Raw genomic sequence first — 260,050 nt, forward strand, 5'->3', positions numbered from 1 at the left:
GTGTGCATGATTTCATGCCCTCTTCCAGCGAACGATTTCATTACTCGCACATTCGGTCTCAAACTCAGACATTTGTGCTGCTTTGTGTGAAGGTTTAACATGGGCTTTTGATCCAGTCATCTTCACATACAACACGGGTATGGCTAATGCAACATCTATTCAAGCAAAGAGTCTTGGCTTATGCTCAATTAATTCACCAAGTTCTTCCTTGGATTATCTAGACTGCAATGATAATTTAACCTCTATGATTGATGCCTTTTTTCTGCAGTACCTGTTTGTTTAGTATGTAACCTCACCAAGCCTAACATAAGTAATAACTAAAATACAAAAGCATAATTTCCCTATATATATGTGTGTGTGTGTGTGTGTGTGTGTATGTATGTCATTCTACGACGTACTAGAGATATTGTGATGTACATATAAATTGTTAAAATTACATAATAAAACTTCTAATGACAGCTACTACATGCATACCTAGTACATACAGTACATGATTAATACTTTTAAATCTCATAAGAGAAATAACTTAATGATAACCTGTAACTTACATCTTGATAAGAAGGTTTGTGGTATATATAAATATCTAGCATTTTATTTAGGCTTATAATGCCCTTGTGATTATGAACATCTGCAAAGTTCAACTGCATCACCATTTAACACACCAATTAATCTGCATGGAATCATGAACACAGTGAACTTGTTCAATTCCACCTTGCATTCCCCCGAATCCCAAAAGTAATGTATTGTTTAAAAACCCTAAAATATCCCAAAGCTAAGATAATTTAAATAATACATTAAATTTTGTCTCGGGAAAAAAATGTAATTGGCAAATAGGAAATTGAACCCTGGAGCTTAGTTCCTTAACCAAACATGCTGTGGTTGGTTAGGCTCTGTCACAGAGGAGACGCCTGACGCACAGATTAATTTTCTCTCTCTGTGGAGAAGGAGGCAAGAAAACAATTAGGTGTCTAAAATGCGTTTCACTGCATGCCACTTGATACAGCTTTGCTCATAAAAGGGGCAATTGTCTCCAAAGAGGTCAGAGACAGCAATGACTTCAGTGTCTCCAAAAAACACTGTTGTCATTCACACCATTTGGTAACATTTCAATTAGAAGTGACAGAGCAGTAATAAACATAATGGTGTAAGACTTCCATTGTCGTTCTTTCTGCTGTCACATTCTTGTAGACGTGGTAACTGCCTGGAGGCCAAAGGTGGTGTGTATGTGTATATATATATATATATATATATATATATATATATATATATATATATATATATAATTCAACCTACTCAACACAGTGAAATCTATAATGTTACAGGTATCAAACATTCACATAATAGGTGTGTGTGTGTGAGTGTGTGTGTGTATATGTGTGGTGACAGGGGCAGTGCATACAGATTTCTTTAATTGTGCCAGGCCCCAATGCCCCTGTCTGTCAATCTCACAGCTTTGAATTGGAGGAATTTCCCCTACTCATGCTGTTAAATGATGTACCCAATTAAAAGCGTTAGAATTCATGATCTTCAGTCAAGGTTAAATGAAAGCGCTCAGTCCTGTCAGTGGGGGTGATTAAACGTTGCCTAGATCAGGCACATTCGGCAGAAAAATTAAAATTTGGGTCTAAAGCATGAATCTTTATTCATTATCCCACAGCCTGGCTGTCCAAATGCTCAGCACATACGCTCTTAATCACTGCATTCATTTTAAAACTGCCCGCTGTTACCACACTAAAAAAGGATTAAAACCTTCAAATGACAGTGTTTTAGACACACTTGCAGAAGGAACTGAGAAGTGACACTGCGATTGATTTTTCAAAGGCTTCTTTTTAAATAGGGAAAGACAGGTTTGTTTTTGTGCAGGCTGATTGCGCCTTTAGTTTATTTAAGATGACAGACATGCTGAACTGGCCATTAGTGGTTTGAAAAGGGACTTTGTAACATGCTAAGAGATGGGCTGCTGAATTCCACATGAATATTTCTGGTAAACATGAAAGCAAATTAAAATAAATCCTGGAAAAAATGTCTTAGGAACGTGTTAAGCATGTTAACACACATTAACCACACCAAAGCTCTGATCACGATTTCGGGACACAGTATAGCGGCATTATTGCAGCATAACATCTTGCACAGCTCTCACATCATATTAGAATAATAAATACATTAATGAGATGAGGGGATTATTATAGTGGCTCTCAAGTCCCTTACTTCTGTTTTCCCATCTTCACTGATACATCTGATTTGAGATATGAATGGCTTTATAATTAGCTGATGAGCTGATTCAGTTTTGTTAAAATAGGCAAAATGTAAAACGATCATCCAACTAAGACTAAAGACCACTGTGTTATTACAAAGCTTTTCATATGCTGCATACTAATTGTACTATAAACATTCTATGTACTATCTAATTAAATATAAATTACCCTTAATAAATAAAAGTATAAATTGCTTTATTAACAATGTTACCAAGTTATTTCATAACCAAGCAATAAAAATGTAAATCTTTACATAATACTCTGGCAATAGTTTTAAAAAAACAATGTAAGAGCTTTTTAAGGATAAAAATAGTTGAGAAATATATATATAAAAAAACCTAGACAGAGGAGAAAGAATCATAAGTCAGTGTGACATGAATTAATTTAGAGCAGTAAGATGAATAGTTTAGGGGCTTATTAATATGCACAGATATTTGGTGAATAAGTTTTGTGTTCAGTTGTGATAAATGAGAAGGACTCAGTGAGGTTGCTTATGAGTAATGAGCTTACGATTAAACAGAAATCAGCCGTCCTGCAATGAAGACTTACCTTAACTTGTGTGGTTTTATTGTACAAACCTCTCTCTGATGGGATTTTAGCTGGATGGTATTCTTAGACCATGAGCTTTTAAACAAGCATGAGGATATATTTTTGATGATGATTATAACCCACTACATAAGAGCTTCTGATGACTGCTGCCAATTTTAGGTCAAGCAGTACATGCACACCCATACACACAATATATTCACACTTGAATATACAAATATCATTACTGGTACCGTAGTACAAGAGCGTGTGCAGTTCCACACCATAGCTATGTTATAAGCTATATAGATATCCTCATGTATACCATAGAAACTGTAAATTATTCTCTAATAACTGAATAGTTTGCGGATGTTACTCAATACTCAACGATTTAATAGAACAGGACTTTAAGAAGTTATACTTTAGGGTTTACAGTCAGCCAAAAGATGGTATTTGTGCTAAAACGTGTCTCATCTGGGTGAAAAAGTAAATTTAATGATAGGATCATATAAAACCATTTTTTAAATAATACATAATGCATTTTTTTCTCCTGATCCATGCTTCATTATTGTAAATATGCTTTAACATTTATATTTTTATCAGATAAGAAAAATATTTGCTAAATACAATTTCATGCCCTTTTATGTAGTGACCATAACTTTTTAAAATTAAAATCTTTCAGTGATCTTAATTGTCATTCAGTGTATTATCCTAAAATGCTAAATTGTTAAGATATTGCAACATGAATTTGACATGGTTACAAACACTACAGATTTAAAAAAAAAATCCCTTAAATGGAGCAACAATTTTTACAGGTCATATGCTTTTAAAAGCTTGCACCAATTTAAGTATCAATACTGATAAAGAAATAGAAATAATTTGCATTTAAAATTATTATTGTTTGAAGCGAGACAGTATAACATGTCCATTTTTGGGGCACATATAAAATTATCTCTTCAAAACGGCTGAAGTTAGAAACTTTTTAGGGAAGCAAGATAGGTCAGGTTTCCTGTTGCATAAACTTCGAAAGTAGTTTCATTGGCACATGTTATTTTAATGTTAATTAATATATATATATATATATATATATATATATATATATATATATATATATATATATATTAGAGATTAAAAACTGGTTATGACAATATTTTATAGCCAATCAATTTGAAAATAATAAGCTTTTAAAGATCACTTGGTCTGCAATATCATGTTTTTCATGTCACTGATGCGATCCTGATCAAGCAGCCAAGGTACAGGATTTAGTGACAGAGTGTACAAGTTTTTTTTGAATTATGCTATTTGTACATTCTGAAACTCTCTTATGAAACCTTATCACTTGAATGACTGCCAGAGTGACTGCAGTTTCCCTGCTCAAGGGTGCAACATTCATAAATAAGATTTTGGATAACAAGAAGCATATCACAGTTCGCCAGAGCAACAAAGCAAGTGCTCACCCACAGGACAGCACCCTAAGGACAGCAGCACGGCACATGTATCAGCGGCAGGTCTCATTTAAACAAGTCTGAGAGAGAAAGAGGAAATAAATAAGGCCTCAGGCTCTGCTCTCCTTTAATGTATTCAATTAAACTGCTTCCCTCTGGAGATGGGCGACACACACACATACACCCACACACAAATACACTGGTGTGAAGAGACACGATTGCCTGGAGAAGAATGCTCTGAATACTCTCATTCTCAGCCTCCTGATTAGAAATCTTTCTCAACAGGTTTTTTCTTAATTAAACTTCCCAAGAGCTGCGACCCTCTCGCTTTCACTGGGAAATAAATAAATTAATAAATAAACTTTTCTATGAATTTTTTTTTGCCACAAAAGAGGAAAGTTAATGTGGAATCATTTCAAGTTGTGAAATGACTTCAAGGTTTGTAAGAAGATTTTAAAAGCGCAGTGTTGATGGTGATGTAAAATGTGGATTACGTTTTCCGTACACCCATCAAACATTTTAAAGATCTGCAGCTATTCATTGTGATCATAGGAAGTGCAATTAGCAACGTGAAAATGACACTCCCTGAACGTGTGTTCTTCAAAGAATTAAAAATGTCATTACATGAAACATTGTCTTCAACCGAAGGTGGTGGTTTGTCTTAGAAAATTCATGACAAAAGCATGAACTGCACCCTTGAGTTCGCTTGCTAACCCCCCTTTTCAAAATTCTGTCTGTCGTCGACGGCAGGTATACGGCGTAATGAGCCTCGTTGGTGCAATTATGAAAAATATGTCTGTGAAAGAATTAATTTGGTGTCCCTTTGTACTTGGTGCTAATTTTCCATGCAGTCCCATTGTGTTCCAAAACCCTACTGAATTTGTATCTATTAAAATGAATCTCTTATTACATTGCCTACATCGCCCCTTTGCTCTCTCATTTTTTCCATAACAAATCAACTTAATCAAGCTCATTAAGTGTCATTATTAGCCATTTATTGTTATCTTTCCCAGTGCTCTACTGACAGGCAATCCCCACCCACTCATGTCCTCGTGGCACTGCGGGCATCACTGGGCCTTGACACACACACACACACACACACACACACACACACACACAGCCTCTCTCACTCTCTCTTTTGCTATCTCCCTCTATCCTTCTCCTCGCTCTCTTACTTTCAGATCCACACATTCACATATCAGGTACCATACAGGTGCACTCTGTAATACAATTATTCTCTGTGCCCATCTGTTGCTGAGCACAATTTGTTGTGTCCCCTCCAACCCATCCATCAACAAAGAACAGAACAGATGTTATTTGGGTGATGTCACACTTTTACAAACTTCACATAGAGACTGTAGTAGTGATAGACAAGTTACTGTGACTAACAAAAGACTTATGCCCAGTAATAGACCTACAAAAGTGCACCAACTGGCAATAATCAAAACTCTCCCATAATCATTTCTTACAAAAATGTTGCATAGGTTAAAATGACATTTAAGGATATTTTCAACAACCACAGTGGGAGTATACTGTGGATCTCTCTCTCTCTCTCACACACATACACAGCCTTATCTAAGACCAGAGCAACTGGTTAATTAGAGTCATTTCTCCTGTCATGTGGTCTTTAGCCTAAGTGTAACTGATCATTGATGTTGGCACTTAATGTTTTAATGTCCCCACAAGTTTATGTCTCCACCAGAGTGTGGGTATGTGTGTGTTAGAAAGCCTTTTAGGAAGTTAACGAACTGATGAATACATCAGATGCTTCTGCTGATTTTCATGACTAAATGAGACAAAAACTGACATATTCAATGACTAAATGAGATAAAAACAGACATATTTAGTAACATCCAGAGCAACATGATGTCACCAAATCATTAAAAGAACTCGGGCAAATAATTTAGTGATTGTGATAATTCTTCAGGTTCTATGCTTTGAAAAGTTTGACTAAACTGTCTAATACAGGAAACATTTCATGAGAGACGTCATATGACTTCAATCTCAGAAATTAATATAAATATAGCAAGAGGTTGGACATAAATACAATCAGAATTGTTGTATGCAAACATTTCAGCTTAATTGCATCTACTTATGCAATTAGTTTCTACCGTGTTTAGGTTAATTACATTACTATCTGGTAGGCAGAAATATGCAGAGCGAGAAGAATGACGTATGGTAACGCTTGGGAAATGCTAATGAGGCAGATATTCATTCCTCCTTAATGAGAAACACATAAACAACACAGATAGCAGCTTTCAAACTTTAACTTTAAGTTTGTAATGATGTATCATGTGCTTTATCCCTGGAACATGAATGTTCCCACACCTGGGAAGCAGTGGTTATACTTGGATTTAGATTTAACTCAAATTTTGACCTCAAATTTGGCACAAGCTTATATTATATTACAGCTTATTGTTCTTTTATACAACTGAATGCTTTTGTTATCAACAGTCAAAGGGTAAAGATGAAATGATTAGATCACAGCAGTGCTATCCACTACAATCAAGATAAAAAATAACTTGTCAAAAGAAGTGACAAAAAAATGGTGTGATTTTTGTCAAAAAAAAGATGTATATTTACAAATCAGACCCATAGAAACTGGGCACTAGAACACCAGCCATTTCCTTCTCAGCAAGACCAGCTACATTACACCAGCTCATTTTCATCTCACCGTTTCAAACTTTAATCAGACTTTAACTGTGGCAATATGAAAGTGTCTTAAACAAAGGCGCCTACTCTCCACAATAACACTTAAAAAGGTCCTTTGTGTGGCTCTTTCCCCCTGCGAACAATAGCAAATTATATCAGGGTAAGAAATCTTTTATAATGAATCACACATTTGCTGATTGCAAATAATTGCGTTAGGCGTGTAATATTGGCGGGGTCGCGGAGGTGACTGAGCCATGAGTAATACAAGGATTTGATCTGTGGCCCTCGCTGATGAGGTCTATTCACAGCGCTGCTGACCTGCACCCCCCCAGAACCCCCCACTCCACTCGTACACCCCCTCCCTCCCTGCCACTTCCCTACGATCATGAGCATGTTGGTTAAAGTTTGAAGCAAGGTGCGATAAGAACACAGGACTTTCTGCTCCCGATACATAAACACCCCTCTACCCCTTGGCTGATACATTGCAGTGCATGTGGGTGAAAAGGCTATAAAATGATGTTCACCTCCAAGAGCGAGAACAAAGGACATTGCCTACATATCTATCCAATTTCTATTATTACAAATTAAAATAGGAACATGAGAATTTATTATGTATTTAGGATATTCCTAGTGCCAGATTAGAAAATAACCAAGAGTAATAATTCATTAAGAAATCAAGCTACAATCATTATTTTTTTATTTTAAGCTTCTTAAATAAACAGGGTGAATATGCAACAAAGTCTAATGACATAATATTCTCCCAAATGCCACAAACCTCCAAGATATGCCGAGTTCACATGTCCAGTAAATCTGAAACAGGCTTTATTTTGAACTTCTCCAGGACTTATTTTATAAACCAAAAAAAAGGGATATAAAATCTTGTCTTTAAACAAGTTACACACCAGCTAGTTTAGATTAATTTGCTTATATGAGCAAACTCTAACATAAGTGTAAATTCATGCCTTCATACCTCTAGAGCATGTGCTGAATAATTCTAATTACTGATTTGAAATAGAATTACATTACATTCTCTTGACACTCAAACTACTATATGATTTAAAGGAAGACTGGGAGGATGTACTAAGCTTACTGTATATAAGGACAGTGGGATCTTAAATGTTTTTACACAAATGAATTTGAGCGACAGTGTCCTACAAGTATAAAATGTATATAACTAAAGAAATGTTCTGCTCTATGAAATTAAATACATGCTCTTATTTAAAATAAAATAAAGTCTAAATCATATTTCAGACAAAGGTTAAATTGACTTAACCCTTCTGTTTTGCTCTTCAGTCTCAGACTGGCCATAGTAAATGGACATGGGTTATTTACAGCCTGCTTAATGACAAAGAGTGTAAACAATAAATCGAGCCACTGAGCACATTGTTCAGATTTTGAAAAGAAATATCAGGGGAAATAATCAAAAACACAAACACCTACATTCCAAATAAATTAGTCTGTAATTACTTCAGGGTATGAAAGTCTCCTGTGTACATTTTTTCTGAAACAATTGTGGCTGAGATTTATAACATAAATGTGTTGTGGGAGAGGAAAATACACCAAAATACAGAAGGATAAACACCTTGAAACTCCCTAGTCTCTCTCTCTCCCCTTCCTTCCCTCCCCAGAAGCACGATATTTCTGTAAACATTCATAGTATGCCAACACATCACTATGAAAGATTTTGGTGCAGAGCCAGTGAATTTAATAAATAAAATATCTACTACTGATTTTGTGGTCATTTATGATTAGCATTGCTGCAAAAGTCTATTTTGTATATGACAGAATTCTGATCATTCCTAATCTGGAATCAGGGATGAAGAGAATTTATGATAACAAACTTCCAGTACTGAGTAACTGTAAAGCTCTGAACATAGCATTTATAGTACTATATTCCACAAGGCCTACTTCTTATTTAATCACTCATCATCTATACACACAGACCCCACGGTGGGAATCGAACCTGAAACCTGGAAGTGCAAGGCAACAGTGCTAAGCACTAAGCAACAGGCCAGCTTACTTCACATGTGTTTTAAAAAAAATGTTTTTTTTTAATAAACATGAGAGATCTCGTTTATGTGATAATAAATGAAGAGAAAAAGATAAGTTGAGGACTGGAAAGGTAGAGTTTTCTGATGATTTTCACACAGTTTAGTGCTTAATGCATAAGTGGTCACGGTTAGGTGACTTGCTATTGGCATGTGTGTGTTCAGAGATTAAAACTAGGTTTAGTGAATTAAATCTCAGAATTGGTGTTTTGTCAGTGACCTAGCACAACTAAAGGCAGCAACTGTTTTTCTATCTCATGCTGATAATTCAGGATCTGTATGTGATATTGAATTGTCATGGCTGAAAATTACATATAAGTTTAAATACTTTTCACATGGACAAAGCCACCCTTTTGGAAAAAAAGGACAATATCAGTGTAATGAAACAAAGTTAAACATAAACTGCGCAGTGAGTATGTGGTTCTCTTTTGGGGAATATGATGTTTATGCAGCACACTCATAGTACCAAAAATATCAATATTACAAGGTTTGGCTTTATAAAAAGTTTCCCCCTTAGCTTTAAAATACTCCATAGATAAACATACAGTTTAGTGTTAGTACCCCCCTTTTAAGTCGATGTGTTTTTGTGTAAAAACATAATAAAAATGATCAGATCATAGTGGGTCTTGGAAAATACAACCTCAGACAAACCAATTGTTTTTATCGTCCAATGATTTATTTAACAAAAATTAGGCCAAAAAGAAGTTGCAGCAAGGTGCTGCTGATCATCAGTCTTTGATTAACTGATCATCAGCAGGAATGCAGACCTCTATAAAAGCAGAAGTTTTGGTAGTTTGCTAGCAAATTGTTGTCCCACCACATTAACCCAAGGTCAAACTATGCAATGCTCAAAGAAATACAAAAAAACTTAAAAGCTATATCTCAGTCCCTACAGGCCTCATGGAGAAAGTTAAATATCCATGGCAGCACAATTAGAAGAATAGGACTGAACAAGTACGGTTTGGGAGAGTTACAAGGAGAAAGCCTCTTCTAACTAAAAAGATCATGGACGTATGAATGAGGTTAACAATGAGAGGTGATGATTTGGGCTTGTTTTTGCAGCCACATTACGTGGGCATCTTGAGTCGACCATGAACTCCTCTGTATACCAGAGTATTGTAGAGGCAAATGTGAAGCCATCTGTCTTCACATTTTGGCAAAATTGTGTCATGCAACAGAAAAACACCAGTGAATCTACATCAACTTTGCTAACAAATAAAAGAATCAAGGTTTTAGAATGGGCTATGGTCAAAGTCTAGACCTCAACCCAGTTGAAATGCTGTGGTGGGACCTTAGCAGGGCTGTGGATAAGTGCCCAAAAACCTTAATGAACTGAAGCAATGTTGTAAGGAAGAATGGACCCAAATTCCACCATAAAAATGTGAAAGACTGATAAAGTCATACAGAAAATGAATACTTTAAGGTATTGCTGCTAATGTAGTAGATCTACAAACTATTGAATAATGGTGGGAACTTAGTAATGGCCATATTTTTATTTTTTTATTTTTTGCTTAATAAATGATTGCAAAATTAAAAAATTGTTGGTTGTTTGCCGGAGGTTGTATTTAATTAATACTAAGACCCACTACACTCAGATGAGTTTCTTTTCATCATGTGTCATGTAAAAAAAGAATTAAAAGTAGGAGGAAAAGTATATAAATTAGTAGTAGCTATTTCACCACACAACAACAATTCTTCACATTCCTTTAATTTATTTTTACTCATTTGCATTTTCACATCTCTCAGACTTAAAACCTTAACCTTATTATATTGCTGAAAAATTATAATTTAATAGATGTTATTTCTAAGTAAATACAAACCAAGTTTAAAGTTTATTTTCTCGATTATTTAGGTATAAAAATGTTTGGACATTTAGCTATTGAACATGACTAATAATTAATTTATATGTGATCAAAAAGTTAATTAAAATGTTTTTTTTTCTTTTTATATATAGTTACAAATAATACTTTAAAATTCAATTTTAATGCTGCAAAAATATTTTTTATAACTTTATCTTTTTTTTGCTACTGACAATTATATCAATCTCTGATTAACAGTTAAATAACAAACAGTCTTAAATTCGAGGGTAAACATGACCTCCTGATCTTTCATTCACTAGGAGTCAGCTAACAGGTAAAAATTTAAATATTACAGCAAGACTGTACACCTTGATAGGAAATGAATCCAGGAAACCAATCAAGAAGCATTCAAACATGATAAAAGGAAGTCTAGTCAACAAAGTAAGTGAATAAAGGTAAAAGATTATATAAGTGATTAAAGAGCGGAGAATGATGAATATGTTCATCAGGTTATACCAGAACTTGGAGAGATTAAAGAAAGGATTTACTATTGTTAAACAATTGTGAGTAATCAGGTTTGTGTAAAAGATACTCATATTCACAAGACATATTCGTCTTACAAAAGGATATAATTAGTCCACGGTTAAGGTACGTTTCGGCATAATGGGCACAGGTAAAATGGACAGTGGTCATAAGTTAAGCCGACCGGTAATTTAATCTCATTAGAATCTAAAAAAAGATCTGATTTAGATCTTTTCTTTTCAGATAGATGGGTTATTGGCACCAAGACTATTCCAAACATTAACCCTCATCCCCTACATGTTTGTAATATTATTCTTGAAAAAGACACATTTTTGCATTAATCTATGATGCAAGCACCAACTCAGACATGTCTATTATCAGTTTAGAACAGGAATGTCTACACTGTTACTTTAAGTGCATTTCTCTGACAATTGTACCACTGAAGAGAGAACTAAAAGCTTATGAAAAAGACTATTAGAGAGCACAAGGCCCCAGCTATGAAAAACACCCAACAGCACCAGAGCAATCTTCACACAGAACCCTTTCCACAAACCGATTATCAGCTTGAAATGCAATTTTATGCATTAATACTGAACCTACTGCCTCCCCCTTCTTCTTGAAACGTTTTTAGAGCACAAAGCACCCTGACATATGATTACCAGAACTAAACAATCGTCTCTCCTCCCTGCCAGCATTTTTTCAGTCCCTGTGTGTCCCCACAGCCTTCCCTCAGTCCTGTCATGGCCGACATGATGGAGGTGCCCATAGGCCTCCAAGAGCTAAATCGTCGCCGGCAGATGATGTTCTTTGATTTTTAACCATTACAGAGTTTTCACAGAGCTGCAGTCAATTTATTTTATTTATTCTAATGAGGAGCATTAACGGTGGCATGGTGAGCAGAGGCCCGGGCTCGTCGCCTCGTTAATCACACTTTGCAGACACTCGCAAATCAAGGTCTAACAGCAAGCACTGAATCAAGCCCAATGGAGCGTACACTTCTTCACAATTTATGATCTTTCAAATTGCATCTTTTCAACCATTAAATTGTAAGATACCATAAATTTTTATCTCTTCTACTTCAGTCCCGGTATTGATTCTGCTGTGTGAAAAATAGAAAAGTAGTAAATTTGGGGCAGTTATTGAGAATTTAAGTCTTGTCTCTTGAAAGGAAACCCAATGGCAAAGTGAAGGCTGTTAATTTGCCATAGAGAACAAATACCAGGAGTGATAAAATTTGAAGGCTCCACAGGGAGTAAAATCTGCCCTGGGTGAATAGCAGTCCTCCACAACCTTGAGTTCAACTTAACACTGTGTGTGTATATGTGTGTTAAAAGAACACTTAAAGCCACCATCACTCTACTTTCTACAAAGGTGTAGACGAATTCCTGAATTATATCCCAGGACAGCATGAGTGCTTGGATGGAATTAAGAAATGAAGCGGCCCTGTACCCCACCCAGTGGATAAGCAGAAATGAGGAAAAAAGCTTTGCATGGTGTGTAAAAGAAAAGCTTGCCAAGGATATAGCTTATACAATATAGTACTAAATAATACTATGTTGCTAACTGTATAATAAGCTTTTCATGCTCCACATACTTTCTCACATGCAGGTTACTGTAATCTCATTCAGGAACTTTAATTTCCATCAAATGCAAATCTCTCTCATCTATAACCCTCAACACCAGCAGGAAATTAAGCTATAAGGATTATGATTGGTAACCTTGAATTTAGCATAGTTTCTGTCTGGTAGTGATAGAGCCTAAATATGAAAATCCAAGTGAAACTGTAGGCCAAATGTGAACAGGCAGCAATTCAGGAGCACTGTGCTAAAGCCAACAGAAGAAAAGCTGCATATTTTTTAAACTTTGACTACAGAAACTTTAACTAACTTCTTACTCTTGAAATTCACTTTTAAAATGAAGGAAATGGAAAGGCCATTGAATTTAACCTGAAGAAGGTTAAAAACATGCTACTTACCTGCACCATACTGTTCCTGGGGAATTGGGATAATTGTTTCAGATTACATCTCCATAGCTGGGAGCAGTAAGGAACGCACTTGTCAAACAATATGGTCAGATTAGCTATTTCTGATTGGGTGCGTGGAGGAGCAATCTCACTCATTACACACCTAAGAAAAGAAACAAAAGTGCGGTTTAAAGTGACTCAATTATGCACATAAAGAGTGGAGTGACAAAGCCAGCCGTTGGACTCCGAGTGGGGGATTAACCCCTTCACTCCTCTCAAACTCACACTTACACTACCGTAACTGAGCTAACACTACTGCAGGGGGCCAGTCAGTGAATCAAGCCTTAGAGACAGCCAGTATGTAGTAAAATGAAAGGAAAATACTTTAGTGGACTTGAAAGCTAGTACATTAAGTTCCACCACACTTACATTAACAGATATGGCACTGAGCATGCAGGGAATATAAAGTCCTTTGCCTCCAGGAACTGCCCTCAAATCAGCACCACACACACGCACACAAAAAGTTACTGGAAGAAGCTCAGACTGTGACGTGACTCGTTGTATAGCACAATATATGGAAAATTATTTTATTTCTCATTCATTTTAATTAAAGAGGATAACTAAATTCCTCCAAAACCAAAATAAAAACCAACCAAACAAACAAACAAATATAGTTTACATGAAATTATTTCACTTTGTGTACACCAAGAAAACTAAGAGAACTTTTAAACATCAAACATGCACTCACGTTCACATCTACTTTTGAATTACACTACTGATCATTTGAAAGTCCTTCATATATCACACTAGGACATATGGCAAGCGGAATTACATTTCAATCATTCAGACAGCTGTGCTTGCCTTTACCTTAAAGTGCAAAGCAATCTTCCTGTATATCAAAGGCAGGAAACACATACCTGAGTATTAGGCTCATATTAAGCTGTCAGTTCTTCTCAGACGTCATTATGTTTAACAGGGGACATTTTAGAAGGTACGTTATTACTGCAGGGGACATAGTGAAATAGAGTCTAAAAAAAAGTGCTGGGAAATAAATTTGGAGGACAAGTTCAGAAATAGGAGAGTGTGATAAAAGCTACTGAACCACTTAAAATATGCATGTAATGATTGTTCTACACAGCTTATAGACCACTATACTAATACTAATCACCTCTGGCAAGCTATATGAATTTTCATTATAAATATAGTTTACTTTTGCAACACATGTCATGTAGCTTTTATTGTCATGGCACAGTGAAACAAGACACTGAACCATGGTGCTACATTCAACAACATACTGTAGAACTATCTCAGACTACACATAACTATAATACAATGTATCATTGAAAATCTTGTGAATTTGTGTGTGCAAACGCTGCTAGACAGTACAGTGACTCCTTAAAACAGATCAGTGAGCACAGTAAGACATTGACCAGTACACATTTCTAGTTTAAATTAAAATGCACCCAGTTGTCTGTTACAACATTATGTACATTAATGACATAATTAAATGCTATGAGCTTATTTGCACTTTTCTTATAATGACAGGCTCTGAAGGTGAATACATTAGCCATATGTTGTCATTGGATTCAGTCCTGTAGAGTGGGCACTAAAAACCGGCCTGGCATGGCAGGCATTGTGCATTGAGCCATACATACACACCTGGCATACTAGGCATGGGCCTGTTTGTGTGACACAGCATAACCCTGCTTGCGTGCCAGTTGTGTGTATGTGCTTGTGTGTGTGTGTGTGTGTGTGGGCACATGGGTCGCACACAGGCTCTCTCCTGGGAGGGATGCTGGAATCTGCAGCCTGAATAATACATAGACAAAACAAACCATAATAAAAGGCATAAAAGTTCACAAACATTGGATTAAGCAGACAATTACAACCCATCTGGCTTGTTAAACCCAATCTGCTAGACTCACACATTTTTTTTCTGCATCTGGGGTACATTCCTGAGCTCAGGTGAGAATCCAAGTACTGTATTTCTGGCCTATTGTGATCATTAGAACAAGATACTGAACAAATACACAGTCAACTATTTATTGCTAAAGGGAAGTCAAATGACATATTTACAAACCCAAGAACAAACCAAACATGATGAAAGTCCAGAGGAAAGATGAGAATGACCAATGGATTACACATTATCTGTGTTTTAACATAAAATGTTTAACTTTTATTAAAGGGATTAAAATGGAAACAACATTTGTAAAGACTTTCTACTAATGAAATTACGGAATTCAGCAGTGAGAAATGTGGGAACGTAAATGTAAAAAATGTCGCAGGGGTACAAGACTTTTATCATTGAAACATGTTCAAATGCAAATTGATACAAAATGTATTAAATGCTTAAAGCACTGACACAATTATAAGGGGTGTTCAAGTCAAACCCGGACTTTGTATTGTGCAGAATAACAGAACACAATTATGCTTATGGTTTATAAGAGTAAGAAAACTACCTTTATTTTTCTTTATAATCCCCTACTACTCTAATGCACTTATCGCAGTATTTCACTACTACTTGAATACCATCAAGGTAAAAAGTTTTCTCAGTATGCCAGTGCAATGATAGGAATGCCTGCTTGATGTCTAAAACACTGGTCACCCAGGAACACCCTTAATGTCCCAAACATGTGAAAAAGCGAGGTCAGGTCTGTACGGGGGATGTGGCAATAACTCGCAGTAGTTCCCATAACGTAACCGGTGTTTGTGAATGCTTGTGTGTGCAGTTTCCACAGACAAAAGTGTCTCCACTGAATGTTCATGGGAATGACTGCCAGTGGATCATCATTCATGGATGAATGGCCTTCTTTTAAATGTTTGCACCATTTAAATGTTTTACTGCAGCTAAGCGTCTCATGACCTTACTGTAAATGCCAATCAATTTTATGCCTTAATTCACAAGAAATGTCATTAAAAAGTCCCAGTAATAATAAAATATCATATATTGTCTTGGTTTATTTCAAAGGATGAGTTGTTTCATAAATAAAACTGAAAGTGGGCTTAGTAGAGCTCTAACTTGTTTCTTCTTTTCCATTTTTATTTTATTTTTCATATTTCATGCATTTCATTTTAAGTCTTTCCCTTTTCTTAAATAAGGCTGGTGTCCTTATGTGAAGTCAGGTATCAGTGTTAAAACGCAGATGAATGAGGGTTAAATGAGGACTTCATGCACAGGTACAGTCTATGGAAATGTGTGTTGAGAATATTTAAGGAAAAAACGCAACTGCACAACTGAAACATTTACTGAGTTTATTTGTAGTACACTGGTAGGTGTTTAATTTCAGTCCCAGTTTAATTTGCTTATGGAGTAGATGCTAGATGAGAGGTCAAGTTTGTCAGGGTTGCCCAGAGGGGCACATGGCTGCAGTTGTTCTGAACCATGTTTTGGAACCTTGTTGGCAATCAGTTTTGGTTGGCAGGTGATTCTGGTTGCGTCCCTAATTAATTCCCTATTATTTCTGTTTGGTTTTATGTTTAGATTTCCATTTTATTTGTTACTTTTATCTTCATATGATTATTCAATCTTCACATCTATTTTTATGTTATGCCTGTGACCCCCTTTATTCCTGTCAAAGTTGTGTCAAGTTCAAGTTTGCACTGCGCCACAGCAGAACAGAGCACTTTTTTCCCAAATCAGAATGTTAAACTTTTGTCCAACCATATATAAGTGTTCAGAGCCTGCCTGGTCAACACGTTCTACCTGCTCAGATAAGTGCCAGTAGCCCAAGAGATTGGGCAGTTTGAATGAAAGGCAAAACAACTTTTGAGTCCCATAAAAATAACTCAAACAAATGCACCCCCAGATGCTGATTTTTTTAGATGAATATCTACTCTATGATATGTTCTAGTTCTAGCGTGATTTAATGTAACTACAAAAGTTTTATACTCTTTTATTTCTTGATTCTAAAAAAGCTGTCTAATTGTTGACAAAAAAAATGGATGAACCACACATAATGAAGAACCATAGAAAAAGTGAGAATGCCTAATATAATACACAGTTCCCATTTACATAATACACATCAGGATCTGCATTATGACATAATCTTTACATTTAAATTAGACATTGATAATACAATATTTGATAATCCATTTTAATTGAAAAATTTACATTGTAGACCAAAATGGCTTTAAATAATTAATTGTTTATTGTTTTACTTTTGCATGTTGGATAGACAATTTTCCTTATGTGAGAGCACTTTTTATCAGCCTTACCTGATGATAACTTACCTTCAGTTCAGTAAAAGTCAATGTTTGGTGCTGGTTTTGTCAGTAACATCACCATTTTTATAGTAAACTGAGGAACTGAAAAGCTGAAAGCATTAGTCAATATAAGATGATGAGTGTCTACAGAAGTTCTCTACATTAAATTCTAGTGATAGTTCTTTACACTTAAATTGTTGCAGTTCTTTCAGCTGTCAATCAATCTGCATTGCCATGGCAATAATATATGCCACCAACTAGTTTAATTAACAAAAAATAAACAAAATAACTTTGTCATGTTCTGTCTGAAATGGCAGGTATTTAATATTCATTATCACTTGTTGAACTGTTGTATAAAAGCATGGTGACATTTTGTTCATATTCATATTGCCAACCAAAGTACTACTTCATATGAAACAGCTTTAGACAGGATACTGGATGTCTCTCTTTATATACATAGTAATTATCGATTTTTTGTTATTAATCCTATTACATTTTATGGTTTTTAGTATCTCACACCTGGCACATACAACTACCATGGTAATAAAACACTTTTAAAAGCATTTTTCTTTTTAAGTAGCTTTTCTCAAGCATGATTTCTGTGCTTCTCCATGGAAAGCAATTTGGAGAATTCTTCTATAAGGATTTCAAATGTCCTAACACCAATAAAGCTTGCCCCACCCTTTCTAATATTCTGTTCAGTAAATTTTATTTGGGGCAGTGCGCATAACACAAAGACAAGCTTTCTTCAGTTAGTGAGCTAGCCAAAGTTGAAAATTCTTAGACAAATTTTAAATGATTTCTCCTCAGTTGAAACTGATGATCTTTTAGAAGTGCTTAATAGCTATGAACATAAGCATCACTATGACTACTTTGGCAGACCTTCTAGATTAAATATCTCATAAGGAACTTCAGCAGATATCATTGACTGCTGGAAACAGGGTCCACAGATGGATCTGAGCCTTGAGGAACTAAACAAAAAGTACAGTGAGCTCAAGCCAACACCAAAAAACGGGGTAGGGGTATTGAGCTTTCTTACAGGGATGATGAGAGGTTGCCCAGCACCTAAAAAAATAAGTACATTAAGAGAATTAATAAATAAAAGCTTTGGAGACTTTTTGCTCTGGTTTTTATTTTGTTGGTGACTGGTGTTATCAGTTGCGTTCACAGTTCAGAACAATTTCACAAGAAGGCAGATTAAAAGAACATGTAGGATGTTGTTGCAATTGTCTGAGTGCTATGATCACTCCCACAGCAAGATTAATTCCATTTTAGACAGAAATGTCTGGGTAATGGACATTTTGTAGCCATAAATTATGATGAAATAGTCCTCTCTGATGTTTCACAATTCTTTATAGTGAAACAATAACAAACACAAATTCATGAAAAAATCTAATGCATTTTAAAGGTTCTGACAGATGCATAAAAAGCATAAAAATATTGAAATACACACATCTCTTCATGATCTCTTCCACTATATCTTAGTATCTGACACACTTGTATCTGGATCACTGAGAAAGTCTAGTTATGATCAGCTTTTTTTGTTGCTAATAGATGAATGTATTAGATTTCCTTAATCATCATGGATAAAAAAAAAAAAACTTAGGATAATTATTAAATTTGGGTCATTTGCTGTTCACTTTATTTACTGTATTGTAAAGAGACTCCACAGTTTTTTTTTCTTATTATTTCTCACAGCTAGGGTATATATATATATATATATATATATATATATATATATATATATATATATATATATATATATTTGATGACATTAAGTTATAAGTTATCCTGGGCCATTGATCAGAAACAGTGAGGAGAACATGAGAAAGGTACACAGTGTCCAGAGTCAAGGTCTCATGAGGTTTAGATATTTAGTATTTGCCATAATTGCACACCAAATAAACAAGTAATAAACAATAAAAAAAGATTTTCTACCATTAAAACTACTACATTCAGTAGTTAGAAACGTGTGCAACCCATTGTACAAAAAAAACCCATACATTCATGATTGGGGAATACAAGACCATTGTTGAACTCTGTAGTCCAACTAGGGACTGCACAGGCGAATGGTGAGAATTGAAGGCCAACCGGGACTGTTGTATGTATTCCTATTTTAACAACCTTTAACATGCACACTCCATGCAAACTCCATTTACACAATGATCCTAAGGCAGGAATTGAACAACTGTAGGTGTAACCTGAAATGTCCACTCTAGTTTTAACTGTGAGACCATTGCAGACCAGAAGAAAAGATGTTGGAGAGTAAACCTTTCCATCATTCATCAGATCCCACAAAAAGTTTGAGCCACTGACGTTAACCTTATTTGTGCATGAAGTCTTCATTTAAAGGACAAAGTATCTGATTAAACAGGAGGACATAAAGCGTCTGAGTTTAAATTACAATTACTATCTAAACCTTCCAAACCTAATAAAAACCTGCAAAATCGACAAACTCATGAATAAAAGCAACTTAAAATGTTGTGCATTATTGCTTGTGAGATCTCTCTAAATGGTGTCCATACAGGTGGAGGCTCACCACTGTTATTCTTTACAGCTAAGACTTTGCCAAATATTAATTGTAGGATGTCAAAACAAGTTGCACTACTTAAGAAAACAGTATATGAGTTTATTCTGTTTGGGCTTCATTTTAATTAAACAAGATAACTGAATTTCTCATTAGGCAAAACTGGAAAAAAGAACTGAATTGTACTGAGTACAACCTTTTGTCACTATATAAAAGTGTAACAGAAAAAATTGAGCTTTTTAAAAATTCACTTATTAATGTAATCTGTCCATGAAAAAATAGACATATTGAATAGATGTGTGAACTCAGCTGAGGCAGAATTTCGCTATTTTATAAAGAAAAAGAATGAAACCTGATGTTTAATTCATAGCTGCCATGGACATCATGTACGGATCTGGGAACAGTTTCAATGTGTAAAGCTGGAAGAAAAAATCTGAATATAAAGGCAGGTGAACGTTTTGGGAAATCTGTTCAGGTAGATGGAAAAATTGAACCTGTCATGAGTACAAAGACCCAGCCGTGATCGCACAGATCTTTATCTTTTCATAAAGCAGAGACACAGAGAAAAAGCATGAGGCATATAAGTGGTGAACATGCAGCAGTTGAAATAATGTGTGTAGCAAGGGAGAGAGAGAGAGAGAGAGAGAGAGACGTGTTTGGTACAGCTGTAATAGGCTGAGTAATTGTGTGATGACAGTTTCAGTGCACAGAGATCTTCAGGGTATTGTGATCATCTCTGACAGGTGATTCACCTGCAGTGGGAAACAGCCTTATTTTACAGTGGTGCTCAATTCTTCATAAAGTCACACACACTGTTATAGATACAGCAGCGTTACTTTTCGCACATGTTCACACACATGTACAATCACAGTCACAGTGACAACAGTAAGGTTTGAATAGATTTGCACACACATACACATGCATACTGTATGCAGTTCACTCCACAAGCAAACAGTTAACTCTGGTGTCAAAGTAATGTTAATGAGTGGCTGCTCCTACAGCAAATACGATCATCAGACACAGACTCGGAAGTACAGAATGTCTGCTGATTCAAAGGATGCTGTCAGAGAATGACACTACAAACACAAAATGTTTTTTTTTTAACCTACAAGTAATGTGTTTTCCCTTGGATTTATGTAGAGTATATAATTATACTAACACATTAGTTAACCCAATCTAAGGTTTAACCTGGCAAAAAAATACACCTGAACATCTCTGCCTGTCAAACTCCCAAATAACCCCTAGGCTTGTATTAATAATGACAAAACACCTTGATTTAATAAAAGTATGAGTTGTTATTATAGAAATCTATGAAGCATTGCAAAACTTGTGCTTGCTTTTCACTTATCCTATTGAGGTTAGAGATGGAATCATAGAAACCATGGGGGGCAAATCAGGAACATATCATGGATAAAACAACTTTCATATCTCTTTCAGTCTCTCTCTATTTGTTTCTTAAGTAACTGGATAAAAAACCTGCGTAAACCTGAGTAGAACATGCAGCTCTGCACAAACTGTAACCAGGGTAGAACTGTGAGGCACGAAGATAACCAGCTGCTCCATGTGTGACCCTTAAGATGTCTTATCCCTACAACATTCATGCTGAACAAGAAAGAAGAAATCTTAATCTGTAATGTTTGTAACATACACAGTATAAGGTATGTTGATAAATAAAATGACCAAATAACATTCACTGGATGTATGTACTGTATGCTCTTCTTCTTAGAAGTATTATTATAATATGTGTTTATTTTTTATTCTTACAACTTACAACCTCCGTATTTCTTTAACTAGTTTTATTTACGAAACCTTAGACCATAGATATTTCATATACAAGTGGGCCCAAAAATGGATACACACTTGACCATGAAAAATATATGACTCTCTTCTGACGTTCATGGTCACATGACAGCATTAAGGGTGGTGCAACTACCAACATTTTTAGAGGATACATAATACTACACATTGCTGCCATAATTTAAATAGAGGTTTAGCAAAGGGCATTTTTTGGGCCCCTTTGTATTATTTTAGAATTTTTCATAGATATTTACAAACATAGATATGTACAATACAATGGGCATTTGTAACATGAATTTCTTACTATCTGACTGATCATGATCTGGGTTATGTTTTAACAAACAATTAAAAACATACCTGATTTATTCTTTACAATCTACTTTTTTTATAGCATTTACAAAGATCATACCAAAGGTTGACAATACATTCATAGCATATTATATTTTTACTAGTGCTGCACAGTGAATCACATAAAAATCAAAATATGTATACATATAATACAAGAATAATACAGGTTATATATATATGCATAATCAGGAATTTCTGTAGAGTTTTCTTATAATTTTAGATATATTTTGTTTATATTTCAAAATAAGTTTTTTTTATAATAAGTGATAAATATTGCCAAACATCCTCTTAATAAGATCATTTGTTAAATTAATTGGTTTTAGCCTAGATTTGAATACACTATATAGTTAAATATTACAGTTACATCACAATTACATTAGGTGTCAAAATAATTACAATGTAATTTTTCCCCCTAACATAAACTATAATTTCCCACTTGTGTGATCTGTGTATTGTATTTAAAAAACAAAATAAAAATTTCCCAGCTGTTATAATAGAAAAGATACGTTATATTTCATGTATTATTATTATTACTATTACAACAATTATAATCATATTGCAAACCAAAATGCATAGTATTTTAGGTTCATTAAATATTTACCTGCTCATTATATACGGTACTTACTCATATATAAAGCAGCAGGACAGGCTTTCTTGTTTTAGGCTCTTCATTTCTCGCTACATTTTAAAACAATTGTGCATTAAAGAGCCCTTCTAGTTAGTGTTCTCACCTACTGCCTCGTCAGAGAGGTGATTTGTGAGAGAGAGCTTGTTCTGGGCTCTTGTAACTCTCGAGCATAGAGCGCATTTCCCTCACATGTTAACAAACATGTAATTTCCATAAACAAACTGCTGAAATTGACAGCTTGATTTGGGCTCATCTGCCAAAAAAAAAAAAGAGGCAGAACAAGCTGAGAGAGAAAGCCTGGTGTGCAGGACTGGGATTATCAGCCGCACTGCTGGCACTGGTAAGATTTATAAGTGTACAAAGTAAGCTCACTACCTTGGTGGGGTGTATGAATCCTGCAGCTTTTGAAGGATTATAGCCATTATATGTGGATTTCCAGCTCATAAAAGTAAGATCCAGCATTCAGGGTAAACACACCATGCACTTAAATACTCTCTGGGGACACTGGGAGATGTAATGACCTGTTTAATTGCATTTTGGTAATTATTGACATACTAAAATCTAAATATGATTCACATGATTCACATCAGCCGAGACTAACAAATGCACTTAAATAAAATCTGACTTCAAAATAGATATACTATATAAAATAAGATATTTTTATTGTGTGTGTAAATATCACTTACACCTTTGTTCAGGTTAATCAAAATTAACAAAGTTTAGCTGAACAAGGCAAAACAGTAAGGGAATTGAGCCACCAGTCACAATCTGTATGACTGCAAAAAAATTCTTTATGTGCTTTCCTGGGGATCACACCAGATGACACAATGATGAAAATGAGTGAGAAAAGCCCAGATCTAGTCAAATGTATATGGCAGTTATGAAGCACTGTCTGGGGATGTTCTAATAAATATTTATGTTAACAGAAGGATTTGCAAGTGAATAAAAAGGCGTGGGGATTAGACATCGCTCTCCTTAGAGAAGCAGGTCTGAGCAGTGGCGGCCTTCTGTGGGACTCGTACTTATCTGATCCCTCTGTGAGTGGGAGAACCACACACACTACAGCCTTATCTACACCAGGCCTCTCTGAGAGGTTATAATTTCTCGCTTCGCTGGAGCCTGAGCAGGGCTTGTTAGTGCTACAAAGCAAAGAGAGAGAAAGAGAGAGAGAGTGCGCGAGAGAGAGAGCAGAAAGCAGCACTTATCCTTCTGGCTAGACACATTTCCGTTTTTGATAACGGTCAACTTGTAAGGTGACGGTGGAGGACAACAAGCCCTCTCGCACACATGCACACACTTCTCACATACTCACTGAGCTAGATGCTCAAGCAACTCACTATGAAATTGTTAAAAGAAACTGTGTGAAAGTAATTGATCCTTGAATAGGCCTTGCAAAGACAAGAAGGAACACAACTACACTGGACGGTTTACACTGATAGTCCTCTTGTTCTGTAGACTGACTTATCCTCTTCTGTGTACTTGTGTTGCATTACTTTTGAAAAAGATATGATTCTGGAATGTATTGTATTTTGATTCTGAGCATAATAATTCTTTTGATTGTGTAAAGCTGCTTTGCGACAATGACAATTGTTAAAATCGCTATATAAATAAAATTTAATTGAATTGAGTGTGCATTTATGAGATAACAATCAAACTGAATTGACCAGATTTAAGGAGCTAACTATTGAATGCTGAGAAAGAGATAGAGGCCAAGCATTTGCAAAAAAGAGCCATTCTCTTACGTCTTCTCTTGCATGCTTATGTTACGTCTGGTGATTTTGTAATGACTCATAATGGTTAGACATTTTTGTTTCTCATATAAGTTTATAACTATATAATAATATATAATACAATATAAGGGCGCTAATATTTTAACAGGTGATCTATGACAGGTTCAAAGGCAGGTTTAATTGTTTTCTAATGTGATACTGAGATGTTATTGAAGAATATGGTGGTCTCTGATTGTGACTTTAAGGTAATAGGCTGTGAATTATTGGTGATTTGATGGAGCTAATGGAGATTTTGTAATGATCCTTCTTTGTAAAGGAAAAAAAAACCTTATACTATAGAGGGATCTGCAGGAGCAAGAATCCAGGATCCAATGAAATTATAGCAGAAGATATAGCACTATTGGTACTAAACTGTACCAAGAGTGCTGCAGTGAGTCAATAGTGAGTGACTCATAGAAACTATATAAGAGCCTACACCCAAGATTTACCCATTCTTCAGAGCATACAATCTTTCAGATATTGTACACTTTTTTGTAGACTGTAGTACGTTTAGAATTCTGCTGTGATCATAAAGGACCAGATCCTTATACTGTACATCCTCAGTACTAATCTTGGTATTTAACTATATACAGGGTGAGCACAAAGTTTTAAAACATATATTACACAAAACCTATGCTACGTACAAATGTATGGTTTACTGCACATTAAAAACATAACATTGTAATTTGTAACATTTAAAAATAATTAATCTATGCAATACCATAACATTATATATATATATATATATTGTTTTCTTCCCGATTTTCTCCCTAATTTAGTTGTGGCCAATTCCTCCCCGTCACTAGGGGGCTCCCACATTAAGGCTACTACTACCATTCAGCCGGAAGGGCCGAAGACTATCACGTGTTTCTCTGAACCACGTGACGCCAGCCGACTGCATCTTTTCAAACTGATTGCTCACGCACCATTAGGGGCGGAGTAACACACTTGGAGGACAGCGCTAGCCGCTTCTTCCGCGTGCGCGGCTGTAGAGTCGTGATCAATGTGGGAGCACGAAGTACCTCTCATCCCTCCCCTGTGAGAGAGCTCGGCCAATCAGCTCTCTCTAGACCTCCGGCTGTGAGAGGTAACAGCATCATCCAGGAATCGCTGTTTCATACCAGCGATCCCTGGATGATAGGGCGAGCACTTTACCACTGCGCCACTCGGAGGCCCAACATTAATAATATTTTTAAATACACTTACCAGTCCCTTCATTAGGCACACCTGTTCAGCTGTTCATTAATGTATATATTTAATTAGCCAATCACATGATAGCAACTGACATGGTAAAGAGACAATCTGCTAAAGTTTAAACCAAGCAACAGAATGGGGAAGAAAGGTCATTTAATTGACTTTGAACATGACATGGTTGTTGGCGCCAGACATTTTGATTTGAGTATTTCCGAAACTGATGACCTACTTGGATTTTCACACAACCATCTCTAGGGGTGCCTGGAAAAGGGGAAAATATCCAGTGTGTGGCAGTTCTCTGTGTGAAAATGCCTTATTGGTGCCAGAGGTCAAAGAAGAATGGCCAGATTGGTTTGAGCTGATAGAAAGGCAACAGTAACTCAAATAACATCTCGTTACAACCGAGGTATGCCAGAGGACATCTCTGAACACACAAGTCAAACCATGAAGCTGGTGGTCTATAGCAGCCAAAGACCACAACGGGTGCCTTTCTTGTCAGCTAAGAACTAGGCTACAATTCCCATGGGCTCACCAAAACTGGACAATAGAACCTAATACATTTTTGCCTGGTCCGATGAGTCTCAAATTCTGATGTGACATTCAGATGGTCTGGTCAGAATTTAAAATAAACACCACGATAGCATGGATCCATCCAGGCTTACATCAACAACTCAGGATGCTGGTAGTGGTGGGTATTGGTGTGGGGTAGATTTTCCTGGCACACTTTGGGCCACTTGAGCATCATTTAAATAGCACGGTCTACCCAAGTATTGTTGCTGACCAGGTTCATCACTTTATGACCACAGGATAATGTGCCAAGTCTGAGAAATATCTGCACAGATAAAGCTGTATAGACAATAAGTGTGATGATGAGTATTAATCAGTGACACTGTAGATGAGTTTTCTTTTGAGTCTGTTTCTGGTTCCAAAGTCGTGTTTAGGAAGTGTTTGTTTTCAGCTCCAGCTATCAGCTCTGGTTTGCTTATTAGGGATCGAGGTCTATATCCAGTGTTCTGTAAAGCTGCTGACAAACATGTTATAGAAATAAAATGAAACTCAAATTGAATTGAAATTGAATTCCCATTAGAAAGCAAGAAAACAATATTTCTTTCTTAACACTAGGGAGGCCAGGTCAAAGGTCACACCCTTAAAGGATCGGCAGGGGGTGGACAGAGAGATTACTCTAAAACCAACATTCGATAAGAAAATAATAACTTTTCAGATAAACAAGTGTTGCCCTGTCAGAAAGCACACACACATACACACACAGCAGAGCAAATGGAAAAGGAGCAGTTTGGACGCTGCGTCTTAACAACGTTACTTCTTCATTACCGCTCTTGTCAGTCTCGTGAGCGCAGGGGCGAGTGAGCAAATGCTAGCATGTGCTGCTGGCTAGTGATAGGAAGGTGTGTGTGTGTGTGTGTGTGTGTGTGTGCGAGAGAGTGGGAGGCTGTCTGATTCTGAAACATTTCCCCCCAGCTGAGAGTAAATACCGAGCGGGCCGCTTCATCAGGCGCGCGGAGGTTTGCGCTGACAGCGCGCGCATTGTTTTTGCCGCGCGCCGCACGCTGCGAAATTCTATTTTCAGTTTTACTTGCCGCAGTAATTATATGCATTGTTGGCGAGGATAAAGAAAATAAAAGTGCATGAATGTGTCCCCCCCCGGTCAATTGGATTCTGTCAGTTCGAACCGAATTGGGTACACACACACGCGCGAGCGCCTTGCCAGCTCGTAACGACGACGCTGTTTGTGTGGAACAATTTCCCTCTAAACAGCTCATCAGCGCTCGAGGAGAGAGAGGGAGAGAGACTGTCAGCGCGCGCGCCGACTGACACGTCTTCCGTGTCTCCGCCTGTTATTAGCGCGTCTCTTAAGACAAGCTCAATTATCTGACACTGCCCGTAATTTTCCTTCCTTTTCCAGCACAATGTAAAGTTCCTCTCCTTTATTTCCCAAGCCGCTCATTTGGACGGCAAAAACAAGGAGAGAGACAAGAGTGGGTGGAGGAGACAATTTGACGAGAAACTCTGAAGAGGGGGAGGTTTGGTGGGGTGGGGAAGAAGGGGTGGACGGGACAACATGAGTCAAAAACTAATTTGATGCTTACTTTACAAGAATAAATAGTTTCAGCAGATACTTTGTCAAATATATGTGCCAGATATTTGTATGATAACTTGATAGATGTCTGTCAACTAAAACAAAGAGAGACATGCTGTATCATTGGTCCTGGTGGGGTAAAAAAAAAATAAAAATGAAAGGCAAGTAAAAAAAATATCATTCACAAAAATGCAAGGTCAGACATAATTTTACTCAATTCAATAGTTTTAACATCAATCTTGGTCTAAATTTTATATACAGTATAATCCTTGACAATGGTTAGAACAAGGAATTTCTATCAATAAACAAATAAATAAATAAATAACTCAGGCCTAAACTTCCACCCAATTAGATAATGAGGAGAGCGCTTCTTTCAGCAGACTCTGATGGTATTTATTTCACCATGGCGATACCTGCTAATGCTGCTCCGCATGACCATGAGTTGCCATGAGAACGGGCAGGATGTGGTAATGATGGCAGTTCTAACGCAGTGTAAGTGCAGTAACGCGTGTCAGGAGCAATCGCCCCGAACACATCACCTCTCCCACGGGAAACCATGCTAATGCGCTACGGCACATGCGCTAATGTGTTACATATCGCCTGCTGAGCAGCGACCTACTGTCAAAACTGAAATTTCCCTCATTTACAGACAAGACTAATGTGAAAGACAAGGTTACAGGGATGGCAGTGCACCTTTGTGGGAAACATTCCTGACAAAATAAATTCAAGGCACTCTTTCAAAGAGTGTGCATATGTGTGAGGAGGGACAATTGTGTGCATGTGACAGGCTTTCAAAAGAAAAGTGTTCCTTCATGTAAAACACCTATTCTTCCAGCCACTTACTCACTGGCCTTTGCAGCAATCTGTGAGCTCGATGTAGACTGCAGCAGGGGTCACTCCTATAAAGAGGCCTAGCCTATAATCATGGCTAGTCAGAGAAAATAGTGAAACACAACAAAAAAAAGAGACATTACAAGAAGTTTCCTTTTCTTTTGCAGAGGATTTTGTGTTTTCTCACCAGGGAGTGTAGTGACCTTGGAAGTCAGATGGATGTATGAGTTAGATGCCTGCAGACAGCCAGTGTTTGACCACTGAGCGCACGGTGTGTCTCATCAACACACATAAGCAGAGCAAAAATGGGATGGAGATTGTGACGGCCTTCAGGGCAGTGCACTTTGGAGAAAGAGACTGCATTGGCAGCGTTATGTACAGCTGCAGAACTGCCTCTGTGTTTTTCCTGCCGCAGACGAATGGCTGTAATCAGGGAGACAGTCCTACCCAGATTACAGTCTTCAATCAGTCAGCCAGGAAAATGATATGTACATCACCTGTGCTATGGATGGCATGGCACCCCACTGCATTTTACCTGTGTCAGACCTGACAAAGGCATGATAGGAGAGAAGAAGAGCCATCAGACACCTGCCATTCCAGAGGGTTGGGAGGGTGGGCAACTGTCACTAAGGGGACCTGCTGTTGTCGTCCCTCGATTTAGTAGCACATGCTGTTTAATGTATATTTCTGCAAAACAGACAATACTTTTCTCATCAGTACCGAAGTCTGAACTCTTACAGTGAATAGCAGCTCACAGGATTGATAGGAGAGAAGAAGAGCCATCAGGAAGTAAGGCAGGGTAAGCAAATGTAAATGAAAAAGCATACTGTAGCTGCAAGTTAATAGGAAAATAGACTGACTGTAGTCAGTTTGGGACAGCAGTATTTTATGTTAGAGTGTATAATACATTTAAACAACTAATGAGTTCTACATACACAAAATTATTATGAAAATAGATCTAAAAACACTTGTAATTACGTTGTTCATGTCATTTTAAAACTTAAAAAAAAAGACGAATAAAATTATTAAAATATTGTTCCCACTTGGACGAGCAAAGAAATGCAAACCTATAATTTCCTTGAAACAAGAAAGCACCTAATTAGACCCTGTGAGCATCACACACCTCTCTGCTGGCCAGAGAAAACACATCAAACTATTGCAGCTTAGGGTGTTTTCTATATCTCGTCTTCTCCCCAGCTTGCACCCACTAAGGCACCACAGTTAAATGCTGATGACAAATAACAGGTGAAAAGTTTGAAAAGAAAACAATCCATAGCAATGTGCCCTGTTTGGAGAGAATTATTTGCATAAACATCCCGCTTATCCCATTCAGGTAGCACACCCCCCTGAAACTAATGCCCCGACCACAATGTCACAATGCTTTTCTATCTAAATCTATTTTCTCACCCTCCAATATCTCTGCTTCACTATTTTCAAACATACACACACAGCTCCTTGACTCCTGCTGGTAGTGTAGAAGAGGTCACAAAATTGTCTCTACTTTGAAAAAATAGGGGGGAAAAATTACTGACCTGCTGCAAAATTGGTCATATTCAGCAGTGGGGGAATATCAGATTATTGAGTTGATCCATGCTGAGTTGTCTTTACCCATGGAAAATGATCTACTTCTTTGTGTGTGTGTTTGTGCATGTGTTCTGCAGTTGATCAAGGGCAAGATTGTGCTGTGAATGCATAGCGAGTGGGTAGGAGACACGCCTAGAGCTTTCACTTTCTAAAGACAGATAGAGGAGACGGAGGAGCATGGATGAGAAACTTTCCATCAATGTGTCAAACTGACAGTGTAACTTCCAGAAATCAAGCGCTCTGTGAAAGCCAAATAAGTTTGAATAACAAAAATGTATGTCAGTGATGTACCAAAGCATTGTGATAAATCTAATTTAACCGTATTAAACTGTTTCCTTTGACTAATGCAAAGGGTTTCCTCTGGGTATACTGGTTTCCGCCCACAATCCAAAGACATGCAGGGTGAGCAAATTGCCTGTACTGTAAGTGAATGAGTGAGTGAGTGAGTGTGTGCTTGTGTGTCCTGTGATGGAATGGCACCCCAGCCAGAGGTGTGCATGTACCTGTGCCATGCAGTGGGTTGGTGTACCCCGCCTCATTCCTCAAGTCCCGTGGGATAGGCTCCATAACCCTTTACAGGATACGCTGTATACTTACAATAAATCCAAAGTAAACTTTCAATAAATGCAAACTACTTTAAACAGTACAGTAAAATTGACCCAGTATAATCAATATTGAGCTAAAGTTATTATACTATAGTGAATTTAAAATATGAAAAATATTTAAATAATTTTAAATTGTAAATATTTTACACTTACAAAAATTCTAAAAAGCAAAAACATTTAAAATCTATCCTTTTATGGACTATACCTTTTATCCTGTGCAGGGTCATAAAGGAAAAGCCTGAAGCCTATTCCAGGGAACACAGGTCACACCAACCTAGTGTAGGGCACAAGTACACACACACCCAATCATACACTATGGGCAAAATGCCAATTAGTCTACAATGCATGGACTCCACACACAGTGCTAAACACAGAGCAACCGTGCCACCCAACAACCTAAAATTACTTTCCTAAATTACTCACATTTTAAATTAATAAACTTTTTGACACATTTCTGTGCGGACCTAATGATTCAACAACTTAAACTAAAACAAACTATTTTACGAAAATGTATTACATTTGTTGTAATTATGCAATAGAACACGAATTAGTTTTTATAATTTTTTTTGTTTAATTGCATTAATTGCATCATGTTTGCATACAGAACACAGACCTTAAGTGAATAGATTAGAATAGCATGTTACAATTAACTGAATTGCTATTTCTGAATGTTTTTGAATAAAATCCTGTTCAAATAATAAAAATGCAAAAATACAGCAACGATTCTTTAAACTGTTGGCTCTTTTACTCTGATTGAATGTTGGTCATCTTCGTAAATTGCAGAGGAACTGAAAGAGTGATGCCATTAGATTAAATGTGAAATACATGAGGTTTTTAAATTGGGCCAAATACAAAAAATGATAAAAAAAAACTCCCCTTCCCCGCAACCTCAAGTGCTCCCATTACAAATGTTTGGCAAAGCCCCCCTTTCTGAGAAACAGCAAACTGTGTTATAAAAACAGCAGCCAAAAACGCCTTTATGCTATTATACTAGGATGTCTTTGCTTGGCTCGTGGAATCATGCTAGTTATCTTATTTATATTGCATGTATATTGAATGAAAAAAGTATGAGGCTGTGCAATTACTCTGCAATTCAAGGAGAGTGGGCTAGCGAATGAGGACGATGCAAAAGCCATTTACCACCACAAACCCCATAACGTCTCAAAGATATAAGTGGGCCATTGGAATTATAGCCCTCTATCCCAAAACACACCTAAAATTGAAGGTGCTGAATCTTTTTTTTTTTTTACTTTTAAATTAAAACCTGCTATTTTCTTACACTGGCCTGTACTCAGATCTGTTGAGCAGCATTTTTTTTTTCTGTATTATACAAACACTGTACAACACCAGTGTTAACATCTTAACAAGATTCGAGAAAGGGCTTGTTGTGTCCTAAAGGAAATAGTGGTATGTGAAAGATTTGGTAAGGCTCAAACCTCAGGACTAAATAATGGTACAGAAACAATCGTCTTCAGTACCATTCCATCGAATTTTTAAAAATATTTTGCAATCACTCTGTACTATATTGCGTTGTCAATGAGCAACACACTTTTTGTTGTTGCCAGTTGTGAGATTTACAGAAACCCATATACCATACCTGTTGAGGATGTTTTCCACCACTTCACCCTACCTACCTCACTAGCTAACCTTTATCTGGCCAGTCCAGCAGAAACTCTTCCCTGTACTCCTCAATCCACACCGATGCAATTCCACTTTATCAGGCTGTATGGTCAGGGCTCCACGCAGGGCCGAAATCGATCTCCTCGCACTGCAGGTGCTGCCTTTATTGAGGTATACATACAGCATTCTGCCCCTCATCCCTCTATCAGAAAAAGAAAAGGCAAGTGCTATACAACAAACAAGGCAAAAAAAAGCACTCACAACACAAAACTCACTTATCTGAGCGTGGATTTTAAGAGCCTTATCTGTCAGAATGCAGGTGAAGGCCACATGAGCTGGTGTATATTCAGCACAGTTGATTCTTGAATCCATAGAAGACTGTAGTTAGCAGAAACTCTTAAAGAGTTTGCGGTAAAGGTTGTGCTCGTGCGGTGGAAAGGTAAAGCTATGATTCATGAACCCTGAATCCTTTTCTTCATCTCTGCGCCCCCCCGCTGCTCTCCCACCCCCCTTCCTGCAGGCCTGCACAGCGCTATTACAATATTCAGATTACCGTGCACTGGAAATTAATTGGACTAATTAACATACAAGTAAATGATGATACCGTTAACACATTTCATTAACTCAAACTGTCATTCCATGTTCGTTGTGCACTCCATATTGCATTACAATGAATTGAATTCATTAAATTATGCAAATGAAAGGTGGTAGAGAATGGACGTGTCCTTTTCTCACCGTTCATAGACCTGCTTTTCTCTGGATCTCATTTATGACCAATTGACCCGAAAACAGGAATGGAATGTGTGCTTTTCACTTTGATTCAACAGATAAAAGATTTTAGTACACATACTTTCAAGGAAACCTTCACTCCGGGGAAAAAAGATAATGTGAACCATTTGTGCTGCTTTGTTCATACTGGAGTGTTTTTTCTTTTTATCCTGTAGAAAGGCAGAGTATACAGAACGCACCACCCACTGAGCGACAGGATATTAGTGACAGCTTCAGACACTCATGTTAATTTGAAATATGAGCAGATGCAAAATGAAAACTTTATCAAGAACGAAGACACAGATATTGAGCCCTTGAGACAAAAAAATGTTCTCAAGTATTTCCAGGGAAATCATCTGTAATATTAGATTAATTATTCATTAAAATAACTCATCAAGAGAGTCAAGTACAATGTTAATTTTGCTCATGATAAAACATAATCCAGAAAGAAACATGTGTATAATCCCTAAGTAATTCAGAATGTAGGCTTGAGCTCCTCCACTAACATGCTAACCAGAGCCATTTCCTAACCGTTTTCATCATATTAATAATATTCTCACCTTTTTATAAAAGATGATGATTTAGACTATCAGCTCGGGTCAGTGGAGGGAACACTGTGGTTGATGGGTCAACTGGTCTCTTCAACTGCAGCTGTGGATGTAGTGACATCTGCTGGACTACACCCAGGGGTGTCTCCGTCTCTCTCTCACTCACCAACCCACACACCCACACGCATGCACACACACGGGTCAGGGTGAAATATAATAAACCTAAGTTCAGGAACACACAAATAGCATTAATCAGTACATTGTAGTGTTTAAAAGTAATACTACTAATAATAAAAAAACTATAGAAAGATTTGATATTCTATAAAAGAAATCCAACAGTGTGTGTGAGAATGAATTTCAATTCATGTTCAGTAATAAATCCTGCTATTTAATAAAAAGGCATAATATAAACTATAAATTCCACTTAAAGAGAAAACAGGAGACCTCACAACCAGAGACTTCTTTTTAGTAATTTTAGTGTGAAATAAAAAGCTGCCCTCAAAAGTGGGCATTGTACAATAGTTTGAAGCTTTTTCAGAAAAAAAAGACCAAATAACAATACAAGAGACATTACAATGCTATTTATAGTGAACAAAAATTATATTTGACCTCACAAACTAGGGCAACATATTAAAAATGCAAATAGTAGGAAGTAAATAGAAAAAAAATATTCAGAAAACAAAATAGTGTTTCATCAATTACACTTAACTAATGACATTATCTGTTTCAGCAAGGTTGGGTAGTTTAGCATGGATCATCATTAGCATGTTTAAATTTCTCACCCTTAATAGCTGAAACTCCTAAAAGAGACTGGCAACTGAACTCATATTTCATGTCTGGATTACTTGGAATAATCCATCATATGAAAGTGCAAAAACAATCCTGGAGATAAAGAGGGAAATATTCCTACACCATCGCTTGAAAAACAAACTGCATACGGAGGGCAAGAAATATGTCCTTCAGCAACCTGTGAAGTATATAAAACAGTTATGCTCTCTTTATAAAAAAGTTCATTATCAAACTGTGAGTATATACCAAGAATAAACAAGTGTATTTGCACATGAAAATGGACGTTTGTTTTCCTCTCTGAGCAGGATCTCATATCAGGAGTACCCCAGCTTTCTCCTATCATGGCTATGGCAGATCAGAACAAAGTCATTCAAAATCCTGCAGAACCCATAAGAACCAAAAAACTCGAAACAAGTTGAAATTCTGTGTTCCTGTACAGAACTGGCTGTCAATATTTTGTTGTTACATGATGATTTGGAGAATTAGTCAATATCTCTTTTAAAGTGGTTTAAAAGTGATTTGATTGAATTTGGTCCAAACAGCTTTAACACCGACGGCACAGCATACCTGTAATCGAGTATTACCTATTCCTAATGGATCACCATGTGGTACAGCTCTAAAAACACACACAACTCCAGGCACCTCCAGATAAATCATGCGAAAGTGACATTTCACCAACTTCCAAACAACAACTCTGCCGATTTCTTATCAAACATTTCTGATAACGATTCAGTTTAGATAGTTCAGTATTAGGAAAAAAAAAAAAAAATGACACACTGGAATTATTATACATATTTAAAAAATAAAAAAAAGCTCATTTAAGAGATGTAGACACCACAAAACCAGTTTACTATGCAAAGCCTCATATAAATATTGTCTTGCTCAAAAAGACTTAACAAATGCATAACATCTGATCAACTGTAAGAGGTTGAAGAAGAAAAAAAGTTTTTTTAATTACATTGATTGTTTTTCATTTTTATCATTTTCCTCTCAACGCTTCAGCTTAAAGTGAAGGAGCTTCGCAGAGCCTTGATTGAACTAAACAAAAGGACCACGTTGAAAGAAAATATATATGCATGTTTTGAGAGAAAAGCATCAGAAACACGTACATTAAAGACACATTTGGACATGAAGAACTTCATAACGCCCAGCACCAGAGTGGCACACTTCATTCTAATGTTCTACCCTGAACATCATCCCTTACAAGCGTGGCCAGCTAATGCCACAACATACCCTAAACTAGCCATAATTTTAGATTAACATCACTCCCATTGACCAGACCTAGCTTCCTTTATAAAGGTTACTCCCATTCAAACACATACATGTCATAACAGTTGCTTTAAAGCTCATCAGCAACTCTACTGTTTTACACATGAGTATGATACAAAATAAGGCATTTCAGTGTTTCTTTTTTTTTCTTTTAATATGGAAACCACTTTCGACGTTTTTTCTTCTGTTCCATTCTTGCCATAAAAAACTGCAGACAAACATAAATCGATATTCTATATTTGTAAAATATATTTTTATATATGTGCATTTACGTAAACTAATATATTTACGTAAATGAGAATAATCTGTGTGGGTATAAAAAGCAGGATAAATTCGAGGAAGAGAAGTCTTGTGGTCAAACTGATATCCAGGAGGAAGAGATAGGTGAAGATAATAATGACACTATGCCCAAAGCAACACAACCTTGGCAGTCTATTAAAAAGTTTACTTGAATCCTTGTGAAGCAGTCTCTTTCCTGACAACTGAGAATGTCCTCGGTGTTAGTCGCTCAGCTCCTGTGTGTTCGTGTCACTCTGCAGCTTCACTGGCTGCGACGGTGACTAGCTGCAGTGGGATCTCTGTTGTAGTGAGCAGCTCCTGCGAGGTGGATGTGTTAACAGTAGCGTTAACGGTAGCAAGGCCCTGCACGGCACCTGGCTGGATGTTGGTGAGGATGAGTGTGGTAGCTCCTGAGGTGATGATGCTATCGGAGGAGACGGAGGTGTCCACGCTTGCCACCACTGCACCACCGCTGCCTTTCTTCTGATGCGTCTTTATGTGCTTGGCCAGGTGGTCGCTTCGCATGAAGCGCTTTGAGCACTCGGGACACACAAACTTCTTCTCACCTGCCAGAGAAGCAAAGGATATAATTATGAATATTATATAAATATAAATATATAATATTATAAGTATAATAACACAAACATAAAATATCTATTAATAAATAACTGAAAAATTTGAATGGGAGCGGTTATGCTCTAAACTGCTTCATGCTCAGATGACAGTTAAGAGATTTTGATGGTACTCCTTGTTATAGTATCTGTGGACCCCCAGGTGCCTGTGAGGCATAGCCAAAAGAGCCGCAATTTTTAAAAAAGCAGTTACCAGGGGGAAAAAATTAAATCACAATCAGGGCCATGAGTATTTGGACAAGGACACAATTTTAATATTTTTGCCTTTGTACACCAACACAGTAGATTTATAATTATGTAAAAAAATGGTATTAAAATGTATAACATCATTTAACTGAGAGATAAACAACAATATTACATTACATGCTTAAGAATTACAGCTATTTTTACAAATCCCCTTATTTTTACAGCCTCAACAGACAAAGAGGTAAAGCATTGATTCCTTGTGTTAATTTTGCATTTTGTAGCTATTCATAGGCACTCTGAGTACGGTATGAGGCCATCAACAGGCTGAAAACAAACTTATGTAGGAGACAGCAGAAACTTTAGGGGTGGCCAAATCAACAATCTGGTATATTCTTCAAAAGAAGAAATCCACTGGCAAGCTCAACAACACAACCACAAAGGACAACAAAAGTGGATGATTTCTTTCCTTCTGTGAATTATTTTCAAAAACCATTTCACAACATCTGGCTAAAAACATACTGGATGATGTAGTAGGACCATTGTCAAAGTCTACAATCAAGAGACACCATCATGAATATACACACAGAGGGTTTACCTTAAAATGCGAACTACTTGGGTAAAAGTATAAGTAGACTGGACTTTGCTAGTCTTTTAAACCAGAATGACTAAATTAGAAGAATATCAAAAAGGAAAAGAAGAACTCATTTTCCAAGTCATACTGCATCATCTGTCATGTGGTAGATGCAGTGTATTGGCACAGAGCTATACTTTCTGCTCAGATACAGCCACATGCAAAACTGAGAAGAGCTGCTTCACAGTACAGACTGATGAACCTTACAGACAATCTTATCACTTTCTAAAGACAAAACCAAAGGCATAAAGATTTACAAACAAGCAGCAACAGAAGGCAGGTGCTGTTAAGGCCTGGCAAAGCAGCTTAAGGCTCAGCATTTGGTGATGTCGATGGATACCAGGCTTCAGGAACGTTGTGAAGTTTTTGCATCCGAACACCACAAATAATAAAATAATTGGTGATCATGTTAGTTTATCTAGTTGGGGGATTGGTGGCTTAATGGTACGCTTCTCATCTGCGATGAGAACGGCATTTGGCATAAAAACTGTATTAAGTTGTGTGCAGATCGGATGTATCTTTGAGGAGACCTCTTGACAGGAGCAGCTGAAAAAACATGTTAGTTTGTGCAATTACATTTAAACCTGTAAAAATGGAGTTAGTTTGTAAAAAGATGTCTGTAATTTCTAAATGTTTTTGTTTAAACTCTTTAATTAAAGCTAAAAGTCGACACTTAAATCACATTTTAAGTGCATCATTTCAAATCCATTGTCGAGGTTTACTGTGGTAAAATGAGCGCTATTAAAAGGTAATAGATTAGGACTTGTCCTTTGACTCGAATGGACTTAATCCTAATTGTAATAAAAAACATTTTTTATTAAATTAACTACAACAATAATAATAAATGCCTATAAAATTGTCACCTTGGATCTAGTCTGATCAGATTTAATTACTAGATATATAAAGCCCTGTGACTTCAATACAAAAAAAACCCCATTTATTACTGCATACATTTAAAGAATGGATCCATATTAATTCCAAAAAAAGTAAATCAGAATGCTTGCATTTCTGGCGTGTCAATTAATTAAATATTTTTAAATTACAATAGCCTCAATCAGGATATTAAAATGTAATTTTTGAAGAAAAAATATCCAATAACTATAAGATTAATATTGTTATTATTACTGTTTAAATAAAATTATTCCTTAACAAATACACGTTTATTTTTATTTATTTGCCAAATCCTTTTAACTTAGCTGAGCAGAAAAAGGATGCAGCATTAGCTCTCACAATCTACTGATCAACAGCTGATCCAGTGAGCTGTTACATGAATTTTATTGGTGCACATGGGTAAAGATGAGTAGCAGGTCCTGCGTTGATAATGTTATCAGACACCACCACAGAGCACCCAACTTATCTCTCTGTGTTACACTGTACTGCAAGTTAGCCCTATATAGCAAACAAGCCCTAGATGCTGTTTACAGAAAGAAACAAAGAACAGAACACGAAATGTCATGGGTACCTGTATGTGTTCTCCGATGTCTTTGCAATTCGTCGCTGCGTGTAAATCTCTTGCCGCAGAACATCCAGTTGCAGACAAAAGGCCTCTCTCCCGAGTGCCAGCGCAGGTGAGCTCGCAGGTGAGAAGTCTTCCCGTACACCTTCCCACAGCCTGCTATATGACAGACATGCTGCTTCTTCTTCCCCATGTTGGCGCCCCTAGGGCACAGAGTAGAGACGCAACGTTATAGGGGAAGAAGTGCCATGTATACATTATTCAGACTTCTCAGTAGGGATGCACCGAAATGAAAATTCTGGGCCGAAAACGAAACCGAAATTTTTGGATGCACTTGGCCGAAAACCGATACCGAAACCGAAAATGGCTTCATTAAAAAAACATGTTTAAAATATTTTCTTTTTGTTTGTATTAAAAAAATGTTGCATATTGCAACTTTGCTGTCCTCATCTGAAACTTTGAAGTGCTTCCAAACCGCCAACATACTCCGTGTTTGATGCGTAATGACAGCGCGAACGAGACGGGAGGATGGGAGAGGCGTGGCGACAATTTCGGCTTTTATTTTCGGCGCTTTCTTACGTTTCGGCCGAAACCGATAATGCTATTTCGGCCGAAAATTTTCGGCGGCCGAAATTTCGGTGCATCCCTACTTCTCAGTATACATACATTATACATGGTTAGAAATATTAACATGATATGATAAGGGTGGTCTTAGATTTGTTGAGCTGTCACAGTCAGGGACTTGATAAACAGAGCTGAACTCAATTGGTGAGCTCATTAGAAATATTAAACAAATGAACAAGATGTGATCTAAATGCAAGACTAAACGGCTACAATTTTAATTAAATTGACTTCAAATTGTTTGTTTCTTTTTTAATTGCCGTAACCAGTGGGTTATCAACAATCAACAGATACGTGTTATCAAAATAAATGGACAAGTCCACGATTGAGCTTTAAATCACTTATTCACTGTTAAAGGCAAATCTAAAGTAAAGTGCAGGGGTAATTGCATGTTTTTGAGAAACAGCCCATTACAATATGCAAAACCACAAGTGTGGTACATTTCACTGATACAGTGGTTTATTGCACACTAAAAAGCCTGTCAAAGAGCGTGCAGCAAGGGTGTAACTGTGGTAGGAGAATACAGTAACAATTGTAATTTAGCACTTCAAATGTGTACGTGTCCTGTAATGGACTGCAAAATGTTTTGTAAAACTGCATTATACCCTGAAGGGACTGGTATTTGTCATGAGAAATGAGGTTTGATGAGGATAGAATCTTAACATGGACAAGACTGCAGATTAGATTAATTTGTCAGAGAATTTATAAGCCTGAAATGTCTCTTGGCTTTACATAACATGCCCCCTCATGCATCAACAGTGATTTTGTCATAGCTAAAGAAAACAGTTTGTAGGTGTTACCTTCCTCCTCCCTCTTTGCAGTTGGGGCAGGTACAGGCGACCCTGCGCAGCCGTTTGCCCTCCTGGCCCAGGCCCTCCATCTCGTCTTCTACTAAGCGCACACGCAGGTGAGACAGGTCATTAGTATTCAGAGTGGAGTCACCAGCAAGAGACCACTCTTCTGAGTCTGGCTCCTCCTTTATCCGAATATCTAATCAGAGAAAGAAAAATCTTTTTTCTGCCATTATGGAACTAGCAATTTCCACGAAAAATCATCTTGGGTCATCTATTTCAGTTGTCCACATTTCATTCCATTCCATCATTAAATAAAGCAGCACACACAAAGACAGATCAGCCATAACATTAAAACCACGACTCTTACTGTGTAGGGTACCCTCCCTTTTGCCACAAGCACAAAACAGCTCTGACACATTGAGGCATGGACTACTTCACAAGATTTTTGAAGGTATGCTGTAAAATATGGCACCAAGAAGTTAACAGTAGTTCCTTTAAGTCCTGCAGGTTGCAAGGTGGCACATTCATAAATGGTACTTGTTTATCCAGCACATCTCACATATGCTCGATCAAACCTTTCCAGAACAACTTTTGCAGAGGCAGGGGTCATAATCCTGCTGAAAGATGCCACTGCCATTAGTGACTTATGTTACTGTTAGGGATATACATGGTGTGCAGTGTTGGTACTTGCCAATATAACATCCACATGAATGCCATAAACAAGGTGTTCAAGTAGAACACTGTCCAGAGCATCACTTTGCCTTTGCTGTTTTGCCTTCTATCCATAGTGCATCCTGGTGTCTCCTCTCCCTGAGGTAAGTGATTCACGTACACCCAGCTGTTCAGATCCAAAAAAATGTAGCTCACAAAACCAGGTCACCTTCTTCCACAGCTCCATGGTCCAGTTTTGATGTGTGGACAGGGTCAATCCATGCTACAGCAGCTTTTCTGTGGAACTGGACTAGACAGGCTGGCTTTTGCTCACGCACCTCAGTGAGCCTTGGGTGCCCATGACCCTGCCAGTCAAAAATAGGTACTAACCATTTCATATTGAACAAACCCACTATCAGAACTCATGCAGGACCAACTCAATATTAAGGAGGTGGTTTTAATGCCATGACTGATCGGTGTATACAAATATATATAAAATCAGCTTTTGTATAAATACCCTTTCAATAGACTGCCTGCACAAAATTTTAAGCCTACCACAGAAGACTATTGCTATGTATAACCTCAAAGGGCTGTCACTCCTGTTATAAACATTTTAAATTTTACACAAGTCTGTTGCATAACAACATCCTCACACTTATAATGCAGCAACAGCATTACCTCCAGGGCTGTCTGTGTCGTCGGTCTGGAGATGGAGCCCCGCGTGATCCACCGAATTAACCGTGACTGTCTGCAGGTTGGGAATCTGCCCAGAGCTGATGCTAACCGGAGTGGTACTGAGTGTAGCTCCCTGACCTAAAGAGAGGGTCTGCACTGGGGCTAATGTTATCTGTTGGGCTGGGGCTGTCTGGAGCTGCAGGTTCTGGAGGTTCTGAATACCCTGAACCTGGAAAAAATGCAAAAATATAATAAAGTTAATTTTCAACAATAGGAGCTAAAATTATGAACTTGTTATAATACCAAAATATTATTTTTAGTAGCAAGGAATGGGAATACAAAATAACTAATAACTATTCTAATGAAATAAAAAAAAAGATAAAAATGATAAATAGATGAAATAAAAAAGATGAAAATAAATTAATAAATAATAATAAAAAACACTGCATAATTAGTCACAACTATTTCTAAGCTCATACATGCATACGTACCAGCTTTTATATTGTATAAACTAAACCTTTAATTGTGTCTTGCAATTGTCTGGTTAAATAAAACTTCAGTAGACTTGCTGGCAGAATTGTTCTTAGTCTTCAGAAGTTAATTAAAAAAATTAAAAAGAGATAATGATACAGAAATGCACATGGCATGTTTGCTCTTGAAAACGTATGCTGGCCTGTTTTAAATATTGTATTAGGCTTTAGGGAGGATGCCAACCATAACAAAGTCTTATCCTTTTCATATTTCCTTTTCAAACTACATAGTAGCACACCCACCATGAATACCTACCTGGAAGGTCTGCCACTGTATCTGGCCTGATGGTGTGACAGTCTGTGCCTGAATGATAAAGGTCCCTGGGTTGATGAGCTGGACGTTCTGGAGAGGCTGCTGACCTTGGGCACTTATTTGTTGCTGCCCTAGTTGCCCATCACTGCTTTGAAGTGGCACCTGCTGCAGCTGGATCACCTGCTGCCCTGTGGACGCTTGCACCTGACTTTGAGTAAGGAATCCTTCAGTCTGCTCAGCCGTGCCCTGTGTCAGCACACCTGTACCATCGATTGTGCTGGCGGGCAACTGCGATGATGATGATGACGATGATGATGAGGTCGATGTGGTAGGCACAAACATCTCTGCTGCTGCATTAGTGTTGTTGACCACTAGTGTTTGCTGTGATAGCTGTTCTCTTGTTTTCTCTGAGCCTTCTGTGTTTTCCACTGTCTGATTAGTCATAATTAGCTGTCCATCAGCAGTCAACCCAGTGGCTATCGTCTGTGCCCCGGAGAGCCCTAGTGACTCCAGATCTACACTGTTAATGGGCACAAAGGTAATATTCCCAGGCAAACCCACAGGCACATTAGCAACCACCTGCCCCTGACTGTTAAAGGCTGAGCTTCCCAGCGTGACTCCCTGGATTTGCTGCACTTGGCCAGTCTGAGCCATGAGGTTCGAGCCGTTTCCAGCTACACTGATAGCCTGAGAGCCATCAGGGAGGATCTGGATCTGCCCTGAGGCATCCTGAGCCAGCGAGGCACCATCTACTGTTGAAGTAGAGAACCCAAGCTGCCCATCAGTGGTCTGGATCTGAGGAATAACCTGGTACTGGATGTTAGGCACGGCACTGTTGGAGGAGTCTGTCCCTGACGTTAGCAAAATGGGCTGGCTCTGGAGGCCCTGAAGGCCCTGAATGGGAAGAACATACTGCCCATTGGAGGTTACTATGCCCCCGGTGGGCAGCTGCACAATGCTTGAGTCATCCTTGACTCCATCCCATCTTTCTGACGAGCTTGTTAGCTGCACTGATCCTGAATCCGCAGTCTGTGAAAAAAAAGATTATCCTGTTACCTAAGAAGCACTATACTGAAATGATAGCATTGATAAAGGTATTGCAGTTAACATGAGAATTTTTTTAATTAATTTGTCAAAGTAACTAGTTATTCTTCAGAGAATGCATCAGCGTGACAAAACTGATACCAACATAACCGAATGTTTACTCTAGCAAGCGCAAGCTTGTCTCTTAGGTGACTGATTCTGTTGTTGCCAGTGCACCATTCAGAAATACTGTTTTTTAAAGTAGTAGCTATATAAAACATCTGAAGCTATAATGCATAATGCACCAATACATGTAAAAACCTGTTTCTTGGTTTAAATGTAACATGCAAGTGTTTACAAAGCTAAAGTCACAGATTAGCAAAGTAAACTAACTATCAAATACATAAACAAAACAGAGCAAATAACCATATCTACATCAAACATGTAATGTCTCTATACAGTACATGTTTAATGCGGTGTCATATAGAATAGGATAAGTTGAAAGTATGACTATTAACTCCATTTTCACACGTCAAACATGAAATAGGTAATGTTTGCTTATACAGCACCTTTCAAAGACAGCAGTCACAAATTCATTCACATAAAATGATTCAAAAGACGCATAAAACCCACAAATCACAATATAACTAAAAAAAAAAAAAAGCACAGTAAGATATATTGAACACATAACTACCTACAGGTAGGACCTAAAACTGTGTGGGCAACTGAGAAAATGTTGGAGCTCATGTGGCACAGGATTATTCCAAGGAATCATTGGAGGCAACTCTTTTAATCTGTCACTTATATATTTTACTGATATTATGGCCGTGTGTCGTACAGGTACATAAAAACCTGAACTCTCATTCTCGGCTTGCTGGAGTAAACCTTACGTTGTTACATAAAGAGTCATCCTACTCGTCACATCCCAGATTACCACTGTGACAGTAATGATGCTGTCTGTTAGGGTTTTGTCCTGGTGCAAATGTTATGTATGTTTAGTGTTCGGTGTGAAATAAACAATTAGTGTATGGCAACCACTTTGATGCATAAAAAAGCATGGTGTTTCTTTGGTTCACACGGTGGTTTTGTGGCAATCAAAACCCTGCACTGGAAAGGTCTGAGTGCGACCTCAGCTCGTTTGATTACAAACCAAAATGAAAACGGAATAAAAAACAAACAAAAGAAAATTAGAAGCACGTTTTCATTATTTTACCATAACAAATAACACCCTTTGCCCATTTAGGTCAAGCCGATCATGAGGAGTTGTGCCTCCCCTCCTCAGGCTGAGTTACAGATGGGGTTAGATGGCAGGCGGTAGGATGAGGGGTCGGTAGGCGGTGTGTGAGGGACTTACCCCGGCAGCGGCAGCCCTATTCTCCCCCCGGGAGGAGGGCGAGCCGAGCTCGCTGCAGGTGGCCGCCAGCAGAGCGAGCGGCGACGGCGGACTGGCCTACCCACAATGGGCGGGTTCAAACAGGAGAAAAGGGGGTGGCCGTTAGTCCGGAGCCACACAGGAAGTACCATTTTTTTTTAAACAACAAATTTAAAAACGTGTGAACTTCACAAAAGCACCATGCGTCCAGCTACGGCAACAAAAAGCCTTACCAGAAGAAGGAGAGAGACGGAACGGAAAAGAGTACCTGATCTCCCCTGCTACCATCTTGCTGCAGAAACTCGCTTTGACTGCTGTCCACGTCTAAGGCAGCCATTTCCTCTTGTCTCCCCGGCTGTTTGGGCGCTGTACACAGGCACGGTACGCGGACACGAAGCACAACAGCTCAGTCGGACGTACTGCCAGCTCAACTCTCCGACCACAACAAAGAATACTTCGACAAACTGAGCACAAATAGATCCGCTATCTGCACAGAAACCGGAAAAAAATTCAGAAGTGGCTAAGCTAACTGGCTAATGTTAACAGTTAGCACAACTGCAAAGAGATTAGCAAACCAAACCTACACAACACTTAGCCAGCATTAGCATTAGCTTAGCTAGGACAGGGCTGCGGAATGCGTCTAACGCAAATGTATTGAGTCTTACATACCAGTCATTACTTGAATTACTTTAATGGAAAAAAAATCTCGATTTAATTACACGCCAAGCATGATTATATTATTCGGAGGCGGGCAGCGATCGCTGAATCGAGTCTATTTTTTCTATTTTGATTGACGGTGCGGGAAACACAAAAGGTGGAGCTTCCGATGTTGACTGTGAAAATTTGCGTCACGGACAGGATGTCCCGCCGTTCTTCTCTCCCGCTATTGGCTGCCTTAGTTCAGTTTTTGTAATCCGATTGGTCGTAAGACATATCAATCGGTTTGAATCGCGCAACTTCCCGTTCCTAGTCTCGTGCATTGAAAACGTTAACCGATGTTGAAGAAATGTAGTTACTGTTTATTGAACGTTAATGTTAAATGTACATTTAAGTATTTGGGCTAAGTTATCGGATTATTGGCTTACAAAAGCGTTATGAGAATTAGATATGAATTATCTCCCAGGGTGTTTATTGTATAAATACATTTGTAGAAAGCTAACGTTATGTTAGCCCAGCTTTTTGTTTGGTCGTAGTCAGGCGTTTAACACTGAATACTCACAATAAACAATAAAAAGCTGTCATTATTCTCAATTAAGCAGGGAACGTTGTAACCACCCGCAAAACCTTTTAATTAATGATTACCAAAACTGTGTGGCGTCGTCTGTTCAAACTACAATCTTGTACAAATAAAAGTTTGGGGAAACTGATGACCAGTTGTTGAAGGGAAAGTGTTATGATGTCCTGTTTTTCTACTTTTCCTTTTCAGCACACAAATATGAGTAATAAACCTCTGCAAGACATGCTGTTAATAACAGCCTGTTATTGGGAATCTCTTTCTCCCATTGTCTATACCCGCTTTATTCTGTGTACAGGGTTGCAGAGGGCCTGGAGCCTATCTTCGGAGACTTAGGGCATGAGGTGGGGTAGATCCTGGATGGGGTGCAAATCCATCGTAGGGCACATGCATTCACGCTCATTCACACTCTACGGGCAATTTGGGAACACCAGTCCCAGGTGCATGCAGACACCAGTCAACCTAATCTGCATGCATTTGGACTGGTGGAGGAAACCCACCAAACATGTGGAGAACATGCAAACCCCATGCACACAAACTCGAGGCGAAAATCAAACCCTTGACCTTGGAGGGAAACTAATCATCAAAAGGCTGGAACCACATAATGTTGACAATGATTATAATCTTTATTCATTAAAAGGTGCTTAAAGTTAGCTATAACATAGTTATAATTTATAGTTACTATTTACAATTATGATTAATATTATAAGATGTCTGTGAAACAAGTTAAAGTTCTCCCTTATGTTATAAAAGCTATAAACAGTTATTTCCTCAAATGTCATTTTTTCTATTTCTCTTGAAGTTACAAAAAATGTTCTTGATAAAATGAAAATTCCTGAATATAGATGTTCAGCTAGTTTTAAATTATAGATTTATCGCTTAACTATTACACAGAGGCCATAGATTCCTACCTAAATCGCCAATTAATCAGGAAAAAAACCCTTTGTATCAAGTTTTTTTTTCTAATCTTTTGTTGTGAAAAGTTCCCCATACACAGTTACGTTGTTAATATAGAATCCGTAACTATTAAACCAAGTACTGTGATATAACCCTTTCAACTAAAACCACTGTCAGTCATTCTGTTATGAAAATACTCATATGAGGAAGTTTCTTGGAAATATTTAGATGCTTTATCTTGCCTATGCTTGCTGAGCTGTGACAGAATTGATTGATTGTTTAGTTATTTGGTATATTACAGGGTTGCATACAAAATTTCCTTGAAATGCACATGACATCAGTTTACATGAGAAAAAAATCAGATTCAATTCAAATGCTTAGACAATGATTTTTGAGACTAAAAAGTAGCATGTGATTAATTCTTTTTGACAAATAAAGTAAGAGTGATTAAAAAGTTAACCTGGAAAGAAAGAAAAACCATCCTACTCATGCCACTACTCTTAAGCACAATGGAAGCGGTGCGAGTGATAGCCCTTATCACTGGTTTCCTCGTTGTTGCTGGTGATTACTTAAGAGCTGTCAGTTGAAAGCAAATAATGGCACAGATACCATTTGAGTATTTTTAAAAGATCTCTTTTAATGTTAATTTTAGCCTATATGTTTTTTTGTTTTATTACAAAAATTTCCTTGTTAATAACTAATTACTGGATGTACCCACATTTCATTTTTAACATAATGTTTTTTTTTGTCTGTTTTTGTAATCTGTTAATCAGGAATAAAGAGAACATTGTTTTCATTTAATTAACTTCTTTGAATTATGTGTAGTGTCAATGTCCAATAAACCATTTCCCCCCAGAATTTATATTCTGTCATTTTTAGTAAAAGATAGCCAATTTGGTGTTGCCAAAAGCACAATATACAGTACACTGATCAGCCATAACATAAACACCACAGCTAGGTAAACAGAATAACATTGATCACCAACTATGCACCAGCAATTCAGACCAAAGGCCAGTGCACCAAAGGCCTGTCTGATCCCACAGAAAAACCAATGCAGCAGAAATTGCTAAAAAAAAGGTCAATGCTGGCCATCAGAACACTCATTACACCACAGGACCCAACCAAAGGGATCCAAAAAGATCCGCTGCCAAAATCCAGACACCACAGCACACCCCAGAGACCCTGTGGAGTCATGCCCCGACGAGCCAAAGCTGCTCTGGTGGCACAGGGAGAACACAAATCATACTGTGCCTTGCAAAACATATTCTGAACTTTTTTACATTTTGTGATGTTACAACCACAAATGTGATAGACCAACATAAAGTTGCACATAATTGTGAAATGGAAGGAAAATACTAAATGGTTTTCCAATTTTTTTTTTTTTACAAATATCTGAAAAGTGTGACTTGCATTACAAACAAATTACAAACAAGACATGGCTTTCTTTCAACAATGGCTTCCTTTTGCCACTCTTTCATAAAGGTCAGATTTTTGGAGCGCATAAGTTGTCATGTGGACAGACTCTTCCACCTGAGCTGTGGATCTCTAAAGCTCCTCCAGAGTTACCATGGGCCTTTTGGCTGCTTCTCTGATTGATGCTCCCCTTGCCTGTTAGTTTAGGTGGATGGCCATGTCTTGATAGGTTTTGCAGTTGTGCCATACCTTTTCCTTTTTCTGATGATGGATTGAACAGTGCTCCATAAATTGTCCACAGTTTGGGATTTTTTATTTTATTTTTTATAAATGAACCCTGGTTTAAACTTCTCCACAACTTTAGTCCTGGCCTGTCCTTTGGCTTTATGGTGTGTTCCTTTGGGTTCATGATGCTGTTTGTTTACCAATGTTCTCTAACAAACCTTTGAGGGCTCCACTTAACAGCTCTATTTATACTGAGATTAAAATACACACTCTAATAGGTGGACTCTACAGCCATTAAAAAAAAAAAAAAAACATTTATTGTTTTCCTTCCACTTCAAAATGATGTGCCACTTTGTGTTGGTCTATTACATAACAAGATATCAAGAAAATATATTAATGTCTAAGGTTGTAATGTGACAAAATGTGGAAAAGTTCAAAAGGTAGGAATATGTATACCATATGCATGGTACTATAGATGGTTTTAATGTTAATCATTTTAATGTTATGGCTGATATATGTAAATGCCATAAAATTGTCAATTATAATTGTTTTTAGACGATTGCAAATATACTTGTAATAATAAGAAATGATCATGTAAAGTGAATTTCATTCATCTTTCCCCAGGGGGAGTCTGCACCTGGACCCCTAGCTGTGGCAGGTTTCTCTTTTTTTCCCACCTGTTTTTATCTCTGTATACTTCAAATACTCTCAGATTTAGTTAAATTTTGTTTAATTTAGTTAATCTTAATCAGGCAAAACACCTGGATACTACATACCTACATAACTATTCCCAACAGTGTATTTGAGAAAAAGAAGAGGTTTTATGATTTTTATTGATGAACAGTAGTCAGAAGATCTTTAGCACATAAGGTAAAATAGAGTTTAAGATAGAATGGATGGCCTAGAATGATGTATGTTCAGTGTAGTGAATGCATATGGAAATAAATACCCTACGCTGACATAGAAATATCTTCTATATGATCTTTATTGTTTTCCCAGGTTATTCCATACACACATATAAAAAGCATCCATATGTTATATTTCAATGTATGCGTTTGGTGGGGGTCTGAAAGAAAAGAAAGGGGGAAATGTGTGGTAGAATGTTGTCCACAGAGGTGCTGTTGCTCCTATAACTGCTAAAACATTAGTAAGAGTGCACTGAGATAACAGCTCAGAAAGGTTCAGTGCGCTCCTGCTCTGAGACTGTTCCTGCATCATTTCCACTGTGTCAGCTCCTCCCTGAGAGTGGCCAGAGTGCAGCATTTTCCCTCAACCTTCAATTCAAACTTGAACCATTACAGCAAGACTACAAAGGCACTTTCGTTGCACTCAGGGGCTCGCGCCAGTGAATGGTGGATATTTCCAATCACTCTGCTGTCAGTCCAAGTGTCAGGTAAACACAGGCTGGCAGACGGAGCCTTTAGAGTGCTTCACAGCTGTGTCTCGCTCACCTTAGCTTTGCTCAGCAATCTTCCACACAAAGACCCCATGCTCAAATGGAAAGGCAAAATGCAGCTGTGCTCATCTTATATATTTGGGTACATACAAAAACTTAACTACCATGATCTTGCTTCTGTATGTGAGTGCATGTATTCTAAAGTTGATGAACTGATTTTATGACCAAAGTCATCTGCAATCATCGGGCAATCACAGCAGAAACATAGAAATTGTATTGGTGTTATTGACTGATTCAGCCCCAATAACTCCAGCTGTGAATGACATGAGTCAACCTGCAGGCAGCAAAGACAGGACATGAGAAATGATTGCTTTATGCATTGGTTTATAATATTGGTTCCTGTGATGATTCAACATTGCACACACTTAAACCAACAGAAGAGAACAGAAGCCATCAAATTTAAAGAATTTATATCTGTATTCTACATAAATCTTATCTGCCAAGCCACACACTTGATTCCACTGGGTGATTTTGGCCTTCATTCAATTGATTAGACTGAAAGCTTGCAGCCACATCGGCCCTTTGCTGATAAGATTGGAAACCTTAATCTCCATGTTTTGGTTGGGTAGGAAAGTAAGTCATTTTAGGTTGAAAGCTACTGCATGCTCAAACCATGGTGAAAATAGCAGGGTATGCTGACCAAGGTAAATGCAAGTGGTCTGTCAAAGTGTCACATTAACATATTGACAGAGGTACAAGCTGGGCCCAGTGTGTGATGGTGTGGACCAGATGGAGATAGCTGCTCTGGTTGGAGATTCCTGTAGATCTGGGGAAATGATGCCTCACTGGGAGGTTTCCAAACAGAAGGCTACTGCAGGGAAACATGTGGCCAGAATATAAAATATGTCTCAATGTCATGCCAGTGAAAAGACCAATGAGGATGCTCTTGAAGTACCGAGACCACTAAAGGTATTTACAGTATTAAAACAAAAGTGAAATTCAATGTTTTAATTGAATTTATTTAAAATAAATAATAACAAGATAACAAGAAAAAAATATTATTTTTATTTTGTTATTTATTGTATAAGGCCCTTTATTCTTTAAACCTGCTGGATCCAAAAGAAGTCTGCAGTACTTGAGGTGTCACTCATTCAGTTCATCCCTGCATGATTGCTTCCTGAAGATCATGCGCAAAAATTTGTCACAGAAGATAGCAATTCACCTGAGAATTCCATTGTTTTATTTATTTTTGTGCAGAGGTGGACAATTTTCAGAAATAAAAATTTCCTGCCACAAATTTGTTTCATATATTAAATAAGCCAGCTGATTCTAATTAGCACAATTCTTCAATTAGATAGACAAAACCTAATAGGTTTTGTGCACAAGGAGAACTATAATACATGGCATATGGTGTCTTAATTATTTTGGCCACTACAGTGTATATAACACTTTCTAAATCCACATGTACTACTATAGTACCAAGTAAATTTAATACTTAAATTTACTTTTAATTAATCTTACAGGTATATATGTCTGAACTATTTTCAGAATTCAGCCAGAGCTATTATATATTATTAGCCCACACAGAATTTTTATTATACAAATATACTTGATTGCTCATGAACAAGGCAGAAGCAATGTTTTCTTTTACTCCCAGCTACTTTATATGACACAGTTTCCTTTTTTCTCTTCATATACACACACCCAAAAAACACACAGTAATGTCACTGTTTATTTCCATCCACCACCAATTTCAATATGTAAAGGCCACATATTCTTTCAAGCATGTCACGGGTATCCAAGTATGCCATTGTGGTTTGTCTCTGGGACGAGTGGCACCACTTGATTGATGATTCTGCCATTGCAATTGTATAAGAGAGACATACTTTCTAAAACCAGCAACTAATCATCCTGTAATATTCTCTACTTTTTTGTTTTACAATTCCGGCTATACTCTGATTTAATTAATTCCTCTCTAGTGACTTCTTTATGATTCTACTTTAGTAAATACACATTTCCAGCTTTATGTCCTGAGCATTGAGTTTGCCTGAGAATTCTTTTGCACCCTTAAGTTTGATGGGTCTCATTTAGGTCAATCTGTGTAGTTTTAAGAACTTTCAAAACTTTCAAAGCCAAAGCACAGAAAACATCAACAGTCTCAGGGCCCGAAAATCTAATGAAGATCCCTCAATAAGGCCTCAAGGATTAGCCAATATAAATGAGAAAAAGAAGCTTAAAGCTCTACCTCTATCCTTCAAGACATTTTTTGCAGAGAAAGAATATATATATTTTTAGCCAAAAAACTATCAAAAATGTATTTTGGTATGTAAATATAAGTACTGCCCTTTATTTAGATGTTTGTGCCTTTTCACTATGTTCACTTGTACATATGATAAGGCATTTTATTTTCTCCAAAAAGTCTGTAAAAAAAAGTATTCTTGTAAAAAAAAACGTCATGACCACAGAATATTAAGCTTGTATCTTTACCCACAGTGAAGACACTATTCCCATTTAATTCCACAATACACAACATTTGCTGGACTGTTGAAATCACTGGATGATATATATGGTGCGTGTTGGAAGGCATGAAAAGAACACATTCTCTATGCATGGATGCCTGGACTTCCCAGGGAGTAAATATAGATATCTCTCAAAATGACCCACAATCAAAACATGCAAATCACTACAATTTCTAATATTCTATCAGCTCTTACATTTTATCATTCATATTTTCCAGCCTATCACATCCTGAAGTACTGCAGAAGGAATGAAAAAGTCATTTCATTTCCAATACCTTAGAGTGCAATTTCAGCAGTGAACACTACACTAGACAGAATCAACACATACTTTTTTCCCTTGTAAATACGAGTAAAGATGACAATTTTTATTCAATTTCTAGTCAGAGTGAGAGGAGTGATTTGTTGTGTCTCGGAGAGAAGTGTTATGAGAAGAGGAGTGATCGCCTCTCTATTCTAACTCCTGCCGAGAACACAATCTCGCCTTGCAGCCATTGCCATGCTATATATATATATATATATATATATATATATATATATATATATATATATATATATATATATACACGTTTACCTTCTTAATTTATCTTGTTATTAATGTAAATCTAAATCTAGTCATAACCTTAACCCCAGTAATCTCTGCCCTTTTTTGGTTATATTATTTTATACAAAAGAATTTGTAAAAACATTTGGGTGGTCCCCACAAGGTAAAAACTATCACATTTTCCTATCTTTATGAGTTTGTCTTGTGTTTGAGTGATTATACACTTTATACAACTTGGGACACATTTCATATTGGAGTGTTGGAAATGTATAAATACGTTTAGTGTATTATCACTATAATAATTATTATTACTATTTCGGCACTTACAGCTTCCGTGGCAGATAAAGGAATCCTGAAAGTCGTTGTCACTGCAGCATCCTCAGCACCTCTACTACAAAGTTTAAAAAACAGTTAAATCATCATGTTTTAAAAAGATGGGGACAAGCCTATGTTCAATCTGCATTCTAAAAAACACACAAATTCCTTTCAATACACCTGGTGAAACACATAAAAAGATGAATGCCAGTGTGATTTCCCAAACCATGCTCCTCCTGCAGCAGACAATCAGGACAGCATGCACTGCTGAAACTGAGTCCCTCCACAGTAACTATTCTCCTTGTCCCTCTGTCAGCCCGTTCTTTTAATTCTGTAATCAGAGAACAGCAGGTCCCCATATCACCGTCCCCACACAGCAGCCAGTCAATACAGACATCCCCAAATACACAGTGCCTGCTTCCATCCAATGTTTTATTGAGTGTGGACATCTGGGCTACTGTAAAACATGCATTATCTAAGCGGGGAGGAGAGCAGCGGCCAGCTTTGTCCCCGCTGTCAGCTGTGGCAGAGTCTCAACGTTTGATGGAGATTAATGAAGTATCAGGAGAGTAATGCGCTTCTTCAAGCGCTCTTACAATCTGGAGTAGAGGGCCATCCCAGTCTTAAATAGCAAAGCTGTCAGTGGTGAGAGGACCTTTTGCTTTTGGCAACGAGGAGTACAGTGCTCTCAGAGAAAACCAGACACAGATAATGCACCAGCAGGCAGGTAGAGAGGGGACGGACACTTCCTGGCAGGTAGCTATCAAAATCTCCTGACTCATTTGCTCTAAACTAATTCCCTTGGTGCACAGTTTGTAAAGGAGGAAATCATCTGTTTGCAGTTTTTTTCCCCCATTCATGTTTGTGCACTCAACATTTAAGATCATAATGCAGAAAAAGAGAGAACTGGTTAATGCTTTAAATCGAGCCAATCACACAGATTATTTTCTTTATAGTAAAGTAAGACTACTAGAGGTTTAACACACACACACACACACACACACACACACAAAATAAAAACAACAACAACAACAATGTTTTATTCATAGACCATCCAGAATCCCACTGGGTGACTTTACTTCTTTCTCTGTCAATTCCTATTTAAACCTACAACTAAAATGGAAATAACTCTCTTTCATTTGAGAGTATTCACACTTCTAAAAAAAAACAAAAAACAAAATAACTGCCTCAGTATACATTAGGTCCGTTTGTTCCCCTTCCGGCCAAACTCAAAATAATTGACTTGAAGTGCAAATATGGATGAGTTTATGCATTCTGGTTCTGAACAGCGCACAATTAATTAGAAGAATCGATGTTCCTTTTAAAGACTCAGGAGACCATTTAATCCAAGCTCAATACCCAGACTGGCTGGATGGAGAGGGAGACAGAAAAAAAATCAATGGCTATTTGTGAATCGTGAGTATGTATTAAAGACAGCCTCGTCTCGCTGCTTCATTTGCACTTGAAAGCAGCCATCTGGAGCAGCAAGCTTGGCTTAAGCAGATATGATTACTAATAATGTGATATACCCGTACACTAGCCTATTCAAACGCCCAATTCCCACTGCTGAAATTAAAAAGCATTGGTTTCTGCCTTGGGAGAAGTCAGTCATAGAAACACACTCACACAGTAAGAGAGAGAGAAAGAGAGAGAGAGAGAGAGAAATATATGTATTGCTACAGTATGTAAAACAGGAAACTGAACCAAATAGGATCTTACCATGCTGCTTGAGGTCTCTTAAAAAAAGACAAACAGGGTTTTTGGCCCAAGAAGATACAATAACCATTAAAAAAGTTTATATGAACAAACCTCTCTGTGGCATGGTTGCTATTATATTGCATCATTAATTTACAAATGATGTTAAAGTGTATGATAATATATATTAAATATTTCTAATGTTTGTTTTAAAATAAAAGCAGGTTATTGGTTTACGTGGGTTGTTGTAGGAGACTTATGTGTTGGGTCTCATGAGCTGAACCTAATCAGGGTTAAAGGGCTGTCTCAATTATACACACACACACACACACACTGTTTAGGATTACTGCTTAACACTCATTTCTAAGGCCTAAACTGCTCTGGGCTATCATTTTATCCCTAATTATATCATGATAGATTATTCCAAATCCAAAATTGCATCCTTTAACATTCATTAATAAAAACAGTGTTACAAGAACACAGTGTCAAAAGTGAATGTATTTATTTTTGTTGCTTTAAGATAGATAGATAGATAGATAGATAGATAGATAGAGGCAGGTAGTAAACATCTGACGTTTCTGATTAAACACAAGCAGTACTGCTTGCGTTATCTTACCAATAATTTCATGTGATTAAATCAGTTACAATTTCACAGCAATCTGTTTGTGTTTTCACCTGACTTTAATTTTCATATCAGTGACACTAAGTATTAATTGGGTCCTGCACATATTAATTAGGATTTAATTTTAGGTTTTTCAATTTGAGGCCTGTATTCATATGTTTGCTCCCACTTAACACCATCCAACACCCAATTAAACAACCTCGTTACAGTGCTATGCGGGAACAAGAGCAAATTAGCATGAACAGGTGTTGTAGTGCAAATACCTGCAGGGCATGCGTTCCCTCAGGGACTGACCTGAATAGGCTACACATGCATTACAATGTCCTACCACTGATATCATGTTAATGCACCCATCAGTTATACTTTAACTAAGTATGTCTAATAACTGGGTTCTGATTTAAGGAGCCAGGAACTAGGGGATTAAATATTAGTTTGTTTTTGTGTTTTTTCTGTCTTGGCTAAAATAAGCATGTACATCACAGCATGTTAAAACATGTTTACAATGTGTAACAAATTATGTAGGATGTGTTCATTGTAGCCGTATTAGAAATACCTGCAGTACATCAGGAGCAGGTTAGACAGCTATATCAGTCAACTGGTTGTTGTTGTGCCAGGAGAAGCTTCCATCACACACACACACACACACACAAGTTCTGTGGCATGGTGTGCTGGGAACTGCTGTAATTAGCCCCAGGGACTTCCCGTGAAAGCCAAAACGATGTGTCACAACGGCAATGCTTCTACCAGATGAGACGAACAGCAGTTAAGACAAATGTCTCACATATACCCTCGGGACGAAGACACACATCTGCACAGACCTATTAGGGCCTGAGAAACTTCTAAAAGCTGTAGTTAGACTTTAGTTAAGCCTGTTAGCCTGTATCAAAACAACATACGTTTGTAAGCCACTCATCACATTTCATTTCAAATGTACATCAAGCTCATTTTAACCGTGCAATGAAGTTGTTACTGTAAACAATGTACGTGTGTTTTATTTATGGATGCCCCCGAACACTTTTATAATAATAGAGAAACTGAACAGGTTTGGCATATCTGTGGTTTTTCGGTAGGAAGAGTGTTTTAAAAACTATATATTTTTTTCTTCTAGTTAATAAGATTAGGTGCAGCTATACAGTAACATTATTACATGACCATGTGACTGTATGAATGTGTGAAGTGCCCTTTGATGAACTGCCTAGACTTAATACCCATGAATATTAATGCACCATCTAAGTAAAAACCACACTGTCCATAAAAGTGTTTGCCCTCCTTAATCACACTGCTTTTGCCTTTACAAATGCACCATCTATGCTATTTTATTGCAATTACTAACTATATTAGGAACAGTGGGTAACTCTGTAGTGATTCTTTTACGTTCTTTTGAGCACACGCTCTGATGCTCTTGCTCTCAGATCCCTGAAACGCTCTAAGAAATTAAATCCACACTCTATATGAACAAACCACAGCCATATCAAAGCAGGCCAGCTCAGTTAAAAGGTCACAACACGTCGTCAGCCATGAAAGAAGATATGCAGGCCTCTATCCGTGCTTTCATCATCCGTGTAACAGTCCTTATGTAAAGAATTTCACACGTTATTTAACTTGTCTGACGCTATCAGTGTAACAACAGCATCTGGGGCCGCCGACAATGAATAGAGTACGCTCCTGATAGGAAAACCCACAGATGCCAACAAAATCTTCTCTGATAAAGACAGACAGAGGGAAAATGTTGGTAAAGCAGGTACTGGGGATATGCAGCAGGTGGAGAACAGCATTGTTTAGAGCAGCGATCAATAAGCTTGTCAGGACTGTGCAGTAATTTCTCTCCCTGTGGAAATGTAGAGGTGAGCTGTTATATGCTGTGGGACTGCCAGTTCTTCTTGATCACTGGAGAGTTCCCTCGTCCACAATGTGACAGCGCTCCCTCGGCTGCCTCTTCGCGATGCCCGAATTTCATTACTCTGTGTATAATGAAGCCCTTCTCCAAGAGCGCACGGCTTACTTTAGAATGCCTGCAGAGTCTAAACTGCTTCCTGCTTTAGTGAAGAAAGAAAAGAAAATTACAGTGATTAGGAATGACAGTAAAGGATGGACGGAGGAAGCAGAAAGTGTAGGAGAAAGATGAATATGTTGTTAAGATGACTTATATTGAGGTACTGTCCAGATATGCGATATAGTGGTGTAGATCTTGCTTGACTGGGTGTTCTGAGGATTTAAGGTATTTAAGAGGTTTTAGGTCATCTGAATAGGTGAGGGGTGAAGGGAACTGGGAGGTGGTGCGCATCCCCAATAATGGATTATTTTGAGGATGTCACTGTGCTGAACTCTGGCCTTTAAACACCACTAAGTCTGATAAAGCCTCAGAGCTGGCTGCTATCAATGCCTTCCAGCTACACAGATGATCCACACCTGCTATTGATCTGTGCAGTGGTGATCATGGCTCACTGTGACAGAGAACATGACAGGCCTCTGGCCTTTTCACTGCGGGACCTGCATGATAGTTACTGGCAGTCATTTTAGGATCAATTTCTGACAGTAGCTTGTAAGTGTAAAATATTGTTGCAATGCAATGCAAACAATGCAAACCTCTGCTTATACAGACTATACAAAAATAATCTTTTATTTCAAGGGAATTTATGGTATAAATAGATAGATATCTATCTATAGGTAGATATTTTGTATTTGTGTCCATCATATTTTGCAGCTATGTTCTCAGATGTCACTGTTATAAAAAATTAACATACATCACATGTGATCATGAGTTGCTTATATGTAATTCTTGTGAATAATAAATAACATGTGGACATTTTATTATTATCATTATTATAATAATAATAATAATAATAATTATTGTTGTTATTATTATCGTTGTACTTTAAAAAATTAAACCACATGTCCTATATAAAATGTAAAAAATAAACAAATAATGAGTAATTCAATAAATTTATATTTAAAAAATCACATTCGACTAAGGGTTTGCAAAAAATATAGACACCTATAGGCAAATGGATAAACACAATGAAAATGCTTTAAAACGCTTTTTCCACATAAATTGCATGCCGTAAATAAAAGACCATTTATATGCTGAGATGAGCTGGAAGAAGAGTGACAAATGAGCCAAACAAATGACATTCCTGCTCCACATCAATATAACTTGAGTCTGCTGGTGAGCTGCATCACATCCGCGCACTGCTCCATGGAGCACGGCAGGGAAACTGTTGAGCACTTTTAATTATGTATATAATAAGGTTGGGGTCAACATATTTCATGCCAGGAGAATGATGTGTATTTAATGACTCCAATACATTACCTTCCATGTGTAATCTTACTGACAGAGTGCCTGTAAGTTTAATTACCATTAATCAGCATCAGGGTTTGTCTGTATGGAGAGAAATAGATGAGTCTGTGATTTGCTTCGCGCTGGACTGCTGTTGGGGGTGACACGCAGCACATGAGACAGCTATAGGGAGCTGCCTGATAGATAATGCTCACCTCGAGGCTGCCTAATAAAGCATGCACTATGTTACAGAGTGTAGTTTTTACAGTGTAAGATGTATTGGGTTAATATAGTTACTCACTGATGCTTACCTGACAAAATGCCCTTCATTACAGATCAAGGCAGGCTGCGATCAGTTATCTTCCTGTCTGTTGTTAGAAAAAAATTTTTTTAAACCCCTGTTGATGACCATAGTTGGAAAGAGCTCTTTCTTGTTTGTACCCAGACAAGTGCATGGAGAGTTCGCACTGACAAGCACGGGCTTAATCAACATCTGACCACTCTCAATGCAAACTACTTGTAAAAAGTCACTTTTTTTTTTGCCTATAAACAGTTTGTAGAAATTCCTTGTTTAAATGATTTATGCTTTAGTAAATCTACTTTGTTTAGCGAACATGCTGTTGCAGCAGCGAAATGTAATTCAACAAGTCGCAAGACTTCATTACAGGACTTCCAAATCCTTTTATCCTCTTTACAAACATTTGCACGAATGAATGCAAAGCCAAACATCTGTATTGATGCAAATCCCTCTTATGTTTGTTGATGTGCTCAACTCTCCGCGGTCCTATGGCGAAACTGAGACAGAAGCGCAGGGGGCGGAACCCCCCTGTACAGGCCCACAAAAACGGGCCTGTGAAAAGCCACATCAATTTCAACCCAGACAAGTGCCGTCACACAGATTAGGCAGCCACAATGCAGCAGGGCCTTATCTCTAGCGGCAGGAGGAGGGCAGCCTGATCTGCGCAGGATGGAAACATTCTCACCACGTAATGGACAAAATCAATTGTTGCCCTCCTCAATCAATGCGGCACCTTGCTTGCTGCTCAGCTGCTTCCCATGTTACTGCAATTCTCTGTGGCCTGTGATGGTGGCATGAGGTGGCCATGCGACCAGGCTGAAGACAGATGATAAATAGCCACATGCTTGAATCATAGTGCGGATAAAAGTGAGCACGACTCACCTGGGTGATCATTCCTTAACTTCTCCAGTCTGGGAGGAAATAGTCTCAGAAGAAGTTAAAGACACATTCATATCATACTAACCATAAACACTGTTACTCAGTAAAACCAACTCAGAGTAATTAATAAGGATCACTTGTAACACTTTTTCCAAAACCTACATAGAGTATTTTCAGCAATGATTCTTTTTTTTAATAGTGATCTTCTCCTGTATGTATTGCTAGTAATATATAAATTGATTAAATAAATAAAATAAGACATCTGAATTTTGAATATATTATTCCGGTATGAGGGCATTTGATTAATTAGCATACTTGCTGTCTCATTTAGACACATTCAAAACTCTTCCCAACATCATTTTCCATGCTCCGAAAAATCTGCTGTCACAATTTCTTTTCTCTCCGCCGAGAATTTCACATTGTGAGAACAATGAACCCAAAATGTCTAAGTTATAATTATACCTGCGATGACAGATGACAGTTAAAAACTTAATTTAGAATAAAAATTCCTTTGACTGAGTTGTTCCGTAAAGAGAGGGATCCTTGCTTTATAATGGTAATTACTCTGCCATTTATTATTCTATCAGCGCACGCAATTAAACGAGTGCGCTGAGGACACAGTTGATAATAAAGTGTGGGGAGAGTGAATGCTAATTAACCTTAGAGATGGCTGCTCCTCTCTCACAGTCTGTGCTGCTTCACCCCTCCACTTCTGTTCCTCTGAACTCGAGCGCTTGGTGCTATGACTCAGTCAGATGGTAACACTACGCAGCCTGACCACCAGTGCCAGTTAGCTGACGAAGCCAAAGACGCAGCTAAAACAACCATACGTTAAGGGTAGAGCAATAGTAGCTTCGTGGTTAAAATGTTACACTGCTGCCCAAAAGACTGTGAAGCCAAATTCTGATATGCCATAGCATAGGACCTTAAGCCATAACTGCCCAGTACACTAAAACCATTTATTGAATTTAAGTTGCTTTGGCTAGTATTCCAAAAGCCATTATTATTATTATTATTATTATTGCTGTTGTTGTTGTCAACAGATAATTAGTGATATGATTTAAATAATAATAATAATAATAATAATATGCAATAATAACTAATTAAAATGAGAATTTATCATTTAAGGGACCCATGAGTAAAATACTTAAGTTTTATTTCCCTTAAAAAGTTACACAGGTTCATGGTTTTTTTTTTCAATTTATTTACATTACAAGTAACTGAAGCCACAAGAAAATGTAATCAAGAAGGTTGAAATGTTTCTAACAAGAATTTCAGTCGTATTCTTTTTGTAAAAAAATGACTTCATGTACCTCATCAAGTAAAGTAAAATGAGTGACTAACAAATAAGTTCTTGACAAAACCTCTTTCACCTTTAAATCTTTTTTTTGTGTGTGTGTGAGAATGACTTTAATGTTTCGTGCCTGCATTTTACCGCTCAAAATGAAAAATGCTTGAAAGTCTGCCAAAAAAACCCTTCTTTGTCAATCACTTATTCTACTGCGCTTTTAAGTGTATTTCCCCTTTTTTCGTAACCAGTGGGACACCTGACAGTATGGGACAAAGCAGTGCCTCCTCATCAGAACAATGTGTGTGTGTGTGTGTGTGTGTGTGTCTGGGCCTGGGTCTGGGTTTAGGGGGGGTTGAGTTGAGGGGCAATTATGAGATTAAGCCCACGTGCTTTCAGCTGGACTTGAGTCAAAGAATAGAATCGGAGAGCCACTTCCTCATGCTGATCCCGTTCACAAGAGCTTTCAGTGGCTGGGTCCGCCTGTCATTATTCACAACCACAACTTTCTGCTTGTTCTGTCCAAAAGAGCCACATGTCCTCAGAACTATTCCTTCGACCCCACAAGTTTAGAAACTCTGACCAGTAGCATGGAATTTCTTCTGTGTTGGAGAGAAACTTCTCTACATTTCTCTACCATCCAGGTCCATCAATATCTACAGCTACATCGCTGAACATCTCTCAGCATCTGAACATCCCTTACAATCTTCCCTGGCTGCCATTTTTCGAAAGAAGAAATTTACATTTATTTAAGACCTTGAAAACTACATGACCTGAAAGACGGATGGTTCTGAAAGAGAGAGAAAATCCAATCCTGGATAATAGCAAGTTATCAATAACAGGCAGATTTTTCACTCTTAGCCCTGTGACCATCCGCTGCCGTGTGGCACGTTATTTGCATCCCTCAGGTATCACATTCTCTTCAAGCTCCGGAGTAATGATTCACAAATCATTCCTGCTACACTAGTCAAGGGCTGCGATCCTGTGAGTAGTCCATTGTACCTGCGACTGTAATTGGTGAAGGTTTGACAGGGCCGAGAGTCTGCAGCAGTATAACAAAGAAGCTCTTCCGCCAACGCTGAGGGATGATTTTCATAATGTTGGCACAGAGATGCTAAATGAGCACAGAGGTCTCGGGGTCCTGGCACTGAGTGACATGCGACCAGTAACACAGTCTCTCTGAGGGCTGCAAAACACACAGCCTGCTTTGACTACACACACATAGCAGTGTCAATTAAAAGATTTGATGCTCTGTCAACACTGCTTTCACGACCAATTTGAAGTAACTTTCATAATTTTACTCTATCAAAAGTCGCTCCCAATTATTTGTCCATGAACAAACAACCTGACAAATGAACTGAAAAAAAATGTTAATGTCAAAGCATCAATTATTTATTTCTTTTTTTCTTTTTTTGCCAAGCCAATTTTCCATATTTGGACATGAATATGATTATGTTGTGAAAATAATGGCTTGTAGAAGTGTCATGTTGCCAGGTGTTAAGCAAATAAGCTAATGTTGACTATATATATATATATATATATATATATATATATATATATATATAGCCATTATTTTTACAACATAATCATATTCATCTATTCATATATATATATGAGAAAGAAGCGAAAGAGAAGATCTTAAATGATGTGGATGTGACAAGACAAAAGGAAATAAAGCAAAATACACATTTAAATAAATAAATAATGACACAATAGATTAGTAATATTTTTAATCACAGTACCTCCCTCAATTCATTTGTCTGTGGCTTTCAATCAGACTATGTGTCTTTGTTAACACCCCCCTTCCTCTGCAAGTCTGTGTCCTCCTACATATTTCCTTTACAGTCCAGCAGCTGATCAACTACCATAAAGGAGGCTAAAAGAGACTGACGAACCTCATTATCTATTTTATCCACATAAAACACACACACACACACACACACACACACACACACACACACACACACACACACACACACACACACACACACACACACACAAATTTTTATTTGTATGTAAAGTATAAAGGAGCAAAATGTAAAGGAGCAAACAAAGAATAAAACATATTCATTATATTTAAACAGAATATTACTACTGATGGATTTTTGCTTATGTAAAAACTACGTTTTCCCCTATGAATAACAAAAGTAAACATAATATGTATAATGATGTTGTTTCTGTATGAAAAAAATAAGCACATGAAATTCTTTATGCTCTAATAGGAAAAACACAGAGAGAGAGAGAGAGAGAGAGAGACTGAATGAGCGGTATGGGAGTCTAATCCTTGTCCTAACACCCTGTGGTGAGTGGCTCATTTCTCAAATCACTGCTAATAGGAAGATTCAGCACTTTCTGCCCTGTGTCTTTCTATCTGAACAAATGATGCCTGAAATTTTTATTCTTTTTATAATGGAATTTCAATAGCCTTCGCTGCAAATCTAGTGGAAATTTTTTGCATATCAAGTGGGAAAAATTAAATGTTAACCATGTTTTAATGTGATTAAGGCTGACAGAGACATTATTTCTGCTAATCACTCAGAAACTGAAAAGCTCAAACACGGCAGCAGTACATGCCAGGCTCTGTCTGTGCTGTTAGAAACACTTTACCACTGTTTATAGGATTATGCTCGCATGCTTTTTTTTAAGTAAAGCCTTTTCTACATGGAAAATAGATTGTATTATAAAGAATACATCAAATTAATAAACACTCACATTGTGTTGTTTTAAAAATGCTTTAAGAGAGTGCAAATAGTGTTTAAGCAGACAATTAGTGTTAATATGTGAGCCTTTTAAATCTTTGCTGCCTGACTGACTCAGAAGGTGGGCTTTTTAATAGCAATGCAAATACTTAATAGTGGTAGTGTTCAGCATGTGTGCTTGTGTGCTCATGTAGCTAGGCTAATTTTAGCATTTTTTTGGACAGGGTTCAATTCTGCTTTGATCTGCTTAAATGACACAGAGAACAGAAGGGGGGGGGGGGGGGAAGCTCCTTCATGGAGTACAGGTGCTGCTACCTGAACCTGTGTCCTGCCCTTTTGAGTGGCTGTATGGAGTAGAACAGCTTAATTCCCAAAGCTTAAGCAGGCAAAGCTCCCACAGGACCAGAGTGAACGGCAAAGAACGGCAACGCTAAAGACTCTAAACCTTCCATTCTCACACTGAACACTGACAACATAGGCTAAATCCCCATCTACACTCCTGCCAGAGCTGGACAGAGAATCAAAAGCACCTCAGATACAGGACATGGCCTCATGCTTGATAATTACATTTCGACAATTTCACACAAGTGAATTGTTATGAAAAGAATTGCACATGATTGGTCTGTGTTAAAGATTTCCCAGTGCTCATGAAAAAGAAATTACAGTAGAACACACAGGTATGTTAAGTTTTTACATGCACAATTTGATGAGTACTCACAGGATTGGGACTAAATAGCTGTAAGGCCATAAGAAACCACTTGTTAGTAAGAATAATAAAAAAATCCAAACTGACACTATACCAGAGTGATGGATGTGCCAGGATAAAAAGGAAAGAAAACACATAAAGTGATGCACGCATCATGTACATTGCCCACTCTACAATCCTCTAGAAGCAGCGTCTAGGCTCAGCAGTGTTATGTGGTAATAAAGCTGATGAACCTGTATCTGTATCTGAACCTGTATCTGCATCTAGTGAATGACCAGATTATCACATCCATAACACATATCACAAATATTCCAGGATTTAAATTGTGACACAATGGTTCTGGGAACATAAGGAATCATTTTTAAACATTAGGTTTCCACCTAATCAAAGGTCAAGTTGGGAACTTAATCATATTGTTGAAAAAAGAAATTAGCAAACCTCATGAGCCAAAGCTGGGAACTGTAAGCCATTTCTGTCCATTTCTTACTTTTGATTTTTCTGTGGCACCGATGATGTAACCGACAGCAGCTGATGATAAGATTGGTGGGACTTGTCTTTACCAGACATGCTTCCACTACATCTTTAGTGCTGTTCCTTTCCTTCCAAGTTCTCCTTTTCTTTAGATGCACCATGGTATGTTATTTTGGAGCATTAGCTGGCCTGCATGCGTGCTAGCCACCAGCTCATCAGCAAAACCGCAACTATTCCTTTCTTCCCCTTTTTTTCCATGTCACGCCCAGCTGAACTCCTTTATACTCATATTAAAACTGCCTCTTGATTCTCTTTTTAAATATATTTTTAAATTCACTCAGGGTTTTGCCAGGTGTATGAGGTAAGCGTGTAAGCCCCCCTGGACAAGCAGAGGGATGGCGGGAGGAGAGGACGAGGGGATGAGCTGATGGAGGAGTGTGAGCAGGTCTGTAGAGGGCACAGTGGGACTCCTTTCATCCTCACAGCAGTGAGTGGCTGCAAGGACACAAGAGCAGACGCTTGCTGCACCCTGTGAATACACACATACACACACGCATACACACGAACACAAATGCACACACAAGAACACACACTTACAAGCAGGCTGCAGACAAGCCAACTCTGCCCTGAGCGGTAAGCAGAAATGGTTTGTACTTTCTCTGTCTCTTTTATGGCGTTTTCAGTCTGTCAGTGTAGCTGTTACTCTCTCTCTCTCTCTCTCTCTCTGCATTCTACACATTTCCTTTACAGTCCAGCAGCTGATCAAGTACCAGAAAAAGAGACTAAAAGAAACTGATGAAGTTCAGAAAGACAGCTCATTATCTCTGTTATCTGCATCCTCTCACACACACACACACACACACACACACACACACACACACACACACACAGCTTTTAATCATAAAACTTCCAGCGCTGCAAGGGATTTTTTTTTTTAGAGAACGACCAAAAGACCTTGAAAATAAAGATCAGAAAAAAGACACACGACGCAATCCTCCACAACACACATTGCCCAAACACATTTAAACACATACTCACCTTATAAAAGGAATCAGAAAAAGAAGAGAAAATTAAGCATAAAGAAAGAGCGACGTCCTACTAATGATATTCAAAACTGAACCTTACTTTTTGGTTGAACTTAAAGACAAGTCTGGTGGTTCTGAGACTCTTTGAGCCTGGAACTGGCAAGAAGCCAGACCCAAGAGCACAGATCAGCGCAACTTTACAGTCCAATATAAGCACCAATCAGGTCAACAAAATGTCTGGAACAGTACCTGCATATGTGAGCTGGTTCATGGTGTTATTAGACCCTAATGAGAGAATATGAATGGATTCATTATCCTAAAACTAGGATTTCATATACATATAATAAAAAGGTTAGTATTTGACTGATTGATTGATTGATTGATTGATTGATTGATTGATAGACCTCACCCTGCTTGAAACTGATAAATTTGTTAACTCATATTAGTACAGGACTTTTACAGAACACTCAGTATAAAGGATCCCAAGGTTAAGATATACTGTATAAATCCTTCATGGAAGAATTCATTCACAGTTATCAGGGCAGGGCAGTGTTAACTAGGAGCAACTAACAGAAGTGTTAAAAGACCCCTTGGTGAAGTGTCTCCTGTGCAAAACAGAGACAGATCCTGACTCACAATCAAGTTTCGGTGTCTAATTGACATCATGTCTCAAATTTTGAACACCCTGGGGAATGATCATACAGCATCGTTCGTTTCAAAAATATGTAACATGCAACTGTCTGAAAACAGTATATGATGTCCCTATTCCTACTTACCCCCTGACCTTCGCCCCCAAACACTAATCCTCCATCTCACTCCACCCCACACAATCTCCTTAATAATGTTACTGGCCATTAAGAGTATTCTTACCATTGTTATTATTCTGCCCACTGTTATTAGCAATGTCATTATTGATATTTCTGTTGCTATCAATGTTGAGTTTTTCTGTCATTTTTTAGGATAATGTTCTCATTGCTGTCTTAAGGCTTTGGCAGCATTGTGTTCTAAATCTAAATAAAGAACACACTCTGAATGGAACCGAACATGTAAATGTATGGCCAGTCACACACGCATACACAACAACACACATACACATACACTCGCATGCACGTGCACACACACACACTGAAGTGTTTCTTGTAAAACGTTGTCCTCTAAACGTCCGGAGCCACATTATCATAGCCCGAGTGCGACTTGTTCGCAATTTGTGACAAAAATGAACTGGGGATATAAAAAAAAAAGAAAAAAGAAATAAAACAATAACCCTCTCAAGAATACCTCTCCCAAAATAATTCTGTACCCAGGGCAACCGTGCTGTCACTCAGCAGAAGTGACTGCAGGAAAGAAAAGAGTTGGGGGTGGCAGGATGGGGGGGTGGGGGTGTAGTGTGAGGCAGAGAGAGCAGGAGAGAGGAGGGGAATCATCAAGATGTGACAATTGTGACAAGAGCAGGGAAAGTGTTGCAGCACGCATTTCTCCGTCTCTCGCCCGGCCCCGGCGCTGACAGCTTAATGTGAACCACATGCAATATTTATTCTCATCCACTGTCAGACTGTCGAGTCGTCCGACGGAGTATAAAGAATGTCACTTATTAGAATAAAGGCAGAGGAATGAACGGTAATCAAGGACATGTGTACATCAGGCCTTCCGTCGCCCTCCCAGCCCTGTGCTCTAGCGCGCAGCTCTCGCTCTGATAACAAGCTTTCAGGAGCGCTATGTGGCGGTGCTAAATTCATTTATTTATCTCATTAGGGCTGGCAGGCCGCAGGACTCAGGCTGTGACATGTGTATTTTGTTATAACCCTTATCACCAAGCTAATAAACAAAGCCGCTCACCACAGTGCTGGCGATTGCACGCTATCATTAGCCTGACTAAAAACACATGGAATCTTCATATCAAAAACAAGAGCATGGGAATGACGGTAAACAGTACGATCAGACTTTCTTAAAAAGGAAAAAAAAAGAAATTAAGAAAGAAGGTGAGTCACAGAGATAATGGTTACCCCAAAAATTCAAGATATTAGAGCATCTGTTTTGCCACAGGCCAAGTTGCTAGATTTGCTTTGTAAACCTTCATCAACATTGTTTTTCGGGGAATTCTTCCCAGTGGGTCACGAATGCACCTTACAACAAGAAGTCTCCATTTCCAAATGAAACAAAAAGAATGCTGTGATCTCGTTGATAGGTAGAGCCATTAAGAGTTAAAGAGCTGAAAGAGATTCTTAACAAAGATCATTGTGAGGACAAGCATTTAATGGGTTGTGTTTGATCCCATTGAATGTCTTTAACCTCTGATCACTATCTCCTGTGGTAGTGCAGGTAATACACGAGCAGCACGCTGGATTTATCAGTGTTTCTATCCCATAGACAGAGCATTTCTCAGAACAACAACAGGGCCTCCAGCACCGTTGCTCATCAAGCGAGTATCTGGGGGAAGACAGCAGGTCTGACAGTCTTAGTTAAGATCTCATTATTGATAATGCTGGTACAAACACTTTCAGATGGACAAAACAAACACATACACTCACACATACACACACACACACACACACACACACACACACACAATCTTTTTTTGACATGATCTCACAGATACCTACTGACAATAGGAAGTCTTTAAGAACAGACATTAATACAGAGAGAGAGAGAGAGAGAGAGAGAGAGAGAACTTCATTAGTAGCATCTGCTTCTGTTTAAACTCTGCAGTCTCACTTGATTCTTTCTCACTCATTACTAAGCTTTTAGCTACAGGGTCCAACAGCAACAGGAACTCTGCTTGTGGAAAAGTTTTTTTTTTTTAATCAAAATGCCACAGCTCCCTAGAGGTGGAGGCTGAGAGAGACATTCTTGTGTAGGACATTATGGAAACTCAAGCCTTATACATCATTTTAGAATCTCTTTGAAACCTCCAAACATTGATTGAATGCCAGCAGTTCCAAAAGCATTAAATGGAGCGGATGGTTTTTCACTCCATAAACTCTCCGTTTGACCGAACTGTGCCATAACATCCGAAGTTCACTTTCTATATGATCATGTGTCTTTCCTCCAAAAGGTCCACTGAGGGTACTGTATGTTTTATGGGTAGCATAAACAAATTTATCACAAAATTCTCCTTTATGTGACTAAAAGTACTCCTTCATTCACTCATGACTGATGAATACATCATCTGTAACTTTTACATCCTGGTCAGGGGTGTAGTGGATCCACGGTGTCTCTCTGGAACACTGTGTGAGGCGGGGAAACACCCTGGATGGGACACCAGTCACACACAGGCACACACACATTAACTCATTCATGCACTCTTAGGGGTAATTTAGGTGGAGATCCCAGATGAAGCTCCTACAGAAAAGTGAAGAACAAGCACAGAATCGGCACACAGACAGCAACCTAAGCTCAGGGTCAAACCTTATGAGTCAGTAACACTGAACGGTGCAACATACTGCCTGTCCCACTTTTATCATTCATTTTATCATTCATTTACTTTGGAATGCTCATTATGTTATAGCAATCTAGACTATTTAGTCAAATTACAGTATGTACAAATGAAGGCTATCATTTGACGATTTTTTTTATGTCTTCATGTCTGTGATGTTGTCAAATTAAGATACCAATGAGCACGTTGGTTTCTTTTATTTTCAACAGTTAATGCAAACAAATTGATATGTATCAGTCTTCATAGACTAAGCATGCATTTGAATGCATTAAGAAGCATGGACCCCACTACTTACTCATGATTGTAGTTCTTGACGCAGGTTGTGTGGGACATTATTGGGCCTGTACTTCTTCAGTGGAGCACAGGGAGCATCTGATTTTCAAATTTGTCCAATCAGTAGGAGCTAGTGTCACACTTAGGATGTTTGAAGTTTTTATTTGTGTTAACTCATTTTAATGACCGCTTTCAGAATTCTTATTTAATCACCAGCAATAAAGCTGATAGCCCAACTACAAACTAATAAAACACTTTGGCTTCAATTGTAAAATACTGTTAAATTACTTATTTTTTAAACAAGTAAACAGATTTTAAGAAATTTTTCGGAATCGAAATGGAGTAGCCTTCTGAGGGCTATTCCGGAGGGGCAAGGAAACACACACATACACACATACACAATTATTAATACTATCTACACCTAATCTAGTTCAACAAAATGAAATATTTTGGTATTTTAAAGTAAACAAAAAAAAATATTTTTTAATAAAAAATAAATAGGCTGGCCAAGCAAGCAAACAAACAAACAAAATCTTTGTTCAAATTTTTTTTTTCTTTAAGCAGTCCAGCCAAATGTCTCACCAAGATCAAATTTGTCAGATATTCTCATTATTGTGGCGACATTTACTCCCCACCAAGGTAAAAATAAATAAATAAAAATAAGCGCTCACATACTTAGGAAAAGCATCGTACCAAGATGCTTGCTAAATGGCATTAGCACTCTGGCATTCTGCTCGACTCACTCAGAGCAGTCTTGCTTTCTTCCTCTTAAAGGTCAACACACCTACTCAAGAGGCTCTAGTTGACTTAAGAGCGCATTATAAAACTGCTTCTAAAAAGAATGATTCTCAACAATTGACACTAAAATCCATGACCAGCTATTACATTACGTCCATTCATAATGAACACAATATATAAAAAAAGAGTCATTTATATGAAAAAGAAAAAAAAAACAAGTTACGCAAATGAGGTGAATGAATAGCTAAATAAATATATTAGTGTGGTTAAGGGATTAAGAGATGGTTGCGGTGTAATTAACTGGAGAGTGGTGGCTTGTGGAAGCTTAATGTGGAGCAGGTAATTTGTATAAGGCCATGAAGTCGGACAAGAGCTCATGGCAGAGTCAACTACATGCTCTTCCCTATCACGCAATGCCATAAAGGCATGACAAACATGTCCTTAATCATTTTTTACAAGCAGAGATGTGCAGTGGGGCAGCCAGGGACTGGAGGGGAAAGCGAGCAAGGGAGCAAGACAGAGAGAGCGCGAGAAAGAGAGAGAGAGAGAGAAATAGTTAAGGACTACCTCTGAAACATCACTTGTCCTGCCAGGCTTTGATCTCCCCACCGCAATTACATTAACATCCAAACGAGCATTCAGTCGCCACACCAACAGACTTCAAACATGCACATGTACACATTCTCATACACGTGCCCTCTACTGTACTACCACACACACACACACACACACACACACACACGCACACACATGTACACAGAGCATATCCAGCAGAGAATGAGAATACATTAATGAAAGGCAGCCATATTTCTTTGCTGATCCATGCATTAATAAATTTGTGCACATACATGTACAGTACGTATGTATGTATGTATGTATGTATGTATGTATGTGTGTCTTTGTGTGTATACTTCCTCGTTGGAGTAGGGGTTCAGTGGGGTGTGTTGTGGTTAATTGATGCGCTAGTGAATGTTTAGAGCAGCAGCTGATGGCAAACCCCTGACTTCCTGTCAGCACTCTTGGTCTGGATCAACAGAACCTATGATTAGGGAGCATCTTAAACAGACAAGAAGTTTCAAATATGAAAAGAGATCGACAAGCATATGTACAAAATTCTGACAAAATGTACTTATTGTTTTCAGTTGAGTAATAGTATTTTTCCTCCTTTCTATAAAATGTTCTTTTATCAAATTAGCAAAGCAATGACAGAGCATGTTTGTCTTAAATAATTTTATTTAGACTGGATTCAACAGATTTATTTTTTTGCAAGCTTTTCCATGGCAGTTATTCACAATTCTCTATACAGTTTAAAAGGAAAAAAGCTAAATAACGGGACTACATGCGAGAAACATGAAAGTTGAAAAGTCAGATTTTAAGCAATCAACCAAACATCTGAGGGACAAAAAGACTTTTTCATTCCTCTACATGAAGCAGGATTCTGTCAGGCATCCAGAAGGTCTCATGCAGAAGCAAGGTCTTCTTTTTTGAGTTGAATTAGATAATAGAAAAAATTACACAACAAACTTGCACGGTGCAGGGGATGTATGATAATCACATTGGTATGAGTGTAAACCTTGGTTTTTCCTCAATACAGAAAAAGAGTTGTATATCAAATGTTTTTTACAGTTTTAGCATGACAAAAAAAAAAAAAATCCTTCCAGTAAATTCCAAAAGCACAGCTTAAGGCATGCCCCTCTGTGTATCTGTCAGTCCTGTTCACATTAAAGACTTGGATTGTAATTTATCTTGTTGTTTGTTCTGCATGGTCTGTCGCTATGTCATCACCTGTACTGTGTGAGAGAGAGAGGATCAGGTAGGGTTGGCGACGGCCAAATGGCAGCATGGCGTCTGTGAGGCAGACTGCCTCCATTAGTGAGCCGAGAGCTGCATTTATTGTCCAATTAGAGGCAGGCAGATCTACCTGTAATCACCTGGTACAGGTGTGAGCCTCGCTCTGCTACTTCGGCCACAGGAAGCCACTCATTGGCTGTCAGAGCTCGGCGCTTTGATCTCAGCATTGTTCCAGCGAGAATGCCTCAGGCCACTCCGGCTCCGAGACACACTCATAAGCTCCAAACGCTAGAGAAAGAGATTTATTGCCCGTCATACAACTTGAAGCACACAGACTCACAAATACTCACATGCACGCTACATGGAGGAGAGGCCTTTTCATTGGTGACTGATCATCTAGCAGTCATGAATCACCTGATTTATGTTGCGGTGGATGACAGAGACAGAGAGGCTCTGAGGAGTGGCCTGAGGAGTCATACGGAAACAACTTCCTCCGATTGACATTGCTACCAGACAGAAAAACACGGCGCTAGCTTGTAAACACAGAGAGCAGGGACGTTTACTCACTTCACAATAAGAGTGTGCAAAAGATTGGCCCTGCTATTACTAAATAATTTTATTGACTCAATTTAACTCTATTTTTATCTATTAAATTCTATTTAATGAACAAAATATTTAAGAAGTTAAATAAATAAAAAAATATGAAATATTATAAGGCCATTGTTAAGGATATAAACAGAAAGGGTTCTTCTTATTTTCAAAGCATAACAGAACAGCAGAAAATGACTGAATATCAAGAGTTCATAATGTGAGCTAGGACTACCGAGATATAATTTGTGCCTCTATTTAAAACTATGCGTTCTCGAATTATAAATATAATTTAAGTGAAACAATGCATTACACAATTGCATTTAATTACATTTCTATATTTTTTTTTGTTACATTACAGAAAATTACCGTAGTCCAGACATAGGAAGATGGGAGTCTTTTGAACCTAGTAGTCTGTCTTACAATATATATTCACATTTGTGTTTATGTATGTGTTTATGTGTGTGTGTGTGTGTGTGTGTGTGTGTGTGTGTTGGTGACATCGGAATAAACTGGACCGTTTACACTAGAAGAACGCCATAAAACCAGGAGACTCTGTGGCGGCACATAATTCTGTATGAAGTCATTATTAAAGGAAGTGAAGTCGTTTCCTGCTGGTGATGAGACACAGATGAGCCAATCACAGTCAGGTATATAGTTATAAGCATCTGATAGACATCATGCCAGGGCATATCCAGCCTTCAGCTGTGAACTTAAAAAGAAAAAAATGTTGCGTTTATCTCAAGGGTGCAGACTTGTGTCTAATGTTTTCAACCAAATCTGTAATGTTTTGTGTAACATCTGTAATATTTGTAATATTTTCTGCACAATGTGTCCGATACCTGTAAAGAAAAAAAAGACACAATTATGTATTCGTCCTGGTTAAATAATGTGCAACAACAACAAAGACTATGGAAGCAAGTCTTCTTACCCATAATCCTTCAGGGCTGTGAAGTTGTCACTCAGACACGACACAAGAATTGAAAACAAAATGTCTTACCTGTGAATGGATGCCTGTCCTTGCTGTCATAATACTTTAAAAGGCATTTCCTTTAACTGACATTTGCCATGTGATTTTAGTTATCATGTTGACTTTCAGTCTACAAATATAAATTGTTATGGTCTTTGATATCATAGGAAAATTAGGCATTTTAATAGGGAATAGAAAACATGTGGCGGCTGAACTATAACGAAGGACAGAATATCGGGCAGGGATGGTTCAGTGCGGTAAGACGGAGTCACTTGTAAGGCAACTATACAAGAGAAACTCTATAATATGTGGTACAGCTCCAGGCCATACATAGCTCTACTTTAATATAATGACATTAAGCTAATGAGAGCAGTGAGAGAATGCATTTATGCACCACCTTTTTTTTTCAAAAAAAGAAGAACTATTTCTGTACTTCTGTGATTTCATAAATGTCCAAATTAATTATTTTTATCAAATGATTTGCAGAAGTAAAAATATGAAACATGAATTAATAACTAAATTATGTCATATAATGATGTGACATAATGATCGAATCCAAGCGGCAGTACTGTATTTTTATGAGGTGAGATGGTGGTTTGTTTAAGGAAATGTGTGTTAAGCTACGAACATTAAAGATCTGTTAGGGAAATAGAGAAGAGCAGTTTGTAGAGATGATGAAGGATTTTTCAAACCCTCAACCAAACCAAACAGCCCCCCAGTCCCCCCCCCCCCCCCATGGGGTCATGCTGGGAGAAAAATCAAGGCCAAGCCAAAAGAAAATGTTGTCTCGGCTCGGCGGGAGTGCCTATAAACCCTTCAGATCAGTATCAGCACAGATGTCATTAGTTTGCTAAAAAATAATAGAGAAAATTTTCCTAAAAGCTCACCATGCACTTGAGCTGGTTGTGATGTACAGAGCAGGGGCTTTGCTCCAAACTGGAGATTTTGCTTCAAGCCCCAGTGATATGACAAGACACAGGACCATGAACACATTTAAGTAAAGATTAAAGGCCTACCTCCTTTCTGTTCTGCTGGGGACAGTGGCGAACAAGTTCCTTTTTATCCGAAGGCCAGTGCTTGATTCTGCACATTATGTCCTGTTTGGGATTAGAGGTGAATGAAGAAGCAGCCATTAAAGAAGATGAAACAGAATATAAAAACAGCAGGATCCTGGGTAATTATTTCCTAAATGCACGGCATGCTGATGCAGTGCTGAACAATGCTTCTCACTTGGCTGCATACAGCAGAGAGGGGCCAGGAGCATAAAAGAAATGACACACACATACACACACACAACAAAATGCACATGTACGTAAACAGCTAGTGTGCCCATGTGTCTACATATATAGACACTAGAGTGAAAAGGAGAGAGAGAGAGAGAGAGAGAGAGAGCAAGAGAGAGCGAGAGAGTGACTTATGCATTTGTTAAAATCTGAAAATATATAGTTCTACACATTCAACACATGTACTAATACTCTTTAAATGTTAACTTGGTTTGAATAAGAGGTGTTGAATAAAAGGATTAAGAAGGACTGTAAGTTATTGTTAAGGCTTTGGTTCCCCATTGGTTCTCTGCAGTGTACTGTCAGACAGACTATATGCTACAGTAAGGTATTAATTAACAATCCTGTAGAAGCAGGTCTCAGACCTACACAGTGCTGCTCGGAGCTGTTGTGGGTTAAGACCACAGGCGTATGTGAGCCGTGAAAGGCCTTGGAAGCAGGAATGGGTGGGAAATAGGGGAGGGAGCCAGTTATAAAATTTGCAATAAAGAAATTGAGCCTATTATTGTTGATGCAGCTCTGCAGAAATTAGCGGAACACATTCTTTTTGTTCCTGTCAACTTAACCTCCCCCTTCGTAAAAAAGAGAGCCCTCCTCCAGCCCCTGAAACAGCCCTCTCCCTCCCTTCTTCCCCTCCTCCATCCTCCCCTTCTCCCCTCAGCCCTTCCCTGCACTTCACAATCCCTTGCTCCTTTTGAAATGAAGAGGAAAGGAAGGCTGCTGCTGCCTCAATTACACAAAGGCTCAGTGATCCCCGGCTGGCTGCATTCACTCTCCCCTCAGCCCTCTCTGCAGGAATTCTAAAAGACTTTTAGCCACGTGGGCCGAACATGGGCCACCCTCTCTCTCTCTCTCTCTCTCTCTCTCTCGTCTTCACTCCTTCTGTCTCTCTCCCTCTCTCACTGCAAACTAGCTCCCTCTATGTCTTTTCTATTGCTCTCTCTCCCTTTCTCCCTCTCCCTCTCAGAAAAATTAATCATGTGTGAAATGGAAACAGCAAACTGGCGGTGACACAGGCTGAACCCGTGCCAGGTTGCGCTCATCAGCTAGCCGACACAGAGCAGCACCGCTCCGCTAGGCAGGTGTTAATAAAAGACACACATCCTCACACACGCATACGCTGATGAACAAACACACAAACCCACTCACGTGCAACCAGGAAGTTGGGAATTCTGAAGTCATTTATGATGTTTTATTGTTTGCCGTGGACTGAGCCATCACCTCTCAGTGGACGGCAGCTCCGATACAAGCATTTTTTGTAGGTCTCTTTATTTTATTTCTCCCTTCATGTTATCTCTAATGGACTGGCGTGACCAACACAAATACCCTCTAATTTGACTTTGAATACAGAAGCTTTGTATGGTGCTGTAATTGGACGTATTATAATAAATAGCTGTGAATGCATTATCAGCGCATTCAGGTCAGTGATTAACGAATCTGCTCATGCCTCATCGCACACAATCAGCTCTGACACCAGGCACGTCACACTTTTCAATCAACTTCACAGAGGCTTTAGCTGATGTGAAGCTGTATACACACATAGAGCATACACTAATACATTAATTATAGCCATGCACATCTGTCCAGTAGGAAAAGTTGCTGAAATATGTCCAGAAAAAAAAAAAAAAGTTGCATACGCTGAGATCATCATTTATGAACACTCACAAGATTAGTAATGATTGATGAAGGCTCTTTACATTATGGAAAGCTGTGCAAAGTCTGTAGAAGGAGCAATGCATAGAGTTTGAAGATTATATAGAGGAAACAGTATGAAAGATGTTCTCTGTTTCAGGCTTTTTCATTTCTTCACTAGATGCCAGTCAGCTGAATGTACTAAATCTCTCTTTCACTCTTTAAGAAATTAATCACTCCTACTCCCCCTTTCCTCCTGAACTGCCTTTGATAGGCTCTTTTCTTCAGCATCTAAAAGAGGCCCTTCCATAGATTTCTATTGGCACCAAGCACATACAACATTCGGCAAGAAGTAATGTAGATCATTTTTATTCATTGCCTCAAATTGTCTGCAATTATGTGCGTCAGTGGCCACCTGCTTGTCCTGAATGGCGTCGGGTCTGGCGGAGTTGTGTGTGTGTGGGTGTGGGTGTGCGTGTGTCTCTGTGTGTGTGTGAGAATGAGTGCTTATGTGTGTGTGTGTGAGGAAGATTACACTAACAGGGGCCAAGCAGGGCCCCCAGTCGCAGGTGAAATGGCCTTCTTGTTAGGATAATGAGCGGTCAGGGTTTGCGTGTGCCCGGCCTCAAATAGGGTGGCTGAAAAGCAGGATTAGCCCTCCCAGCCCCCACTCGCACACGCTCTCCGCTACCATCTACAAACGGGGTCACAGCAGACGCTGCCCTCAACATGGCCAGCACACGACCTAACACAGACTGGGGTTTTTATCTCTGCATTTAAAGATGTGAGAGACAAACCGTCTGAACACAAACAGACTAAGATGCAGGCACCTGGAGAAGCTTGTACTGCTTCATTACACACACAATGTCTGTGCTACTGTGACAGTGACACATATAATTGGCTATAATAAAACCACCATGCTGTAGAGTGAAAGGAACGAAGGAGAAAGAAAGGAAAGAAGGAAAAAGCAAGAAAGGCAGGAAGGAGGGAAACAAGGAAGGAAGGAAAAGAAAGAAGGAAGGAAGGTAAAGGAAAAATAGGAAAGAAATAGAAATACAGGAAGGCAGGAAGAAACAGACATGAGCTGATCTCTACTGAAGCACATTCTAAACATTTACTGTATCCATATCTACTTTGGGATTGTGGGTCAGCCATTGAACAGCCCTTTCCCACAATGCCATGCTGTGTGCTGTGTGGGAGCCGCACTGAGCGTATGTAGTGCTATGATTTGAGTATTACTTCAGATGAAAAGCTGCTGGTGGAAACACTTTCATTAGTGCAGCGTGGTGACCCGGGTTCAGCTTCTGATTAAGTATCTCTTTATTAATGAATTCTGCGGCAGGAAACCCCCTGACCCTCCGGTACTTTCACTCTCTACAGAAACAGAGAGAAATGGGCCAGGGGGAGGAGGAGTGCAGGGGAGGAGAAGGAGATGAGGAGAGAAGAAAATACATACATTTTTAAAAAATCAGATTAGAGCAGTGAAGCTTAGCAAAATGTTTGAGGAAAATCATTCTACAAGGTTAAAATAGATTTGATGTGCTCTGTTTTCAACGTGTTTTTCAACATTTTTGGTGGGAACATAGTCGCATGATGTTTAACATGCTTTCTGAATGTGATTTTTAGACCATCCAGGAACGTTGGTGTTAGCAGTGTTCTAATAACGGTTTGAAGAAAACCAGATTGCTAAAACAGGTTGCTTTACACCATTATTCGATTGATCAATCAACATTTTTTTTATTAATAATAATAATAATAGTAATAATAATTTGTTAATAAGTTATAAACAAAATCAAAATGTCAAAGCACGTAATGATCACAGAAGTCACCTATTTGTATCTTTTGATCAAATTCTTGCTATTTGATATTTCTATCACAGTTTGAATGGCCAACTTCATTTCAACTATATAAGAGTCAGTCCTGCTAGCTAACTAACTGCTGTACAAATAAGCTATCAATCATATTAAAGAGCTTTCTAACTACCCAGAATAATGCTTTTATAAACACCAACACACACACACACAACCAACCAACCAACCACACACGCACACAAATGCTACATAAGTGTACATAAGCTGTTATGTGTTTTTAAGGCACTGTTTACACATAAATATGTTTTGAAATTCATAGATATTCAAATGTTATATTTTTCTTCAGTCCTTAGGAGAAATTGCATCAGGTACACAAGTCTGTTTGGTCCCTCCGACCTACATTGGCATTATCCACCAAACTTCACTTAATATCCTTCAATGATGACAAGGGAAAATCAAGGACACAAAACTGGGCCAATTAATTGGAAAGTTGATTGGATCCTATGGTTAAAAAATACTCTGATGAACAAATTAGAGTATACAGGAATCAGTAAGCCAAATGTTGCTTAAATCCAACCTGCAGAATCCTTTTCCACCTTGTGTACTGCGCTTCCTCAACAGCAAAAATACAATACATGATAATTACCAGCACTGACAGTGTCTTGCCTTAAATATACCTGTGATCCAAGGATTTATCTGCATAGAGGGTTTTGGTAAACTGTGCTGTTTAGATGAGTCACATGCATGCTTTATTATATGCAGTTATAGAAGCAGAGTGATTTAAAATCATGCTATCTGGTACCATCGAGATGAGGATAGATTTCCCTTTTGAGTCTCAAGGCTTCTTTCTCTTGTCGCCTCAGGGAGTTTTTTTCTTGCCACTGTTGCACCTTTGATAAAATTATCATTAGGGATAAATTTAAAGTAAAAATTTCTACCTGTATTTTTAAAAAAGCTTTGTATCAGTCTCCACTGTTTAAAGCACTATTCACTCGATACAGATATGATTAATCAGAAGGACCAACAATGTATCATTAGTTCATGCACATCCTGTAATATAAAACACAAAGTCAATTAATTGTACCACTTTTATCACCTCCATCTGAATTTTGTGCAATAGATTAACTGAGTAAATGGTAAAGTGTCCTAATCAGGGAAGTGATTAGATAATGAAGCTCTTAAACACTTAAGATCTCATTCTCTAGAGCTGTGAGCAAAAGCTACATATGTTTGCATGTGCAAATAGCAAACAGCAAAGAAACAGAGTCTCCCATGCTCCTGATTTTGTGAGAATCAAAGATCTGAGGGTAAAGAGTCTGGGGTAGGGACTAATAAGTAATGATGGGAATTCTGGCTCCTTTTAGTGAGTCAGATCATTTGGCACATCTCAGAAATAAGAGTCACCTCGTTCTGCTCTTAATTTGCACATGGACTTCTTTTCTTCAACAGAAAATGTTTGTAATATTTAGTGACTGTTCTTATGGTTAAAAGTGTTTATTAAAATCAGTAAATACAATATCTCAGATTTATGTATCAATGGAAGATTTTTAATAAAAGTAAGTTGCAGGAATAATATCATTGCCTGCATCTGTTAAAAAGAAAGAAAGAAGAAATATATATGCAAGTCAGGCAGAAATTAGCTTTTGTCCTCAAGCAAAACTAACTCTTTAGGCCTGGAAATCTGCACTGAATGTATATTAATTACACATCAACTTCCAGATCATATTTGATAACATGCTTATTTTAATTATAGTTCACTAAGATTTGTTATAATAACAACTATTTATAATGTCAAGAGAAACATTTGAGTAAAATTCAACAGTTTTTTTTTACAGAAAATATGTTACTGAAAAGGAAACATTTCTAACTATACTTTAATGCAGTAAGCTATTTATCAGACCCCTGCAGTACAAAACACACTCTTGCCTTTAAATGTACAAAATCCAATTTAGTATCTTTTATAGGCACAATTGCAAACATTTCAGCTTTTCCTGCTAAATAGGCATTAATATAACCTAAACTAAAAAAAGACCTGTTACTTAAAAATGCCATTGATATAATGTTTTACTAGAAAAATTAAATAATTATATTTTACTTACTACATATGTTTAGATGTACACTAACATTTTAGAGTTGAAAAACATGAGCCAGTATGTATGGCATGTGCTTATACCTGCGTCACATCTGTTCCTTACTTTCCTTCTGGCAGTTTACTGTGACTTCAAACTTGCTACATACTATATATCAATCATTCATCACAGGAACCATGATAATGTTGGCAAACAAGTTTCAGCAATGTTTCATTGAAAAACTCTTGATGATTCATGCTAATGCTATATGACTAAAGATGGCAGACAGGCAGGGGAGAGTTGATTGAAACTTGTTAAAACTGAGCTATTCACCAAAATTTTTACAGAAGGTACCTTAAAATGAATAAACAAATCCATTCATTAATAATATCCGAGACAAATGATTCAGAACTACAAGCAACCCTAGATACTACCCCAGAAAGTTCTAATTATTATGTCCAATTATTCACATGCATGCCAACACAAAAATACTCACATACACCAACATATTTTAATTCTATTATAACAACAATTTAATTTTGTAATAACAGTGTTATTATAATATTGTAGCAAGCTTTCATTTCAGATTAGTGCAATCATTTATGAAACCACAAGTAGCACACAAGTAGTGAGTCACAGTAGTGAGCCCAGTTATGGAATAAAATCTCATCATTTCTCATCTACTTTCAAATTTCTCCCAGATCAAAAAATGTATACAAACAATGGAAGTGCTTCTCACTCATAATATCATAAAGCGAATGACCTTTAACACCAATAAAACAGATACAGCAAACAAAAACACAACACACGACCTACAAACAGAGCATCGAGTTTCACGTCAAAGTGCCCTGTTCCTTATTTATGTCATCCGAGGCTGAGCTTTCTGGAAGGAGCTGTCATCAGGCTCTTGGTTGTCCTGCCGAAATGACGTTATCCAATTATTCAGTGCCTAATCAGCCTGTTTTGGTTGCTCTCGTCTCTCTGAGGTACTCCACAGTATAAACAGTTCACTTACTGCACACAGAAAGGGGCTAATCAAGGGAATTATTGTTTTGCTGCTCCAATTTGCCAGCTACGAGTTCGGCACTGATTGGGATGAAAATGTGCTATTGTGTGCCCTGTTCATGCTTGAACTTCAAGTGAAAATAATGCTATGTGAATCACTCCTGGATGATAAGAGATGTATGAATTAAAAAGAATAACACAGAATTTGAGTTGCATTGCATTTTTTTATATGGAGAATTGTATTTCTTTGCAACTAATAATTCAAGCAAAGATGAAGACTAATAGGGCACGTGAATGAGGCGCATTTAGAACTGCAACAGGAAAGAAAAAAGGCAAAGTGATGAACAAATGAATTGAAAGTAGAAAAAACATACTCAAGGTTTAAAAATGGATACAAACAGGAAATAAATAAGAGGCAGGAAGCATGCTTCTGAGAACACATCTGTGACAAAAACATTCTTGCTCTTCTAACGAAAGTATAAGCAGAAGTTGTTTTACAAGGATTCAGACAATGATGGAAATATGCTATGAGCAAGGGATCCAATATAAAGGCCTCCAGGGTCTCTCCTCTGCATGGCTGAAAGGAGATTTACAGGTACAAAACATAGTTATGTATTTTATTACCTGGACTGAAAAGAGAGAGAGACTAAAACAAGGCTAATATTATGCTTGGACAGCTCTAATAATTAAGGATGGTGTGAACACAGATGATAAGTCTGCAAAAGTTTTCACTTTGGACCTGCCTACTAGTCTGAAGTTGCATTAGTTTCTACCAGAGAACTAGAATTACAAAGTAGTTGGATGGAATCCTGGACAATTCAGGGATAGCTGAGTGTTATGTGGATAGTCTGTGAAAAACTGTCAGGCCTGGGATGTTTTCACACTTGTACCTTTTTTTGGATGATAGGCCATTTTGAACCATTTGGGTGTGTTTGGTCAAGTGTAAAAGTTGTTTTTGAACATGAGCAGTTCTGAGAACTGAGCTTAAAAACTGTGGTCTAGGGTTTGCTTCAAGTGAGCTCGGGTGTGGAACAGACCATGTCAAAGTGATCAGCTTTCTGGCCATAAAGCGAATACCATGGTGGGGAAAAGCATGCCGTATCAATATTAGGAGCAAAGGTGGTAAACACAATACAAATCTTAAAGACTTAAAAGCTAAAACAATAAAACCTAAAAAAAAATATCACGAATAGAACAATAAACCATTTTCTTGATTTCAAACATTAGCTTAAAAGTATAAACATAGCAGAAGTGTCAAGTGAAATTTGTCCTGATAATAATCTCCTACTTACAAGTTAAAACTGATTCTGGATCCAGTGTCCTTATGATTAGTTAGAAATTATGCTGGATATACACAGCCTGGCCAAAAAAAAGACAGCAACTGATTTAAATAAGCAAATAGGTAAGAGTCTTTCATTGCATGATTACTGTAATGCTTAATATGTTTTAGCTGGCAACCAATTTTTTAACACTAACTTGTTCAGTGAGTAGCTTCTCATTTCTTAAACAACCATTTCGGAAGACATATCCTGTGGTTGTGACAAAGATGTTACTCTGTTTCAGATGGGTCAAATAATTGCCATGCTTCAATAATAATAAAAAAAAAAACTAAGGAGGTTGCTAAAGAATTTGTTGAAAATTATTAAAAGTGACACAAAAGTCACAATGCAAAGAGAACTCAAGGGATTGGGACTAAACTGCTGGGTAGCCATAAGAAAACCTCTTATCAGTGAGGCTAATCTGAAAAACATTCAGTTTGCTAGGCAGCATAAAGAATGGACTGTGGAGCATTGAAAAAAATCATACGGCCTGATGAGTCCAGATTCACCCTGTTGTAAAAGGATGGGCGCATCAGGGTAAGAATGAAGGTGAATGAAGTGACGCACCCATCATGTATAATGCCTACCGTATAGGCCTGTGGAGGCAGTTTTATGGCCTGGAGGTGCTTCTGTTGGTCAGTTCTAGGTTCAGCAATGTTATGACCCCAAAAAAAGGAGGTCAGCTGACTGAAAGTTTTTCCATCAATGTATTTTTTCTTTACTGATGGCATGGGCATATTCCAAGACAACAATGCCAGGATACATCTGGCTCAAATTGTGAAAGAGTGGTTCAGGGAGCATGAGACATCTTCACGCATGTATTGGCCACCACAGATTCCAGACCTTAAGCCATTGAGAATTTTTGGAATGTGTTGGAGAAGACTTTATACAACGTTCCGACTCTCCCATCTTTAGTACAAGATTTTGGAGATAAATTAATGCGACTCTGGATGGAAATAAATGTTGTGACATCATGTTGCATAAGCTTAGAGAAAGAGAGAAAGAGAGAGAGAGAGAGAGAGAGAGATTTTTGCAGAATTGTCAGTATCCCTGTTTCACCCCATGCCAAATTTCCTCTACTGGATTGAAATATAGTGATTGTGGGCGCCAATTAAGTACAGCGAACTTATTGTCATGATCAAGAAACCAGTTTGAAATTCTTTTAGCTTTGCAACTTGAAGCATCATTAGGGCATTGGAGCCTCATAAGGTTTCTCGCCTGCAATGCTTTAGGCCTGGTTCAATTTCCACCCAATGCCCAAACCCAAGCCATTGTATGCAGGGTCAGTTCCAAGCCCAGATAAAATGGAAGGGTTGCATCAGGAAAGGCATCCAGAGTAAAACCTGTGCCAAGTTATGTGCAGATCTGATGGTCTGCTGTGGCAACTTCTCGATTGGAGCAGCAAAAAAACTAACAACAACAACATGAAGCATTATTATTCTCAAAGAAGCCATCAGAAGATCTATTCTGTGGTCATAAAGGAATGACAGCAAACATACCCAAGTACTAAGGGGCACAAAGTGTGCCAAAAAAACAAAAAACAAAGTTACACCACCACCATTTGAACCATTGATACAAGGCAGAAAGGAGCCATGTTTCAAGCTATAAATGGAGACTCATCAGATTTGGAAATATTTTGCCAATCTTCTATTGTACAATTATGGTGAACCCATATAACTTAAAGCCTCAGTTTCTTGTACTTTGTGCTGCCACCCATCTGCTTCAAGGTTTGCCGTCTTGTGTATTCAGAGATGTTCTTCAGCTTCTCTAACTTTTGTTGTAACAAGATTTTATTTACGTTACTATCACTCTTCTATCAGCTTGAACCAGTCTGGCCATTATTCTATGACCTCTGGCATCAACTAGGCATTTTAGCTCAAACAACTGCTGCTAACTGGAAATTTTCTATTTTTCAGACCATTGTCTGTAAACCCTATAGATTGTTGTGCATGAAAATAGTAGATCAGCAGTTTGGGAAATACCCAGACCTGCCTATCTGGCACCAACAACCATATGTGTGTGTTTGGTGCTGTTGCTTGACTACACTCTTATAAAAAAGCTGGTTATACAACCTGTGGAATGGTAAAAGAATACTTCAGTCTCACAGTATTTCACTGGCAAACACTACTTTACAGATTGAATGCAAATACAACAGACTTACTAATACGTGTGAGAAAACCTGGTGAAAATCCTAGCATCCTCAGCTGCTGAGCGGATTCAGTTGCAGAAGCTTTCCTCTAGCCTTCGACAGGATAGCAAAGCAGATGACAAAACCACATATAACAAATGCTAGGTTAAGTGGTATGCTGTATTTGGCAATATTTTATGCAAGACAAATGGAGCTGTTTCATAACATGTCTTGTTTAGAGAATTGCATTTTTGCGAACAGTGAGGCAATGGTATTTGGCTCAAACCCTTGCTTATGTTGGTAGTGTCTATAAAAAGTTGAATCAACTACTGATCCATGAATAAATACAACCACAGAAAGGTGTTCCTGCTGCTTCCCGTAATTGTGCTTAGTGTCAAACCTTCTTCTGTGTCCTTTTTTTATGAAACAGAAGACCTATTACAGCACCAGCACCCAGATGGACATATACAGCACAAGTCCTTTTTATTACTGAGAATGTAACAAACACATAATATTGAAAAGCTATTCACACTCTTCATTTCAATTAGGTAATAAAACCATTCAGATTTTCTAAAACTTCAACCATCCTGAGTCATACCCTTTTATTATATATATCTTACCAGACATCAGTTACGGCATGTCAGGACCTTGTATTTCCTCAGGACATACAGAGATAGCAGGCAAAGAGGACACAGAAGCAAAGGGAAAATCCTTTAACAACAGGACTGAATAGACCTCTGTAAAGACTGCTCTTACGAGGCTGCGGCGCCACGGCAAGCCACAAGTAAGACTGTAAAAGCAAGTAGGGGAGGTAGGGGGAGCTTCAGAAGTCAAGTCTATCTGGTACTTAACATTTTACTGCTGTGTATTACTTACTGTATGTTTGGAGAGCCCATTAGCAGGTGTGTCTTTACTATTTGACCTAACAAAGGCCTTTATGTTTAAAAGAGTCAGTCTGACTGGATCATTTCTCAATGAAAACAGAGCTGCTGGGAAGTGAGTGCAAGTACACACACACACACACACACACACACACACACACACACACGCACACAAACACACACACGTGCGCACACACACACACACACACACACACAAACACACACGCACACATACACCTTGCTTTCTCACTTACATAGACTTTGATGCATGTGTGTAAAAAAACACATTCACAAATGCTCTTAGATTAACATATTTTTTGTGAAATAAAATGACTTTAATATTTTTGATAAGTAAATTTGCTAGAAGTAGTTTTTTCCAGAATAGTTGGAATAATAATGAACAAGTAATAAATAAATTAATTAACAAATTAATAAATTAATTAATTTCTTATACTACATGGAGTTCTGCAAGCGGAATGAAAAATTAATAATTACCAAATTTGTCACATTCAATATTTAAAAAATTACCAAAACATTAAACCAACAAATAAAACATGAATCCTGTTTTGTGGGAAAAATTGATAAACAACAAATTCACGACTGATGCAGAAAATGTTCCTAACGTCTGTTTATGATGGCTAGAAGATCACGTGATCAACATCATTCACTCAAATTACAGTGTTCCATGGCAGTCGACTTCCTTTGCAAGTATTCACACGTAAAAAAGGAAGAGAACATCTATATCACTAGCATTCCTTGGCTCGCTTTTAAGAGGTTCTCCACAAATACACGGCTGCAATTGCCTTGGTATTCACAGCCATAAAAGCTACTTTATGAGTCTGTCAGTAAAAGCAATTCAGCTGTGTCTTCAGAGCAGAAAAAAATAATCATATAATAAACAACTATAGTGGACTAACTTTGCTTGTGCTGTAGTTACAAGAGGATTTGATATTTAAAATGAAATGAATTGATGTCATGCAACTTTGGAGCCGCGAGATATAAAGAGAAAATTAGTTCAATTTAATCGTGTGTATATAATACTGTGTCCATTTATAACTATTGAATGTCTCATCTACTGCTGACAGACATATCTTTATAAAATATAATATAAAAATACAAATTAATCTACAAAGATTACCAAGGTCAATTTCTGTAATGCATAATTAACATCCTATTATGGAATACAGTGGGAATTGGTTAGACATTGATAGGGAACATAACCTTTCAAACTAGCATCAAGATTTATGCAGGCGAAGAATAGATAGATCAAGACAAGCCTAGATTTCATTAGCTTTGAGAGACAATAATGGTTTTCATTCCTCTTTCATTCGAGCCCACTCTTTCTGTCATTTCTCCCAACCCCATGAGTCTGAGTGGAGCCTGATTGAAAGGAACCATCATATGCACATCACTGTTGCCCCACATCATTCAGAGAACAAACCGTTTTAGAACCTTAACTATAGCAGCAGCACTGATTGCTCAGGCACCGGCAATTTCCTAACCAACCACCACCTGAACAATGATGTGTTCAGCCCTCTTCTCCCCAGCCTTTCAGACGAGGAATCATTTCACAGTTTGGAACGAGATCTCCATAGCAACTCCTCTTTGAGGGGTTTAGAATCACCATCCAGTAATTCTATGATCATCAGCCACAGCCATTCCCAACCGTTCTTTTCAGAGCGGCCACAGAGGAGAAGAGTGAGGGGTGGGTGGGTGGTGGGGGGTGTCTGAGGGGGAGGAAGTGCTGAAATTCTACAGTCTATTTCAGGCAATTCATGTACACAGTCTCCATTAGAATTCAAAATATTTCGACCTTCAATCAAGCAGCGTTATGTGAAGCTGCTTCGATCTCCAGTCAAGACGAGCAAATGTTTTAGTCTAATCACCCAGGATGAGTGGAGGCAGACAGAGCCTACTCGATCGGAGGCGAATCAAAATGCTCTTTTTAAACACTAACTATCTCAACACAAAGCGCAAACACACAGCGCTGGATTCGGACCCCCTCCTCTGTCTCTGTCTGTCTGCAAATGGATCCTAAAATACAGTAGATTTGCTCAGTGACTATAATCACATTTCACATTATGACTGCGGAGAGGGTAAATGCATCTTTGTGTACTGTAAATTGGACAGATTTTCTATGTGGTTGTACATCTAACTCACTGTCCAAGGCCTCTGTCTGCTCTCTGGCTAACAAAAAACTCACAAAACTAATATCCATGGCTACGTATGTGCAGTACAGAGCACATAATATAATAATGCTGCAGTATACTGGGTACCTTCTTTGCCAGTATTTTCTGCCCAATTTAGCAATTTCTTCATACAACATTGTTTAATATTGGATACCGCTACATTTTTTTCACTACTTGACACATTATGCAAGACGACATCTCTCAACAGTCTCTGGTGCCTTGAAGTGCTGAACGGTGTTTCAGAATGAAGCCAAGTGACAATTCACTTAGGTAGTCAAGTTGATGAGCACTCGATAAGTCTAAAGTGAAAACTGGGATTGCAGCTCGACAACACTTTTCATGACACGCAACACAGTGCACTTGTTAACCTTCGTTGTAAACCACAATAAATAGTCTCTCCACAATAAACAGATGACCACAGAATTGTTGCAGGCTGCACAAAGAAATATATGGAAACCGATCATAAAATCCTGCCAGGAATATAAAATGCATGATAATATTTCTATAGCCACAACAGAGGAAAAATGTCTCGGCCACCTCTGACAATTTAGAAGTGCTACTTAGTGTAATTCAAGACGTTGTGGTTATGCTTATAACCAATGACAGCGAAGCATCTTGATACAGCATATAATTTTTATTTTATTCCCTAAGTAAACATGGCAGGATTTACCTGATTTTCCTAACTGTCTAACAGCATTTCTGCAGCAATATCAGGGATATGGTACTGTAAAATAACAACCTGGCTCTGTTACGCTAAGCTATTTTGCAACAACTATTCCACATGCCTTTTACTCTCAACAGCCTCACACAGGTGCTGGTGTCACTAACGATTAGTAAGTAGGAGAGTTCAGATGAGCCAAGTATAACAGTAGAGGTTCAAATGATCAACCACATCCAGGCCATGATAAAATGTGCTGTGCTGGGACCTTTTGGTTGCTCCAGATATTGAGAAAGAATAACAAGTTGCGATGAAAAGAAATTGTAAATGTCTACCAGACTGAGGCAACTCTGAATAAAGGAGAAATAGAGAGAAAGCAAGGGAATGGGGCAAAATGCAATCCTCATCATCACTGAGAGAAAAATAAACAAATCAAGTGACAACTTTGGAGTCTAGAATAGAATTGAATGGCAAATCAGATTGAATACAATTGATTACATATGTATTCAAACAGAATCAAATACATATGTAATGGAAGACACAAAGTGGGATAAATGTACTGTATCTTGCTCCTGTGGGCAGTGGTAGCTCAGAGAGCTAAGACACTCAGTTACTGATTGGAAGGTCAGTGATTCGAGCCCCGGCTCCACCAGGTTGCCATTGTTGGGCCCTTGAGCAAGGCCCTTAACCCTGACTGCTCCAGGGGCACCGTATCATGGCTCTGACCCCAGTAAAGAAAGAATTTTACTGTGCAGTAATGTATATGTGACAAATAAAGGCTTAACTTAACTACAGTAAACAACCTTGGTTGCGAGTAACACGGTTTGCAAGTGTTCCACAAGACGAGCAAAGATTTTTAATAAGTTTGAACTTATGAACAAACAAGTCTTGGTTTACGAGTGATCACGTGATCACAATTGAGCCAACGGTTTTTCTCTCTCTTGCGTCAATTTGTGGGTAATTCTCTCCCCTGCTGGGTCTTAGTGTGTGTCTCTTACTGGTATAATCAACATTTGTGCACGCGTGTACTGCTTACTGTAACACTGTGACCAGATATGTACGTGTAAAACATATTTTATTTTGTGTCTGTAAGCTTGTGTGTACGGTACACATGTAAAGCAAAAGCAAGTCTCATTAAAGAAGTTAAAAATCCATTTTCTCTCTCAAGGCTTAGCCTGCTCTTTGTGTCTGTGTGCACACGTGTCATTGGACACTGTGCCACACACACACACACACAGACCACTCCTACTTTCGCCTTCACAGACACACAGACACACACACACACTCTTTCTCTCTGCTCTACACAGAAACACTGCTCTGTCTCGATTCTTTTCAAAGGTAAAGTGCTGGTTAATTTGTTTTATTTTGACTTTACACCAGTCATTCCGTTAGTGTGTCGCTCAATCGGGTGTCATTAGAGAGATTTCTTGTTTATTTTTTTACGATTAAACAGTGTTTCCGTTGTGTGCTAGCGTGTGTGTGAGAAGAGTGGAGGAAGGGTAACTGGGTAAGACGAGAAGGGGGAGAGGGGAGCTTACTTTCATCCACACAAAGTGCCTGCGCACACAAATGGAAACAGTTATCTGCAGAGATTTATTTTTAAATTTTTTACTTTTTTTAGGGTAAAGTGCAGGATAATTTGTTTTATTTTTACTTAATATTTAGTGTTAATTATTTTTATGTATTTACTTTTTTGGGCTGTGGAATGAATGATTTGAGTTTCCATTATTTCTTATGGAAAAAATCGATTTGGTTTATGAGTGTTTTGAAATACAAGCTCGCTTCCAGAACGATTTATGCTTGTAATCCAAGGTTCCACTGTATTTATATATATATGTATATGTATTTTCATGTATATCTACACACCCTCACACACACAGGTCCAGTCACTCTCAGGTCTTTATGCAGAAAACGTCCCCTCTTGGAACATTAAGCAGATGGCATATGCTTTCAGCATCTTCTCTTATAGTTTTTGGAAGCTTCCTCTAAAAGTAAATCTACTATTTACACAGCTTTTCAGTCATTAGATGGTCGAAAGGGGGAAAAAATGTCTATATTGCAATCACAGGACTGTTGAGCAACCCAAGATTCTCTGACTTCAAACAGCTAAGCGTGAAGCTGCAGATCTAGTTCAACTGCTGCCTGGCTTCAGTCAGACTGCTGATCCTGTCTGATGGCTGTCTCTGAAAATCTGGCCATACAGCCATGTAAAATAACTCGAAGTTCTCTACAAAGACATACTGTTTGCCGGGCAACTTCAGTCTTTTTTTAGTGCTTTTAATTATAAATGCTTTAGCAATTCCCTTTGCCAGTAAAGAGATGCAGGTGAAAACCTTATTATACAGGACTATACACTTACTGTGCAATATATAAAAATTCTTTTTGTGTTCTTAACAACTAATCATGTGGCATATACAGGTCAAAATACAGATTATACAAAAGTTAACTGATTAGAATAAAAAAGGAATATGCATGATTTCTGTGACTTTATTCATGGTAATATTGTTGGACCAGATGGACTTGTTTAAGTACTTTTGAAACTGCTTATTTTACAACAACAATCTTCAGAAATTACACCAAATAATGGGGAACACCCCCCCGCCCCCCTGCCCAAAAAAACAAAAAACAAAAAAAAAAAACATTGAGTGAGTGACAGTTCTGTGGGTGGAATACACTGTTGATACGAGAGGTTAGAGTTAAATAAACTGCTTTGAGCTGCTAGGAAGGTTATAGTGCCTCAAATAATCTCTCTGTGCCTCAAATAATCTCTCTGTACAACCATGGTGAGTAGAAAAGCATGCATAAAACATGAAACCTATCAGTTTTAACAACCATTTCAGGTTCCATCCTTGTACAGTAAGCCAAGGACAGGTTGACCCAAACAAGGCAGTTGAAGATTAGAACAAACAAAAAAATCAGCTGGTCTTTTCGCATCCCTTAATCTTCCCATTTTGGTGAGGATGTGCCATAATAGTCTCAGATTTTTGGCTGACAGAAGTGAAACTTTATGTTGGCTTCTGTTCATGTAACCCATCCACTACAACATGCATTGTGTATTCCAAGCTTTTCCCCTGACCACAGTCATAAAAAGTGCTTATTTGAGTTCCTGAAGATTTTTTGTCAGCTGTCTGCTCATTCTCCCTGATCTTTAATATAAGTAAAATGTTTCAGCCTGCAGACCCTCTGCATGATGATTTTTGTTTTTTACACATTCTGCGTTAACTCAAAAGATGTTACGTATAATTCCAGGCAATCAGTAGCCATGATCAAAGTTACAGTGATCAAAAAAAAAAAAGTATGATGTGAACACTAACTGAAGTCTTCGATCTGTATCTGCATGATTTTATGCATTATGTTGCTGCCATGTGGCTGATTAGTTAACTGCATGAATGTGCACATGAACAGGTGTTCCTAATAAAATGGTTAAGGATGCAGAGTGTACTGGGCTTTTAACATCATGAAAACGTTCTTAAAATCAAGCTTAAGATCAAAATCAATCAAGGAAAAAAAATCAGATGATGTGCAATAAAGGCAAAACCCCACTGTGGTAGGAATTAATGCACTGCCAGAACATGCAATTCACACAAGTGGAACTGAGCTATAAGTCATTTCTCTGTTCTTTGTAACACTCTCCACACATTTTGTCAAACATCTGAAGGAGAAAAAAAACACGTGTTCCCACTACTGTGTAATCAAACAAAATAAAAGAAGTTCCCTGGATGTGACACCAGATAAAACATTTCTATAATTACAAAACAAGGATAGAAATGGTTAATGGTTAAGTGTTGGTGCAACCACTTATTCTCAATGGAATCCACTTTAGGAAAACAATGGCAGGTCAAGACAGAGAGCTGTAAATTTTTTTATGTATTATGTGTTGGTATTCACAAGACGTGTTTATAATAGAAAGGTGCTGATTTATTCAGGATTCATTTCTACTAACAGAATCATGATATAGACAAAAAAACTAATTTTGCCACACAAAGAGAAATCAAACGGTAAGAAATCAAGAACATTCCTCTTGTGAATTATTTCCTGAATTTAGACAATCATTTAGCATGTCTGCCTCTACCAGTTCTAGTGCATGTATATTACTCTAGGGAAAACAATTCCTTCATGCCCAAGCTCTGTCTTACAAACAGCACCATAATAAAGGCCTTCACCTGGAGCCAACGAAAACATGAAACAAATGCCCTTCCATGCTCTCCTACAACATATGGAAATGTCACAGAGCTAGGGAGCCTCATCAAAGTCTGTGAAGACTTCAGGAGTCACAGATGCCGTCTGTCACATAGAGCTTGGCAACTATTGGAAAATGGCTTCAGACCTGCCGTGACACCCTCATTACTGTGTCCAGCATTAATCCCGGGTAGAGAGGTCCATAGAACAATAAGAATAAATGCTTGGTATTGTAACCCTGCGCGCTCTGCCTCACTCTCTGAACATTGCACAGCCACTAATCAGAGCTCTTCTCATGTAATGGGAAAGTCAATAGCCGCATACAATCAGTAAACAAATTCTGCTATTTTTAAAAAGAGCCCTGGTCTCCATTTTAGAGCTGGCAATTTAAATTATTCTACCGTGTAACACCTTAATTGTGTAAGACAAAGAGAATGTCGAGAGTACAAAGGAGCTGGGAGTGGAGCAGGAGCTTCATGTAATTTCTGCGCTGCCATGCACAGATGACATGTGATAAGCATTCTGCTTTGCCAAGAGCTGTTTTGCTGATGCCAAATGACAGTCTGCAGTTAGTGGCCATAATAAGACACAGGCAAACTGTTTGTCTTTAACTTACTGAAATGTCACTCCCTTAATGAAGATAAAAGAAATGCAGTTAGGAGCATATCAAGCACATGCCATATATAATTGTGTTCTTAGATCACTTTATCGGCAGCTAAACAATCGCTTTCATTTTCAACATTCAACCTAAAACGGTTGCCTTTCAAAGCTATTGATCTTTTCAAGTCAAACTGTTGATCTGTTTCATTTGAGAATAAGCTGTGCCTCTGTGTGCTTGCAGACATTCAAAATTTCTTCATGAAATATATTAAATATTGTGTATTTTTTAAATGTAGAAAAGAAGGGCTTATATTTCTTAATACATATAGTTTAGGGCAATAGACATACAGTATATATATATAAAAAAACTCAGTCAGCTGGAATTCAAATTTGCAATCAAATATCATCATAGTTTCAGTTATGGACCTCAAAGCTATGATTCTTAACAGACTAGTGACAAGTTTTGTTGAGTCACACTGATGCGAACTTATGTAGTGTAAAGCACCAACGCTGAAACCAGTGCTGTGTTCTCCATGAAATCATGCCAGGCGTGAGTATGGAACAGGCAGAGTCTCATCCTGACCAGACCTAACAGATGCTTATTAGCGTGACTCAACCTTAAACTAAACTATAGCGTGACTAAGAGCCTTTACATGCCTCACACCTTTTAACATCAACTCACATATATCAAACAGAGTTTATGCAGCATTTTAGTTTAAAAGTAAACTAGCTCCTTGAAGTTTTAACAAACACTAATTGTAATTAATCACACCATGTAAACAATGTAATAAAGGCTGCACATGATGGATATTCAAGATAATAAAAAGGAAGTCTAATATTAATGTCAGAACAGAATATTTAAACAACTATTTAGGTTTCTCTGTGAGTGAATCCTTAAAAATCCTATTTTTCCCCCATATCATTGCAGGATCCAAGTTAAAACCTTCTTGGAATTTGGGAACTCTTATTCATGCAATAAACACCTAAACTCTGGAAGAACCTTTTAAATCTGTTTTCCTCCCTTTCCCGCCTTTTTACAGAGTGCTGAACACCTGTAGTCCAGTGACAACCATTTAAACTGTATAAATACTCTGCCACTGTCATGCACAGTCTGTGCTGTGTACGTTATATTAGTACTAGTTAGTATTAAAAACGTATTAGTTACACACATTAATTAGTACTTTAAGCGTATAGGCAGAAAGCCACTTGACAGGTTAGTTAATGCACATTATAGAAAACTATGACATATTGTATCCGCCATGCCTAAAACTCGTTAATTCTGTATGAAAATATTATTTATACCTATGTGGCAAACATTTTTAAGAATATAAGAATTCCACCTACACGTCTCCACTGGAGTTCAGGAGCGTGCACATCCTCCTCAGAGCGCGTAAAGCTGTCATTTCGGGCCCTTGATAAGCGCTTGCTTTTCAGATATATGCATTAAAAATATAATATCGACATTTGATGAGATGAAAGCCGGGGGAACTGTATTGATTTGAATAAACTCACGACTCACGCGCGTTCGTTTTTTTTTTTTTTTTTTTGTAAACGGGATATGGCAGAATTTCCCCCATTGTGCGAATGTATTAGCAAATGTGTTATGCAAGAGTTTCTGTTGTTTGTAAACACCAAAGATTTCCCACATTTCCAGACTCGTGATCTGGTGCACAAAGATGACGAAATAGATCATCATAGCAATCAAGCGTTTCATTAGATCTGCGCATTGCGGTGACGCAACTGGGAGCCAAATCTGACTCAGACTGAACAAGCGCGCGGATATTTCACGGATTGTATTATTTACGACTAACCATTTGCATAAAAAAGGAAAATAAATAAAGAATTGAATAAATAAATACAGGTCGATCCGAAGTGATTTTTCAGACTTATGCTGTTTTTCTGTTGTGCGTTATAGGAGGAGGAACAAGCAGGTGGGTGTGAGGTGATGCACAGAAGGACCTGTGGATAACAAGTCCCGCACAGATTAGTTAATTATCCACAAATGCGCTTTTCCTCTTAAGGGTGGGGACACATCACTGCCAGCGGCAACACACTAAAAAAACACAACTAGTTTGTCTGAAACCCCCCACCAACCCACATCTTCACACACACAGCGAGCTAAAACGATGCAGCTCTAGCGCGAGAACGAGACCTTTTGTAAGAGGCCACCTTAACGAATAGGTCCGGATTAATCATTTATCTTTAGATGCTTACGGCAGTGATGGATGTGGACCGTCACTCAGCCTCACCACAATAGATGCACAACGTTTTGTTCTTGCCAAATAAATCACCCGCATTGTTTAAGGTACATTGATCAGTCTAATGACTTGTAATAGGCTTCTAATTGGCACAGAGATCTGCTCGCCAGGTAGACCAGCTGACAGCCCTGGTGTTTTAAATCATGAACCATACAGTCTTTATAAAAAGAGGTGTATTTTAAATATTTAGATAGAAAAATACCAGCGGTAATGACATCCGTGAAATAATTGTAATTCCAAACTATAGAAATGTCAATTTAAATAAATTCAATATGTTACATGTGTTCACAACCTGCATAATACATTACTGTACTACATTGTTTAATTATTACCACGTTCTTTATGTGTTTCCTTTTTTTTTCACCCCTGCCTTTGACATTTTGTAAATATCCCGAAAAAATAGCCTCTCCTTAAATCACAAAAGAAGCCTAATTTATTTACAGTATATTCCGATTGTCCTGTTTATTTCACAACTACGCATATATCTGGATGCAGACAAATATGATTATATCAGATCAGATAACATAGCATCATCTTTATACTAAAACTGCAATCTAAAATGCTAGAATGCATTATTTGTGGCAATTTATATATAAATATGTTTGAATTGATAACAGACAAATAAAACAATCAACTGTAATAAACAAATGAGAAAGTTGCACATGCACACGAAAGGGAGACTTTTCTTAACTGCAGCCAAATGCGTTTATTTTTTTAAACAGATATTTAATGGCGTTAATTGTTTGCCTGACAATTTACTGTAATTGCAGAAATGAAGTAATTTTCGAGGCTCCGTCATGCGAATTTGAATAAACTTTTTAGATTCCCCTCTCCATAGGAGGGATTTAAAGCGAAGCGCTTTGGAGCAAATTGCGGCCGGGCTGCCTGGCACCGCTCAGCCTCTATAATGGAGCATTATTTGGCAATTTTGAATACTGTAATGCACAGCTTTCGGCGAGGCCATTTTCAAGAAAATTGCTTTAACTTTTAAAAGGATGATGATTCACTCTAAAGCAGGCCATTGTTAAATTATGCCATTACCCTTAAATGTTTTAACAAGTAAAAAAACACACACATTGGTCAGATGCATTGATCTTCGTATAAAAGACAAAAACGATGAATCATATAAAGGTGAAAAAAATAAGAAAGAGAAGTGAAACGATACCTGTTTTAATTTATCTTTGCATTTTAAACAATGAAAATCCTGAATACTAAACATGCGTAATAATTATTTTCTATATTTTCACGATTACCGCCCTTACTAAATTTTTCTTCATAGTATACAGGTTTTATAAAAAATTCATTACTTAAAATTATGTAAAACGTCAGTGTACAATATGCGTCCGATTTAAAGTCGCATTCTGTAGGACACGCGCGCGCTGCTTTTCCAAAGGCATTTAAACTAAGCGCTGCGGTGGGCGTATTCAGCCACACACACACACACACACGCAGACACACACACACACACACACAAAACCCCTGATCTTCACACCTGTTGTGAGATTAGTAATTCCCCTCTGATTTTCCTCCTCCAGGCTTGTCCTGAGGTGACTGCAAATTACAAAAAGTACGATCAGAATACAGTTATCTGAGCCTGTCGTAAATATTGATAAAAAGAAATAGTCTATAAACTCAACATTACCACAGTTAACATAACTATGTAATATGCAAACAAAAGGTTTGAACGATTTTACATTTTAGGACATTCAGTTATAACGTAAAACAATATAAAACAATATGTTCAGTAGTATATTAATATGTTCATTTATAATATTAAAAAAAAGTTTATCAGCTATAAATCTTTTCCTGTCATATAGGCTGTAGGCTGTAGAAGCTGAACGTCAGAAACCGCATTAAACATATCAAGCATCATGCACAAAAAGAAAGACAACAAAACCAGACCAAAACAAAAAAACAAATCAGTCGCTTACCACAGGAGCGCAGGCTTATTATACACCAATATGAGCTCAGCTCTATTATAAAGTGTAGTGACTGCGCCTTGACGGCCATATACCCTACATATAAAAAACCTTAAAAATACCAGATCGCTTGACGCCTGACAGTGGGATCGCTACCTCGGTTATTGATTGACATGCTACTTTAGTATTTCTGTCATGGACACGTCTCTTATTGGCTGAACTCGACTCGTCGTTTAAGTATCCGCTGTGCAGATTGGTCGAGTGTCCCAGGCAGCTGTACTTCAAAGAAGGCGCTCTCTACAACTAGGTAGAGAGTGAAGCCTCAGCCAAGGGACGAGCGACCCGAGTGGAGACCTCAGCAAAACGCGTCCTGTTCGAATCAAACTGGAACATAAAAACACTGTGGTCCTGAAAAGTTCAGCAGAAGGCACCGGGTATGGCTACTTCTATACTTGGGGTAAGTCGACAGGTTTTTACCGGAAGCTTGCTTATTACATTTTTTTCCTTTAGACATGTTTTCATTAGGTAACATTAAGTTCCCTGTAACTTTGTGTTATTTTCGTTGCGTGTCAATTATTAAACAGACCATTTATGTGATCTGATAGGCATTTTAATGTAACTTAAACTAACATTTAAAAAGTAACCGTTTAAATTGTAGATATGCATTTATGAGTATAGTTACGATTATTTTGATTAAACGTTTTAAGAAAAGTCCTAAAAATATCCACGAGAAGTTAAATACTTTTATTTGGATTTCATAGCACCTTCTCAAGTCAGTGATTTTTATTAGATTTTTTGGTTTCATATATTTAAATATTTTTGCACGGTTAGGAACAAACTTTGCTTTTTTCCACAGGAAGAGCCGCGGTTCGGAACTACCCCTCTGGCTATGCTGGCTGCGACCTGTAATAAAATTGGCAACACAAGTCCTCTGACCACTTTACCTGATTCCAGCGCGTTTTCCAAAGGAGGATTTCATCCGTGGAAAAGATCCTCTTCCAGTTGCAACTTGGGCTCCAGTTTGCCGGGATTCAGCGTGGCGACGAGTCGCAGCACATCTGGACTAACAACCACAACAGGCACGAGCAATAGCGCGTTTTGCCTGGCGTCCACCTCGCCAACTTCCTCCGCTTTCTCCACTGAGTACAGCAGCTTGTTTTCCAACTCGGCGAGCGTTACCTCACAAGAATCCGGACAGTCGGCGTTCATTTCCAAAGTGCACACGTCGGCCGAGACTTTGTACCCACGAGTGGGCATGGCACACCCGTACGAGTCATGGTATAAGTCCGGCTTTCACTCCACGATCTCAGGCGAGGTGGCAAACGGCGCGTCCTCGTGGTGGGACGTGCACACAAACCCGGGATCGTGGCTCGAGGTTCAAAATCCAGCTGGCACGCTGCAGAGCTCGCTGCATTCGGGCACGCCGCAGGCCATCCACTCTCAGCTCGGCGGCTACAACCCCGATTTCTCGAGTCTCACACATTCGGCTTTCAGTTCGACTGGCATCAGCCCAACGGCGTCCCACCTCCTGTCCACCAGCCAGCACCTGTTGACGCAGGACGGTTTTAAAACCGTCATTCCTACGTACACAGACACTTCGGCGGCTAATGCCATGATATCAGGTGCCAGTTCAGGGATCGGGAGCTCGTCTAGATCCTCCAGGAGATACTCGGGCAGGGCGACGTGCGACTGTCCGAACTGCCAGGAGGCAGAAAGGCTCGGGCCTGCCGGTGCCAGTCTGCGCAGAAAAGGACTCCACAGTTGCCACATACCCGGCTGTGGCAAAGTCTACGGCAAAACATCTCACCTCAAAGCACATCTCAGATGGCACACTGGAGAAAGGCCCTTCGTGTGCAACTGGCTTTTTTGCGGAAAACGCTTCACCAGATCTGACGAGCTCCAGAGGCACCTTCGCACCCACACAGGGGAGAAAAGGTTTGCGTGCCCGGTGTGCAACAAGCGCTTTATGAGGAGCGACCACCTGAGCAAGCACATCAAAACGCACACCGCCGGAGGTGGGGGCAAAAAAGGAAGCGACAGTGACACCGACACAAGTAACCTGGAGACCCCCAGGTCCGAATCCCCGGAACTGATTTTGGAGGGTGTAAACCCGAGGGTCACTGTCAAAGAGCAGTCTCCTCATCACGAGTCCTGAGCGGCTTGATCCGGCCAACAAGCGAATGACATTAAAATGCTAAAGATACAAAAAACTTCTCTCCAAAAAAGAAAAGAAAAAACTGGTAGGTTATTATTAAAGGATAAAGACACGGGTCAGAAGTTGGAGGAACTGTTTTGGTGACACTTTAGGCTTTTTGAGATAAGAAAACAAGGCTTTTTATTAAGACCCATCAATTGGGATATGATTATTATAAAACAAACAAACAAAAATGATTAGGCCTGTTTCACGTTTCGGGAGATTGCCGAAATGTGTGCTGAAAGGTGATATATAATTTTGATCAGTGAGCAAGTAAAAGTCAATCCAACTAAACACGGCTGGAAATGAGTTTAATTAACTGTGTAGATATATTGACAAAATAACATGATATTTTTCCTGTAAATGTTCCTTATTACTGTTTCGTGGTGGATCCTGAAATTCAGGGAGTTTTCTTTACTTTCGACGCACTTTGTGGATGTCATTATGTATGTAACACAGCTATTTAAAATTCAGTTACTCCTTTCTTTACCTTGCTAAAAAAATATATAAATGTTTAATTGTAAAGTCTCGCGTATAAGGCTTTCATTTTGTAATTAAAGGTATTTAAAATCAAACGCAATTGTGTTGTTGTTTTGCTGCACTATAAAACTGTGATATTATTATTATTATTATTATTATTATTATTATTCAGGTTAGTACTTATTTAGTAAAAGGATAATTTACACATTTCCAAAGTGTCTTAAGCAGTTACTCAGCTCCACTGAACGGTTAAGATATTTGTTTCTCTCCCAACATTTTCCAGAACATGAAATAACGTGTGTACGTTTGTAAATGCCAGAACAATAATGCAGTTCTTATATGCGCTAACGCAAATCGACAGAGTTTCCCAATGGAATAAATCAATAGTTAATGGAACAGGCATTTTACGCCCAAATGAAAATCTTGTTAAATAGTATTAATTATGACTTGGAGCACATCGCAGCCCCATGTGTCTTGTATCCGCGATTAGGGATTCGTGTCTTATCAAATATCTAATTAATCTCCGAGACATCATTTGTTCACCCGCTCTTTATCAGCGCTTTTCCGAGGGGGCTCGATGACAAAAGGGGCTCTGAATATTTATTTTAATCGGTCGAATTAACTGCTTACATTTGCATGTCAAACGGAAAATGTCCATTTAAGAGCAGGCTGTGGTATAAAGCTGCTTTTAGCCTTTATAAGCGCAGCACTTGATTGGTGTTATGGGAACAGTTTTTCCCCTTCTTCTGGATGCCACTTTTGAGAAGGAAAATGGGAAAAGCCATATGCAAATTGTGATTTTAAAATGCTCTTGTTGCGGTGCAGTCAAATGGTCGCTGGATGTTATTTGAATATCAGTGGCCGCGTACTGAAAGGGTTCAAGGATGCTCTCTGACTCCTTTGTGTTTATCCAGTGCAGCGTCCGATCTGAAAGAAAGAAGCGGCGGTATAATGAGGCTGCGGCTCAGCCTGGGAACCCGGGAGGGCTACACGTCTCAGCCAGGAACAGCGACTTGTAGGGAGGAAGCTAAATTGACCAGAAGGCAATAGACGAAAATTATTTTCATTTCCTATTGTGGCCTTCGCTTGGTAGCTGGTCGTAAAAGCAATACCGAAGGCAAAATAAACAAAAATAAATTGTTCCATTATCAGATAATTTAAAATTCTGCAGGAAAAAAACAGGCTGTAATAAAGGAATAAAAAGTCGAACATGCATTTGGCATTTAATTCAAATTCTCTAGTACTGTTGCGCTGTAGTTAATAAACAACAGCAAAAATTGTTGTCTTGTAAATTATACGAGAAGCGCTTATTTTAGTTTTAACAAACACCAGGTGCCTGACTTTGACTTTCAGCCTTTTAAAATGTAATGTTGGACAGCTTATTGCGATTTTATTGCGGTCACTCCGAAATGTGCTGCGGAAATGAGCGCTGTTTGGGCGTGAAGGCATTCATAAGCACACTTTACAATTATATGGTCTCATTAAGATTTACAAACGGGAGAGAGCCGGACGAGAATGAAGCTTTGAGAGGTGGCGGCTCGCCCGCGATCCTGGACACAGAGCGCCGTCACTCAGCGCTTTGTTCCGCTCTGGCGGAATGCGCTCTTGCTGGGAGAGAGGCAAAAAGTCAAGCTTTGTTTGCGCACCACAATAAAGACAGATCAAAGAGCCGCGGTCGGTGCGGGATACAAGCAAGATGAGCGCCATATCACTGATCAAGGAGCTCATACCGCTGTCCACACCAGTCCAGGCTCAAAAGAAGGTGTCCATCGCTCACGGGTATCTTAGAAAAACAATTAAATACCTAATATCTAATAAGGAAAATAATAATTCACCAAATAATAATCATAAAAATTATATTAACTCAATAATAATAACCTTTGTAAACGGATCTACACTTTGGCTTGTTCCCCAGTTGTTTTCCCCCCCAATAAGATTTCTACACTTCTCCATGTATAAACTGTAACAAGATCATCTAAACAACTGAGCAATAACCAATCAAACTTTTTTAAAAAGTACGAGTGCCATCCCTGGGTTCATTTCAATACAGGTAAAATTTCTTCTAAATACGTTCAACAGGTCACTTCCTTAATAACCAGAATTGTTGATTTAAATAGAAACTTGTTTATTTCAGCAGACATTTGCACTTGACTGCATAGATGCAGCTTTAAAGCTCTTGTCTGGGTTTCCTGCTTAAAGTGGAAGAACAGCTGTAAATAATGGCCAATACAGCTGGATACGGTGAAGGTAAAATGATTATGCAGTAAAATATAGAGCATAGCTTTTTAGATAATATTTTTGTGAAAAAGTGTAGAAGTGCACATCATCGTATTGAGAAGCTCTCAGCCTTATCAGCGCTCCACATTTTCTTTCGAGGCCAGAGGTAAAGTGGAACAGATTTCCAGCGCTGCACATCTCAGGCCGCAACAAGAAGGTCATGAGAAAGTCCAAATCACCTGCAGCTTATTTCACACACTGCACTGGTGAGGATATTGTTGTTTTAAAATTAAATTCTAATGTTGTTGTTTAAAGTGTCTTAGCTGGAAATTAGGGTAGATGTTTAAACTTCCAAGAGAAATACAAATTACGTATTTGATTTTTTTCAGTAATACCCTGGAGAGCATTAAATAGAAACTAATTAATTAAAGAAATTATTATATTTATTATTATTATTTATATTATTATTTACAGATTTTACAATGATTATTACAGGTATTCATGCAATTTGTCTTGAAATATTTAGTCTATTATAATGGATACTATCTAATATGCTGAAAGAGCGACTGTACAAGTAAAGCAGCTCTCTATAAAACACCTGGGATTAAATCAATGAACATCAAAGAATAAATCGTTGAATGATGGATGTAGGAATTTACCATTCTTCCTTGAAAAAAAATTGCCTAAACTGAAAGCGAATACTTTTTAGTGCTGCAGAAAACTATATTGTGTCTGAATACTGAGTTGAATACTGGCTCGTGCTCAAATAAGAAAAGTAAAACATTGTGAACAACCTAAAATACCCTATAACACCTTATAACAACGAGAGACTTTTATTTTTGTCGTTTGTTCTACAGTATTTTGGCGCCCTCTTCTGGTAAGAAAAAACACGACGCTTTACCCATGGAATGAAAGGAAAGGTTTAATTAGATTCCAATTCTAATTTACACCACATACTCTATTGAGGCAAAATAAAGAATTAACCACAGTAAAAGTCATTGTATGCACAATACAGTTTTCCATTAAAATACAAATTACACATTAGACCAAATAAGAAAAGACAATCTCAGCTTCTCCCTCTTCATTTCGTATTGCCCCAACTAGGACTTCTGCTCCTGTCCTTCCTGACCCTCACTGTTTCCTTACTCCTGTTCATGACTCTTTCTCTGCTCCCAAACCTTCCTCTTGTTCGTTCCCTACTCCTGATTCTCTCCCTTTCCCTACTCGTACTCCTTCCTTTACCATGTCTGCTTCGCTCAAAGCCATCACTCCTCCCTTTTTTTCTTGCATCGTCCTCTCGTTGTCTATCCCGGCTTTGACTTCTTCGTGTGGCAGAATTGCAATCATTACTAACACTTCTTTGCCTGGCACTATTTTCACTCTGCCTTACCCTTTCAGTCTCCCTCGTTTTCCATACTTCCTCTCTACTTACACTCCTTTTTCTCTCCCGGTCCTTGGGTTTGCTGATTCCATGTTCACTCCTCTCTCTTTCACCACCTCTTCTCTCACTGTCCTTATTTCTCCATTCTCCCTCTTTGCTCTCATCCTGATGGCTTTCTTTCCTATGTGGTGACCTCTGACATTTTTTCCATCCTCTGTCCTGCTCCTCTGACAGTGTGTGAGCATTCTTGTCTCGGCTATGTTTAGAATCAGCACTTGGACTGTGGTTTCTATTTAAAGGCTTCTTGTTTTTTCTTCCTTGTCTTCCTTCACCCTCACTGTCAGAACTGCTCTCACTTGACGAGTCTCTCCTCTTCTTTTTTCCCTTCTTCTCCTTTTTAGCTTTGTGCCTTTCAAACTCAGAGCTACTACTGCTGTCCGAGGTGCTACTGGAGGAGCTCCCCGCCGTCTTTTTCTTATGTTTATGTTTCTTTTTTTTATCTTTATTACTCTTCTTCTTTTTGTCCTTTTTCTTTTCTATACGATCAAGTTTTCTTTAAAAAAAAAAAAAGAAACAATTGTTTAATGTATTTGGGAGAAATTAAATTTTAAGAAAATCAAGCAGCTGAATGCAAAATCTTTCTTCATTAGAAACATTCATAATTCATTTCTATTTGCAATTACAAATCCCAATAAGATTTATTATGCTACATGATTATTCACTGAAGTAACAATACAAGCGAAAAAAATAATTTCATGCTTCAGATGCTTTTTCACAAATCATATTTTGTTCTATAAATATTTACACACACCTGAGAAGCTTCTGTTTCTGCTTTGTTGTTAAAGATTTAAGAAACTCAACTTCAGGATCCTCTTCCTCCTCACTGGCCACAAACCCCTGTAGTAGGTGCAGTAATTCATCACATTAGCACTTACAACACTGAGCTAGAGGATGCCAGACACTCACACAGACACAGACACAAACACACACACACAAAACTCACTTAAATGTACATCAACAAGCAACAACAGGAATGGGTATGTAAAGGCCAATAAAATTGAGCGGCACAAACTCTATAAGCTGTAAAATCAGCCTGTAAAATGTTCCTGCTTCCCTGCGTTCCTATAATTTTGGTAGTTAGTCTCATCAAGCCTGCTCTCTTGACTAAACTTGCTGTGACTGGAATCGCTGTGCCGCTCTCTGATAATTGGCCGTTTTGCTGCAATCACACTCTCTCTTCTCCTTGCTCGGGACCGAGCATGGATATCATTGGTCTTATTTGAGCCTGAGGGGGTCGGGGGGACCTGGAGATTACCTGTGCTGGATCACAAACAGTGGCGTTCCTCCCAAGGACACATTTCTTCAGCGCAAACCCACTGTTCCGCATCTCTGCCATTAACTCGGAGGGGTGCATCGACGGGCCTGTTTGCACAAAACACAACATCATGGTCCCATTGATGTTTGTGTGCATCCCCCTCAGAGGGGAGCTCAGCAGCAGCTTTGTTAACAGAAAGGGACACCAAATCAACTCACTCGTCCCCTGACTGGGCAAATCACACTGTATTATTCTGCCAAAGCAGTGGTTAGAGCAAATCAGAATACACAATAATTGCATTTTTTCTGGCAGCTCAGGAGGAGGGCCAGTCTGAGAACTGTCACGCTGGACCCAGGAGGAGTAAACACATTACTGTACTGCTATACGCTCTGATTACAGTCCTCAGCGCACACAACGACTGCTGTTTGCACTGAGTGGCATTCAAGACACTCTGGATCACGACAGACTCGACTAAAGTAATGCCAATAATCCCTGATGCAAATTTTTGCTATGACATAAGGTTTTAGTGTTTACCATGCACATGTGCTTTGCTAAAATCTAGTCTAAAATTAAATTAATTGTTTTTACAAAGTCAACAAATTTCCATACTACATGCTACATGACATCAACCCTTTTCAGAATGATTAAAAGGTCAGAAAATGATATTATATTCTAAAATGACAACACTGCCATCTTCAGGGCCAGAGAAATACATCATAGAGTACATAATTCACACAAGCATTTTAGGTAATAATTAATTCATAAGATTGTAATTACATATGAAATAAATAAATTAAGAAATGAAAGAATATTTACCAGCTTCTTCATTTCCTACAGAACTGGCGTTGATTCCAGACAGGCCAAAGAGAGGACACTCCCTGTCTGTGTTCACATGACCCCACTTATGACACTTAATACACCGCACATTCCGCACCTACAAAACAAACACTTTACAACTGCTCCATTTGCAATGCCTACATGGATCTAAATTATAATATAAGTATGGTGACATAAATCACAAATCATAAATCACAATAGAGTAGATTGTAGACCGGACAATCATGGACATAGCACATTTGCACATATATTGCACATTTGCACACTTCTGGACATTTTTCATTTATTTCACGTATTATTTGCATTTAAATAAATTTTTTGTCTTGTACAGATAAGTTTATATTTCTTATATATTTTTGAAGATTTTTTATATTTTGTTCTTTCTTATAGTTAAGCTATTTATTTATTTCCTGCTTCTTTTCTATTTCTCGTTATTTCTTGTTAATTGTTTTTAAAAAATTTAAGGTCACAGGCGGTCGTATAAGCATTTTACTGCATATCGTACTGTGTATGAAACAAATAAAATTTTAATTTTAATAAATTGAGCAGTAAAATAAAATCTAACCTGGATCCCAAAGGGCTGATCTCTGATGTTCATGTCATCTTTAGCATACCTAAAGTAAAGAAAAATAAGAGAACAAAAAGATGAAATCATTAGTACTCCGCTATCTTACTGATTTTAACATATATACAAAAAAACTAAAACTTACTTTTCACGAGGAGCAACCTTCTGCCACTCAAACTTGTACTCAGCATCTCCTTCCTGTAAATCCAGTGATTATTTTGACTGGGGCGTACGGATATGCAACAATCAACTTTTATGATATATTTCTTGATGGTGAGTACATTTCTAACAATAATCAACTAAGGGATCATAGTTTAGTTAAGTTTTTAAATGTACCATTACAATTTAAAGGTGACTGAACTAACTGTGCTCTGTTACAGACAGTAACTTTTACATCAAAACAGAGAACATTGAGTATTTTATTGTTAAACTCAAAAAAAGAAAAAAAAATTAACTGGCAAAAGAATAATTGTTTACAGTGCAAGTAATAACCGCAAATGACTGTTTTAAATGCCATGCAACATAAAATGAAACAAAACAGATAAAGGTATAATGCATAATTCATGAATTATGCAATATTTGCTTAATTACTTGAAATCACTTAATCTAAAGCATTCCAATTTTATTTATTTTTTTTGCATCTGAACTTAAATACTGTACATACTCAGTAGGATGACATAACTCACCTCTTTGGTTTCCTCTTCAAAGAACAGACAGACATTAAAAAAAGACAAAGGGACAGGGAGTAAGATACAAAACATGATTAAATCATGCAACTTTATCTTAATTACTGGATTTTTTTTTAATTACCTTTGGATGCACCAGGAGGAGCTTCATACATAAAATTCAGGCCATTTTTTACTCGGTCATCCCCCATCAGCAGTCTAAAACATACATTAGGCTTTAACGTTTAAAAATATTAACGAAGACAAACACTGCCACCTTTGGGCAACATGAAGTATTTAACAAAAGATGATGAGTAAAATGCAGTACAGAACTCCTGTAAACAAAGTAAGGATTAAAATGAACTGATTAATCCATCACAAAATGCACAGTAAATATGGTTTTAAACAAGATAAAAAAGGTAAGGAAACTTTTAAAGCCAATACACATTAAACCGTTGCCACACACACTAACATTTTACCTGAAACATCCAGGTTTTTTTCACCTTTACTACCATAAACGTACAGTATGCACCATTTAAAGTTGTGCACCTGATCTATATTTTTACTTTAATTATTCAACCATTGTAAAACCCATATAATTGTGCACTATAAATAACAAGATTCATTTAAATCTATTGACTTACCTGTTGTTGTAGGTCTCCTGCTCTTTCACATACGCCTGCATGAGCTCCTCCTGCTTCTTCTTATCGAAGGTTATTTTCTGCTCTGCCATCCATACCTTAAAAAAAACATACATCCACATTTAATCACATAGCAAAGAAAGAATCATTAAAAAAAAAAAAAAAAAAAAAAAAGATACACAATCTTCCATTTACCAGAAATGAGCAAAACAATGTTTGGTGTCTGATGTTTGATTCATGAATTTCACACTGCAGCTAGCCAACACTGCACACCCACCAAAATCATCACAATCCAGTTCATCCAAACTAAACAATTAAAGATGATCATGTTTAAGGTCCTCAACTCCAGTCCAGTTCCAGGTAGTTTGTGTCAGCTGTTAACTTAGATTCCTTTTTTGACAGGAGTGAAACCTAATGTGATCAGCTACTGTTGCAGTTTACCTGGCTTAAAGTTTGGCATTTGTGAGATTTCTGCTAATCTATTTGCAAACCGTTTTTATCTGAGTTACCATAGATTTCCTGCCAGCTCAAAGCAGTCTGCCCATTCTGATCTGCCCACTCTCAACAACTCTCTGCCATTCAGGCAGTAGAAATGGTATTGTTGCTATGAGATCTGATGTTTTCTCCACTAATGATTTACTGTAATTTATGTAAACAATGAAGATCGTCTGCATGACTATATACACACTGTAACTGAAACATGATTGGCTGATTGGATAATAAATGAGCTACAGCACAGTTCTTTTTTTTTCCTTTTTTTTTATAATTTGTACTGTTCACCGCTTTTGTTTTAAACACCACATTTAAATGCTAGGATTGTTATCATTACTATATTGGGCTTTCTGATTAAGTGCTAACTGTAAAGGGTGACTTAATTCTTCTGGGAAGCAGCTGCATTAATTAAATAACTTCTGCTAGAAGTAACCCTAAACTAACGTAAGTGTTACTAACGTAACTAAGTGTAAACTTAAAATGTGTTTAAAATGACCACCAGCTAAGCGGGCCAAGCTAATTTAATGTATAAGGAAAAAGAATTATCATTACTGAATAAGTAAGTGACTTATGGTACCATGTCCATAAGGTCGTCAAGCTAGCGGTAACAACCTAGCTAGCATATTAGCTAATCTGGCTAGCTAGGTAGTTTGGTTAAAAATCTTCACTGAATATTAATTACCTTCTTTATGTTGGATTTTGAGGCTGGATGAAAATCCTTCTTGCACATAAAATTGGCAAACGACTTCCCCATGGCTGAACGCGGATGATAACGCCACAGGAAAAAAAACAGTCGCAAAGTAGCAACAACTTGGCCTGTTTGTTGGTAATGCTTCGTTCGCGAACGAGTCGGTTATTTAATTCGGCTCTTTAAAGTGAAAGGTAAGAGCCGACTCACATACGGGCAATTTCTTTAATGATGTGCGAAATGCTGTTCGTGTTAGATATATAAAGGAATGTGATTAGTTATTAAGATAAATAAAACTGAAGCACAGACACGACATACAACATAACTGTAAGGCGGGGATGCTAACTGATTTACAAAACATAACGGCTCTGAGTCAGGTTATTCGGCTCACTGCAAAGGAACACCGGAATTCCTGTTGTTATTGTTTATAGGCCGACCGAATTTTACTTCCAGGTTAAGTGGGTGGTAACGTTTAAGCCTTTTGTGAAATCGTTTCGCAGATTCCTAGCACAAACCCAGCACCCGGAAGAAATGCATTCATATGCTTGTAGGAAATCCAAATGATTCAATATTAGCTTATCCTCTACCGTCGCTTTGCGGGATTGGGCAGTCTGGTTATTCTACATGTGCTGGGAAATGAAAACAGAAAGTGAGGCAGCTGTCACTGTTCCTAAGGATTAACGCTCACTGCATCTGCTACACTAGTTTATTCCTGCACGGTTCACTGATTCGGTATCTGCTTTAGGTGAGTGTCTTGACGTTATTAACACTTTTTTTATTTTATTAACCTGACATTGTGATTTGCGTGAAATTGCTCAGATCATATATATTTTGTTTAGGAAATTGTTTATTGACCATTTAAAAGAATGAACGAAGCTGAAATGAATTAATTCTAATCACGAAAATTACACGATGCGAATGCATTCAGGGTCCGTGTAAATTCAGTTAATTCTATTTTCAATGTAAAAACGAACCACTGTGGGGGTTTTTTTCTTCATATTTTATTTTTCACGATTAAATGAATGCAGGGATAACTGCTAATTCTGTTGCATGTGTGACTAAGAAGCTCCAACGTCTGGACCAGAAGTGTCGGTTCCAAATAAAGTGTCGATTCCCTGAGTGTGACGTAACCGATGACGTCATGGATGATCAATCAACACATCGTGTGGCCCTGCTAGCAGGGAAACATAGCTATGAAGCCACCAAGAAAGAGAAGCACTAGTTAGCAACAGTGTAAAATTATTTCTCCCAATAAGACAATTACTGTAATAAATTGCTAAAATGTAGTCAAAACCTTTATCATTTCATATTTTTGCTGGGGTTTTTCTTTGTTCTTTACTTAATTTTCAAAGATTCAGAGATAGTAGGTATGTGCGGATCATTTTATTTGCACATTTTATAACATTTATTTGGATTTTTAAACAACACACACACGGATAAATGTAGTATAAGATCAAGGATGGGCTACGGCAGTATAGGATATGCATCAGCAGCTAAATCTGTGTCAGGCCTGGATATACTGCAAGCTCAGGCTCTAAGAATGTGTTTAGGATAAGCTAGAACCTCCTCGGTGTGGGCTCTCTAGGTTGAAGTGGACGAAATGCCACTCTGGCTATGTAGAAAACAACTATTGGTTAATAATTGGATCGATCTAAGAGGGCATGGAATCAGTATTAATTAGTAGACTTTGGAAACAGCAACCCTAATGTACTCTTATTTAGAGTAGGTGGACACACAAAGTGAGACTGTCGAGCATGTATTTATTTTTCATACAGTGAATACAGTATATGCAGGAGAGGCTAGATATAATGTCACAGCTCCAAGAACTGGGGAGAGTAGAAAGCAATGTTAAGATTATTTTAGAATGGGGTGTCACTGATCATAGAAGGAAGCATTCAGTGTTGAAGACTGGACTGTAAAGTTGGTTTTAAAAGACAGGGAAGCAGAGAGTGAGATCTATGGGTGGCGGTGATGCAACTTGCAGACCTCCAGAACTTCAATCTTTTGTCGAAAAGCAAGAGTGTGTGGAAATGCCTGATAAGGCAGACACAGAGTTCAAGACACAGAAGAAGTCAAGACGAGATGAGAGAAGGATGCATTAAACGTTTTTTTAAAGAAAGGCTGAATTGGAAAATCGACTTTAAGTGGCCGGGAAGATGAGGGAAAATGAGACCTACAGTTGGCGGTAACATAACTTACTGGATTCCTACTTCTGTTAAACAACACAGTAGGAGAAGAATAAAATATTACTTGCATCTACATGTCTATATTAATTGTGCTTCTAGCGATTCTATGGTCTATGTGTTACTCTAAAGTTGTGCACTAGATGTCAGCACATTGAGCTCTCCTCTATACCAGAAGCTTCATAAAATGATCCTTTTGGTGAATCTATTGGGTGGAAACCTCGACACCTTAATGAGTGTGTACCACTAATAGTACCCCATTTTCCGATGTGTCTTTTATTAAAAATAGAAATAATTGATAATGAAAGCAGACTTTCCATTTTATTTTTTATTTTTTGTGTGACCTGGAGATTACTTGTTTCTTACTGTGTTGTGAAGGATAACGTTTTAATGAATAAATGGATTCATAAATTTTTCCCTGAGGTGCATGGCAATTTTCATGACATTTAGTGTAAGAAATCAAAACATGTAATCGTCTGAGGTCCCACACTTAAACAAACATAAAAGCAGGACTAATCAGCTGCAGTCACTCATCATGCAGCCTAGCTTTTGGACAGTAGCGTCAACTATTTTCCAAAATCCCTAAATATCTTTTTAGAAATGTGAACCTTGGTGAATACTGTACTCATGGACAAAGTGACGTAAAAGACAGCTTGAGAGGAATCGAAGCGTACAAGTAAAACAAATTTCTCTCTCGAACCCTACGCAGGCTGATAAGGTTTATTAACAATCATGTCTTTCTCGTTTCTTTTAAATAGTATATACTTATCCATACCCGACAGCTGGCAAATGTGACAAAACGTTTTTTAAACCTTTTCTTGTGCTTTTTTATAATACCAAAGATAATAAACACAAACAAACAAAAATCGAAAGTGAGCGCTTATCTTTTTTTTATTTTTTGATTTGAGCACACATCGGAAATTCATTCATTCATCTTCTATACTGCATACTATATCTTTTATACAAGGTCACAGGGGAAAAGACTTCGGGCACAAGGCGGGGTACACCCTGGATGGGGTTCCAATCCATCGCAGTACACACACATTATTTGTGAACTGATTTGGGAACACCAATTAGCCTAATCTGCATGTATTTGGACTGTGGGAGGAAACCGGTGTACTCTGAGATAATCCACCACGCACAGGTAGAACGTGCAAACTCCACACGCACAAACCTGAAGTGGGAATCCAATCTGGATCCTGGCGGTTCAAGGCCACCATGCCACACAAGTGGTTTATTGTTTGTTTAATTTTTGTTTTTATATTGAAAAACATATGAATGGAAGGTACATGGACGATTCAGTTATCCCTAAAATGTGATATTGGGCCATGTTGATGTATTTTCAGTGCGCAGGATGATGACCCCATCCTCTTGCGACACATTCGTAGCTCTTCCTCCAGCCTCAGAGGAGGAGCGCATCATCTTTGGCAAGAACTCGGACAGACCCTGCGATGAGGTGCAAGAGGTGGTCTATTTCCCCTCCAAAGATTACGGTCCGGGAGAAAAAGTTGAGGTACTGCAGTTATATGATTTCTCAATTATTATAATCAATTATCCTTTATAAAAATGTTATGAATAGACTTTAAAGGAACATAACCCTTTTTATCTACTTAGAATGGCATGCAAAGGTATTGTACATTTTGATTTCCTTAAAAAGCCATTTTAAAGAAAAGTAACCAAACTGTCCATTTATGTAGGTATCATGATCAAAGTCAGAGAAACCGTATGGTTACAAAAATCCTTTGCAATGTGTTTTTGCAATGGTTTTGTGGTTTCAGAGGGGAGAAAAGGTGACAGGGCAGGTGTTATAACTCTTTCCAGATGAGATGAAATGCGCACTAATGAATTTTTGTTTTTCTGTTGTCTTTTTATTGTCTACTGGACAGTGCACTTACATAGAAATAGAGCAGGCTGCCCATACTCATGCTGTAGTGTTGAGTAGACCAGCATGGCTCTGGGGAGCTGAAATGGGAGCAAATGAACACCAAGTCTGCATTGGAAATGAGGCTGTGTGGGGGAGAGAAAGCGCTGACAGTGAAGAGGCTTTACTCGGCATGGATCTAGTGAGGTGATCACTGAAAAAAAAAATTTAAATTAATAAAAGACACGAATGTTTTTATTCTTGCAACATTAAAATGCAATGCCTGGCCAAAAAATGTTGCACAGTGTAAGATTTTGATTGATCACGTTTAGCTTTGATTACAGTGCAAAATGTGGCGGACAATTCATATGTAAAAAATAATTCAGAATCGTTCACAATTTGAGCTCTGGAATATGCATGTACCATCAGGGAAGAAAAACTCCCTTGATGTGATACCGTTCAGTACATTCAGGTCATCAGCTGACTTCATTACTTTGCTGAGTCAAGATCTGACCAACTACAGCAACCCCAGATCATAACCCTGCTTCCAGAGCTTGTACATAATGGGTGCATTGCATCTTGTTCTTTCCGACATGCCCGTCTTTTAGCAAGCAATCGGATCAGTCTGAACTAATCAGACCACATGACATTTTTCAATCTTTATGCTCCTTTGCAAATTAAAGCCTTTTTTAAGCCTCACTAACAATTGGCTTTCTTAAGCCCATACACAATAATGACAAGAACCGACAAGATTAGGACTAAACAGCATGATTTCTGCTGTTGTTTTATTTCTATGCAACTTGAAGCAGGGTTCAAGTGAGCCTCTGATCATGATCATTCATGATTTTTTTCCCTAATCACATTTCTTCTTTGCTTGATGCATGGCAACAATTTGACGCTCCTGAAACTGTGGCTTTTTTAGAAAGGCAATGTCTACAGTATGAAGGATTTCACAGAATGAATTAAAAACTATAACTTCTGACTACTGAGTAATCTGATAAATAATTTAATCAGCTGTATGTACCATATCATAAATTTCACATATTTTTTGCATTTACTGTATATTCAAATAAAATGTTAGACTGTCTGATCTTTGCCAATGATACTTTCTTTTAAATAATCACATTTTTCTTGAATCTCCCACTGGCAGTAATTCAGTATGTGATCTGGTCTTTTTTAGATTGGCCCTGGAGAGAGCAGACAGTGCAGAGAAGGCTCTGAATGTGATAGTGGAGCTTCTGGAGAACTATGGGCAGGGTGGCAACTGCATGGAGGATGACTGCACTTTTACCTATCATAACAGCTTCCTTATTTGTGACCGCACTGAGGCCTGGGTGCTGGAGACCTCTGGGCAATACTGGGCCGCAGAGAGAGTAGAGAGTAAACAAAAACAGAATTAATGGTTGTCTTTTAGAGCCAAAAGTTTGTGAACAACAAATCATAGTACTATATTACAGAAGTACACAGTTTTACAAGATGTCTTTGTATGCTGTAGCATTAAAAGTTCGCTTCACTTAACCTAAGAGACAAGTTGTATCATGACAGTGCCCTTTTGCACAAAGTGAGCTCCATGAACACATAGACCGCCAAGGTCATAGACAACCACACTGAGTGTGCTTCAAAGAGCCCTGATCTCAACCCCACTGAACCCCATTGCCCAACCTCACTAATGTTCTTGTGGCTGAATGAGCACACAACACCCTAGAAACACTCCAAAATCTAGTGTGAAGCCTTCCCAGAAGATTAAAAGTTATTATAACACATAACATTTTACAAGCACATAAGGGTGTGACGGTCAGGTGTCCACAAACCTTTGGGAGTAGAGTGTATAAATGCTACATCCTGGCAACTTCTCTGTTTTGTTTCATTACAGATGGATATCGTAATATTTCCAATCAGTACTCCATCACCACGAAAATTGACAAGGAACACCCAAGGATGCGGGAGTATGCACGGGAACAAGGCTGGTGGGACGGCAAGGTGACATTCAGTTTTGCAGAGGTTTACTCCTTTATGACTACTGCACGTATGGAGGCTGCTGGGGGGCGCTACTGTGAGGGACGCAGGCTGCTGGAGAAAAGCAAAGGTAATTGACAGCTTAAGTGAGGAATAAAACATGACTATGTACAGTATATAGGATAATAGTAATGGTGTATTGGCGATGGGATATTCAAGAGTGTTTTATTCCTCTTATAATAAATTTGGTTGTCATTGCAAAAAATCTTTTTGTTATTAAAGAACCACATGCACTTTGATATAAAGCGGTGATTTGCCTTACATCTGGGACTATTTTCTCAGCAGATATAATAAAAAACACTTTTTGATCACAAATACTGTCCAGTCAGAATATGGAAATTTGGAGAATTTAATCGATTATGCAGTTTAAATGATATTTTTTGGTCAATTCAGATAAATTAATCATGAATCATTTTTCAATTCAAAATCGATTCACACAATTATATATATATAGTCATGGCCAAAAGTTTTGAGATTTACATAAATATTGAAAATTGGAAAAGTTGCTGCTTAAGTTTTTATAATAGCAATTTGCATATACTCCAGCATGTTATGAAGAGTGATCAGATGAATTGCATAGTCCATCTTTGCCATGAAAATTAAATTAATCCCCACAAAAACCTTTCCACTGCATTTCATTGCTGTCATTAAAGGACCTGCTGAGATCATTTCAATAATCGTCTTATTAACTCAGGTGAGAATGTTGACGAGCACAAAGATCATTATGTCAGGCTGATTGGGTTAGAATGGCAGTCTTGACATGTTAAAAGGGTGGGTGATGCTTGAAATCATTGTTCAAGTGCAGCCATCATTGCTTTGCATAAAAATGGCTTCACAGGCAAGGTTATTGTGGCTACTAAGATTGCACCTAAATCAACAATTTATAGGATCTTTAAGAACTTCAAAAAAAGAGGTTCAATTCTTGTTGGATTCAGCTGTGGGATCAAAGTGCCACCAGTGCAGAGCTTGCTCAGGAATGGCAGCAGGCAGGTGTGAGCGCATCTGCACGCACAGTGAGGCGAAGACTTTTGGAAGGTGGCCTGGTGTCAAGAAGGGCAGCAAAGAAGCCACTTCTCCCCAAAAAGAAACATCAGGGACAGATTGATTTTCTGCAGAAAGTATGGTGAATGGACTGCTGAGGACTGGGGCAAAGTCATATTCTCAGATGAAACCTCTTTCCGATTGTTTGGGGCATTTGGAAAAAGGCTTGTCCGGAGAAGAAAAGGTGAGCGCTACCATCAGTCCTGTGTCATGCCAACAGTAAAGCATCCTGAGACCATTCATGCGTGGGGTTGCTTCTCTTTGAAGGGCCCACTCACTCACAATTTTGCCCAAAAACACAGCCATGAATAAAGAATGGTACCAAAACACCCTCCAACAGCAACTTCTTTCAACAATCCAACAACAGTTTGGTGAAGAACAATGCATTTTCCAGCACAATGGAGCACCGTGCCATAAGGCAAAAGTGATAACTAAGTGGCTCGGGGACCAAAACGTTGAAATTTTGGGTCCATGGCCTGGAAACTCCCCAGATCTTAATCCCATTGAGAACCTGTGGTCAATCCTCAAGAGGCGGGTGGACAAACAAAAACTTTCACTAATTCTGACAAACTTCAAGAAGTGATTATAAAAGAATGGGTTGCTATCAGTTAGGATTTGGCCCAGAAGTTGATTGAGAGCATGCATAGTCGAATTGCAGAGGTCCTGAAAAAGAAGGGCCAACACTGCAAATACTGACTCTTTGCATAACTGTCATGTAATTGTCGATAAAAACGTATGAAGTGCTTGTAATTATATTTCAGTACATCACAGAAACAACTGAAACAAAGATCTAAAAGCAGTTTAGCAGCAAACTTTGTGAAAACTAATATTTGTCTCATTCTTAAAACGTTTGGCCACGACTGTATATATATATATATTTAAAAAAAAATCTTACAAATTATTTACAAATGACATTGTCTAAAATGTACACATTTCTACCAAAAAAAGATACCACATCTTTTGCAGAAAGAAAATTCTTGGGAAAAATGCCTGTGTCTTCCACAAATACTTGCATTTTGTAGGAGTATTGCTTCTTCTTCTTCTTCTTTAAAGATTATGGGAAGTTGGAGCAACACCACCACCTACTGGACTGTATTGTGGAACAGAATATTGGCAGGGGAAAAAGCTTACTACAAGACATGGCATTTAAACAACCAGTCATAGACACAAACGGCTCAGAATTTCAATGATTATGTAGTCTTTTTAGTAGGTTTTAGTACTTTAAAGCCTGTACGTAATATAGCTGTTTGAGAGAAGTCAGACATAAAAAACTCACAATTTCCAAAAGAATCTAATTAAATCCATAGGACAGTCTACCTGATTCATAGCTCTAGTTTAAATTATTATTAAACCTGATAATATATCTAAAAAACAAATGCAAAGGATTCAAGTCTTAGCTTTAAAGACACACTTAATGCAGCAAACCCAAATTACTCTGTAATACAGAAATTCTTTAAAGAGAGAATACAATATTTGTATAAGAATACTATATTTGTATAAGAATACTATATTTGTATATGTAGAATACAGTATTTGTATACTGAATATTTATGATGATTTTATAAAGACAAAAGAAATTGCATAAAATTTCCACTGAGTGAACATGAGTGCATTCTATGTTAAAAAGAGCATTTTGTTTTCCTTTTTTTTAGGACACATCACAGCTGAAACAATGATGAATATATTGAGAGACAAAGAGAGTGGCATTAATATGGAAGGCATGTTTATGACAACAGGAAGCATGGTATCTGTGCTCCCGAAGGAGCAGTCACTACCTGGAGTTCACTACTTCACTGCAACCCCTGACCCAGAAAGGTAGATTTAAATTAGTGCTGCCTCATTCCACAGGCTAAAAACATTGTTTTTGGGGCGTCCATACTTCCACGGATCTGTCCTTTCCTCCAAAATTCATGTTACCACAATAACTCAAAATTTTTGTGAAGGATGTAGGATGTACATGCAGTTATCTTAGTAATAAGCAGATGAATTATGAAATTGCTTTAAACAACAAGGTCAAATTTCTAAAGTAGTTTTTCTTCAACAGTCATCTTTTTAGTCAGTTTAAAGGCATGGATTTGAAAAGCATTTAAAGTGTACAAATTACTAACAAGTTTAGACTTTTGGGATGGACGTATCCCTTCAATGCCATTGGTGTCGACTTGTACTTGTTTTACACTTTCTTTATACAAAGTAGCTTACAGGTAATTAAGAGCACTATGAGAACATCGAGCTGAATGTGCAAGTACACCACAAAAAGCTTCGCAATTATTTAAATGCACTAGAAGTAGTTTATTTGCTGTTTATTAGCTGTTTATTTTAATCTTTGACTTATTTTCGGAAAAACCCTTTGTCCTTAATGTTTTCATATAAAGATTTTTTTTAAAAGACAGTTTTTGTTAATAACCTGACTAACCTTTCTTCTCTAAATCCCCCCCCCCCCCCCTTTTGTTTAGGTCTGTTTTCAAGCCATTTATCTTTGTAGCAGACATCAAGCCATTGAAACATACATGTTCTCCTTGTTTTGGAGAGGATGATCCAGTGAAGAAGAAACCTCGATTTCAGACCAAGCCTGACCGTAAACACCCCCTGTTCATAAAGCATGATGTGGTGGCTGCTATAATTGACAGCACTAGGGTTAGTAGTTAATACATTTTATATAAGCTGTTATAAACATCTGTGATGAATATAAATGTGATGCAAATTAGCAGAGAGAGATAGCACTCCACCATGGAATTTAAAATCAATTACTGATTTCATGTTACAATGTTCCGTTGAATGTTCTGGTGCATAGTAGAAAAATGTTAATTGTTAAACTGTTATAGAATTAAGTAAACTCCCATCAAACAAATGTATAAATGGTATAGTAATAAGTTGTCTAAAGTTTAGAAAAAAATACTTTGGGGTATTTTTTGAGCGTATTCCATTATTTAAATTGTTGCTTACTGCTTTACTGACTTTTTTTGCTGTTATTTTCATTACACTAAAATATATCATGTCTTATAAAAGTAGATTAAAACACAACTGACCAGAACAAAAGCTAACGATGATTATTCTGTTTATCTCTATTAATAACGCCCTCCATTGTCATGTACTTTATCATAATCCAAATGCTTCCCTCTTCCTTGTTTTACTAGGAGAAAGGACAGAGGATCATGCAAAAAATGCAAGAGCTGGAGAAGCAAAAAATGGCAGAAATGGAGAAATACTTAACCACAGGTGTGGAGGACTCGACTATGCTGGTTCATCTATTTTCAGATACAGTAGCGGAAGAGATGAGTGTTTACAGCAAAGCCTGAAACAGCCTGGAGAGACCTTGTTATATAATTAAAATGATTAACTGCTAATGAACGGAAACAGAAATTAGGAAATAAATGTATCAGTTCAAATGCGCATAAATATAATTGCACAATATTCAGTGTACCTGTATAGCCATTTCTTTAGGTGTAAAATTACTCTGGCAATACAAATACTCAGACATGCAAGAAAGAAATCAACACTTATAGTTTTATGAGAAAATGCACCAAAATGTTTTTTGAGTGAGTATGGTCAAGCTATTAATACATTATAGCCATTAATATACACTATTGCTAATTCGTTGGCTTTTCTTTAGATGCTTAAAGAGTAGCAACTTGCCTAGGCATAGAATAAGAGAGATTTTCTTCACAGATCTTCCAACAGCACAAAGCATTCTTAGAAAGGACCAGCATGACCTGGACTCTCCTTTGAAAATTGTAATTCTATGCATGCTTAAACATGATTATATTCCAAACTCCAAAAAAACAACAACCAACCATTAACCATAATAAGGCAACAAATTTCAGTGCATACATCTCATCATAAAACTAAAGGTGCATTTACTTCTTGCAGGTGTGTGTAGCATGGTGATAATATGCTGTATAAGGAATTAAAAAAGACATTACAAAGATACTTAATAATCCAACACACAAACATCTGCAAGACTTTATAGCTCAATGACAAGTGTTAGAGATGCTTTTTATCCCCTTTATAAGTTGCATACATAAATGATACAAAGTGCAAATAGTTTATTTGATACCCATATATTAGTGATATGCAATGTAAACATGAAAACATGTATCTCTAATAAATTAAATACCAAAAATAATATTAGTAGACACATATGATACTTGCAGATGTCCTGGTGTTTTATACACAGTGCTAACATTAGACAACTGAAGTGCTGACAGAATCCCTGAAATCAATGTTCAGGTTTGATTGTTTAAGAGGATTATTTTAAATTATACCAAAAAAAAAAAAAAGTCTTCCTCAGCATTAGAACATCATATATCATTAAAACCATAACCGTACTGGTACAGTATGGCACACTCATACAATCTGTTACATATACTACTGTATATTAGAGACATGTAGTTAAATGTTTTTTAACCTCTGGATAATGGCATAAATGACTACAAATCCCAACATAAACTCCAAAACCAGGAATAATGACTACTATAAATAAAAACATTTTTCCCCAGTGTGTTTTTGTATAAATATTTATGAATTGATATTTGTAAAACACCTCAGAATTGCTTCACTGGTGCACACATTTATGAGGGCTCTTCTAGTCAAAGCGGGCCTTTTGATTGTACAAGAGAACACCACAGTTATAAGAGTTAAAACTACCTATATATAATCCTCTCCTACACTAGTTTTCTCAGTTAATCACTGCTGAAATGCTACCCTCCCTTAACTCCTTCAAGAGCCCTTTTCTTTAGTGTTTAAAAAAAAGAAAGAAAAAATGCTTAGTAGGAACACCAAAGGTGTTCTGTTTTTGCAAGAGCAAGTAAGGTTATGCTATTAATACATTACTGATAAAGCTTTTAAAGAAAATCCAACAATGTACGAGTAGCAACTCGCCCACGAACAGAATGAGAAAGATGTTCTCAACAGATCTTCAAACAGCAAAAAGAATCCTTAGAAAAAACTGTAAAAACCCAACATGCAATCTCCATGCATACAGACTTGAGGTGGGAATCGAACCATCGATCCTGGAGGTGCAAGGCCATGTTGCTAACCACTACACCAGTGTGCCACCATATATTTGTGTAATTTCATATATATAGAGAAATAATTCTAGTTTTTAACTCTCATAACTGTGTTGTTATTCTCAATCGAAAAGTTCCAGTTTGACTTGAACACCCCTTATAGAATAAAATGTGTGTGAATAGTCCAAACATAAATCTTAAGTCTAAAGGAAATGCCCATATATATTGGTAATCTCCTGGAAGACCTGTGACAGGAAAAGGCCAGCTGAAAAGTGCTTAATGGAAGACACAACTAATAATACAAAAAATTTTGCAGAAGTGATGCTTGATATATTCGAAGATGCATAATAAAAGACATCCAGTGGATTTCTTTACATTGTATTTAAAATACATTGTATTTAAAATATTTAGTGGACTGTAGGCTTGTGCAACTTAAAATTATTCATGCACACACACACAGAGTAACCCAAGAGTCTTATGCATGCATGAAACTCACGCTACCAATACATGCTTCTTCACACAGAGATATTGCTGCTGATTTTTACAGCATTTGCTTGCTTGCCTATGTATCCAGACTTTTGGGTCACGCTGTGTAGTTTACTCCTCAAAGCAGCACATGTTTTTTTGCATCCCTTTTCATCCTGAAGTCAGTTTACACAAAGTGTAATACACACCAAGGTTAAGTCAGTGGTTATGTTCAACAGACTGAAAGTTGAACTAACAGTTGTGTTTAATGGGTATAATATTCCTCAAGCTTTAGCGATGAACCACAGAGCCCTGTGTGAAACAGTAATGCAGGTTGTCATCTTGGAAACTGTAGTCATGAGTGATGTGGTGGATGACTCCGCCTTCCAGCAGGCGAGAGCCGTAGAGCAGTGCCTCCCCCTGGTCACTAGCTAATCCAACTGTTTGCAGCCATTGCACCATGTCACTGCCGAGAAACGTGTGCGCTACACTGTGCTCCCCACACCTGCACAACACACATGCACATGGATGAAGTTGAATACAGACTTCTTCTAAAACTAGAATACAGTGATTTAGACTAGTGCAATGCAGAAATGAAACTAAAAATGAGGAAGCATGTAAAGAGGTTTGCACCATGGATACAAAAATAATATTGTGATAAACATGTCTTGGGGGAAAAAAAAAAGAAAAAAAAATGTGACTCATAATAATAAATAACCTGACATAATTTTTCCTTATAACAGCATGTCACAGTGTTTTATTCCTCTTATACCATGGTAATCTACCAAAAATCTGCCAAACAATGTTTAATTTGTGATAATAAATAAATGTGATAATTTGCAAAGGGTTACAGATACCATTGATGGCATGGAACATGTGTAAGACAGGTCAGTTCCCATCATCACTTGTGTTTATGCAGCCAAAACTACACAGCTTGTCATAGACATGTTTGGTTGTTAAAAAGCCTTTAATGTACGTTATTAAAAATACTTTACTCAGCACCTTTCGGCCAATTAGATTTCAGCATCACTGTGGTAAGCTAATTGACTACTATGATAAAGTAATAAAATAAAAATACCTTTTTAGAGTTAACTGAATTCTATATTGAATACATACCTCTTTTTCTGGACAATGTCATGGACACATTGTTCCTTATGGTACTTGAGAAATTGACTGCAGGTGATTCGGATCTCCTCAGACACATTAGATGGACCGTCTGCCTCCTGTCCCCGAGACTGCATCAGACGAGCTAACCTACAGAAACAACAGACAATAAAAATAACCAACACAAAAGACACAGACCATGTGCTGTTAATGGTGATGTGATCTTATAGGAGTGTCCACATGTGAATGTGAACGTGAACGTACATACCTCTTTTTAAATGGTATAATAATTAAATGTTTGTCAAGACCAAAAATGCCGAATGATATAAAACCCTATGGGGAGAGAGGTAGATATAGTGTTAACTATTAAAAGTTATTGCCAATTAACTATGGACAACTAAATCATTAAAGTTGTACATGGTTACCTGTCCGAAGTTGATCACAGCACAGAAGAATTGCAGCTCCAAGTAGAGTCTGCCTGGAACAGGACTGAAAAGCCACCAGAGATAGCTAGAAATATTCTAAAAACACACAAACAAAACCAAAAGGGTTTCAACACCATCCTTTAATTCCATCTAAAAGATGAAGTAATTCTAAAGGATTCTGTATTACTAGTACTTGGTGGCACTGGTGCCTTGCACTTCAGGGTACTCCAGTTTCCTCCCACAGTCCAAAGACATACAGAAGACTAACTGGCATTTTCAAATTCCATGTAGTGCGTGAATGCCTGTGTGAATGTTGACCAGGGGTCCTACCACAGTCGTGAAAATTGTAATAAATACTATAGTCACCATTGGCCTCCATGGTCCCTAGCTGGACTGCAGGAAGGTATGGATGGATGGAGGGATGACTAGTACTTATTTTTATTTGGCTTTCATATTTGGAATTTAGGTCTTTGGTAAAAGGTCTTAGTTCCCTAACCACACTTTTACAATTCCTTAACCACAGCAGCATTCCGTTACAGTACTCTTTTAGACCCTGTTTTCACACAAAAGTATTTTTTATCAGTTGCATTAAAAATATAAATATATCCTAAGGTCACATTTTCTCAAATGCAACACAAGCACATAAAAAAAACGCCCCAGGCCTTCATTTACATAGAACATACATGCCTCATGTAAAGAGATGGTAAACTTTTTTTTTTTTTTACCATTTTTTAAATGGTTCTATGTACAGACTCATTTCAGAGTTCTGAGTACAGGTCAATACCTGATACTGATCCAGTCTGGAAAATTACCTAGTAAACCCAGATAAATCTAAAAGCTTGTATTGTACAATACAGGGAGATGAACAGGACGGAGACATTGTGTGTTCACATGTAAGTACTGTGTTGTCAAGCAACACCACATGCATACACATAGGGACATAAAATAGGAAAATTAGGACTGAAATTGGAAATATGTTAACTCGGATCTGTTAATGACCCAGTATTGAAGGGCAATAAGTAATAAGTAGTGCACACCAAATTAGATTCTTATTTTTACATTTGGTGGATTTGGTTTATCATATAATTAATAGTTTTTTATTACCATTCACTCAGTTACTATGAATTGACCATTTGATGAATTGTATCTGTGTTTCCTGATTTCTCCGTTTGGCAGTTGTAACAACTCAAACTCTCTTACAGGACTGATAATCAAAACTGTGCTGCCAATTTGTTTTTTTTCCCACAAATTAAAATCAATTAAGTACTCAAATCAGTAATCAAATGATGAAGTCACAACCAGCTTACTATCAGATACTAAAAAAACCAAACATGTATATAAACAAAAAGTGTAATTATGCAATAACTGAAGTGTGGGAGTAAGCACATGGTTTCACTTTTCCACAAATTTACTTCCTATAAATTTCTATCCCACTCATGTTTTTGACAGACCAGCAGTCGTTCTCCATGTCCCTGCCTGTCTTCCTTATTATGGTTACACAGTAAAACACCATATCAATTTACTGTTCTGGTTTTAACTTGCAGAACGTGCAATAAGTGGAGCAGATATAACATTATACTTACAGCCACGAGACTGACAGTGAGTAGCAGACAGAGCAGTATGTGTCTGGCTACCTGTCTGTCTGCAGTCTGCTGCTTCTGTTCCTCTTCCACCAGCAAACAATGAGAGGCATCACAGCAGTTGTCACACTGACCTGTGAACACAGTCACATCTCACACACTAACCATGTCAAGAACCAACAACCTGCCTTGCTTAGAGTCATATATATGATGTGATTTTTTTCCCCCCAAAATCAATACTGAGTGAGTATGTGAAAAGCATTTCACTGCATATCGTACTGTGTATGACTGTGTACGTGACAAATAAAATTTGAATTTCATCCGCCCTTTACTACCATGTTCTAAAGTATATATTATCCCTAAGCAAAAAAGGTCACCATACACAAACCTAATACAATAGATACTTAAAGTATATCTAGAACTGTTTATTTTTCTTCTTCTAAAGTCTTATTTAACCAAAAGTCTATATTTAAGAATATTTCTGGAGTATAAATTAGTTACAAGATTTCATAATCATGGAGTCATCTCTATTAATCTTGTTGTCATGGGATTGCTTCTCTCTTAAAGATCACAGAACAAAAATGTGCTGTTTCAAAATTATGTAGAAATGATTTAAAAAAAAAATCTTTTAGTGTTCAGGTCAAACTGGGAGTTAAATTTTAGTGTAAATAAAGGCATAAAACTGATTGACATTTCCAAAAGACATTACGGTGATGAGACTCTTAGCCACAGTAAAACATTTAAATGGTAAAAATTATTTAAATAAGGCCACACGTCCGTGAATGATTATCCCGGCTGAGGAGGCTTGGAGCCCATGGCAGTCGTTCAGTAAGTGGAACACCAGATGTTTAAAAATCGATGAATAACTCATTGTCAACTTGCAGAAGACATGCAAGTTGACAATAGGAACTGTACACACACACACACACACACACACACTCACAAACATCACATGCACATTATTGAAACTTAGCTGGAAGTTATTGCCACTTCCCCATATAGTCACGACCACATTTGTGATTTCCCAGTGTTTGGAGCATTAAAGGGGATGCAGTGGTTGAGACATGAGGCAGGTCCGATCATGGCTCCAAGCTACTGAGAAAGCTTTCGATCTTCATGGTATCCAAGCACAAGAGTGTGAAATCTTTTTTTTTTTCAAAAACAATTTGAGAAACTGACAAATTTTTACTTCAAATTGTTACTTGTGGCTAAAGTTGGTTCTGCATGTTGCTCAGCAGTTGGTATTGCATATTGGCAATAATGCCTACATACTGTGAAATGTAGTCTTAGTCTATTAGTCTTTTTACTATTTCTTCTTTTTTGGTGTCGCCTAAAATTACGTTTGTTTTTAGATGTGGGTAAGAAAAACGCACAGTATGCATGTATTGCTTATGATGGGTTTTATTAAATTTTCTCCTTAGTCAGCTAACTCTCATTCCACTTTATCTCATATGCAGATACAGGATATAAATGTATCTAATCTCACTCAGGTCATCTTATCAAGGCCAAACACATTGACACACAGTTGGCATTGCATAATAGGACAGATAACACCCAAATTTTAAGAGTTGCATAAATAATGAGACTATAAACTTTCTTACGCAGTCGAAAAACTGAGTGCTGAGCTACAGAGATAATTTCAAGTCCTGGTAACAAAGCAGTAATAATTTACCTGGCTGTATTGATGGTATGTCCTTCACACTGTTGTTGCAAATATTATTTGGTACAGCCTGAACTGAAGAACACCTACACTCACATCCCTCACACCCTGCAAGAAAGAAAAAAAAAAAACAAAGCAATATGTAGAGAAGAACTCTTAAGCAAAATAAATAAGCATGTCTTTACTAAATCTAAAAGTCCACCACTTCCTCTGAAGTAATTTAGATTTATTTAGACTGTGTTATGTGCATTACCTCTCCAATTACCATCCTCTATGCTGATCTGCTTAGTAGTGCTTTCTGGTTGCGTATTGTTGTCAGTCCTGAGATCCTCTGTAGTGCCATTTAGTGAAGCGTGCTCAAGGGTTTGATATTCATGTGTGCCTCTGCTGAGCAGCATGAGGGAGATTCCAGCTACAGCTATACCTACACCTAACACGATCACTGTACACATAACCTGCATGTACAATGGGAGAGAGAAAGAAATTGGAATTAAAGCTTTTTAAGTGGAGTGGAATCACAAAAGCTCCTGTGATCTGTTTAAAGACATGTACGTACTGTAGTATGTTTCAGGTTATGCTTACTGTATATCTATGGTTCATGCTAGTACATTTCTCGAACAGAGTTATATAAAGACAGTCCAAGCTTCTAGATGGTGAACTTAAACTGGCCATGAGCCAAAGTTATGTTGTTGACAATTTTTAAAATCACAGCATTATTCAAGATAGAATATTTTACCTGTGAATGACCAAAAAAAAAGGCAGAATCAATGGTGTCGGGCATCTTCTCTCCCACAATGAGCAGAATACTCATTGCTACACATGGCACTCTGTAAACAGGAGACATTCAACACTTTGTACTGTACATTTTTCTTCTTAAATGGATCACAGAAAAACACATCCGTTTTACAACACATACTGCACCATAGTAAACTGCTGGGGTGTCTAAAGACACCAAGTCTGGTCAAGTATGTGAAAATGTATTTACATGTTGCGTTTTTAGCTGTTGTTCGAAGTTGTTAAAGCAGGAACTAACATTTAAACCGAAGTAAAACTTCCATAAAAATGTTGATGTGGTGGTTTTTATTCATTCTAATATTATTACTATTTGTGACTGTTCAACCAAGAGCAAACATATTGTGTACTGAAATATTACAGCCTTCAGTAGAATTAAGAAAACGTTTATATTATCTGTGGGGGTTAAGTAACACACACTACACAAGTTTAAGATGTGTATAATGTTTGGTGCCACACCTAACATGAATACACTCGCAGCTGCCTGATGCAGAATTAACAGAAAACCCAACAACACACATGCAAATACTTTGGTGTGATACAACTACAATACATCTATGATCCTGCCGATCCTGTTTTGGTTGCTATACCGACTGTGAATGATCAGTAAACTGCTTATAAGCTTGTAGCTATGACTGCTTTTAGTCACCCAAATTCCACTGGTATTTTTTCAATTTGCAGCAGAAGTTTCACCTGCCTGTTTCGAAACAACGAAACAGATAATTCTTAAAAAGAGTTTTTTATAAAGGAACTCTTTATGTGCCAATAAATATCAAATCTGTACAAGCTAGTAGTACTCTTAAAAAAAAGAGAGAAAGAAAAAAAAAAAAAAAAAAAAAACTCAACGATAACAAGAACAACTTACCCCCAACCTATTAGCATTAAAACAGCAGGCCGCACTTTCAGCTCGTCATCCCGCCTCAGTAGGAACAGAGAGAGAGCTATCAGACCTTAGAAGACAGAATACACATCAATATTATCGACTGTGGAAAATTCAGGCATATTGTTGGGATGATAGTAAGAAGATAGTTAGTGAGTGTAAGAAGTGTGTATGTGTGTGCACATTTTCTGTCTTACCTGGCCAAATGTAAGTGCTGTAGAGTGAGCCATAGAGTAGAGTAAAAGTCAAAACTTGACCAATGAAGTTGTTCTTAACTGCCACAAAATTCCAAGCAATCATACCTATACACACCCCCAGCTTTAAAAAAAAAAAAAAAGCATTAAAAAAGCATAAAGATATAAGTGCACTTACATTTAAAAAACAAAAAACAAAAACTTGCTGCTATGGTAGAACAATCAATGACAACCGGGAGTTCCAGTTACACCCTATAGTGAAGGTATAGATAAAGTCATCTTAGCATTTTAGCTAAGCTCAAGCTAAACTAGTGTGTAGCTAAGTATGCATTTTCCAGGCAACAGCCAGGCTCCATTCATTCCATCCATATGGCCATTTATGAAGTAACTGGGGTTTAGCTGAATGGCAAGATGGCGACAATCAGGCTGCCCATAGTTAAGCATCAATATTGTTCTTCAGAAAACATATGGATGACATCACAGAGGCTTTGTACAATTAATTTTTATACAGTCTATGGTGTCAACCCATTGCAGAGCACAAGTAATCATACACAATGAACAAATTAACATGCACGTCAAGCACAGGAAGAACACACAAACTCCACCCACTCAGACTGGAGAGGAGACTCAAACCCACAACACTTAAGACATGAGATGACAGTGGTACGCATTAAGCCACCATGCTGTCTCTGACAGAGATAAAAGGCTAAAAATGTTGACTTTACAAAGTAATGTTTATAAGTAATGTGTACAGTAAACCCACAGTTTTAAAACAATGCTTGTTTGCTTTGCTCTTCTACAACAGAAATCATTTATGGTTTCAGGAGGATATTGGATAAAGCTTTGTAAAAAGATTATATTTGGGGAGCAGGTTCTCTAAAAACTGGGAAATGGGCTCATAGGGAAAAAAAGTAGTTTTGCCTCTTGTGTCCAATCAGGTACGGGATTCAACAGTGCTGTGGTATACAGTACTATGTAGCTTATAATCCTGTAAGCGTCAACACACCATTATGTCACTGATTTGCAAACATAGTAATAGGTTAGATTAAAGATCTCCTTGCCTCACCTGAGCCACGAACAGATTGATGGTAAACATGTGAGGTCGTCTGCGAAACTTCTTACTCATTATACTAACAGCTACACACCACACCTGTACACACACACACACACACACACAGAGTTACTGTACCATAACTGCTAAACTCTAATATGTTTAGAACCATGCACCCACTGGAGAAGATACAGGTATTTCAAGTTTCTTTTTTCTGGACTCATTATTGGTTTGAACAACACGTTTCAAAACCATGCAAAACATCCACAATCCTATAATGATGTAACACAAATTGTGAAAGTACAGAAACGGACTTGAGCATTTAAATAATGAATTTGCATGTCACAATCTGTTTCACATAGGGTGGAGATATGTTTAACCACATTCATCAATTTATTATTAATCCATTTCTGTTTCCAAAATGTGTGTGGAGCTAAAGACTTCAGAGTGTATAAAGAGGAAGGAAGTGCAGGCCCCCTGTGGTTAAGCACACAAAATCCCCCTGATTAGAAACTCTTTACTGTTACACAGCATACCCTTTAACACACACACAGTCTAAAAGGTGAGAGTGTATTTATATAGTTTTACCTAAATTAAGTTCAGACCATGTTATTTATGTCCCTGTAGTTATCATTAAGCTATTTTAATTAAATCCTCCACTACTACTCAAAACCAGAGTGTCAACTTGGCTTGTAAAAGAAAAAGAAACGAAAGCAACAGGGAAACAAAAGGAACAAAAAAATGAACAGTGTGCACTTTGTGTATAAGCAGACTACTTACTAGCGCGACAAAGCTGACAATGCTGATGTTAAAACTAATGTTCTTTAGTGCTGATTCTAGTGGTTTGGGATCCATCCAGGGAATAGTCAGCAGCCATGCAGAGACGTACATTATAGGAGCGGAGAGGAATGTGCTGATCACCATCCCTGAGGTCATCTGGAAAAATAAAAGTCTGGTACATTTAAAGATGACTAGACAAATTCAAAGCAGACAGTACAAACTTACATTATTATAATTCACAAATCACAAAAAAAACATCACAATGACCTAAAGTTAGCCCAAACATCTCATCCCATCATATAATAAATAAATGCATTATTTGGTGACATCATTTAATATAGACCACAGCTTGAATCTTTATCTCTATATGCACAAAGCATGACATGGTTAGACAATTCAGTCTAGTAAAGCACTACAAAAACACATGCACTTACCACCTGCAGTTCCATGTTGTAGTGACTGGCATAAATAGCCACACTTGGTGCAGTAGGGAAGACGCCATACAGAAAAGCATAGTTAGAGAGACTGGTCTGGTTTTGAGAGGTAATATTCCCTCTGTCCAAAACCTCCACCATTCCTCTACAAATCAGTGGCATCACCAGCCTAAGGGCATTACACACACACACACACACACACACACACACACACACAGATGTGTCTGCTACTTATGCTCTGTAAAACATAACTCTAATAACGGCTCTAATCTGAGGTGCTCTTAATTAGGGATTTATGAGGCTAATAATTCTAAATGAACTTCTCCTCTGCAGCAGAGGTAAGTTTTGATCTTGCTATTCTGGGAAGGTCTTCATGAGAGTCAGTTTCATCATGGTGATTGATGGGTTTTGCAAATGCACTTGACAATACTGTTCTTGCAAGAACTATTCCAAAACAGCTAACCTCAGTGTCTTAAAAGAACAACTGACTGTTTTTGTTACTGTTGTTACTTAATTACGCAACTCCTTACATGAAATCTCCAGTATTGTTCTGGAATGTAGAAAAGAAATCACAAAAAAAAAAAAAACATTAAATTAAAAGGTGTGTCCAAACTTTTGACTGGTACTGTACATCTGTAAACATTACACATTATGGAGCACCACAATCTACAGAAACCCTGGAAAACAAAGTCTTAATTAACTAAGGTAGTAGTCTACTGATAAGTCAATTAGCCTACATGTGTGCAAATTATTTTGCATATAATTTAGTTTGCCACCAGTGTTACAAACTAATTTTTATGTTGATTCATGGCTTACAGTATAATCACACTTAATTAGCATATAATAAAGTGTGATTATAATAAGCTGCATCATGCATATAACCACACTCAGATAAATCTGCGTGTTGCATGCATAATCAAACTGAAAATAACCATCGTGACATGCAAAATAGCAACAAGTTAATAACCTAATGCAATATTAAATAATATGAACATATAACTATATAAATAAAGGTCAGTGCAGAGTTTCTGCTGTAGGTTATATTTGGTTGGTTAGATAGACATATTGTTGATGTTGCTTCTTTAATTTAAATGATTATTTATACTTTAAAAAATCTAAATCTACAATATGTTTAATGGTTAATGAATATTTTGTAAAGGTTTTGGTTGATCAATCTAAAAATCCTCAACAATCAGGGTTACTTCTTAAGTACTTAAATGCAAGAGAATACTAATAAAAAATGTTTTGGTTACTGGTTTCATTAAGCTCTAAGATTTATCTCGGCTTGAATCACAGATCAGTAAGATCAGGCAAAGTATTTTTTTGTAGACGGAGCAGTTTTGCATTTCTCATACAGGCCTAAACTCGCCCTAGACTCACAGCTTGGACATCCTCACCAAAGCACACAAACAGGTAATCCATAACAAAATATTAGCCAAAGAATATTTCTAATAATGCTTAACAAAAATACAGAAAGCTGTATCATGCATATACTGAAAGAAAATGTTATTGCACAATAATGTAAAAATGGACAATAAGTTTCCATAGTAATTTGCCCAATTTCAGTGTCACCTTTTATCTTTTGAAAAGGTTCTGGCAAAAAGGTAGAAAGATTATGGGTCATATCCAAAATCAGGTCAGATGTTGGGCATCTGATATTTACTAGTAGGTCTACACTCTACAGTTCACTTACAGTTTAGCAGTGATGAGAAGTATGAGAGCCACCACGGTGGACCTGGTTAGTTTCTTCAGCTGCCCCACCATGCTCAGACCCAGATAAAACAGAGCTGCTCCTCCAAAAGAGTTGGCCAAACCATCCACAAACTCCTGCATGAACTCTGGGATCTTTGGACCCAGGACAAAGTGTGCTGCAATCCCAATTACCACCATAAAGACAATAGGATTCTTGAGCACCTGAAGTAAGACCATCCCAACCACATGCAGCTTATTCTGCTGCGGCTGTTGCTCATGACTCCTTTTTTGTATCTCACAAAATGCAAACCCAATGGGATTGAGCACCATGAGGGAGATGGGTGCCACCAGGTAAATATACTGAAGGTACTCTGGATGGGTGTTTCTGTATAGAGCTTCAACTGTGGAGGAAGTTTTTATAGATCAGTTAGTGTGAAAAGGAAGTGGAGCAAAACTGAAAAAAATGTCATATACATACTGGACATGTTGCAAAATACTTCAGTTGAACATCCTATTTTATTATCTTGGTGGAAATTACCATAAAACTGAAGGAAATTTTTAAAAGTCACTGTAACCATGTGAAACTGGTGCGTCACTGGATTCTCACCAGTGGATGTGCAAACCACAGTCACACTGACATGAGACAAAAAAATAAATCCAGAAAAGGGTATGCCTCAACATCAAATATAACAGCTTGAAGTACAAGGAATTTCTGCATTGCTCATCAAGTACATTAAAATAACAATGAAGTCACCAATAAAAATTGTGTTTAAAAAAATTAGTTTAAAAACACTTGACAAACCAGGAAATAAAATTTACAGAAATATGAATCGTATCAATAATCAGAAAAGAATTTTAACATCGCTGTGTAATAAAAATGTAGTGATGTAATGTTGAGGCTAAAATTTATATGAAATGTTTATTCAGATTTTTGATACTAAAGTTTTACTCCTTGATGTCAGTCATAAATTATCCAAACTCTGTTTGTATTATAACTTAAAACTTATCAGCACTTTCTGTTCAAGTCTACTGTCTCTCCAGTCACTGTGGTGCAAGTGTAACCACAAAAAAAAATAGATGCAAAAATAGATTTGCAGGAAAGAAGAGGAGCGAGATGTGATTCGTTTTGTGGTCTGAGGGTGTACCTGGTGCTAAAACAACTTAGGCAAAAGCATAAACAGAAGCATCTGGATATCGGCAAACAAAATTTGGACCGATACAGGAATACGTCCCTGAGATTAAACGGCAGAGTATGGACCGGAAACATCCTCAATCATTGATCAAAAAGAAAATTCAGAAGTCAACCATCAGCTGGAAAAACTGTTGCTTACAGATTTCTGGGAGTCTCAAGGGCCAGTATTGGAACATTATTAGAAAAAGATTGAACCATCAACAGTGCTTGTTACAGCGAGATGCTTAATAAAGAACTGAACCCTATTTTATGCCATAAAAATGTATGATGTTGACTCTTATATGAGCGGAGCACCCACATCATGTTTTAAACCCCACTAGCAGTGTGCTTTTGCATAACTTGATAACAGAAAGTTGGCTCGATTGCCAAAAGTAGGTCAAGCATATCAATATAATATATATAAATAGCATTGTGCTAATTAACTTTTATTGTTAAAATGAACGCCAACAAAATATATAGTTTAAAAATAAAAAGTGACTTACCTATAGGGTATCCAAGAGCAAAGTCATTACTTTGGGTGGCAAATATAGAAAAAAGTCCGGCTTTGGCATATCGGCTGTCTTTGCTGGCCACCACCAACGTCAGTACACACACAACAAAAAACACAGTCAATTTGGCCACTAAGATGCTCCAAAGAAATGACCAGATGACATTGCCAAAGTTCAGGAGCACCATGTTCTTAAACAGCAATGCTGGTAGGGCAAATTTTGACACAAAGTTCCCCAGACCTTTGGCTTGGGTGGGGGTGATGATATTGGCCCGACCAGCGATGTAGCCACACAATATGATCCCAAAACACTCAAGGAGAGCAGGCAAGAGTTTCTCGATAGACATAGGAGGAGGAGGGACAGATGAGGGGACCACTCCAGGTATGTAGTTGGACATGGAGATGCTGTTTGAAAGGACATCCATCCTGTTGGAAATCTGATGGTGGCCTATGGATGAAATTTCTATAAATGCAAAACCAGTATGAGGTGTTTAACCAAAGAAATCAGCAAATGGGATTTTATGAGGTCATTACAGTACAGTACATCTAATAATAAGGAATGGCCAGTTTGTTTTAATGGTTACAGATTTGTGACACTTTCGATACACCATGGTGGGGGGGCAATCAACATTGGATTAGCTTGTCAGTATGGCTATGGAATACACATTACAGTAACACTATATAATCAAAAGAACCAAACAGTTCCTTTATGAAATAATTTAAAGACCCTGATAAAGCTGAAAACCACCACTAAGACTTGTTACCTGGATGTAGTGTAGTGTAGTGCTGGACTTTGCCGGTGTCACGGTCATGAAACTGGAGAACTGGAGCCTCACATGGCGAGCAGACGAAGAAAACAAAACTAGTTTCCTCTCTGTTTTAACTCGTTTCGCCCCGGTTGTGACACACAATGCGAGAGGTCATTAATGTCAGCAGAAAACTTTCCATAGCAGAGCGAAAATGTATAGATACAATGTAGAACCTCGAATCAGCTCTCCTGTCACACACAGCGACTTTATCAACCGCCCGACAGATACTTCAGCCAATCACAGTGAGCGGGGGCGGGGATATGGAAATACGCACCGGAACTGGAGGTTCGTGGAGCTTTAGTAAAAGTCCTGATTTTGATTGTCGACTGGCGATCGTCAACGATGGAGTTTTAAGGTCTATGTATATATATATATATATATATATAGAGAGAGAGAGTTTTAAGGTCAATATATATAGTTTATATATATATATATATATAATATATATATATATATATATATATATATATATATATATATATATATATATATATATATATAGTTTATACTATGCAAAAGTCTTAGCCACCATATTATATGCTGTACATATACAATTTTGTTATATATGTTTATCATGTCTGCATATTTATGTACAAAATCATTTAGTATTTCCATATATAACTTAATATATTACATTACAGGAGAACATATGCATGTCTGTAAAGAAAAAATTAAATAGTACAAGACAGACATGGTGGAGACAAAAACCTAATGTACACTCCTGGGATTTGCATAAAAATAGAAAGAAGTGTGACAAAGTAACCAGAAGAACACATATTCATCTCCTAATATCAGACTCCATAAGTTTATTTCTCATATAATAATAATAATAATAATAATAATATTTTAACAGTGACATCTAGCTGTCGTCTTCTGTTCATGAAGAACAAATTCCATTTGGTGCAGTGGAGTTTGACTTGTTGGCATGATGATGAGGAACCAGACACGAAAATGCACTTTTCCTATTCTGGACGACAGTGAAGTACAAATTATTAATCTTCTACAACTATATAGTATCAGCTGTTATGGGGAGCGTGGGCTATACTGGCCCACCCATCGTTTCTTTTCCTATAATACTGCCATCAGCTGATTATCCTACACTTCAAAATGTATCAAGCTAAACCTTACACTAAGGCAAAAATACAGAGGAGAGTTGCATATGCATTATATTTGATTGACATGTGTGAGAAGAAACCTGATCCTATAGGGTGATATCCTCATAAACACACATCATTATAAAAATGTTAGGGAAAGAGTTTGACACCATGTCATCTATTACATAACTGAGTTAATTTGCATATTAATTGAAAGTGAATGTGCTTTGGCAGCCATGTGGTTGCGCCAGATCAATACTTGCTATGCACAGACCTATAGGTAAAATGACCAAATTGCAATAGGGGTTAAATGTCCTAGCGTTCATTTTTTCTTACAGTTACATTTAAGTTGTCAGGATTCTAACAAATTTCTTTCCTTAATATTTGCCAAATGAGGGGATATGAAAAGTCACATATGTAGTAATTTTGCTATTTTAAGTTTGTACATAATAGCTTTTGTTTAGACCATTTGGGAAGCTTGCCTGTTGTTAATTCCAAGATAAGAGCTGATTAATAATGAACCATTGAACATTTTATAAAGAAAAAGTTGGAGACTCAAAAGTTTAAAATCATGAAGCTCATGATTTTTTATGACATATGTGTATTTTATATATAAAATATAGTTTTAATTTAATACATAAAATATGGTTTTAATTAAACATGTGAAGTTTGATCACGATGAACTTATCAGATGATACTGTATGTCATGTTAAAGATATAGAGCAGAGTTTATAGGAGAGTGACTTCCAACCCAGAACTAAACACGGTGCAAGATTTGGTTGAGTTTCCAACCAAATGCCAAATGCAATGCAAACCTTGAATTCCATAATAACCTCATAATCCCTGACACAGTAAGTTCTGCTATGTAAAGTTTGTTCTAATACCTCTTATGCTTCAGAATTCAAAGTGCTTAGATGTACTTTATTTTAATTTCATTTACTGCACTGTTCATCCAACTTGTCTTATAAAAGGTGCTTTTTAGCCTTCTCAGCAATAACAGTAGAACATAAAACACTATTTCCATATTCATTAGTCTTTAATAAAAATGCAGTATATTAAAAAAAGAAATAAAAAGAAATGCCACCACATAACTACCATACAAAATATAATTTGAATACATTGCACTGTGATACACCTACATCAGTATTATAAAGAAATAAATGTCTATACATTACATATTAATTATATGTAATACATTTATGTGTGTGTGTGTGTGCGTGTGTGAGCAAATGAGCAAGCGAGAGAGAGTGAAAGAGAGCACCTCACCTCACATATGAAATTCAAAGCTCTCAGCAACATTCATAAAATTTAATTTGAGGAAATGAATAATAAAAAGCAGTGGCATAACTAAAATTTAGTTTTTCTTTATCTGGGTATTGGAGGCAGTGGAGGAGCTCCTCTTTCCCTTGGTAATGTTCCTGCAAGGAAAATACAAGATTTAATAGTAATTGCTACCGAATATATATGTATTTTTTAACGGAAATGCCAGCATTCACATGATAAACTGAAAAACAAATACAATCTTCCTCACCTTTGACATCTGTCTTACCAGATTTGCTGGGGTACGTCTTAGGGCCGGAAATATATGGCTCAGGTGGGGGTAGCTCAGAAATTGTATGGAAGGGAAACCTCATCCCCCATTCATCTAAAAAAAAAAAAAAAGATAACTTTATTATCAGGGCCAAATCCTACCAACTCATCGTACTACCCAGGGGTCACCAGTGTTATCATCAATATGAGAGTGGGGTAGATAATTTTGTATTCAGGCAAATTAACATTATTCCAAAGACGAAAAGATCAACTATTTCAAAAAACTTTTATTTCAATAACCCTTTCTGTATAAGAATGGTGACTCCTAAAAAAAAACGTGTTGTAAAGTTTGTGCTCATATAGTTAGATTTTAGGTCTGTCACACTGGTTTTATTACACTTAATAATATTCTGAGAAAATGCCCTGTCTCTGGCACATGCAATTACTGTAGTGTCTAAACATGCCACAGTTATTCAGCATCACATTTATAAGCATAATAGGTAATAATTAGGTTTAATCCTATGAGTGGTAACATAAAGTGCAATTCTGACTGTACAGTTTTGTAATTTTTGTCCAGGAGCTTAGCAAGTCTGTTCATACAACTGACTTTTAGGCCATTGCTTACCGAAAAACAAAACAACAACAAAAACCAGGGGCGTTTCTAGGAGTTTCAGTTAAGGGCCCTCAGCCCCCATAGATGTTTAACACATTATTTGGCTTGTTCAGAATGAGTACTGAAATGAGTCTTCTTAATCACACACGCTGTTTACCGTATAAACCTTTTTCTATGTACAGGTGCAATCAGAAAAATTTAACCAGAAAATAGGATAAAACTTTAAACTTACATTGATTAGCAATATAAACAACACACCTACAGTATGAGGCTGGACAATGGAATAAACTGTGTGGGTGTCAATAATGTAAAACATTTATCTATAAATTCTTTGACAATACTGCTGCATTTTGTTGGAAACTGGCAGACATAATAAACGTGAAAAATAGTTTCTGATGCAGTGACTTCAATCAATGGTGGGAACACAGTGTTAATGTGCCTGAGAGGCTGCCCTTTCAGAGAACTAAACTGTAGAACTGAACAGAGAACTGTGCATGGAAGGTTTTTCAAGTCACCTTCCATCTACAGTTAAATATAAATATTAAAACTTTGATTATCATGTTTAATTCAGTGTTTTAGCTACATAAATAAGACAGTAGGTCCTCTATTCAATCCCTTAAAATTTCATAGCTACTATATTTATTCAAATTCATTAATATAGACAGACATTGTTTTAATATAATAAAACAAAGCATATTTTTATTATTATTCTTTTTTTTCTATTCATTAAATAAGAGCCGAAGGAGTCAAGTTTATGTATAATTTTTAGGGCGGCTGAGTACAAAATGGCCTAGCGACGCCCATGACAAAAACAGATTGAGCCTTCCATTGTGTTCAGTGGTTTAAAACTCGATGTGGTTTACAAATTGAAAGAGACTTACAGTACAGTCATCATCAATATTCATATATAATGAGAGCTATGTAACTGTGGTTTATCATTGGCTAAAATGGTGTATTAATACGTTACTCTTTGTTAAGCTTCATTGTGCTTATAAATATGACTTTTTTTTAAAAATAGAAACAATTTTTTCCCCCACAGGTTGGTAGCTATGTGTATGTGTATAATTTAAAATAATCTAGTCAATTTAGCAACCCATGCTCTTTAAACAGGAGTAAAAACAAATTATGTTAACTCCAACATCTAACCACGTAAGCCAAGGATGAGATTCCCGGAGTTTTCCATATCTTGATCCAGCATTCAGATGTTCGAGACAATCCAGCATGTTACATGGTTTACACTCCTTAACTATTAACTAATTAATTAAACGCACTGACTCTACCTTTAAATGTCCTAAAGTATGAACAAATCCATACCAGTGTTGTTTTTAGGTGAACTCTGGTAGCCATTGTCCACAGAAGGGGGAGGGGGAGGGAACCCTCCTGCCCCAGGCCTATCTGGAGGAAGGGGAGGTCGGCCTCCTCGACTACCACCAGGGTGATTAGGAGGAGGTGGAGGACCTCCTCTGCTGTCTCCTGCAGGGGGAGGTGGAAGAGGACCTCCTCTGCTATCTCCTGCAGGGGGAGGTGGAAGAGGACCTCCCCTGCTGTCTCCTGTAGGTGGAGGTGGAAGAGGACCTATAACAAGAAATTCAAATGTCATGTGTTGAACTACATGGTAAAGCATAAATAATTAAAGAACTTGACCAAGGCCATACTAGATCGTATAGTTGAAGGTTTTCCTGCTTGAGGTGGTCTTGAACTGGGTGGAGGTGGTGGCGCAGCCCCTCCAGGACGTGAGACAGGTGGTGGTGGGGTACTAAAGGAATTTCTATGAGGAAGTGTACTGGGCGGCTCCCTTGCTGGTGTTGGGGGTAGCGGTGGCAAGTCTCCTCTTCCAGAAGGAAGTGGTGGGGGGGCACTTCCCATAGATCTTTGTCCTGGTTTACTTCCAGATGGGGGTGGTGGTGGCAGAGAAGACCCATCACCAGAAAATGATTTCCTACTTCCTCCTACAGATGGTGGTGGTGGAGGAAAATCATCTAATTCAGGAGGTGGAGGAAGTGGAGCATGATTACTAGGGGGAACCGGAGGTAATGATGACCGATGTCCTCCCATGGCTGGTGGAGGAGGGGGGAAGTCATCTGTGCTGCCTGTGGACAAATGGGGCCGCGCACTAGCTGGAACAGGAGGTGGCGGTAACGCTGATCTGTTACCTCCCACTGCTGGTGGTGGAGGAGGGAAATCATTAGAGGATCCAGAGGAAAATGCGTTTGGAGTTGGTCTGGCACTAGAAGGAACAGGGGGTGGTGGAAAAGATGTTTGGCGGCCAGGGGGAGGATTTGGAGGATTGCTGGGGCGCCGACCTGGCATTGTTGGTGGTGTAGAAGGTGAGCTTGGGAATCGACTTCCTGGTATAGGTGGAGGTCCACCAGTGTGTGAACTGCGTGGAGGGGTAGGATTAGAGGAAGGCATGGGTGGACAATGGCCTCTGTTCATGTTTGGTCGCCCAGAAGGAGTGTCAGGGGGACGAGGAGGTGCCCCCCCACTAGGTGCAGGGGACCTCCCTCCAATGGGTGGCATAGGTGGTCTCGCTGTTCAAAGACATGTACATGTTAAGAAGTCAAACAGTAGACAGTAAAATACATCATTTGCATTTAACACATTTTGGTACAGTTATTATTTAAGGTATGTGTATATAAATATATAAAATTACCAGCGCCACCTCCTCCAGATTTTAGTCTTGGCATCCCACCCTGGAACAGGCCACCAAGTCCACCTGAAGCTCCGCCTCCTCCACCACCACCACCACCACCACCCCCTTTAGGCTCTGTAAAACAGTTTTACAATTGTTGGAAAAACCTATTCTGTTATTGCTTTTAATATACTAGTGAGCTATACAATAGTTATTGCTGAAGGATAGTAGAAGAGACTTGTTTTGAAATTCACTTACTATCGAATACTGGAGCACTGCGGTCATTGGTGACAGTTTTTTTTAGACGAGCACCCTTGCCAATATCTGAGAGTAAAGCATTTCTCCCTTGTTGCTCATTTCTGGACAGGGATGGTTTCTCAGTATTAGCCTGTTCGAAAAAGAAATTAGTTTCAAAAGTAACTAACAACACAATCACCTCTAGGTGGTGCTCTACAATAAGAAATGCTTGATGCTATTCTTCCTGAGTAGTGATTAAGGAAAGATGAACAGTACACATGAAAAAAGGTCAGCAACAACTGTTTGTATTAAGATGCAAATGAAGATATGACAGTAAGCTGTTTGTTTTTCCTTTTTTTATTTTAGGGACATAATGCACGTTTTATTATTATTAGTATTTATTTATTTATTTATTTATTTATTTTACGTTATATTAAAGTTTACATTAGAAATCACTTGCTAATATGGTGGGAACAAAGGGAAACAACTGCCAGAAAAAGAAATAAGTTTCACTTTCATTCATATGTTGTTCAGAGATGGTTATGTGTTACATTTGTAGCTTTTCTAAAAGGATATCTTAACCAATGTGGCATCTACTTATAACAATGAGAGATCAGCGTAGAAAGCTGTAAAGTTTCTTACCAAAGCAAAGGTTGGAGGAGGAGGTGCTGGTGGGGGTGGAGGACCAGGCATATTCTGTCCAGCGTGTTCACTTACTCACACTGTACTTGAATATCCACACACACACCTATACAAAAAAGGGAGAGACCTAGAATGAACTATTAACTTAAACCTCTAGCAGTAAACCATTTTTAACTTCACACCCCTGCCCCTGTTCACACTTATTCATCCGGTATAAAAAAAAAAAGCCAGAAGATGCAAAGAACGTTGAACTAAGGAAACCCTATTGTAAATCCTTCTGGATATAACTAGATAATTAGATAATAAAAGAATCAGGAGACTTAGAACCCGGGTACAATAAGAAAATATGTTTATACTGGTCTTATGCAGAGGTGTCAATGCATGACCCCAAGGATTGGAAAGTAGAAGAGAAAACAGACATAAACCACACGTGAGCACAAGTGAACATAGAAACTTACAAAAACAGACAAGCATGAATTAAAGCTTACTGATTGTGTTATATGTATATTAATTATATTATATACTAAATTATAAACTCAAGCTTATTCCTCAAAGCAAGTGTTTAGTTAGATTGTCTATTGTTATGTTTCCTCTTTCTTTAAATGACAGTTGTGCTGGCAGTATGTAGATCTTAGGACTGAATTTAATCATTCATCTTAAAAGCAATAAAGATATATAAAAAATGTATATATATATATATATATATATATATATATATATATATATATATAAATCAGATTTAGTAGAATGCCACCCACACTGGCCATGAATGATGGAATGCCTGGAGAATTTTAAAAATATATAAGAAATATATATGTATTTAAATATATATAAGGAAAAACATCCACATTGCACCCTGTGACAGTTGAGTAAGGCTACCACTCTGTTTTATAAAATGTTCTAAGAGTTTTGGTTTTTGCCCTTTTATTGCATCATAAACCCATCTAGTTTAAAAACTCTTACAATTCTTCTCAGAAGCACAGCTTTTGACTTAATTAAGATCTCTGTGTATTGTGGATTAACAAGTCCAGGTCAATTATAATCTTGTTGCATTTTATTGCAAACAACATACTTTGGCCATCTGATTTTAGATGAAAAAAATGGAAATCTATGCAGATTTTGGCATTTTCTCATAAGGAAACTGACGTAGGACTGAAGCCAGCTTACTGTAGCTTAAGCTCTCCATAAATCGTTTCCTCACAGAGATGACAGGAAACTGTAACACTCTTTTCCACACTTATTATATTTATTTATTTATTTATTTATTTATAATGTAAAAGCACTGCATTCATTCCGAGTTTCTATGCTTCTGGTAGATATGTTTAGTATAATAGAATGATTTAAGCAGAATTATGACTTTGTTTGTCAGTGGAACCTTTATGCTTTGCTGAGCAAGGGTGTCAGCAATTTCCTGATACATACAGTAAGCTACTAATAAGAGAGTCTAATACAGGCCTCTTCATTTCCTCTGCAGTTAGAACGCTCAGCCTGAGAGCAAATGTGTGAATTTAAGAATGTGATACACAATAGTTGGTTCAGCCTGTATATGTTAAGACTGCATCCTTTTTGAAAATATATGAATTTTTCCCCTAAAATAATATATAGAATTAACTGTTTGTTCTTAAAATGTAAAGATTTTTGCAGAATTCATTACTTAGTTGTAAGGAAGAAGACAGGAACTTGTTGGTTTTAAAGTTGTTGTTTTTTTAAAAAGTGGAACTAAAACAGCCATAAGAAAAATGCAATATGTTAATAAGTAAGAATTGTAAATGATTGAGTTGCTTCTTATCAGACAAAAATATGGGCACAAAAATGAAATTTTATTTACCGCACAAATCTAAAATGTGCAGGTGTTGAGTGTGAATGCAAAAATAGGTTAAGACCTATATATTCGTTTTTATACCTTCCTGATTATTGCTGTCAGAGTGTCATCGGTTTACACAATAAAGTAACATGAGCAGTTAAACAATGTTGCAATGTAATGCTAATGACAGTTTTATTGCACCAATGATGCCTAAAGGTTTTTACAAAACTATGTATATTTCACCAATAAATTCTATAATATTTTTATAATTTCACCTCACACATACTGCACTTATTCAGATCTATAAGTCTTATATATAAGTCTTCTAAGAAGTGTGTTTTTTTAGATTTGCGAGCAATTCCCACAATAGAAAGAAAAATTAGCAGTGAGTATGGTTAACCTGCAACAACCCAACAGCCACCCTTCTGCTTCAGTAGCTTTGTGAGAATTCATATTTCCTCCTCTGAGTTTCCTCTGCAGCAGAGTCCAAAAAACAATGCAGGCACCTCCACAGAAAAAACACACTTACCTTTGACAGGCAGGGATGTGCCTAGTGTAATCTACATCTTCCCTATCCACCCTGCCCTCTCCCAAATTTCTCCCTCAATCTATTCATGGAAAAGTCGGACTCACCCAAAGTTGAAGTTGTAGAGAAGTAAGTATCACTGCCGTGCACACTGTTTCATTGCACTTCCTGTCTCTGATTCAGCCAACCAATCAGTAAATGTAGTTACTAAGTCTGTGTGTGTGTGTGTGTGTGTGTGTGTGTGTGCGTGCTTGTGTGTGTGAGAGAGAGCAGTCTTTCACACAAAGACAGGGGCATGCAAATAAACGCCACCACAGCAGACACATTTCCTCAGCTCTTCATTCTGTATGAGTAAGTGAACAGTAAGTAGCAGGTGATCTCCGTACACTTACAAAAAGAGGAACAAAGTGGGTAATATAAGCAGAGATAAGATGTCAAAACATAAACCAGGATTTATGGGAAATATAAATCTTTTCAGTTCTTTGCATGGCGGCACAGTGGTGTAGTGGTTAGCACTGTCACCTTGCACCTCCAGGGTCCAGGTTTGATTCCTGTCTCTGTGTCCATGTTTGCATGTTCTCCCCGTGCTTGGTGGGTTTCCTCACACAGTCCAAAGATATGCAGGTTAGGCTAATTAGTTCCCAAAAAAATGCCGATAGTGTGTAAATGGTGGTATTTTAAGGCCTCACAAGGTCAGATTTTTGTGAAGATTAGATTTCCAGTTTATAAGAAAGCAATCGCATTTACATGACAGGTGCTTTGCTATTGAAATAAACCCAAAGGAAAGAAAAGCGAATTGAAGAAGGCCGCTTCCTCTTTTCAATAAGCCTTTTGTAATGAGTAAGTCTAACCTTGTTTACTTCATACTGATCTACAAGCAGAATGACTCAACTGCAGTATGAGGAAGGAACCCTAGCAAGTTTTAAATTAGGACATATGTGAAGAGGAATAGAGATCTGATCATTTAAATATTGCATAGAGCTTATTGAAAGCTGAAAACGTATGAAAGTTACATATGTGTGATTTAATAAAACCAAGCAATTGCATTTAAAACAAAAGGATATGCTTTAATTTATACCAAAGCTGTATGCATCGTTTAAGAAAAATCTATACTATTAATGAATATAAATCAACCAATATTAAGGCATGGCTCTGTATACTGTGATTTAAGAGTGTGTTATATATAAATATATGATACATATATATATTTGGCACACTACACACATTGTGAATTTACTTGCAACTTGCATATTTATCCTACCAAACTTACATTATAATTATTAATAAAAATATTATAACCATTTCATAAAAGACTGAGCTCAATAAGCCGCCCAGCAAAGACACCCAGCGTTCCAATTATACACACTGTCATGAACACACAGAGCAAAATGTGATCCAGAACCATTGCGACAAACTTCCACTCGTCACAGGCCTTGTCAGGAAGAGAGAAAAGAGAGAGAGAGAGAAAAAGAGAGAAAAAGAGAGATGGGTCATAAGAATAAGGAATAAAAAAAAAATTGAAGTACTGTTGAATATTTCATCACACTTAATGTTCTTACATTGTTCGACTCCTCATCTGATTTCATGGTCTCTGCGATGTATTTGACTCCTTCTATAGCACTGCGTACATCTGGGTTCTTGATTATGGGCGACTGGAAGGGCACAGCAGTGGGCATCGGCTTCCCAGAGATATCAGAGATATCCAGATCAGGAGCGAAAATGTTTTTAGTGCGTTTTTCACCACTGGGCCTCTTCATAGCAGAGAAGAACATCCAATTAGGGATGGTGTCAATAAAAATCTAGATCAGGGAGAAGAAGAAAAGTGACCAACTCACACACGGAATAAATAGTGAATTCTGTTTAACACAATGAAGTGAGGTATTAGTCTACAGCATCCTTTTTCATTAAATGTTACTTAAAGACTGTGGTGAACCAAACTTGTGGTGAAAAATAAACTAAAACTGAGGTAAACCGTATAGTTGGTCTATTTGTTCTGAAAACCAGAAGGAGGAAAGACTAGATCTAATTTAAAACTAGTTAGTAACAACAAGATAATTTTTTAAACGTCTGAATATTATATAGTTATGAATAGTTATTACTTTTCTGTATGTTTTAATACTCTTTAAATAGGTTTTTTGTATTCTTCAACCATGCAAGTAATAATTAACTAGCTAACAGTTTTTTTTCTCTATGCGCAGCAAATTTCCCTCACATTTCTCTTCATTTGAATAAGCAGTTGACAACACATTAGTGTCAAAGGACAGATCTGTCATTTCAAGTGTTTGGAAGGAAGAATATTTCAATATGCGTATTGAATTACTGCTAAATTCTGAGCAGAAGACATTTTGAGAAAAAAATACTTTTATTATTAATAATTATTGTAAAACATGAATTATAGGGTGACCTCAGGCCTATGTACTGAAGTTGTAATTAGGGAACCAATAAATTGAGGGGAAAAGAATAAGAAGCCTTTATTTGTCACATTTGTAACACTTTTTGGCATATTCCAGCTTGTAAGATAGCTTTGGTCAGAAATAAAACAGCAGTGCGGATTAAGGGCCTTGCTCAAGGGCCCCACAGTAACAGCTTGGCAGTATCGGGGCTTGAAACCATGACTTTTTTTTTTTCTAAGACAACCTTAGGAGCCACCACTGCTTAAGTTCATGAATTTCAAATCTAGCTTTCCAGATATCCTAAATACAGCTTGTATTTCTTCTTGATGATCAGAATGTCTAAACTTGCTGTACAGTGTATTAATTGTTTGGTAAAGTAATTAAAGATAAAGTCAGCTTGTTTGTGTATCTTAGAAAGTACACTGTTTAAATCACTAGGTGGCAGCACTGGGTAAGAAAATAGAATGTACAGTATATAACAACTGTCCCATAGTAGAAACATAAACACACCTCAGCTTGTGTACAGTATCTTGCAATTATTGTAATATCATACAATTTAGGCAGTAGAGTGGATCCATGAAGCATTCAATAACACTTCCATAGTGACAACCTAAGAATTTTTTTTAAAGTTTTAATATCATATTAGTCAATTCCGATGAGTTATAACCCTGTTGTATTTTATTTATATTCCATACCTCCGAATGTATAAATAATCTAAATGTGTTTTAAATCTATTATGCAGTAGTCAGGGAGGTAGTATACTGCTTGATTGTTACCTCAAATGTTTTTTTTCATGCCCTTAGATTTGAAAATGGCAGCCTATTAATTAAAATAAAAAAATAATAAACGTGTATCAAATGTGTTCTTTGTGGAAAGTTTAGAAATAAAATGGATCATGACTCCAAAATATAAAATAAAAAAATATTTGAATCACTGAATTGTGGCTGAAAGGCGTCCTTGAATTTATTTTAGAGTTACAAGGGAGCCTGGCTTCAAAGAAAACGACCCTGGCCCTGAAGAACTTTTAGCTGAACAAATTTCTCAATCGTAATATTTATGTTTGAAATTTCATAATTTGCTTTGGCACTGAAAAACGTTTTAATAAAAACACTATTCCTTTCATGCTTCCCTTTTAATGACCTTCTCTTTTAGCTTTATTTTCTCAGTGCACAGTAAATGAATGCTAGAGGAGTACACACACATTAAAATCTTGAATGTACATCACAGAATAGAACCATTATGAACACACACAAATATATGTTGCCTTGTACCCACCTTGCGAACCCAAGCAGGCATGGTGTGTGTACTAGGTGAGCGATGGTGTGTATTGATAACAATGACGGTGATGATGATAGAGGCGATGACGAAGATCATAGTGAACAGCATGTATTTTCCAATGAGAGGAACAGCACTCGAGGTAGAAGGAATGAGCTCCACAATCACCAGCAAGAACACAGTGAGAGACAACAGGACTGAGATACTGAGGGTCATCTTCTCACCTAAAAACACAGAACACAAATCATTTGCTGTCTTTAATGAATTGTTTTTACCACTTGTGTTGGCATGTCAGATAGAGAAGCACAGCTATGCAGGTCAGCATATTTTTCAGCTGTCCTGGCCATTACTATAACCAGCATGTGTGCCCGAGTCGGGCTAAATATATACAAGAGGCTTGTAAACTCCATTGGTGCCTCACCGTGGTCTATTTATAATATTTTAATATGTTTACACAATGTACTAAGCCTCAAGGTCAGGGTGAAGGCCAGTGGACATTTGGCATTGGCTTTGTAGTGATTTATATATACTGTATAAGGTGTCACAAAAGTGAGGATCCAAAAAAAACAAAAAAATATTTAAAAGTATAAATTCCACCAAATGCTTAACTTTTTTGGGCTTTTGACTTTTCACTTCTGTATACGTTGAATGTGAGAATGTTGAACATTATTAATGTATCAGAACTGATGTTATTAAATGCAGAGATTATTTCCTCCTAGTGCATCTATTGTTCTGAGATAATTCTCATATACTAATAACGTATAGTACAAAACCCTGAGTGCTGTTAAGTCTGGTTCTATTTAATCTTTTTTAATTAAATTTAGGTCTGAACTAAAAAAGAAAAATATTAGATTGGATCGCGACTTTGCTGTTGACTAAAACACAATCCGGGTGATATTGCAGTGCAAATATATAGACAGGTCAAAAGCCACTTACAAGACTAAACACTTAACACAGATACTGTAGCATACCAATTGTGTTTGTTAAGGTGTGCATCAAGGGAAGAATGTAAGAGTACCTCTGATTGATTTATGTAATTGAGGAATCGAATCCATTCCTAACTCAACTGGCTCAGTGATACACATCCCTGACAGTAATTTACCGTAAAACCCAGGTCTGTGCAGGGTGTTAGTAACATACAGATGTTCTGTGAAGCATACTTAGAGACACTAAAAAATCTTTTTGTAACTATAGCATTTCATCATTCATAGTGTTGTCACATCTGATGAAATAATACAATCCCATCCAGACACTTGCCTGCTCTACTGTATGTCACATGTCTATTAAACTGCTTTCTTTTAACCCTCATTTCCCATGTAGCCTCAACCCATGTAGCCTTTTGATGTGTTGTCATTTCAGTGTGCATTCCTGATGAGTGTCTTTTGACTTTTTTTTTTTTTTTACAATTTTGATTTGATTGCCCCATATTTGCCCTCTGTTTCATCTTACTGTTTTTATTTTTGCACCTAAGTTTGTCTGCTGATTTGGATTGTTAATAATATGAAGTATATTCGATGTTAAATGACCTGGCTTTAAGCCCTTTTTAAAATTCGATTTATTATTCAGTGAAGCGTCTTAACTTCTATGAATTATTAAGTGACTGCAGGGATTCTCATAAGAAAGGTACGCAGTCATTAATATTAAGGAATGTGAGTGTGCAGGAGCCAGTGAGTCCTGGGAGTACAGCAAGAGGATCATTTCCACCCTGGTCAGCTCTTTAGGATTTCCCGAGAATGAGCTATTACACAGAAAGGACTGTGCACTGATTATGGAGATTGCACTATTGCCTTTATTATGGTCCACTGAGCAAGGAGACTGCTAGTTAAGCTGATGAATCAACACTGACACTAACGTGTGTGTGTGTGTGTGTGTGTGTGTGTGTGTGTGTGTGTGTGTGTGCATGCATCCGTGCATACACATTTGTGTGTGAGCGTGTGTGCATTTGTGTGTGTGTGCATTTGTGTGTGTGTGTTGTGCCCTTTCCATGACTGTTTCAGCCCATGAAACTGTTATTGCTAATCGGAAATATCACTAAAATGAATCCACATACCAATACATAACCACACAAGCATGCATTAAGAATATGACAGATGGGGCACTAAGAAAAAAAGGAAAAGATCACATAACTGATTATTAACTCAAGCTTAATCTGATGATCTACTAAATTAAGAGCCTTAGTCATCTAGCGAAGCATTTCCCAAATGATGAAGATGAAAAGCGATGTGTGATGTTTAATACATTACAGCAGTGTCAGACTGGAAGGTGTTATGAGACTCAGAGCATCACTGCTCCATATACACGTATGCCACAGATATGAGATGCTAGTTGTTATTTTTGTCACTGGTAAGGCAGCCAATTATATTCTTTCAGTCAACATTGTATTCATCCAACCAACCAGTTCCAGTGTTAAACTAACACCTTCTTTATTTACCTATCTATCCACCCATCATTGTGAAATTTCATACCTGAGTCTGTGGGCAGATAGAAGACCAGGCCAGTCAGGAAAGAGAAGAGGATGCATGGGATAATCACATTGACGATAAAGTAGAGCGGCAGTCTCAGCAAAAGGAAGTGGTAGGTGATATCCAAATATGGAGTGTCTTGGCAACAAGCATAATAAACCCAGTGCTTCCAGTTTCTGTAGTCCTTCATCACCCACTCGCCACTCTCCATGAAGTTACTCAGGTCTGGCCGATCGCTGTCCTAAGAGACAGAGGCAACGATCGATCACATTAAAGCCTCCTCAGACAAGGTAATTCAATTCATGAGGCAGTGAACTATCATGGTGTGAACAGAGAATTCGATCAACTCAGATTTGATTAAGGTTGACTTAGCTGAGCAACGTAAATTGTCATTGTAATTCAGAATGATTCAGTCAGATAGCAACACCTTTATGCAAAAGCTGTATATACACTGCCTAGCCCCCCCCCCCACACACACACAAAAAAAAGTCACATTTCAGAAAAGTTAAATTATTGGTCTGCCTAAAGCAAAGAAATGAACTAGATTGCAGAAATTGTTGAAAATAATAAAACCTGGAAGAAAAGTGGTGATCCGTCAACTTTATGGAAAAAATGTGATGTAAAAAATCTGTAATTGGAGAACATTTGCTGAAGTTGCATCACAAATTAATTGACAGTAGAAATCACAGCTATGTTTAAAAGTGAAAGTAAAAGCATTTACACTTGTAGCGTGATGAAAACTTAGATAACGGAGACCATTCAGAAAAAAAGCCTTTAGTTATAGTGCAATTTAAATTAGTCTTTGGAACAATGGGAAAAGGTCTTGTGGTCTGATAAGTCCAGATTGACCCTGTTCCAAAGTTATGTGTGCATCAGGGTAAGAAGGGAAGCACAGCAAGTGATGCAGCCATCACAGGACGTGATGCATTATGGGTGCATCATGCACAGTGGCCACTCTACAAGTCTGTGGAGGCAGTGTTATGATCTGGGGTTGCTAAAGTTGGTCAGGTCTAGGCTCAGCAATGTATTTGGCTAGGCAGTGTATATGTTTTTTATGTTTCCAATAAATGCCAATTTATATTGTTGATGTTTATACTTAAATTTTATACCCATCTTATTTTCTTTTACTGGTATCTCATGTCAGCAATACACATTAATGTTTTTATTTTAATTCTTTAACTAGATCAGGGACAAGTGTAGCATTTAAACAACTACCTTATTTTTTATAATTAGGTTATTATTTAAATGAATTATATGGAAAATATAGTAGCATAATAATTATTAGGCACAAATGATTAAGTTATTGTTAATCACCAGTCATTTGATCTAGAGCTCTGTTCATTCATATAAACCGGTCACAACAGTCAGGAGACTTGACTTTCACTGCAACAAATTAAGTAAGTAAACAATCTGCACTTGCAAAACCTCAGTAAGATTTTAGGTGATATTATTACTGGGTTGATGACGACAAGATTTCCATCAAATGTCCATGTCCCGAGCTTCATGCTGCAGTTCTGCAAGTCAAAAGGGAAGTGAAGCACAATGATTTCGCAGTAGCTCTTAAAGATGGCGGGTGGGTTCCAGGTGATCATTCCTGTGTATTCTAGCAGAACTTTGGTCTCATGCACAATGGCAAAATCACCGTCAGCACTATGGAGCAACAAAAAGAATAAATGTTACATTACTAGTTACCACAATCAACAATTGGGATTAAATTCTAGAAGCAAGAGCTTGTAATATATACACTCACCTAAAGGATTATTAGGAACACCATACTAATACGATGTATGACCCCCGCCTTAATTCTACGTGGCATTGATTCAACAAGGTGCTGAAAGCATTCTTTAGAAATGTTGGCCCATATTGATAGGATAGCATCTTGCAGTTGATGGAGATTTGTGGGATGCACATCCAGGGCACGAAGCTTCCGTTCCACCACATCCCAAAGATGCTCTATTGGGTTGAGATCTGGTGACTGTGGGGCCATTTTAGTACAGTGAACTCATTGTCATGTTCAAGAAACCAATTTGAAATGATTCGAGCTTTGTGACATGGTGCATTATCCTGCTGGAAGTAGCCATCAGAGGATGGGTACATGGTGGTCATAAAGGGATGGACATTGGACGATGCCCAATTGGCACTAAGGGGCCGAAAACATCCCCCACACCATTACACCACCACCAGCCTGCACAATGGTAACAAGGCATGATGGATCCATGTTCTCATTTTGTTTACACCAAATTCTGACTCTACCATTCGAATGTCTCCACAGAAATCGAGACTCATCAGACAAGGCAACATTTTTCCAGTCTTCAACTGTCCAATTTTGGTGAGCTCGTGCAAATTGTAGCCTCTTTTTCCTATTTGTAGTGGAGATGAGTGGTACCCGGTGGGGTCTTCTGCTGTTGTAGCCCATCCGCCTCAAGGTTGTGTGTGTTGTGGCTTCACAAATGCTTTGCTGCATACCTTGGTTGTAACGAGTCTTTATTTCAGTCAAAGTTGCTTTTCTATCAGCTTGAATCAGTCGGCCCATTCTCCTCTGACCTCTAGCATCAACAAGGCATTTTCGCCCACAGGACTGCCGCATACTGGATGTTTTTCCCTTTTCACACCATTCTTTGTAAACCCTAGAAATGGTTGTGCGTGAAAATCCCAGTAACTGAGCAGATTGTGAAATACTCAGACCTGTCCGTCTGGCACCAACAACCATGCCACGCTCAAAATTGCTTAAATCACCTTTCTTTCCCATTCTGACATTCATTTTGGAGTTCAGGAGATTGTATTGACCAGGACCACACCCCTAAATGCATTAAAGCAACTGCCATGTGATTGGTTGATTAGATAATTGCATTAATGAGAAATTGAACAGGTGTTCCTAATAATCCTTTAGGTGAGTGTGTATATATATATATATAGTATTTAATACTAAATGTATTGTTATATTTTATATATTGATATTTATATATTATAATAATAATATTAACATATAACAATAAATTTAGTATTAAATACAAGTTTAAGTATAAAAAAGTTTTTCTTTTCCTGAAGTGTGTTGCACAATGGATAAATCAACACAAACCTTCTAATGATGGTACGCTTAAACTAATGGTACTCTTAAGTTCTGACCTATTTGAACTATCCGGAACATGTTTGTGACAGATACAAAAAACACTTCTGGTAAGTTGTACTGAAGAATGGTGTCTGCCAACTGGTGTAAATGTAACCATCTAAATTTAGTCTGTTGCTACATGAGAGCTCCTTCCTTCATTCGGTCTCATCCAGTACATCAAAACAAACCGCATGCACAGAAACACATCCACAAGTCTATTCCAGAGCGATAATCATGGAACTCAGACTCACACATTGGTTTGTGTGTTTAAATGAAGAAGACTAAAATTAATCAGATCCCATGTCATACTTGTTATAGAGGACTAAGTCAGGTCTCCAAATATCCGTGCATGGAATTCGGATCTTTTTTATTCCTCCGTACTCCTCTGGGTTCCATTGCAAGTTCATGTCTTTCCATTGCTAAAGGAAAGTGAAATGATTGCTTAATTATCATGAACCAGATACACTTGCATATACAAACTTCCCAGAAGAAAGCATTTCTGAAATTATCTTAAAATTAGAAGTAAAATCAAAACACAGGTACCTGTTTCAGACGCACATTGGTTGTGACAATTTGGTTGACCTCATCCTGTCAGAGAAAAGTCGTTACTGTTTACTGTTAATTTTTACGGCTTTAAAAGCAGATTTACAGAATATGATGTACTTTGTTATAGTGGTTTGTAAAATTACATTAGGGTATTATAAATAATAATAAAAATATGTAGGAAACTGGATTGAATTAACTGTGTAATTGTGACAAACATAAACATACCACACTAATGAGTTGGATTAGCTGCAGTCCCACAGTGACCACCACAGCATCTTTAAAGTGTTTGACAGGTCTAACCACTTTATTATAGCCAGTGAAGAGTTTTTTTACTAGACGTGTCTCATCCTCTGAGCAGAACACCAATCCTGCTCGACAAAAAACACACCAACACTTTATAACCACTGGCTGACATGCTCATGTGTAGAGCAGCACCTAATAAGGAGAATTATAAGTTTTAGGTAAAGCTGAAACAGACAAAACTAACACTGACGGCTCTTAAAAATGTTATACGAATACAATTGCAAGTGATGTATTAAACGATTATTATGATAAGATTAGTCAGTGCTAAAAGGACTCCTGGAGGTCGTGTAAGCTGTTATCTGCATATCGTACTGTGTATGACTGTGTATGTGACAAATGAAATTTGAATCTGAATTTGAATTTGTAAAGAAAGTGAAGTGGAAGCAAAGTTGAAGGTTTAGGATATGTTGGCCAAGTGATTTCTCTTGCTGCTGGAGACAAGCCCGAAACAAACGTGCAAAGTTCCATTAGGTCTCGAGTTACCGGAAATGCTCTCTGAGTTTCCACTAGTATCTCATGTCAGCAATACCCAGCCTGAACATTCCATTAATGTTTTTATTTCAATTATTTTACGAGATCAGGGACAAGTGTAGCATTTAAACAATTACCTTATTTTTAATACATTTACATAAGGTTATTATTTAAATGAATTATATGGAAAATATAGTAGCATAATAATTATTAGGCACAAATGATTCAATTATTGTTAATCACTTGTCCTTTAATCAAGAGCTTTGTTCATTCACATAAACCAGTCACAACAGTCTGGAGACTTGAAATAATCTTCAGGAGGGCAGTTAAATACGTTTCTAAGAGTAACTTGAACATCTGAAGCTGTCAATCAAACTAATGTGTCGCCCATGCCAAAAACAGTGATATTCCACTTCTTGTTTTTTACGAACCGACATTACACATCCCTTACACTGTAAACACGAAGGTTCTCAGTTTATATAATCTTTGAATTCATCATCAGAAATAAATTTATTTATACTCTTTCTATAATACTTTGTTACAAGATCAGTAAATACCTACAGCTGTCATTCTTATGTGAAATATATGAAGAAATGGTGAAGCTTGTGTAAAACTTTTAGAACACAACTTAATCCATCGAACTATTTTGTCAGTCACATTTTATGCTTTTTGATATATTTTGTTAAATTTGACATCCTTTATTAGTCATAAACAAACAACTAAAAATAGGTCTAGAACACCAGATACCACCATTATAAACACTTAAATGCAATCAATCATGCTCATGATTTAAATCTCAGCACATTCAGTTTAAATTTAACAGAGAAACACATACCTGTAGCGACAAAGAAGAACAGAGAAACCAAATGAAACAGCTTCATGTCGCAGGTATATAAATAAAAAAATCTATAAAAAAGCTTGCCCTCTCTGCTCAAAAATGAAAAATTAAAAAACCCACCAGGATACTCTGTTTAAGTCTCTCTCTCTCTCTTTTTTTTTTTTTTTTTACATATCTGGTCTGGATGGTTTAATATTCATGTCCGGTGGCTATGTTTCTGTCTCTTCTCATTTCTCACTGAACTCTCGCTCTGCTTTATGCTACTGCAAGGTCAGTCTCATCTGCTGTGTAGCACATGAAACCAGAGACAAACACTTCCAATCTGTCTCTCATGTGTAACTCATACCATAGCACATACTCTATACAGTATGCACACTGGATATTTTCTCCTGACTTAAACTTCTGTGACCCTCCACAGCTTGTTGTGGACCTTATTATTTCTCCTCAGTGTTTCTGTTTATTAGTCTCAGAAAATAATTGAACGTAATCAGTGTATTTAAACAGGAAAAACTCACATTCAAATAAAAATTGTATTTGTTATGTACACACATATACAGCATGATATCTAATTAAATGCTTATATGACTGAGTGACCTAAAAATAGCAAGATGGAATAGGAAGATTTGTTTAAAAAATTTTTATGGAAATAAAAAATAAGAAGTTAAATTTTATACAAGTAGACTACACATATCTAACTGTCAAAAATAGGATGTCCTCAGTGGGGTCTCATGAGGTTACATTCAAAGAAATCCAACCACACCAATTTTTATGTGTTAACAATGTGTTAGAATTTTTCTTAGCAGATCCAGCTGAGACCGTGGTATTTCTGTCCCACCAGGTTCGGGTCACAGTTTTGCACTACTCGTATTTGCAGAATCATTTCAGTCCTACTGTATTAATCCAACTTAAAACTGAGAATTTTTATAGCTTTTTTTTTTTAGATTCACACGAGAACCAAAAGGTCTAGTCAGCATGAGGTTATAATATTACATCATGACCTACTCCATCACTTTCACAGAGAGGCCACAGCTTTGGATTTGACTTTTCCAGATGGCTGAGCCTGACATTGCTGTGCCTTTTCACGGTTTCACACATGCCTTATTCGCAAATTCAATGCCCCATCCCTTCCAGCAATTCTGATGTCTCCTGAAGGATTTAACATACTTTATCGTTTTATTTTGTGGACTATTTTCAAGCAGACACACATTCTGTGTCGTGTGTATGATTGGCTGGATTAGATTGCTAGCCCCTTCTGAACATTCCCTGCCCTTCCTGATCCACAGCCTCTGTCCTGACACAACCTCCCAGTCTACAGACAGGAATAATTTCCCCACACAGAGACGCCCCTCCATGCTCCAGCAGACTCCATTTCCCCCTGCCTCCCTCCCCCTTCACTCCTTTACTCACAGCACTGAATCATTCATCTTATTTAGAGGCAGAGTGGCAGATCTGGCAACTGCAGAATTAAGAGAGATCAGTATCCCACACACCCTCTGCCCAATCCACACAGACACACACAAACACTGCCACCTGAATCTCAGTCCCACATGTGTCCCTCTTGGCAGGATTAAACCTGTTTGCCCTTGACAGTAAGGGCAGAGCTAGATGAGCGCTCCATTCTGAAAGTCCAGCCATGCTAAGAGTATGTGCAGCCAGCACAGCGCTGCCCGAGTCCCAATCCTGTTCTGTCTCAGCTTCATGCAGGTCAAAACCTGTAGTGTTCATTCCAAACACACTGCCATTAACCCATATTTTGCTGGTGTAAACATAAAAGATTTTAAGATATTATTTATTTCCAATTTCATTATGAACTTGCATTATATAGTGATCTATTTTAAAACCTTAAATGAAATATTTAAACAATGCTCCTTACACAATCTCAGTTTTATTCTAGTAGGCTTTTAGTTCTTTTATTTTTTATCGGTGCAGAAAAATACTAATGATTAAATGGATAGAGATTGGGAAGAGAAATGCTGGGATATCCCGTTAATAAATAATGGATGAAAAGGGAGCATTTGAGGTCAAGAATACATTATGTAAAGGTCTTTTAGCACTTCAACCCTTTTGTCTCTCTCAGTCCATATTACCACTAGTGCAGTTCTCCATGCATAGAAATTCCATACGTATTAGACAGAGAAATACCATTTACACCAGCCTTCACACAGGATCCCAATTCATTAGTGTGAAAAGGCACAGCAGACCCATAATTAATTTGGTGTGTTATTAGATGTGTGTTGATGAGTGTTCAGTTGCTGTGGCATTAACACAGTGGCAGGCTGGGTGAAATGGGCGTTTAGCTTTGGTGGTGCCCTGTTGTATTAACGCAGATGGATTGCTGATGCACAGTAACAATAAATCATTCGCTCAGAAATGAGAATGCTGTGATTTTTTTCCCCCCATAAGTGCCAGCCTTCACTCAGGAGTCAATGGAGTGCAGGAAGAAAGCTCCAGGGGGCATATTAACAAAGGATGAGGAGGAAACAGGAAAATCCAAAATAATGTCACTGGTTGAAAGTCTTGTTGCATTTTTATATTACAGCTTTTAAATAATACCTAAACGTAATTGGGACGGACACTGGACAATCTGAGAATAAATATGGTAATTAAGAAATTATCAGAGAAAAAATACCATTCATATGGATCAGTCTTAGAGTTTCGGAATCGGACCTCGCAGAGCAGCAGACACGGAGCCAGTAAATAAGAGAACAGGTCAGGGCTTGTAACGCTTCAAGACTTTTAATAAGCTAACCTAGACTGCTGCTTTCATGGGTAACTGACAGAACAATGTGGAGCAACTTAATGAGATTTTATAGAAAATTAACAGCATAGAACAGGACATGATTAAATTGTGTCTCTTCTCTCTAACCCAGGATCACAATCAGGTCATACAGTCTGGGACCACTGATAAGGTTGTTCTTTTTGTAATGTCTAAACTCAGCAAAATATGCATCATAACAGCACAGAAGCAAGATGTCTGAAAACAGACCAGTACTGACTTGAGTGCGAGAAGTCATTACAGTATTTTGAATGCTGCAGGCAGGGCAACCCATCAGCAGTAATTAAAAATGAAACATGTGAATCCTCCCTCATGTGGTTTGCATATGCATCCAGCAACCGCAGTGATTTGGGGGATGGATGCTGCCCGAGGTGTTCTTGCATCTATGCTAATCAGTGTGATTGATGACAGACCAGAGGGATTACTGGATGAAGGCACAAAGAATGTCAGATGTCATTGTAAACATGCAAACATTATACATATACTGATCAGCCACCATATGAAAACCACTGACTGGTAAACATTGATTTTTCTTGTTACAGTGGCACCTGTCAAAGAGTGGGTATTAGTCAGTAAGAGAACAGTCAGTTCGTGAAGTTGATGTGTTGAAAATAGGGAAAAAGTGGGCAAGTGTAAGGATCTAAGTGGCGCTAAAAAAAAGGGCCTATGTACACTACTGAAAGCACCTATATTGGGCACTTGAGTATAGAAATAGACCAAAGAGCAATAGAAGAAGGTGGCCTGGTCTGATAAAACATTTTCTTGTACACCATGCAAACATTGAAGCCCTGATTGGGCATCATTGAGCAATTCATGTGCTAGACAAGTCGGTACACTCCTATTTACATGACGATGACCTGCTGTTAACATCTTGGTGCCAGACAGAACAGCATCCCATCAGAAGTCTTATGGCACATGTTGATAAATTAATGCTAATTTGGTGGCACAATGGGAACCTAAACAATGTTTTTTTTTTTTTTGTAGGGTTTTAATGTTATGGCTGATTGGTTTGTGTACAACATCTTTTGTCAAGGTCACCAAATGAGCAGGCAAATCACGGCTTTAAAATGAAAATTTGTTTAAAAAAAATATGCACGCCATACAATATTATTCTTTTTTTTTTTTTTGTAAAAAGCTTGCATCATATTACATACAAAAAAAAAAAAAACAAGCTCTGTATTCCTAAAAGGGTTTAATAAATTAATCCATGAGCAAATCAAATACAAAAACATTAAAACTGAAAAACACTAGCCAGTTTTGCTGAGAGTGCAAGATATTTTGTAAAGGCCAGACTATTATAGACACTGAGTAGTAAATGGATTGTAATGTCCTTCATTAGTAGAGCTGAAGAGTCTCTGAAGAGTCATCTGAAGAGGTACTGCATGAAAAAGGCAGATTGTAGGCAGAGACAAAGGATAAAATAAAAAGAAAATCACAGTTTTAAAAAAATCCACAGTGACACTTTACTTGAAGAGCTACTGATAAATGGTGGTAAAGTGACATTTATGTAATTTAAAACCGGAAAATGTTGAGCTAACATTTAACTCATACCAAAAATGATATAAGCAAATTATATATAATACATGTTATTTGTACTATACCTGTTAACTATAAAGCCCACAATATGTTTACACAAGTTTCTTGTTTATGACTTGCGTTTTAAAACAGCTTCAACTTTGAACTTTTCAAGTAAAGTGTCATTAATAATAATAAAAATAATAATAATAATAATAAAAAAAGAAATCACTGGGAAATATCACATTTACAATTCCTCACAAAACACAAAACCCGTTTGGCAAAGTATGAACTAGTGTACACACATGGGATAAATAAAAGTACAGTCACAATGCGTCACATTTCACGAGCTTCATCACATGCTGCAGAAGGAGGCTGAGGATAACGTTTATTCCTCTAAACTTTTACAAAATAAACAACTCTGGCTCTGCAGAGTCTAACCGGTCAATAACCGTGAACCCCGACAAAAATGGGGAAAAAGACATGCAAATTTAAGGTACATAATCCACGCCCATAAAAACAAAAAACAAAACAGAGCGTTATAATCATTTAGAACTGGTCCACCAGATGTGGAAACAATGGACTATTATACAATGGTCCTTCATATTCAGTTTCAAGTCTTTGCACAAAAAGAAAAAACAGCTTTTTTCCTTCATATAAGAAGTGGAACAGCAGACAGGCTAGAAGAGGATGTCTTCGTTCTTTATTAGAGACTCTACCACCTGTCTCTGATAGCGAATGTCATTCAGTGCGGTCATGGCGTCAAGGTCTGGCGCGCGCATAAGTGTGGGACCAAATACGATTCCCAAATTTTCTGCATTCATCAGGTTATCCTTCTCATTCTGCGTCACCCTATAAGCACACACACACACACACACACACATATATACACCATTACATGATGCTCCAGAATTACTCGAAATAAGATATTTATATGATTCTGGCAGAATTACGTAATGTAGCTTTGGCAAAGAAATAAAAAATGCCGGCTTTGTTTCTCACCTTTTTAAGTGACCCATCAGATACCTCAGAGTTTCACAGTGAGCTGGAGGCAGCTGCTTCAGGGCTTCGTGAAGAGCCTCCAGACGCTCGTCTGGGTCTGTCAGCTCTGAAACCACAAACAAACACAAGCTCTGTTACACATTCATATGACACACAAACAAATCAGTAAAGAGATGCACACAGACAGAAACAAAACTGAACAAGCCTTCTACTGTATATGACTCTGATAGTGATTAATGAATGTCTCAACACGGAGGCTGACTGGGAGACACGCTAGCTCTTAATAGTACAAATAATGTTTTCAAGCCTCTACTTTTCCATAGTCTGTAAAATAGGTAAGCTCAAAATAAATGTGAATTGCTAGCTGAATACAAAGTGATAAAAAAATGGAGATGATGCTCATTGAGTTACACTGAAATACATCTCAAAACAAGTGCATTCATCCACAGAACACGAAGACATCAATGAGCAACGACTGAGATGTTAATTTTAGCTGTGAACGCGTGTTTGTGTGTGTGTACCTAAAAAGACAAAGACTTACTGGCAGCCTCGATGAACCGTGGATATGCGTCGTAAGTGATAACAGGAATGGGCAATTCCCTGAAGTAGAGCTTAAGAGCACCAGTGATGATGTTAATATCTTCATACGTGTTCACTGAGATGTCAGCCTTTTCTCCGTCTATACACAAAGCAAGAAAGAGACTGGTGATGTATGCTTCACTGAAGAAGAAGTGCTTTTCCACAAATATGGCTGAGGAGATAAGAGGAAGCCAAGCACCATGCAGGATAGAGGGATATTTGTCATGCATAGCTTTGTATGCAGTCACATGACCTTGGCCACGACTGGACAGCGTTAGTGTGTGGTAACTCGATTTCAAGGCTTTCTGCCACTTGATTTCTGGTCTCTCATCACAACGCCTGAAGCCATGCTGACTCTGCTGTGGGTTATATCCTGCTTGCTTTCATATTTCGCTAACCTGATTCTCTCTCTCACTCTGGTCTTTTCATGTCTATTTCTATCCGTCTGTCTCGTTTCATTCTTTCTCACTGTTGCTTTTTTCTACCTCTGACACTCTAGACCATAACCCTATAGTTTTCCCCACTTGAAAAGCATTACAAAAGCATTTATTTTCCCCCTCCTATTCAAATCTCACCTCAGAAGCCTTTCGTCATGAACTCAGCATGCTCTCTCTCTCTCTATCGTGGCTAAGCCGTCTCTGACATTGTCCATTTGTCCTGAGTGTGAGTATCTATTGCCAGAACCTGGGCCTCCTGAGGACACACTGCATCTGTCCAGATGGAGCAAAATCCTCACGCAAATGTGCAGCTTGCACGTTAAAGGCGCTACCAGAACACACATAGTTCCCACTGCTTGACAAAGAATTACCTAAAAAGCGGCACTGGGAACGCATGTGTGCGTTTAACTTTTAGCAGGATTATGCACAGGAAGCTGTGTACAGGCATGCAGTGGCTTTCATTTGCAATTACTGTATTTCATTAAAAGCAAGTGGAGTGAACTGAGGAGGCATGAAACAGATGAATGTCTTGAATATGTTCCATGTGCACAATGGTAAGCATACCTCTGTCGAAGGACAGCTTGACATCCTCAATCAAATCACTGAAGCCAGACACTCTGTAGAGACCTTCTGATTTCAGACCTGAAACAGAGTTTAAGGGTAAGGTTTTATTTAAATATTGCAAAAAATGTTCACATCAGACAAAACTGTACATTACTTAACATATGGTGTGTCTAACAGAGCAAGTCTTTTAAAGTGTAAACCAAAGCCATTCAAACAATTAACCATCTGTTTAATGACATTCATTAATCCAGCATGCTGCTAAACTGCCACTGGAAAGAAAAAATTTATTGCAATACTGAAAGCTATGAGGAAAAAAAATGAAAACTGCTCACTCTCTAACAATTTTAGACAAAACCTTGTTCTGTTACATGAACATAGATGTTCCCAGTAATATTAGTGTCAAGATACTGGTATACATTATGAACACAAATACATAAAAAATATGGTTTAATATTGAACCTCAATTAATCATAAGCGTGACTAGGTGGAGCGCTCACCTCGTGATTCGATCTCGCGTATGCACATATCCACCACCATGGGGCGTTTGGAATTATGGGCTTTTACCAGAGTGGTCAGATCACAGCTGTAGACTTTCTTCACATGTTTCAGGTCTGGCTTGCAGTCATTGGGAACCATCTTGGAGCACTGCTTATGAACATTCAAGCCACAGTCTGCAACAACAAAACAGAAAGAAAGTGTCCAACAGAAGATTATTAAACAGAAGAAAATGATCATAATAGTTTTTCAGGAAGCTTGCAAAAACACACAGACATGCCTCATATGTGCAAGTGAAAATCTCCAGCACCACATACTGAGTTAAAACAACCGTGCAGTGCTGCCTGCAAAGCACAGCAATTCGAGACTAATATCTTTATTGATCGCCTACATCCTTTACCTAGGGCAGATTGAGTTAATTTTTCAACCAAGTGTGCTGAGGTTTCACTCCCATGAGTCAATATCTGTCCAAAATGTCAGTGAGATCCGAACTCTGATGTCATCACTTACTGATTAGTTCATAGGTTTGCAATAGGGGAACCTGCTAGGCCTTCAAATGGCATCTCATGAAAAATACATAAGCTACTATATAAGCCTCCCATTTATGAGCTACAATACCAGAAAATATGGTTATGAGTTGTGCGTAGGTGTGCAGTAGTCAATAGAGAGAGACATCTGAATTGAAGCTTGTTAATTTAAAAAAAACAACAAGGTGAAATACTGTAAATAAAATATTAAGTAAAATAAAATCATGCAGCAAATAAAATATTTAAAAATCATCAACAGGCAATAAATCCTGTTATAAATCAGTGTTAATAAAAAGCCACACACACCCTGAAATGCAGACAGTACAAGGAGACATGCAAATCTAGGCAAATTACTTCATTAATATATAATGCACGGCATTAAAACAGGCCAGCTGCTCTGGAGCAGGTACCATGTGGGCAGAGGGGGGGGAAAAAAAAAAACAGAAGATAAAGAAGAGCTGAATGAAGTGAAAGGCAGAGCTGGGGCAGACGCTCAACCGATGCTGCTTTGTGTGAGCAGAGCTCTCTGGGAGACTTAGGGAATTAGAGCTATGTTGAAAACAATGTGGCCCGAAGGATAAAAAAAAAGGAAGGAGAGAGGGAGAGAGAGAGAAAGAAAGAGAGAGAGAGAGAGAGAGAGAGAAAGCAAGAAAGAGTAGTGCACACCAATTGCCTCTAACCCCTCGTGCGCGCACACACACACACACAATCAAGCAGCTCTGTGCTGCAGGCTACACTAGACCTCATTTCCAGCTCCAAATAGGACAGAATCTCAAAGCAATCCTCTGCACTCTGTCTATCTGACTCAAATTTTAGAGGCCAGCTTTTAGGTTTGACCGCAAAAACTCACACCATTTCTTTAATCCACATTATTTATATGATAATACTGGCATGATAAATAGCAGCAGCCATCATCACGTGTTCCTTTCATTCTGGACTGAACAACGTAATAATTGAAAACCACATTTAGTGTCCTGGTGCTAAAAACCTGCTCGCTATGGCCACAGCACATTCACGTTCTAGACACAAATAACACGATTACTCCAAACCCCCTTTATTTACTGTATGAACGCAGAAATCACTCAATTCTATCTAATTTACTGGCTGCGATCTACTTAAACTGACCAAGAAAACAATTTTCCCCATTACCTCCTGTAATCACATTAAGCATTATAGTAGACCTTTATTTAAAATTAAAGTACTGAATATGGCAAGAGTGATACCAATTCAAAGACTCAACATTAAAGATTGAAAATGGCCCCTTGAGTATTGCTGCCTTCATTTAAATTCATTGACGGCGAAATGTAATTACTGTATGAAAGAGAGCGAAGGATCTCTTAAGAGCGGGAGACAGGCGCAGTAATAGAGGGCACCAGTTAATAGATTCGCTTTACCCTCTAAGGTCTGCTGATCCCGTGTTCAGAATACTAGTGCTAGATGACCCTCGAGCCCTCAGGTGGGGGGCGACAACACAGATAGGCTCTTGACCTGTGCGTACACACAGACACACACCCAGCACAAAACCTACATGCTTAAAAATTCATTTGTGTACGCGTGTTTGTTTATCACTGAATGAGACATGAGCTACAAACGCTTAGACACTGTCTGCATAAACATATACAGATACTGTTCTCTCAATACAGCAGAAGAATTTCTGAAGCCAAATGTCTCCTGGGCTGATATGATGGCAGGTGTCCTGTGCTGGATCAGTAATATTTGGCACAACTCCTGCTCTACTTATTACTCGCAGACAGTCGGTACACAAGGAATTTCCCATCTTGCAAAAAGGACAGGGAGAATAACACAGAGTTGCCCGGATTAGGTTCTGGGGACTGAATTTCAACGTGCGTGTCCCTGAGCTCTCAGCCGCCTGAACCTCGTTATGAAGATGTGCCAGCTTTGTTTTGAGCTCTGCCATGATGGAAGGGGTTTCAGAAGGAGGGAGGCTGTACCCCGATGAAGCAATGTGGCACAACATGCACATGCACGCGCGCACACATACATACATACATACACAAGTGCTCACGGGCACACACACGAGGGGTGGGGGTGCTCAGGGAATGCAAATTTCGACATCAAATGAGACTTTGCTGTCCTAGTTCCTAGTAGCATCACTTATGAAACGAGAACAGGAATGAGGGAATGAGAGACAGTGAGGGAGAGTGAGAGAGAGAAGAGGAACTCAAAATAATGCCTTTGAACTCAAGCTGCTTTCAAAACCAATTCATGTTTTATTCATAACAATGGTTCCTGAAACCATATAGGTAGCTCACTTTGTTCTGTAAATAAAACATTAAAAAATGGAAACATACACAAGCTTATTTCCACTACATAACTAACACATGAAATAAAGAATCCTGCTTTTAATTGGTAAAATGGGAAGCTAATAAATGTAATGAATTAACCTAGATTAAAAATCCAAAGAAATAAATAATTGTGTAGCATGTTAAAAAATTAAGCAGCTATGTCAAAAGCTAAGAGAAACCTATAAAGTCAACTTCTCCAAATAAATTAAAAATAAACTCACTGCATTCATATGCGAGCTTGAACTATTTGACAGCCTTGAGTAAAGTTAAGATAAGATATTAATCAGTATTTCACTCTCATTCCTGATACACAGGCCTAAAGATTACAAACACCATGCTGTTAAGTATGAACTACAGCTACATCTACTGGAGAACACACACATAATACATTCAGTGCAGGGTTGATTAATTATGCTGCTTTTGCACACAGAGGTGAGAGTATGGGATTCTACATTGAAATATTTATTAAAATCACACGTTGTGAGCTACAGGTAGAAAATATTCCTATGTCATGGCTATTATGTAGTTATTAAAAAAAAATCTTCAATAAAACCAAAATAAAAACACAGTAAGCCTGCATTAGAGTTTTTTGAATTGTGGTTTTAACTGCAATTTGCACACAATACAATATCTCAGTGTTTCGGTGCAACGAGTACACGTGTGATTTTAATGTAACAGGATTAATGTAAAGGAGTGACGTGATGGTTTAAAATTATGTGATTAAACACCACTATTATTACATCATTTAACTGCATTGCATCTGTAAATGTGTAATAGGAATCTTACAGTAAAAAAATAAATAGAACCCGTGTGTGCGCGTGCGTCTGTGCGCGTGCATGTGTGTGCGTGTTATTCACCTGCACATTTGACCCCCTGAGCAATGAGCCCCCACATAAAGTTGGCACAGTACTCGCACCAGTGCGGTCCTCTGAACGTGTGTACCTACAGGGCAAAGAGAGACAAAGCAGGGATGTTAAAAGAACCGGAACAGCGCAGACATGCACAAACACACTCTCACACACACACAGCTCCCTTGCTCTTCTATATGACAAGCCCATCCACAACAGCAAAGTTGGAGGATTATTCGTGATCTGGCTACAAGGGCTGCTACAGTGAGGTCAAATCCGACGGCCCTTTTCAATCCACTTAAGACAATTAATCAGCAGCTCAGTAAACACAGGGAGAAAAGCTGTGGACACCACAAAGTGGAAAGAACAAAGAGAACCAGAGAGAATAACAGAAAGAGGGGTCTTGAGCATGAAGGAAAGGCTCTCTGAGGCAGAAAGCAGAGCTATCACGGCTCTCGCTCCCCTCTGCGCCAGGTAACAGCTCATCCAATCATGAGGCCTCGGTCTCGCTCTCCAGAGAGCACTAGCGGGGGACTGACCGCTGGAAACCAAGCCCGGCCTCAAAGAACGCTCAGCGGAATTCTACAACTCAGCTGTTTCTTTTATACACACCAGCAGGTGAAAGAAACATAAAAAATATATATATATAAAAATAGCCAAAGTGTTAACCCTGAAGCACTTTTTTTTCTATTTGTACAGAACAAGACCAACGTAATATATAAATACATATTACTAATAAAGATCATTGATCATATTAAAATGTTTTATGCGCTTAGGAACGCAATGTCATGCAAAATCTGTGACAGTTCAATTTCAACCTAATTTGTTTGTCGAGCTTTTGCTCTCGCCAAAGGTGCAATAGAGCAGTGTGTGTGTGTGTGTTTGTGAGTGAGAGAGAGAGAATGATGCCTTGAGACTGACGATGAGCAGCAGACACACAGAGGGGAAAAAAAGAATCAGCAATTTTACAGCTTGTGTGATATCACAGCCTCTAGAGTCACATTACACACAACACACGCTGTAGGACGGAAAAAAAAATATGAAGTGAAAAATAAACAAGAGGAAGAGAGGGAGAGAGAGAAATGGTGAAAGGGAGAGAGTTGGGTGAGAGAAGGAGGGAGGGAGGGAGGGAGGGAGAGAAAAAAAGTGATGGTGAGAGAACGAGGGATAACATCAAAGAACTGCAAAGGGAGAGGGATGTAAACAGAGCGATTGAGTATCGGAGAGAGAGAGAGAGAGAGAGAGAGAGACTACAACGTGACTACAGAGAAAATACACAAGAAAAATAAATAAACAAAAGAATAATCGAGTAAACAAATAAACAAAAACATTAAATAAGTAAAAAAAACAGATGGATAGATAAATAGATGAATAAAAAAATATTCAAAGGAGGACATGAAGATGATGGGGAATAGGAAGAAAAAAGAAAGATCTAGGAAATAAACAGGATATTTAGGAAATAAACAAGGTGGACAGAGAGGGAGGCCGCTTATGCTGATAGAAACCCAATGGGAATTCACCGCTCTGCTCCTGATGCCTATCAATCCTTAATCTGTCCATCTGTCACTTCACTCTGAAGCAAGGGGTTCTCCCACACACACACACACACACACACACACACACACACACCTATACATTGCCATAATGGCAGTATTTAGATAACCTTTATTTCACAATTATCTCATCTACACTAGACACAAAATTAACACTACTCATGTTCTGGGCCGAAACAAACCAAAGGATAACATTATAATAACGGAATAATAAAACAATGAAGTAATAAACACCTTTACCACAGTCACACAAGCAGGACTTGTAAGGAAGAGTAGTAATACTATATGCCAATACAGCAACCAAAAAAAAAGTCTTACCTTAAAGTTGTGGACTTTCTCATACTTGGGGACGCGGTCGTTGTCCTTCAGTGTGGCCCGGCGCACCAGAGAGCTGAGCTGTGAATAAGCAAACAGTTTGAGAGGCTGCCAGAGGGTAGCTGGAGGTTTCTGTGGACGCATCCTCATGGCTAGCGCTGCTGCAAGCAGCTCCTGCTCCTTCCCTTCCTGTTTGGTCTTGTGCACTAGGGACTTCTCTGCCTTATTGACAGTGTAGGACTCCCGCGACGGCATACTTGCACACTCGCCAAACGCTTTTTCACGGGGGAGAATGACTGCCTCTCTAACACGCAGAGATGAAAATAAAGCCCCTGGCACTCAGAGGTTTCTAGTCACGCTGAGAAAGTCCTGCATGGCTGTACTGAGAGATCTGAGAGCCGACCATTAACAAAACAAACCACTTCCCTAAGAGCTCAACTCCAACAGAGGGAAAAGTAAGCCTAAAATAAAAGCATCAACTCCTGAATGAGGAAATGGAATAGAAAAGCAGGTAAGTGTGATTGTGTGTGTGTAGCCCGTGAATCCGTCTGTCTGAGCATCTATATGCAGATGAGATGAGTGGTTGAGTTAATCCTCTCCTCTCTGCGAGCAGCAGATATCCTCTCTGGAACACTGCCTCAGAGAGAGCGAGGGGAGGTGGGAATGGAGAAGAGAAGTGGGGGAGGGATTCAGTGACAGTGGCACTGATTACACAGCTTAAATCCACCAATCAGAGAAGAGCAGGCCGGGGTTTTATCATCGTGATCACTCTGCTTCCTCCTCCCTCTCGGCCGTTCACCAGAGCTGTGCGTAAGCATGTGTGTGGGAGGGGAAAGCGACAGTAGCAGGCACAGAAGCGTGGAGGAACCGAAGAACAAGCGTGGGCCCATAACGGCCTGCGAGTGAGTCATCCATCACCTCTGAGCTAAGCGCGAACACTTTGCTAATAGCGTCACATGGTCATTTCCAAGCACATTAATTCTCAGAAACCCATTAGCTTACAAAAAGGCTCAAAGAAAAAGACTCAAGTGGCCAGATTAAAAAAGTAACATTTAGGGGAATTTGGGAAATTTTCATAGATACAAGGGGACCACATTTTCAGCTCAGTGCTTTGAAAGCACACAATCACACAACAATCTTTAACACATTTTCTTCTGAATCCAAGCAGCCTGAAAATCCTTACAGATCTCAGAGACACTCCAGTTGTGTGATGTGCTTATTGCAGTGTAATTAAATCTGCTTCAACACAATGCAGCACCTGTCACACAGCTTCCTGGCTTCCAACAGTAAACCCAATTAAAGTATTTAGTTAATGAGAGGCGGTGCTTTGCTCTCCATCACGTAAGACTCACACACACTACACATTAGACTCACTGCTAATGATGTTTTCTGTAAACTCAAAGAAAAAAAAAATCCAGTTTGAAAATTAGTAATAAACTGTAAGTAATAAATAGTCTCAGGAACAATTATGAATTAAATCATAATAATTGAGTAGTAATCGATGCAACCAAATCTAAGCATATGATTTGAAATATACATACAGTAATTCAAATTAAAATACTGTTGTGTATGTGCATTAAGAAAATTAACTACATTTCTATATGAACAGGTTTAAATTATTGTTGTACTCCAACCACCGCTATGTTTTGAGTTTAAACCTGAAGTGGGCGAGAACTAAACTTTTTATAAAAAAACTAATCCACATGGGTTTACTTTTGGAAAAGAGGACAGATGCGAGTGGTGGTAATGTCAGCACTATCAGAACGATCAGCTCAGCAGTTCGGGCTCAGAAGTTTCTCTACCTCACTGGAAGCTTGTTTTAAAATAAATATTTTTTGCCATCGGACAGTGATATTTTCACAAATAGATATCCAATAAATTTATTCGGCTCTAATTCCCAAAATGTAGTACAATCTAGTAACCTACTGTATAGTAAATCACTGTGTCGCTGACTGTGCAGTTACTTAATGTAATGTAAATAAACAAATGTTATAAATACAACAGCATGTTTTTTTTTCTTTTGTTTTGCCCACAAGCTTCCTATGTAACTAACTGAAAGTTCAACAAACAAACCAATAAATAAAGAAATATGCCTCTTTATTGCATGGGACATAGTCCTCATACTGTACACCTGTAGCCTCGACCCAAAATCCCTGTGAACTTTCTGGGAAGCTTTATAACCAACTGAATTTTCAAGCCCATTACTGTCTTTTATGTTCTTTTTTTGGCTCCAGATTCTATTTATTCACAAATCTTGATGAGCCTTGGGTAGTCAGACACTAAAAACAAGGCTTATCCGGGTGTGCTGGCGTGACCTCAAAGCGAATCGCAGCTTGCCAGAATAGGCCTAGAATTCATTTTTTTTTTTTTAACATGCTCAAAAAAATCTGGCAGAACTACGTAGGACCCGTGGGTCATAAAAGCCATAGCAGATTTTCACTGTATGTTTCTGGAGGATTATCTGGGGGCCATCAGTAATCAGTTGTAGGCAGCAGTAGCACTGCATTATTGCGGGACAGCGAGGAGGTTTAGGTGCTAGGATGGAATCACCAGTAGTTGGACTTTAAGTATTTGAACATTTTGTCTGTAATTTTTGTTAATAACTGGGATAAGTAGTTCTTGGTAAAATAAGTACAAAAAACATAAGTTAAGAAACAGTGGGATTGATACAGTAGTTTTCAGCCAAATCATTTGTTTGTAGTTATAATTTGTGGCTCTGACAAGATTCATATAACAATGTCAGAGTCATAGCAAGCCATAATTTTGAAACTGTTGTAAAAGTGGGGACTTTCTGACACTCTGCAAGTTTTTACCCAACTTTTACTTAAAGATTAAAGCTGATGAACGAAACAAAGGACAGGAAATATCTTGACATGACTTTGGAGATCTCCTGATAAAAGACTGGTTTCTTGCTGAGGCTTTGAGCAAAGTGAGTGAAGTTTAACGCCTCACCTAGACACAAGCACTGGCTCCACCTTATCTGTCATTTCCCATCTTTCTTTTATAGTGACATTTTCTGTCATCCTAGTATGATTATGGATTTTCTCCAACTTGACCTCCTGTTTTTTCTGAAGTCGAAAGCAGTGAGAGTGCTCTGCCTATACACACGCGCTCACATGCCCTCAGTGTGGTTCCCTCTAATCAATAGCAGAAGAGTTCACTAACGCTAGCCTCTTCCAGTTCAGAGCCAAAATTGTTCCTTGGATGAGAGAGAACTTCCTGCCTGCTGCTTTCCAGATCAATGAGCCGAACGCAGGCCGACTGGCTGTAACTGCTGGAGCCGAGATAAAAGGCAGCAAATGCAGGACTCCAATGGAGCCGCTGCTGCCGTATGCCCAGGGACATGCTCACCCACTGACAGAAACCTGCGTCATGTGGCTCGGCACAGCAGCCCTGCGAGTTTCATATTCACCTCCCCTCACGCTGCTGCTGTGTTAGTGTAATAGTGCGGCCTGCTGCGTGTTCAGCCTCTTTGGAGTTTAATAGCGCTGCCTGCTGCTCAGTGCAGTGCTAGCGTCTGGATCTCAGGATGGGGCCGCTTATAGCCACTCCACTAATTGACACTGATTGATCTGCCCGTTTCTCAAACAGCACCCGGACCCAAACTGCACTCGTAAAATGGATGGAGGCAAAGTGCTGCTAACCCGACACAATTTTCAGCCTTTACTAAAAGTGAGAGAAAGCACAAGTCCATCTGGCCATGTAATTACTCATTTGTCTGTTGACTTTAAACACCTGATGGTTTAACAGCAGTCTGATGCTTTTAGAGGCACATAACCTGGATGCCCATTAGCTGCACCAGAAGGGTACACATCTGCCATATTGACCGTCATGATGAGGGGGTAAATGTACTCAAATAAAAGCAACATCAACTACATGAGTTATACAAAGTGTTGCTAAATAAATTTGAACGGAAAATTCAATCATAAATAAAGAAAATAGTATTTCAAATCCTAACCATTTTCTATCCCTTTCAAATGGTAATGTATTTAAAAGTGAAAGATTGAGAAAGAAAAACAACTATGAGAGAGGGAGCTAAACTTCTGAGTAGGCAACAGCGGCGTTATGCAAGATGCACTGCTGATCTGTTGTGAGTAAGTGAAGTCTTTAAAGTACCATCAGTGTGGCCCGACTTCCACTCCTCCACTCACTTACACAAACACTAAGCTCTCAGTGCCTACGCTATGGCTTGAAAAGAAAAGCCAAAATGACTCTATAAACTATATATGAATATGTTTATGTTTAATTCCAACAACATGATGTTTAAAATTCTTCTTTCATCAGACAATACTGATTGGGCCTGAGTCAGAAGTTACGTAACATTATATAACCTGCGTTCATGATACGTCATCGTTGAACTAGGATTCTTGTTCTCAGTGTTCTCTTGGAAATATCCAAACACCTGTTCTGCACTTACTTCTACTTGTTCTAGCACTTAGAGTGCATAGCTGAGATACAGGCTGGACCCACACACAAATCTTCATCATTAACCTCCTCCTCAAATTCACAGCTGAACACTAAGAAGACAAGCTGAGAACAGTGCAGAAGTGCACAGTGGGCTGGAGAAACTGTTACTATAGCAGCGCTCTATATAACGAACAGAGCCTGAGGGCCTGTGATTATGTAAGACACTCAAAGAAGTACAGAGAGAGAACAGCAGAAAGACGAAAAGCTTTAAAATTACCACAGGATGATGCAGTCAGAGTTGGGTCCATACATATTAGGGCAGTGACATGTTTGTACACTTGCCTCTGTTTACCTAAAGTTAGCCAACAGATTTAAACTTAAGTAATCGACAGGAGTGAAGTGTAGAATTTCAGCTTAAATTCAAGGAGTTTAATAAAAACATACTATTACTGTATAGAAAACACAGCCATGTTCACAAGGTCACTTTATTTTCCCATGGTTATAAGTAATTGAACGATTGACTAATAAGCAGTCTTATAGTCCGTTAGATCAAATGACCGAAAAGGTCTGGAATCGATTCCAATTGTTCCATTTCCATTTGGTAGCTGTTCATGGGGCTGCTAATGCGAGTGAAGACGGCAATTATCAAGCTGAAACAACAACTAAAAAAAACAGACCTAACAGAGACAGCAGAAACTTGAAGTGGCCAAATCAACAACCTGGTCCATTCCTAATAAGTAGGAATCCACTGATATGCTCAGTAAAAACAGAAGGCCTTGATGACCACGGAAGACTAAAGTAGATGATTTTAATTAGTTGGTGAAGAAAAACACTTTTACAACATCTAGTCAAGTCAAGAACACAGTGTACAGTGTACAGTACTGTGCAAAGGTTTTAGCAATTTGCAAGTGCCTAAAACTTTTTCACAATATGATAGGCATCATCTTCAAAAACTAGAATCAAGAGACTTTGCCAAGAATATAAATAGTTCTGGTACAAGATTAACTAGACCCAGAATGACTGGAAAAGTAAAGCTTATGTCACAAATCATACTGTACCACGTCATCTGTAAAAACATTGTACAGGCAGTGTTATGGCATGGGTATGTATAGCTACACATGGAACTGGGTCATGAGAGATTATTGATGATGCGGCTGCTAATAGAAGGAACACTCAGTAAGATGAATTTTGAAACTTATAGTGCAATAATAGCTGCTTAGAGTCAGTCAATTGCAGCAAAATTGATAGGACAGTACTTTACAGATAATGACCCAATACATACCACAAAAACAGCCCAAGCCAAAAAAATTCAATGTACTTAAAGGGCAGGGGCAGTCACCTTAAAACACTAAAAGCAGAAATACTCTCAAAGAAGCATTTTGGTGGTGTACAGAAGGCAAAATATGGAAATTTTATCCTTGTCCAAATACTTATTTAGATTAGACAGTTAAAATTAAACTAGAGAATGTATTTAAATAAATTAAACCAAGCTGCACTTGTTCAACGGACGGGTATATGGATAATTTTCTGTATTATTTTGATTATTATGATGTATTATTTAACATAAAAAAAAACAAAAAAAACTGCTTGACCTGGAAACTTTGATTGTACAGCAAAACATTTACCCGTTTTATCTTTTTATGTTTTGTCTTTTCATTTTTACTGACTTGGCAAGAAGCTAAAGAAAAAAAATAACCATGCTTTTTTGACCAGATAAACAAATTGCCAGGCTGTGTCTGGGACTTGGACAATGATAAATGAGGTGTGACTATCACATATTGAGCGCATGCGTATACACACACACACACACACACACACACACACACCCCAAGGTCACACATTTTGTACATGATACATGAGCCAATAAGAACAAATAATTACTCCATATCATTGAATACACCAGAAATCCATTAGAGTGTGTGTGTGTGTGTGCCATTTCTACAGGTTAATGTAAAGCATGTCTCAGCTCTATGTACATAAATATTTAATACTTTTATCATGAGATATATTTTATAGCTTTTCCTTGGTTTACTACAAGGATGTAGACTTTTCTGTACTTTAATCTATTAATATAGTTTAAATTTCAGTAATTTATATAAAATTATTTCGCATAAAAGGCAACATTATGAAAGTGCATTACTACTTTGCCTAACAAGCATAACTGTGGTAATCCAAACCAATCGATCAGACTTTGCCTAAGACACACTACATCTGCATCACAGATATTTAGTTTAACAGCACTTACTTTTGTTTGTTTTACTTTGCTTAATTGTAAAAGATCTAGGGCTAAAATATGGATTTTGATAACACAATCAAATTATTAGTTATTCACAATATCCTTTTCTATAATGGATATTGTAAAAAAAAATATATAATTTTTGTATATTTTAAAAAATTGCCTGACAGCAGATGCTGATTGAAATTGTAATTTTCAACGTTAAAATGTTTATTTAGTATTTATGAATTTTAAAAATTTTAAAATAAGTATTTTGTTAAATCAACCACAATAAATATTTTTGCCTTAATTGCAACAAACAGGACTAACTAAGGAAAAGCACGAGGCCTCCTTCAAATATAACTAAACTAAGAAAATTTATAAGACAGCTGCTTTCTTCTGAATGGGACTTTTTATTTTTACCCTTAAGATGCTGCTTTTCAGATTGAATGCCAGGATAATGACTATATATTAGAGGCTCCATCATTATTCTTGTTGATTACAGGCATAATTACATGTGTCTTATTTCAATTACTATAATATATACAGTGTATAGCTGATGTTGCTTTTAGTGCCCATCCTGGACAGCTTAATGCAGCCTGGTGTAAGATACACTTCCCCTCTTTGTATTCACTGCAGACATAAGGGTCAATCACCACCCCTAAGCTACAGGCTGCATTTCCTTCTCCATGTTATATAAACTAGCTGCATTCTTCTTACCACATGATGAGAGAAAAACTATACAACCACCTAAACAGCAAACTTTCTCCCATTCAGGCAGAAATGCAGCATTGCAGTGAAACTCTAAACTGCATCCTGTACAAAAACCTAAAATTACTGACCTGAAATAACATTATTAGCTTGAAGGAGATGAAGGCACAAGTACTTGCGGTAGACTAATTAAGATAGCTTCTATTTAAGTAGCAGCCAAATTAGGACACTGTACATATTGAGACCGTATGCACTGTAGCATTTCAGCTATTGAGGTGAATATTTCGTAATTACTGCACTGACACATGAAATGGAAAATCACTAGATGGTGCTTAGGATGATCAAAAACTAAGATGAGAAGAGAGAACACTTATATAGACTTAAAAACATTTTACTCAATTAAAGCTTAAATATAAATTTGTTATATTTCTTTAAAAACAATTTATAATAAAAAAAATTAAACAACTGATCCATATAACTTTACAAGAAACAAGTGTTAAAGAGGTCCTATTATGCTTTTTCAAATATGTTCTTTCTTGCAGTGCATCATGTAGCTGTAGGTGAACAGAAACTATCCGCACTACAGTATCTGTGACGCTGACAGTGCATGATAAATGGAGTTTTTGTCTATTAAAAAAAGAATCGGCTCACATTCGCCTAAACGAGTCGTTAGCAAATATATTTTTACTCTGTTACGGATCCACGTCACTCCGTAACATATTTGCATAATGTCCGCCCACGTTCTATGTTGCAAACAACTTGCCCGCCCACATTCTACGTTACGAACAACTTGCCCGCCATCTTACAATTACTGTTACCACACTCTTGTTAATGTGACCGAGCATTCATGCTAGGTTCGCTTAAACACTTTGTAATATATAAAAACAATAAAAACTTTTTAACTGTTTATTCTCCACCATTCACCAAAGCTGAACTTAAAATTAGCGAAGTGGCAAGGCGCATGTGCACTTCGCGTGTGCATTTTTTTCCTCGGAGTTTGCCGTAGAAGCCAGGGGAGTAGTAGTAATGGTGGAACAACGCTGCAGTTATTTGTTTGGACGAGAGAAGGAGAGATTGTTGTGGATCATTTTCTTTCGAAAATTTTAACCAACACCGACACAAAGATAAAAGACCTCTCGATTTTGGTAGCCACAGTTAATATACAATCATCTGGTCGTTACACGGTAAAACCGACACCATCTTTTCCACGTATTGACGGGTCTCCAGAGCCGTCGTTCAGTTATGGTCATGGGCATTTCTTTTTCCGACACACGCTGTAGCGGTTGACCAGTCATAAATCACCGCGCCATCTGACCAATCACAGCAGTGAGGGCTCACGTAAATGAGGGGTTTAGACAGACTGAATCTTCAAACTGCTTCACACGAGTCTTTTACGAATCATTTAGAAATGGGGTAAAATGTAATCTATTTTTAGAGAAAACTAAAGTGTTTTTTGACCTTGCATACAGGTAAACCTGTTTTAAGAGACACATTAAGCAATATTAGCAATCTTAAAATGGCATAATTGGACCTCTTTAATTTCCTAAACTCTGGAGAGGGAAAAGAACCATAAATGTCTATCCTTATCAAAGTACTTTAAAACAAGATTTTAAGAACGACTTAGGCTTCAAGAGATGAGGAAAACATAAAAATTGTTTGCGCACTGAATGTGCGTGGGTCTACCGGCATTTGCTGGAAGGAGCCCGGTTTCCATAGGAACAGCTCTAGTGTGTGCTTCCGGTGTGTAGGATCAGTGATTATCCTGTTTGTTGAAACGCGCACGGTAAATTCTTTAAAAGGCACTGTTGGCTTCCTCAATTATTCATCCTCCTTACACCCACATTGATTTGATACAAATAAGATCTAAACACTCCTACACCACAGACATCCTCCCACATTAGATACTTTATAGTAATATGTGATACAGAACCCACTGTTTATGTTTTTTTCCCATAAGAGAAAAAATATCTCCAGCATCTGTGTCACATACAGTATGCAGCATTTCATCTTCTTGAATCAAACACTGGTTGTTTCTCCCCCCCTCAATCCTTCTTTTTAGACTGAAATTGAACCAGTTGTGGATTGGGTCATAAGTAATATTTTTATCTGATAAATTGTAGAGCTGAAGGAATTTGATGTGTTTTTTGATATTTGGACCAATAACAAAAAGGAAGAAATAAATGCTGGACACAAAATACAAAATGTTTCAAACCAGTTATTTACATAATTAAATATTTATTTAACCCTGGCTCTCTCTAATGCGGAAATGTTTACACAGTTATATTTGCCATATTTCTGTGCTTTATGTTATATTCACTCTTTAAGCTGTTTAATCACTATAATTTTTTATTTATTTTCTGTTTGGTTTAATGTATACCAATATTAACAATATGCTTTTTTGATGTATACAGATGTACTTCATTCCAGGTTGCAACTTTTGAGTGTATAATTAATGTTTATCTTTCAGATCATCTAACAAAAATACATTAAAATTCTATGACAAAATTTTAAAGTTTCTAGTTTTAAAACATTTAAACTTGTTTAAATGCAAAGATAGCGGGTAAATAACTAGCCATAGCACATTTCATTAGAAGTCTATGTTACATGAAATAAAATGTGAATGCTCTTTCGAAAGGTCTTTAAAAAATTCATCAATGCTGTCCTGGTTGCATGTATTTATTATCTGTCACCATCAGATTCAGTTTTTCATTTTACCATCAAACAAATGGTGCCCAATAGTGCCGAATAGTGCAGCAGCAAAAACAGCAACAAAAACAGCATAACAACCGGGCTGAATGAGCTGCTTCTGTGACAGTTTTCTGTGCAGTATCACTGCAAAGCCAATTTATTGTATTGAATGTCTAATGTAATACATTCTACATTTGTAAATGTTTAGGGAAAAAAGTCATAACTATCAAACAGGCAAATTAAGGAATAAACTGTGAAATTTAATTATCTTCACTATAGAATGTATGTCAAATACTGTATGTAATACAATTTTTATATTATTTAGGCTCTTAAGGCCACAACGTCTAGTGCCATTTTTAGATCAATCTGCGTGTCACCAGTCTTAATATCTCCTGAAAGTAAATTCTATGGAAATAATGAGTGTTCACAAATAGCTTACAAGGCAAGGCAAAGCCACAGGCTTTGAGGCTCAGACACATGTACAATGTTTGAGAACAATAAGGTCAGTGAAATTTTCCAGAAGCAAAGGGCCCATTAATGTTGTTTCAGGAAGCACTTTACTAAAAAAAGGACTTATATTGCTTCATCAGACCTATTCGACCTAATTTTAACTGAAAAACATCTTTACCTTTCTTCCTGGGATGACTGAGTGTCTGCATGAATGTGCTTTATATAAGCAAATGCGTAGACAAACACATGACTAGACACTGGTCTCTAATGCGTCTTACATGAGCTGAAAAGAATTACCAGAAATACAAAGCCCTGATATCAAGGCAGCGTTCCAATAAACTATGAATAAAGAAATGTTTTTATATGCACAAGAATTAAATATGTCAAAAAATGAACACACACATCCATATACATATATATATTTAAAAAAAATAAAATAAAACTTATATATATATATATATATATATATATATATATATATATATATATATATATATATATATATATATAGATATGTGTGTATTTTATTTTATGTGGTGTGTGTGTGTTTGCCAATGTCTGGCTCAGTAGCTGAAGTAATATTACAGGTATCACATGGCTGATGTTACAAAGACAAGGCCAAGACTTTCTGACTTCTTTTTTAAGGGAGAACACCTCTTTATTAAAAACAAACCCTGGGAGACACGATGCAATTTACACAACAGTCCAGGACACAGCACAGTCAGCACATCCTGCAATACATTTTTATTAACTTATCTTTGCACCAGACATGCAGGGACATTTCTGTCTAGTGTCTCCCTTCCTGTGTCGGACTTCTTGTTGCTTCTCAGAGAATTACAAATCCTACATTAGCATCACAAAAAAAAGGCACTATCTAAAGGATCGTCTGGATTCGTGTTTAGTGAGATTAACAAAAAGGCTTAAATTAAAATGTTCCAAAAGGCAAAACAGCAATTAAGGCATTGTAGCTGAAGAAAATGCGTTTCTCATGATTAAAATCTCATCCTTCCTAATAATTCCGGCTAAGAGTTCAAATGATGACTGTGTGTAATTAGCGCATGTTTAAAACATGGCTAATTTGCTCTTCAGCTTGCTGCCTAATTGTGCGGCTGAGCCGATTGTGTGTTTTGCACTATGATGCAGCTGCGGTGCGGCTTCGACCACAGATCCTGATGAGCTCAAAGCAGTTAGCATGACCCAACGAGAAGCACGAAATTTAAAGAAATCATGCACAACTTACATTAACACCATATCAAAGAATGGGACGATGAACAGAATTTTTTTTTATCAAGAGTAGAAATTCAGTTTTGACTCTCATATTTACACTTCCAGTAAGCCAGTTCATGTCAGGCTGTTTCCCGTGTCAAAGGGCTTATTGTTGTTTCTTAATATAAATGGAAAGAATGGACCCAGTCATGACTCACATGGATTTTTCCTCTTCTTAGTAGAGAAGTATTTTAAAGTCAATAGCTGAGTCACAGACAAGTGTGGGAAATGTCACCATCATCATCTGGTACAAAAAAAATTAACTGCAAAGGACCTTATGGGAAGAACACAAATGTGATAGATGTAAACACACCATGTCATTTCTCCTAGCAGGAACAACTCATGGTGTCTGCAGCATAGTGAAGCCCAGACTATAACATGTAAACAACTCCAAACTCCTCCAACACATCCACATGGCTACACTTTTCAAGCTAAATGAGTCAGCAGGCAAGACTTAACTCATCAGAAACAGTCAAGCAAATACACGTCAATGTCCTGCAGATAAATTACATTTCCAGGCACAATCAACTAATAATTAATCTGACAATCTTTGAAAAAAGTGTAGTGCACAAGACCATTAGAATAATGACATTATAATCATATCTCATGAAAACAAACAAAACAATCCAAATATGTCAGATAAAGAGATTAAAGGAACAATTTTAGGAACATCAATATCCAACATGTTTATTTTTTAAACAAAAACATGCTATTTTTTGTAGTTTATCTTGGTTATGTAAGAAATGGTCAATAACACAGATCATTATTTGCTTGGTTTTTGGATTGTGTGAGTGTTGTGACTCATCTAAACACCCACAAACAGTAAGTGCTCATTAGCAACAAGTGAGACAGAACAAAATGTCCACATTACGCAAACAAATAACTAGTGTTCTGATAAGGTCTCACCTGCATGTTTGAGTCATCTGCAATAACAGTATTTTTAAAAGCCAAGATCGTGATGAGCAGTTACAGTATGTTTACTGTGCAAGTAATCTGAAAATTAAAATCACTTCAATGCTTCTTTTTGAGTGAATCTGTTCTGCTAGTTAATATTAATAATGAGGAACGGACAAAACAGATTCTGTGGAAAATCCCTTACTACATTTTATATGCAGTTGCCTGGTGGAGAAAGTAGCCTGAACAACAAGAAAAAGTACATAAAACACATTTTAGCTCAAATATTCAGTTTTTCAGTTCAAAAGTCTTGAGCCAACCCTCATTTTTCATTATTTCTTCATAGTTTTTCAAATACTTAGTTGTCATTTTCAGTCCCGTCTCAGTACCTGACCAGTTACAGAGGAATGTTTTTTTTTTTTTTTTTTGTTAAGCCACACAGTGACCTATGAATAATTCAAGCATAAACACCATCTACATTACGGCATAAACCTTTGTGAAACAGATGCAGATGATGACAGATGATCAGGCCGGTGATTAGTATACTGCTGATTAGATATGGGGGGAAAAATCATTTACATAGCGCAGTTCTTTTGTATGGCAATTCATGAATCCAAAATGGATTAAATATTTTTTTGATCTTGAGAAATGTTAAAGCTTCTCTTTAATTCTAGGAAACTAAACTATTCACACAGTGGCAGGCAGCACCGCATCCTGTGCACATTTCTTAACAATCGCAATACAAACTGAATCGGTACATGGTATTAAGTTAGTGATGCTAAGTGATTGTTACATAATTAAGCAGTTTTTTAAATGTTTAGACACATTGCAGTTTGTCTCAGTAAAGCATTAGTTCCCATATCTGGCTTTTCATCTACATTTATTTTTTACAGTGGAGCCTTGGATTGTGAGTAACTTGGTCTGCGAGCAAGACGTCCTAAATATTTAAACAAATTTTAACTTAATAAACGAACAAGGTCTTGACATACGAGTAGTTCACTTTAGTCTCTCGTCCTACTTCAGCCACGATTCTTTTCAAAGGTAAAGTGCAAGTTAAAAGTAAAAGCTGAAATTTTTTGCAACAAATTTGTTGCTTTTCCTCAAAATTGGAGGCTGCTCCTTCAAAATATTTATCAACATAGTATAAAAACTATGGATACACAGTGGTGCATCCTCCTAGAATCCATATATTCATTACTTTGTCTTATTCTACTAGCCATCTCCTCTACAGTAACTATTATACTAGCTACTTACTCTTACTCTATTAGCCATCACCTTTTATTCTAATTGGATCTTGGGGTCAACACTTTACTGCCACAGATATTTGTATTGTAATTCTTTGAAATTTATGAGTGACTTATTCCTGTATTTGTACTGTAATGTATAAACTGTATAGAAAATACTGGGAAAGGTATTAGAAACCTTCTAATGTGAAATCTACAGTACAGTACATCAAAATCCACACAGTATAGATGGGAGATAAAGAGACACTTACCCTCACTTCAAGGCCGCTTTCCTCTCCAGGTGGCTCCTTACAGTCAGGTGTGTCTGTGCTGACGGGTGCGGGTTTCTTCAGTGCTGGCTCTCGGTTCAATGTAGTGTATCCCACGTGTTCATAAATGGGGTTAATGGTCATTTTAGAGATGTACTCAGCTGCTTTGGTCTCGATATACAGTGTGATCAGGCCATCTGTGACCAAGTCGTGGATTGACTCGAACCGCTTCTCTCCCACAAAGTGCTTTCCATCGTAATAGAGGCGGAAATTGCGGGTCTGGTTCCCAAAACTGATAAGGGGTAGAGAAAGAATAAGGGGGAAAAAGTGCTGGTGAAAAACCTGATAGGAAAGTAAGAGAAATAATTAGTAGGTGAAAATAGACAATGATAGATGGAAATTCTTTCTAGCCAAATGGTCACTGACCACTAAAAATATGACAAGGTGATTCCGAGTACTTTATTCAATGCTAAGAGATCAAATCCTTAACTTTGCTTAGCTTATACACACACAGACACACACTGTATATAAACTGTGATAACCTGATCATCTTTCGGAACTAAAGCACTTGGGAGCCATGAAGGCGCTAGTTCTTAAATCAATAAGAGGATTAGGAGCAGTCCACCGTTCAAAACATTACTGCCAAACAGAACTCTTTTAGCGCCCACACACACAGAAACTTCATACATGCATGCAAATCCTAGCATGTCAGTAGTGACTGAGCTTATGTACTTCAACTAAAGATATCTGCTATCAAAGCTGCGATTGTAGAAGGAAAAAGTAGTAACTTCCCTAATGATTAATTATACATTAGCTTAAACCTGCATTAGCCAAGTTCAACAAACACAGTCAATGTCATTAAGTGAAACTGATCAGGAAATTAAATATTGATGAACCAAAGTCAAAAGTACACTTGCACAAAAACACCAGAACACAGCCAGTTATGTTATACAACTAACAAATGTTAGACAGTTAATAATCATTGTAAACTTTATACACTAATAAAGTATAACTACAGTACTATAGCTGTAAATATCTATTAAATGCTTAAGTCTATAAAACATTAAACCCTACCAGTTCATCAATCAAAAATGCAAAGTTGAATGATATACAAAAATTAAATTGCAACATTATATAGAAATACACTAATACACCAATTTAGAAGCAAAAATAATGATACCGTTTCCAATAAAAGTGGATGCATATTATGAGTCTTCCAAGAAAGAAAGACATCATCTACCCATTGAATGTGTTACTTTTAAAAATGGAATAGATAGTGCACATTTATGCTTCCTAATAAAAGTACTGCAAAAGTTTGGTTAAATTCCCATAAATGGCTTAGAAGTTGATGCAGTAATGGAAAAGTGTGATGACGACGGATGACAGATGCAAGCTGTCGGATAGTGAGCCCCTCACATTCAGCTCTAGCCTACCAAAAAAAATGTGAAGTTATTTTGTATGTGTAGCGTCACTACAAAATCTGACTGTTACAGTATACCAGATAATATTGGATTTTAAAAATACCATTTTAAAGAAAGTTAAACGACTAGTGCACATCTATGTGTTCTAAAAAAGGTACTGCACAAGTTTGGTTAAATTTCCATAAACGGATAGAAGAAAGGTGTGATGACGATGGATGACAGACGATGATTGATAGCGATCCCTACAGTATGTGTCACTATTGCAGGCGACACAATGAAATAGCTAGTGCATATCCACAGTATTAATCATAAGTTATACAAGCCAGTTCTTCACGATATGACATTCATAGTTAGTACATAAACTGCAGAATATAGCAATCACACCATGTGCTGCTCATTGCTGAGGAGGAACGGTCCAGCGAAATAGCCAAAATAACTTGTCATTTACATTTTTTTTTTGCCAAATTCAGCTCTAGCAATGGTTTAGAAGAAGTTTCAGATAGATCTCACTTTTTTATTAAAAATAAATAAATAAATAAGATTTTTTTTCCCAGAAAAACTAATTCCTTTAGATAATATCCAGTGCAACACAAATAATATGAACTTAAAAAGAAATGCGTGTTGTGGCATGCAGACTTTATGCTAAACAAAAGCACTGTACTGTCATACAGTGTTCAGTCTTTTAATATGATCTGGCTGCTCCTGGGTCCCGGCTGCATTTCCTGTGCGAGTTCAGTTACAGCCCCAGTGAGGGTGATCTCTGACGCACACAGTAATATAGAACTGCAGGGAGCTTTGGCTTCACACACAAACTAGTTTTGTGCTAGATCTGGTTTCCGGCTTCCTATCTGGAGAAAACCGATACTCCATTATCTCCACAGACACACTCAAGCTAATGTGATAAATTGATTAGGATCTAATGTCACAACATATAGATAAAACTTAATACAGTAGGTTTGGCCCATGTTCGCAAAAATGACAATTTTCATGGATACATTAAGATTTTTTTAATGGTAATGTTAAATAAATGTTAAATTATTTTTAATTAATTATGTTTCATATTACTATATAGTATTGCTGTATCACATAACCACACAAATTATTACACCCAAAGTATTTAAGGTACTAAGCAGACCCTTTGCCTAATCCTGTTATTGTCAAACTGGCCAACTGTAACCCTTTTATTATGAAGAAATCATCTGTAACCAGAGGCTGTAAAATCTGGGAATTATTTACACAAACACATGTTAAAACAAATAATCCTCCTTATTTTGCATGCTATTATATCCAGTAAAATCTTCTATCTCACACAAAACAAAATAAACCTCACAGGGAATAAGACTGTTAGAAGTATCAACTGGCAAATGATAAATTTGGCTAATTAATTTACTAATACCAACTCAATCAAACACAGCCATATGTAAAGTAGCTGCCTCCTCCATATCATCATCTTCACTGCAGCTCACTGCACAACACAAAGAAACTGAAAACCCTTGTTAACATGATTTATAATGTTACAAATACTTCGTGATACTAAAGATGGCATTTAATATTCATATCCTGATAGTAGGATCAACAAACATAAGAGTAACGCAAATAAAAACCTTGATTTTTTCTGTTTGCTTTGATTGTTCTTTACTTTTCTTTTTTTATCACAATTAAACATCAGTGATGGATACAGTATTTGCTTTAAGGTAGCAGTAAAACTGGTTATTGAGAATAATGAATCGGTGGTACATTTTACTTTTGCAAGTACAAATTGAATTTACTGTTTCTTATTAATGTAGTACTGTTAAAGTGTTAGAGTAGGGTTCATTTCTGCTTGCATGCAATACTATAGTTTATGCAGACTTCTCTGCTACTTTCTCCTTACAGCTATGTTAAAATGCTATACTGATTAAGACAGCATTGCACCTCAACCTACAGTATAACATGAACCCAGAATCTGTTCGAAAAAACAAACACAAACAAAACAAAAACTGTTTAAGATGCCGTACTATCCTCACATTTAACTTTGTTAACTGTTTAAAGCTAATGAACCCTTTACCCAGTTTTGCTGTTAACGCTTGCAAGATCATATGGACTCTGCTATGATTTTCTGTTAATAATAGTATTTATGAAGCTTGTATATGGGAGATTATATTTATCTCAAGTACATCCACTTTTTTAAATTCTTATTCCTTAATTCATGAACAAAAAAAAACATAGTTAGAGCTCAAAATCATTGCTACACAGAATACTAGAGATAGGAGTCCACCTGAAACAATATTAAAACGATACATAAGTGATAATTCAATCCTTACTGAGACTCTTTATGTACCACCTTTTTTTTGTTTAAATTTTGTTTAAATTTTAAACAAAGATCGCAAATAAATGCTCCTACCACATGGCATAGTTTAGAGTAAACCCACCCCCTGTAGGATTATAGAGGAATGGCAATCTTTTCCCCACCTCAAATGCAAACAGATATAAATAAATAAAAATATTTTAAAAGATCAAATTTTAAGTCAAGTGGCGATACAAGAATTTGTCACATAAAATGGCAAATCAACCCCCCCCCATTTCTACGAAATATTATGCATTATTTCTGTATATAAAATGTTTAAAAATAATTAGTTGTAGTTTTCCTAATGCTCAAAGCCAAAACTAGCTAAAGAGAGCTCTTTAGCTTCTGTGTTTGCTATAAGAGCGGAGCTGATGAAGGCAGGTGAATGATTTTGAGGTCAGGTTTGAGGTCCTATTTACTGCATGGTTTTACAAAGAAAAAAAAAATGGTGGATAAAAGAAATTTTAACCGGGGTTAGGATATTTTTACTGATGAAAATGTATGTTTAAGTCACTCTGGTTAAAAGCGTCTGTGAAATGCTGGAAATGTAAATATAAAAAAATTTCCGAAATGAAAAAAGGAAAAAAAAAATTTAACTTCATTTGCACGTTGCGGTACATAATAATGATATACTAAAGATAACAGCAAGGTATCTAAAAATTATTTAATGGTGCTTCAAGACTGTATACATTATTTCTTTTGCCACAATAATACCGTTTAGAATGCGAGTGTACAAGTTAGGACATACTGAGATCTAATGTGTGCTTATGATTAAAGAAAGATCATCCACAGGGGTCATTACATCAGCTAAATTTACCACAAGGACAGAATTAGATGACTGGGACTGCAGTAACTGTTTTCCCTCAGGACTGCAGCCAGGAAGCTTTAAATAGCAATTACATAATTCAGGTTCAAGTTAATGCAATGAAAAGAAAAGAAACACTAAAAGAATGGATGGGGTTAAAAGCCAACATTAATAGTAAAAAAGGTAAAAAATAAAAACTCTTATCTATATTTAAAGTGAAAAGCTCACAGACCGTAAGGCTAAAGTATAAGTGCCAGGTTGCCTCTGGCTCTCTCTTATGAGGTAACTTCCTTCTGCCACACTGAGCAGCTGATCTGTTTCCTCTCTGGAGATCATGCCATGGTACCTGAGGATAAAAGATGCATTCTTAACTACTTTCAATCATTTAATAACATACAGAAACACAACATTTTGAAACAGTTCTGAAACTCACTCTCGACCGTAGTATTTCGGCCTGTTTTCAACCTGTAAGACAAAAAGAGAAAAAAAGTCACACACGTAATCTAGGTTAAAAAATAAATTAATAATTAAAAAAAGGGAGACAGTCTTATGTTTAGAAAGAGATTTCCCAAGGGCTGTTTACACACCAAATTGCTGTTCAAGAATTTATGTTTCTGATATGTTTTTTTTTTTTTTGTAAGAATTTTGAGCGTACCGGATTGTTGGCACAGGAGGGGGTTCCCTGATTCTGTCAAACTTTAAACTCAGTGATGTTTAGAAGAAACAAGTAATTTTAGAGCACAGCATAAGCTTTATCTGAAATGCACCGAGACATCACAGTGGGATGATTTATAATGTATGATGGGTACTCAGAGAGCAAGGATCTGTTGGAAATAGGTTATTGCAATGCTTATATTAGCATAATAAACCCACAAACAGCACGCCCAGCTGTTTAACCTTGACTGTGAGACAGCAATCATCTAAAAAAGACACGCAAATGGATCTCATGCAGATTACAATATCAGCTTGTTTGTAGACACATCAACTTCCATTTCTGTCTTCATGTCACACTCTACATTTGCTTCGCCAGCAATGCACATGCTTAGTTTACCTTAAGCAGCAGTTGAATAGTAATAGTGTTAAAGAGACACGACGAGAGAAAAAAAAGAAGCTAAAGGTTTGGTATTTCTTTTCATTTTCCAAACCTCCAGGGAAATTTAACTAAACAAGAATTTCAAAAATAAGAGACTGTATCAACAATTCCAGACAAACCATGTCATCCATGAGCTGTGTGTTATCTATATTCTGTGTGTGTTCAATAGCATAACCTGTTCAGCCTTGCATAATGAAATTCACAGCGCAGGGGGTATGCTGGGTGTAATACACTGACGAGACAACATGTCACTAAATAAATGAGTTTGGGATTGCCCAATTCTGTCCTTTATTATAGTGAAAATAAGAAGGAGGAGAGGAGTTAATGAGAGAATCACAAATGCTTAAGAAGCCATCAAGTAGAAATAGGATGAAGCTATGTGGGCAGGCATACAGATGGCATGCAGTGGCAGAAGGGTGTATACTGATTTGTGGGATAGCTTTCTGCTTTTCTTTAAAAACAGAAAGCTACACGTGTCACACGTTTAGGTTTTTAAAGAAAACAAGACTTAAAAAAAAGAAAGAAAAATTCATTATTGCACATTTGCCCATGTGGAGTACATTACACTGTCCTCCACATGGGTAATTTATCCCACATTGGGTTAGATTGTTGGGAATATGCTGTTAAAACAGTATAGAAGATAAAAGGTAGATATACAATGGAAATTGTTGTAGGAACAGACTGTATGTGTAAGCAAAAATCTGCTGTACATGCAGAGGGATGGAGGAGAAGTTAAGACTGAAGATTTCACTAAAAAGAGTCAAACTGTGATGACTCACTCAAGGGGCGAGCTGAATTCGCCCTCGCTATTAGATGAAAACAGGCATGACGTTGCGAAGAAGCAAATCACACGCACCCTAACAATTGTAATCTGATTTAACAGCTGTGTGTGCTGGTGGTACAAAGGCAATGCAGCACTAACCTGAATGCTTAGTGGACCATGTGATGAGCACAGCCACAGCCCATAGCGCTGATTAAAAATGAACAAACCCCCTGGATTACGTCACGGGGACAGTCTGTCCCTGAACACTGGAGCCTGATGTGCTGCAATGCCGCTGCGCAGGCCTTTTAAAAAACTAATTTCAGCTGCACAGTGCTGACAGTCTTACGAACCACCTCCACTACTAACATCGAAAGCAATCGTACACCGAAAAATGCAGGCTTACAGTAGCAGAAAAACATTTTATGTAACTAGTAGTAATGCCGGTAATGCATTCTAACTGTAGCTCTGTTTCCTGTGATGCGGAAATAAACAGCCAGAGGCTCAGTATAAACAGCAGTAATTAAGAGATCTTACAGATTGCAGAAGGTTACTGGAAAGTGCTTCGAAAATGCTTAACAATAAGATGATAGGAAATGATCAGGCCAGGTCTCTCTCTCACCCTCACCCTCACCCTCACACACACACACACACACACACTTAATTCAACACATTAGCATAGTAACAAGCACTTTATGATGTGAATCAGGTTTATAAAAGCATAGTACACACTAAAGAGCAATGCTGTAAACACGTGAAACTGCTCAAAGTTAATCTAAATTAGGCAACAATTAAATACTATTATGTAGGGATGGGAATCCCCAGGGATCTCCCGATACAATATCACGATACCTAGGTGCTGATTAGATTTGTATCACGATTCTGTAAATATCACGTTACGATGGTAAATAACCCATTTCTATATTGCTATTATTTTCATTTTGTTACAAATTTTGAACAAACAGCAAATAATTTGTTGCTACCATAAAAAATGCTGTGCTGCCTGCCAGTATGGGAATACAGTGGAACCTTGGATTTCGAGCATAATTCGTTCCGGAAGTGGGCTCGTATTCCAAAACACTCGTAAACCAAATCAAATTGTCATATAAGAAATAATGAACACTCAAATTATTCATTCCACAGCCAAAAAAAATTAATACATAAAATAATTAACACAAAATATTAAGTAAAAATTAAACAAATTAACCTGCACTTTACCTTAAAAAAAAGTAAAAATCAAACCTGACAGATAAGTGTTTCCGTTTGTGCATGCAGGCCCTGTGTGTGTGTGTGTCTGTGTGTTAATCTAAAGTAAGCTTAGTTGTAAGTTCAGCGCTTCTTCCGCTTGCCTGAGCTCACAGACGCCCACGATTGGCTGTCGAGTTGTGATTCAGGTGAGAGCACTAAGTGCCATCCCGCCCTGCTGAGAGAGCTCAGCCAATCAGCTCTCCCCGGCAACAGAAGACTACAGCATCATCTAGGAATCGAACTAGCAATCTCCAGACGATAGCCTGGAGACGATAGCCCACTTTATTTTTTTTTTTATCCAGGATTGTAAAATAAAATAGATCAAATTTGTCCTTATTGTTGACTGGATATAAATAATAAAAAATAATAATGACAGTGTGGTAATTCACTAAATCAATTTTTTTCTATCTCTACTAACATGACTACTATATTCTACTACAACATTAGTTTATGTTTCTGTATTGTAATAATTCTGCTTCTGCTAGAATTTGAAGAAACAATACAATCAGGATAAACAAAGCCTTACACCCTGCATGTAGCTTTACAATGTGAGATTACAAAGAAGCTGCCTAGTCATCACAGGCATCTGTACTAATTAGAGCTCCAAATCAAGTCAACCTAAGTACTTATGGATTTGGACAAATGATAATGCCAAAGAGCAGAGGCATTCTCACTGAGAAATAAAGAGAAGAATAGCCAAAATAATATAAACACAGATCTTTAGGAGCAGCTGACAACAGGATCAACTGTGCATTGAATTTGTTTTAAATGGATTTACACAGATATTTTAATGATATTTTTACACTTTTTTATTACTGGACTGTCCTATACTCTGCATTGAGTGTTCACGAAAGCATCCAGGGACCACTTTATCTATAAAAGTAATTTTAGGGACTCAAAATCATAGATTTATTTTATCCACCTATTTAAGGTGTTTGATTGTGAACAGTAAAAATAAGACACCATTTCAGAACGGTCAGATTATTGGGATTCATCTAGCCAAGAAAACATTGAAGAGGACCCTTATGCAAAATTTACTTTTTTATTTTTTATTTTTTAAATGGGTCTCCAGTTTGCATGTACAAACAAAAAAGTTGGGAGAGAGAGAGAGAGAAAAAATCCCTGCTTTTTGTACTGGCCAGGGCTTAAACAAGCCTATAAGACTTTCCCCTATTGTGACAAGATACCCTCCCATGACTTGTTGCTCAGTTCTGCATGGCCCACTAGCAGCTCATTCCCATAGACACTGAAATAGTGTATTCGGTGGATGAGTGCAGTAAAGGGATTTGAGGCATAAAAATTCATTATCTGAGGGTTTTTACAGCTGGAGCTTTAACACAGACTTTGGGGGTACCTGTGAGACCCATGTTAATTAGTTACAGAATGGTAAAGATGGGATCTTTCAAATGACTACAATTAGTTAAGAACTATGCAACATATTAATAAAATTGAAGAATTTGGTGAAATAAATGTGGACAGAAAAAAAATATCAATAATTATAATCACAGATGATCTAAACACTCAGTGTAGATAAAAAAAAAACAAAAAAATTACAGTAGAATTCACAGCTATGTTTAATAGTGAAAGTAAGAGCATTTCCATATGTGATGCAACCAGTGTAATGAGAATTCACAGGATTGAGACTTAACAGCGGTGTGGCTACGAAGAAAACCACTTGTTAGTGAGCCTAAAAAGTCTTCAGTTTGCTAGGAAGCATAAAATTAGACTTTGGGGAAAAAAAAGAAGAAAAAAGTCATGGTCTGATGAGTTCAGATTGGCCCTATTCCAGAGTGTTGGGCAAGCCAGGGTAAGAAAGGAAGCTCAAGAATGATGAACATTTCTTTGCTTCATATCAATTTAGCCTCATGCTTTAAAGCAAAAACAGGATTTGCATCAAACAACTAAACTAGATGTAGTAAAACATTTTAAAATATAAAAAAGTATTATACATGCCATTTCTCTTTGATGAAAACTGGGCCAACCACCCACCCCCTTTCCTCCCCCTGTTGAATGAGTACCAGGACCTGTTTAGTGATTCTTTTAAGCTTGTACTGTTAAATATATGCAGAACCACAAGGCAGATCATGCGTGACAAATGAGGCTCAGTCACTGGATCCAGTAACGAAAATAAATACAACAGTAATAGCAGCCAATTCCTCCAAAACTGACAGCAAATATTGCTTTAGTAGCCTTAAAGACTGCCTTTAAAAATGTTTGCATAATATCCTATTTGAGACGCAGGACAGACGGTGGATGATGTGTAATGCGTAAAACACTGTGAGAGAGTCCTCTGCTCCTGTGGAGGGCTTGCTTGGGGAAACTGAATACGTATTAGCATATTCTGAATGAGATGTAAATCAGGTTTTTGGGACTCCGTTTGTGAGGAGTGCACAGGGTTAAATCTCTTGCCACATACACACAATGCCTTGGCCCAGGGGAAAATGTGCTTTTCAATAGCTGGCTTTGATGTACAAGCCTATAGCACAAAAACAGTCCCAAAATAAAAACTTAATGACCTCTGGAGGAAGAAAGAATGCTAATACTTGAAGACACGCCAAACTTGCCTGTATGTTAATGAATAATTGTGCGTCCATATTGCTGACATGTGTATGGCTGTATGTGTGTGTTTGTGAAAGACACTAGGTGAATGACAACAATAACAGGCAAGCCCATCATTCAGCACCTCAGTCTCGCCACAAACGGTCGCTCTCTTTTGTCCTTTTGTCTTCTGTTATAATCACACAGCCCAATACTGTGGTTTGTTTATGTATTACACTATGTTTAAGCCACATTTTAAGTGAACAGGATCTTCAATGGCAATACAAGTATTAACTGTTTTAGTGAGAAAAGCAAATAGTTTGAACAGTTTTCTCTGATTTTTGCTAGTGTGCTTGATTTTTTTTAATATGCAGATGTTCAGGTTTTTGTACTTGTAAATAAATAAACGTTTAAAAAATATGACATGCTACAGTATCAATGCACCAACATTCTGATTTGATCCATATCCTTTAATGACTATTTACAAGTGCAATTTCTGAATAAAAGCTCTTGGCCTGGTTGCATTTCTGCTCGTCTCTAAACCCATTACCAAGTGCAGCACTTCCAGCTATCTACTCCAGCCTGCAGACCCTCTTAGACGCTATAATGACAATAAAGATGAATAATTCAAAAGCATTACCCTGCTCTTCCTCTAATTAACACTCCTATCCGCACGACTAATCTGGTTCTGCTGGATGGGTGGGAATTAGCAGCGAGTCTGTGTTGTGTTTAACACTGAGCATGAGCGATATTTTCAGTAACACACTGTTTATATTCCAGCTAGACTCAGGGGGGAAAATCCTGTCTAGACTTTCACGCAATTAAAACAAGAATGGGTAATCCGATAGCAACCGCTGGCCTAGTTATGAATAATCACATGGATTTTAAGCTGTTTAATCAAAAGAAACGAAATTAAAAATAGAGCCGCTCGTGAAGGCTAATGAAGCGTTTCTAGACACGTGTGGAATGATGTGAGAATATTTTTCTTGTATGTCAGAGAATGAGACCATGTGGTTTGTGTGCATGTTTTTTTATTTTTTATTAATGAATTCTATTATTAGCAAAAATGATTGGAAGATTTTGTGCTGGTTTATTTCTTACCTCACAAACGCATGTGACTCGCCGAGGATGTGGCGCCTCCTGCTGGAGCTGATACACTTAAACACCACCAGAGTAACGAAACAATTTCACATTAGATTTTACACAGATCATAAATTGTTTACTCCTATATGATACTTTAAGAACATTGTTTGTAAAAAAACTAGAACCCATAAAGTATATCAAACATCAGATATGATCAAACAAGTATGTTAGCTATTCAATTTGTGAGGAAATAATACAAATAATACAAAACACATATATTATAATTCTTTGTGGCATTCAGTTATTGGATAATAAATATATAAACACTTTCAAATACAGTACTGTGCTACATTACCAAAGGCATGTGTCAAGAAATGGAATAAAGCAATCAGGTCTTCAAAAATATTAACATTCAACATGTTCTTCATTAAAAATATATAATAGTAGTGAGAAATGTACTAATTGACCAAGCAAAATTTCACTTTAAAAAAAGACTATATTCGAATTGTGAATACAATATTTGCAGTATCATTTAAGAAAATTTGAGAAACTGAATATTAGTCGCATGGGTTTGCACGTCAAACCTAAGAGCCTTAATTAGTTTTTTTCTTGGGGATGAAAATTGGTCTGTGTCAACATTTGTCAGTAACACTTTTTTTTTTTGGAGGAAACAGAATTATGCAGAAATAAATATTCATAAGATATAAAAATTGTATAAAAAAAAATCCTTGGATATGTGTATTTTTATGGACTAGCCAAAAAGCAGCTATGTTTAGGTAATGAGATTGATTTTAATGAAAATTAAAATTGCATATTTAAAGTTAATATTAAGAAACAAAGTGCATGTGTTACTGCATTTCTATCATTAGTAATCATAAATTCTTCATAAAAAAAAAACACAACAACACAATTTTAGTATGAGTATCAACTCAAGCTAATCATCCAAATGTAGTGCTATTAAAAGCTTTACTCACAGTAAGACTTCCACACTGGTGGTCTGTATTCATCGTTATCTGTCAGAAAGAAATTCAAGATAATGTTAAAGATGATGATTAAACACAGTGCTGTCACCTAAGATAACCCAAGTACAGATATCAACACTGACATAACTGTAAAAGCTTTCAATTTTTAAATACAAGCAGTGTTCAAGAGACATTGGGACTTTTCACTGTGCAGAATAACAGAACACAGTTATGAGAGTAAAAACTACCTTTATTTCTGTATTTAATCCCCAGCTACACTAATGCACTTATCCCAGCCATTTCACTACTACTTAAATACTATTGAGGTAAAAAGTTCTTTCAATATGATGGAGCCACGATCGCTATACTTTTAAAACACTGGTCTCCCAGGAACTCCTTTAATGGCCTAAACATGTGGAAAGTTGGAGAGAGGTCAGGACTGTGTGGGGGATGAGGCAGTAACCATAAGCTGAGTTCCTGTAATGTACAAGAGGTGTTTTTGAATGAGTGTGTGTACAGTTCCCACAGACAGGTGCGTCACTTCAAGTTAGCTACAAGTTGTCCGTTGATTTTCAAGGATCTGACGTTCCACTCATCGAATGTTTACAGGAAAGATTACAGTGGGCCCTGAGCCAAATCGCCTGGGCTCATCATTCATTAACCTTCTTCAAAACCTTCTTTAAAATGTTTGCACCACCAAATGTTTTACTGCAGCCAATTTCATTACAAGTCCTGGTGTGCCTTAAACGCCCCTTCTATAATTCAAATCCTGGTTAAAAAATGACTGCATCCTGAATAAATTAAAATTCACAAAACAATTTGTGACAAAGTACATTGGTTAAAAAAGTGCACCCTCTAGTGGTGCATTGCATACAAAAACCTCAATGTATAGCCAAGGATTAATAAACAATATCAGCATTATGCACAGCTCCTCATATTCTACCATATCCTCATCTATCCATTTTCTCATAGTAGAATGGATTCAGAAAGTGATTTTCAGAAAAAAAAAAATCACCTACAACATAGGAAATATAATTTAAATTACACTAATGCTAGGTGTCACATTTCAGTCAATATAAAGCACTTAAATGCTTTCAGCGTCCACTCTGCTACATCTGTTATGATTATGTCAGGGGAATAATCTTATAGCTCTGGGGCCATATTCACCTTACTACCAAGAGATCATTAAGCATCAAAGTTAAATCTTAATCTCTTTACAAATCAGTAGAAATGTCTACTAAGGAATAAGAGGTTTTAAGCTAGGAGTAAGTGTGTGAATCCTTTGATTTTTTTTTAGCATGAACAGTGGTCAATGAAAAGTATTTGATTTTGTGCATTAAAACAAAACCAAACAAACCTAAAAGAAAAAAAAATGCTTACTACCCATTAAAAATGTTAAGCTAATAACCTGCTAGGGTGCGTGGAATAGAGAACGGTATTGATTTTAAAATTCAATTCACCTGCTTTTCTAATGATCAGTCTTTACCTTTGAGCAACCATCACTTTGTGGTTTTTTGTTTATATTTATATATATATAAAAAAAGACAAGCTGTAAAAGACATTTACTGTTCAGTTGATAATATCGATTGAGGCGAGGACTTGGACATTTCCAGTTAAACCACAGCACACAAACTTTTCAATTGAAATCTAGAGAGAGCTTTAAAGAGCATCCATTTTAACAATCATAACATTCAATCAGTCACTTAGACTTACCACTTGGCGAACCTTCACCACAATTTAATTATTTGTTTCAATTCAGATATATTAACACCATGCAGGCACATGGCACCAACCAGCTATAGATTTACAGTACTTGCAAAAGTCTTAACCCCCCCCCTTCATTTGTTCGTGTTAAATAAAGTGAGGTACAGGGACTGGGACTGGACAGAAAGTGAGAGACAAAAACCCCTTCAGGAAGGCTGGAGAACTGTTCCTCTAGACTACATTAAAAATACCAGAAAGTCTGGTTCTTTGAAAGCAAAATATGAGGAAATGAAGGGTGGCTCAAGACTTGCACACTGAGTACATCTTTAATAAAAGAGAAAGAAACCTTCAGAGAAACCAGGATTTAAATGGACAGTAAAATTATAAATCCTTCCCCTGGTACAGCTGTCTACTGTAAAGACAAGACTGTCAAAAGGATGCGCTAATATATTTAGACAAAATCTGGGATTAACACAGTACAGTCTCAATAATCACCGCAGCAGTTTTTATGTTAGTCTACACTTCATGTTTGTACCCAAAAGGATTGCAACTAGTGACTATTCTGGTAGTTCTGGTAGAATAATCCATTACTAAAATGAATAATCGTCTAATCAGTTTATGAATTGAGCAAGATTTTAATGACTTTAATTCTGCGATCAACTTTTACAGTAAACTTTAGGCATATGTTATCTAATAAAAACAATACAAATGAATACATAATTCAAAAATACCTCTTTTATTGAACTTCTATCTATAACTTACTCTACTTCTATAACTTGGATCTAAAACCAAGGATAAGCAATTGACAGATAATAACCATTAAAACATTTATAACTTAGCTTTATTCACTCACTTTAAAGTCAAGGGCAACATTTAAACAATACAAACTAACATTCTATACAAGAGTTTAACATTTTATTTAAAATGTAATTAAACAAAAACAAAGTTTTCGCCTCCAAGTGGCGCAGTGGTAAAGTGCTCCTCGCCCTATCATCTGGAGATCGCAAGTTCGATTCCCGTGTGAGGCTGTAACCTCTCGCAGCCAGAGGTCTAGAGAGAGCTGATTGGCCGAAGCCAGGGATAAGAGGTACTTCGCGCTCCCACATGAATCCCCTAGTGAAGGGGAGGAATTTGACACTACTAAATTAGGTGGAAAATCGGGGGGAAAAAATAAATAAAAATAAATCCTTTTTTTTTACTGAGAAGCACATACATCTCTGTAAGTCTTCACAAGGTTTTCACACACTGTTGATGGCATTTTGGCCCATTTCTCCATGCAGATCTCCTTTAGAGCAGTGATGTTTTGAGGCTGTCGCTGGGAAACACAGACTTTCAACTCCCTCCAAAGATTTTATATGGGGTTGATATCTGGAGACTGGCTAGTCCACTCCAGGACCTTAAAATGCTTCTGACGGAGCCACTCCTTCATTGCCCGGGTGGTGAGTTTGGGATCAGTGTCATGCTGAAAGATCCAACCACGTTTTATCCTCAATCCCCTTGCTGATTCCCCTCGGTTTTCCCTCAAAATCTCACAATACACTGCCTCATTCATTCTTTCATTTACACAGATCAGTCGTCCTGGTCTCTTTGCAGAAAAACAGCCCCAAAGCATGTTTCCACCCCCATGCTTCACAGTAGGCTTGGTGTCCTTTGACAGCTCTTTGTTCTTGGCCATAGTGGAGTGTGGAGTGTGACTGACTGAGGTTGTGTCTTTTATACTTATAACAAGTTCAAACAGATGCTATTAATACAGGTAACAAGTGGAGGACGGAGAAGCCCCTTAAAGAAGAAGTTACAGGTCTGTGAGAGCCAGAAATCTTGCTTGTTTGTAGGTGACCAAATACTTATTTTACAGAGAAATGTACCAATTAATTCATTAAAATCCTACAATGTGATTTTCTGGATTTTCTTTTCTTATTTTTTTCTCTCTTAGTTGAGGTATACCTATAAGGAAAATTACAGGCCTATCTGATCTTTTTAAGGGGAAGAACTTAGCTCGTGGGACGTGGGAGGGTGACTAACTAAATACTTTTTGCCCCACTGTATGTCGGTGAGGGAATAGTTTAGAGTGCACTCCCTGCAGTATTATAAAGAAACGGTGACATTTACAGTAGTCACCTCAAATGCCTCCATAGTCTTCAGCAACTATTGAGCAGATTTCTAACATGCCTGTTTTTAAACTAATCAGGGCATGCAATGTTTGGAGACTGTTGTAAGTATGTGTAACATATGGGTTTTGCTCACAGAGTTTGGAAAAAAAGGCCAGGATCAGTTATCTTTAATAAGATTGGTTATGATTATGGTTATTGGTTATGTCACCAGCTGACAGACCAGTTATAAGTGTAATTAAGTATTTAAAAATTTATTTTGGAGTCACCATGGTGGTACATGAGCGTTTTTTCCCCATTTCTACAAACTTAAGATGAGACTTGACCCTGCAGAAAGCCAATATGCCTCCTGGTCAGACGCTAAAGCATAACTGTTGTACTCGCGTGCCAGACAAGGTCAAATTTGCAAATATTGCAGTTCACAACCTTTTTGCCTAAATTAAGAATAAAATGCTCTATTGCTTTTTTTTTGGGAATTTTTTGGTCATGAAGTTGCTATTGTTTTATTTTTTACTTCAATCCAGTAATCAAATGTCAAATGTACATACTGTATGTTCCCACCATTAGGCTCCCCAACATCATATAATGTGTGAAACACCAAAAAGAAGCAAAAACTGAAGTGTGTGAGAGAGAGATCAAGGGTGATTAGAGTGTAGAGCTAACACTAGGCTCTTCATTGAAAGAATGCAAGTTTTACTGCCACTGTGTGACATTATATTTGCTCAGTCTCACAGGCTCGCTCTGTGTCGTCAATGTTGCCAGATCACACATCCTGCATATGCAGTGCTGAAACCATGCCTATTCTGATGAAAAAAAAAACACCCAGCCCAAATATTATTAGGTTTAGAAATTATAATGTAGCTAAATTACATATTCACATACTTTGTTTCTTTAAAGGTACTCAAATTTTTTAATATCCACCAAAATTACAAGTTTCCAGCACAAGATGATAAATAAATGTTAAATTAAAGTGAATCATCAGACAAAAAAAAAGTCAAAAAAGGCTACTTTTTCATTCATTATTGTTCAAAGAAAAAAAGATCAGTACCTTCTTCTTTTAAACAATAGTGAAATAAAAAACAGCCTGTAACAAGCCTCTGAAAAAAAGTGAAAAATTATAATGGCTCATATTTTGCTTCAAAACATAGGTATTGAATATTTTCAGATTGATGAACATTGGACATTTCGAATGTGGATTTCTTTTAAGACAATGGGCAAGAGTTCCTTAATTTATAGATTTTTTTTATAACCAACACATAAAAAATAAGAATCTCCTCTTTTTTTTTTTTTGTGAGATTTGTGATCTACTGCCCCCCAATTTAACATAACATAGCATGTTATTCTGTGTATTTATTTAAAAAAAGCATTTATAATTAATACATTTCAGCTGGTGCTTTTTGCTGTGCTGCATGGGGATGTAGGTGATGTGCCTAACTTTTGTGCTGATACTTTTAATATTTCTTATTAAGATGGTTAAGCGTTACCAGTAAAAAAAATGAGTCTGATAAGTAAGTTTATCCAGAAACTGTTTAGGCATGTGTTAATCATTTTACACAGGTTATTCTCATAAAGAACACTGAACACAGTATGCAGCTGAACAAAAAGGGGGCCCTTAAATAGGGGTGCAATATTCATTCAAACGTTAGTGATGCAGGAGAGAGAATTAGGATAAAAAAAGAGCTTTTCATATGCTTAATAAGGATACCTGCTGGTGTTTTACAGACTTAATGAAGGCCCTCAGGCAGGAAACTTCGCAAAAACCTCTTAGTGTAAGCACTCAGGACAATGCATCTCTGGAAGAAAGAGGTTTTCGGCGAGATGTCGCAAGGACTCTAGCCCTTCTTCACTACACTACAGCTTTGTTTCTGTCTCTATCTCAGGAAAAGAAAGGGAATTTCCTGAGAGGCGACAGCTTCCTTCATTTTATTTAAAACACGTGCAAAATGCAAACTGCCCAATTCTAAGCCACTAATCCATCAATTCATAAATTATGCACTAACTGCTAGAAATCATTATCTTTGATCATTAAAAGTGTGACAGCTATTTCTTTCCTATCTGCTTCCCTTAAAACAAAAAAAGTGCACAATCTAAAATACTATAATAAACTTTCAGTAGTAGAATCAGGGTTTCGCTATCATGCTCAGAGATATTGTATGAGGAATGTTTGAACAGAATACAAAAGCACAAAATGGTCCTGAATTTAGAAACATTCAGCTGGAGAAGGAAGGAAGACACTGTGGCTCCAGTCGCTGTTGTTATACCGTGGAGATGTTGTTTCATGCCAAATTAGGAGGTGTCCTTCCATCATCGTGCTCCTCCTTATGATTCAGCATTAAATATTGATAGAAAATGGCTGCTGCTTTATCCAGAGATAAGCGCTGCAGGGAAGGAAGAGCACTTCCTCCCCATGACTAGTCATTCTGCCAACAAGTGTCTGAGGTGCTCAGGTTTCACCTTATTGTATTCCTGTGTCTGTCAAGCATTGCCGCTTGTCCTCTCAGGCTCACTAAGTGCTGTAAGTAATACTCAGGGATTTATTCAGCTAACCCTTGAAGATAAGTATAGTATAGTATAACAACATCAGTTGTTCTCTCAGTGGTGCTGAACAAAACAGCTGAACTGGAGACAAAGTCCCTAGGGAAAAGGAAGGGAAAAGGAATGATTCTCTTGTGCTTTTAAACATATCAGGGAAAGGCCATCAAAGCGACAGTATATTCCCGAAACACCTGCAGGAAACAACAAATAAAGCGCATGTTGTGAGCTAAAAACGAGGAGAACCTGTTGGTTGTGGTTGGGAGCCTGTTAGCTTCACATGGCCAGTCTATTGTTAATTAGCAACAGAGGAGCCACGCTGCTAAAACCCTACACACCCTGCAGGGCACTGTGCAACACGCGTTCTCAAAATAATCACCATAATGCTTAGGTATAAATACAACATTTAAGTATAAAATTAAATCGCAACCGGGTGTTGTAACTTACCAAAAACGAGGATAGCCATGTTAATTCCGAAGGACAAAGCTGAGCACTGCAGCGGCAAGTTCCTTCCCTCCCTCTTTCACGCTCCCTCTCTCTCTCATTCAGAAATATTCCACCAAGGAAACGTTTCCTCACCGAACAAGCTGTATTGTTACTATTATACAATTATATCACATGTATTTAAAAATATATATATCTATAATCTTTCTCACTACAGGCTATACAGAGCTAAACTTTAAACCCCACTGAGTCTTATCTACCCTCATCAATCAAGCGCCTCTCTCTACCTCCAGATGAACTCTCCACTCCGGCGGCTTCTCTAATCACTGTCGCGGATCGCCTCTATTATCCAAGCCCGTGCGTTTCATTTTCCTTCTCTTTCTTTCTTTCTTTTCTCAAAACCGGTTTGCTGGCGATGCGCGGCACCGAAAGCTCCGACACACTCTGAGTCCCTGCACTGAAGCCGCCATGTTGTGAGGCCACGTGACCCAAAGCTTAGTCTATCCTCAAGGACTGCAGCCTCCTCATGGTGCGTTACCATGGAGACGCCCTGCCTAAGCAGCATGATGAGGTCACGGTCATGATGCTGCATTTGTGGTCTGGATGATCAACAGGTTAAACTTGTTTCGGGGTCTTTCCATGGTAATACGCCATTAAGAGCTGGTTTTATGTATTTTATATGATAATTTATGTTGCGGTATGTAGCGGTTAGCGTTGTCACCTCGCACCTCCAGGATTCGAGTCACAGCTCTGTGTGCGGGGAGTTTGCACGTCCTCCTCCTGCTTGCTGGGTTTCCTCCGGGTCCTCCTATTTCCTCCCACAGTTCAAAGACATGCAGATCAGGCCAGTTGGTGTTCCCAAATTTTCCATAGTGTGTGAATGCTGAGTAGATACAGTGGTCAACATTGGCCTCCACCGTCCCTAGTTGGACTACAGAGGTTCCTAGATGGATTGATGAATAGAACTTATGTTTAAGAGCAACATTTCGCCTAGAAGTAGAAATAAATAGTTATTCTCAACAGTTCGTCAACCCACATGAAGACATCTTTCAAAAGGCCCAGGATGAACTATGATCAAGAGATGTCAAACTGAATCCAGAAAGGGTAGGAGTGTGTGAAGACTTTCATTCCAACCACGCAGAAGTCACATAGGATTAAACATGTTAAATTAGTCATTCTTGTCCTTTCACAGCCCCCAGATGTGGCTTCTGCTAAGGTGGAATAAAAGCATGCATCCACAATAGGTTTTCTATAAATTCATCTTACTCATCAGTCTGTCCTACCCATGCTTACTATGCACTCACTCATCTTCTATACCGCATTCTCCTTTATTCGGGGGGGCACAAGGCAGGGTACACCCTGGGCAGGGTGCCAATCCATCGCAGGGCACACACATACATACACACACTATACTTCGGGCAATTTGGGAACGCCAATTAACCTAACCTACATGTCTTTGGACTGTGGGAGGAAACTCACCAAGCACGGAGAGAACATGCAAACTCCATGCACACAGAGATGGGAATCGACCCTGGCCAGGAATCGAACCCGGACCTGGAGGTGCAAGGCGGCAGTGCTAACCCCTACACAACTGTGCCGCCATGCTTACTATGCATGGACAAATAATAAAATAAAATAAAAAGTCATGTTTTACTGCTTTAGCACTTTGGCCATAAGTCCATACTACTACTCTCAGCGACTTGTAGGTTTATTGTTTTATAGTTTTTTATTGTTTTTGTGTCATTGTATATTTTATTTGCATGATTCATTTAACAGTCGAATACTGGATTAATGGATAACGTTAAATCCACATGTTAGAAAGTCGTACTAGTGTTTAAGTGATAGGGATTATATTCTGATAAAGTTAAAAACATGTCACAGAGTGCTACCAGAATGTCAGGGAACTTTACCTCAGATAAAACTGTAATAGGTTTGACACCCTGAACTAAACTAATTCTCTAAATGGTAGAAAGGTTATTATAAGATTCCTAGCTGTTTATCTCTAGGACAGTGCACCTTCAAATTGACATGATTAAGGATGTCCATATCAATTTGCAAAGACAGGAAAAAGTAGACATAATAATGATTAAAAAAACAAATTCATGCATACATTTTTATCATAAAGCAGTTGGTGGCTATTTACCTCTTGCATGTCTGTGTATTTGCAGTATAAGGAGCTGTTCGGTAAATTGATTTAAACAAAATTAATTTTCGTATCAGCGGCACAGCCAGGAATCAGTTTCAGAGTGGATGAGAAATTATAATTAATAAAATCACAGCATGACGTTTATAATTAAATTGTTAAGAGCAATGTGCTCTTACATTTTGGGTGAATGCCAGATACTGTAGCAGTAGAAGCAATTCCAATCTAAACTAGATCAACTGTAAAGGGTAAGAAAGAAAAATGGTTTACAGTTAACAGTTTTTTAAAAATGTTAGAGGTGAAGCTGCTCTCTGTATGTGCTTCGTGAACCCTCAGTGAATAGGCATTGCAACTAGCATAATATATTATATCTTTTTACTTTCGAATGATCTGCGTTCCTGGCCATTTGCTCCTGTCTCCTGGCACTGAACTACAACTAAATGTACAGGTCACAGGAAGGAACCATAGAGCCTTTGAGTCTGCCTCACAATCTCAAGTCCAGCTTCAGTCAAATGTCCAGGTCTAACCCTTCCTTTTTTCTTTGATTTTATTGTTATTCTTCCTGAATCTTTATACTGTAATGATTATAATTTTCTTTGTAGATTATTATGTGTTTTCATTGTGTGAGATATGTTTCTATCCTTGAGTGTTGTTACCTTGGTTTAGTTACCTACTAAATCCATGTGTTCAAAATAGATATACTTCTTCATCTTCTTCTTTTTCTTCATCATCTTCTTCTGCATATTATTAATCATTATAACTGCTATTCATTGCCCAAATCCAAATCTTTCTCTCCTGTCAGCTCTTGTGTATGACTCTCCGAGCCCCATCCACCCCCACAACATGGACATCCTGCAATGACAGAAACATAAGCGGGTGTGCACGCTAACAGGAAGTTTAGACAATAGCAGTCCAACAGGCTGCGTGCGTTTAGACTGATACTACAAGAATCTCACTACAACATAATTTTGGTGAATGCTCATTTCCCCCTTTTAACAATACAATATCGGTGGCCAGAGCAGCAGTGAAAGCCTTCCATGAAATTCATATGATGTCATAACTTGGATACATTCCTGGAAGCACTTTATTGTATTAAATATTGTAAGGTTGAAGCTAAAATTTGTATTTTATATGCATTGCATTTATGTGAATACATGCAGGACATAGTAATGGTGTGCTTTAGTTGAAGTAAGGTTACTATAATGTAGATTTGATTTATTTAGAGGATCGGTTGTTCTCTGTGGAATGTACACTGAAATGCTTACTGCAGAAACCACAGCAGAAAAATCCTTCTTCAGCCATGCACAAGAGTGTGAAAAAATTCTTCACTCAAAGAAGGAAATGCCTAGTGCACAACTAATGACATCAGTGCAGTTAAGTTTTAAGTTTACATTAACAGTGTTCACAAGCAACTAGATACAGGCATTAAAATGGAAAGAATTTACATTTATTTTGTTTAATTAAATTCCATGGACAACCTGTGACAGTGTGTCTGAGAGAGTGTTTTGCATGAATATGGGATGAATTTATCTTAGACAGATTTGTTCAAGACATCTCAGCATTGCCTAAACCTTGCAGGTTGTATACATTATCTTTTCTTTTTACTTAACAATTTACAGTGTTGCCTCTAAGCCTTAGCAGACTTTCTCAGAAAAATTCTTCCGCATGCTTCTGCTGGACAAATTTGAGGCCCTGGAATTGATTCAAAATAAAATATTTAGGAAAGAAATGATCATTTCAATCTTAACCTTTTAGAATGCATGCCAATGACAAAACCACTTTTGAAGCAACTGAAGCTGTTGTGGCTGAACAACATCAGGCGCTTTTACTTAAATCCACAGGTGTTTGGATCCAACAGTTCCACTCGTTGGACTTGAGAGGCGATGTGTGGAAATGTGACTGTAGATTGCTCAGCCTGGAGAAGTGGCTAGAGTCAGAGAGAGTTTCCTATCACACTGAGGTGCGCTCACCCAGAAACTCTGAAAGGTCAGTACCTCCATGCTATCAGCAGTCCAGTGATCCATGGTGCTGACAAGCAGTGCAGCAGAGCGCAGAGCCATGTTCAATCAAAACCAACCCACTCAGGCAATGGCTCACGGGCCACCAGACAAACCTCCCATCATGGTGACAGATACCACACTCAGAAAAGGGTGAGCAGGAACGCGATACAGCTTATGATCAAGCATACAGAGAAAGGAAATGCTCTGAAGGTAACATAATACCAGAACCAGCCAGCAGGGGTAGTCTTGTCTCCTTAGAAATGAAACCCCAGCTGCACCAGTTGCTAGATGTTCTAACCCAATCAGACAAACTGCCAAGAATGAAGGAAAGATCAATGATGCATGCTCTTACAGCCAGATGGTCATTCTCTATATCTCTGCTGTGACAGTCACTTCCAGTTCTGTGCACTTAAACTGGAGTCTGGCAGAAAGAGACATGCAGGGTCTTGTATTTCAGAGTCACGCACAACAAATTCTACTCACTTTGTGTGCAATTTGTGTCACCTGCAGACCTCTTCAAAAAAAAAAAAAACTTGGTTAGTTGACTGTATTAAGAGTGTGTATGATAAGAAAATATGCTCGATGTGTTCATATCATTTGGGTATCACGGATAAAACAAGAACAGATGCCCAGCTCTGTGCTTAGAGTGTTCCTTTAGAGTACTCAGGCTTTATGAGTCTGGCCCTATTTGCTCATGGTGATGGTCTGAGGAATAATTGTGTTATCTGATATCAGAATGCAAGAAAAACTTGAGAAGAAGAGATCTATAAGAAGATCTTATAGCAACATATAAAGCTAAACCATTTAAAACTGAGAGCCAGTAGTTATTTTTTCCCGCTCTAATTTCTGTATTAACTGCATCCATGGTAGATATGTTTGGATCCAAGATAGAATGCAAGGAATGGCAGTGGTGGAGCCTGATACATGATGATCACATTTTTCCTCTTGAGTATTCCGACTTATCCACATAAGACATGTGAGAGATATCCACAAACTATCCGGAACATACTATGTCCAAACTAATTCATGAGCTTTCACTTTTTTGCTTACATTTTTTTAGTTGGGAATAATAATAATAATAATAATAATAATAATAATAATAATAATTCATGGTGACATAGTGGCTAACATTGAGCATTGGGGCCTCACACCTCCAGTGTCAAGGGTTCGATTCCTGCGTCGGGTCCATGTGCATGGAGTTTGCATGTTCTTCCCGTGCTTGATGGGTTTCCTTGAGGTACTCCGGTTTCCTCCCACTGTCCAAAGACATGCAGATTAGGTTATTTGCCCTTTTCAAATTGCCCATAGTGTGTGCGATGGATTGGCCCCGTGTTCAGGGCGTAGCCAGCCTCATGCCATAAGTCTCCTGGGATAATCTCTAGGCCCTTGCATACAGGATGAGTGGTATAGAAGATGAATATATGAATGAACCAAAAATAATATTTTTTCATAAACCTATATCAAACATAGGAGTATATTAATTATTGAAAATTACTTATAACAAGTAATAACAAAAGACAAACTGAACAACTATGTTTTTATTATTTATTTCAAAGTTTAGAGGTGATTTACATCTTCCACTGGGTGTTTTGTGGGAGACCCTTCAGTTCAGCAACTGGTCTGCCTTAGCTGAGCAAAGTGCTGAATGAACTATGCACCAAAACGGTTCTTTTTTGCCTTTTAAACTTCTCTAAAGGAAACAAGCTGTTCACTGGATTTTGTCAGAAACCTCATTCTTTGATGGTTTCCTCAATATCTAAATATTAGATTTTTATTGGAGCTCAAATTTAAAGATGTTTCGACAAGATCCAGTGCACTGCTTAAATGGTCATTGGGGCCATGAATTATCAGCAAACTTTAAAAGCTAACTGTTTAGTTGATGATTAAATATGCTTGAACTATGCTTTTTGTAGATCATCACATCCTGTTCACCACAGAGCAAGATATGTTAATCAATATGTTAAGTCCACATTCAGGAAGATATTAGCTGCCACATGAATAAACACTGACTAACACATTTCTGTTTCTGGATAGATGACACTTTTCCTCATTAATTGACACTGTATGAACATTTAAAACTTATCAGGTACTATTAGGCTGTTTATTAAATCTCAGTACAGACGTTTAGGACATTTGAAGATGAATATGCTTACTGTATATTTTTACAATCATATATACACATATACTGTTAATGAATGAATTTATTGAGTTGCTGTAAATTGCACAAGTTTGTACCAAGTGCCATGATCATATTTTTTTAAAAGGTTTGGCCACAAGATGGCAGACTAAACCAAAACAAGTCATTAGAAAGCTAACAAATCTGACCTTTAGAGGTGATGATAATATCAGCTGAAAAGTATATTAAAAAATCACACTAAATAGATAGATTTAAAGAGATATTAAAAGATTTATTACAACAGTGTATTAATTTATGGTACTTTATACATAACTTTCACGAAAGTACAAGTTTACTGCCAACACAATAACAGTAACATTCTTTTTTTCTGCAGTGTGGCCAAAGTTTAACAAACAGGAGAAAGTCAACCTGCCACCTCCTGACTGAAAATCAAAGTTTAACATCTTCTACAGCAATAATCCAACTAAGATATGTTTAAAATACCAGTCTAATTCTCTTGGAGAATCAGTCCTTCATGCAAGTAAGCACATAACAGTAATTTACCTGTAAAACAAAATCGTTCTTAAATAGATGACATGTAGAAAAGCAAAAATAAATAAATAAATTAAATAAAATAATAATAATAATGCATCAATAAAACTACACAGTAGTAAGCCAATACATTTTAAGAGATAAGACAATTTGAGCCCAACTGATGATTCTAGGAGTTACTCAGTAATTATCACTAAGCTCAACTGCAATTAAATAATTTAACTTAAATAAAGTACATAAACATTTTCCTTATTTTTGGAAATAAACTGCTGATTATAATATTAACAATTCAAAAGTTGTAGTATTATTATGATTTACTTGTTGCTACTTTTTTTTGTTTTGAAAGAATTGACTCCTCCACAGTTCAAGTGTGGAAAGTGTTTATAGTTTTTTAACATAACATTCTTATCCTTAAGAAATGAAGGCCTATAAGACCCTAACATAAACAATGCACAAAATTTTTGCTGATATCATATACAATGTTATCGTCGTCAATAATGACATTTACAGTGTTTCCTAAAATGTAGTATTGGACAATAAACCGAGGTGAATTAACAACAGCAAAAGTCTTATTTTACCCAAGAGTGTTTTAAAAAGTCGAACACTAGAGATTCAGAATTCGTCCTTTTGCCTGCAAGTGGCAAAGAACATTTATAAAAAATCATTATGCCTCACTCATTCCACATTATGTACATGAAAGCCTTTGTGATCTGAGAACACAATCTACTTTTATTCAGCCGTCTGCCTGTATTCGTCAGTTACGAATCAATATTTGTAACTAATACATTCCTTAAAAATGACACACGTCTAAATCAACATCAAAGACATGTCTGTGTGGTGAAATATGCACTCTAGTCCTATAGTTACCGAACTGGAACAAACTACTCATGGAATTTTGATCAAAGCTCTGCTCTCAAAAGACGTTACTCTAAACAAATCTCATTAAAAGGCCTAAGATTACTTAAAACATTCTGCCCACATCTTATCACTTATGGACATACCAACAACTCACTCACCCAAAAAATAAATAATTAAATTATAATAAATAAAAAAAAAACTTTTTTAAACTTTGCTCACTCATTGAAGATTTGAAACAACGCGCACATTCAAATCTCTTCCTAGAAGCTGCAAGAACTGGCCATTTTAACAGTCAAACACTACATAAAAATAAACCACCGGTCTCTCCTCATGTGCAAAATGGAAAAGGCATAAAGAAACAAACATGGCTGCTCTGTATCTCTGTAGGCCTGCAGTAGTGCTGGAGAAAATCAATTTCCCATTACAATGAGCCATAACACACTTTGGCATTTGACTCTTATATAAAACACACTGAGTCAGTTATTACTTCAGAGTTCCAATGTCACACAAGTCACGATCATGTTCATGTAATAAATAAACATGGAAACATGGCCAAAAAAGCGGAGAAGCGAAATTAGACAATTGGTACAACCATAGTAACTCGTAGTTTGTAAAGTGCCATCCCTTGCATCTTGATTATGTTTTGATAAAATGTGTTTGGTGGCAAATTAAATGAACTTGATGAGTATTCTTCAGACTAAGGAAACGTGAGGGATCTTTTTCCACCTCACATCAACATGGCTGCATGGAACAAAAGTAACCACAAGGAATCCTGATCAGCTCTTAGCCGGCTGGGTACGAGTGGCCAAGGCCGCGTTCGACTCCTCCCCCTCTGTGCTCTGGTCTGTGGTTGGTCCACTGGCAGAGCCGGATGCTGTAGAGGAGCTCACGCCATTGGATGTGCTGACAGAACTGTGCTGGATAGCCTCGTTATGAGGGCTGCTGGGGACGGACATCTCCTCACTGCTGTCCTCCTTATCGAGCACTGAAACAGAAAAGCAACATGAGGTAAAACAAAAAATTAAAAGAAAAAAAATGCTGTAATACGGATTAGCAATTTACATCAAGGTTCCTTAACTAATATTATTATCTGCATCATTTAACATTACAAAATTATCATAATTCATAACCTATATGCAATGGTAAAAAAGTATCAAGTCAAGTTAATATGTGTATCAACAGATGTTTTATTTTGATTTTAAAAAATCCTCCTACGCATAAAATTTCATTAGATTCTGTTGATAACTTCTTATATAATTATAATTTCTTATAAAAAACGGCTTCAATAATTTAAGTGTACATTATAAAAAAAAAATACAAGTTTTAGTGACTGTTAATGAATTTCTGGTGGTGTAAAGGATTCAAGAATATGGCAACATTTTAGCCATAAAGAAACTGACTTGTATTTTTATATCTGTGTGTATTAAGCATTTATAAACATTTGATGTACTGTTATAAGCCTTTTCATTCAGACCCTTGCCCTGATTTATTATATCTTTATTTTAAATAATTTTATTAGAATTCCAAATGGTGTATTGTACAAAACCAAACTTGTATTATCTTTAAAAAAAGCCACCATTTTAAAACAGCATTGCAATATCATCAAATGTACAGTAACACCATTTTAATCAGAGCCAAATTGTAAAATGCTTTGTCCGTAAAAGTCCTGTAAAAGTCCTTGACTGTGTTTCACTCTGTGATTTCTGATGCTCTCCGGTTTTAATGTGTTCATGAAACTCTGATTGCTAAAGACAGAGCGTGGATCTAATGAAAATACAAGAGATAGTAATTCAACACATTGCACAAAAAGTCACAGTTCAAAGAAGTGCAGATATTCTCAAGACATCTGGAACACTAAGAGGACTAGTAGACAGCCCATGCATGCCATCAGTACTGGTTCATTATCAAGTATAAGCAATGCTTGGCTGTGAAGAGGAGCATCGTACAGTGACGATTCAAAGTGAACACTCAGCCGCTCTGTCTGGGCGTCCCCAAGGACTCAGTTGGCCGTGCTGTCCTTGGAAGCAAAAGACTGCAGTGTCTCTAGTATTGTTATGGGAACAGCTAACAAGCAGGAGTCTGCATGTTCACATTAAAAAAATACAGCGCTTAGCATTGTCTTCCAAGAGCTCTGACAAGCTCATGGCTTGTCATCTAAAAACGGTTAGCCCCATTCACAAGGGAAAAAGTGTGTACCTGGCCTGACTGGTATTTATATCGTGCAGGGAAAACGGTACGGATAAAATTGTTAGCAAGAAAAAAGTTAACAGCATGAAATTAAACGAAATTCCAGGAATCACTGCCTTGTGGCTTTCATGGTCGTATGGCTTTCATGCAGCCATACAACCGAGATCGCAAGAAAAAACAACAACAACCACATAATGTGAATGTTCTCAGGCGGCAATGGCACTGTTTTTTGATGGTACGTTAATAAAAGTAACACCGCAATGCCACAGTTCTGACCCTGTGAACACAGCATGCAAAACAAGCTAGCGTCTATTCAGTCGATTTGATGCGTAATTGCTATTAAACTCAGTTTCTGAGCCTGATCCGTGCTTTGCATTTTATTATTCCCCGTGCTTGCTTTGTAACCTTTAATTAAAGTTACAATGTCATTTTAAACCAACATCATAAGGGTGTATTATAGGCAGTGGCGTGTGGCTGAGCCCTCGCACCCCTCCCAGCGTTCTCATTTGTTTCTTGCTACCTTGCCAACTACTGCAGCGACAGATGATTACAGCACCTGATTTTAATGATGCTCACACTGGAGAGAGGCAGAGACTTGCAGTCCAAATGCCACCAGCTGCTCCACAATCGCAATGAATTAATTGGATCCTGATGAGGGAGGAGAGGAAAAAAAACTCTGTCTCGTAAAGAAATGCAGACTACTATGATAATTAATACAGCTAATGATGCAAAAGTCTGCTGAAATGGCACTTGATAATTAACATGGGGGGTTGTTATCTCATATGTGTGTGTGTGTGTTTGTTTGCACACTTCTTATTTAGGCGTTGAAGACGTGCAGGGTGACTGTTTTAAACACTCGCGGCATCGTGAAAGACCAGGTTCTAATCAGGTGGCTGAGCCAAACATACGCTCACGATGTAGGCCATAAATACTCTTGACAGCTCTGAATAAGGTTGCACTAGACGTAAATCGACGAGACAAGCTTTTTTTTTTTTTTTTTTTTGCTCTCTCGTTTTTGTGCAATATTCAGGCTCCTATAATTACTCCTAATGGCATTATACAGAAGAGCACAGGGTGAGATATATTATCATATGCAGCACTTCTGGTTACTAAAACTGCCTTTCTCTCTGCCTCGCTTTCTCTCTCACATTTGTTTCTGATCATCTAGCTGCCACGAGCAGATGGGTTATGCGCGGTGCCGAGCCAAGGCATGGCCTGCCATGTTTGTGGGGCAGCCTGGGTAATTCCCCCCACACCTGCCACTGTGGAGCCATGATCAATAGTGCTAACAGATAGAGATGCAGAAGCGAGTGGACCTCACAGGCCTGGCTACTAATGCTGGACCAAAGAGATTGACCTGGCCTACTTCATATCCATAATTTAGCTCAGTTAATATATTAAACACGGAAATTGGTCTTTCATTACACTAGAGAACTTCCTGACAGAAGACATGACCATCTGCTGTTGCAATGCCAGCAATAAATGGAGGAGAACCTCATCTAGTTGTTTACTAAAATAAAAAGACAAAGTGATATTCCAACCTCCATCTTATTTCAGCTTGCGGCTAATATATGACCTCTCATACGGCACTCCACCACAAACACGAGTGAAGGATGGCCTCATCCATTACCACAGCCCTCGCTCGGCTCCCCCGAACGCACCAACCAGACACCCGCAAATGAGTTCACTCCCTGACAACCTCATCCCGTCCGGCCACCATCGCTCCAATAATATGCATGAGATGTGTCAGTCCTGCCGCTTTAACAATGGCGTTGGATAATGAACGGCGTGGCGGCGAGGTGGCATGTCTGCAGCAGGACAGCCTCGATGCTATAATACACTCATTTCGGAGGCAATCATTGTCTATACGTCTGTGCGTTTCTCTCATTGAGCTCTGGAGACAGACCTGAGGAGAAGCAATGCTCTCAATCTCTCTCAATCGCAACCTCTTTCTCTAACAAAACATATACACACACAACACCATCAAAGATCTGGGAGTCATTTAAAAAAAAAAAAGTAGTAAAAAAATAATAAAGTTGAGGAAGTGCTGTAGCCGAGAGCCCGCCAGAAAACGCTTACACAAAGGCAACCATTAAGTTCCAGTACTTGCAGTGAGGCTGAGGATCCGCTCCAGCCTTTCACAAGTGCTCCTTCATTTCACTGACAACAGCAAATTGATATGAAGTGGCTGCATATGGGAGACAAGCTACAGATCTGCTCATTTCATAAGATGTCATTAGAGCATAACGGCTAAAGATGTGCCTGAATCACATATGCCCCTCCGTCTCAGACTCGCTCATTTACCTTTAAAGTAAAAAAGGCACCAGTTTGGAAGAAAAGAAACATGAACACAACATTGCTAATTAAAAAAAAAACCTACATACATATTACCCATGATTCATATACAAAGAAAATCATTAAAGAACACAAAGTCCCGAGTAGCTAAGCGTAAATCTGTGTGGCTGTTATACTACCAAACTCGACATTGGTTCATATTCTAGTCTTCACATTTCATCAAGTACCCAACATAGCAATAACGGCAAAGACAAATAAAAAGAAAGAAAGAATGAGAAACCGAATATGAGGTTTTAACAGCCTGTTAAGCAAGCCTGGCTTCTGCAAGGCATACTGGTGGTCTAAAAGCAGTGAAGGAGGAAACATACCGCACAGTAATGACATCATGGAGAAATCTTCCAAATGCCAAGAGCTGTTTCAGCAAAACACTTTTACACACTGGTTAAGCTAAATACAACATTCTGCAAAGGGGCCTTTTGGGATAACGCTCAGGAGCTTGTTAAAAAATGCACAATTAGATTTATGGGCAATGTGAACGTTCTGAAGAGCGACATTTCTTCTAGGGGAAACCATATCTATGTTTGGGCGTGGCTGGTTTCATGCATCAGGCTTTGACTGGCTTATGGAAAGTTGTCATCTCTACACGACCTTGTTGATTGCTTTTGGTTTTTCTCGACTTATTTATTTTTCATTCCGTCTATGACGAACACAGTAACACAAGCAAAAGTCAAAGCATGTTTAGAGGCAGGAAAATACCGCTGCACTCAAGAAGGCCATGAGCTAACAAGGGGAGAAAGGTCAGTTTTGACTTCAGCCTTCAGATTTACACTGTGAGAAAGCTTGGATTTTAGTTTGCTCCAAGCACATTGTTCTGTCAAGTGAAAAAATGTGCTTGTAACTGCGATGCTCACTTAAACCTCAGTACTTACAGTGGTAGCCAGATTTCTTCTGCATGAGCGTCACTGGGCAGTCCTTATGAGCTACCAGGAGCTGCTTCAGCTGGGCCACCTCGTTTCGTAACAAAGTCACCTCATTCTGTAGGGACAGAGGATGAGATAGACAAATCATATTCGTGTTCGGTCAAGAACAAATAACCTGCTTCAATAACATGCCAGAATAAATAGAAAAGATGAATGCATCTTTGCATAATAATAGAAAAATAAAAAAGATGAAAGCAACAAGCAAGAAAGGTAAAGTTGAAATAAAAAAAAAAATAATAAAAAAGATAAAAAAGATACACTGTTTACAGTTTAAGATGTATAAATGGTATCAAATGTAAGGTACATTAATGAGGTAAGAAAGGGTCAAATAATACGAATATACTGTTTCTATGTACATGTGCATGATGATTGTATATACAGTACAGGCAAAAACTAAACATAACATAAGATACACCACAAGTTGAAGTAGTAATAGGGAGAATAAACCAACAAATAAACATATACATTCTCAGCAAGGATCGTAGCTTGGTCTGTTTTTACTAGAGGTCAGGCCATGTCAATAGAAATCATATATATGCCTATGTAAATGTGATCCTGAAAATAGAGACCTGAGTAAGAAAATGACAGAATGAAAAACAATTAGGAACTCCTGGGTGACAAAATGCAATTATAAAACTTTCTTTGTGTAATTTTCGTCAAATTCCTATGGTCTTAAGTATGACTATTTGCTTTTAAAATGATATTCTCGATAATAATAATAATAATAATAATTAAAAAAAAACTAGGATTAATAAAATCGCATTACCTTAAAAGCATATAATAGCAAAGCAAAAAAAAGTGTATGAAATGGTATTGTATTTTCAGCCAGTGTAACATTTTTAACTCTTAATTCACAGGGCTTTATAAAAGTCTCCATACAAAATATTAATTTATTGTTGTTTAATTATTATTAAGGTAAATTTATATAGTTGCCATTCTTTGTGAACACCCACACACAAACTCTTCTCTCCCACTCACAATGTTAATGCCTGGTATTTTATATTTTGTTTAATTATAAAAATTTCCTTATTGTATGGAGACTTTTGGCACATGTTGTATTTCACAAACTCCATGTTTCTATTAAGTCTCCTACAAAATCAAAAGTCTCTAACACTCATGTAGGATTGTGTTTATCAGGGTTTTTTTTTTGTAAACATATAAAATTATCTACAGTTCTTAAGGTAAAGGTGAAAAATACATCTAGTAAAATCAGTGTACAGATCGCAGTCGAGTCTGTGCACTGATAAGGAATTTTTAAGATAATTGCAATGCATTTCAAAACCAGGACCAAAGTTAAACACTTTATTGCAAAGTTTAAACAATCAATTCTGAAAACCATTCTTGAATGAGTAAACTCTGGGGTTTTAAGGCTCAATTTGGTTTATCCTTTATCAACAAAGTGAATTATTGTGCCATTACCCTCAAAAAGGAAAGTGGAGAAAATTAGATGAGAGAAAGACAGAAGGAGAGAGTGCTATCCCCTCCGTCAGCAGAACTCTGCACCCCATTCTGCCAAGATTTACTCTCCTCTTACTGCTCCCGCGGGATGCCGTGCTGCGCGTGTCAAAGATGGGCCCGTTTAACAGTGAAGGTGACTTTAAGGGGATTTAGAGGAACATGGGCATGTGAGCAGGGCAGACTACTACATGGCAGATTTAAGTGCTTTCTTCTCTGCTCTGAAACCTGGCTGCCGCTTTAATCTATTCGGGTAAAAAGCGGCCAATTTAGTTGATTCCATCTGTTAGGGCTTGGCGGCGTTGGCAAGGCGAGGCTGTAGAGGAACAGATTTAAACACAGCTGGTGGAGCTGTGGATCTCCTCACCACACGCACAGCAACATCCCATTACGACCAGCACTGCAGCTCTCGCACTCGTACCGTAGCCTGCTTATTCGCCTCAACCTCCCATTTACTTTTTCTATCCATCCCTCTGTCCTTTCTGCCCATAAAGCACTGATGGATCCATGTAAACCCTTTATACTTTACAATTCAACTGGTAATATGGGAGAACTGGAGGCATCGCGCAGATAATTACTAACTAAATATAGGTGCACAGGTCTCTGACAGAAAGTGAATGGTTATTAGAATAAAAATGCGAATCCCATTGAGAAACTTAAAAAGCGGAATTGAGCCGAGAGGACAACAGCAGGCGTGTTGGCATTTGGTGCGTGACAAAGCACTTTAGGAGCCAAATCCCCAACCAAAAAATCTGCGAGCACACGAAATTCAGTGCTTCCACAGTATCATACGTGTTTTTACAGATCATCCTAGGATTACTAATAAATTCAAAACCTCAATGCACCGTTTACTGTGCGGTAATAATATTTTTGGAGGCTCAATGGTGGTGTAACACGCAGATCTCATGCAGCATGCTGCCCGGCTGGCGCCGACTCCTCGTTAAAGAGCCCGTTAAGGATGATGTCAAAGTAATCGTACATCATTAGAGCTCTCTGTGCTGATCAGCAAAACCAATGGGACAGACAGAGAACATTACAACTCTCTAATGGCACTGATTAACATACCGCATAAAAAAGATACACTCTAACGGTCTATGTTTAATTTCGGTACGAAGCTCTGCACTGCTCTCTACAGTTCCGGTTACTGTCTTAATACCCGTCTTTTCCTCCATGCTCCCCTTACCCCGCTTCATCTTCCTGTGTTCATTTAACCCTAAGCAGAGTTACAACAATCTCATCAGCACCCCCGCCTGTTTTTCCATCACAAATTAATCACTCTCGTTTTCTCCTCCTCCTCTTCCCCCCCTCTTGAAACCCCCACCCCTTAATGGACAAACAGGACAGACAGCACGCAAATAAACAGCGGCACATCTCATTAAATTGTCTGGAACACGTCGCCTCGTAGCCTAGCGCGTCCCTATCAGCAGAGACAACAGTTACGTGAACTGTTTCGAACTTGTCAGGAGCGAATCCTAATTGCCTGCCGCAAAATGGCGGTTCAAAGAGACGGGTTTCCCTGGGAGAGTTCCAGGGCCAGCTCTTAAACGCGCAGACAGAAGAGACGACACGCTTGTGTGCCGATGACATCTGGAGGAAATGTCTTTATTGACAGGGAAGTATCAATGCAGGATGCTTAGACACACGCTTAGACACAACTAACACACACATATTAACATCCGCACACGTTCACCGTAGCTGTCAGAACAAAACACTTCTTAATCACCATTAATGATTTCATCACAGTGTCAGGGAAATAAATGCCTTTAGTCAGGGTATGAATATAATAAACACACACAAACAAGGTTATTCTATTGACATACCTATAAATGCAGTTATTTAAAGTTACACCTAAACCTAACCCCAATAAAAATGTTGGATCAAAGATTATACATAAAATCAGATATCAGATCCTGTAACAAATGTTTTAAACTGGATTTGGGTAAAGAAACATTATTTTTGGAACTGTTTACATATTTGACTTTGCACAATTTTACTTTTTCTTTTCTTTTATTGCATAATTGTATTTCTATATTTCCTATATATTTTATATATTAATTCATTATTTATTCATTATAAAAAATTCTTTATTACCTCAAATATGGTCGCAAAGACCAAAAACAGGTCAAATAAAAGTTTAACTTTGAAGCGGTTTAGAATAAAAAAATACTGAAGGAAAACTTTTATAATAAAACAGTAATAAAATACAGAAGACAAAAGAGCATCAGCTGATACTCACGATTTTATCATGCCAGCTTGACATTATTGTACAGTACTTACTATGAGTGTTACATTTAAATCACCACTGTTTATCTAAATCCTATTTACATTCCATATACACATGATTTACATTTTGAACCAATATTGCCAACTGTTAATTTTAACCAGTCAATAAAAATGATAAAATAAAAAGGTTATTTTGCCACACAGATACTTTTCAAATTAAATAAAAGTGCTGTAATACTTTAACAAACACATGGTGTGTATTTATAATATTTCTTTCTTCATTTTTATTCCAAACAAAATGGCTATAACTGTAAATGTGCTTTATGGAGTTTGTCACTTGATATGCTGGCTGCAACATTACAGTGCTGGCCCACTGTATCAGCATGATTTCATAAAAACATGTAGTATAAGGTTAATCCTAATATAATTAAAATACTGTATTCTAAAAGAACTGGAGACATTTTACAACACCCTTTAGCTTTACAAATTTAATGAGCTATTGTGTTATATTAAAATCATGATATACTTTTCTGTTTGTGTGTCTATATACATTCCTGAGTATTTGTAACAGGGTTGTGCCAAGCAGAGAACACAACTAATAAAATATCTCATAAAAAGTGTACCTTTGATGTTTGAGCTGGACAGTTTATTACTTGTTACATACATAACTTAAAATAATAAGGTTTAATTTTTTTATTTTATTTCTGGTGCCTAAATTGTCCTCTAATTCTGGAATATCTCATATATATTAAAGCTATGAGATTTAATCAATCTTTAGTTGATCAATTCAATTACCTGAATCAATGAGTCAGTTTTCTATTCAGAATTGACACATCTTTTAATTTACTTAGATAAAAGTGCAAATAATAAAATAAAATTCCTCAAACATTTAGCACGTTTTGTTGCAGAAAATAGAAATTGCTTCCATCTTCCACAACTACGACAGTAACACTTGTACTGATTGAGTTTATGCGTGGTTGGTGCAATACTGCCAACTACTGGAGTGTAATGTGGCGCAGAAGGAAAGAAATATTTGCATGAGGTATGACATAAAAAAAAATAAAATAAAATTGACACCACATACCACACAGCATTTTATGTGTATTAGATACTTTTAGTATTTTTTTTATAGTTTATGTCCTGAAGAAGTATAGGTGTTTGAAGCAAATCAGTGCTTTTAAATTAGTGCTTTTAAATTGAAAATCGCAATGTCACAGGTCTAGTGTGTGTGTTTGTGTGTCACATTTTTTTTGACAAACCGTTTAAATGTAGAAACACGAAGAGCGTTCGAACATAGACTGGGACTAAAGACATTTTTTTTCATAAATGAAGACATAAAATGGACTGACATTTACAGAAGACTTCAAGCATAGTGCAGTAGTAAGACGCAGTAAAATATTTTAACAGTGCAAATGGTTTAAAGAAGGCTGTATGTCCGTGACTGATGATCCCACCAACTTTTAATTTAAGCGTTTATTTGACACATACACACTACTGCACAATGAAATTCTTTTCCCAGTGTAGATGGGGTCAGAGTGCAGGGTCAGCCATGATGTGGCACCCCTGGAGCATATAGGATTAAGAGCTTTGTTTAAGGGTCCAACAACCTGTGGGAGCTGGGGCTTGAACTGCTATCTTCTGATCAGTAACTCAGTGCTTTAAGCCTCTGAACTACCACTGCATCTGTTTGTGGGAACTGTACAAACAATCATTCAGGAACAACACTTACACATTACAAGAAATCGGCTGTGAGTTTTTGTCACATTGGCTGTACAGTCCTGACCTTGCTCCAAGTCACTTATACCAATTTGAACCATTACAGGAGTTCCTGGGAAGCTAGTATTTCAGATGTAAAGAAGGCAGTCCAGTCATGGCTCCAGCATACTAAAACTTTTTACATTGATGGCATTCAAGCAGTAGTGAAAGGCTCGAATAAGTGCATAGTGTAGCTCGAGATTATATAGTATTTTTCTATATGGAAAAATTTTACCTGAACTTATCTTTTATAATTCATAACAAGACAACAGTATTTCATCAATGCAACCCTCAGCAAACATAAACATTGTAATTCAATGTGATATATTTTCCATGTACATGGTAGATATAAAAAACCTAAAAATATCGATCCCTTATCGAAAAACGTCTGGACATTGCTATTCTCTCATTAAACCACTTTGATGTGAAAGCAACTGTAGTGTAAGGTGTACCTGTAGTTGTGTGTTCATAGAGCCCAGGTCTTCAGCTTTTTTTTCCAGACTCTGCACCCACACTTTTCTCTTCTGTCTGCAACGTGACGCTGCTGCTCTGTTTCTCTCTAAAAACTTCCGTCTCTTTTCATCTGGGTCTTCGTTGGTTGACCGCCGCCGCCGCCCACCTGTACTGGGTGTGTGCTGAGCGGGCGGGGCTGGCGATGCCTATATACAGATGTCAATATGCACAAATGAATCCTTTGTTTATTTAAACAACAATTTTTCAAAACTTAAAGATAAATACTCGTTGTAAAAGTCGAGAGAAAAATACATGAGATAGTGTTGCTGTTATTATGTAATTATTAATTAAAGCTTAACACATTGTTTAAGTAAACACTTTGGTAAGATTAGTGTGGGTTACAGCTTAGCTGTCTTTAACTATTACGCACAGGTGTTTCCGTGGTTGACGTTGCTGGTTGTTGTAGTGATTGTGGACGTGTCTCCTCAGCTGGTGGTGGTGGGACTACTGGTGGGACTGGGGGTGGGACAAGGGGTGGCACTGGGGGCGGAGTCTGGCTGGCAGCCCGACTTTGCTCCGTGTCTCCATTGGTTACTTGAGGAAGCTGTTGACTTAGAGCTGCCTTCAGCTTCTGCACCAAGACAAAGTCAGATAAGAAGAAGGGAAACCAACGTCCATTATATGTCACAATAACATGGGATATAAACAGATTGAATAGAATAAAAGTGCATTGAACCCACTTTTAGATCGACAATGTCAGTAAGCTCCAGTATAAAAAAAGCATTTTAATTTCAGCTGTTTAAAAAAAAAAAAAAAAAAGTTTGTGTAGGTTTTGTTCAAAGTTTTATGAGAATATATTTTATTTAAATGAAATCTAAAGGATTATTAAAAATCTACTCATGCATTTTAACTACATGTGAAATTTTTCAACCAGCTAAATTTTATTCGTTTTCATTTTACATAAAATAGGACATTAAAATTGGGATAATGGAAATGAACTTTTCATGGACGCCACAATTAAATTAATGATTCTTATATTCATTCCTATCACAACGCTGCATACAATAAAGTGCAGCACTCACACAGTTAGAAAGTTCTGAAGTCTCTGCAATGCTGTCATCTACTTTCACACGGATAAACTGTGTTCAGTACAATAACCTGGATTTTAGCTGCAGTGCAACAATGACTTGTGGTCAGGTGTCTAATTATGCAGCAACTCACTAGCTTGTTCAGTTATCTACATTCTCCAGCAGCAAAGCAAATTATACATGAAGCTAAATGTTGCTCGTCATTCTACAGTCTGTGTTTATAAAGCTTTCTTTTTCTTTTGGCAAAACTGCTGCTCCAACAGCACCTCTCATAAGTCAGAGAGCTAAACCGCATTAGAGAGAGGCAGGTACAGGAGATTAGAGTAATTAACTTCCAGAGAAAGCGGGAGGCAAGGATTAAAACAACATATTCATCACCACTAAAAACAGATGCTTCCCTGCATCCTGTTCCAGAGGAGTAATAGCTGTCGTAGCTAATTTCCTATTCCCTCGAGACGGCCGTGATTCTCTCCTGTCAGGGAAATCTTTCTCTCCCGGGCGAGCCGTAGCTCGCATAGCATAGCGACCTCAGCGCTAAGCACCCCTTTCCTAACTCTGCCTCCCACTGAGCCTGTCACATTCCCCACAGCTGCCTAACAATAATGTCAACTCTTACACGCTGAATGAATGACATCCACAAGCGCTCGAAGCATCCAGCCATACTGCATCGCGTCCGTCTTCATATGGCCATTCGCTGCGATATGTATCACAGACATAAAGAGCTGTACCTTATACATCACTAATCTAAAGGCTCTCCCTGAAAAAGAAGAGGAGCAAAAGCAACAATGGGGAAAAAAAAAAAAAAGTCAAAGGCATCAGGTAACAAATGCACCCACAGCAGGTGAACAAGGCAACTGAGGGCTAAGAGAGAGAAGAGAGATTCATTAACATGGAAAAAACAAGAGGGGACATTCTTTTAACAGCTACCTCTGCCAGACCTATCTATCTAGCAAATTAGTTTATAGTATAACAACCCTCCAGAACTCCCTGGAAAGATAGAGAGAAAGAGACGCAGAGCAAGAGAGAGAGAGAGAGAGAGAGAGTGAGAGAGAGAGAGAGGAAACTGAATCATATTTCATATCTGCCACAGGAACCTCATCAGTGCAATAACCCTCCATCTCTGGGGTGTTATCCAACCATCTGCTACTATATTACTTATCTTTATTTTTCAACTAATTAACAGCATAATCTTCTAAATTCAGCAAGTTAATTATCATTATTGTGGTCTTTGCAGCATCATCAGTCCTTGTAAAGTGCCGTGTCTGTGTCTGGGGAGGAGAGGAGAAAAAGAGAGGGATAAAGGCATGGAGGGGTGGATGGCAGGAGGAGGGGCAGTCTCAGAGAGGGGTCTGTTTTCCTGATGTGAGCTCATTAGGTGTTGTGTTGTGTGTACGTGTGTGTGTGGGATGGCATGTCATTGAAAGAGTAAGTACATGCTCTGATGTTTCAAGCTCCTGTATGCACGTGTGGATTTTGTTATGTATGTATGTATGTGTGTGTGTGTAAGAGAGAGAGAGAGAGAGAGAGAGTGTGTGCAGATTGTGTACAGGGTCAGGTTAGATTCTGCTGAACAAAAGGTTCCATGCAGGGTGAGGAACAGAAATGCGCCTTTCTGAGCACGTGCCAACTTCCCTCCCCACTCCGGGTGCCCCCGATGACGACCTGCTGAGCGCAGCGCTGTTTGTGCGTTTGTCATCTCGAACACGTACACATACATCCAGATACACCCCTGCGACAGACAGGCCTCTATCCCTACACCGCTCGCCCTTGTCCCCTAGAGCGAGTTTACATGCTAATATCTGGAGGAGCAGCATGCTGTGAACACTTACAGCAGAGTGATCAACACTTCATCACTACACCAAAGGCCCACATGTGTACTCTCTACACACACTTACACACCGAGTACATTATAATATAGTATAGTAAACACCAGATCACGACACACACAAACAAAAATGAACGCATACTGCAACATTTTAGTGTTCACTCAGACTATATTTATATATTTCTAGTGTGAGAACAACGCTATGGATAACTTCAACTACTGCTTTAAATAACCAGGGATGAAAAAAGCCTGGTTTATTTACAAAACAATGTGTTTCTCAATGAATCACAATTATGTTCGGATTCTCCCAGCTATACAATGATTTTTTTTATGTGGAGCCCTCTAGCGCGTAAATGAATGAAGTACATTTAGAGGTGATGAGGACAGGCACAGATAGACACAGGAAGACATGAGATCAAACCTATGAGTAAATATGTAAATAAGTACAAGAAGGGGATTACCATCTTTGCTTCTGATTGGACAGGTTGTGGAGAGGAGGGGCCGGGGATCCCAGGGACGTTAGGCACTACGGTGACTGGTCTTACCAGCTAAGACAGGAAACATATGGAGAACATAGGGAAAGGAGATGGATTGACATAATTAGTCTCTCTGAAGACGTTTTCACATCTCAACCTGCTAAGTGTCCACCCTAATCTGACACAAAAACACACCCCCACATGAAGCGAGCAGCATGCACACAAGCTAACCCCATATCTCACACTCATTAGGCTGACTGCATGGTATTTGCAGGCAGCACAACCAAAGAAAGATGTAATGTAAAGACATGCACACTAGAGAGAGAGAGAGAAAGAGAACAGGCAGAGTAGAAAGACATACACTGAATATGTGGAGATACACAACATCCCACATATATACACATGACACAGGCATCTTTATCCTCCCAACATCCTTGCACACATGAAACGTGAATATGCAGATCATACAGCTTTGATCTGACTACTAGCCCATACAAGGACAGTGAACATGTCAGAGAACCCATTATGGTTGAAGTGTCCTCTCGCTGTGTCTTTTTCTCTTCCACCCGCTCTCATTTTATTGCTGTGACATACAACTGCCCTTTTCTAAGGCCCATTAGTTCTCTCATTCTCCCTCTCCAAGCTACACAGGCGGTGTCGGAATAATAAATACCGGCCTGTCCTCTGTGCCACGCTGAAATGTGCCACTGACAAATCACACCTACGTCACTCATGATATGAATACACTGCGCCACTCTTCTGGAAGGGAGTCACTTTCAAATGTTTAACTGCCTGGCAAGGGAACAAACAGTCCTCCAAGAGTTTGGGCTGTAGATAAACAATTTGCATCTGCATGTGTGGAGGAAAATTTAGTTAACAGAAAGTGGTACTAATACAATTATCTTCAAAGTTGGGAAGAAATTTTGCAGGAAACATTCGCTCTCGACATTCCCCCATGGAATGGCAGATGGATAACATGCTTTTAAGCTGTGCAGTGTGACTATTCTTTAATTAGACAGAAAAATCTCTCATCTCTTCGAGAATAAGTTATTACATCTAGGAAAGTAATAAACATATTTGGAATAAAATAAATAAAACCTGTGTAAACGTACAGGTATGGCAGTGGGGATGTGTACGCTAGAGCTGGCGATGGTGGCTGGGATGGCGACGGGCATGGTCTGTCCATTTGGCAGCTGCAGAATCACTGGGAATGTGCCAGACACTGGACTGGAGACAGAGCAGAGAGGCAGATGTGCACAGTAATGTAAATATATGCATATTCTCTTATTGCTACATTTTAACACCAAATTAAATGTGCATGTGTATAATTAAAGGAAACATTCAAATGAGAATGAGGATAAAAAATGGTGACAGAGTAACTCAAAAAAATCTTACCATCTATAAAGAAAAGTATAAAATCTACTAAATAATAAATGACTAAAATAAAATAAAAAACAGTAAGAAAAAAGCGATGATGTGCAAATTAAAGGTTCTTAAGTAGCAAGGAACGTTTTGGAGCTACTTACACTATTGGCCTATTAGAGGATGGGACTTGAGTTATAACAGAACTAGACGTTGGAGATGGAAGGGCTTGCTGAATAACAACACTAGCGTCAGTACTGGCCAGAAGTACATTGGGAACTTGAAGGGAGGCAGGACGGACTATAGCGGATGTAGGCAGTGAGGTCGGCTGCAAAGAAACGTCCTGAAAATACCATATGAAACCGAAGGTGCATCAACCATTTAAGCAAAGTGCCATTTCAGTTTTTTATAATTATATTCCATGGCTACTAACCACAATAAAACTTACTACATGAATTCTACATCAAAAGATAACTGGCCAGCTGAGATAATGCTAGACAACACCACAAGATGTATATTGCGACTGAGTGGGAAATAAACTGGAGTACACGCCCTCTCAGGATAGTGTTTATTTGGTTTGGGATGCTACATTCACAATTTTTATATTGATGCACATAATCCTGCACTAAAAAACAGAGCAGTAAGTAAATAAATCAGAGGCGTGACATTTAATGAAGCGCTATAGTAAGTGTTAAGAAGTTAGAAAATTATTTAAACTAGCACTAACCTTGTCATCATTGGTTGTAGATTCAGGGTGGGGAAGTGGGCTGTCTCTATGTGATTCCAGGTATGCCTGTTCCTCAATTTTGTTTCGCACAATAGGAGTTGCAAGAGGAGACAAGTCCAAAGGTAACTAAAACATAATAAATTATACAAAAATAGAAGACAGATTTTTAAACACACTCTACAAAAACAGATCAAATTCAGGTACAAAAATACATACAGGTGACAAACGGGCTCAGTAATTAAGGTGTTGGACTAGTTATCAGACGGACTCAGGGTTAAACCCCAGGACTAGCAAGCTGCCAATGTTGGGCCCTTGAGCAAGGCCCTTAACCCTAAACTGTTTATATGTGTGATTTTACAAAAATGTAAATCGCTTTGCCAAAGAATATCTGCTAAATGCCTCAAATGTAAACGAAAAAAAAAAAAAAAAACAGTATAAAGTGTAAGTGTAAAGCCATTCTAAGCAACAAGTACAGTTTCAATGTTCCTTGACCCTGCTTCAACAAATCTTTGAAACATTACTGGATTAATGAACACCCCTCATTCAAAATATATCTCCTGTTTTTAATGATGAGAGTGGTAAAGAGTGCTATCTCACACATCACACTCAAATCTCCCACAGATGGGTAATATGGTTGCAATCTGTTGACCGTCAAATCCATAGCGTATGATGCTTTTCACACACCATAAACCCTTCCGTGTGCCCTCGTGCCTTGCAGATGAGGCAGAATCAGGGTTGAAGAGACCCTTCCTAACATGATAGAAATGTTTCAACATGGGAGAAAGCTGAAAAACTTTGTGCTGATCTGCAATCTCACATGTTTTTTTGGGGGGGGGTTTCTTTCAATTTGTTTTAATGTTTTAGTGAAATCAAATAAAATTAAAGGAAGTCATAAAAAAAAATCTCCACAGTGATTGCCATAAGAACTTTCAGTGACAGCGTTGCAAAACCTGCATGATTCTTTAAAGTTAGATTTAAAGGTATGCATAGCCATTAGATAGTTTCCCACACTACTATGTTTTAAAAGTATTAATAATTATTATTTATATTTAAAATATTTAAAATTTTATTGTTTACACTTTTAAATGGCTCTTAAAGTGTTTCCTAGCATGCATAACCTATAAGGTTTTACATAATGAAATGCTAAAGATGCTTATTTTATATATCACAAAACACCGTTTTTAATCTTAAAGTCCATTTACATTGCTTACTTTTACATAACAGCAACCTTAAAACATTTCCAACTGCAATGTGGCAGAATGCTTAGGGATATTTTTGTTCTTTCATATACAGCATAAATGCTTTTGCTTCCTCTGCTTTTTTCTTGTTTTAATCTAATTATTACAGGTACTTCACTGGTACTCAAAGGAAAATGCATGGAAACATCATTAGCTGTCATTTTGTCAGACACTGGCAGACCTCAATAGCAAAGTCCACAATTAAGTCTCTTGAGCATTGCAGCTGCAAATGAGCACACTTCAGTGCACCTGTCTAAATAAAATCAGCTACAAAGAAAGACGGCTGATCATCTAAAACGAGGTTTTAAAAAAGTACATCACTAAAAGGAGGCTCATCCTCTGCCCTGAAAACACATCAGATGAAACCTCTTACGTCCCTAGCATACATAAGCATCATGCATAACAGAAAGGCTTTCCGCCATACAACTTAATAATTTTTAATGTTCAATAGTAGTATTAACTCTATCTGGTAAAATTATTTTAAATCTCAACATACACTAAAGGTCTTTTAGACACATATGCTTATAACAAATACTTTGCTTTTTTAAAAGTGCAAAACCCTCTAATATTTTTTTTATTTTAAACTAAAAATGCCAGGATATGGTCTCCGTCCTTTAGGCTATGTGTCTAAAAGGCTGAGACCTTAAGTGTATGTTGAGATTTAAAATAATTTTACCAGATAGAGTTAATAATACTACTGAACACTTATAAATTTTAACACAATTATTAAGTTGTATAGCGGAAAGCCTTTCTGTTATAATATGTAAGCATGGTCTTACATATTATCACAGAAATTATAACACCTTCTCAAAGATTTTTGAGAAGGTGCTAGTATATGTAACCAAAGGAAAAGTATTTTGGCTCGCATGAGATGTCTAAGACACCTGCTCATTCAGTTATTCATCAATGAATTTGCTCTAAATAGGTTTAATCTCTGCCCTGAGACATAGTACAACTATGTTTATTTTTGGTTGGTGCTATTTTCAGTGTTCGCATGAAATCAGTATTCTGGTGTCACAGTAGCACGCGGCTAGTTCACCAACAATGATGGTTATATTTTCTACTTTTTTACATCTGAATTAAGAGGCTTAGCAGGCAGGTTTCGTCACTACATCCTAAAAAAAAAAAAAAAGACAAGAGCTTCTTTTTTTACTAAAAATTTCCTAGTGACATTCATGGTCATATCAATAAATTATTATTATTATTATTATTATTATTATTAATAAAATATTAGCAAATGCTGGACTCAAAGTACCAAAGGCAATATAGGTACATGACACAGTTGCGCTATGATGAGGAAGTGTTGTTGATGGTGGCATTAACATGAAAGCTGAGGGCTTTGTATTCTTATCTGTTTAAGAAAGCGAACATGTAAAAAGGTGTAGAAACTGAAGGACTAAAGTACTGCCGCACTGCTCTCTTTAGGTAAAAAAAAATACTCACTGACACCACCACCTTTGTATAGTCAATCACATTGTGACTAATGTGGGCAATCATTAATCAAATTGAAACACAAGACGTCAACTCAGAATTTCATTTCAAAATATGACAAAAGCACCAAATTTACACACATGGACTGGAGGCACGATTCAAACCGTCAACCTGGAGGTGTGTGGCAACTAAGCTAACCACTGAGCCACCTTGCCCCCTCTAAAGATTACATCTTAACTGTGAAGATCAAGGTATATATGCAAGCGCTTCACAGCTTGCATGGTTTTTCTCATATTATCTTAGTTATCTCAGAGATATTCTAATATTATTTAAATTAATAATAAAAAAAATATATAAGGCTAATACTGAGGTCCTGCTATAAGTCAGGGGTATGTCAGTAGTTAAGCTACTGGACTGCTGATCAGAAGGTTCCAGGTTTAAACCCCGCCAAGTACTACCAAGTTGCCACTGTTGGGCCCTTGAGGAAGGCCCTTAAAACTCAACTGCTCAGATGTACAGTATAATGTCGCTAAAGGTTGTCTGCCAGATGCAGTAAATTTAAATGAAGTAAATGATATGACAACACTGAGGTTTATGTGCATGTACCTTTTTAATATCCTCCTCTGTGGCCTTTTTGAAGTCATGTTCAAAGGGACTAGCAAGCTCGTTGAACAGTCCAACCTCTTCACAGTTCTTTAGAAAGCGTGTGGGGGTGGGTGTTTGGTCTGCAAAGAACAACCAATTATACAAACAACTATTTATTTATTACCTTTACTAACGACCTCCATCGAGGAACGGAAATTTATGATACACTTACCAGCAATAATGACACTGTCACTGCGCGCTGGTCCAAACCTGAGTGTCATCTCATGCTTATGTTTATGGACTGCCAAATGATCTTCATTTGTAAATCGCTGTGGACAATAAAGCAGCAACGCACACATACACAATGTTAGCTGTCACATAAAATGTTTGACCTGGGAACAAAAAATATATTTTACATCTACATATGTATATTACGAATGAGTTTCCACTACAAATCAAAATCTTACTTAAAACAAAAATCATACTGGCAAATACAGGTAGAATACATAGAAAAGCTCAAAACACCCTTTTAATATAGTACCTTTTTTTGTGGGGAGGGGAGGTGGGTGTACTGGGTCAAATTGTAAAAATTTGCACAAAATCTAGTCTCCCAAACAAGGAGGAAGAAGACTATTATATGCTTCCCTTCCAACTTTTCCAACTGGTGCTCATGCAAAATTGAGTACAGCAGGGCACCCTTGGAAGAAAGCATTATTCACCCCTTCCTCTTGCGTGAGCTCACAGATGCCCAGCATTGGCAAGAATTGCTATGATTGAAGTGAAAGCGCTGGTAGGCCACTCCCTTAAGAGAACATGGCCAATCTGCTCTCTGGACTCCCACCTACAGCTGTCTGTTGCATCACCTGGGAGTCAAACTCACATTTTCTTAATGCCACTCTGGTTTCTGTGATGTACAAATATTAACAAAGATGGATCATGTCAGAACCTATTCTAACTTTATTGTGAAATTGCAACATACAAATTTAAGTGATGAATAAAGAGAACCATTAAACGAAAGAAAACTTTGCAGTAAACTGATTTTACACTAGATTTTATCTTGGCAATCAACCCTTTTTGCCATGGGGTGCACGCTTTGCAATATTTTTAAAAAATCATCCTTGAGATAGCATCCTAACTCTTTCAATTCATCTGTGCAACAGCTCTTTAGCTATTATGCTGCCACCTCCATGCTTCATCATTGGGATTGTGATCATGGGACTTTGACAATGTGCTGTGTTTTGGCAACAAACATATTTTTTGACATCATTTTCAAAACGATCCCCTTTTGTCTTATTATATGTTGTGGAAATTCTGAGCAAACACACCTGCATTAATAGGTAAGTAGAAAGTTTTGTACCTTGTACAAAGTTGCTCACTGCTCTATATGTATGTCACGCATTAGATTTACGTGAGAACAAATGCAAAGTGCCAACCTATGTTTACATTAAAAAATTTTAAATGTACAGTATAAAATAGTCCTAATGTCTCCTTCCGTTTTTAACAAATATTGATAGCACAAATAGATAATAAACATACAAAATCTATCATGTGTCATAAATCCATACCTGCAGCATAAGCATGCATAAGACATCTATTATCAAGCACTTCAAGAATACATACTAAGAAACATTTTTTTTTCCTTTCAGGGATAGGCCCATATATATATATATATATATATATATATATATATATATATGCAAAAACAGAAAGCTTAATTTAAACCAGAAATTATATTCACACAGAATTATTAGAAAACTGAGTTAAGGTTCCTTAACATAGACCATCAAGGAATGGAGTTTTCCACTGTTCCACCAGATGTGTTCGTGTCCCTTTAATCTGCAGGCCTTCACCTGTTTCAATAAAAACTTTTGATAAAAAGGAACATTCTTGACAAAGTGAACTTATGTTGCTGACTTGAAGATCTCCATAAACAGAATTTTGCTATGTGAACACAAGGCAAAATGCCATGTTCTTGTTCTTACGTAAATCTAGTGTTCTTTACGTGTGACAAAAACACACAGTGCACTAATCAACTTCATATGATGTCATCAGCTGAAACAAGACAACTCTGGACAGAAAAACTTTAGATTACAAATATGTGTGTATATCACTTATAAATAGAGAAGAAGGATTCAAGGGATTTACTTCTAATGCCGTCTCTATGTCACTCTGTATTTTGGGTCCACTTTGCAAGATGCTTTAATAAAACGTATCTTTCAGTGTCTATCCCTCATTAAATTGGTGCTCTGGAGCAGAGTAACACGAGTGATCTGTATTCCACATTCATACTCCCAAGTACAGTCCTAGAGAAAAATCTGTCATCAACCCCAAACAAACTCATGTAAATTAAAATTTGAGAGAAGGGCGACCTGGAAATGAGTCAGGACTCCTGTCACTGCTGCGACCAACCAAAAATTTAAAGAAGGTGAGGAATCTTGGAGTAGATATACTGCATAACTAAACCGCACTTTCCTTTTTTTTCCTGGGACCTCCTGAACCGTAGTCCAATGCCTTAACCACTGAGCTTCCCCTAACCCATACCAAAATGTGACCACAATAAACAAAACAAAGTTAATGGTGGATGTGGATGTTACGTTTTTTTGGTAAAAATACCAACCTACTCTATACCATAGACCTGTGAAGAATCTAAGCAACCAGTACTTGTTGATTATTGTCTTTACAGTGTTCAGTGGCATATCTATGTTTTTTGAACATCACAGAAACTAATATTATTGGTGCTTGCGAAAGCAAAGCATCACTTGTATTATCTTGCAGGCTTCTTTTTTTAAATTATCATTCCTTTCCTGTACAAACTTTGGCGCATAACTAGTTCCATACCGACTGGTAGTTTGCCCGACTGAAATATTATGTTGAAGGTATTTCCCATTAAAACAGGAAATGCTCCCTGCTAAGCTAAGTTCAATAGGAACTTAGAAACTGAACCTAACTGTGGATCCCATTGTGACAGATAAATGTGATGGGCTCATTTTACTCAGGCAACCAATCAGTCCCTCAGGATTATTGTAAAGTTGTCAAGCCATACCCTAGCAACTACTATAGAGCACCTTAGCAACTGATCCTTAAACTTTTGCCACGCCAAGCACCACATTTTCTCCAGAAAATGTACCTGTCTAGTTTTAACTAGAATTTGTATATTCCCTGTAAAGCATTGAAGTTTTAAAAGCAATTCTGAAGTAATCACAGCAATAGGTTAATACTGAAATTATTTTCACCGAGATGTAAATACAAACCTGACCACAGCCAGGAGCAGTGCAGAGGAACGGTTTTTCATCACTCATATTCAGAGTTTCTCTATGCCGTCTCCTAACAGAAAAGACAAAGAGCAAACATTACTGTCTTTTTAAATTGAAACCATAAACATACATACATGGAGTATTTACTGTACATGCTTATATGATTATCTTGATAATGTTTTGCTTTTACATACAAGTTGCAAATGTGTATAAAGAAGAATTACACCCTGGTAGATTTGCATAATCATGTTTATAATAAAGATGTTATCAATTGCGCACAAGAGTTAACTTATTTGTAAAAACTTATCACACATTAGTCTACTTGCACTTTTCTAGTACATGACCTATTATGTTACTGAATTGTCCCCAATACCAGTGCCAGTGGGAATTAGCCTTTAGTTGGTCTCTGTGTACAGTAAAGATGCAGCAGTGCTTTACTCCTTTAATGTATCCAGCTTTTTCACATACTCATCTGTATTCTTTGATCAAACTGGTCAGGTTTAAATATGTACGCAAATCAAAGTCACCACCAGCAGGTTTATTATCTCGTAGTCCATTAATTAGCACAGTTGAGTTTCATATCTTACACATCCTATAGCTGCATTGCATTCTGGAGCTTTTTCTAGTGTTTGCTCTTTGCACTGCTCCTAAAAAAAGCAGAAAGCAAAGCAGTCAGGTCCGGTACCGCATACAACTAGAAGATTTTAAGGCGACACGCAGACCTGGAAAGAGTGAAGAGCAAGTGCCTTCCAAAACCCACACTTAAAACCAGTCACAGTAACACTTTTAGCTAAAAACACTTGAGTTTATTTTATGCATCCTAAAAAACACTTCTAACATTGCTTTTAAGTTGTTCCAAATCGACCGTATTGCATTTCAATCTTTCATTACGGCTAGTTAAGGGAAAAGCAAGCTTCGTCCTACGCACTGCTGCTGAATGAAACTGTGGCGTTTTGGCAGGCAGATGTTTGTTGCAAAATCTCACAAGTAAAATGTGAAGCAGAATAAGTTGTGATGGTTCATGGTATTCTGTTTTATTCCTGCATCATATACAACAGCTCAGACAAGCTAGTATTCTCGTACACAACTGCGCATACATGACCTTCTTCAATTCCTAAACACAGCACCAGTAAAAGGGTATATTTCACATTACACAGATTTATTGTTCTGGGAAGGTCAATTAAAACAAGTTATAAGGATTGTCAACTTTTTAATTAACCTATTGAAGGTTTCACCTTAACCATAAAAACAAATTCTTTGCAATTCACTATAATATTTTGGGGTTTTGTAACTATTCTAGGTGGCAGAATGGCTTAGTGGTTAGCACTGTTGCCTTGCACCTCCTGGGTCTGGGTTCGATCCCTGTCCCGATTTTCAACCTCTGTGTGCATAGAATTTGCATGTTCTCCATGTGCTTGGTGGGTTTCCTCTAGGTACTCCAGTTTCCTCAGTCCAAAGTCATGCACATTGGGTTAACTGGCATTCCCAAATTGGCTGTAGTGTGTGTGTAAGTTTGTGTATGTGTGTTCCCTGTGATGAATTGGCACCCTGTTCAGGGTGTACCCTGCCTCGTGCCCTAAGTCTCCTGGGACAGCCCCCTGCGACCCTGTATACAGGATTAAGTGGTATAGACGATCTGTGAGTAAGCATTACAATTCGAAACTGGTGATAGTATCAGCAGGACATTAAACCTACTTTTCACCCCTGAGGAATACAGTGAATCACTAATTCACTCATCATCTGTACTGCTTTGTCCTGGATACAGGGTAGAAGACCTAGGGCATAAAGCAGGGTAAATCCTAGATGTGGTGCAAATCCATTGCAGGGCACACACACTCAGACTCATACCAATCAGCCTACACTGCATGTCTTTGGACTGTGGAAGGAAACCAATTAAGCACAGGGAGAGCATGCAAACCCCACCCACGGAATCGAACCAAAACCTGGAGATGCAGAGTGAGTGAAAGTTCTGGCTAACAGCAAACCCTGACTGTCATCAGTTATGTCTGGAGTGAAATGTTCCTCTGCAACTGCACAATCAAGAACAATGTCCCACCTGTGACATCTGCACAATGCAAAGTTTTCAGAGGAATAACAAATTAAGTCCAGAATCACTAAGCCCAACATAATTAGATCATTATAAAGACATAGTGTGTTTTAGGGTGGAATTGTCCTTTAATAGCTGATGTACTCTGCATCCTGCATGAACAGATACAGAGTAACAACTCTGTACACTAAACACAATTAATGCATAAATGTAGTAATCAATCAAGCCCTGTGTTGCTAAAAAGACCTGAATGTCTAAAACCTTCTGAAAAATCAGACATCCCTGTGCACAGCTCAGCCACCAGCTACAGTCTATTGTCAGTTAGATTAATGGCATATCTTTAACAGGACAGTGTATAACTTGTGTGTTAAATGCAAGTGCATACCGCATTCAATTATACCAAACAAGAAAAACTATTTTTTCAAATTACGTACTATTAAAAACGATCACTCGTTTCTGATTAAGATCCGGATGCTGAGGATAACAATACAGGCCACCTTGTTTACTGTAACCAAGCTAGTCAGCTAGCATAGCCGTCGCCATATTAGCACTAAAGCTATTAACGGGAAAATATACACGTGTCATAAAAGCACGCGTTTTAAAAAATGCATAACATACGCTGTACTTTTATTCTCCGAGCCCATAAGCAAAGTGTTGTATTTACATAGATAATACTTATTGATGCGATTACTTACCCACAGGCACAACCCTGACAGCCAAAGCCCACGAATCCCTCAGTTCTCGCGAGATTTCACCTCATTCCCGTTTACAAATCCCGAAACCAGCAGCAGCGCCCAGCGCATTTCCATCAAATCCAGAAACGTTATGAGGGATTATTTTAAAACTTTATATCTTCTGTTTGATTCTACGTGAATACAGTACGAGTTTACACACCGGCAGTGAATCTGAAGGACACATGCCAGGGGTCAGTACACATCCCAGCCACGCCCATCGCGCCCACTTCCGCCATTTATTCCCATTAGTTCTGTATGGAGTTACACAGGACACATCGGACAAAACCTGGCTTCAGGTTGTCCTGCACCAACAGGACACGGGATCCTACAAATTATGTCACAGTGTATGCACTGTGGTATAATTCTTGATTTTTTTTTTCTTTTTAAATAAGGATGCAAACAGGAAACAAGTAACAACCTTGAACACGATTAAACACAAGTATATATTTATTTAATGCAATTTACAAAAGCAACTGTTCACTGTCTTAACCAGCTGCATCCTACATCCTTTTTTCATCCAGGAGTGCAACTCCTGGAAATAAATGGACCCAGAAAAAGTACACTTCTCCAATTGTGATGTACAAAGTGCTATCAGACTGCCAAGGTTTTGTGGCAAATCAGTGTTGACATTTTAGTGAGCACCGTTGCAGTTTAAAGAGGGGACAAACAAGGTTCCCAAAATACAAAAATTACAGTTGTCCTTTAAACAGTTGAAATACACATTTTAATTTTGTAATTGCTTACAAGTTCATAATGTTATCCTTTTGACAGAGTGATTGTTGAAAATTAACATTTCTTTCTACATGGACAATTAAGAACAGACACTTTTGGTAGCAACTGTGAATTCACAATTGATTACAGTGTACATTGCCACTCTCAATGAGTTTACATGGCAAACAGGATAAGGAAAGCAACCATCAAACAGAAGAGACCCATGGCTTCAGACAAAGCGAATCCCAGAATGGCATACGAGAACAGCTGCTGCTTCAGAGATGGGTTCCTTTAAAAAAAATAAATAAATAAAAACACATGTAAAAGACAAGAGTCAGATTCATAAAAACAAACTGCTTGAAGTTCTTTTCAACCATGACAAATGATTAGACTGAGTGAAAAGCAAAAAGCAGGTTTACCTGGCATATCCAATGATTAGACTGCCGAAGACAGTTCCAATTCCAGCACCAGATCCAGCCACACCGACAGTGGCAGCTCCAGCTCCGATGAACTTGGCGGCAGTGTCAATGTCACGGCTCACCGCGCTAGTCTGGAAGCTTCGCAGACACATCTGGGTGAGAGGAGACTGGGGCACCAGAGCAGCAGGAGCCTATGGAAAGAGAAAGCAACAAACTTAACATCAATTTTAATTTAGTCCTTTTGCTGTAAAGGTAAAAAGACTTTTATTCTGGTGGTAACAGTGTGCCCATCAGGACTGGATTATGTAGTAAAAGTTTATACATTTACTGTATACTCTCAGCTATTTTATATCTACTCTGGGGCATAACAGCTTAAATTCAGTTAGAAAACATTTTTCATGCACACAAATTTTTCAGAACTCAACAAATGATAAGACTAATAAATAAAGATTAAAAAATACAAATGCCCTAATCTGCAAACTAAATTAGTAAACAATGTATATCGTATATAAAAAATAGGTATGGAACATTTAAAACTTAAAACTTTAAACCCCAGTAATTAGCAGCAAACTACTGAAAAGTTTTGTAAACACGTCACTGCATCACCCAAGTTCATCTTCTAGCACATGTCCATTTCAGTATTTTTACAGCTCTACCAATAAAGTCAACACAAAAAGTAATGCTAAACAAATGATGAGCAGTGTAAACTCTACAATGTGGGTGGAGGGTGCTCCAGCGACTGGGCCAGGAACCTGTGTTTCAGAGACCCACGATAAATCATACGCATAATCATGACTGGACAATTGCAAACAAATGCACAGAAATTGTTAGCAATAGCTGGAATCTGTCTCTTTAAAATATGCACAGATTTCCTATTACTGTTAAAATACTAACATTAAAGCACTGGTATGATAGCAAATATGGATAAAAAATTATCAGTCCCCAGGAAATATCCAGGTGCTGATTCGATTTGTGGCATGATTCTGTTCTGGTCATGATTTTATAAATATACTGATTCACCCCCCCCCCCTTAAATTTTGTTACATATTTGTGTTTTAAATTTAGATATTAAAGTTTTTGGTATTTTGATGCACCTTATCAGCAATGCTGCCAAATTCTTATTTAATAATAGTTCTGTGTTTCAGGTAAATGCTTTTAAACCACTGTAAAACTAGATATCTTGATGAAAGGTCTATTATTCTTCTAATGGGGGCGAGAAAGCCAAACACTGCCCCTCATGACCTTGTGAAGCCTCAAATAATACTTGTGACAGGGACAGGAAGGTCTTCTGTTCCAGCCACTTTAAGGGCATCGTATAAAGATGGCAGCTCAGTCTTTTAAACTCACCTCTGTTTTGACCTCTGGCCGAGACAGTACTGCAGCAGACATGGGTCTGTACAAAGCCCGGGATCCAGAGCGGACCTGAAACACATTGAATATCAGTGAGGCAACACAGAAACAAAGTCCTGAATGTGAGAGAGACATTTGAAGGGCACGTCTGCAGGAACATGGCACGATAAAGCACAGGAGTTCAAAGTTTATCACGTGACTAAGCACATAACTTACACCTCTGTAGTGTATAATGATGGAAAGCTGCAGTGGTGTTTAACATTTATTAATTATGAACCTTTCTAAAAAGTAAACACTTACAAAACAAGATAACCTTTAACAGATGCAGTTAAAAGATGGGGCGAATTCTCAAAAACAGTGAGTTCTCCAGTGCTTTAGTCCTACAACCTGAACAAGTTTAAAGGTTTGATAGCTATAAAATGTCCCCCTCATAAGACAAGGTGTACAACAATGCAGCCACGTTTAACAAGTCAAAGAATCACAATACTCAAGTGAGCAAACCTCTGTACAGCTAGCTTAGTGATTAGCCTGCTAACCCGGGAACTAGCTAAATGTTGACCTTAAATTTTGTCAACCTTCTAAACAAGTGTCGGTTTTAAATACACAATACATGCATATGTACAACAATCTAGACTTGATCTGCTTTTCACTCGCCAGCTGTAAACACATGAATGAATGACAGAATGAATGAACTCGCGAGCGCGTTAGCAACCGGCTACATGTTCAGCAGAAGGCCCCAAAATACTTTAAAGCAAAAGACAATAATATAAAACACCACAAATGGCTGGTGTTCAATTACTTACCAGGGCAGGTGTGGAGACGAATTTTGCACAGGCGTACATTGTGGAATTTAAGGGTTTTTAATCCTTTTACGTTTGCAGCAGCCGAGGACTGTCTGTAACGCAAGAGGGAATAAGGTCAATACCAACTTTATAACTTTATTCAAAACTACACAATCCTAAAATTACATATGATGTTATTAATAATTGTCTAAGTAACAACACCGACTATGAGACGCTGTAAAGCGAAGATGAAGAAGGATTGTATTTTTTCCTTCCCTGCTGAATCTCAACACTCACCAAAGGCAGAGGTCGAAACACCGGAAGCGCTGCGCATGCGCACGAGCATCTCCGAGAAAAGACCCGGATGAATCAATGACGTCACGATCGTTTCTTTCAAACTTTATTAAAATTGGACAAAAAACAAAAAGAGAATCCTCTGGGATAACAAATTGAAAACCATAGGCATAACACAATAAATAGAAAAATTCAGAATGTTTGTGTACTATATGTTTAATATGATTTGTTTGAGATGGCTTATAGGTTAGCACTGTCGCCTTGCACTTCCAGCGTTCAGGGTTCGAGGCCCACATTGGGCTCTGCGAGTTCTTCCAATGCTTCGTGGGTACTCCCACAGTACAAGGACATGCAAATTAGGCTAATTTGATGCCATAATTTGCCCCTAGTGTGTGTGTGTGTGTGTGTGCGCGCCCTGCAATGGATTGGCACCAGGCCCTTCGTGACCCTGTATACGGGATAAAGCGGTATAGACTATGAGTGAGTGCCGTGCTTGGCTTTTCTGATAGTTGCATTTATCCAGTCTATAACTTAATGGTTTGGTAGAGTGGGTAGCATTGGTCCCTCACAGCTCAGGTATCAGATCTGTTAAGTGGCACATGTTCTCCACGTGTTCATGTTTCCTCTTGACCATGGTCTTGGACTTGGCTGATGCAGGCAGCTGTTCTCTAATGGCTTGTGACTACAGTCACTCAATAGCTTCTGCTAAACTGGACTCGTATTAACTTAAACACTTCTCCTGTTATACTGAACTTACAGTCTCCCAACACAGAGTATATCTGAAGATCATTTCTTGCTATCCTGCTAAGGATGGGTTCCCTGTTGAGTCTGGTTCCTATCAAGGTTTCTTCTTATCGCCCTCTCAGGGAGTTTTCCCTTGCACCCATCACCCTTGGCTTGCTCATGAGGGACAAACTGATTGTCTTGATTTGCACACATTTTTTCACACTTTTTAAACTCATTACTCAAATTTCTTTTTGATTCTATAAAGCTGCTTTGCCACCGTGACCATTTTTAAAAGTGCTATATAAATAAATCTTAATTGCAAATGGCTACTTTGCTGGATTACTAGTTGCCAAACCACCAGGCTAATTAAGGTGGAGCATAGTGACCAGCAATAAGAGTAGGTGTGAAAACATTTTATGAATAATTACTACTTACCTAACATTATAATTGTTCTTGGTCTTTCAGCTGCTTCAATCAAGGGGTTGCCACAGCAGACCATCCGAGCCACACTGCAACTTGGCACAGATTTTATGCCGGATGCCCTTCCTGAAGCAAAACTTCCATTTTATCTGGGACCAGCATGGCATCCAGTGAATGGGAGTCAAACCCAGACCTTCTGCAAAGCAGAAACCAGAGCCACTAATAAAAACTGGAACCACCAATGCCCATAGGTAACGTTATAATTATTTAAAGGAAATAACACAACAGAAAGTCAAACAGAAAATCTCAAACATTCATTGATAAATGTTTATTAGTTTGACCAGCTTAGCCTGTGTTTTGACAACTGGTAGCTAAAATTGAGTTTTTGATGTCCTATGATAGATTACCATCCCCTTTAGGATCTACTCAAGCTTTGTACCCAGTGTCCTGGGGTCCACCTCAGCCCCTGTCACAATAAAAGCAGGAAAATAAGTAAAGATTAAACCTTTCTTTCTGAGTTTAGAATTGTAAGTACACACAACTTGTCTTTTGCTCTTCAGCAGTGGTATTTGTGCAGGTGTGGATGATGAATGGCTTGCCAGAGCCACTGGTTATAGGGCTGACGGGTGCTGTGGGCCTCATTGTGTTCTGCTTCTGTCATCAGTAATAAAATCCCTTATTGCTTCTACAGGTGGAATCTCTCCAGGTGAAAATGGAATGAAGGCATATAGTTTGCCTTTACAGTTTTATTCAATACATCACTAGGTTACCTCTAATTCCTACAGGAAAAAAACAATAGATGGCTGAATAAATGCCTCAATGCAAAACTATCTAGCTGTGATCTTAACTGGTCATTCCTCCATTTCTTCTGTATTGGATATTGTTTATTCAACTGAGGAACACAGAATGTTGTTTAGGTCACACATTTAGTAGTGTAAAATGGCTAGGTGGGTGAGACATTTGAAGTAAATTGCAGTTCCTACTTAATGTCCCATCTCTGAACGGTCTGTTCTACAAGAAATACTGATGTAAATCACATGATGTTAATTTAAATAATTATTGTGAACGATGTATTTTGACAAATTCTGTTAATACAGTTGTGCCATTTTAGAGCCAACTGTTTTCTTGTTGCTCTCATCAAAAGCCTCTTATTTGCATTGCCTTAAATAGAGCAAACAATTTCTTGTTACATGATTTTACAACAGACGAGTGGGTGGTGTTTTACTTACTTGCTGGTCAGACCTAAGGATAACAGATGATCCATGAGCTCCTTGACCACCAGAGGGGGTCAAAGAGTTTAATGTGCCTTAAGAGTTTAAACTGCTTATGGGGTCTCTCGGCTCTGTCCCAAAACAGGGCAATTGATAGTTTGCTTCACAATCCTCCACTGCCTCAATTTCACCAAATAATAATAATAATAATAATAATAATAATTGCAGAGGGTTCGAATCTCACCTTTGGTCTGTGTGCCTGGTGTTTGCAAGTTCTCCACAAGCTTGATGGCTTTACTCTGGGTACTCGGGTTTTCTTCCACAGTCAAAAAACATGGAGTTTAGACCAATTGGTTCTTCCAACTAGCCCATAGTGTATGATTGGGTGTTGGCACTCCATCCAAGGTGTGCCTTGCCTTGTGCCGTGAGGATAAGATCCAGGCCCATGACCCTACACAGGATAAGGAGGATAGATGGTGGATAAATAATAACAACAACCATAATAATAATAAAAATAATAAGCAGAGATGGCTCACGTGCTATGCGTTGCTGATCTAAGTATCGCAGGGGAAAGGAATGTTCACCAATGTCAAAAAAAGAATGATCCATGAGAATAACATAGATTTGTGAATGGGCAGACCGAGATTGAGATGCATGGAAAGCTCGCCATTTAAACCGTGGCCAAACAAAAATAAAATAAATTCATTCATTTATTTATGCCAAAGCATCACAGGGCACACACACAAACACATACACATACACACACACACACACAAACACATACACACAATGGGCAATTTGTGAGCGTCAGTTAACCTAACCTTCATTTTGTTAGACTGTGGGAGGCAACCGGACTACCTAGAATAAACCTAGGGGAGAGCATGCAAACTGCAAGCACACACACAAGAGTTGGGAATCAAACCCTCAACCCTGGAGGTGCTAACCACTATGCCACCAATGGTGCCAAATAAATAAATAAATAAATTAATTAATAATAATAATAATAATAATAATAATAATAATGGTTTTGCAGATATCAAAGCTTTATTTGACATGCTGCTTAATTTAAAGTTTAAAGGGTTAAGACATTCACAAATGTAATACCACTTGCCAAGATGATCTGGATTGCCTGCATAGGTTTAGAATGTGCGGGTATGTAAATGTTTAATTAATAAGGCTGCTAGAGATCAAATCAGCTCCATAGTAGCAGACACATCCAGGCTCCTTTTCACAGGTTCATACTTTTCCCAGGTTTTAATTCTCCCCCATCCCCCACCCTCCTCAGTGAACATCTTGAGACATTGCATTTGCATGCGGCCCCCATCAAGCTGCATGCACCCAGACTGGTAATAAAAGGCATTGACCCCCTTAACCTTTATGAATTACAATTTGTGCCAGCAACACATCCTGTCAGAAGAGTGGGCACTCACGGTGCTGTGAGGTGTGTGTGTGTGTATGTGTGTATGCGTGAGAGTAAAGGAAAGAGCATTACTGTGTGTTTGTGTGCTGTGCAGTTGTTAGAAAAAGAGGAAAAGGTTTTTACAGGCACTGGCGGACACTGTTGACAAGCTGTGAATAGGCTTTCTGCATTCTGACAGCACGGCCAGAAGTGAGGCTAGAGCAACACTGAAGCCTCCAATATGCAGCATAAAAACACACACACACACACATAATCCACAAGTGCTAAAGATCCAGTATCCTATCCTTCTGGAAACTGTTATGGAATATGTTTCTCAAGTAATTTCTAAACTTATGAACTAAAGAAATGTCACCAATAATGATGGTAGAAATAGATATTTAACACTTTCCAAAAGGCACTTTTTAGTCATCCATTAAAATTTTTTTTGATACTGCACAAAACCATAAACATATAGCCTTTTGTAGTGAGCGTCTACAGTTTGCATAAAAGCTATTTGTCATTTAATATAGAGGGTCTGATGAATAAAACAATTTAAAGACAAGGATTTTTGGTGGATCTTGAATCATCATCATAATAGGTAAATGGGTAAAAATAAATTGGTAACTTAAAATGTATAAAATGCCTTTTTCTTGTGATTTTTGGTGCTCCCTAAAGAGACACTTTGTGTTGTCATGCAATACTATGAGTAAGGCATAATACTACAGTAGCAAAAAAATTATAGACTCATAACTATTTAAATGCTCATTAATATTTGAATTCTGGCACATTAATTTTGGAATGCATAATATTTAAATGCTTAAGTTTATAATTAAGTAAAACCTGTAAGCAGCTGTAAAGTTATTTTTCATTCCTAATTTGCTGCACATTCAATGTGTAATAACAGATAATTCATTTTGCATAAACAAACAATTTATTCTGCTATTTCCCTAATGTTTTGTAATAAATAAGATGAGAGTATGAATTAGGCAGCTGGGCTTCATCACAATGTATAAAGGCAGCTTTTATGAAACCCAGCAGACTCTGCTCTCCAGCTTTTGACTTATTAAGACTTAATAGTTGTATGTTGCTGCTTTGTGGGCATTCAGATATTTTGAAGTGATTAGCATTCACAGCATTGATTTTCTGGACTAATCTATAAAAACCCTGTTGTGTACTGTCTCGGAGAGAGACTTTAGAAACGCTGAGATGAGCAGAATTATGTTAATTCCCACTTTTCACTTTGCTCTGGTAAAGAGTGCTGCACATATATGTGCCCAAACTACAGACTGCATATTATATATAATCAATGTGGTATTCTAATCTATGTATTATAAATAAACCATGTAGAATAATAAACAGGGTAGTGTTTAATTCTAAAGTAACAAAAAAAACCTCTCCAAAAATATGCAGAAAAATGCAATTAGTTAATGCTGCATGTCTTTCTGACATGGCGAATATATCTTTAATCTTAAGAAAATTAGCAATCAGGAGAGGTAACTGCTAGTTAACTATCTCAAATTTGTAGAAGTATTGTGCTAGCTTTTAACATTTTTAAATGGAAGATTAAAAGAATAAACATCTCAAATATTTAACATTAAATACAATAATTAAGGAAGTTGAGAGGCCAGAATTATTGGTTTCATGCACCAGTAATGGACATGATTTGACTAGTCTATCTATTAAAGATGGATGACATGGTGGCTTAGTGGTTAGCACCATCACCTCGCACTTCCAGGTTTGGGGTTCAGTTCCCAACCTGGGTCTGTGTGCACGTAGAGTGTATGTTCTACCCTTGCTTGGTGGGTTTCCTTCAGGTACTCTGTTTTCTTCCCACAGGACAAAGACATGCAGGTTAGGCTAATTGGCATCCCCAAATTGCCTGTAGTGTGTGAATATACCAAAAAACAAAAAATCGATATAACATAACAAATATAATTTTTTGTCTGCATGTTGCTAAATGCGATGTTGAGAATCTTAAATACTCTAATAAAATAATATGTGCTACAGCTACTTTATGTTTCTTTACTGAAAGCTGATTCTGATTTTGTTGTTCCAGCAATTATCCAGTGTTTAGTAAGTCCCAGGCTAAGAGGCAAAGCAGTAAAAATGCAGCGTACTGCCAGTAGCCTACAGCAGTGAACATACGTCCTACTGATGTATGTTTATGACAAAATAATAAAATAGGGCCAAAAGGTCATATTCACAGATTGTGTTTGGATGCACTCCACATAAATTTCACCACAAAAAGAAGTGAGCTGTGGAATGCTTACATCTTCATCTGCCTCCAACAGTCGTAATTCCCAATAAGTAGCAACTACCACAGTGTACAGCTCACCTGCAAAACCTTCTTGTCTGTGCATTAACGAGTTTATGTTTTTTTTTTTAATGCAAAACAATTATGCATCAATGCAGTCTGCCTTAGTAAAGTGGGTTATTGCCAGCAGACACTTCAGTCGTTTTCTAAATGAGTCTTCACACCTCTGTGTTTGAGGGTGGGGAGGGCGGAGAGAGCCTATTCTCACATATCGACATAAACCAGCCCCTCAGGAGCTATAAAACGTCTTTAACTGCAAACTGGAAATACTCAGGCATAATAATAGCCACATCACAAAGTGAATCATCAAACCAATCTATGCGATACGTCCATTAAATTTAAACTCATAGAGTAGATATAGACAGAAAACAAAGCCGACAGTTAAGATATCATTTGACAAGCATGTTAGTATATATAGGCCAAAGTGACATAATTTGCTGAAAAATTGGTTGCCCTCCATTTTTTTGCTTTTATTAGGTGCAAATGGAATCAAATGCATTGTGAGGTTAAAAGCAAACACCAGCACGTGACTTGGGTCTCATAAAAATACAAGCTGCCATCTAGCGCCTTTTCTCAGTTTTTCTGCTCTTCTGCTCACCATCAAAAGTGGCAGTTTTGTGGCAGTCTTCATAAGTGTGACTGCAAGCCTGGAGGCAGTAGTGTACGAGTGCAGGAGCATAGATGACGGGGGTAGCAGAGCGATGATTGGTTTACAGATGTGTGCTTCCTCTCTTGTCTCCAAGGTCAGCTGGATTTACACTCTCATAGTCATGCTTATAACTGTTTAATCTCTGCCTGGTGCAAGCTGATTAAAATACTTCCATAATGGAAGATGGCTGACCTTTCCGTTCTTCACTTCGGGGCGCATGAACACATCAACACTTGACATGCACATGCACATGCAGACAGACATGCAAACACATACACGTGTACATGCACATAACCCCCTCCACACACATTCAGACATGTTTTCAAAGACATCTGGGCAGATGAGAAAGACAGCCAGGACGTGTAATAGGAATGTTCAGTTAAGCAGCACTGCACATGGTAGTATGCAGGATGTTTGTCTGTCTATCTCCATATTTGAAGTCTCTTAAACATATAGTAAGATTTAAACAGAATACATCACATATGGTCTGCATATTGCCATTCTTTCTAAACTACAGCAGCATTCTTTGGCACTTAAAAAGCAGCAGAACAAACCTCGAGTGTGGAGATCGCCCATTTATGGGTACTAGGGGCTCATTTAAAGGATCAGGTGTCATTAATGTGGCTGTCACCATAATGTCCCTGCTAGGCTGTCCTGATTTTATTAGCCTGATCATGTGCCATAGTGAAAGGAGGGGAAAGAAAGCAAGTGAGCAAGTGTGAAAGAGAGAGAGAGACTGTGCTGCAGGCCGGGAGCTTTAGGATGTCAGTAGCAGATGCCCAACTCAGCGAGTTCCGGAATGCTCAATTAGTCGGTTTTATAGGCTCCATTAATACGCATTAATTTTTTCTCCCCAGATATGAACCAGCTGAATGGATCCAGGCTGCTCTGCATAACTCTACAAAAGACTGGTCTCTCTGAGCGGACTCTTATGCATAAACACATGCAGGGATGTGTACCAAACCCATACCGAACACCGGTATTGTGTCTGACACTGCCCTGAAATGCAGAATCGGTATCATATTAGATTTGACATATTTTTCCATCTTATCACCTGATCTATACAAGAGTGAATACTATTTATATTCGGTGTGTTCTGTATGAGCCTGACTGTAGCACAACAGCAATAAATGACGTATATAGTTTAAATGAATGGATTAAATTATTGCAATCAATAGTATAATCCTAATTTATAAACTACAATTAAAAAAAGTGTCAGTGTTTTATTATAATCTACAGTTTAAGCATGGTATTATTGTAGTGCTTTATGATATGTACAGTATGTGAATAATACTGACTGGCATACTGTAATGTAGCTCCTACCAATAAACACAGAATGCATCTTTTCCTAAACAGAAGTTTGCGGAGTGTCAGCTCTGTTAGTAAGAGCATGCTGGTTATTCTAACAGCTGGAGCTCTGATATCAGTAAAAATAAACAAGGCTGAAAATGTGCATGCCTAACACACTAAAATTCAAAACAATAAAGAAATGGACAGGAAAGGATCATGTAAAACAATTTGGAGAGCAGACCTATTTAAACTTTTATTTTAAACAATCAAGTACAAGAAAAGACTTTTATGAAGCGCTAATGAATCTGATCGAAATGACCTATCATCAAGGCTGCTAAAAAGCCATTTAGCCATTGCTCTTCTAAGTTATATTATCCTGAAAAGAAGTGAGTGGCAACCTTGACAAGCTCATAAACAAATTATGAGGAGCCCAGGTCCTCTATAAAGACTCACCCTGAGGGCAAAGAGCCAGGAAAGCAGCACATACATAAAGCACATACAAAGAATCCTTTAGATAAACATTTTGAAATACAGGATAGAAAATTAATCAGACATGGCTTAAACAACTAAAAAGTGAAGGCTTGTATATATATAAAAGAATGACATTCAAAATATAACTGGAAATTTACAGCACAAAGGATTTTAAACATGCAAAGAAGTACACACAGGGTCACTCTACTGTATTTTTTAACATACCAAAGAAGAAGGAAAGATGCAGCTATATTTTATTGTAGCAACCCTGTGTAAAATGAATGCCATTCCTAGAAAAACCTGTTTAATCTCATTCCACTCAGTCCACACTTGAAGCCAATCTGGTGTGGATCAGTCTGAATCCATCATGAAGTTTTACGAGTCTGTCACACACACACCACCCACCTTACCCAGCCTTGTACGGGCACGAGTAAAGCTAATGCAGAATGAAGTATTGCAGACTCTAGGTTTTCTTCTCCATCTCAGCTCTAGACCCTTAATCTGTCATGGTGTCAGGACCTGCGGCGTTGGTGACCTCCATGACCCTGTGCGTGAGAACAACCAGTGATGCTTTGTTCTTCATGGCGGTAGGTTTCACCTGCTAAAAGCCTTGCCATCAGCCACCAGCAGAGAAATCACTTACTCTGTGGTCAACTACCTGTTCTCTGGGTCACTTGTATCCATTCATGTGCACAGAGAAATGGCCATGCTAATTCCAAACAAATGTGCCTTGCCTGGATAGTTTCAGCGTCAGCCTGCAGGCCTTTCATGAGTTCAGGTGATAGGCCAATAAATGCTTTTATTCCTGGCTTTCAGGACAGATTTATATAATGAGTCATTAAAGTGTTTGGGGATGGGGGGGTGGGCGCATAATGTTGGGAGGTCAAAACACAGAAAAACACAGGATTCAAAGAAAGAAGGCTTAAAAGAAAACTCCAAGCACAGCAATAATGCTGAGAACTAAGAAACTGCTGCAAATTAATGAGGTGATTCAGAGATTATTCTGAATAACAAGAAGCCTTTCACAGACACACACTATAATATCACCATTTGTTACATAAAAAAAATTGAAAACAACGAGAAGACATTTTTCCTGCTTTAAATTAAAACCAGGAGGGAGTGTTTAGGCAATAATATGAAATAAATGAATGCAATCACAATGTAGGAAAATGGTGATTTTACTAAAAAAAAAAATGAAATTAGGAGTAATGTGTGCATTTCGCAGAATTGCTGTAGCACCATTATTAGTCATAGGCTGCAGTAAATAGAAGCTGTCTGCTGATTTCTAAACAAATTCCTGCCTGGGGTAAAGCGCAAAAATTAAACACCAATCAAAGTCTATTTCTATCATCATAATTCCTGATAGCGAGCCTCACCTTTCCCTGTGCAGCATTTAGCCCTCTAACAAATCTCACACTTTATTGACCATCTCAATTTGTTGCCTTTCATATTTCATATTTACGGCCCGCCTCAGCACAATCCCGTTTCTTTTTAAATAGGTATCCACCGCACCATTTCTGATATGCAGCATAATTTATTAGACGTGGAAATATGAGCGTGCTGGTCTGAATCACGCCCTAATTGATGGCAGCATCAAGCTGCTGCTCCTAGAAATCATCCCCTCCATCCTTTGCCTCTCTCAGCCTCCATCCACATTTACAGCACATTTATGCATATTTAACCATGGTGTACCAGTTTGAAGCACTCTATTTGCAAGAGTACATGGCCAGTAATAGTTTTAAATTGTAGCTAGAAATTGCAGCAGATTGTGTTTTATTTTGGTATATTGTTATTAATAACAATATACTACTATTTTCAGTTTTTAGACATAGATGGAGTTTTACTGTACCAGGTTTGCTGTTGCCTGCTATTATGATACTATTAATTTGTATGTAGTTTTGTCAGTATTGCAACAACATAGTTGTCAGTAGAAGAAATCAGAGATGCAATTATCTAAGAATAAAAGGGATGCTAAGATTGACTGGGCAGTGTTAGTCGTGTTTCATGATGGCAGGGAGAGCTGTAAGTTACGGTGGATCCTAATTGAACGGAGGCTGCTTAATCCAGCCGTGCCTCGCTCTGCTCCCCTGAGCACAATTTTAGCAGCAGTGCGTGATAAGCCGCCATTACATGACAAAAAATGGACTCATAACAGAAAGAAAACATAATACAATGAAGCTCTGGCAGGACAGCGTGTGAATAACAAATTGTGGAAGCAGAAGAATAAAAACATGTAATGTATATATAACCTAAGAGTTCTGCATGGTTTTTCGGTCAAGCTTAGATCTGGGAGGACACAGACATTAGCAAGGATCTGCTACCTTTAGCCTTTAGAAATTAAAAGTATGTCAGAGTTCATTACAGTTAATTGTTGAAAAATTTAAACAGCTGGTCTGAGATGGTCAAGCCAGTAGAAGGAAACAGTTACTAAATTACTGCTACTGTACTTATGCATCATTACAGGTTGTTAGCTGGTCTGATTAAGCTGGGTAAAACAAGCTAACCTTAGGCAAATTCACTGTGATGTATTATGGTTCTTTGATTTTCTTTAACTATATTTTTACAATAGTGATATTTTCTTTTTTAAATAATATTATTATTATAAAATATTAAGCGATGATTATTATAAATTGAAACAATATCACACTAGGGGGAGTGCTGTTCTGCTTGATATCAGCGCAGCTGTAATGCTACTATAGGCATGAGGCACTCGGTGCAGCAAATGTTGAAGGCATCACATTATACAAAAACAGGATATATTATAAAAAAGATTATGATTTGTTTATCGTCCCACCTCCTAAAGGAAAACAAAAAGATTTTCCACAGTGGTTGACTCGTGGTACTTATGTAGTTAGTAACCTAGTAATCAGTGTAAATATCTATCCAACAATAGTCGCTTTGGGTAAAAGCATCTTCCAACTGTCTCATTGTAAATGTAAATGTTTGATTAACCAGTTATTTTGCTCTGCCAACTTACATATCCATGACTGGGAGAGCTGACTTTAGCGACTCACCGTTAGTGTAATTAACGATTGATAGATCACCTGTGACACATAAACGTCCAGGTGTTGTTACCATCTATTATCACCATTCGTGGAATGCCTCCAATCAAATTTATACTTCATAAAAAGCAAATTTACTTTTCTAGAATTTCTTTTTATCACAATTAACCTATTATTTAGGTACCAGACAAGACCTAATCAATATTATGGTTAAATAAACACTTTCCCCTAATTTATTTATGGAAGTCATTTAGACATATAAGTAAGCACATATCACTAAAAAGAAGTAAAAGTCTAGAAAGTTCATTTCTAAGTTATATTATAAGTCAGATTGTTATGAATCAGTTGACCATTGTTATGAATCAGCTAACCCTTTTTTTACTGAGTTTAAGCTTTCAATAGTTTTTTAATCAACTATCTAATCTTTCTAAAACTTAAACATTCTGACTGAATTTTGCTGCTTAATCATTTTTTCAGGCGTAAACTGACAGGATGGCGAACAGAAAACCGTGTGTGAGCATGCATGTGTTCTGATGAGATTTTTTTTTCCTATCCGGTCTCGTGTAGTAATTATGTGTGCATGTGTAGAGAAGGCATAGAAGCAAACAGATGGTAGAATACAACTTTCATGTGAGTACAAAATTATTTTCCGTTAATATACACTGGAAAGCTATTGAAGGATGCCTCAACTGTGTTTTACTGTAAGTGGCCATGTACTGTGTACATAATTGCATATAATTTCAGCAGACCGTGGAGTAGAAAATTGCATTAAGGTGTAAATTGATCATTGATAGACTGGTATTGAGAGGAGAGGAAAAAGTGTTCTTGATGCAGTTTCCTCCTCATCTTCAGCCGACTGTGATAAGCTGTAACATCCTCTAATTCCAGCAGATAGAATGGCATTTTTTTTTCAATTTGGTCACACTGCCGAAAGCCATGATGAATGGCTGAATGGTCCATTTCCTTACACTTTTTCTTGCTAACCTCGCTTGACAGCTTATATATTGCCTACCTAGTAATTTGCTTGACAATAATTGCTAGGCAGAGACTTGGCTATAACAGGGTTCCTCACCACCCTCTGTAGGTGAGAAAATGCAATTACAGACATGATGAGCCCTGGTGTAACTGACCAGCAGCATCTGCCACTGCCATTCCCAAACCTCTCCCGTCGCCATTAATAGAGAACCAGCAGTAAACGAACATCCTAATACGTTTTCTCTAATAAAACTTTAATTAAAAGTTATGAAGGAATTTCATTGATTAACTGTGTCAGTGATTAAAGTGCATGTCTGGCATTTATACCTTGGCTCACGGTTTTGTTCCCCCTGTAGCTTGTCTAATTGTGAAGCGTGTGGGTATTGATAAAACAGCATGATGAATGTTGATATGAGCGAGCACTGATGGAGTGATCATATTGCACACAGCACTGGGTTCGAGCGGGACCAGCTGGAGTGGCTCACTCCAGTGGGACTACACATTTCACAGCTACCTCTGGTGTAGACGTGGAAACACGTTTCTAAAACCTCTTGTAACAACTCTACTAACTAATTTTTTTATGATGCACCACGGTGCTTTCAGTTTCTGCAGTTTTCTGTTAAAGCACAGCCTAATGTTTAAGCTAATTGATGCTATTTATTTAGGCAGTGATCCTTCAGATTTTGTGTTCGGTGCATGCAACGAACATTAATTAAAATGATTATTAGGTTTTAGGCTGTAGAAGCCACATGGGATTCTGCCTTCTAATGTTGGTGTCACAGTGCTGCAAATAGCATGAGTGAGGAGAAAACAGGTAATTCAGTCATAATCAGCAGAGCTGCTGCGGCGAGCTGTGGCTCCTGGAGAATGGTCCAAATACCTGGCATAGACCGTCCTGTGCTAAATTAGAATTCATAGTGGGCTGACATTCTCATTACTACAACCTCTACAGGTAATAAGTGTACAGGGAGAAGACAAAAATGATGTGGGCAAGGCTACCAATATCAGTCCTTCTGATGAGAAGGAGGAAGGGGAAAAGCAAGGGTATAATGTCAGTGGTAAACCAGTAATTAGAACATGGCACAATACAAATTTTGTAACAAGGACATGCAGTCTTTTATCTCACAGAGCAGAAGGTCAAAGTCAGCCAGTGACAGAGGTTTGATAGGAGTTTAAGAGTTTTGGAATCATTTAACAGGCCAGGAGGGTCAGTTAGGGGAAGGGAGCCGGAGACAGTGCACTGATAAATGCTCTCTTCAATAATGTTGAGGGCAGGAGCAGACACTCATTCTGTCATCATACTCTGACAAGATGTATTGCCAAAGACAAGGTGCAATTACATAAGGGATATAATCTTATATAATATACAGTATAATTACAAACTACAGGATGTATGTTCGTGTGTGTGTGTGTGTGTGTGTGTGTGTGTGTGTGTTGTATTGAATTGTATTTTATAGAATCCACGTATGTATGTACTGTATATTCTCACTCACACTCATTTTATATACCTCTTATCCTGTTCAGCTTCGCGGGGTACACCCTGGATAGCATGCCAGTCTATTGCAGGGCACGCAAGCACACACTTGTTCACACAAAACAAGCAAGTTTGGAAACACCATTTAGCCTAATCTGTAGGACTGTGGGAGGAAACTGAAGTACCAGAAGGAAACCCCCCCAATCACAGGAAAAACATGCAAACACCACGCACACAGACCCAAGGCAGAGATTGAACTCTCGACTCAGGAGGTGTGAGGTCACAATGCTAACCACTATGAAACCATGCCACCCTATGTATGTACAGTGGCGTTCCTTTTGTCCAGTCGGATCTAGCAGGTTTTGAAGAATAAATGACTTCATACTAAATGTTGATTGTTGTATAGAAACTTTTTGCATAAATAACAAACTATTCTTATTATCAAAATGGTTGTTATTTTAAAAACTGAAAAAAAAAAGTAATTAAAACATTAAAGGGGCGGCATGGTGGTGTAGCCTTGCACCTCCATGGTCCAGGTTTGATTCTGGCCAGGCTCGATTCCCGTCTCTGTGTACATGGAGTTTGCATGTTCTCCCCGTGCTTGGTGGGTTTCCTCCGTGTACTCCGGTTTCCTCCCACAGTCCAAAGATATGCAGGTTAGGCTTATTGGCGTTCCCAAATTGCCCGTAGTGTGTGAATGGGTGTGTGAGTGTGTGTGTGTGTGTATGTGTGTGTGTATGTGCCCTGCGATGGATTGTGTAACCTGCCTCGTGCCCTAAGTCTCCTGGGATAGGCTCCAGGTCCCCGTGACCCTGAATACAGGATAAAGCGGTATAGAAGATGAGTGAGTGAGTGAGAGTAAAATACTGCATTGTTGATAATATTTATCCATCTCACTGAATGAGTGCTCACACTTAGGTAAACCTGTTTTAATTTTTTATCCCACCATGCTTGAACATTAAGTGTCACATGCAGCTAAACGTACTGGCCAAATCAACCCTGCTGTCATGAAGATATAAAAACTTCTCATGAATCTTTGGGCTGAGGTTTTAAGAAGGACAATTGAGAATTGAGAAAAGTATAAAAACATCTATTTTTTTACCTTCTTCAGGTGTACTGTGAAATCCTTTTAAAAAGTGGAAAAATTAAGTACAAGGCAGACTACAAAGATCAGCTCAAACTGAGTGTTCCAGTAAGAAGAGCAATTGTCAGGGGAGTGTAAAAATGTTCAGCTACAACAATTAGGGAGTTACACAGCTTACTGGCTGAGGAAAGAGAAAGACCTCAACAGTATCATCACCTCATCACTGATCTGTTTTCACTGAGAAAAATCATGTTAGAAAATCTGAGAGTTTCAGGGAAATATTCTGTGCTTTTATCAGACTAAAGTTATGCCATTTGATCTGAACCTGAAGCATTATGTTCGGTGCAAACCATATTCAGGCCAGCATGCAGAAAACACCATTACTGAAATTAGGCATATTGCTGGTCGCCTCATACCTTGGGATTGCTTTTGGGGTTGATTTGGTTATTTTCTTTCTAAGAACATGTATCTTTACTGATCAGCCAATTAATTAAAAACATTAACATTATAACCCCCTGGGTTTTGGGTTCCCCTTTAGCCATGAGGCGGCTCTGGGGTTATGTTGTGGTGTTTGGCAGTGGATCCTTTGGGTGCTGTGGGTTGTAGGGTGGAGACTCTTTGGACTAGACACCATGGAGGCTTGATCAGATTTGGATCTGGGAAGTTTGGAGGCTGGGTTTGCTGAAGTTGCAGCAGGCGCCATACATTGCAGGCTGTGGTTCACTGGATGTTCTGGTACTTTCTATCATGACGGGCACCGCACCGCAATTTGTGCTCCATTGGCTTTTCTGTTGGACTGGACCAGATGGGCATAAGTGAGTTCACAGGGGTCAGCCAGCTTACAGCGCCCCTGGAGCATATAGGGCTCAACAGTGACAACTTGGCAATGCTGGGGCCCGAACCCCTGACCTTCCGATCAGTAACCCAGTAACACAGCCTTAACCGACTGAGCCACCACTGCCCCTAAATGAACAACCTAGATCTTTAGCTACCTGAGCCACCACTCCCACAATAATAAATGGTATATGATGTGGTGATGTTATATGACGCAAATGTTAAGATATTTTAAAATTTAAGATACTCTAAAAAGTATTTTTACACTGGTTTGAATAAGAGTGAAATAAATGCTTCTGCAGTGTTACATCATTTGACTATATAGTGTCATGAAAATTGTAAGCATCATACTTACAATCCTGTAATATTACATCCTGTAATATATCATACCACAGTAATGATTTAAAACAATTTAATTTTATATACCACTTGTATTAAACATCAGTTTAATTAGACATCGCTGCTTGTCTGTTATGGAACATATCATTTTAATCATTCTGCTTCTGGTCAAAAGAAAATTTTAACATATCCATTCTAAGAGTCACCAAAAATGAAATGTATAGTTTCTGCTTCTGTTCTGAAGCTGTGTATAGTACAGTGTCATGGCTGATCTGCAGTGTTAGTGCAGTTACAGCTGTGTTATCTACTGTGTGGCTTCATTTAGACCTGCTAATTAGCTAATTAACTGGTGGTTAAAAGTGATATGAATGGCTCATCAATCTTCTCATCACTAAAAATAAACACGCAGCATCAGAACAGCATGAATTATTAAAGTGTAGACGATGGAAGGCAGTGAGAGAGCTGATGAGAGGCTGATCAGAAGGAGCTGGAGTCTGGGGACTCTCTCTCTCTCTCTCTCTCTCTCTCGCTCGCTCTCTCTCTTTTTCACCCTCCAATTGGCCTCACTAAACTTTATTTTACACACAGATGGTTCAATCAGCTGTAGCCTAGTAAAGCAGATTCATTTGGTGTTTATCAGTGTGGTGTGTTGTACAGTATCCATGTTTATGGACATGTAATGATATGAACAGTGTTTCCTTACTTAAAAAAAAAAATCTAGTTTGTCTATCTGCATAATTTCACTAGTTAAAGCACATGTTTTGCTGCAGTAAAATATAAAATTACTTATAAATACTTTGTGGCGGCACGGTGGTTAGCAATGTCGCCTTGGACCTCCTTGGTTAAGGAGTTTGATTACTGCTTCAGGTCATAGGGTTTGCATGTTTCTCCCATGCTTGGCATGCTACTTTGTGGGTTTCCTCCAGTTTCTTCCCAAAGACATGCAGATTAGGCTAATGGTTGAAGTTGCCTGTTGTGAGTGTGTGTTGCCTGAAATGGATTTCCACCCTGCCCCGTGCCCTAAGTCTCCTAGGATAGGCTCCCAGATTCCCACTTGCAACACCAAGATAATTGTCCCAGCTATCCTATACCATAGCTACCTAGATAAGTAACAGAAACACACGACAGAATGACAGAGAGAATTGGCTGCAATGCTGTATTTAGAAGATTATTGTATGTAACAAGATGTATTAGGGCAGTTGGTTATCAGTACAGATTAAAATGGATGCTCTTTTTGTAGCACAGAAACAATAACATTGACACAGTCGGCCCCTTATTTGGTCTTCAAAATGGCAGCAATTACACACGGCGACACGATGAAACGCAAGGATGATTAATGAAATGTCATCTAATTCATTTTAATTACATTTTTTATGACAATGAAAGATGCTTTCAAAGTTTAAAAAAACATTATGAAAGACATTACAAAATTGATAAACATAGTTTAAGGATGTCTAATTTAAATAATAAGATTGTAAATCTAATCTCTGTAAGAGACACAAGACTTCTTGTTGAGTTTTTCTACTACTGTGTTATGTCTCCTAAATTTCTTTTAAGCAGAATAGTATCTGCAGTGAGAGAGAGAGAGAGAGAGAGAAAGAGAAAGAAAGAGAGAGATTAGGTTAAAAATAGTTAGCACATGGCAGCATATGATTGAGTTTCCAGGGCTTTGAAAATTCACTCTAATTATTCAACAGTCTCCTTCTGTCATGCAGCCCTATGCATTCCTGCTCTGGCAAACGTGAATCACTCCCACTATTATACATAATTCGGCTGCTTAATTGGCACGGATCATGTGAAAAGTGGGCTAGGGAAAATCCTCCGAGACTAATAGGGCCACATATAAGTGCCTCCATCAGAACAGCAGTCCCTTAGGTGAGGGAAGTCAGCAAATATTTCATCTGCTGGACTATCAGAGTGCCTCACCCCTGCAACCTGACTCACACTTGCACAGTAAAAAGAGTATGTGCAGCCTGTGAAGTGAGCAAGTGTAGACTTCTGCTGGCAGTTGTATTTATAGCTGGAGTGTGGAGATGACGGATGTTAATGCCAATGGAATTATGCGGCGTTCTGTTGCTGCCATAATGATATGTTGGACTTGAGCAGAGAGGTTAACGAAACTAGTCATTTAAGTTATAAGTGGGCCAGTGGCATACTTAAGAACTGGAAACATGCTCCTCTTCCAGGTATAAGGAACAATGAAACATTCTGAGCGTATTGTTTATGTACATATGTAAATGCATTGTAATAGTGGTCCCTGAAGAGACATAACTCTTAGCTTGAATCTAGAGCTTTGAAAAAGGTGCTCTCACAAGCAGTAGAGCACGTTCCTCTCTAACCTTGGGTTCACAGAGAGAGTCATTAAACAGAGAAAAACTCTAACCTTGACCAGAGTGAGAGTCTGCCATATATCTACCAACCTGCAGAAACACATACAGCATTTTATCTAGACCCAAAATGGAAGAGGTTTCAAAGGCAAAGAGAAAGAAAAAGGAATTCATCTAAAACAAAGATAAAACCTTGTAGAGTTTTATGATGTAACGATTATATCCAATTGGCCAAAGAAGGGCAGGAGGTTATATGGCAATAACATAAAAGGTTCAAGCCATGTCAATACAAATTGCTGCCACAATAGGAATCAATTTTTGACATTTCACCTTGAGTATAAGAGGGTCCACAGACCTAGACATTTAAATTTACAGCAATGTCTCACCGTGTGGTTGCATCCTGTTGAAAGTTGAATAGTGTACGAAGTTGGAGATGATGAAAGAGGGATATTTTATTTCCTGAAATCCTTGTTCTACTTCACATTTCACATTCTATGGTGATGTGACAACAATGCCTAGCCACCTCCTTTTATCACTCACAGGGAGGGATAGTCTATGTTTTGTTAACTGAGGAAGTACTAGTCTTGCAAATCATAAAAGTTAGTTATTAGTAGTTAATAATCACTCACATGATATAATAATTTGGAAAAGAAATATCTTTTGTAATATTATTTGAAGTGACATATGACAAATAAAATAATAATCATCAATTACTTCTATGCCAAAGTAATATACTTTTACAAATAATAATAATAATAATAATAATAATAATAATAATAATAATAATAATTATTATTATTATTATTATAAATTATTGTACTATATACTCATAAAACAATTATAATTTATAAAACATATTAGACACTAACATAGTCGGCCCACAAAAACACACCTAACAGGATAATTTGTGAGAGGGGAAAAGGATTTTTCCATCCACATGAGCTGTAAATTCCAGTGCTTCTGCTGATCACACTGCCTCTGGAACAATTGGCTGATCAAACACGTAGATCAAAGCAGGATTGTAGGTAATCCACAGACAAGTGCAGGCTCTGATCCACCACAAATACACACTGCAAACACACATCCAACGTATAGCTTAAGCTTAATGCTTGCTCTCTCTCTCTCTCTCTCTCTCTCTCTCTCATACACACACACATACACACACACACACATGTTTAGAACCTCAGCATCCTCCATGCCACAGCACATGCAGAGCAGAAACCCTGACACATTGATCTCTGCGTGTGAGGAAAGCTAGCATTGATTACAAGACTATTAGCTAGAGGAAAGCAGAGTCCCTTATGAGACGGCAGGATTAAAAGGTAGAAAAGATTTAGCAAGGCTAACAAAGAAACACAAGACATTCATGTTGTGATGTTAAATGATCATGAGAATGTTGACCTTCTTGTTTCTTTGACTGCTTCTGAAGCATTCCTGCACTGCCACTGATCAGAATAATATGTATGTGGAATCTATCTAAAGTTTTGAAACACTTATGTATTCACACTTCTTGATAAACCTTCAAGGTTTAAACCTTCAAAATTTAAGCATGTAATAAATAAATAAATAAATAAATAAGCTTAATCTAGCCAATAAAAGTGTATAATTGTGAATCCAGATCACTATTTTACAGCACAAAAAATACAGTAGACTGTTAAAACTAACCCTGTCTAAAATAAAATGAAGAAACGTATTTGCCTTTCATAAATAAATACCGTGAGTAAAGACTAATAAATCACAGATGCAAAATGATGGACTAACTATGCTAAAATTTGTGTGCATAGTGCATTGCAATTTAAATAATAATAATAAAAAAAAATCATAAATAACGGATTGTTGTTTGTCTTTCAAAATGTTAAAGGTTTTTGTAAAACCTTATGACCTAATACTTAACTCTTTCAAGAATCACTGGATGGTCCTCTTTCTCTAAGAGAATTTCCCATCTTAGGCTATTTAATAGAAACATTTTTCAACAGAACGTTATGTTCATGGAAAGATTTCCTTACAGGCTTATGTGTTTTTTTCTCTCAATATTTGGGGGAATTGAGCGCCATAATAAAACAGACACACAATAGACACATAATATCAGTGCAGGAATTTGAAAATACGTCTGTAACGTGAAGACCTTGAGATCCTTAGATGACGGAGGATGGAGGGTCAAACAGATCAGGTAGAGGATGTTTGAGAATAAGGTGATCCCAGAGTCCTTCTGTTGCAGGACCTGGTGGTGTACAAAAACAAGTGTTTCCTCTCTTGTCAGCAACACTCTCTCACACAGTCAGGAAACGGGCAGTCTGAACAACACTCAAATAACTTTCTTTATTTTCCTCTTCCTGTCTGCATTTGTGTGAATGTTATTTGTTATGTGGGCATGTGTGTGTGATCGTGAGAGAGAGAGACGGTGTCGTTGTTAAG

The 260,050-nt window shown here is 37.8% G+C and overlaps 10 protein-coding genes and 1 pseudogene across 24 annotated transcripts; 3 read left to right on the forward strand and 8 right to left on the reverse strand.

Moving 5' to 3' along the window:
* Nucleotides 1-34,188: 34,188 nt before the first annotated feature.
* sp3a (sp3a transcription factor) lies at nt 34,189-45,700 on the reverse strand. Of its 4 annotated transcripts, none has more exons than XM_053496376.1 (7): nt 45,560-45,700; nt 45,159-45,377; nt 42,499-43,524; nt 41,716-41,941; nt 40,393-40,582; nt 38,978-39,174; nt 34,189-36,632 (listed from the first exon to the last, which is right to left on the reverse strand). In XM_053496376.1, the coding sequence occupies exons 2-7, from the start codon at nt 45,225-45,227 to the stop codon at nt 36,316-36,318; spliced, it is 2,025 nt and encodes a 674-aa protein (XP_053352351.1). In that variant the 5' UTR covers nt 45,228-45,377; nt 45,560-45,700; the 3' UTR covers nt 34,189-36,315. The 4 variants fall into 4 exon arrangements, with proteins under 4 accessions (XP_053352351.1, XP_053352350.1, XP_053352353.1 ...); XM_053496375.1 differs by having other exon boundaries at nt 45,475-45,612; XM_053496378.1 differs by lacking the exon at nt 45,560-45,700 and adding an exon at nt 44,873-44,968 and having other exon boundaries at nt 45,159-45,254.
* A 52,741-nt stretch (nt 45,701-98,441) lies between these two features.
* Nucleotides 98,442-100,835, forward strand: sp9 (sp9 transcription factor). The gene is made up of 2 exons (XM_053496704.1): nt 98,442-98,571; nt 98,971-100,835. Exons 1-2 carry the CDS (start codon nt 98,551-98,553, stop codon nt 100,267-100,269), a joined length of 1,320 nt encoding a protein of 439 aa, XP_053352679.1. The 5' UTR covers nt 98,442-98,550; the 3' UTR covers nt 100,270-100,835.
* A 3,074-nt stretch (nt 100,836-103,909) lies between these two features.
* cir1 (corepressor interacting with RBPJ, CIR1) lies at nt 103,910-109,867 on the reverse strand. Its single transcript, XM_053495829.1, has 10 exons — nt 109,584-109,867; nt 108,413-108,507; nt 107,914-107,987; nt 107,790-107,803; nt 107,249-107,301; nt 107,104-107,152; nt 106,518-106,635; nt 105,702-105,808; nt 105,198-105,283; nt 103,910-104,939 (listed from the first exon to the last, which is right to left on the reverse strand). Exons 1-10 carry the CDS (start codon nt 109,653-109,655, stop codon nt 104,087-104,089), a joined length of 1,521 nt encoding a protein of 506 aa, XP_053351804.1. The 5' UTR covers nt 109,656-109,867; the 3' UTR covers nt 103,910-104,086.
* A 221-nt stretch (nt 109,868-110,088) lies between these two features.
* scrn3 (secernin 3) lies at nt 110,089-120,813 on the forward strand. The gene is made up of 8 exons (XM_053495830.1): nt 110,089-110,334; nt 113,119-113,285; nt 113,659-113,840; nt 114,814-115,013; nt 115,507-115,719; nt 118,343-118,505; nt 119,144-119,324; nt 119,825-120,813. Exons 2-8 carry the CDS (start codon nt 113,127-113,129, stop codon nt 119,984-119,986), a joined length of 1,260 nt encoding a protein of 419 aa, XP_053351805.1. The 5' UTR covers nt 110,089-110,334; nt 113,119-113,126; the 3' UTR covers nt 119,987-120,813.
* A 222-nt stretch (nt 120,814-121,035) lies between these two features.
* Nucleotides 121,036-135,439, reverse strand: gpr155a (G protein-coupled receptor 155a). Of its 2 annotated transcripts, none has more exons than XM_053495828.1 (16): nt 135,197-135,439; nt 134,428-134,880; nt 132,755-133,154; nt 131,062-131,230; nt 130,628-130,783; nt 129,863-129,946; nt 128,800-128,920; nt 128,588-128,672; nt 127,667-127,757; nt 127,184-127,385; nt 126,943-127,038; nt 125,274-125,404; nt 123,691-123,786; nt 123,534-123,598; nt 123,278-123,415; nt 121,036-122,666 (listed from the first exon to the last, which is right to left on the reverse strand). In XM_053495828.1, the coding sequence occupies exons 2-16, from the start codon at nt 134,855-134,857 to the stop codon at nt 122,453-122,455; spliced, it is 2,478 nt and encodes an 825-aa protein (XP_053351803.1). In that variant the 5' UTR covers nt 134,858-134,880; nt 135,197-135,439; the 3' UTR covers nt 121,036-122,452. The 2 variants fall into 2 exon arrangements, with proteins under 2 accessions (XP_053351803.1, XP_053351801.1); XM_053495826.1 differs by having other exon boundaries at nt 134,428-134,895.
* A 1,796-nt stretch (nt 135,440-137,235) lies between these two features.
* wipf1a (WAS/WASL interacting protein family, member 1a) lies at nt 137,236-144,557 on the reverse strand. 3 transcript variants are annotated; one of them, XM_053496411.1, is made up of 8 exons: nt 144,427-144,557; nt 141,990-142,095; nt 141,369-141,498; nt 141,132-141,245; nt 140,134-141,009; nt 139,793-140,053; nt 137,885-137,980; nt 137,236-137,753 (listed from the first exon to the last, which is right to left on the reverse strand). In XM_053496411.1, the coding sequence occupies exons 2-8, from the start codon at nt 142,038-142,040 to the stop codon at nt 137,701-137,703; spliced, it is 1,581 nt and encodes a 526-aa protein (XP_053352386.1). In that variant the 5' UTR covers nt 142,041-142,095; nt 144,427-144,557; the 3' UTR covers nt 137,236-137,700. The 3 variants fall into 3 exon arrangements, with proteins under 3 accessions (XP_053352386.1, XP_053352384.1, XP_053352385.1); XM_053496409.1 differs by having other exon boundaries at nt 137,867-137,980; XM_053496410.1 differs by having other exon boundaries at nt 137,867-137,980; nt 144,323-144,438.
* An 83-nt stretch (nt 144,558-144,640) lies between these two features.
* Nucleotides 144,641-155,974, reverse strand: LOC128524087 (acetylcholine receptor subunit alpha). The gene is made up of 9 exons (XM_053496412.1): nt 155,714-155,974; nt 154,330-154,472; nt 154,102-154,146; nt 153,868-153,977; nt 151,904-152,099; nt 150,453-150,690; nt 147,988-148,211; nt 145,879-146,118; nt 144,641-145,751 (listed from the first exon to the last, which is right to left on the reverse strand). Exons 1-9 carry the CDS (start codon nt 155,757-155,759, stop codon nt 145,623-145,625), a joined length of 1,371 nt encoding a protein of 456 aa, XP_053352387.1. The 5' UTR covers nt 155,760-155,974; the 3' UTR covers nt 144,641-145,622.
* Nucleotides 155,975-159,667: 3,693 nt separating this feature from the next.
* chn1 (chimerin 1) lies at nt 159,668-202,251 on the reverse strand. 2 transcript variants are annotated; one of them, XM_053496486.1, is made up of 14 exons: nt 202,068-202,251; nt 201,784-201,934; nt 195,005-195,043; nt 194,049-194,104; nt 187,742-187,773; nt 187,541-187,654; nt 182,760-183,048; nt 168,637-168,714; nt 166,775-166,859; nt 163,087-163,260; nt 162,590-162,667; nt 161,551-161,688; nt 161,010-161,115; nt 159,668-160,859 (listed from the first exon to the last, which is right to left on the reverse strand). In XM_053496486.1, the coding sequence occupies exons 2-14, from the start codon at nt 201,800-201,802 to the stop codon at nt 160,688-160,690; spliced, it is 1,380 nt and encodes a 459-aa protein (XP_053352461.1). In that variant the 5' UTR covers nt 201,803-201,934; nt 202,068-202,251; the 3' UTR covers nt 159,668-160,687. The 2 variants fall into 2 exon arrangements, with proteins under 2 accessions (XP_053352461.1, XP_053352460.1); XM_053496485.1 differs by having other exon boundaries at nt 201,784-202,251.
* A 3,432-nt stretch (nt 202,252-205,683) lies between these two features.
* Nucleotides 205,684-206,568, forward strand: LOC128524044 (uncharacterized; annotated as a pseudogene).
* Nucleotides 206,569-208,310: 1,742 nt separating this feature from the next.
* On the reverse strand, nt 208,311-235,714 carry atf2 (activating transcription factor 2). Of its 7 annotated transcripts, XM_053497148.1 has the most exons (13): nt 235,526-235,714; nt 233,252-233,430; nt 232,781-232,853; nt 229,762-229,858; nt 229,551-229,669; nt 226,276-226,401; nt 225,713-225,891; nt 225,299-225,413; nt 224,172-224,258; nt 221,228-221,428; nt 220,797-221,003; nt 214,861-214,966; nt 208,311-210,434 (listed from the first exon to the last, which is right to left on the reverse strand). In XM_053497148.1, the coding sequence occupies exons 3-13, from the start codon at nt 232,826-232,828 to the stop codon at nt 210,226-210,228; spliced, it is 1,494 nt and encodes a 497-aa protein (XP_053353123.1). In that variant the 5' UTR covers nt 232,829-232,853; nt 233,252-233,430; nt 235,526-235,714; the 3' UTR covers nt 208,311-210,225. The 7 variants fall into 7 exon arrangements, with proteins under 7 accessions (XP_053353123.1, XP_053353127.1, XP_053353122.1 ...); XM_053497152.1 differs by lacking the exon at nt 233,252-233,430 and having other exon boundaries at nt 221,228-221,425; XM_053497147.1 differs by lacking the exon at nt 233,252-233,430.
* Nucleotides 235,715-235,993: 279 nt separating this feature from the next.
* atp5mc3a (ATP synthase membrane subunit c locus 3a) lies at nt 235,994-239,190 on the reverse strand. 2 transcript variants are annotated; one of them, XM_053497431.1, is made up of 5 exons: nt 239,124-239,190; nt 238,848-238,939; nt 238,042-238,116; nt 236,695-236,885; nt 235,994-236,564 (listed from the first exon to the last, which is right to left on the reverse strand). In XM_053497431.1, the coding sequence occupies exons 2-5, from the start codon at nt 238,884-238,886 to the stop codon at nt 236,450-236,452; spliced, it is 420 nt and encodes a 139-aa protein (XP_053353406.1). In that variant the 5' UTR covers nt 238,887-238,939; nt 239,124-239,190; the 3' UTR covers nt 235,994-236,449. The 2 variants fall into 2 exon arrangements, with proteins under 2 accessions (XP_053353406.1, XP_053353407.1); XM_053497432.1 differs by having other exon boundaries at nt 239,053-239,142.
* Between the last annotated feature and the right edge of the window lie 20,860 nt (nt 239,191-260,050).

The sequence above is a fragment of the Clarias gariepinus genome, chromosome 5 (genome assembly GCF_024256425.1).
Source record: "Clarias gariepinus isolate MV-2021 ecotype Netherlands chromosome 5, CGAR_prim_01v2, whole genome shotgun sequence".
Lineage (NCBI taxonomy): Eukaryota > Metazoa > Chordata > Actinopteri > Siluriformes > Clariidae > Clarias > Clarias gariepinus.

Bases quoted from the DNA above. Each gene is read 5' to 3' on its own strand.
- sp3a (XM_053496378.1), bottom strand. From the start codon at position 45,227: ATGGCTGCCTTAGACGTGGACAGCAGTCAAAGCGAGTTTCTGCAGCAA. The intron at 43,525-44,872 runs GTAAGTCCCTCA...TTTTTTTCACAG, and splicing joins ATAGGGCTGCCGCTGCCGGG to ACTGCGGATTCAGGATCAGT. The intron at 39,175-40,392 runs GTAACACCTACA...TCTGTGCCCTAG, and splicing joins TGCAAAGAGGGAGGAGGAAG to GGGCGCCAACATGGGGAAGA.
- sp9 (XM_053496704.1), top strand. From the start codon at position 98,551: ATGGCTACTTCTATACTTGGG. The intron at 98,572-98,970 runs GTAAGTCGACAG...TTTTTTCCACAG, and splicing joins TGGCTACTTCTATACTTGGG to GAAGAGCCGCGGTTCGGAAC.
- cir1 (XM_053495829.1), bottom strand. From the start codon at position 109,655: ATGGGGAAGTCGTTTGCCAATTTTATGTGCAAGAAGGATTTTCATCCA. The intron at 108,508-109,583 runs GTAATTAATATT...GTTTTTTTTAAG, and splicing joins CAAAATCCAACATAAAGAAG to GTATGGATGGCAGAGCAGAA. The intron at 106,636-107,103 runs GTTAGATTTTAT...TTTGTTTTGTAG, and splicing joins ATCAGCCCTTTGGGATCCAG to GTGCGGAATGTGCGGTGTAT.
- scrn3 (XM_053495830.1), top strand. From the start codon at position 113,127: ATGATGACCCCATCCTCTTGCGACACATTCGTAGCTCTTCCTCCAGCC. The intron at 115,014-115,506 runs GTAAACAAAAAC...GTTTCATTACAG, and splicing joins GGCCGCAGAGAGAGTAGAGA to ATGGATATCGTAATATTTCC. The intron at 118,506-119,143 runs GTAGATTTAAAT...CCTTTTGTTTAG, and splicing joins GCAACCCCTGACCCAGAAAG to GTCTGTTTTCAAGCCATTTA.
- gpr155a (XM_053495828.1), bottom strand. From the start codon at position 134,857: ATGGATGTCCTTTCAAACAGCATCTCCATGTCCAACTACATACCTGGA. The intron at 127,758-128,587 runs GTAAGTTGTTCT...TCCTGTTTACAG, and splicing joins TTAATGCTAATAGGTTGGGG to AGTGCCATGTGTAGCAATGA. The intron at 125,405-126,942 runs GTAAATTATTAC...CTGTGTTCACAG, and splicing joins CATACCATCAATACAGCCAG to GTCAGTGTGACAACTGCTGT.
- wipf1a (XM_053496409.1), bottom strand. From the start codon at position 142,040: ATGCCTGGTCCTCCACCCCCACCAGCACCTCCTCCTCCAACCTTTGCT. The intron at 141,246-141,368 runs GTAAGTGAATTT...ACTGTTTTACAG, and splicing joins CAGTGCTCCAGTATTCGATA to AGCCTAAAGGGGGTGGTGGT. The intron at 141,010-141,131 runs GTAATTTTATAT...GTCTTTGAACAG, and splicing joins ATCTGGAGGAGGTGGCGCTG to CGAGACCACCTATGCCACCC.
- LOC128524087 (XM_053496412.1), bottom strand. From the start codon at position 155,759: ATGAAGCTGTTTCATTTGGTTTCTCTGTTCTTCTTTGTCGCTACAG. The intron at 153,978-154,101 runs GTACCTGTGTTT...ACTTTCCTTTAG, and splicing joins CCAATGTGCGTCTGAAACAG to CAATGGAAAGACATGAACTT. The intron at 148,212-150,452 runs GTATGAAATTTC...CTGTGTTTTTAG, and splicing joins CTATCTGCCCACAGACTCAG to GTGAGAAGATGACCCTCAGT.
- chn1 (XM_053496486.1), bottom strand. The intron at 166,860-168,636 runs GTAAGACTTTTT...TTTGCCCTGTAG, and splicing joins AGAAAGTCCACAACTTTAAG to GTACACACGTTCAGAGGACC. The intron at 163,261-166,774 runs GTGAATAACACG...TTGTTGTTGCAG, and splicing joins TCAGGGGGTCAAATGTGCAG to ACTGTGGCTTGAATGTTCAT.
- atf2 (XM_053497147.1), bottom strand. From the start codon at position 232,828: ATGAGTGATGAAAAACCGTTCCTCTGCACTGCTCCTGGCTGTGGTCAG. The intron at 221,429-224,171 runs GTAATCCCCTTC...GTCTTGGTGCAG, and splicing joins TCCAATCAGAAGCAAAGATG to AAGCTGAAGGCAGCTCTAAG. The intron at 214,967-220,796 runs GTACACCTTACA...CTGTCCCTACAG, and splicing joins CTATGAACACACAACTACAG to AATGAGGTGACTTTGTTACG.
- atp5mc3a (XM_053497431.1), bottom strand. From the start codon at position 238,886: ATGTACGCCTGTGCAAAATTCGTCTCCACACCTGCCCTG. The intron at 238,117-238,847 runs GTAAGTAATTGA...AATGTGTTTCAG, and splicing joins TCGTCTCCACACCTGCCCTG to GTCCGCTCTGGATCCCGGGC. The intron at 236,565-236,694 runs GTAAACCTGCTT...TTTTTTTTAAAG, and splicing joins CTAATCATTGGATATGCCAG to GAACCCATCTCTGAAGCAGC.